Source organism: Balaenoptera acutorostrata, chromosome 9, assembly GCF_949987535.1.
Source record: "Balaenoptera acutorostrata chromosome 9, mBalAcu1.1, whole genome shotgun sequence".
In the NCBI taxonomy this organism is placed as follows: Eukaryota; Metazoa; Chordata; class Mammalia; order Artiodactyla; family Balaenopteridae; genus Balaenoptera; species Balaenoptera acutorostrata.
In genome coordinates, this window is record NC_080072.1 from 56,453,531 (window position 1) to 56,739,684 (window position 286,154).

At 48.1% G+C, this 286,154-nt stretch overlaps 4 protein-coding genes and 1 pseudogene across 13 annotated transcripts; 4 read left to right on the top strand and 1 right to left on the bottom strand.

Moving 5' to 3' along the window:
• Positions 1–3,092: 3,092 nt before the first annotated feature.
• On the top strand, positions 3,093–10,404 carry B3GNT6 (UDP-GlcNAc:betaGal beta-1,3-N-acetylglucosaminyltransferase 6). Its single transcript, XM_057553646.1, is given in 5 exon segments — positions 3,093–3,232; positions 6,613–6,694; positions 9,270–9,672; positions 9,675–10,217; positions 10,220–10,404. Coding segments are annotated over 4 exon segments (1,140 nt in total). The 5' UTR covers positions 3,093–3,232; positions 6,613–6,685.
• Positions 10,405–16,150: 5,746 nt separating this feature from the next.
• On the top strand, positions 16,151–72,302 carry CAPN5 (calpain 5). Of its 4 annotated transcripts, XM_057553635.1 has the most exons (14): positions 21,038–21,092; positions 21,565–21,626; positions 35,763–35,989; positions 43,262–43,393; positions 57,969–58,177; positions 61,842–62,034; positions 62,877–63,070; positions 63,753–63,830; positions 65,277–65,472; positions 66,119–66,241; positions 67,371–67,567; positions 68,481–68,596; positions 69,139–69,275; positions 70,229–72,302. In XM_057553635.1, the coding sequence occupies exons 3-14, from the start codon at positions 35,825–35,827 to the stop codon at positions 70,409–70,411; spliced, it is 1,923 nt and encodes a 640-aa protein (XP_057409618.1). In that variant the 5' UTR covers positions 21,038–21,092; positions 21,565–21,626; positions 35,763–35,824; the 3' UTR covers positions 70,412–72,302. The 4 variants fall into 4 exon arrangements, with proteins under 4 accessions (XP_057409619.1, XP_007187635.2, XP_057409620.1 ...); XM_057553636.1 differs by lacking the exons at positions 21,038–21,092; positions 21,565–21,626 and adding an exon at positions 16,151–16,263; XM_007187573.2 differs by lacking the exons at positions 21,038–21,092; positions 21,565–21,626 and adding an exon at positions 20,824–20,929.
• OMP (olfactory marker protein) lies at positions 49,166–49,798 on the top strand. The gene has a single exon (XM_007187572.2). It carries the CDS (start codon positions 49,166–49,168, stop codon positions 49,655–49,657), a length of 492 nt encoding a protein of 163 aa, XP_007187634.2. The 3' UTR covers positions 49,658–49,798.
• Positions 72,303–74,890: 2,588 nt separating the features above from the next.
• Positions 74,891–190,117, top strand: MYO7A (myosin VIIA). Of its 7 annotated transcripts, XM_007187574.2 has the most exons (49): positions 75,080–75,220; positions 77,104–77,167; positions 91,202–91,315; positions 95,325–95,477; positions 102,587–102,771; positions 103,261–103,382; positions 103,472–103,614; positions 103,890–104,003; positions 105,185–105,338; positions 106,052–106,128; positions 106,664–106,783; positions 107,545–107,687; positions 108,688–108,898; positions 109,420–109,555; positions 113,184–113,290; positions 119,195–119,332; positions 121,245–121,403; positions 121,824–121,916; positions 124,042–124,136; positions 125,400–125,484; positions 126,024–126,242; positions 126,699–126,806; positions 127,812–128,021; positions 128,408–128,611; positions 128,885–129,061; positions 129,470–129,559; positions 130,935–131,062; positions 133,261–133,387; positions 134,578–134,697; positions 135,222–135,395; positions 136,289–136,516; positions 163,261–163,431; positions 165,725–165,842; positions 166,598–166,724; positions 167,794–168,077; positions 168,994–169,184; positions 169,895–170,019; positions 170,729–170,886; positions 171,912–172,065; positions 173,242–173,397; positions 173,944–174,049; positions 182,498–182,611; positions 183,695–183,782; positions 183,962–184,068; positions 186,230–186,415; positions 186,790–186,906; positions 188,036–188,119; positions 189,052–189,171; positions 189,474–190,117. In XM_007187574.2, the coding sequence occupies exons 2-49, from the start codon at positions 77,150–77,152 to the stop codon at positions 189,561–189,563; spliced, it is 6,648 nt and encodes a 2,215-aa protein (XP_007187636.2). In that variant the 5' UTR covers positions 75,080–75,220; positions 77,104–77,149; the 3' UTR covers positions 189,564–190,117. The 7 variants fall into 7 exon arrangements, with proteins under 7 accessions (XP_057408796.1, XP_057408794.1, XP_057408795.1 ...); XM_057552811.1 differs by lacking the exon at positions 77,104–77,167 and having other exon boundaries at positions 74,954–75,220; XM_057552812.1 differs by lacking the exon at positions 77,104–77,167 and having other exon boundaries at positions 74,955–75,220; positions 167,908–168,077.
• On the bottom strand, positions 157,023–157,966 carry LOC103009732 (ester hydrolase C11orf54 homolog; annotated as a pseudogene).
• Positions 190,118–286,154: the final 96,037 nt, after the last annotated feature.

Sequence of the window (286,154 nt, forward strand, 5' to 3'; positions counted from 1 at the left end):
GGTTTCCTGGTTTCATTTTGGTGCAGATATTTGTCCTACTAGCAATTATTTAATAAACATAGGTGGTCGTGGATCTATACAAGGAACTAACCATTTTCAGGTGATCTCAGACTTGCTTATTCACTTTTTCTATTTGATTGGCCAATGCCACCGTTATTTTTCTAGAAAATAGAATTGTGTAATTTTATACACAATTCTGCTATAATCTAGGCTATATTTCAGCATTAATCACCTCGCTATTGGTGAAAGTATTAAATGATACTGTTTTGAATAAGACTTCTGGTAATGTTTTATCCCTGGTTTATATTTAATGTATCTATACATTTATATAAAGGCAGGGCCACATGTTTAGTTATACAGTTTGTGCACTGCACAATGGTACCCAGTTGGGGGAGGGGGTTAGTACAGGCTGAAGCCTCACGGTATGTGCCTTGGAAGGGTTGCGTCTCACGACACACTTTTTTTCAATTTCTGAGTGAAGCGGGCTGTATAGGCCAGCAGCAATCCTGTTCATGGGAAGGATGTTTAGTAATTATGACTTTTTTTGTCATTAGTCTTAAGTGATACTGCAGTAAATTTCTACTCCAAGCCTGGGTGATTTACAAGGTTAAAAGCTAATAACTTTTCAATTAAACATTAATGATCCATGAGTACACAGCATTCTTAACTTTTTGAGCTCTGGAGTAAATGCATGAACCTTCCAGCTTCACACAATGAAGGGGGACATATTGGAAACAGAAAAAACTTACTGCATAAGCCACATATGTCTAGAGTCTTATCTTTGGCAATGACCAAAGTGCCTTATAAGATGTAAAACAAATTAGAATTTCCTACAACTCACTTAGTTTTCCAAACAACATCTTTTCAAATACTAGCTTTCCTAGCCACGCCTGCATGAATTGATCGTTTCTCTCACTGCCGACCATATGATATTCTTCAACTAGTCCCTCTTTTGTGTGTCAGGGAGGGGCAGCCTTGCCTGGATCAACAGATAGACGCTGGCAAGAGGTGAACCAGGATCCTTGCCTGAGGACACAATTTGGACCGTGCTTTGTAAAAGGGATGACTGAAAAAGAGTTAAGATTGCTTCAATTCCACCTCTGAAGAGTACACACCCTTTTTTTTTTTTTAAGAATCCTGATAGATGGACTTTTTAAATATATAATTTATTTATTTATTTGGTTGTGCCAGGTCTTAGTTGCGGCAGCCAGGCTCCTTAGTTGTGGCTCGTGGGCTCCTTAGTTGCGGCACATGTGCTCCTTCGTTGCAGCATGTGAATGCTCAGTTGTGGCACGCACATGGGATCTAGTTCCCTGACCAGGGATCGAACCCAGGCCCCCTGCATTTGGAGCGCAGAATCTTAACCACTGGACCGCCAGGGAAGTCCCAAGTACTTTTCTAAAGCCACCCTGCCATACACCCCCGCCCCCACACACACAAAGGCACAATCAATTTAGTCTATTGGATTTTTATTGAGCTTACTCTGGGATCAGCTGTGGCATGTCTGAGATATTTTTTCCCCTCTTCTTTTGTTTTTTTTTTTTTTTTTTTTGCTTCAACCCCTGACTAGGATGCAGAGTGGATCTACCTGAATGAGAGAGAAGTCAGGACCTGCTTCACTTGGTAAGGTGGCCTAGCCCCCAAATAAGGCTTGATTCTCAAAGGAAAATGTGGAGAAAGCACAAAAAGAGACAGAGGATTCATTTCATGAGCCCTACTATGTGGGGACCATATGGCACTGTGCCCTCCCGTCAACAAACTTTGGAAAGTTGTGTCGTGATAGGTGCTAGGAGTACAGTGAATAAGACACCTTGCCCTATGGCACTTACCATCTAGTGTCTGACAAATAATTGTGCCAGTCACATTTGGGATGGGTGTCACAGAGGAAGGGTATAGGGAGCTCTGGGAGTGTGCACAAGGGAACCAGAGAAGGGAAGACTTCCTTGAAGATGAACAGTACATTAAGAACTGAAGGATGAGAGGAATCAGGAAAGAAAAAAGAGGCTGGTTATCACAGAAGAACAAGTGATGGGTTTCTGGAGAGATGAACAGAAATTAAGTCACACAGGGCTTTCAAAGCCATGTTAAGAATTTGAATTTGGAAAGCTCTTGAAAGGGTGGAGAATGGAGTCAAAGGAGGAGGGATACCAGGGAGAAGGAGAATGTGGTAGTTCAAGTAAGAGATAATGGTGATAGAGGCACTGGAGATAGAAAATCAAATATATCTGAGTTATACAGAAGGAAGCAGATATGGGGTGAGTTATCAAGTAAGTTTGGGATTTGTTGAGTTTGAAGTCTGGGCGAGATACATATCCTGGTGGAGAGCTTAAGGAGAGTAAAAAATGCGGATCTGGAAGTCAGGTGAGAGATCTGGACTGAAAATATAAATTTGAGAATCAAAAGTATACATGGTATTTGAAGCTATGTGAGTGGATGATTTGTGGAAGAGGGTCTCAGACTGAGTCCTAGAAATCAAACTATTTAAGGATTAGAGGAATGTTGAAGGACATGGGCACCTCCAACCAAAGAGAGTCATCAGTCACTTGAAAAGGAAGCCTAGGGTATAGGCCTGAGTTCTAGTTCCTCGGGGTCTGTGGATGCCAGCTGTTGGGCTGGGTTCAGCTGTGGCTGTTGGCAGGGCTGGCTACGTGGTCCTTCACGAGGCCTGAGGGGTGGAGGGGAGTAACCTGACCCAGCACTGCATCGAGGTAGCAGGCTCCAAGTTGGAGCCCATTGGCATTAGTCCCGGCGGAGTGCTATTACACACTTCATGTCATTGTTGGTGTCTAACAGCCCTAGCTTAGGATCCTGGTCCTCCACTGAAAAGCTGTGTGATTGTGTCCAAGTCACTTAAATGTTGGATTCTATATATGTAAAATGTAGAATTGTCTTAAGGGTTAGCGCCATGGTGTAGTATGAATCTAATTATATTGGGTTTTCTGAATAGGAGCATTCCTGTAAGAGTGCCTGCCCAGGCTTGCCAGGGGTACTTCAAAACTGCTGGACAGACCTGAGGAGTCAACCCCTCTTCCACTGGCCAGTTCAACCTGGAACAACCAACTTTCCTCCCCTTCCTGGTCACCTGACTGACCTATGCCCACAGAACCTGTTTGTCTTGGAGGTGGAGACGGGTTCCTCTGCCTTATCCCACTCCCCCGTTTTTCTGACGAAGGTGTGGCAGGACAAGCAATGGACCTTTTACACTAGGTGAAAACAATCCCCCGTTGTAAAGGTGAGGGCTGAAAAGGAGTTAGGGTTGCTTTAATCCACCTCTTTTGTTCCACCTCTGAACAATACACCTTTCAGAAACCACCCTACCACCCACACCCAGTACATACATCTCACTAAGTTCCTCCCTGGCCATTCCAGAACCTTCCTAGAGAGGTCATCGCTGCCTGTCCTAAAGCCTGGTCACTTTATTCCAATAAGCTTACCGCCATTTAACTTTCTCCCCACTTCAATTCACCCCCAAACTTCCCGAAAGACATTTCTGCTAAAGAGAAAAGATGAGTTTTTAGGGAGCTTGGAGAAAGTGAGTTAACAACATTAAGTCATTGAGCCAACCTGGATGGATGTCTGCTCTGTGCCAGGCCTTGGACTCAGCCATGAGTGGGACAGGAGTTGCTCAGTCTGGGGAGGAATATGGTCAGGCCTGTCCCACCACTCTCCCCTCATACGTATCCTCACTCTTCTCTCATCCAGACATCCCCCTTGCCCCTGCCCAGTCCCTCTAAATTAGCAAGGAGAACAAGGAGCCTGAGAGGTGGAACATTCTTACAGAATCCAGTAAGTTATCAAGCTCTGAGGACACCATCCCTGCCCTTCTGATGACCCCTGCCCAGTTCAGGCCTGGCCTCACCTCCCTCTCATGGATCACTGTGCCCGTCTCTGGGTTCCCTTCCTCCACTATTTCCCTCTTTGGCATCTGTACCACATATGGCCTGCTACAATGGACTCTTGAAAACAGATACGGACTGGTCAAAACTTTCAAAGGCTCAAGTTAAAACTCCAGGTACGGCATTCAAGGCCCTTCTCAGGAACCTCTAATTTATCTTTGCACCTTCAACTCCCAATATTTACCCTTCCAATGACACTAAACGTGGAATGTTTCCCAGACATGTCCTGTTTAGTCCCACCTCTGTACCTCTGCCCGGAGTGCCCTCTCCCTCTTTACACCACTCCTTACCTGCTGGGAAAACTCCTTACCACCTCAAAAGCCATGTGGTAGGTTAAATATGGCCACAAATTTTTGGAACTCCTCCTCAACCCTTTTATCTGGGCTGGTCTTGTGACTTGCTTTGACCAACGGAATGTGGTAGAAGTGACATGATACAAGCTCTGAAGCCCAGGCCTCAAGAGGGCCTGTAGCCTCCACGGTCACCATCTTGGAACCCTGAGACCAACACGCCATGTGTTGTAGCAGCCCTGGATCAAAGAGCACAGGAGAGTGAGGCCCAGCCACCCCAGTTGAGCCCAGCTCCCAGCTTACACATTAGCTGAATAGAGCCACATGAGAGAGTCCAGGTGGGTCCAACACAAGAACCTCCCAGGTAACTCACAGAATCTTGAGAAATAAAAATGCTGGTTGTTTTAATCCATTAAGTTTAGGGATGGTTTATTACACAGCAGTAGATAACTGATACAATGCAGTTCTAATGTGAAGTCTTCCCTGGCTCAGTCAGGTTCCTTCCCCGAGTTCCCTCTGTGTTTTGTACACATCACATCACTTTATAGTCATTTACTAGCAGGCTCTCCCAAGTACAGTGAGCTCTGAGGACCAGGGCTGAGTCTGATTCATCTCCCTTCCAACCACTCACAGTGGTAATGGGATGAAGCCCTTGATCACTTGCCAAGTTCAGTATACTCAGATGTCATGAATTTGGCTAGAAAGTATGCCTAGATGAACATTTCACATGCAAATTACTCAACAAAAATTTTAAAGCATATCCTATGTTAACTCCCAGGCCCTGGAGTTGCTCTCAGTCTTGCAGGGAAACTACTCATTACAATACAGCATCAAAATGTTTCAGTCAAGTGTATTGCTGGGAGTGTACACGGCAGTTGGTTGGTGGGTGAGTCAAGAAAACACCTAGAAGAGGTAACATTTAGCTTTATCATAAAGGGTTAGCAAGCTGTCACTGTGGGAAGGAAGCTTGTAGCCGTTCCCCACTCCAAGGAGGAGGAGGGATGCATGGATTGGTCAGATTCAAGTATACTAACCTAAGCCACAGTCCTGGGTGTGGGGCCTCAACCTGTGAAAGAAGGGGGTTAAAGGTAAGTCCCAGTCTGGTGATGGCTCCTGTCTATTTCTTCTCTCTCAGACACTCAAGATAAGATGGGGGCTTGGGCTTCTTCCCATCAACAAGGAGGTGCATTTTCTCCCCCTCCCTGCCCCATTCTCCTTAGAGTGCTAAGCAAGAACCAGAGGGAGGCAAAGGGGAAAGGAACCAGGGCAAAGCCCCAGGCTTAGGGCTCCATGTTGGGGGTTGGAGCCAAACGTAATAAAAGGTGTGTCTGCCTGCCATATCTGTGGTGCATATACAGGAATACCTTGGGGTGGTAGGGGGCTGGAGGAATCTATGTTCCAGCTATCCGTCACTTGGCATCAAGACAGAAGAGGAAATAACCAACAGGAACTTTTCCTGTTACCAGGAAAATAAGGGACAGAATCCCAGGTAGAGTGAATAGCACTGCAAAGGCAAGTAAATGTGTGGAGTGAGAAAGGAGCACAGAAAGAGGGTCACAAAGGAACTCTATACAATCCTGCATGAGAAGGCTGAACTTAATCCATAAAAGATGACGACCTGCTTTGCTCCGTAAACATTCCTGTGTTAGCCAACTGCTAACGTTACTATGGTACTATGTGCCAGGCATGGTTCTAAGTGCCTTACACCGATCAACTCATATTACCCTCTGAGGATATATATCTCATATATCCTCTTAGATAAATAACTTGCCCAAGGTCCCACAAATGAGGAATCTGAGGTTCGAAAGGGTCGCATAAGTGGCAGGTCTGTCCTCTTTCACCAACTTTGCTACTCAGCAGCTGTGGTATCCATCAACACTGACACAGGTTCTGTTGAGCTGGACTTACCAGGAGGCTTCCAGCAAGAGGTAGTAGTTGAGCTGAGTCCTGAGAGACAAGGGATCAGTGCCAGCAGAGACCGTGACAGCTTAAAGTGCAGGGACTCCAGGGTGCCTGGAAGAGTGGTTTGAGAATAGGGGGGAATCCAGCAAAAAGAACCACAGAGAAGACACCCAGAGCTTCACAGTGTCAGCACCCAAGAACAGAGCCCAGCAAACCAGTGACACCCTCAGGTACAGGACCTGGCCCATCCTTTTCCTTTCATATCAAAAGGTGGCTGAGATCCAGATTTCTGGATCAAGTTTATCAAAGTAAATGCAGGTTTAATTGAGACAAGAATTACTGTTGCATTGAAACTGAGATTATTTTCTTTCTAGAAATGATTGTGGGCAGGAAGAGGAGGTAGAGAATGCTTTTTAATTATTTTTTAAAACTAGCATTTGTATGGCACTTTTTAGCACTGACAATATTATTTCCTCGCTCTGTATTTCATTGAGAGATGAATGTTAACTTTCTCAATTTTTCAGATGAGAAAACTGAAACCTAGGAGGTTAACAAATTCATACAAAGTCACACAGCTAATGAAAGAAGCTGGGACTCATGCCCAAGGTATTCAGACTCCAAATTCCATTCTCATTCATTCTTTCATTCTTTCATTCATTGGAAAAAATGTATTGCATGCCCCAAATGTGCCAAGTACAGGACTAGGCACTGAGCATATAGTGATGATAAAATCGTTTATTTTGCTGTTTCTCTTTCTCGGTGCATTAAACACTGAAGCAGGAATCCATTAAGAGCTATAGGAACCTACATCTACTATTTCTAATGGGCCTCACTGATTACAACTTTTGCAAGGTTCTCCCACTTTTATTTGTAGTTAACTGCTGCCATTATTTCACGCAACACCAGCTTTACGCCCATCTTGTGCTAGACATTGTGTACGGACTGTAACAACCAAACACGAGAGTACAGTTCGATCTGGTAATATCTACTATGAGCAAACGACTCAATCCGAGAATAATTATTGAGCACATATTCTGGGCAAAGTATTCATTCAACAAATATTTATTGGCACCTCTGATAATCATAATAGCTAATACTTACTGAACTCTAACTATTTGCCAAGGACCATGCTAAATTCTTTACAGACATTATCATTTCAGTAACTCTTAAGAGGTAGCTATTTGACAGTTTATATCAGCTTGCTCAGCATATGCAGTTAGAAAGTAGTAGAGGCAGAATTTGAACCCAGGCAGCCAGTATTTTCCACCAGTATGTTGTCCCAACTCCCACCCTGGGCAGGGCACTGGGGAGACAGTAGTGAACAACACAGATGCCATCCCTGCCCTCAGGATGCTTACAGACTAGGAGGGAAGATAAAACTTTAAACAAATAACACTCTAGTCTCCTTTGAGTTATGTTAAACCTTCCCCAACGACATGCCTATTCAAGTGGAACTAGAGGATGAAGAGGCCAAGCAGGTGTTAAGTAGGTGAAGGAGGGGAAGGGAGGTCCATCCCAGCAGCGGAACAGTGTGAGAGAAAGCTTCAAGGTAGGAAGAGGTTGGCAGTCCAAAGCTGTGACTTGGCTGATGGCCAGGATAGGTGGATGACAGTGAGAAGTTGAGGAAAAGAGCATGAGGAGTGGCGTGCAAATCTTCATTGTTCAAAGGTTTTTCCAGCTGCTGTAGAGGATGGATCAGCTGAGAGCAAGAAAGTGTGTGGCGAAACCAAGCAGAGGCTAGTTCATCTGAGCAGCAGATGCTAGCTTAGATTCGCCTGTTGATGGTGGGAATGGAAGGGGACAGACTGATGAAATATTTAGGAGTTAGAACTGACCAGGCTTTGGTGGGGGGGATGAGGGAAAGGAGGCAGTCAATCACAGTTTGGGGCTTGAACAACACCGTGAGGGTGGAACTCTGGGACAACTCTGGGGAGGAAGATGAGAGCTCAGGCTGCACCCAAGGTGGCTGTGGACCACCATAACAGGCTGTTGGTTGGACATATGGCTCTGGAGTTTGGAGGTGCTAAAAGCGAAGTAAATCATCTTGCACAAAGGTGAAAAGAGTGTCTAGGACAGAGTCCTGGAGAACTGCCTCCCCCACCCCCCGCCCAACCATTAAAGGACGTTAGAGAGGAAGAAATGAGCAAAGAAAACTGAGAGACATAGTTAAAGAGGGAGGAGGAAAGCCAGGAGAGAGTGGCGTCCCTGAAACAGACAGCAGTGTATTTCAAGAAGAGGAGGACCTGGTGTGGCTGAATTTAGCAGGGAATAAATACAGGAAAGGCTGTTGTGATCTGGGATTTGTCCTGAGGTGTCCTCATGAAGGCAGGGCTTGAGGTGCACCTGGGCAGGCCGGGGGATTTAGGTACACAGAGGAGAGGGCCTAACCTGGCATGTGTGGGAAACAGAAAATAACACCAACAGATAGAAATAGAAGGAGGTGGGGCCAGAGGATGCCAAAGAGGGTAAAGAATTGGTGCCATTAATTGACTGGCCAGTTCATGCTCATTTAATGCTCTCAACTACCCTGCAAAGTAGGAAGCTACCAACCCTTTGGTATAGAGGGGAACACTCAGCCCTAGGAATCTGAAATGACTTGTTCAAGATGATACATGTAAGTGGTAATGACTGAATTTTAACCTGGGTCTGTCACCTCATCCTTCCTAAGGAGGCATGGGCATCTATTTCCCTTTCCTTCCCAAGGAGGAAAATAGATCAGAGAGGGTCAGGGCTCGACAGGGGTGGAGAGGAGGGAATAAGCATGGAGAGATTTGGACGCAGTATCAACAAGATGTGGAAAGTCTATATAAGTTGAGGGTGGGGTAGAGAGTCAGGGCTTCCAGTTGGAGCAACTGGGCAGAGGGAGGTACCATTCACTGAAGTGGAAAAAGCAGCATATGGATTCACGGGAAGACGGAGGCTTTGACTTGAGTCTGCCCGGCCTACCTGACATCCCGAGGAGATGTCAGGAGGCAACGAGATACACAGATCTGAAGGTCAGAACACTCCAAACTTGGGAGACGTGAAATGCTTCAGTTCTCGTTCCTTTTATTTTATCTTCTTAACAACAGAGTTGAGAAGGGTCTGGTTCTCAGTTCTGGGAGAGACATGACGGGGGAAGGGTGTCATTCCGCTGATTCAAAGACGACTCCCGGCTCACCTTTGACTCGGTTCCCCCCAGATGGCTTTTCCCCGCCGCAGGGTCGTGAAACCCAAGACCCTGACCTGCCTTCTAGCGGGTTTGAGTTTCTTGGGCCTGCATCTGTGGTTCCTCGAAGCTAAATCCCAGCAGGAGAGGATGTCGGATGGCTCCCCGCAGATTGCCCGTGTGGCCCCTGTTGCCGCGCCGCCGTCCAGCCCAGGGCCTCAGTGCTTGGCCAACGCCTCAGCGAACGCCACGGCCAACTTCAAGCGGCTGGCCACGTGCATCCAAGACTTCCTGCGGTACCTCCACTGCCGCCACTTCCCGCTGCTCTGGGATGCGCCGGCCAAGTGTGCGGGCAGCCGCGGGACCTTCCTGCTGCTGGCCGTGAAGTGGTCGCCTGCCAACTGCGGGGGTCACGAGCTCATCCGCCGCATGTGGGGCAGGAGCGCAGCTACGGCGGGCGGACGGGGCGCCGCCTCTTCCGGCTGGGCGCCACCGCTCCCGAGGACGCCGAGCGCGCCGAGGGGTTGGCGGCGGTGGTGGCGCTGGAGGCGCGCGATCACAGCGGCGTGCTGCAGGAGGCCTCCACGGACACCTTCCTCAACCTCACGCTCAAGCACGTGCACCTGATCCACTGGCTGGAGGCCCGCTGCCTGCACGCGCGCTTCCTGCTCAGCGGCGGCGACGACGTCTTAGTGCACACAGCCAACGTGCTCCGCTTCCTGTAGGCGCAGCCGCCCGACCGCTACCTCCTCGCCGGGCAGCTCATGAGCGGCTCCGTGCCCATCCACGACAGCGGGAGCGAGTACTTCGTGCCTCCGCAGCTCTTTCCCGGACGCACCTACCCGCTGTACTGCAGCGGCGGCGACTTCCGCCTGTCCGGCCGCACGATCCAGGCCCTGCGCCAAGCCGCCTGCCACACCCCGCTCTTCCCTATCGACGACGCCTACGTGGGCATGTGTCTGGAGCGCGCCGGCTTGGCGCCAGTGGCCACGAGGGCATCCGGCCTTTCGGCGTGCAGCTGCCCGGCGCCCGGCAGCCCTCCTTCGACCCCTGCATGTACCGTGAGCTGCTGTTCGTGCACCGCTTCGCCCCCTACGAGATGCTGCTCACGTGGAAGGTGCTGCGCGACCCCGGGCTGAGCTGTGGCGGGGGGCACAGGGTCTCCTGAGGCCGGGTGGGCTAAGCTGGAGGCGGGGATGAGCAGCCTCCGCGCGTGATGCTTTTCGGGCTGAGCGCATCTTCCCTGCTCTGGATACCTTCTGTCCTACCCAGCGTGGTGCCCTTGAATCCTAGCTGCACTTTGGCATCACCTGGGTGAAGGGGGTGGAAAATTCCTATATCCTGGCCTCATCTCCAAAGGTTCTGATTGTCTTGGGTGCCCCCAGACTTCTCGGTATTTTTTAAAGCTCCTCAGGCGATGGGAATGCGCAGCTAGGAATGAAGCCCACTGCACGAGGGATGGACCCAGCCATCGCCCCCTTTATGAGCCTTCCAGGACACCCACCTCGAGTCATTGTGGGCAATGGAGCAACGGAGGTGTGAGGAGCCAGGATCAAATGTCGCCTGCAGGTGCAGGACACATGTGAGTTGTTACTTCATCATTTCCTCCACAAATGTGTGGAGCTGGACTGACAGCCATCAGAGGGATTCCCCTCCCCAGAAGTCAGTCTGCACCTGGGACCTAGAAAGCAACCCCCCTAGAGCCGGAGCTGAGGGTGTCTGGCAGCCCTCCTCCCACCTGGTTCTCCCCCACTACTCCCCAAACCCAATCCCTGTGAGGCCAAGACCCCCACTGTGCAAAGTGGAAACCGAGGCCCAGCCAGGGCAGTGACTAATCCAGGGCCGTGTGGTCACTGGCAGACAACACACCACGGGTCCCCTCCACACTCAACCTGACCACAGCTAATGGCCTGTTCGGGTCTGGCCCACGCACACCTGCCCTGCCAGCACTCAGTCCCTGGGACAGAGACAGGCTCCTTGCCGGGGTCTGGGCCTCAGGGTCAGTCGGCCTTGGGGAACCAAGCTGGGAGTTCAGTTCAGGGGTCAGTGTGGGGATGCCGTGGGGGTCAGTCATGAGGAAACTAGGAAAGGCAGTGATTGGGGAATCTAGAGGACACTGTTGAGAAAGCCTGTGGAAGGTCAATGTAAGGGGCTATATTTGGGGGGCTGGGGGGACCTGATCAGTAACCGTGAAGGACAGTGATTAGGGAGTGTGCAGGGGCGACTGGGGTCTGTTGTGAACATCGAACAGGAGGCGGGGATTCAGTGGCCAGACTCCGAGGGTCAGGCTGTGGTCCTGACCTCCAGGAGCTGCCAGTTGTTGGCAAAGTACAAAAATCAAGGAAACAGCTTAAGAGTGAGGCAGTTATGTGTGCTGTCAAGTTCTCAACTATGTAAGATGGACAAGAAGGACTGAGCTTCAAGGAGGAAAGCCTGGATGAGAAGCCAGAAGACTGACCAGATGCCTCCCCTGCCCTCAGGTCCAGTCCTCCTCGCTGGCAGACTCCATCCAGCAGAACCATGTGCAGCGCCCTGCTTTGTCGGGCCCTCTCCTGCCCCTGCATCGTCGCACAGCTCTGATCCCTTTACTGGAAACATCCACCAACCACCGCTGTCCGTGTCTCTTGTATCAGTGAGGGTGCCTGCAGGGGAGGCTGGCCACCAAACTCTGCTACCCACTTCCTCCTGGGCACACACCTAGACTACACTTCCCAGACCCCCTTGCAGTGAGGCGTGGGCCTGTGTCCAGGCTGTTTTCATGGCTGTATGTGGTTGTGATGAGGACCCCTCCTGAACCCGGGCCTCACCTGTGCTCACTTTCCCCTTCCCCCGGATTGGAACACGGATGGGCCTGTGACCTTGCAGATGAGGACAACACCCCAGGCCTTGGCCTGGGTTTCTCAACCTTGACACTACTGCCATTTGGGGTAGGGCGGTTCCTGAGCATGAGAGAACATTTAGCCGTATGCGTGTCGTCTGCCCAGTAGATGCCAGCATCACACCCCGAGTCATGACAACCAAATATATCTCCAAACGTTGCCAAATGTACTCTGGTGAGCAAAGTCACCTGTGGTGGGAACCACTGGCCTAGAGGAAGGCAGGGAAACAAGAGGGCTTCCCAGTTCACTCCAGGGAGCGGGGCTGCCCATGGACTGACCTGGAATACTCAGCTCAAACTATTGAGAAGAACAAAATAAACCTTTATGTTTATTGAGCCTCTGGGATTTTGTCAGCACTTTGTTAGGGCAGCCTTGCCTTATCCCAGGTAACCTAATGTGTCCTCTCTGATCCCTGTTTCCCCCCAACCAGACTGGCTGCTCCCAGAGGGAGGTACCATGTTTGAATCACATCGGGTGTTACCCCGTGGATGGAGGCCCTGGCATCTTGCAGGCTCATGCTTGGCTCTGGGAGGTGGAAAAAGCAGGAGGAAAAGGCACCATCCAAACACCCTTTCTGCAGTCCCGACCATGGGTGCTCAGGAACCGTGGCCACGTGTCCCTTGCCGGCCTTGCTTCTGAGCAGGGTCTGGCTCATAGTAAGTACTTCCTAAATGCTTTAGGGGTGAACAAATGAATGGATGTGCCCACTCATTTGTGCCCATCTGTCTGAGTGGCATGATCTGTATCCATCGGGAGAGTGTATTAGTTTCCTATTGCTGCTGTAACAAATTACCGCAGACTTTGTGGCTTAAAAACACAAACACAGTTATTATCTTACAGCCCTACATATCAGAAGTCCAGAATGAGTCTTGCTGGGCTAAAAGTCAAGGTGTCAGCAGGCCTGCATTCCTTCTGGAGGTTCTAGGGCAGAATTTATTCCCCTGCCTTTTCCAGCTTCTAGAGTGTGCCCACATTCCTTGGCTTGTGGCCTCCCTTCATCTTCAAAGCCAGCAGTCACATCATTCTGACCTCTGCTTCCACTGTTCCCATATCCTCTGACTCTTCTGCCTCCCCTTTCATTTATAAGGACTCTTCGATCACACTGGGTCTGCCTGGGTAATTCAGGATTATCTTCCTGTTTTAAGGTCGGCTGATCAGCAACCTTCATTCCATCTATAACCTTAATTCCCTTTTCCCATGTAACCTAACATTTGCATAGGTTTCAGGGATTAGGGCCTATACATCTTTTGGGGGCCATTATTTCTCGTACGACGGTGTCCAATAAATATTTGTTGAATAAATGAACAATAATGAAATAATGAACAAAAATTAATTAACAAATGTGATTCCTTCACACAGACCTCTGTGATGTGAACTCATTCTGGACAGCTGAGTATCATTAACCCTGAATTCTCTTCCCACACTTGCCATTTATCAAGTGCTTGTAACAGACAAGAAAACAAGAATGCTGAGGTGTCGGGAGAGGACACCTCTTTGTCCTTGGAAAAGTCTGAATTCTGTGCTGTGACAACTTCCTCCCATTTCCCTGACAGGCAGGTGGATTATCCCACTTTATGGGTAAAGAGATTAAGATTCAGGAAACTCACAGCTCAGAAGAGTCAGAACGCCACATTTATAGGCCTACTTTGTCACTCTGGGTCCTGGTCAACCCATCTCTGAAGCTGGGCTGCTCACTGTCACCAGGCCCAGCGAAGGCCCACGGCCCGCGCAGCCCTGGCACCACCTGATGATGTTACCTGGTTCCCTTCCCCATGCCTGCCTCATCGGGCTCTTTTGCGCCCCGCAGCCGCCAGGGGGCGCGCCCTGCATACAGTTTCCGCGCGGAGGCGGGCGGCTGGTCTTTGGGTCTGGGTAAATCTGGGCCTCAGGAGCCTGTGCTCCCAACTCCCTTCACCAGGCGGGCCTAGCTGACAAGAACCCCACGAGCAAGGAAAATGATAGGCCTGTCTCACTAACAAACACAGATGCAAAATCCTACACGAAACGCTAGTAGACAATGAGGCAATATGTAAAAAGGATGTCAGAGCACCTAGATGGATTTATCCCAGAAATTTGAGGTGGGCTTAGCATTAAAAAAGGAATCAGAATACATGGATAAAAAAGGAATATCTGTCAATGTGGTACATCACACCAAGAGAAATATGAATATCTCAGATGTGGCAGGGGGAGGGAATGTTTGATACAATTCAACATCTGTTCGTGATTTAAAGAAAATCTTTGTAAAAGGTGAAAGCATTTCCTTTAAGAGTCAGAAAAGACTAGACGTGTCCATCATCACCACTGTTCAACATTGTCCAAGGCTTGAGAGCACAGCAAGGCAAGATAAAGATTTAAAATGATAATGAGGGAATTCCCTGGCCGTCCAGTAGGTAGGACTCCACGCTTTCACTGCCGAGGGCGTGAGTGGTCCAGGAACTAAGATTCCACAAGCCATGCAGGGCAGCCAAAAATTAAAAAAATAAAATGATAATGACTTGAAAAAAGAAAGAAAATTATCAGAACTTCAGAGGCTTGCAACCCTATCAGATCCAATTTCCCCACAAAATTAATGCTATACTCCCTATCCTGAAATGAAATTCTTAGAGAATATTATCTGTCCACACATATATTTTCCAAAAATCAATATAATTCTTTTATTGTAATATAAAAGGTTAATAAAAGACGAATTGTATGAATTATGATGTGTAAATTCTTGGGCACAACAAAAAACTCCCTTACAAATTTTCAAATCTCCCCCCAGGAGGCAGTACACCTCATTGAAAACCATTAGCCTACTTAGAAAACCCACCAAAACACACCAAATCCTACAGTTAATTAATTAAAATAATTTTTAAATGTACCAAGTCTTCCAGTACAAAATCAATGTACAAAAATCAATTTAACTTCTATATAGTAGTAACAAGCAATCAGGAAAAGTCATTTGTAAAAGTACCATTTATAATAGAAATAAAAATGTACCTAGGACTGAATCTAAGAGCGATGCAAGAAAAAAAAGTTAAGATATTTTTAAACATCTAAATTAACGTGTAGAGATATCATGTTATAAAGCACCTCCAAGCCCCTGACTTCCTTGTATCCTCCCCCCATCCAGGGAACAGGGATTATTATCATCCCCATTGGGCAGATGTGGAGACTGAGGCCCAGGTAAGTAAATGACCGGGCCTCCTGCCTGCCATTCCTGGGCCCTGACCACTGCCCCAGACACCGTGCCTGACGTCCACCACACCCAGAGCCGAAGGCTGCAGCTGCACAAGGCCAGAGGCCAGGTCTCCAGGCTCCAGAGAGAAGGAGGCAGACAGCAGTTTGCCACACACACGCACGCATGCACGCACGCACACACGCACATACAGCTATAACATTATTTGTGTCTTCAGCAAAGGAAAACCCCTTCAGCCCCACCCATCTCAGCGGCACTTGGGAGCAGGAGGCAGTAACCCTTCGAGGCAGGAGGGGAGGGTGGAGCTCAAAGGTAAGGCCCCCACCTCAGTTTCCTCCACCCCGATGCCATACCTATTCCCTCCCTCAAACCCGGAAGAAAAGAGCAAATAATGATTCCGGGGAGACCAAGTCCGAGCCTGAGGGGCCCCGAGAGATGCCTTCCCTGCCCCCAGCCCCAGTGGAAGGAAGGGAAAGCGGCCCAGAAAGGAGCAGTGGCTCCAGCGTCGCACAGTGAGGGCCCCAGGCCCGACCCCAGCTCGGAATGCAGCCCTGGGGAGCGGACGCTCTGGGGTTTGAACGATAACTACTTCGAGTGTTTGTCTGCCCGGGCCCTGAGTGAAGCCCCTCCCGTCGCTGCCCAAGCGGAGTGAGGACTCCGCCCGTCAAGGCTGGGCTCTGAGCCGGAGCCTGAAGCCGGGAGAGCAGAACCACCGGCCTCGAAGGGGCCTCCCGGGCTGGGTGCCCGGGTTTCGGGGTGGGGGTGGGGAACTGCCAATCTCTTAGCCTTGACTCAACGTCGTAACGGTTGTTAGAGCTGGCCTCTCTCCACCCTGGGACGGTCATTTGCAGAATGATTCTGTAGTGGTGACGACCCTCTCCTCCCCTCCAGCCTAGACTCAGCCTGGCCTTGGAGGAACAAACAGGCCCATTAACCTATTTTCCCAGCAGAAGAGCAGTCTTTCCCGAAGGTTAGTTCTCATACTCCCAAAAACACAGAAATGACGTTTTTAAAATGTCTTTTTTTTTTTCTTTCTTTACTCCTGGTCTCAAGAGTTTGGAGCTATAGATAAGAGATTGGATTTGTATTCTAGAAAGTTCAGTTGGCTGTGGAAGAAGGGATCTGAGGGGCAGAAGGGGTCCTGGGGAGAGTGAGGCAGTTGTTTATTTATTTGTTTATTTTACTTTTGGCTGCATTGGGTCTTCGTTACTGCGTGTGGGCTTTGTCTGGTTGCAGAGACCAGGGGCTACTCTTCGTTGCGCCGTGGGCTTCTCATTGTAGTGGCTTCTCTTGTTGCAAGCACAGGCTCTAGAGCGCAGGCTCAGTAGTTGTGGCGCACGGGCTTAGTTGCTCCGTGGCATGTGGGATCTTCCTGGACCAGGGATTGAACACGTGTCCCCTGCATTGGCAGATGGATTCTTAACCACTGCGCCATCAGGGAAGTCTGCCACCCATTTTTAGTTATAGAAGCTTTTATTCTTTTATGTCTGCTAAAGCTATTTCCTCCTCATAGTATTACTTTTTCAGCGTTCCCATTCTTGCATGTTTATCTTTCCATATGGACTTTGCATCTCGTCTATCTTCACAAGAGAGCTTGCTGGTATTTTTATTGGGATTGCATTGAATTTACAAATTAACTTAGGGAGAACTAACATCTTTATGATGTTGAGTCATAGAATCCAAGAACAGGGGATATCTTTCCATTTGTTCTTAGTTGGTGTCTTTCAAGAATGTTTTAAAATTTTCCTCATGTAGGTTTTATGCATTTCTCATTAAATTTGTTCCTAAGCACTTAATCTTTTTTTGTTTTTATTATGAAAAGGGTTTTCTCTACCCTTATGACCTTTGTTTATTATTTGTATATATAAAGGCCATTGAATTTTGTATTTTAATTTTGAATCCTGCTACTTCACTGAACTCTTTCACTATTTGAATTAGTTTTATCATTGGTACTCTGTTTTTTTTTTTTTTTCAGGTATAACATTATATCATCTGCAAATAGATATAGTTTTTTTTTCTTTACTCAATCTTAGGCCTTAAGTTGATTTATTTTGTTTAATTGCATTGGCTAATACCTCTAGTACAATGTGGAATAGTGGTGTAGATAGTGGCTATTCTTGCCTTGTTTCTGATCTTAGTGGAAGTGCTTCCAGTGTTTCTTGATTAAATAAGATGTCGGCTTTAGGACTACATTTTATCGTGTTGAGAACGTATCCCTCACTTCCTATTTCATTGAATGTTTTTATTGTGAATCGGTGTTGAATTTTGTTAAAGGCTTTCTTGGCATCTATAGAAAAAACTCATGGTTGTCCCCTTAGGTTCATTAATATGGTGCATACTTGTTATGGGTTGAATTGTGTCCCCCCAAAGATGTTGAAGTCTAACTTCCAGTGCCTCATAATGTAAATTTGGAAATAGGGTCTTTACAGAGGTGATCAAATTAAAATGAGGTCATTAGGTGGACCCTAATCCAGTATGACTGGTGTCCTTATAAACAGGGGAAATTTGGACACAGAGATAGACAGACACACAGGGAGAACACATGTGAATATGAAGGCGTAGATCATGGTGTTGTGTCTACAAGCCAAGGAATGCCAAAGATTGCCAGCAAACCACCTGAAGCTAGGAGAAAGGCATGGAGCAGATTGTCCCTCACAGCCCTCAGAAGGACCCAACCCTGATGACACATTGATCTTGGACTTCTAGCCTCCAGATCTGTGAGACAATAAGTTTCTGTGTTTAAACTGCCCAGTTTGTGGTACTTTCTAATGGCAGCCCTAGCAAACTAATGCTATTAATGGATTTCCTATTATTAAACCAACTTTGTATTCCTGAATAAATCCCACTTGGTTTTGGCTGGTTCTTAATAGTATCCAGGATACTAATAAAATATAAGCAGTGTTTCAGAGTAGCATGGAATTAAGAGCAACTCAAAATTCATTTTGTCCTTCATATCCCTATTTTCCATGGTGTGTGCTCTCCCCTGGAGTCCAGTGTGACTCTCCCATTTCCCAAACTCTCAGGAGAATACCATTAGTTCTGCATGTCCTGAAAAGTTCTGTACGTCCACCTCCACTCCTCTCCCTGCGATCCCATCCCCTTGGCTAGATAGATGGGTGTGGGGGAACTTGAATGGTTACTTGAATATTTTACCCCAAGACACCAGGCGTTAGGAGCCTCCATGTTGAGCCATTTCCCATGCCAAGGGGCTTCCTTTAGGGTTCTCAAACAATAGCTAGACAATTAGATCTGTTGGGATTTTTAAAAGAAATTATTATTATAAGGATTTCACTTGGGAAACTCATTACATACAGGAGCAGTGAAGATAGGGGTTTGCTGGCCTGCAGCAGAGAAGATTCTCTCCAGGGCTCTGGTGGAGTGGAGGCTGTGGAGTCCTGCAGAACTAGGAAGAGGGAACTAGGTCAGCTCTGGGTGACAAAGACTCTCCCAAGACAAGTAGAAAGGGCTGCCCTGTGAGGAAATGAGCTCCCAGTTACAGGGGGATGCAGCAGAGGTTAGACAGCCAGTCAAGAAGCCATCAGAGGTGGCCTTTCCCTGGGGGAGAGAAGAGGAGGAGGGGGATAGAGGAGGAGGAAGAGGGGAAGGGCATGAGTGGAGTCAGACAGGGTAGGGAGGATCCCAGTTCTGCCATTTCCCGATTGTGTGACCGGGGCATCTCCTGAGGCTCAGTTCTATCATCTGTAAAATGGGGCTAATGAGGGCTCCTGCCAAGGGTGGTTGTGAGGATTAAATGGGAAAAGCACCTGCACCGGAGGCCCCGTGATGGCACCATTCGGTGAATCAGTTTACAGCAACCGACCAGCAGGGACCTGGGGCCAGAGCATCATCAAAGCCCCGCCCCTTCCCCACATTTTTTGGGAGACCAAGCTCTTCCTGGCTTGTCTGGAAACCTCTCCATCTCAACGCCCAACAAGAGCAGGGCCAATGCCTCCCCGACTCCACCAGGCTGGGTGACCTGGACAGGTCACTGTCCCTGTCTAGGTCTCTTTCCTCATCTGTCAGAGAAGGTGGGAGCTGCCAGAGTTGGGCTCTGAGGTGGGCCCTTCCAGTTCTAACATCCTATGATGGATGGGCTTCTAACCAGCCATGTGTACATGTCTCTGCTCTTGGGACCCAGTGTCTTCAGAAAATGAGGGGGTTGGGCTAGATTAAAATAACATCGAGAATACTTACTTTGAGCCAGGGCCCACTCTAGGGGTTTTACATGGCTCAGTCCATTTAATCCCCACAACAACACCATGGAGTGGGTGCTACTATAATAATTTTATAGGTGAGGTGACTGGGGCACAGAGAGTTTGGGTCACTTGTCCAAGGTCACACAGCTAATATGAGCCCAGGCAGTGAGTCCAGTGTACATTCTTGCAACCACCATGAAACACTCCTCTTGTGGCTCCAACAGTCTGAAATACAAAAGGGGGGCTGATTAGTCAGAGTGACTTAGAGGTACACTGGGAACACTGGAAGGAGAGAGGAGTGGGTCTGAGCTTCTCCATCTGCGAAGTGGGCTGACACAGGCCTCGGATGAGCATAACAAACACGTCTGCCCTGCCGTCTCAGAGCCCCTACTATGTGCTAGTGCTGGTCACTCACAAACCTTCTCAGTCTTTTTTTTTTTAATTGAATAGTACATTTATTTATTTATTTATTTATTTATTTATTTATTTATTTATTCATTTTTGGCTGTGTTGGGTCTTCGTTTCTGTGCGAGGGCTTTCTCCAGTTGCGGCGAGCGGGGGCCACTCTTCATCGCGGTGCGCGGGCCTCTCACTATCGCGGCCTCTCTTGTTGTGGAGCACAGGCTCCAGACGCGCAGGCTCAGTAGTTGTGGCTCACGGGCCTAGCTGCTCCGTGGCATGTGGGATCTTCCCAGACCAGGGCTCGAACCCGTGTCTCCTGCATTGGCAGGCAGATTCTCAACCACTGCGCCACCAGGGAAACCCCCTTCTCAGTCTTATTTGGGAAATATGCCCCTCCTGCTGTCGCCCCATCACAGCATTTTGAGTAAATAAATACTCAATACGGGCCTGGAGCTTGCTTTCCCCATCTGACAAGGGCCCTCCTTGTGACTCCTGGGGTCTGGGTCCCGCTCCTCCATCCAGAATCTTGGGGATGGATATGGACATGGAGATAGGGAAGAGATGGGCGCTCGCCTCTTCGAGTCCTTCTTTTCCCAGCCCCCTGCCTCGGTGCCGACCTAGGCTGGGCTCTGGGGAACTCCCGGAGATGCTGGGAGGGAGGGACGGAGAACGCGGGCCCGATCAAGCCGAGAGGGGTCGGGCTGGGCCGCGCAGGCCCCCAAATCCTCGCCTACTCTCCAGCGGGAACTCTGCAGCCACCTCCCTGCCAGTTCACCTCACAGCTCGGCGCCAGTTCGCATGCGCTGTAATCCTGGCCCGCCCACCCGGCTGGAAGCCACGCCTCTGTCCCCCAATGGGCGGAGGCCGCTGGGCGGGCCCGGCCGCCCGGGAGTTCTAGCTCGAGCCCCGCCCCAGGACAGCCCCAGCTGATCTCCGGCCGGAGCCAGAGGCAGCTGAGGGGGCCGGTCCAGCCTCCGCTCCAGTGCCAGCGCCGAGCCCGGCATCCCCGAGTCCGCTGGGCCCGCGGCGGCGCGGCAGGTAGGAGGCGCTGCGCAGAGGGAGGCGTGTGCGAGCGCGCGTGTGTTCATGTGTGTTTCGGAGGTGTGTGCGTGTGTATGGGTGCAGAGAGGGCCAGCGCGTGCCCTGTGAGCACGAATCGGTGGGTGTGGGGTTGCACATCCTGCAGCCGGGGAGGAAGGAGGTGAGCGCTGGCTTTGAGGCCCGGGGGGGAGGGGGGGCGGGGCGGGGACCTCCAGGCTCCGCCCCGGCCCCGGGGGTTCGTCCCCATCCCCGCTCGAGGCTAGGGGCCTCGTCCCACTGCACCCGAGTGTTCCGGAGCTGGTTTCATGGTGCTTACGCGCTGGGGTTTACCTCCCGGGGCATGACCGGCTCTTCCCCTCCTCTTCCTCACAATTCCCCTTTCGTGTCCCTTCCCAGGCCTCCACCCATTCAATTCCACAACCCCTCCCGGGTACCTCCCCATCCCCCGTCCCCCGGCTTGGGAAAGGGGGCAAGGCCACAGCCGATTCCCTTCCTGACCATCTTCCCAGGTTGAATAGGGGCCTTTTTCCTGGGCTGCTGGGCTTGGGTGTGTGTGTGAGGGGGCCAGGGAGGCAGGGAGAGCTGGGGGAGAATGAATCTTGGGCTGCTGTGATCCTGCCACCACCTTTCAGAGTTGGGAGTCTGAGGAGACCCACCTGGGTTCCAGAGGTGAAGCAGGACAGATCGTTAACAGGTACCAAGTTCTCGCCAGGCTTCATTTCCTGTGGTGGGATTCAGCCCCAGACCCCACAGGGTGGAGGAGAGTGAGGCACAGAGGGTGAAGTGACCTACTCTCTCTCTCAGGGCTGCTGAACCAGAATTTGCACCTGGGTTGCCCTGGCTCTCAAACCAGAATCCTCTCCCTACACCAGCATTGAAGAGAGAAGTGCCGAGGGCAGTTATTCGTAGGATTCTGGGGAGGAAGAAATCTGGGCAGACTTCCTGGAAGAGAGGGTGTTTGAGTGTGGGGCTCAGCCTACCCTATGAGTGCTGAGGCCTCCTGAAGGAACTATTGTATTCTGCTGCAAGGATTGAAAGCCTCCCACCCAGGGTCTTTGGGCCTGGCCTTTGCTGCAGTCCCCAGAGTCCTGGGGTGGGGGTGGGGAGGCCTGGCTGCTTTCCCAGGCTGAGGGCTGGGCAGGCTGGGCCCAGCTGTTGCTGCTTCAGGCCAGAGCTGGGAGCTTGGACATCGAGGTGCTTAGGCGGGGTCATTGCCCTGAGGAACCTCTCTTCGACTGACGAGGCAGATGGGTCAAACTGAGAAGCCCCTGCCCGGAGTTGCACCCAGTGCTGGGAGCCAGTCCCTGCCCAGGAGCTGGGGAAGGTTTCACTGCAAAGGATATATCGGTGCTGGGTGCTGAAGGATGAAAAGTTCACCAAGCAGAAAAGAAAGGGCAGGGCACTGCAGGCCCAAGGAATAGATGGGTAAAGGCCTGGAAGCATGTAACTGAATGATAGCCCATGGGGAGGGGCATTAAATCATCAGATGTGCATCCCAGAAGTGTCATCTTTGGCTCTGTGGTGGGTGAGTTGCTAAGGAGGCCCGAGCAGGGAGAGGCCCCTTCCTCCTTCCCCTCGCCTCTCCCCTCCGCAGCTCCCCACCCAGGGCTGGTCCTGGCACCTGAGGAGGGCATCTGATAGGGCTTCCCAGAGCCTGCGCAGGAGGGGGCGGTGGAGCATGGGGAAGGGTGGGTAGGGGGGCCCTAGCTGAGATGGAGCCACCGCTGGGGGTGGAGCAGGTTTGGGGGAAGTCGATGAAGTGTGAGCGGCCTGTGGGCTTTTGGGGATGACATCCAGGCCACTGCTCCCAGGCCAGTGCTGTCTCTGGCTGCTTCTGCCCCTGCCTTCCCTGTGGGCTCTCAGGACAGCCCTGAAGCCCTGATCCCTGAACAGGTGGCCCTCCCGGAGCCCCCGGTGGCCACAGGGAAGCCTGTCTCCATGACCTGTCCTACCTGCAGGGCCTGTCATTGTGTCAAGCCTCCTCCTCGCTGAGACTCCCTCTGCACGTGACCTTGAGGCAGGGAACTTCCCCTGTGAGTCTCAGTTTCCTCATATGCAAAATGGGGGTAAATGCTGCCTAATCATAGGGATTTAGGGGTTGATGATGAAGTTCAATCACTAAAAGTGTTTTACGAAGTACATGGTGTCTGGTAGTCATTATAACTAATAGTACCTAACAATCAGCATCACTTAATCCCTTCTTCCCTGGGGGAGGGACAACCCAGAGGAAGGAGGGGCCGACTTTGGGAGAAGAAGAGTGAAAGGAAACAGGGTCTCTCCCATTGAAGTGGAAGCCCCTCTTGGCTTCAGTGGTTGAGAACTGTGGCCTTCTCAGCCCTCCTGTGTCCGGCCTCACTATCTGGGGCCTGGCAGGTGAGAAGTCTGTCTGCTGCTGGTCTTCTCACCTCACCCCTGCCTTTCTCTGCCCCAGGGTCCTCAAGTGTTTTGAGTGCCTTTAGAACCCCCTCCCCTCCACTCCTCTAGCCTCTCCAGAGACCTCTTCTGCCCCTTCATGCTTTGCCCTTTCTGCTCAAAACATTCCTTGTCTGGCAGTGGTCCTCCCAGGCCTTGCCTTGAGGGCCCCAGACTCTGCAGCTTCTCCTCCTCCCTGGGTTGATGGTGATGCCCTGGGATTGCCTCACTTTAGTTCACGCCCGAGCTGCTGACTTCACTTTGGCCTCAGGCCTTGCCTTTCCCTGCTCACTAATGGCAAAATGGGCCAAGTCCCTTTGGAGTTCTAATCCAGGTTTTTTTAGGAAGCCAGCCTTCAGGCTTGGATGTAGGAAGTTGCGAAATGTGAGCATTTGCTGGCCTGTAATGGCCCGAGTTATTGCTCCCCGTTCTAATTGTTCAAGGATGTGTTTCTAGGGGTCTCAGCTTTCCCAGGACTAGGGGTATGAGGGAGCTACTGGCTGAGGCTATGGTGGCCTGTGGGTGTGGACTGTGGTTTTCTGCCACAGTGGTGCATGTGGTCAGCTGTGAGACAGGGGACTGGTGGCCAGACTAGACCAAGCCCATTCACTGGTACCCAGCTGGCCAGCACTTTCAGGGTACGCCCAGGATGACCTCAGGATTTTGCAGCCTGGGGGACAAAAGGCAGAGAGCCTGCTGGCCTGACCTGCCTGCCCCTGCCCAGCTAGCCCCTACCCCATTGCCCACTGCTGGGTAACTTCTGCCAGTCAGGGTGAGGTGGTAGGACTCAACTGGTGTGTTACTAATAATATAGTAACTAAGACACTGAAGTTTGGGGTGACTTTGTTTTCCATTGGAGCAGTTCAAGGAGTAACAACTTCATCCTCACTCACTCACTTCCTTGAGCAGGAGAGAGGTGTGAGACTACATACTTACCCACAGGAATGATACTAATGGTATTAATTTCCTTTCGCTGCTGTAATAAATTAACACAAATTTAGTGGCTTAAAATAACACAAATTTATTCTCTTACTGTTTTGGAGGTCAAAAGTCTGAAAAGAGTCTTAAGAGCTAAAATTAAGGTGTCAGGCTGGTTGCTTCTGGAGGCTCCAGGGGAGCCTCTGTTCCTTGTGGCTGTCGGTATTCCTCATGACCTCATCACCCCATTCTCTCTACTTCCGTAACCTCATTGCCTTTTCCTCTTTTGGAGTCAAATCTCCCTCTGTCCCCCTCTTAAGGATACCTGTGATTACATCTAGGGCCCACCCGGATAATCCAGGATAATCTTTCCATCTCAAGATCCTTAATCACATCTGCAAAGTCTTTTTTGCCATATAAGGTAACATTCTCAGGTTCCAGGGATTGGGATGTTGACATCTTTGGGGGCAGTTATTCAGCCTACCACAGGAGCCAACTGCAGTGTCATTGCAGGCGCCATTCTCAGAGGTCCCCCTCCTGGGTGCCCACAGCTGCTGGCTTCCCCCAGGGGGTCACCCTCAGTGTCTGCTTCTGCCTCAGCCTAGGAGCCTTTGCCGGCAGAGCCTGGGCTGCTGCACCTCTGGCCCCGAGCCCAGCCTGAGGCCACGGTAGGCAGAGCTCAGGGATGTTTGGAAGAGGGGAGCGTGCTGGCGTGTCCCCACGGGTTGACCCAGAGACCAGACCGCATCCTGGGGTCCTTAACATAACAGTAGGTTAAGCTTTCCAGAGTGGAGTGCATCTCAGACATTCATTCAATAACCCCAGTGCTGTGCAGGGTCACTTGATCCCCACCATCACCCTGTGAAGGCCAGGCCGGGAGCCCCATTTTGCAGATGAGTATACCAAGGACAATTGGGGCTAAGTCCTGCCTAGAGCAGAGATGTGTGAGGGGAGCCAGGGGTGAGGGCAGGTTGGGCCAGCAGAGCAGGAGACCTGCATTTCATAGGTGAGAACTCTGAGGCACAAAGAGGTAACTGTTCTTGTCCCGTCCTGGCCCCATTCTCCCCCTCGGAGGATGCGGATGTGGACGGGACATTCTGAGGCTCTGATTTCTCCTCTGGGCGTGGGGAGGGGAGGCACTGGTGTTCAGAGCTGCCTTGGGCAGGAATGTGACATGGGGCAGAGCAGCGCCTGGAGCCCGGAAGTGCTGCCAACACGCTGCTTGCCCAGAGACGTGGTTGTCATCCTGGGAGGTTGTGAGCCTCCTGGTGCCTCCAAGGAAGGACCCCCAGCCAAACTCCCAGACAGCGCCTGGCTGTGTGCTGTGGACCCTGCCCCAGTGTGGGTCTCCATTGGATCTCCATGGCCAAGGCCATGCTTCGCAGGGCCATTTCTACAGCCTGGTCTCCCTGCCTGCGTCCTGGCCTCCTTTCCATCCAGACTTCTTGTGAATCCTCCAGGAGCCCAGCTCACACCCTGGCACGCTGCCGAGTCCTTAGACTGGCTTTCAGGGTCCCCATAACCTGGCTGTGGCAGTGTTGCCATGCTAGCCCTTTCTTTCTTCCTCTCCCGTGCACCCTGTCCTCCCGCCTTGCCTAAATGGTTTCCTCCTCCCAGAAGGTTCCGTCTTCCTCTGAACCTTCCACTTCTGTCTCTTAAAAATCACAGCCCACCCTATGAACTCCTGCTTAGATGCCGCCTCCTCCTCGAGCCTTTCCTGCCCCGTCTGAATGCATCACTGCCCTCTTAGAGCAGATCTCTCTGGCTGGTACTGGGGTTGCTGTCTCTCCTCCACCAGGCTGACCTCCCGGGCTGAGCCCGGTCCGACTTTTCGCTGCCCCCTTGGCCAGGCACAGAGCAGGTGTGGGAAGGTTGAATGGGGGCATGCAGCTGAGTGGGACTCCCTGGAGCTGATGAGTGGGTCACTGCCTTTGCTTGAGGGAGGGAGTGGTGGGCCAGGCAGAGCAGAGCTCTGACATGAGATAGGCTCCTGACTGTCCTGAATGCATTTCTTCCCTCTCTGTGCCCCCTGGGCCTCATCTGTGCAATGAGAACAGTACAGCTCATTTCTGAGGGTGTGCAGGAATTTGACCTAGGAATTGAGCCTCAGTTTCCCAGTCTGAGAAATGGGCACCATCCCACCTGGTTTCCAACCTTGATTCTTGGAGGCAGGTGGTGCTAGAGGCACAGACTACCTATGCAGGAAGCAGGAAAAGAGGCTGTCCTGGTGACAAACATAGCTGATCGGAAAAGAGCAAGAAGTGTCCCCCTCTCCACCATTCAGTGGTGAGAGCCTGCAGGCCAGAGAGGGCAGGGTCTTGCCTGAGGTCACACAGCACAGTGGAGCTGAGGCAGCTTCAGTGACCTGATCAAGTCTCGTTTTTGTAGGTTGTTTCCCCTGTGGGGAGTGAGCAGCACCTGTGAGCTGCAGCTGCAGGTGTCAACCCCGCCCCAGTAGGACAGGGAAGAGCTGCTGCTGCTGCTGCTGCTGCTGCTGCGTGCTCAGCTGCACCTGCCCCTCCCTCTGCACTTTCTCACCAGATGTGCTGCTGGGCTGGGTTTCCCAGGCCCAGTGACTTTCAGTGCCCAAGCCAGCTGCTCACGCTGCCTGATGCTGAGCCTTGGCCAGCCTGCTGCCCACGAAGGTTCCCAGCTTCTTCCCGTCCCTGCTGATGCCCGGCAGATCCAGCTGGATCTCATCTGCTTACTGAGGCTTCCCGGCCCCCTCCTCACAACACCCAAGTCCCAGTGGGAACCGCTGAGGGGCAGAGGCCTCGGGACTCAGCCAGGGCCACACAGCGAGCCAGCCCCGAGGCTAGCTTCTCCCTCATATACACGGCCGGGGGACATCAGCGCCCCAGGACCGCTGTCCTCCAGGACCAGCGAGAGACCCTGAGCCCCAAACATGCCTGGCCCTGCCCTCCAGACCCACTTGTCTCTTAGCACAGAGCGCTTGGTCGGGTTTACGTATTAGAAAGATCACTGCAGCTGGGTGGAGACTGGATTGGACACAGACAGAAACCATAAGGGGAGGGCAGTGGAGAAGAAAGACAGGATTTCCCAGTCCCGGTGACGCCTGCTCGGCCTTGGCCAGAGTGACTCACTGGGCCTGGCCCCGTGGTTCCGCTGCCGGAGCCCCGGTGGCCCCAGTGCAGCTCACCCTCCTCACCCCTTCTCCCCCCCCACCCTGCCATCTGTTCCTCAGCACACGGTGCATGGGGGAGATGGGGCCCTGGGAGGCCACAACACAACCACAGTCGGACAGAGAGAGATGTGTTGAGCATGTTATTGAAACGGTGGCTCGTGGGGCACGAGAGGAGTGGGAGTGGCTCTACAATAAAAGAGAATGAACTCATAGATAAAGCCCAAACTCTGAGGCTCCAGGCCCCCTCCCTGGCCTCTGGCCTTCCCTGCCCTGGCTCTGGCTGAGGCTCTCCCTGGCCCGCGTTACTACTTCAGCACCTGACCCTCGGTCTCACCCCTCCACCCCCCACCTCGGCTGCCCCCTGCCCTCAGTGAGAGCCCACTTCCCTAAGCTGGCATCCCAGTCTTGCAAAGCCGGTCCTGCCAGCTTTCCCCACTCAAAGCTCTGCACCCTGGCCTTCCGGCTGTTACCTGATGCTCTCCGCCTTCCCTCCACCTGGAGTGCATCCTGCCTGCGCGCTCGCCCTGCAGATTCCCGCCTAGCCTTCCATCCCTGCCCTGTCCAGTTCCATCTTGAAGAGACACCACCATTCTTCCTGCCCCTATTGCCCCACCTGCAACATGCATCGCTTCTGGGACCACTGACCACAGTGTGTCTGGCTTAGTTCTTGGTCTGTGCCTGTCACCCTGTGCCTCTCCGCCCTGGGACTGCCGTGAGGATCTGACCCCCTCCTGTCAGCTCAGGACCAGCCCAGAGGGGTGCCAGAGAAGATGAGCACGTCAGAATTGACCGTTCCCTGAATTATAAGCTGCGGCTGTTCAGCCCTTCCCTGGTCATGTGGCATAGGGGAGGGGGGGCTCTGTTGCTTGGAGTGGGATGTGGTGGGAGGTTGAGGGAGTGGGGCCGGGGTCGGGGGGCTTTGTCTGTCGGGCATCCTTGGCTCCTTCGGCTGGCCCTGGATGACACCCACTCTGCCGGGCCATGCTGCGCCATGGGCACCCGCTGTGGGGTGTGGGAACTGGGGCACAGAGGAGGGACCCGCAGCAGGCCTCCTGCACTCTCCTTTCACTCCCACAACTGGCTGGTCCCCAAGTAGAGTTGGGTCTGCCTCCCACCCAGCTCTGCGTTCACACATGGGCACACAGGCTCTCTGGCCTGCCTTCTGGTTTTTCTGCCCTGGTCGTGTCCTTTTCCAGTGCATTCTCCATGTGGCAGCCAGGTGGATCTCAAGTCCCTCCCCTGCTCAGCACCCTTCCCGCTCTCCATCACCTCAGGATGAAGCCCGATCCCTGCGCCTGGCCTTCCGGGACCTCTGGCTGGGATCCTGGGCAGCCTTGCCTATGGTCTCCTCCCGCACCCGCACTGCCACTCTGCCTCAGCTCAGTTCCTTTCCCTGAGCGCCCTGCCTGCCTCAGGACTGAGAACATCTCCTGAGGATGGGGCCTGGCTGGTTGGTACCCCCTCCTCAGAGAGGAAGCTTTGGAGGTGTGTGCCCAGTGGGGTGTGGGGCTGCCACCCCGACCTTGTGGGATTCTCTCTTGGACTTGAGCACCTCAAGGGTCAAAGCCACAGGTGTCCTGAGAGACGGAGGAGGCGCCTCGCAGGAGGTCACAGCCTGTGCATGAAAAAGGCCAAGCCCGGACTAGTGCTGTGACCCAGCCCGGGCTTCTTCCCTGCTCCACACCCCCTGGGTCTTCCCACCCTGGGTGCCAGGCAGGACCCTACGGGTATGTAATGTCCCCAAAACTGGTGGGATCAGGGTCACTAGATTCAGCTAGCCCTTCTTCCCAGGGCCCCTGCACAGGCTCTTTCTGTTTAAGATTTTATTAAAGCACAACTGACCTACAGAACAATGCGTAAGTCATAGATACATAGCTCTGTGACCCTATCCATGCGGCCACCACCCAGATCAAGGAGCAGTGTTACTGGAACCCCAGAAGCCCCCCTCCTACCCCTTCCAGTCACTACCCCCAAAGGCAGCCACCATCCTGCCTTCAACTCACCATAGATGGCTTATATCTGCTTTTCAGTTTTACATCAGTGGAATCGAAGTATTGCTTCTCTTGTTTACTGTTGTGCTCAAGAGAGCCATCCACGAGTTGCATGCAGCAATAATTTGTCCATTTTCATTGCTGTATAATATTCCATTAAACACCATATTCATCCTTTCTTCTGGTGATGGACATTTTGGGTTGTTTCTAATTTTTATCTATAACAAATACTACTACACTAAACATTCTTGTACTTGTTTTTTGGTGAACATGTGCACGTGTTTCTGTTCAGTATATACTTAGGAGTAGAATTACTGAATGAGTAATGAGTATGCATTTGTTCAGCTTTAATTGATGTGGTCAGATGGTTTTGCAAAGTGGTTGTATCAGTTGACACTCCCACCACCAACGTGAAAGAGCTGGACTTGGGAGAGAGAGTGTGTGTGTGTGGTGTTTTTCCCTGCAGCCATTCCGGTCAGGGCGTAGTGGTTTCTCATTGTGCTTTTAATTTGCATTTCTTTGATGATTAGTGAAGTCCAGCACTTTCCTTCCATCTATTGGCCATTTGGATATGCTCTTTTTCTAATATTTTCTTCAGAAAGCTTTACTGTTTTACCTTTCGGTTAGATTCGCAGTCTATGTGGAATTGCTTTTGAGCGTGGTGTGTGGTCAGGGTCAAGATGAAGCTTTTCCCACACGGATAGCTAGTCAGCTGAGCACCATGCTTTGAAAAGACCATCCTTTCCCTAATGCGCTGAGGTGTTGCCTTTTGTCCAAATCAGGTGTCCTTGTCTTGGAGGGCTTTCTGGTCTGTTCCGTTAGTCTGGTTGTCTACCCTATGCCAGCCCCACACTGTGTCAGTTACTAGAGCTTTGGGAAAGGTCTTGTCACCTGTGAGTGTGGGTCCTCCAGCTGCTCTTTTTCAAATGGCCTTGGCTGTTCTTGGCCCTCTGAGTGCTGGCTCTGCGATCCCACCTCTTAGAGGAAGCCCCAAGGCTCAGAGAGGTAAGGTGACTTTCCCCTGCCACACAGTTCTGGAACGCAGTCTTGGCTCCTTCCTGGGCGGCACCCTGCCCTCTAGGCGTGATGAAATGCTGCAGTTCCCGCCTGCACCACCGGGAACTTAACAGATTTCTTGAAATCACTTTCCTTCTTCCTTGATATTTTTTAAAGGAAACTGTGCATTTACTCTAAATGGAAAGTCAGTATTACTCTCTAAGTACAAGGTAACTGAAAGAATCTTTTTTTTTTTAATTAATCAATTAATTTATTTATTTTTGGCTGTGTTGGGTCTTCGTTTCTGTGCGAGGGCTTTCTCTAGTTGCAGCAAGCGGGGGCCGCTCTTCATCGTGGTGTGCAGGCCTCTCACTATCATGGCCTCTCTTGTTGGGGAGCACAGGCTCCGGACGCGCAGGCTCAGTAGCTGTGGCTCACGGGCCCAGTTGCTCCGCGGCATGTGGGATCTTCCCAGACCAGGGCTCGAACCCGTGTCCCCTGCATTGGCAGGTGGATTCTCAACCACTGCACCACCAGGGAAGCCCTGAAAGAATCTTAAAACTAAATTAAAACAACAGAAAAATCCATTCAGTTGCGGGCAGGTGCTGTTGCTCTGAGCCTGGGGCTGGCTCTCCCTTTGTTAAGCAGATGAGCAAGGACCGTGAGGGTTTCAAGACTTGCTGGACCGAACTGAGTTCTCCTTGAGAGTGAAGTGGATGGGGAATAACTTTCTTACTGACTTACTTACTGCCACGTAAAGCAACTTAGAGCGACCCCTAAAATGATCACAATACTAACCTGGGGGCTGCTTTGGGAAGCCCTGGTGTGATGAGGAGGCTGGAGGCTTGAGGTCCAGCTAATAGGCTGCAGGTTTTGTACACGTTCCTTTTATGTTCTCATCTAAAAAATGGGACTGAAACTGTCTCCTGTTTCCCCCTGGCTGCGGTGGCTGAACTGTCCAGGAAGGCTCAGTAGTATCTGCCCCCGCTGTAGCTGGCTCCATGTGGCCTGCTGCAAGATGAGCCCTTACTCTGCCCATGCACCCCTGGCCTGTCCCTGCCACCTCCAGCAGGTCCAGGGACAGCAGATCAGGGCACACCCTCCCGGAAGGAGGTACACACTGTTCCCAAGGTGAGGATAGATAGAGCTCCTATGGGCCAGGCCCCGGGGCAGATGCCACCTTAGAGGCTGGAACCAGGAAGGGCTGATAGCAGTTCAGAGGGGTTAGTAAATTACCCAAGGACACACAGCGCTAAGCCGCACAGCTGGGATTCAAACTCAGGTCTGACTGACCTGCTGGAAGACTGGGTTCCCTGAGCTCCCTGGTGGGTGCTCCCATGCCCTTGTTCTGACCCGGGTCAGTGCCCCCATGCTCAGTCTATGGAATCCCACTGTGCCAGGCTGGGTCTGAATCAACTTGTGCTTTCCTGCCTCTGAGCCTTTGCTTGAGCTATTCTCTCTGCCTGGAGTGGCCTTTCTCTCCTAAAGCACAGCTGACTTCTGGGTCCAGGCCTTTGCGAAGGCTTCTTTGTGTCCCTCCCTCTTGCTGGAATGATGCATATTCCATGCTGCCTTGTGTCTGTTGGCTGCACTAGACCATGAAGTTCCTTGGGGACAGGAACCCTGAATTGTTGTAACCCTCCTGGCAGGGGAGGCACATTGTAGATGTGACCCAGACATCCGTGCTGACATCCCCCAGGGACACAGTGCATTAAAGTATGCAAAGTGCTGTTCCATGTGGCCGTGTCTCATTTGATCCTCCCAGAGGCCCTGGCACATTATCTCTTCCTTCCACACAAGGACCATGCAGACCAGAGAGGTGACATGGCCTGTCCAGGTCTCACAGCTTAGGGGGACATTGCGAAACTAAAGCCAAGTCACCGTCAGGAGCTAGAGAAGGGCTGGGCCACAGCAGAGAGCTCCAGGGCTTTTGCCGCATCTTCCACGGACAACATCAGGAGCTGGAGGGGAGGAGGGGTGAGAGAGAGAGAGAGAGAGAGAGAGAGAGAGAGAGAGAGAGAGGCCTGATCTAGTGGGAAGGGGCGAGCCCTGGCCTTCAGGAGACCTGAGAGCTGGTGCAGCTCTGACATGGAAAGCTGATCCCCCTGGGGAGTCCTGGCCACTCTTTGAACCTGTTTTTCCCATCAGTGAAGGAATTCCTCATGCATCATCTGTGTTGGCTCATTCAACCCAAATTCACTGAATCCACCCCTGCTCCCCAATGTTGGACACTAGGGATACAGAGAGGAGCTGGACATGGGCTCTGTCCTGGAGGGGTGTAGGCTGGGGAGACAGACAAGTCACATGCAGGTGGGGTACAATGTAACGGGCGCTGTCACAGGGGTTCCAGGACTGTGGAGGTAGGGGGAGGAACAATGTCGCGCAGGTGGGAGGTACTTGGGCTGAGTCTTGAAATGTGACCAGAATTCTCTAGGTGTGCATGTGTGGATGGAACAGTGTGGGCAGATGCCCTGAGTGGACTGCAAGGAGCTCGTAGCACTGGAACCTAGGCCCAGCGTGGAGAATGGCGGGGGGTAGGGAGATTGGCAGGGGCAGAGGGAAGAGGGCAGCCTGGGGGGCAGCTGGGAGGCTCAGGCTGTCCTGTTAGTGCCTGGCTCAAACTTCAGTGTCCTGAAGACAGGACGTGCCCCAGCCCCAAGCTCAGACCCAGGGAGAAGAGGCCAGGGTTTAGAAGCTGGCTTTCCTGATTGCTGGTTTATCTGTAGCTGTCAGTGGTTATGCCTGGAACTACAGGGAGAGAGCAAAGCTCAGAGGCTGGTGACTCTGACCCTTTGGGTGTGTTGACTCAGTGGATGGTGTGGGAGGTGACCTTGGGGCAGATCGAGGGTGCAGGAGGACAGTTGGTATGAGGTGCAGCCTGTGCAAAGGCCAGGGCCAGAGAGCCTGGCATAAGTAGGCCAGGATCAGCCTGGCGGGCTGGGGTGAGGCTGGAGAGATGGCTGAACTGGGTCAGACCCTCAACCAGCCAGGCCTGGTCCCTGTTCTGGACCTGGGCCGAGCCAAGCTTTCCCCTTTCTGTTCGCTCCTCCCTTCTGTCCTAGGAGCAAACCTTCCCAGCAGCGTTGGCCGCTGCGTGGCCTGGAGGGTGGCCAGAGCCCTCATTCTCCACCGGCCTGGCTCTGTGACCTTGGCCAGCTCGCTCCTCCTCCTTGGGTTCTGGGCTCTGAACGCTGGAATTGCTAGAGCTGATTTCTGGGCTCCTGCTTTCAGCTTCTTTGATCTAATTCTTGCAGCTTAAATTGCTTCCTGAACAGGCCTTTCAGGAAACTGTGGTGTTCATGGCGCTCCTGGTGGCTGTGTGCCAGAGCCCAGGGGCCTCTCCAGGCTCCCCCTTCTCTTTCCCTCAGGCCTCCGACGCTGGGAGGGTGGGTGGGAAGGGGCAGGGTTATTGGCCTTCCCGGGTAGAGGGATGGCCAGAGAGGTTCAGGGGGTTGGCCTGAGGTCACACAGCAGTGGGACAGGTGGGCCCTGTATGATGTATTGGCAGAAGATGAAGTGGCTGTGGGTCCAGAGCAGAGGACAAGCCAGCCCTCAGACCCTCGGCAGGCAGGGACCATCAGCCCTGCTCTCCCTTCTGTCTGTCCGTGTTCCACCCTCGCCCCTCCATTCTCACCTCCTTCCTTTCCTGGTTCTCCCCTCCACTGAATCCCCTCATCTTTCCTGTCCTGTGGGGCTGGCTCAGCCAGGGTGTGTGTGGGTTGAGCCCTGCCCACGCTCTGGGGTCACCAGGCCAAGATGGAGGCTCCAAAGTCAGAGGATGTGTGTTCAAGTCCAGACTCTGCCATGGAACTTGGGCAAGTTGCCTCCCCTCACTGAGCCTCAGTTCTCTTTTCTGAAAAATGGCAATCATGAAAGGCCTACCCAGCAAATCCTAAACGCCAACCTCTAGCCAGGTGGTTTGAACACAGCAGGTGCCAGCGACACGGAGGTTCTCTCTTGGGAATGAGAGGGGCTTTTCTACTTCTGTTCTTCCTCTTCCCTGTGGCCTGCTAAGCAGTCTCCGCAGCCTCTGGTTAATTTTACTGGCATCTTCCAGTTACTGAAGCAACATTGTTCCCATCGTGGAGATGAGAAAATAGGGAATCAGAGAGGTTGAGTAACTTGTTCAGGGCCACACAGCAGGTGAGTGGTACAGCTGGGACTGACACCGTATCAGTTTGCTCACAAACTCATGTTTGTCCTAGAAGCTGGCCTACCTTGCCTCAGTTTCCCTCAGCTAGGCTGGGAAGTTGGGGCCTGTGTCTTGCCCTTTCCTGAGTCAGTCCAGTCTGGGTCTCTTGCATTTGGTCAGCACATGGCTACAAGGTTCGGGGTGCTGGACCGCGGGGGCTGAAGGGAGGATGCTGATAGACACAGCACCTTCGTGTGCCGGGGCTGCGTGTGGATTCAAGTCCAGACTCTGCTGCGGAATTTGGCCCTCACAGGAGATGGGCCAGTTGGAAGCCTAGAAGAGGGGTCCAGGCTGAACACAGGGATGTGGGGGTCATCATCCAGGGGACCCCCTGAGGGGGAGGGGAGGTCAGAGGGGGAGATGGGTCTGGACCAGCGCTAGATGCCCCGGAGGCCCAGGAAGAGGAGACCGACTGTCCGGGAGTGTGAGACGCTGCAAGGCCTGGGAGGCCGTGTGGGAGAGTCTGGCTTTGGAGATTGGAAGGTCACAGGGTGGGGCTGGGAGTCCCTGGGGGAGGTTAGGTCACCAGCATGAAGGAGAGCGCTCCCTACAGAACTGGAGGCATTTATTCCGGAAGTGCGGTGGAGAAGGCAGAGTGCTGGAAGGAGGAGGCGAGAATGGATGTGACTGAAGGCTGGAGGGGCCTACAGGGCCCAGGGTTTTCCACACAGGACAGAGATGATCTTGCGGCTCTAGGCTAAGGCGTGAGGCTCCGGAAGAGGGAAACTTGGAGACGGTGCTGCCGCTTTCCTGTGGGTGTGACACCAGCCAGGGAGCTGCTGGGTCACCACTGGTCTGATTCTGTCCGGGAGCTCTAGGGAGGCTGGTGGAACAAAGGAAGGGAGGTCCTGGGTGCTGCCAGGTGGCCCTGAGTGCCATCGTGGTTGTGCCCTGTTGGCCCGCGGGCCTGGCGTCACCTCTGAGCATCAGAAATGAGGAAGTTCAGGCTGTGTAGTTAGTCAGTTCCTCTCCCTGCTCTGTGCATACCGGCTGTGTGACCTTGGGCAGGTCTCTCCCCCTCTCTGAGCCTCAGTTCCTGGCCTGTACAATGGGGATGAGGATGCCCGCTTCCCAGGGCTGTGGGGAGGGAGCACTCGGGGACCACCTCACTCAGCGTATCCCTCGGAGCCTCCAGTCCTCAGGAAGTGATGCTCTTCTGATTTTCTGTCCTCCCAGGTGCCCCAGGAGCTGCCCTCTGCTGCCTTGTCTCGGCCTCCCCTCCCGGGTCAGCGGCCACCATGTTCTCCTGTGTGAAGCCCTACGGGGACCAGAACTACTCGGCCCTGAAACGGACCTGTCTGCGCAGGAAGGTGCTCTTTGAGGACCCGACCTTCCCTGCCACCGACGACTCACTGTATTATACGGGCACCCCAGGGCCCGCTGTTAGGTGGAAGCGCCCCAAGGTCAGTGTCCGGTCCGAACTGGTGCTGAGGTGGGCAAGCCCAGACCCACCCAGTCTGCGGGGTACAGTGGGTGACTGGGAGGGGTCGCTCTGAGGCCCCAGGCAACCGAGCAAGTGGAGCGGCTGATGCTGGGCCCGCCTGCAGTGGGATTTCACCTGGATGGGGAGCCAGGAGAACGGCCCCCAGGTCCGTGGCCACCACTGCCCAGCCAGGACCTCTCTGGGCCTCAGCTTCCTTATGAGGAAAGTGGGGACCTCTGTTCTGCCACCCTCGTCCCAGGGTCGTTTTTGGGATACAAATGAGGTGATGCGTATGTGCCTTTTTTTTTAGTGCAGTGTAGAGTGACATTCAAGTGGAAGGAATTTACTCTGCTGATTATTGTCACAGTGATTTTGAAATAGTCATTTGCTGTACATGGAAGGTATTTGTTACGATGGTTAATCAGTAATAATAGTAATAGTAAAAAATAATAGTACCGCATAGAGTTGTTGTGAGCATTAAAAGAGATGAAGCATGAACGTCTGGCACCAAGCCTGGCACCCATAAGCCAGCTGTCACCATTATTGTTGGGATCTGTGAATTATGGAGCATCTGTCTGATGGCTCCCCCTGTCCCAGCCTTGGTCGCTGAGGCTGGAATGTGTTGAACAGAAGCTTCTGGCCTCATGGCATGATCTCATTCTCTTTAACCCCGATTCCTGAGTGTGAGAGCGGGTGCCCCGGGGGCCTGGGTGATGGAGAGGCTGCTGAAGGCCAGTGCCCCAGGCCCCCTCTCCAGTCTCCACGGCTGTGCTGGTGGCACTGAGAGTTGGTCACACCGGAGGGACTTCAGTACAGGAGACGGTGCTGGACCGAGGTGCCTGGGGCGGGGAAGACCCCCCTCCAGTACTCAGAGGGGCATCTCAGAGTTGAGGGGTGAGAGCGTGGGGTGTGAGAAAGACACGAGCTTGAAACCTCAGCCTTATTTGGGACGTGGCAGGAGCGTGGGGTGTGTGGGGTGAAGTAAGGGGAGAGGAAGCCCAGGGGCCCTGGGGTCGGCAGGGCTGGGCCCGGGCAGCTGTGCTCTGAGGCAGCGGGAATCTTAGGCCAGGCTCTCAGCAGCGTGTGACGGGGGAAGATTTGCACTTTACAAAGTGCCTTCCAGCCCCCCTGGACATTTTGGGAAAGTGAAATTCAGTTTTCATGTTCCTCTCACAGGCCAGGCTCTCAAGTCCCTTCCAGTGCACAAAATCCGATGTTCTTGGACTGGGGTACTTGAGACGTAGGGAAACTGAGTCCAAGAGGGGCAAGCACGTGCCCTGATCGCCCAGCGGGGCACAGCAGAGTGGCCTGCACTGGTCCTGCAGGCCACTGGGCTGTCCCTTCCTCCCAGGGCTCCTGCCCGCCCTGGCCCACCTCCCCGGTCCCAGATAGGGGGGTCCTTGGTGCCCCCTGGGGACCTCAGCCCCATGAGCTGAGCTGCCTTGGTTCTCCGAACTCCCAGCCGCCTCCCCGGCCTGGCCTTAGACTCCTGCCCCTTGGTGCACCCCCAACCCCCATGCCTTCCTCCCTCTCCTTTGTTTGGTGGGTGGAGAAGGAGGCCGGCCTCAATAGGCCTTTGTGAGCCCTTGGGTGCTTGAGCTCTCTGCCCTCCTCTCACTCCACCCCCTCGCTGCTCCCCTCCTGACCTTTTGCTGCCCTGTGGCCATCACTCAGACATTTTAGATCCTGTGACTCTGGAAGGAGGCTGGCAAGGCATGGCTGGGGACGGTTGGGCTTGCTGCAGTGAGAGGAGGAAATGCCAGGCCCGCTGGGCTCAGCATCCCCCTGCTGTGTGACCCTGCTGGAGTCACCTGCCCTCTCTGGGCCCTTTGCCTGCCAGTTCAGGAGTCCTGCCACGGCGCACTCTCCTTCGCTGCCTTTCTCACTGGGCTTGGTGCCTAGTCATTCCTAGACACATAAAGAGGAGGAGCGGAGCTGCCCCTGCCTTGGATGTGGAGACCAGTGACAGGCAGCTTGTGGTGGTTGGCGTTGAGAGGGAGACGACTGAGCCCCGGGGCCCAGGGGCGGCAGTGGGGCCAGTTCTGGGTTGGGAGGCAGTCCAGGACCAGGCACTGCTGAGTGGTGTGGGATGACGGGGTGAGGCGGTTTGGACTGGGGTGTGTGTGATGGACGGCCCTTTGTCAGTGGGGCTGTAGGTGGTGGCAGGGTGGGATGGCGGGCAGGCCCTGCTCCACCGACAGGATGCGGGATGTGGGGTTGGTGGAGCAGGAAGTCAGGCTCACTTGCCTCAGGCTGGTGGGGTGGAGCCGGCCCAGTGGGGTGACCATTAACTCCCAGCTGCTCGGCCCTTGGCCAGTGAGGTGGAGCATGGCCCGAGGCAGCCGTGTTTCTGTGGAGCCCCATTTCCTGGGTCCTGTGACCTGACTGTTTACAAATAGAGCAAGAAGCCAACTTTCTCGAAGGCCCAGGGGAAGCCCGTCTTCACTCCCACCCCACCCCCAGCTCCTTCTCTTGACATTAGTTGTGGCCTCTCTGCTCTTGGGGGATCTCCTCAGCCAGCCTCCCTGCCTGCCAGCCTCCCTCTTCTTTCTCCCAAAATGGAATGAGGAGGCTGGCTTTTGAGCCAGATGGCCTTGGCCCTACCTTGCAGGAGGTGTGACCTTGAACAAGTCATTTCCCCTCCCCGGGCCTCAGTTACCTCATCTGTGAATGGGGAGAATAGTTCTTGCTGCTCCTGGTTTCTGGAGGTTGAAGTGACTTGAGGTATCTGTGCTGTTCGACACACAGGGGGCAGGTGACAAACTGTCTGCTCTCACCACCTGCTCCTGCCAGCCTTGTGTTGGGGACCCAGAGCCAGCCCTGCCCGGAAGTCCCATCTCTTGGACTCTCTGGTCCACTTCAGTCCCACCCAGGGCACCTGCCTCGGCCCACACCCTCCTCCTCCCAGATCCAGTGTTTCTTTGTTTTTTTCCATTCAGTAAACATCTGCTGGCCTCCCTTAGGCTCCTGGCCAGGGAGATAAGAGACTGGAGGAGAAGGCCTGTGACTCAGGGGGAATCCCAAGGGGATGGGTGGATGGGAGGCTTCCTCCTCTGTCAGGCCCAGGGCCTTAGTACCGCCGCTTCTCATCCCTGCGTACCGCTCCACCCCACGTCCCCCCTTGCTGCACTCTGCCTTGTCCCATCTCTGGGGATGATAAGCTTGCAGGTCCTTTGGTGGAACCAAGAAGGGAACAAATAGGGATCCCACAAACAGACGTCAGTTTTGGAACCTCCCAGAATTCTCGCAAGGTGGCCTGGTGGTCCCCGGCCCCATGTCTGGGGCTCATGCTGACACCAGCACCTGGAGAAGGCCCCACTCCTTGGCTGTGCTGAGCATTCGGCCCCTTTAGGCCGCGAAGCAGGCAGTTTGCGTCAAGTCCAGCCACCTGGGCCTCTGCCCTGCCCAGGAATGATCCCCTCCCTGGCATATGCTCGGGTGGCCGTGAAGGATGGGAGGATGGGGCGGGGAGCATGGGCTGGGGAGGCAAGTCTGTTGCAGAGGGGGTGGGGCACAGGCTGTAACCCTGAGAACACTGCCCTGTTTTCGGTCCAAGGCAGAGGTCCTGTTTCCTTCCTGGGCCTCAGTTTCCCCGTTCTAATCGATTCCTGCTGTGATCTTAGCTTCCGGAAGGGAGGTGACTGGGGTGAAGGTGGATGGATGAGGAGAAGTGGGGAGAGCGGAGGGGCTGAAGGCGCCCTGGATCCGTTGACTAGCTGCCTTCCTGTTTCTGCACCGGGCCTGGAAACCTGAAGTTCTGGTTCAGGGAGGAGATGGTTACGGGCTGTGACCTATGTCTGGTGGAGCTGGTCTGGCAGGCTGGAAGGGGCCGAGAGGTGAGAGGAGACCACAGGAGCAGGAGGCTGTGCCCCACAGAGACGTACGTTGACCGGAGGAGTGGTCACCCCAGCCCTGGGGGTGGCCTGGCCCCGGGCTCCCAGCAGGTGCCTGGCCAGCCCTGTCCTGCAGGCCACTCTGCTGTCGCTTCCTCCCAGGGCTCCTGCCCGCAGCAGAACCTGCCAAGTCCTGTTCCTGACACCGGAGGTGGGCAGAGCCAGACCTGGGCCCTGCCCTGGAGCTTTCAGGCTGGTGGGGGAGACCCAAAGGTGAACTTCAGGGAGGGCAGCGTTGGGAGGGAGCACAGCTGGCTGGGGCCCCCGGGAAGGATGGCGTCAGAGGTGGCATCGGTCTTGAGGCTGTGGCTGGATCCCATCTTAGGGGGGAATTTGGAGTCTCCATTCCCCTCTGGAGCCTCCCTGCCCATCAGCCCTCTCCATGCCTGCTCTGCTGGCATCACCACCTCCAGGCAGCCTCCTCTGATCTCTCCCTGGGTTCCTGCTGTTACAGCTGTGCTCACATGGAGGGTTACACTCAGGCTTCTCCTCCTCAAGGGCTCTGCCTGTGGGCTGGGAATTTTCTGACTGGCTCTGCACTCTGTGCTTAGCCAATGGCCCAGGAAAGGTGGAAGGACAAACACTGGTCTTGAGAAGCTGGGCCCTATGGTAACAAAGGTGAAGGTCTGTGCTGCCCCTGACCCCTTGGTCTCATTGCCATATAGCAAGTCCCCCAAGCTGGGCTAAGGACAGGTGCAGGGGATGGAGAAGGGATGGTAGTTTTGTCACTCATAAGTCCTGGCCCAGCTGGAGGCTCTGGAGCTGTCTGAATTGGAATCTCAGTTCACCTCTTCCTCTGTGGCCCTGTGCAAATGACTTAACCTCTCTGTGCCTTGGTTTCCTCATCTATAAAATGGGGATGCTAACCGTACGTGTCTCACAGGGTTGTTCTGCACAGCTGGGCACGCAGCAGGTGCCCAGTCATTGCAAGCAGTTTCTGATTGTTCCATTCAGGGTGTCCCAAGGTGGCCGCTGGACTCCAGGGCCAACCCCAGGTGCCGCCAACCTCAAGTCATTTCTCTACCTTGAGCTGGCAAACCCGCGCCTCTCCTGGCAGTGGGAACACACCCAGACCACCTCCTCCTCTCCGCTCCCTCCCAGGCCGGCAGATTTGCCCCAGGTCTCTGCCCTATCACAGGGAGTCAGGGTAGTGCCGAGCCTGGCTGAGCCCTGAGCTCAGTCTCTCCCAGGGGCCAGAGAAGTGTCTGGGGCAGGCTAGGGTGGCTGGACCTGCCCCCAGGCTGCCCTGGCAGTGCCGCTTAGTGGGGAGGAGAGCTCTATTCTGGGGGCTAGGCTCTGTCTCATCCATCCACTTGCCTCATGACCCTAGGCGTCACTGCCCCATCCCGGGCCTCGGCATCCTCCTCTGTGTAATGGGTGGTCCTGTCTCTGTGCAGGGCCCACAAGGGGGAGGGGTGCCTCGGAAGTCACTTCCTCTGATGCCAGGCAGTAGCTGTCTCTTTTCCCATGGTGGGGATGTGGCTGGGGTCCTCCAGGTACGAAGCCCCCCTCCACCCTTGTCCTGCCTGCCTTTCCGGGCCCCAGGGAGGCAGATGCTAAGTCATGGCTCCCTCTGGCTCAGAGTTCTGAGCTGGGCCTGGGAGATAAGATAAGGAGGGCAGCTGGGTGGGAGGCAAAGCCACTGCTTCCTGAGAGCTCACTGGGTTACCAGCCTCACTGGGTTTCCATGACCTGGGGCAGTGTTACTCAGACCTGTGGCATCCCGCAGCCTGTACTCTGGGGGAGCCCCTTGCAGCTTGGCCCTGGGTCACCCTGAAATCCCATCTGGAGTGCTCATGCCCTCAGGGGAGTTACAGCCCTCAATCTGGCCCTCCCAAACTCTGGTTTTCCCAGGCAGAGGTGGCAGCAGGAGTCCTGAACACCTTAGTGAGACCTGATGGCCCTTTGCCCCGTTTTCCCCTGCCAAGTGCTCTGCCTGCATGTTCTGTGGAGTCCTTACACAGCCCTGCAAGCATAATAATCTACTTCCTTTGCACAGGGGAGGAAATGGAGGCTCAGAGAGGTTGAGCCACGGGCCCAAAGTTGCACAGCCGGTAAATGGGGAGCAGGAATTTTTTTTTAAATTAATTAATTTATTTTTGGATGCGTTGGGTCTTTGTTGCTACGTGTGGGCTTTCTTTCGTTGAGGTGAGCGGGCCTATTGCGGTGGCCTCTCTTGTTGTGGAGCACGGACTCCAGGCGGGCGGGCTTCAGTACTTGTGGCTCACGGGCTCTAGAGTGCAGGCTCAGTAGTTGCAACACACGGGCCCAGTTGCTCTGTGGCACGTGGGATTCTCCCGGACCAGGGCCTTGAACCCATGTGCCCTGCATTGGCAGGCGGATTCCCAACCACTGCGCCACCAGGGAAGCCAGGGAGCGGGGATTTGAACTCTGTCTTCCTGACTCTGCTGCCCTCTGCTGGCTGCCTCCGGTAGCACCTCAGTAGCTCTGTTGTGATTGAACTGGTTCAGGAGCACCAGCTGAAGTGGAGGCAGGCCCCTGCTGTGTGGCTGGGGTATGTTGTTCAACCTCTCTGGGCCTCAGTTTCTTCATCTGTGAAATGAGCACAATGCCCACCTCTCAGGACCATGGTGAGGATAGATCACGGTGCCAGCTGGAAGGAAAGCATGTCTCAGTGTTTATGTCCCCCACCCCGTGTTGTCACCTCCCTTGGAGAGCAGTCACTCGCTCTCAGCTCTGTAGAGTGAAGATGCTGATGGGTGAGGAGGAGGGGACTGGGGTGGGCACTCGGGGAGCTCTGGGGGTGTCTGCTCGGCTCTGCTCGGCATTTGCTTGCTGTGTGTCCTTGAAAATCACTGCCTCTCTCTGAACCTTCATTCCTCATCCATAAAATGGAATAAAAATGCCACACTGCTCGGGTGGGGTGAGGGTCAGATGAGACAGCCCGAGGATGTGCCCACATGGGTTCTGGGATGGTTGTCTCCTCGCTTCTCCCCAGTCCTTTGCACTTGTCATGTGCAATTTTGATGTGTTTCTGCCCTGCACCTCACCCCACTTTGTGACTGTGGGCCCCTGAGAGCTGGCTGGGATGGGCCTCTCAGGGCTTCTGGTGCTGGAGGATGATGGACACTGAGCCCTTGCTGGTCAGGGAAGACCACAGAGGGCAGGAGGACAGTGGTGGCCCGGGTCCAGCCCCTCGAAGTCCTTCCACAGTATTTGCTCATCATCCAAACTTTGGCAGAAGAGCAGAGTTCTTCAGCCAGGGGAGGGGAGAAGGGCTTTCTGGGCAGCTCTGGGGGAAGCTGGATTTGGAGAAACTGACCCAGGGCCCCAGTTGGCAAGGGGAGGCGGGCGAATCTCCACGCAGACAGTGAGGTCTCCTCTCGGCTTCTCCGCAGGACATCTGTGAGGACCCCCGCCTCTTTGTGGATGGCATCAGCTCCCACGACCTGCACCAGGGCCAGGTGGGCAACTGCTGGTTTGTGGCGGCCTGCTCGTCCCTCGCTTCCCGCGAGTCACTGTGGCAAAAGGTGAGGCCTGGGTCAGGCAGGGGTGCTGGGGAGACTTAACTCAGCCTGGCGCCCTCCCCATCAGATGGGGGAGGTGCAGCCTGAGTGAGCAGGTGAGACGTTATAACAGCCTGTGTGGGGATGGGGCGGGGTGATGCCAGGGCTCCCCAGTACTGACTGAGCATCAGAATCACCTTCCCTGCCCCTGCCAGCTCAGGGACAGGTGCTGGGAATCTGCACAGCTCCCAGTTCTGATGCGTCCGCTCTTGACTGTTGGGGGCCCACTGTGCAGAATATGCACCTATGAAATGTGGAGGCTGCCTAAACCATGCGCAGTGTGGAGACACCACTAACTGCGGCTCAGGAGACCCCTGCCAGTATCTGCTGTGCGACTTGGCCAGCCCTTGTCCTTCTCTGGGCCTCACTCTTCTCACTCTGAACAGCTGGAGTGATCCAGACAATCCTGTTTCATGATTCATGGTTCCAAGCAGCTGATATTCTGGACCAGAACCACAGGGTTTTAAGTTGGAAAGAATGGGCTCCGGTCCTGACACTTCGCCCTCTTGTGGCAGCATTTGGCGGTGCAGCCCTCAAGTCCAACACTCAGAGCTCCCTCCTTGGGGAAGCAGGGAGGCTGGAGTTGTGGTTTCTAAAGAGTAACTGATGGGGACTGCATCCTGGGTTCTCACGCCAGCAAATACAAGTCATTGCCTCTTTCTCATCCCTGCCCTTTCTGCTCTTTCTGCAGGGACTAGCGGCAGGGCTTAAGAGCACCGGGCATCCGAGTCTCATAGGCTCAGGTGCGAGTCCCAGCCTCGCCGTTTCATAGCTTTGTAATTAGCCTCAGGTTACTCATCCAGAAAGTTGGGATATCAGATTAGCTCCCTCTCGGGGAGCTGTGAGGATGGAACAAGGTACTGTGCTTAAAGGGCCTTGTGCAGTGCAGCGCTGCAGTGACCAGTGTTGTGATCGTTAAGGTTCATGGAACATAATGGGTGTTCCTGGGCAAGCAGGGCTCAAGGGGCAGACGAGTTTGTTCTCGTCCTCTGAGGCAACCCTCAGCCATCAGAGGGAGCTGTGCCCTTCGCCGAGAGTGGGACTGTGGTAGGTGTCCTGTCGTCATGTCTTCTGAACAGGGGTGTGACCTCTCAAAGCCACCCCCAAGTGGGCATCCCTGCGGCCTGGCCCCGGTGGTCCTGTGGGATACGGGAAGCTCTGTGCTGTAGGGCCCTCGGCAGAGGCCACTGCTGAGATCCGTAGACGTGGGTGGTCATGGGGCGTCCAAGCTGGGAGGGCCTTGGAGAGCCTCATGGCCCACAGAGGCTCGGGGTCTGGCGCTGTTCTTTGGGTGTACAGCTGTCCTCACCCTCCTGCCTCCAGGCTCCAACCCCCTTCTCTGAGCCCAGAACAAGGTGCCCCGGTCAGGGCTCCGTCTGGGGCTGGAGGTGGCACATGGGAACCCTGTGGGGCTGGCCCTACACCTCCCACCCTGCCCTGTAATTGCCTGTTTATCTGTGATCACCCCTCTCGAGCTCACAGACAAAGCTGGTCTATATCTTCCTGCTGAGCCCAGCAGGAGCCCGGCACAGAGAGGGCTCAAGAAAGTTTTGAGAACAGAGTTCCTCCCCAGCGACTGGCCAGCAGCCCCAGGCCTCCTGGGGCCTGCAGTGGGGCCGGGGCCTGGCCCTCTGTGTCCCCTCCTGGGGAACGGGCTGGCTAGTCATTGGTAGAGATGAGCCTCAGCTTACTGTGTGCCCTGCCCTGGGCCCGACCCCTGGGACAGCTCTCCACCTAGCAAGTGGAAGAAGGGGCCCCGGACCCGCAGGCAAGAGGCTTGCCGTTGATGCTGTGTGACCATGGGCAGGCCTGTGTTTGTCTCTGGGCCCAAGGTTCCTCCTGCAGGGTGTTAGGGCACCCAGCCTGGCTTGTCTGGAGGCTTCAGGGGCAGATCTCCAGGAGCTTAGGTATCTGGGAGGTTGGGCGAGGCAGGCTGCTCTGGGCTAATTGCACTCTGCCTTCTGGTGCTGCTGTGGTGACGGACCCTGTGTCCCGGCGGGAGGCACGAGGCCCCGGGGAGCTCATTACTGTGCCTTACCTCCCCTCCTGTCCCTGCTGACTGGGCCCTGTTTGTTGTCACCCCTCACTTGCTGGGCCTGTTGCCCTGCGGGGCCTCCCCTGCCCCACCCTGTTTTCTCCATGGAACGGGGGGCGCTCAGCCTGAGCTGCACCCCTGCTCCCTCCACCCACCTCACGCTCTGGGGATGCTGAGCCTCAGATGCAGGCACGTCACGCCCCCGACACACACGCCCCCTCCTCCAGGAAGCCACCCCTTTACCTCTAGTACTTGACACGGCCTGGGGCCGACAGGCACGGGATTTGAAGCCAGCCGGTCCTGGGTTTAATTCTGGCTGGGTTTCTCGCTAGTCGTATGACCTTGGTCAGGTCACGTTTCTTCTCTTGGCCTCTGTGTAAACCTGACTTTTCCAGTCCCCATGGTGGTGGGAGGATTAAAGGAGCCCACGGGGTAGGGGTGCGGGGCAAGCCCATGGCATTTAGCAGCAATCTAAATCCCTCTCCGCCCCTCCTCTGGCCTCCCACCTATTCCTCTCTTCTGCCGGACACTTCTAGGAAGCAGGCCTCCCCGTCCTATGGGATCCCTGATGGGGGCATTATGGTCTCCCCAACTTGACTGTGCACTCCCTGAGGGCAGGGCAGTGGACTTCAGGTGACCAGGTTTTGTGGACCAGAAGTCAGGATGTGACAGTGGGGTGGAACATTTGCTGTTAGCCTGGCCTGGCCCAAGCCAGGTGAGTTCACCTCCCCTAGAGCTTGGCGTGGCCCCAGGTGCGAGGGCAGGCCTGAGCCCTGCTCTGAGTCACGGGGTACCCGGGCCCAGGAGGAGACAGCCATGCCCCCGGTGGGGGGAGAGCAGAAACCCAGTGGGGTGCCCGAGTGTCTGAGAGTGAGTTTTGGGGGGTGGGCATCCTGGGCCAGGGCCTAGGAGGCACCTGGTGGCAGGGCCTGGCAATCTTTTAGTTCCACTTAAAAACGTTTCCCATCCCACTTCTGCCCGTGTTATATGAGCAATCCCCGCCCTTTAGCATATAGCAGTTCATTCACCACACGATAATTGAGCACCAGCTATGCCCCAGCACCATTCTAGGTACTGGGGCCAGGTGATTTTAAAAAGTACCTGGAAACAGCCAGTGTTGAGGGTTTTCTACATTTCCTTCTAGTCTTTTTTCCATTTGGGGTTAAAGAGGGGCTTGTTCATTTGTTATGATCACATTTTTGCAGTCACGGATGCAAGTCTGGACCTTGCTTTTTCTCTTCTCTATTCACTCCTATGTCCAGCCTTTGGTGGGGCCTCCCAAGGCATCTGGTGGCCGAGCAGAGGCTTGTGGGAAGCAGTGGGCCAGCCCCACCCGCAGCCTCCCGCCTGCCCTTCCTTCCCCTCTGGCCGTCCTTGGTCCCCATGGCTCCCTCCCTCCTGCCCTGCCTGTCTGTGAGGCCCCAGCCCTGGTAACAACTTCCACCTTCAGCCTCCTCCTGCCGGTCGGTAACCCTCTGCCCAGGCCGAGACCAGGCCCTCCCCCAGGGTCCTGCGGCCTCTGAATCCTCATTGGTAGAAGCTGGACACCTCCCACCATGTCCTGCAGGCCCCGAGAGGTGGCGGCATTCTCTCCCTTCAGGGATGCCTCCAGACCACACCCTCCCCTTATAGACCCCTGCAGGCTCATGCCATTTTGTCCCCCACTCCCCCCCGCACTGGCCCCCACCAGCAGCCCACCTTACTGCCATCCCCTGCCAACCAGCTACCCTGGCACCCAGGCACCAAGGGCTCAACACCTCCAATTTCCTAGCCTTTCCCACCCCAAGTACTGCCACATCCCAGGGGTTACTGTGCCTGTGTGGCTGACACCCTGCCCTCGTCACCCTGGCCCAGTGCTTGGTTCTGCTGTTCCATCACCCTCACCGTCCAGCCATCTCCCTCCTTCCTGTGCCCCACGCACAGTTGTCTCTAAACCACCTTTTGACTTCGGTCAGTGCCCGTGTACTCTCTCCCCACGTGCCCATCTTCCTCTTGTTCTTGTCCTTAGGCCCCGTGATCCATCACATCAGCTCTTCTCTTGTCAGTGTCATTCGTTCATTCAGGATTTCTGAGGGCCTCCTGTGCGGCAGCCCTGTTCTAGGTGGTGACTAGAGTGATGAACCAGACAGCCACAGCCCCTGCCCTCTCGGTGGGGAGACATCACAGACAAAAACTAAGCAAATGTACAAATAAAAAGCCAAATTTACTGCTGCGAAGGAAATAGCTCCTCCTTATGAAGGAGAGAGAAGCTCCCCGAACAGTCACTCCTCAGACACGTTGTTTCCCTCTCCTCTGCTGCTCCAGCTGCAAAGTAAAAGGTTCTGTGAGGGACGAGCAGTTTAACATTTGCTCTATGGTTTTCTCGAATACCATCGGCGAATTGCTGCCAGCAGCCCCCAGAACTGACCCAAGGGCTTGAGGTGTTGTCTTAACGGGATCGGGTGTGTGGTCCCCTTTGGTGACCCTCTTGCTGTTTGTGTAGCCCAAGACCTCACTGACTTACTTAGCTTCCATCTAGCAATTGACTGTGCCTGTGGTCCACTAGACCCTTCAGGTTGTTTTCAGTTATTACACTTTGGCCTGTGCTTCTGTCCTCTTTTCTGTGTGTGGCAGTGTCATGGCAGCTTCCCCTCTCCCTCACCCCCACCCCCAGTTACACTCACACTTCTTCCATTTGCCCACGTATAACAGCTGAGCTCCTGGTTCCCCTTCAGGCACTGGGGATACAGACGTTTGTCAGATTCTTCCATGGCCTCAAGTCTCCTGGGGGAAACTGAGGCTCGATACAGGGGTAATAAGTGGTGGGATTTTAGTAGAAGAGCTTCCTGGGCATGTGGTTGCCATGTGGTGCAGGGTTGAGGCGGGGCCAGCAGGCAAGAATCATCCAGGTCAGTGATTCTCAAAACACAGCTCTTGGACCATCAGCATCTCCTGGGAGGTTGTTAGAAATGCAAGTTCTCAGGCCTCATCCGAGACCGATTAAATCAGAAACTCTGGGGTGGGGCCCAGCAAACTGAGTTTTAAGTCTTGCAGCTGGTTTTGATGCTCCCTGAAGTTTGAGAACATGGGTCTAGGTGAGAGATGATGGTGGCTGGGCCGGGGTCCTAGCAGTGGGGTTGGGGAGGCGTGTTTCTAGGGTTAATCCACAGGCCTTGCCGATCGGGCCTGGAGGGGTGCAGGTGAGGCTGAGTCAAGGAGAGCGCCAAGGTTTGGCTTAGGTGACTTCAAATCTCAAATCGGTGGGCCCCTCTGGGCCTTATTTCCCACACTCCTGCCAGGGGGTCTTCAGCCTCTCCTGATGTGTTTCCAGTGAGCGCTTGCCCCCCGCCTCCTGCCCTCTTACTGCCTGTAAGCAGTGCTCCCTCTTCACAGCAAGCCGGCTCTCAGCCCATCCGTGGTAGCCAGCGTGGTTGCCACAGCAGCTGGTCCCTGAGGAGCCTGCCACCCTCCTGCCTGCCTGTAGTGCCTCCATCACCGCTTCTGCGAGGAGTAGAGAAGGAGGCTTGCGGGGACGCCCGTCCTCCTGCACACCCCATTTTGAGGACGGGGTGGGGCTGGGAAGAGCCAGTGGCAAAGAGGGGCGGGACGAGAAGGGGGCGAAAGGGGGAGGCGGGGCTCCTCTTTGGTGGCCTCTCGCCTTGGCCGTGAGGTCCCAGTCCACTCGGCTCCTGGACGGTGGAGGCGGCAGCAGCAAGGGGGCCATGGCGGAGGACGAGCCGAAGCCGACCCAGCTCGACATGCCCCTGGTCCTGGACGAGGACCTGACCAAGCAGATGCGGCTGCGCGTGGAGAGTCTGAAGCGGCGCGGGAGGAAGCGCCAGGATGGCGAGAAGCTGCTGCAGCCGGCCGAGTCCGTGTACCGCATCGACTTCATCCAGCAGCAGAGGCTGCAGTTTGAGCGCTGGGACGTCGTGCTGGACAAGCCGGGCAAGGTCACCATCACGGGCACCTCCCAGATCTGGACGCCCGACCTCACCAACCTCATGACGCGGCAGCTGCTGGACCCCGCTGCCATCTTCTGGCGCAAGGAGGACTCGGAAGCCATGGATTGGAATGAGGCCGACGCCCTGGAGTTTGGGGAGCGCCTGTCCGAGCTGGCCAAGATCCGCAAGGTCATGTACTTCCTCATCACCTTCAGCGAGGGCGTCGAGCCTGCCAACCTCAAGGCCTCCGTGGTCTTTAGCCGGCTCTGATGGCAGCTGCCCGCTGCTACCCTCTCCTTTCGCCCAGCTGCCTGACCCCTGCCCATACCCCTTTCCCCCGTGTGTGTGTTTGGGGACATTTTTCTAGCTGCTGGCCTGTACTTGGCTTGGCCAGGACCCCTGAGCCTGCGTCCTTCCTTCTCTCCTTTCCCTGGTGCTGGCGCTCCTGCTTACGGAAGGAAGGCGCAAGGGCTCCGTAGTCTAGAAGCTGACCTGGCTGCCGCTGCTTCTGCCGTGGACCACGGAGACCTGGTCGGGGCTGGTGTGGGAAGATGGAGAGGCCACGGGAGATTGCCTTCTCTCTGCGCCATTGTTGGGAGAGAGACTGAGAGACCAAGACAGAGACAGACACAGACCGAGAGAGACAACTCTAAAGAACCAGCCATTGGGCTTCCTCCGGAGACAGGGGCCCAGAGACGACAAAGCAGCCTCCTTGGAGAGCCTGGCACACAGGCATTTGCTGCCCTCCTGGCCACGACGCCCCTTCCCAGTGTCCGTGTCTGGACCTGAACACTCAGCCTGCTGATCCGGGCACCTTGTGTGGGCCCACGACACCTCAGGGCTCTTAAGACATTGGGCAGGGTTGCTGTGAGGGCTGATTTGGGCAGTGGGGAGCGGCTGGCACGCTGGAGGCTGTGCAGGCCAGCTCTTGCTCTTCTGGGAATGACTTCAGGAGGGGAGAAGTGAAGGGGGAAATCTAAAAAACGTTGCATAGAGATGTATCTGTCTATACATATACATATGTATTGAGAGAGAGCATGCTATATTCATATGGTTGTATCCTATACCTGCCCTGTGAATAAGTCTGAATTGCCTAGCTGGTTCCCTGGTGGCCCTTAGCAGGGGCTTGATCAGGATGACCTTGGGGAGGGGAGGCTCCTGAGCCGGGAGACTTTGAGGTTCATGCAGTGAAGTGGGGAACAGTGTAGTAAACAGGTTTCCGTCTGCCTGGGGGAAGCTGGATAGAGGGGGTCCAGAGCCCTGGAGCTGGAGACAGTAACATCTCTGGGGCCTGAGGTGTCCCCTCCTGGGATGTCAGGCTTTTCCTGGCTAACTGGTCGGAGAAGGCAGGTGTGGCATCCTGGTGTGGCATCTTTGGTGGGGTTGAGGGATAGGAATCGGGGGCAGCCTTGGAGGGGAGATGTGATGGATGATGGTCAGAAGTGGGCTGGAGGTGGCAGCGTGGTGTGACGGCGGGACACTGGCCTCAGAGGTCACAGTGCACAACCCACTCGCCAAACAAAGAGGGAAACTGAGGCACAATTGCCAGCAGATTCAGTTCCAACCCCCAAGCCCCCTTCACGCTGCACAGGCCCAGTGAGCTCCTCTGAGGCCTGGCAGCAGCCAAGGGCACCTCAGGAAGCGCCCCCAACACCGTGTCTCCAGGTCAGCCCTGTTTTTTGTCAAGGACGTGCTCATGACATTTCCCTCGTGAAGCAGAGCCGTCGGGGTGCTGCAGGGCCCTGGGAAGAGAGGCACTGAGAGATGGAGGGTCAGAGCCAACCCTAGTGGCCAGGGCTGCCGGGAGGGCAGGCCCCCACTTTGGAGGCAGGCAAGCAGAAGCAATTGGAGTCGATTCTTCAGTGGGAGATTTGGCTGTGGTGTGAGCGATGGTCCTTTCTAACTTGAAGCTCGGGTGTCTATTCCGGGACGTGCTTGGATTCCTGCCTGCTTCTCTCCTGACTCCGGGGGAGCCTGGAGGCTAGACCCCTGTGGATGGCCCTGTCCTTCTGCCTCTCTGCTTGACCCCTCCCTCCAGCTCTGGGGACCCTCTTGGTGCAGACTGCTTGTATCCCCGCCCCAGCACGTCTGCTCTGTGCAGGCGTGTGAGTGCCTCTGCCGTGCTCACTGCATGTCCCCGGTAAAGCCTGTGTGTCCCTGCCTCGTAGTATGCCTTCTGTCCCCAGGAGCCACCCCTCCCTGGGCCCCCTCCACACCCCTGCCCCCACCTCCTGCCGCTTTCAGGAGCCCAGAGCAGGCGGTGACTGGCCCAAGGTCAGACATCAGCATGGGGTTTAAAACCAGGTCCCCTGACACCCAGCCAGGCACCAACAGCCCTGACAGTTTTTTCTCCAGTGGCCCCCAGACCAGCCTCTGTATGGGGGGCATGGAGAAAGCCATGCTGAGGCCTCGGGGAGACAGTTGGGGCCCACAGGGGATGGTGGGGACCCACCAAGCCGTGCTCAATCTGGAGTCTCCCTCCCTTGCAGGGGGGCCGGGCAGGAGGCAGACGGGACAGGGGAGTGGCTGAGGGGTGGGGTGGGATCAGGCCTGTGCCCGGATTTCACTAACATGCTGTATGTCCTCAGGCAGCCCCTGACCCTCTCCCAGCCTCAGACTTTCTAAAGGGAACAGCCTAGTTCTGTGAAGCCCCTTGCAGCCCTGCCCCACTGACCAGAGAAGACCCATGTCACCACGTCACCTTAGTGCCCCACCTGACCCCGACCCTCACTCAATTTGTGGACGGTGACAACAGAGGCCCGGGGAGGAGGCTGCCGGCCCCAAGTCACAGAGGGTGTGGGGGGGCCGGCGACGGGGTGCATGTGGATCAAGCTCTGGGTCTGTGGACCTTCGACCCCATGACCCTGGCCCCCTGGGATGGGAAGGGCCGATGCACAGTGGACTGTTGTTAAGGTTTTCCTTTCTCCTCTTGGGAGGGAGGTTGACCAGGTCCCCCTGAGGTTTGCACACACCATGTACGCCACACACCAGCAGGGATGACCTCTCGTGTGCACAGCCCTCCACAGTTGATGCAGTACATCCAAGGCCGTTCTCCACCTTCGTTCTCACAACAGCCTTGGAGGGAGGGTAGGTAGATGCGGGGACACTGAGGCTCCGAGAGGTGGCCTAGTCGAAGCTTAAGTCCCAGCCACACACCGAGGTTGGTAAATTGGTGTCCAGCATCAAACAACGATCAGTATCGAGGCCACAGAGAACAAGGGGCTTTATTTGCAGGTCTTAGGAATTGCAACTGGGGAGACACAGATTCAGGTAGAACCAAAAGAGGGTTCCAGGAAAGAGAAGGTCAGGGGCTTGTAAAGGCAAAAGCCATAAGGTCGTTAAAGGAACTATTTGTCCTTAAGGCTGTCAAGAGTTATTTTAGGGTAAGGATCCAATAAATATCTTGAGTTTCTGGAACACTGGGCAAACGTTCTGGATGGCTGCATTAAGAGAAGAAGTGGTCAAAGTTCAGATTCCATGCAGGCGATGACGTGCAGAAGTCACAGTTTCTCAGTGGCCTCCCAGCTCCATTTCAGAGTGCTGTCTTAGTAAAACTGACTCCATTTTTATTTTCCTTTCACACCAGTAGTGTGTACAAGCTCACCAGCTGTCCAGGCCCTCGCTGCGGCCGGCATTTGGGGATTTTCCTCCGAGAAAGACTCAGCCAGCTGTGGAGCTGGCCCTGGCCCTGTGCCGGGCGGTGGGGATTTAAGCAGGAGCTTGGGGGAGGGGCTGCCAAAGGGTGCCCAAGGGGAGGGTGGGGTCAGGAGGACCCTGCAAGCTGCTGCTCAGCTGGCCCCAGAGGGACGGGGACTGGGCTGAGGCCGGCAGAGGGAGCCACCCGTGCCAAGCTGAGGTGGCCTGAGGCATCACGGGGTGTAGATTCCTATAGGGCCTGAGGGAGGCAGTGTTCAGGGGTGAAGCTGAGAGCTGCCCCCAGGGCTTTGAATGCCGGGCCAGGGAGCTGGTGTCCTTGGCGATGGGGCTTTTCAACTGTAGTCACGCGAGAGGAGAGAGACAGCCTAGTGAGCTCTTGGACCCATCCCTCCACCTCAACAACTGCCAACTCATGGTCGATCTTGTTTCCTCTACAACCCCGCTCCCCCCAGGCAGCATGTCATTTCATCTGTAAATATTTCTGGATGTATCTCTGAACGATAAGGACTCATTCAAAACAAAAACCCGGAACCATAATATCGTAGCATAACTAAAATAACTTTATAAGAATTCCTTAATATCATCAAATACCCAGTAAATGTTCTGGTTTCCACTCTGGGTCAGAAATGTTTATATGTATATTTTACAGTTTGTTTGAATCAGATCCAAACAAAGGTCTATTGCTGCAGTCCGCTGGTTCCCCTTCATCTTTTCATATTTTTTCCTTGCAATCTAGTTGCTGAAGAAGCCAGTCATTTGTCCTGTGGAGTTTCCAACCATCTGGATTTTGCAGGCTTCGTTTTCATGGTGTTGATTAATATTTGTCTGTGCCCTGAGTTTCCTGTGAGGTAGCACTCACCTCTGGAGGCTTTATAAGGTGCGGCACAATTTTTTTGCACAACTGCTTCATAGGCGAAGTTCACTCAGGAGGTACATAATGTCGGGTTGTCTCTTTTTTGTGACATAGGAACCATCGGTGATCCTAAATCGATGTTAGAAGCCATGATTGCCTAAATCCATTATTTGTCAGTGGTTGCAAAAGAATAGGAGTCTAGGACTTCCCTCCCTGGTGGCGCAGTAGTTAAGAATCCGCCTGCCAACGCAGGGGACACAGGTTCAAGCCCTGGTCCGGGAAGATCCCACATGCCGCGGAGCAAATAAGCCCGTGCGCCACAACTACTGAGCCTGCGTTCTAGAGCCTACGAGCCACAACTACTGAGCCCTCGTGCTGCAACTACTGAAGCCCACGCTCCTAGAGCCTGTGCTCCGCAACAGGAGAAGCCACCCCGATGAGAAGCCCGCGCGCCACAATGAAGAGTAGCCCCTGCTCGCCGCAACTAGAGAAAGCCCACACAGACAGCAACGAAGACCCAACGCAGCCAAAAATAAATAAATAAATATATTTAAAAAAAAAAAGAATAGGAGTCTAATATTCTAATTTCTTCTCGCTTCTTAGATGGAATTCATCACCAGATAAAAACCTCCCTTCATCTGCTGTTGGTTACTCTGTGGCACAGTTTGTATAGAAAAGTCAGGATAAGTCTTTGATTTTTTTTTTTTCCTTTCGATTTCCAGTTTCAAAAAAATGAGTTGATTCCCTGCCACCCCCCAATAGTGACTAATTATTTGTTTGTGTTAATATCATCATGGTCTCATGGATTTGAACATATTGGATGTGTTTTCATTCATCACCATCATTATCCTTCACTGCTGCTCAGATTGGCCCGTCTTTGGCTAATGGGAGCCTCTTCAGATTGGTCCTGAATCCTCTGGTTGCTTCCTTGATTTCTGGCATGACCGGATGTGGTGTGGAAGGTGATTGGTTTGTGTGCCCGTGGGAGCACACCTCCCTGGACAGACTCCTTCCTCTCGCTTGGTACCCTGGCTGGCAGCAGAGAGGGGCTGAGGGGTGAGAAGGCTGGCCTGGGGCTACCTTGAAGGGCTTCCTTGAAGGGCTGTGATGTGGGAGGGAAATTGAGGCCCATGGAGATTGCTGACTCTGTATCACAGGCCCTGGAGCCTCATTAGCTGCCTTTTGAGTCACAGAGGGTTCAGAGCCAAGCCCTGGGTTCGACTAATGATCCTCCCATGGCCCCATTGGTACCTCCCAGCTCCTGCGAGGGCTCCTCTTCCTCCCTCCCCCCTCCCCCATCCTTCTTCCACATCCCGTGCAGTCCAGGGAGGAGTGGAGGAGGGTGCAGTGGCCAGGCCAGTGTTCCCAGCTTCTGACTCTCCATTGCTCTGTGCACCTGCATGTACCCCTTTTTCTTCAAAATAAATTTATTTATTTATTTATTTTTGGCTGCGTTGGGTCTTCACTGCTGCGTGCGGGCTTTCTCTAGTTGTTGCGAGCTGGAGCTACTCTTCGTTGCGGTGCGCAGGCTTCTCATTGCGGTGGCTTCTCTTGTTATGGAGCACGGGCTCTAGGCGCGTGGCTTCAGTAGTTGTGGCACATGGCCTCAATAGTTGTGGCTCTCGGGCTCTAGAGCGCAGGCTCAGTAGTTGTGGCGCACGGGCTTCGTTGCTCCATGGCATGTGCGATCTTCCTGGACCAGGGCTCGAACCCGTGTCCCCTGCACTGGCAGACGGATTCTTAACCACTGCGCCACAAGGGAAGTCCCTGTACCCCATTTCAGATACACTTTTCTGTCCTGAAATCAAGTGTCAGGGAATGTGCCAGGGGTCAGGGCAGAGGCCGGCCTGGGAGTTTTCACTGAGAAAGGACACAGAGTTGACTGAAAAGGGACCAGCTAGTAATCAGCCCTTGCTGGGTTCTAGACTCTGTGTCAGGCTCTGAAGCCCTGAGTGTGAATCCTGCCTCCCTCACTGGTGCCTGTGGGTGGCCTTTTGAAGCGACTTCCTGCCCTACCGCCTCAGAAGACAGCCCTGAGGGTTCAGGCCCTACGGCACTTAGCTAGGCTCCATTAGTGGCTGTAGCGCCTCTCACTGTGCTTATCATTTTCATTGTCTTGGTCCCGAATGTCCCACCAGAGAGCATTTCTCTTTGCCAGCATCCCTGTTGATGGTTAGAGGTGTGTAAACAAAAGCATCCTTAATGAGGGTGGGGGTTGGGAATGGCTTTTGGCTGAAGTCTCTGTGCTCAGGCTGCTCCCAACCTTGGGATTTACAGCCTCCTGATACGTCTCTGGCTCCTCAGCCAGATTGCCTGCGTGCCCACCCCCATACCTGGGAGTGATTTTCTTCTAGAAGATGGTTCTTATGGTCTTGTTGGGGTTTGGCTCCTCTGCGTCCTTGCCCGAAAGGGCCAGCAGGTCCCCCTGACTCAGCAGGGAGAGGGTTTTTCTCCTGCCTCCCCACCTCCTGCTGCCCCAAATTGCCTCTGTTTGTCCTAGTCTGCTGGGGAGATGCCCACCGCCAGCTCTCAGGACACCTGCTCAGAAGCCGCTGCTTGTCCTCCAGGGTCAGGCCCACCACTCCCTTCTCTCCACGGCCCCGCATGTACCCCGTGTCAGCCTGAGCACTCGCCTGTGTGCCTGCCTCTCCCACCAGACTGGGAGCCTCCCGAGGGCGGGGACCATGTCTGAATCATCTGGGTTCTCAGTGCCAGAGTGGGGCTGGGTGCAGAGTGGTCCACACTGATAAAGTACTCATGATTTGGAGGCAGACAGACCTGCGTTTGAATCCTGGCTTCAAACCCAGGTCTGCCTGCCTCCAAACAATGTGTATATTTTCTAGCAATGTGACCCTGGACAAGTTACTTGCCCTCTCTGAGCCTTGATGTTCTCATCTGTAAAGTAAGGATGGATATATTAGTAATTTCATGGGGTGGTTGTGTGAATTGAACTGAGATAACCCATGGCAGTCACAGGCTTGGTATCTGACATTTCCAAGATGCTCCATAAATAATCAATTTTATTAAGAGTCCCAGTGGATGCCTATGAATTTATTCATTCAGTTAACACATGTTTATTAAAGACCCTCTCTGAGCCAGGCCCTGGACTAGGTGCTGGGTGGCTAGCAGTGACCAAGACTGACGTGTCTCTGCCCTAAGAGAGTGGACATTCCAGTGACAGTAGCAGCACCGAACACAACGTCACACACTTGTGTAATTATAACTGGGGAAAGTGTCTCAGAGGAGAAGTGCCAGGGGCCGTGAGATGGATGGACAGGGGTCCTGGCCTAGTCTGAGGAGTCAAGGAGGGCTTCCTGGAGGAGGAGGGTAGGCCTTAAAGGACAAGTGAGAGTCAGCTGCAGGAAGAGCAGGTGCGGAGTTCCTGACCAGAGAAAGAGCCTGGAGCAGGGCGCAGTAGGTGGAGGCTGGGGTGGGTGAGGGTAGAGACATGAGCCTGGGGACAGAACATATTAAGAGTGTGGACTTTATTTTCCAGGGGACCTGATCAGAAAGATCACTGTGCTGCTGTGTGGGGCACGGGCAGATGTGGTTGCTGTTGCTGTTAGTGTCCCGGGGCAAGGAGATGGGGGACCGGGCCAGGGTGGTGCTGGCGGGCTGGAGAGGAGGAGATGCATTTTAGCAGAATGTAGGAGCTCGGATTGGATGGAGAGAGGGAAAGTGGGGAGGCCAACATGGCTGCCAGCTTCTGGCTCGGGCAGGACAGGGGGCACGGTGGCACCATTGACCAGGCAGGAACTTGGATGGATGTGCTATATTTCTGAGGGGGAGGATGCAGATGGAGGCATGAGGAAGGGAAGGGGAAGCTCATAGAATCTTAGAATGACAGAGCTGGGAGGAGCCTCAGGGGGCCTCCAACCCCTTCAGAGATGGGGAAACTGAGGCCCAGAGATGAGAAGGATTTGCCCAAGTCCCATACTGGTTCATGGCAGAGATGGGAATTGAACCCAGTATTCCTTTCCATTTGATTCCCTGGAGGCACGCACCCCCATTTCCTCGGGAAGCCAGCTGTGACCCTCTGTGTGTCCCCATCCTGTCCCCCTCCCCATCCAGGTCATCCCAGACTGGAAGGAGCAGGAGTGGGACCCCGAGAAGCCCAACACCTACGTGGGCATCTTTCACTTCCATTTCTGGCGCTTCGGGGAGTGGGTGGACGTGGTCATCGATGACCGGCTGCCCACAGTCAACAACCAGCTCATCTACTGCCACTCCAGCTCCCGCAATGAGTTCTGGTGTGCCCTGGTGGAGAAGGCCTATGCCAAGTAGGTGCCAGTGGCAGGCGGGCGGGCGGGCAGGCGGCCAGGCTGGGGCGGAACTGCTCGTGGGCTCTGTGCGGTGTTCCTCTCGCTGGGGCTCCAGGCACAGAGAGGTGAGGGGCAGGTGCAAACACACACAGCAAGCTCAGAGCCCGGCGCCCAGAGCACAGCCAGCTGAACCTACGCCAGGTGTGGTGGAGGCCTGGACTGCAGGGCCTCTGGGTACCTGGTGTCAGGTCCCCACAACCGGCCCACATAGAGAGGAATAGGTACTCCCGCTTCTACCTGGGAAGATGGAGGCCCAGGCAGGTGTCCTGCAGGTAGCCGGGGGCAGAGCCAGCAACCATATTCAGGTCAATGGTTCTCTTCCAAAGATCCAAGTTGCTGAGCCCTCCCTAGAGGCCTCGTTCGGCACGTGGTGTTTCCGAGCCCGGGCTGGTCGAGGAGGTTGGGACAAACCACTGCCTTTCCTGCTTGCTGGGCCTCCCCTTCACCCACCCACTGGTCTGTCTACCTGACTGTCCAGCCATTCTATCTTTGCTGCCCCTCCTCCTGCTCTGTGCCAGGCCCTGGGTTCCCAGCATGGGCATGAGCAAAGTTTTGCTGAGCTGTGGAGGGCTTTGGGGCAGAGTGACCTGCCCAGGCCCCTGCAGGACAGGTGCAGGCCTGGCGCAGGAGGGCCAGTGGGGTCAGAGACCAGCTCTGTGGGAGCCTCTCCTTGATTCTTCCTCCCAGGCCTGTTTGTCACTCTCCTTGGACAGTGTGTGTGTGTGTGTGTGTGTGTGTGTGTGTGTGTGTGTGTGTAAAAGGAAAAACAAAAATTCCATCATCAAAAACAAACCCATGGAATCCTCTTGCACTGTTGGTGGGAATGTAAATTGATACAGCCACTATGGAGAACAGTATGGAGGTTCCTTAAAAAACTAAAAATAGAATTACCATATGACCCAGTAATCCCACTACTGGGCATATACCCTGAGAAAACCATAATTCAAAAAGACACATGCACCCCAATGTTCATTGCAGCACTGTTTACAATAGCCAGGTCATGGAAGCAACCTAAGTGCCCATTGACAGACGAATGGATAAAGAAGATGTGATACATACATACAATGGAATATTACTCAGCCATAAAAAGGAACGAAATTGGGTCATTTGTAGAGACGTGAATGGATCTAGAGATTGTCATACGAAGTGAAGTAAGTCAGAAAGAGAAAAACAAATATCGTATATTAATGCATATATGTGGAACCTAGAAAAATGGTACAGATGAACTGGTTTGCAGGGCAGAAATAGAGACACAGATGTAGAGAACAAACATATGGACACCAAGGAGGGAAAGTGCCAGGGGCTGGGGTGGTGGTGGGATGAATTGGGAGACTGGGATTGACATGTATACACTAATATGTATTAAATGGATAACTAATAAGAACCTGCTGTATAAAAAAATAAATAAAATAAAATTGAAAAACAAAGAGGCAAACCCATGAACACATGTTGGCAGATTCCATTTTTAGTCCTAAGAAAGCAAAACCCGCCCCCTGGTGGTCAGTTCGTCACCATGGTCCTTGGTGCAGGCTCCTCTCCTCCCACTCTGGGAGACCCACTCAGTGACTCAGTGGGCTAGCTCTTTTTTTTTTTTTTTCTTTTAAGTAAAATTTTTATTATTTTAAAAATTGTCCAAAATGTAATATTTATCATTTTGACCATGTGTAAGTGTACGATGCAGTAGCATCAATTACATTCACAATGCTTTGTACCCATCACCACTGTCTATATCCAGTATAGATGATGATACTTTTCATCATCCCCAACATAAGTTCTGTTACCCACTAAACAAGAACTCCCTCTTTCTCCCTTCTCCCAACCCTGGGAACCTCCATTCTGCTTTTTGTCTCTATGAATTTTCCTATTCCAGGTAGCTCATATAAGTGGACTGTTTGTCCTTCTGTGTCTGCCTTATTTCAATTAGCATAGTGTTTTCAAGGTCTTGCCATGTTGTAGCGTGTATCAAAATTCCATTCCTGTTTATGGTTGAATAGTATCCCATTGTATGTGTGTGCCACATTTTGTTTATCCATTCATCTGTTGATGGACACTCGGGTAAACTGTTTCCACCTGCTTGCTATTATGAGTAATGTAGCTATGAACATTGATGTGCAGGTATCTGTTTGAATGTCTCCTTTTAGTTCTTTGGAATACATACCTAGGAGTGAATTGCTGGGTCGTATGGTAGTTCTGTGTTTACAGTTTTGAGAAACCACCAAACTGTTTTACACAGGGGCTGCACCATTTATGCTTGTTTTTTTTTTCTTTTATTTACTTTTAAAATTATAAAAAGAATGCATGTCTGTTATAGGAAATCCAGAAAATATAGGAAACCATGCAGAGGATAATAAAACTCTCCTATACTCCTGCATATTCTCCCAGGTTGCTGTTCTCCCCTTCCCTGTTTTGGGCCATCTGGGTTAATGAGGCAGCTCCTCTGTTCAGGACAGCAGGACATTGTCCCCTCAAGGCCCCACCCCCTCTCCATGTCTCCATTTCTTCCCTTTGCTCTCCCTGCACCCTCCCCCACCACTGGCAGCTCTTTTAACATCTTTGATGGCTCTTTTGTTTGTAGGTTACCTTGCAAAACCTGTGCTGGTGTTTTGTGGGCGTATATTTTCGATTTATGGAAATGGTGTTTTGTGATATATCCCATTCAGCTTCTCATGTTCACATTTGGCACTCTGCCTTTAAGACCCCAACCTTTTTTTTTTTTTTTTTTTTAATTAATTATTTATTTTTGGGTGTGTTGGGTCTTCGTTTCTGTGCGAGGGCTTCCTCTAGTTGTGGCAAGCGGGGGCCACTCTTCATCACGGTGCGCGGGCCTCTCACTGTCGCGGCCTCTCTTGTTGCGGAGCACAGGCTCCAGACGCGCAGGCTCAGTAATTGTGGTTCACGGGCCCAGCCGCTCCGTGGCATGTGGGATCTTCCCAGACCAGGGCTCGAACCCGTGTGCCCTGCATTGGCAGGCGGATTCTCAACCGCTGCGCCACCAGGGAAGCCCCCAACCTTTTTCCTAACATTTAAATAAGGAGCCACAGCTGTGTCCTAGCACCTGCTCTGTTGCACATAGTAGATGCTTAATCTTTTTGCAATGAATTATTGCATGCATTTTAGACATAATTGGAGTCCGCTGTATTGCTTTTTCAAATGTAATAAGCAGGCACTAGCATTTTCCCTGCAGTAGGAGTTCCTTTACAGTGTTTTCTTCAATGGCCGCTTGAGAGGCAACATTAGCTTTTAAAACCAGTTCTCTTGTTGTTAGACATTTAGGTGATTGCTAGTTTTACATTGTTATAAATAATGTTACTCGAACAGAATTATGTCAAAAGACATATGAACTTTTAACACTTCTGAAAAGAATTGCTGGATTTCTGGACAGCTAATTTTTGAAGGTGGGGCTGTGAAGGCCAAGGGAATTTGAGTGACAAAATGGTTGTGGTTCAGTGGGACAGACGTTGGCCTGGGAGCCGGAGACCTGGGTTGGCTCTGTTGTGTGGCCTGCTGTGTGACCTTAGCAGTTCTCTTGACCTCTCTGAGTCTCAGAAATCTCCCCTATCAGGTGAAGGGTTTAGACTGGCTGGTGAACATGAGCTGGGAGTTCTTTCCACATTGTTTCCAGGCTGGCGGGCTGTTACCAGGCCCTGGATGGAGGCAACACGGCGGATGCGCTGGTGGACTTCACAGGTGGGGTTTCCGAGCCCATCGACTTGACCGAGAGTGACTTTGCCAGTGATGAGGCCAAGAGGAACCAGCTCTTTGAGCGCGTGTTGAAAGTGCACAGCCGGGGAGGCCTCATCAGTGCCTCCATCAAGGTGAGAACACAGAGCCAAGCCCCGGAGGCGGCCCCTCCCCTTCACTGACCCTGATTGGGGTGGGAGGTGACTGGCTTTTCAGGGAGAGCCCCTGCTCAGGTTGGATCATAAATCCAGACCCTCAGCCTCATGGGAGGAGGGGAGCAGTTAGAGGGTGCAGCCCCTCCCCAGTGCTGGACAGCGCAAGCCTCAGGCCCCCTGCCCTAACCTTTACACTATGAAAGGCCTTGCCCACACTGTTCAACTAGCGTCCCCCTTTTCAGCCCTTTCATAAGGGAGTGATAGGTCCTTTGGCCAAGGCTTAAGGCATCACAGTTGCGAGGCAATGGGAAGGGCGAGGGAGCCCCTACTGCCTGCTGGCACAGGCCTGGGCTCTTCAAGAGGATTGTCTTATTTCATCGACTGCTCATGTTTTGGGTGGGAAAGTTGGGACTCAGTGAAGGCAGAATTTGAACCCAGGTTTGGCTGACCCAGTGGTATGTTGATAAAAGACTGGAAAATTAAAAAGCCCTGGTTTGCTGACTTCTGTGGTGTAAATACTCCCACCATGGTTGATTTCAGGCTAACGTTTTAACAACCAGATTGCAAAACTGAGCCAGTGCTAGTCGATTCCAACACAGCCCTGGGCCGATCCCACTTCAGGTCCCTTCCTTTATCCCCCACTGCTGTTCCCCGGCTTTGTAAAGGGCTGTGAATGCGGAGGTCAGTCCCTAACCTCAGAGGAATCAGGTCTCCCCTTTGTGCGGGGCTGCCATTCCCTCCCTGTCCTGTAGGGGGTGGTGTGGCCTCTGGCTCCAGGTGGAGCCTGACCTGCCCTGCCTCTGAGCAACTGTGTCCCACAGGCAGTGACAGCGGCAGACATGGAGGCCCGGCTGGCGTGTGGCCTGGTGAAGGGCCACGCGTATGCCATCACTGATGTACGCAAGGTGCGCCTGGGCCGTGGCCTGCTGGCCTTCTTCAAGTCAGAGAAGCTGGACATGATCCGCCTGCGCAACCCCTGGGGCGAGCGGGAGTGGAACGGGCCCTGGAGTGACACGTGAGGCCCGGGGCTTGGGCAAGGACAGGGGGCAGGCACAGGGCAGACCCCAGGTGGGTGGGCTGGGGTACGAGGGCTTGGGCAAGGACAGGGTGGACTTCCTGGAGGAGGTGGCACCAGGGCTGGGCCTTAAAGGATTTGGGGGGAGGATGACATTAGGAGAAGACTTACTTTGGAGCAGGCATGTGGGGGGGTGGATTCAGCATGGGCAGAGGTCTGGAGGTGGGGATGAGCTGATTCCTATAGGGGATGTAGAGACCAGTCTGGTGCTTGAGTGGGGAGGAAAACAGGGAGGGAGGCCACCAGGGGTGGGAATGGGGGTGACTGCCCTGTGCTTGGCTAATGGCCTTGGTGAGGCCAGGAGAGGAGCAGAGCCTAGGCCCCCAGTGAAGGAGCTCCCTTCACTGTGGGTCAGTCCCCCCTTGCCCCCAGCCTGCAGCTTTGCTCCCAGACCTCCGGGTCCCCGGCATGGTGGCAGCCCACGGTTGCCTGCGAGAGTGGGCAGACAGGACTTCCTGGAGAGGGGCCTGGGTATGGCCCTGGGTGCCCCCGACCACATCCACACTGATGGCGGCCTAGTACTCAGCTGTCCCTCATGCCTCCTGACCCTTGCCAGAGTGGCCCTGATGGGGTCCCTCCTCTGATACTCCTCTCCCTTCCCTCCCCTGTGCTCACATCCCAGCTCAGAGGAGTGGCAGAAAGTGAGCAAGAGTGAGCGGGAGAAGTTGGGTGTGACTGTGCAGGATGACGGCGAGTTCTGGTGAGTGTGCACTTGCCCTGGGCGGATGTCCAGGGCTGAGAGGGGAGCCTCCTGTGTGCCGGGCAGGAAGCGCTGGACAGGGAGGCGGGAGCCAGGGCTCTGAAAATGCCCCACCATCAACTTGCCGTGTGGCCTCGGCTATGTCACTGCATCTTTTTGGGCCTGTTTCCTCCTCTGTAAAGTGAATTGGGCAGAATGGACCCTTTCGTCCCCATAGCCCCCACTGCCCATGTCAGGGGACCCTGGGCTGCTCTGGTACCCAGGCTGAGCCCTCGGCAACTAGGCCAGGGTACCAGCAGGTGGGAAATTGTCCAGAGGGCAGAGGGCACGCTGGCAGCCTGATGCCGAGAGCAGGTAGAAAGAGGAGAGGCCCTTTGGAGGAGCCAAGACTCAGGGTGCAGAGGAGCCCTTGGTGGGCAAGGACAGAGACCCAGCCCAGAGGCAAGAGAGCACACTTGGGTTTGAGATGGGAAGAGTGAGTTCAGGGAGGTGAGGAGGTGAGCTTGGAAGATGGCAACAGCCTTGCTTAAAGAGCATGATAATGATTCCTGCATTCATTCACTCCTGCATTCATTCATTCGGCATTCATTCATTCTGCATTTAGCCCTGCTTGCCAGGCTCAGTGTCTTTCTTCAGCAGGACACTTGATTTGGAGACTGAGCCACTTCCTGGAGGGATACAGGGTACCCTGTGTGTGGGAGATGTTGTGAGGGCCCCAGGCAGATCCAGAGGCAGATGGCAGTGATCCTGGCACCCCAGTGAGGTCCCCTCCTGCAGGTGTCAGGGGAGCTGCTGCAGGAGGCCCCCCAGGCCTTCTGGTCTGGGCTCCTGTAGATGAGATCCACTTTGGCCAGTCTGGCTCAGGGGCCAGTCGAATTAAAACATAGCAGTAGAAAACCCTCATCAGGAAAGGGCTTCCTCCTAAGGCCTTTCTCAGATATGTTCACCCTTGATGCATATATGTGCATATTCTCATATATGTGCACCCTTGAAGGTGGGTGGGCACTTCCCTTCCCCCCGCCCGGGCTCCTGGAGGTGTGGCAGCATCCTGGCCACTGCAGCTCGCCTACCAAGGGGTTTCCACCACTAGCTGTGGATGATAATGGATGGAAACTGTAGAGGGCTGTACACATTAGTTATTCATACTATTAATAATTGTAACGGCCAGCCTTTGGCAACTCCTGTCTGCTGGAAGTTGTATTACATGCTTTTATTGTTATTGCATTGCTTAATTCCTGCACTAACTCTGTGAGATAGGCAGCTGTCGTTAGATTTATTCCCGTTTTACAAAGCAAGAGACTGAAGCCAAAAGAGATGTGAAGGGTCCGTGTGATGCCATGTCCACACTTGCTGTGTAGGCTGTGGTGCAGAGCACGTGGGGCGAGTGGGCAGGCTGGTGGGCGGGGAGGGGGGGGGCCGGCCGGCTCAGCCCCTTGCCACGCCCAGGATGACCTTTGAGGACGTGTGCCGATACTTCACGGACATCATCAAGTGCCGCCTGATCAACACGTCTTACCTGAGCATACACAAGACGTGGGAGGAGGCCCGGCTGTGCGGCGCGTGGACGCGACACGAGGACCCGCTGCACAACCGCAGCGGGGGCTGCATCAACCACAAGGACACCTTCTTCCAGAACCCGCAGGTGGGCCTCCTTGGGGATCCCCACCCCCCCGCCCCTTGAGCAACTGTGGGGCCCTCGGCACCGTCCTGCCACGGACTCCTGCATGACCTCGGGTACATCCCTGTACCTCCGTGGGGTTCGGTGCACCATTTGTACAACGGGGTTGGATGGGCATGTCTGGGAGGTCCTGTCACCCCCAACCTCACAATATGACCTGCAGGCTCTGAGGACTAATGAGTGCCCTGATAAGAGTTACAGGGACATTTTATTTAGAGGCTGAGCTGGGGGCTCAAACCCCTTGTTTCCACACATAGTGCTGTTCCTTCTGGGGGAACTTGGCCAGGCTGGCTCCCCACGGGGACTCCTCCCTTGCGGCCTCCTCGGTCATGACCCCGGCACCCGCCTAGTCCTCACGCCCGGTGTGCCTTCACTGAGCACCAGCTGCATGCAGGCTCAGAGCTGAGCATCCAGCGTTTCCCCGAGTCCTCCCACCCCGCATGCAGGGTGGACATTGCAGCCCATCTCACAGATGAGGGATGAGGCTCAGAGAGGTGATGTGACTTGCCCAAGTTCACACAGCTGAGTTCTGGGCTGAGCTTCGGGAGCCACCGAGCGCATTTTCAGTGTGGTCTCACTGTGTGTCCCTCTTCCTCTGCTGCACCCGCAGTACATCTTTGATGTCAAAAAGCCAGAAGATGAAGTGCTGATCTGCATCCAACAACGGCCAAAACAGTCCACCCGCCGGGATGGCAAGGGTGAAAATCTGGCCATTGGCTTCGACATCTACAAGGTGAGGCCAGCTGGGACCCCTGCTCTGGGTAAGGAGAGTTTGGGCTGCCTGGGCCTGGGGGAGAACACTCTAGAACACTTTGATCTCCGACATCACCCCGGTCACCCTGGCCACATTGGCTGATGCCATGGTTGTGCTGTGACACAGGTCCTGTTTGGATCCCCACAGAGGCCCAGCCTGCCTTGGATTGGCCCCGCTGGAGCTCTCAGCCTCATTTCTTCTTGCCCAGACCCACAGGCTGTTTGGACGGGGAAGGGGACGATTGCTGGTGGTCGGGCCTGGGCTCTGGGGGGCCGCCCACGGCTTCCTCCCTCAGGGCTCTGGCCCCCTGAGTTGGAGGCCTTGCTGGGCACTGGGAAGAGGCAACCTGGGCAGAGCCAGGAGGGCTTCCCACTGGCCTGGGCCCCAAGGCCTTCCGCATGTTGTGACGCCCCGTGTGTGATGACACGCAGTGTAGCGGGGCAGCGTGGGCCTGTCAAGACACCAAGAACCTAATGAAACCACGTGCGTGTGCTATGCCCACAGCCTGCGTCGAGATCCTGGCATTTGATGTGCTGGGTCGTATTATAACTGTTTGTTCACGTCAGAATGTTGGAACATTCACTGCGTGCTGACGTTGTGACTTTGACGTGACAGGACCTTCGCTGATGTGACTTTAGCTTATCATGGCACTTATTCCAGGAATTGTCCAGCATGTCCCGGCAGCTGGTGATGTCATTTCATGGACACATGCTGTGTCCTGGGCAGATAGTGTTACTTGATTCTGTTGTGATGTCAGAAACCCCACAGACATTGTCACCAGGGGGATTCCCATTGCCACCCCTCTCAATAGCTTTATGAGATATAATTCTCATACCATATGACTCGCTCACTTCAAGTGTATTCGTAGAGTTGTGCAGCCATCGCCACAGTCAATTTTAGGACACTGCCATCACCCCAAAAAGAAACCCCGCACCCTTTAGCCGCCACCACCCAGTTGCATCCACCTCCCGCCCCGCCAGCCCTAGGCAGACAGATGCTCATGTACTTCTGACTCTGTAGATATGCCTCTTCTGGCAACGAGGGGGAGACGTGGGGTGCGGGGTGGGGTGAGGGGCTCTGTGTGACCCGGTGTCTCCGCCCCCGTCAGGTGGAGGAGAACCGCCAGTACCGCATGCACAGCCTGCAGCACAGGACCGCCAGCTCCATCTACATCAACTCGCGCAGCGTCTTCCTGCGCACGGAGCAGCCCGAGGGCCGCTACGTCATCATCCCCACCACCTTCGAGCCAGGCCACACTGGCGAGTTCCTGCTCCGAGTCTTCACTGACGTGCCCTCCAACTGCCGGTGCGTGGGGACTGGCTGGGGGCCTGGGTTGGCAGGGCCCAGGTCCACACCAGGCTGGCCCGCAGTCTTCAGCCCAGAGATCTTCAGTGTCGTCCTAAGCCGTGGAGCCTGGACCTCCAACCTCCCTGGCCTGACATTAGCATCCATCCCCTTTCTTTCCCTTCCCCTCCTCCCCTGTCCCAGCCTCTCTTGGCCACACGAAGGAGCAGCTGCTCACGTGTGCAGAGCGTTTCACAGTTTACAAAGAAGCTTTCACTCATCTCATTTGCTCTTCCTGAACCCTGGGGTGGGAGGCCTGACCCCTTCGTTTTACAGATCAGAACTGGGGATCGACGGTGGTTGGGGGTGGTTTCTAAGGCCGTGCCACCAGTGGCAGAGTCCGGCTAGGTGGACCCTGAAACCATCCCCATCCCTGCTACAGTGCAGACCTGTGCATCCCACACTGCCCTCCCGCCTTGCTAGGCAGCCCAGAGTCGGTGCTCCCTGCCCACATCCCAGACTGGGGAGGCAGCTTGTGGAATTAGCGGACCTCGGTCCCGCCAGTCTGTGCTGTGTTGGGCAAGCCCCTTCCCCCGGTGATCCTGATGCTTCCTAATCCGTAAAATGGGCACAGTGCCAGTCACTTATCTCCCAGGGCTTTGTGAGGATTAGAGATAATACCTGTAACATCCCAGCAGAGTGCTTGGCACACAGTAATGCTCGGTACATTGCTTTTCCCTTGGGGGAGGAGGGGGCACCCTTGGGTAGGGATGGAGCAGCAGGAAGCTTATGGGGGTTTGTTTGCCCGAGACAAGCATTGTCTGGACTAAACACTGCTCTTGACCCCCGCCCCACTCTTCTTGAATCCCCTGACCTTCCGTCTTCCCGGACCCTCTCCATCACCTCCCGCCTCTTCTCCTCTGCCCTGCATCAGGGAGCTACGCCTGGATGAGCCTCCCCGCTCCTGCTGGAGCTCCCTGTGCGGCTACCCCCAGCAGGTGACCCAGGTGCATGTCCTGGGGGCCACTGGTCTCAAGGACTCCCCAACAGGTGAGCTTGCCTGGAGAAAACCCCCAGCCCTCCTCCCCTCCCAAGCCACAGACACAGCCTCCAGAGCTCTCCTGCTCTCACTTATTGAATGAGCAAACCCATCCTGACATCCACTTTGGGCCCAGCCCTGGGATGAAGCTGGGCGTATAGAGAAGAACACGCTCTGCCTCCTGCCCTTGGGCAGCTTCCAGTGTGGCAGGGCAGTCAGACACAGGGACAGGCAGCTAGGAGGGAGGGCTCAGGGAAGGCTTCCTGGAGGCGGGGGGGCCTTTCTCCAGGCTGAGGAGGTATTAAGGTATGAAGCCTGGTGAAGGAAAGTAGGGGAGAAAGGTGCTCCGGGCAGGGGGAACAGCTTGGGTAAAGGTCTGGAGACCAGAGATTACCAGCATGCCCCCTCCTGTCTCTGGAATTTAGGGAGCTGGCCAGGCTCTGGTCTCCCTTCTCCTGAATACACGAGCCCAAGCTTCTGCTTCCAGACATCTGTCTCATCCGGGGCCTGTCCCAGCCCCACCCTCACCCCGTTGCCCACTCCCTCTTTCTAGGGGCTAACTCTTACGTGATCATCAAGAGTGAGGGGGACAAAGTCCGCTCGGCCGTGCAGAAAGGCACCTCGACGCCTGAGTATGATGTGAAAGGCATCTTCTACCGCAAGAAGCCAAGCCAGCCCATCACTGTGCAGGTGAGCCCGCCTGTCTGGGGTCCCTCCTGGGCCCCCCGCCTCATGCTTCCGCACTCAGAGTGGCTGGGCCCAGCACGGCAGGGCCTTTGACAGGGACCCAAGAACACTGGGTTCTGGTTCCACTCTGTCTCCGACATGGTGTGGCCTAGGGAATTTTCTTGCCTGCCCCTCCTGGTACCCCGGAGTCCCCTCTGTGGGGCTGATGAGTTGGATTAGCTGTAGGGATTGTGGGACACAGCAGGGTCAGACTCCCGGCCAGGGACAGTCGTCATCTCTGCCAACCTTGCCCCAAAGCCTTGGGAGTTGTTCCTTTAATTCCCCTGGTGGCAGATGGTGGGGGTGACTGTTGCTTGAGAGCAGGGGATCAGAAAGCCAGGGTCCTGGGCACGGGCTTCCTTCCCCTCTCAGGCCAAGGGGACCACAGTTCTGAGCTCATTGGCAGGAAGCCCTCTGCCCCTGGAGTCCAGGCCGGCATCTCTCCCGGTGAGAAACCATCTGTAAACAAACGCTCGGGTATCCTGGGGGAGCTACTGTAGGGTTTCCAAGTTTTTTAACACTGAGTCCTACCGGATCAAATCACAGACCCATAGATGTTTGGGCTGGAAAGAGCCTTAGGAGCCGTTGATCCAAACCTCATGTTGAAGATGGGGAAACCAGAGCAGGGGGTGTATCACTTGTCCAAGGTCACCCAAGGTCAACGTCAGAGCTAATAATGACAGATTTAACTGTATACATGGAGGGGAGCTTTGACATATGGGAGGAAGCCTGAGGCTCTGGCAGGGGCATGGCCTTGCCCAAGGTCCATGGTGAGGTAGGTGCAGGGCTCCTTTTCCTCAGCCCAGCCTGCATCACAGGAAGGGGCGTCAGGGCTCTGCCGCCGCTGTCAGCAGCCCTCACAGACCCATAGTCCTTGTCTTGGAGATGGCCCCCAACCATCCTCTGTCTCCTTCCAGATCTGGAACTACCGAGTCCTGAAGGATGAGTTCCTGGGCCAGGTGTACCTGAAGGCCAGCTCGGACGACCTCCAGGCCCTGCACACCCTCCACCTCCGAGACCGCAGCAGCCGGCAGCCCAGCGACCTGCCGGGCACCGTTGCTGTGCGCGTCCTCAGCAGTGCCTCCCTCACGGCCATCTGATACCTGCCCGTCTGCCTGCACCCACAGTTCTCACCACCATCTGCATGTCCGCAACCAGGCCAGGGACCAGCCTGGGAGCCGGGACACTGGCGTCCTTTTCCCAGCTTTTCCACTGACTTGCTGTGTGACCTTGGGAGGTCTCTGCCCCTCTCAAGGACACTTGCCTCAGTGTCCCGAGGACCCCAAAGCATTCCCTTCTCATAGAGGAGTCTTCTTGCCTGAGATTTAAAATAGCCCTCCCTACCCCAACTGCCACCATGGCTAAGGGACTCTATCCGTTGAAAACCTTTTCCCAAGGCCCTGCTGTCTGCCAGCAGAGTGCCAAGAAGATGTCACTTGTTTACACACAAACTGCCACATCCCCAAGGCCCACTCTTGCCCCTTGTGTCCCAGGCCTGCCCCAGTGTCCAAGACTTGCTTTCTTTGTCACCTACATCTGGTTTTCTAGCCACCTTGAAAGGACTCTTGGCTCTTGGGTTCCTGCCCAGGCTAGAATTTGGGAAATGTCCAGGTGACATCTGTCCATTCTCGAATCCCACCCACTCACCCGCCCATCATGTATTTATTCAAAGGTGATTTGCCAAATGAATAAACGATGCCCATGAGACCCCATGTGGAGCCGGGCCTCTCCTCGCAGCTCTGGGAGGCCCGGCGTCCGTCCTGGGCCTCGCCTCTGCTCTCAGGTCCTCTCAGATACAGACGCCCAGAGGAGCTGCAACCACCTTCTCCTTCTAGGTTCTGATTGCATTCCCAGCCTCTGGTTTAGGGTCCCCGGAGAGGTGGTGGAGAGGAAGGGCGTCCTGCCTCCACTGCCCTGACGCGGGAAGGAGTGTGTCTGATGTAGTGGGCCAGGCGGGGAGAGACCTGAGGGGAGGCACATGCCCCCAGGACCCCCTCTGCTGCAAGACCTGGGCTTTTCCCGGGAGCAGGGACTCTGGAGTGGTGGTCTCAGGTCCGCTGGCATCAGTTTGCACATTGGGCTTGACAGGAGATGGTAAATCCATTGTCTGACCAGAGGCCCTTCCACCAACATTCCCCCCAAAACGTAGCTGAGGAGCCATAACCCTCTTGCTGCCCGGACCAAAACACTCCTTTTAGTCCTCAACGTTTTATATTCTTTCCGTTTTAACTCTCAATTTTAACCAGGGGTTTTTAAAGGAAAACTGAAAGCCAGAACCCTTTTTTCTTCTTAAACTCCAGTTCCTGTGATCCTCTGATTTTATTTTGATTTGCTTGGGGAGGGACATGGCGAGGTCATACCTTCTCAGAGGAGGTCTGGAGGTTGATGAAGAAGATGGGGGTTTGTACTTGGATGTTTTACAAGCCAGCACCTGCTGTGTTCTTGGAGAGTGTTGGCGCTGTGACCAGCTTTGGATCTCTCCTGTGCCCTTCTCAGGCTCCAGACCAGGTGAAGTCAATGAAAAAGTCCAGTTGGTTCAAGATCACGAATTCCTGTGGCCTTGCTGGGAATTCCTTTGGGGAACCTGACTTTTCAGCTCCAGATCTAGCTCTTGGGTGCAGTGTCCTGGCTGGATATGCTGGATTCTTGACTTTGCTGGATTCTTGACCCCTCGCTCTGGCTGGCTCTGCTCCTGTGTCCTGGCCCTGGGTCGCGGGAGGGGCCAGGAACTGAATGACAAGGAAGACAAAAGGATTCCTTCTCAAAAAGCTGGGACTTCTCCTCAAGAACCTGAACCTAGGGTGAGGACTTTGTGTGTGACCAGGAGCAAGTTGCTTAAACCTCCTGTGCCTCGATTTCCCCCTCTGCAAAGTGGGGCCAGTGATTATCGTTTGTCAGCACTCTTACTAACAAGTGCTGTATAAGGGCAAAACAATACCCTTTCTCTATGTATCTTTGTATGCGTACACACTATACACAGTCATGTAATCACCACTTCTCAGTGTCTGTTTGAAAGGAAGACTGCTGAGTTGGGTGGAGCGTCGAGGGCCGGATAAGCCGGCCTGGGGCCTCTGGGGCCGACACACGGGTCTTTGCTCAGCCATGTCCACCTGGGCTACGGGGGCAAACCAGGACCAGCTGGCAGACCTGTGTGGGCTTTAGCCTGGGGGCCGGGCATTGTGTCCCTCGACTCCCTTCTCAGACGAAACTGGTTGGGCGGCCCTGCCCCTCTTGGTGGGCCAGGCTGGCTCCTGGCTGTGTGGGGATCCTGGTCCCCAGGAGGCCCCGGGGACTGGACAGGTGACGATGGAGCTCTTTCAGGCCGGGACCGGAGGGTGAGTGGGGAGAGCAGCTGCTCTGTTTGCCTGGTGCGCCCTGCAGCCCACGGGGGCCTCAAGTCCCCATTTGCAGATGGGTAGGGCTCCTGCCCCACAGCACCCCAAGCTGGGCTGCGTTCCCCTCGGGGCCGAGCGCAGGGTCAGGGGAGCGGAGACCTGTTCTGTTCTCAGAATAAATGTTACCACAATTCCAGAAAGGCCTTCCTGTGTCTGTCTGTCCCTCTGGGGATAAGGGACAATGAAGGGAATGTTTCCCAGGCCTGGGTGACTGTCCTCTGGTTAGAGAGCCACGTGAGGGAGTTACAGCTGAGGCTGGACCCCGATGCCTGCCTGGTGGGACTGTGCTGGCATCATTGGGGTCATTCAGCTGTCCCTTCACTTGGCCTTTTCCCAAGTCCCGTCCCAGGCACTGGGGGCGGGGGAAGCAGCCACAGTGCCTGCTCTGGGGCAATGTACAAACTGGTGGGGAAGACATGCAGAGAACCAGTGGCGAGGCAGCGTGGGAGCTACTGGGTGTTCCCTGAGCCTGCTGGGGGCAGGAAGGCCTCGCCCCGAGCCAGTTGTGGAATAGAGGGGGGACAGCCGCATGAAGGGCAGCCAAAAAGGAGATGGGCTTATGGGGGTACAGGTGGATGTAGAGGATCAGAGTGGAGGCTGTTGGGAAGATGATGGCAGCTCGAGCCAGAAAGCCGGGGGTGGCGGGGAGGAGAAACCAGAGAGATTTCAGAGGCAGCGTGGACAGAACTTGATGGCTGGGTTGGGAGTGGGGAGTAAGGGAAAAATAAATGAACTAAGACCAAGATTTCCTCATAAGACTGGGAGACAAGGATGTGCTGAATGATGTGCCCACCTTAGCGTAGTGCCTGGCCGCTGGTGGGTGCTGAGTAGCTGTAGCTGGGCAGCATCTGGAGGGGACCACATACCCCCGCGCCACTCCGCGCCCATCCCTCACAGCTCAGACCTGCGTTCTGCCTGGGGCACCATTTCCTCTTCGGGCCTCAGCTTTCCCAACTTGTGAGGCTGACACCACTCGCCCACCCAGTCTGGCCGGCTCAGCAAGAGATGATTAGAGGGATGGTAGGTACCAAGTGCGGACGGCAGGTGGGAGTCCAGCAGTGGGGACAGTGTTCAGGAGCAACTCCGGTCATGGGCACCCGGCCAAGCACACTCCAGCATCCAGGGGTCTTCAGGGGTCAGGATCGTCGGGTCAGAGGGAGCCCCAGCCTTGGCAGAGCCTGGGTCCCAGCGCTGTCGCTTCCCACCCGCTGCTCCAGGCAGAGGCTGCATGCTCAGCCTTGCTCTCCAGGGGGCACCATCGGGCAGCCGTGCCCAGGCGGTGGCGCAGTTGGGCCATTGGTCCCTCCCTGGGTCCCCCACCCCATCCTTTGGGTGGCAGCCAGGTGGCCCCTTCGCTGCAGGCACAACCCAGTTACAGAGAATCCAAAAGAGTACCTCCCTCCGCCCTGGCCAGACCTGTCCTGGAGAGGCCTGCCTGGCTGGGGCGGCTGCCAGGGTCGCTGCAGGCAAAGGGCCATGACGTGCAAGGGCCAGGTCTCAACAGGGAGTCCTCGGTGGCACTGTCTTCGCTGACGCTAATAACGAACATTTTGTTCACTCTCTTCCTCGTTTACCCTCCTCCCCTACTGTAAAATCGCATTTTCCACCTCAGTTTGCACGAGTCCCTGGTACATGCAGCACTGCTCCCAGTCAGCTGCTTCGAGAAGGTTTCCTGGATGATTAGAGACGGCAGGCATCCCGCGGCCCAGCCCCCAGAACAAGCTGTGGGGCAGTGGTGAAGTGATGAACTTCAGGGGGACGCATCTGAGGCGAGCCCTCGGGAAGTGGCCTGGGGCAAGGGCAGGGTCTGTGTGTGTGTGTGGAGCAAGGGGGGCAGAAAGGGCCAGGAGGCAGGACTTGCTACCTCCTGCCCTGCCTCGCCTGGTCCTTTGCTCTGAGTCTCAAACAGCCATTTTGCGGAGAAGGAAACAGTCTTGGCAGACAGCAGGCAGGGACCAAGACTCAGCAAATCAGTGACCAAGTCGGGATCAGAACAAGGTTTCCTGCCCAGCTGCTGAGAGCAGGTGGTGGGCATTACTGAAAATGACAGGAGGCAGCTGAGGCTGGGATGAGTGGCTCTGGGCCTGCTCGCACGCTGGTGCTGGTCGGCAGCACCGCCGAGAAAGACCCCAGTGCCCCGGCCTCCCCGCTGGGCGGCCAGGGCTCCGCCAGGGCCCTGGGCAGCACAGCCCGCCTCCCATGCTGATGTCACGACACCCAGACCTCGAAGGGCCCTCCGACTCCGCCTCCCGGGGGAAGGCTCTGGAGTGGGGAGGAGAGGGCAGCAGTGCCGGCCGGAGAGCTGCCCTGGGCAGGAAGGAAAGGGAGAGACTGAGAGAGACTCACACGGTGAAAGACTGCAAGACCCAGAGAGACCCCCAGAGCAAGTCACGGAGCAAGACAGAGGAAGAGGGGGCGTGTGTCTGCAGATTTTCCCACACCTGCCACGCCAGCTTCCCGAGCCCTCTGTGCAGGTGGCAGCTGCAGCCAGGCCGGTGGGCAGCAGGGACCCAGGTAAGGATGGGCTGCCTGCTGTCCTGAGCACTGGGAGAAGGGTTTGCTGGACTTCGGGGGAGTCATGGGCTCGGGCCACCCTGGAGCCACTGTCCCCACAGCCAATTGCTCCTGGTCTGGGCTCCCTGCCATCTCTGACCAGAGCTGGGACAGGGGGGCAGACATGCTGGGGGTGGCAGGCACAGAGTCCTCTGTCCCTGACTCTTTGTCTCCTTAGGCCTCTCTCAGCCACTATCTCTTTCTTTATCTCTCTCCTTGGAAAAGTCGCTTCCTTCCTCTGTGCCTCAAATTTCCCATCTGTGAAATGGGAGATGAAGCCCCATCAGCTATGGTTGTTGGGAGGACAAGGTAAAATTGAGCATGGGTATAGAAATGTAAATACAGTTCTGTGTTCTCTGTTGTCAATTTAAAAAGCAATTAACTTGAACAGGGATTAGTTTTTGTTTTTAGGAAAAAATAATGTCTATTTTGTAGCTTTTTCCTCACACGTGGCCCTTAAATTCTATGCCCTTTCAACCCCTTTCCACCCCCCAAAGCCCTGAAGGCCCTGGTTCTGCCCCTGGCTCTCGGGGCTCACACTGGTGCAGGATGCCAGCACCACAGCCTGGCATCCTCTTCACAGACGTAGCTCCCCACGGCAGCTGCCTGCTGGCCTTTGTTGAATTCCCTTCTCAGCCAGGCACCCAGGCCAGGTGCAGTTCTCTAGAAGGACGGTGTGCCTGCCGTATCCCGGAGCCCCAGGGCAGGGGTCAGGGCTCAGGTGTCAGGTAGTGTCATGGGCAGAGGATCAAATGCCCCAGCGCCTCTGAATGGACCTTGTGAAAAATTGATGCTCATCCTGGGAGGCAGGTAGGGGGCCAGAGGGGCCTCATGCCGGGGCCGATGGGCTGGGGCTGCTTTTGATCACCACGCTCAGTCCCACGAGTCCTTCCTGAGCTGTCCCTGGGCCTGGCCCTGTGCTGTGTGAGGTGATGGCTGAGCCCCACACCCTACCCTGTATCAACTCCCTTACTTTGGGAGCAGAGATGGGGACAGACCCTGACCAGACAACAAACACATATAGTCAGGGCTGGATAGAGGGAAATATCGGCGCTCTTGGCAGCCTGGGGAGAGTCAGGGAAGGCTTCCTGGAGGGGATACCATCTAAACTGAGCCATGAAGCATAGGTGGGAATTTATTAGTCAGAATTCCAGGCAGAGGGTCCAGCGTATACAAAGTCTAAGAAGTATAAAAAGGGCCAGCATATTTCAGGAAGAGTGAGTGCTGAGAATGGCCCAAGGGCAGGGGTGGAGAAGGAAGAGAGCAGAGAGAGGCAAGACTGAGACGCATAGTGCTGGGCCTTAAACGCAAGATGGGGGAGGGATTAGAGCCCCCATCCTGAAGGCCGGGGGTGCTCTGGAAGGGTTTTAGGCACGGCGTGTCATGAGCAGGTCATGTTCAGCCTGACCCTCCTCTTGGGCCAGGCTGTCTCTGTCACCTGTACTCCTGGGGTAGCTCTGAGCTGGGTGGCCAGAGACCAAGTCCTAGTCCTGAATTTGTCCTGCCCTGCTGTGTGACCTTTGGCAAGTCTTGGTCCCTCTCTGGGCCCCTTTGCCCATATGTCCAGGGGAGAGGGCTAGACTTTCTACTTCTTAGGAGCCCTTTGGGAATCTCTGAATAACAGTAGTAAAAAAGGAGCTCAGCTGCTCTGGGCAGTGGAACTGGTGATGGTGGCAGAAGCTCAGGTCACGCAGGCTGGGCTGTGACCAGAGGGAGAGAAGCCAGGGAGGGTTCCTCAGGGAGGAGGGGCTGGGGCTTTGGGAAGAGCCCAGGTGACCCCAGCCAGGCTCAGTGCTTCCAGGACTGGCTGGCTCAGAGGCTTGACATGGTCTCTCTCCCTGCAGAACTGTGTCTGGCCAGGCGGGCAGTAGGAGCATTTGACCAAGGACAATGGTGATTCTTCAGCAGGTGAGGGCTCCTTCATCTTTCTATCAGGAATAACCCTGTTGGGTGGCTCATCCTTCCCTATCCCATATTCTCTTATCCATGTTCTTAGCTGTAGAATCCCCTCCCTAATCCTTTCTTCTAGAAAACTCCTATCTATGCTTCAAAACCCAAGTGTGAAACTTTCCCTGACTCTCTCAGGGCCCATTCTCCCTGTGATGTGTCTGTTGGGGCCTCCCTTTCTCATTGCACTCACCCCACTGGTCAGAAAGTACTTATTTATATACATCTCTGAATCCCCAGGTAGTCCAGGCAGTGGAACAGCATGTGCAAAGGCCCAGATGTAGAGAAGCCCTTGGGGAAAGGGAACACGAAGTTGGCAAGTCTATTGAAGCCAGACCAGGAAGGGCCTTGAGCCTGACTGGAGAGCAGTGAATGGGGGATGACGTGGCCAGAGCTGCAGGCCCCGAGGGTAATATGGGGAGGAAGCAGAGGTGCTGCCCCCGGCTGAGTCCTCCAGCTCCCCTTCCTTCCCAGGGCCACAGTGGCCCCTGACCCTCAGCCCTTCCCCGTGATCAGCCTGAGGCTCTAATGAGCTCCTGGTCTCCAGATCCAGGAATGCGGGCCCTGAGCCAGGTCGGCCTGGCACCAGGCCCTTGGGCTGGTAGGGGTGTGTGCTGTGGAGGCTTGGCCAGTGGCTTCATGTCCTCCAGGACCATGTGGGACCAATGGGCAGCCGTGCCCTGCAGCTGCGTGTTTGAGTGTGAGTTATGTATACGTGTGTATGTGAGAAGGCAGGCGTCAGGGCAGGATCAGGACAGACAGTCTTCTGTCCTGGGGCTGGAGGAGTCCCCCTCTAGAGCCCCTTGGCCTGAGAGCCTCTTCAAAGGCCCATCAGAGATGGCCAAGACCAAACACAGAAGGAAAAGTCACTGTCACTGAGTGTTTGCAGGGTGCCAGGGCCTGGGCTGCAGGCGGGGCTGGGTGGATGGGGACATTTGCAGACCCCAGAGGGAGGGCCTGGGCCACTCGTAGCTCCCACAGCCGTTTTCCCTCAGGAGGCCTCTGACTCGCTGTTCACCCTCCTCCAACCAGCCCCCCAGAACGCCGGCCCATTTTGTCTGGCAGCCTCTGCTGGGAGCAGGTATCTGCAGGTGGACCTGGCTCTGCCCACCCCTCACACAGAAGGCACATTTCTGTTACTTCTTTGGTCCTGAATGAAGTCCCAGCTCTGGGGAGCCAGCCAGCCAGCCACGCAGCTCCACAGGCAGAGCCCGCAGCCCTGGGCTCATCTTGGGCTTTGCTGTTGATAAATGTGTGGACCTGGGGCACGCACGTCCTTCAGCCTTCCTGAGCCTCAGATTCCTCATCTGTAAAACGAGGATAAAAACCCTCCTTTCCCAGGACGGTTGTTGTGAAGATGAAATGCCACGGGGGGTTCAATCAGAGTGCTTGCCTTTCACCTGCCTACCAGGTCCGCCTCCTCCCGCCACCCCTTCCCTGTCCTGAAAGACAGTCGGTCTGCCCGAGCACTTGGTCCCTCTTTTCCTGGCTGACTTCTAAGTCCTCGCTGTGGCCACGACTCCCTTTGGGACCCTTCCCTCCTCTGCCCACATTAGAGTCTGATCGCACGCCACTTTCTTCCCCTGCCTTCCTGGGGCCTCCTGGTGAGCCCAGAAACCGGGGACAGCCTTCATCCTGCTCCCCACTGCCTCCTCAGCTCCAGCACCAACCCGCTCAGAGATGGAGCTCTGTGCAGAACGAATGAACAATTGTGATTTCACCCTCATTTTGTCCGAGGGGCTGGGGCGAGCATGATACCTACCTCAAAGGGATGATAGAGAACAAAATATCGTAACACATACACAGCGCTCAGCCCAATGCTGGACACAGCTCAAAAGAGTTTAACGGCCACGGCGACTACTGCTAAAATCATATCAATAGTGTTCCTGTGTATGAGAATTTCCCATTCTTTTCTCTCTTTCACTTTACTTGGCATAAATATTTATTTGGGATAAATTCTTTGAGGAGACCTCAGAGAATATGATGTTTCTTGCCCCATGTGTAGAGTGGCCCAGTGTGGGACATATCAGTGACAGATACTCACCCATCCCTCCCTCATCCCTTCCATTCATCCATCATGCCAGCCTTTCTGAGCCCCACAGAGTACCAGGCACAGAAAACACCTTCATAAAGTTGTACTCAGAATCCAAATCTCTTCATTATGAAAAAATTTTATTCATTTGTTGAGGGTTCTAATTCTTCAAAAGTAGCATCCACATTGGTCCTACTATGTGCAGGGTACTCTCTATACATGATCTCATTTTATTGCCATAAGGCTGTAGGGTAGGGATCTTTGTGCCGATATTGCTGGTGAAGAAACTGAAGCCCAGATAGGGTAATTTATTTTTATTTTTATTTTGTTTTCATTTCAGCTATGCTTTTATTTATTTATTTTTTAACAGCTTTATTGGAGTATAATTGCTTTACAATGGTGTGTTAGCGTCTGCTGTATAACAAAGTGAATCAGCTATACATATACATATATCCCCATATCTCCTCCCTCTTGCGTCTCCCTCCCGCCCTCCCTATCCCACCCCTCTAGGTGGTCACAAAGCACAGAGCTGATCTCCCTGTGCTATGCGGCTGCTTCCCACTAGCTATCTATTTCACATTTGGCAGCGTATATATGTCCCAGATAGGGTAATTTAGACATGAGCTGGGGCAGGTCCAGACAGGATACGGAGCCATGCTGGTGAGGGGGGCAGCATGCAGGGAGAGGAGACCTTGGGAAAGGGCTGCTGTGCAGGGCACAGGGCTGTGGCACAAGGAGCAGGCACGGGGCTCAGGGAAGGAGGTCAGACTTCCACTGCTGGGTGGCATTCGCAGAGCGTGAGCTCTTTCCTAGGGACCCTGTGGTAGTCTGGGCAGACCCATCATGTTGATGGCTTTGGGAGTAGGGTGGGAGTGTCTGGAGGTTCCTAGTGTGCCAGAAGCCACCTCCTCCAGCCACGTTCTCACTCACCCACCCAGCAAAGTGGCACTCAGCCCCTTCTCTGTACCGGACTGGGCACAAAGGATGCAGAGATAAATTGACTGCTCCCTGTCCTGGAGGAGTTTCCAGACCAAAGGGGGAGGCAGCTCCGAAACACAGCAAGGGTGCCCATGAGCGGAACTGTGATAGCAGGAGTCCTGGGGGTGGAGTAGGGTGGGAGGGAGCCTGGGGATGGGGGAGGCTTCTGCCCCGCCTGCGGTACGGCAGGGTGGGGTGGTGATGTCAGGGAAGGCTCTGTCGCTGTTGTGGTAGCCCCTCACATACAGATGGGGGGCTGTGGTCTCAGGAGGAGGGACTTGCCCTACGTTGCAAGGCTAGCTGGTGCTTGTGAGAACCCAGAGATCTGTGGTACATGTGACCAGCTTCTTCAGGACCTCAGGGAAGGCTGCTGTGCTTTGGTAAGATGTGATTTCTGGCTCTGTGGTGAGGCCAGTGTAGGGACTAGATGTACTTTGCCCAGATTCATGGATCAGAGTGAAGTTTGAAGATAAATCTGTGGACTGTTGATAACAGTTGGATTAAGTCTTTTATTAAAATATAATGTTCTTCTTTGTCTGTTGTAACAATTTCTGATTTAAAGTCCATTTTGTCTGATATTAGTACAGCCACCTCAGCTCTTTTTTGGTTACTGTTTTCAAGGAGTATATTTTTCTATCCTTTCACTTTCAACCTATTTGTGTCTTTGGATCTAAAGTGAGTCTCTTGTAGATAGCATATAGTTGGATCATGTGTTATTTTTTTTAAACCTATTCTGCCGACCTCTACCTTTTAATTGGAGAGTTAAATTCATTTCCGTTTAAAGACTTACTTCTGCCATTTTGCTGGTTTTTTTATATGTCATATTTTTCCCCTGTCAACTCCTCTATAATGACTTTTTTTTAAATTGAAGTATAGTTGATTTACAATGTTGTGTTAGTTTCAGGTGTACAGCAAAGTGATTCAGTTATATACATATATATATATTTTTTTTTTTTCAGATTCTTTTCCCTTATAGGTTATTACAAAATATTGACTATAGTTCCCTCGGTTATACAGTAGGTCCTTGTTGGTTATCTATTTTATAAATAGTAGTGGGTATCTGTTAATCCCAAACTCCTAATTTATCTCTCCCCCCCTTTCCCCTTTGGTTACCGTAGTTAGTTTGTTTTCTATGTCTGTGGGTCTATTTCTGTTTTGTATTTAAGTTCATTTGTATCTTTTTTTTTTTTTAGATTCTACTTTATGATGCCTTCTTTTGTGTTTGATTTTTTCCCCCACTCTACTGTTTTGGTTCCCTTCTCATTCATTTCCCCCCCACCCTCTCTCTCTCTCTCTCTCTCTATATATATATATATATATTTTTTTTTTTTTCCCTAGTAGTTACTCTGGGGTTTACAATTAACACCTTACATTTATAACAATCTAGTGAGGGTTAACACCAACTTAGCTCCAATAGTATATGAAAACTCTGCTCTTATACAGTTCCATCCCTCTCTCTTTACAGTATTATTGTCAGAAATTACAACTTTATACACTGTGTGCCCATTAACATAGATTTATAATTGTTATTTTATGCATTTGTCTTTTAAATCACATAGGAAAAAAGAGAAGTGACAAACCAAAAATAACAATAAGGCTGGCTCTTATATTTACCTTTGTAGTTACCTTACTGGGTTCTTATTTCTTTGTATGGCATTGAGTTACTGTCTAGTGTCATTTAATTTTAGCCTGAAGGATTATTTTTGGCATTTCTTGTAGAGCAGGTCTATTAGCTACCAACTCCCTCAGTTTTTGTTTATCTGGGAATGTCTTAGTTTCTCTTTCACTGTTGAAGAATATTCTTGCCACATACAGAATTCTTGTTGGAAATGTGTATTTTTCCGTTCTGCGTTTTAAATATATTATCCTACTGCCTTCTGGTCTCCATGGTTTCTGATGAGAAATCAGCAATTAATCATATTGAAGATCATTCGTATATGATGAGTCATTTCTCTCTCACTGTTTTTAAGATTCTCTTTTTGTCTCTCTTTTGATAGTTTGATTATAATGTGTCTCAGTGAGGATCTTTTTGAGTTTATCCTACCCGGAATTTATTGAGCATTTTAGATGTGTAGATTCATATCTTTCATCATGTTTGGGGAATTTGGGGTCATTATTTCTTCAAATATTCTTTCTGCCTCTCTCTCTCCTCTCCTTCTGGGATTCCCATTGTGCTTATATTGGTCCACTTGATGGGGTCCTGTAGGTTTCTTAGTCTCGGCTCATTTTTCTTAATCCTTTTTTCTTTCTGCTCCCTAGCCTGGATATCTCAATTAAGCTATCTTTGGTTTGCTGCTTCTTCTTTCTGCCCTTTCAAATCTGCTGTTGACCCCTCTAGTGAACTTTTCATATCAGTTATTGTACTTTTCAACTCCAGAATTTCTATTTGGTCCCTTTTTATAATTCCTGTCTCTTTATTGATAGTCTGTACTTGGTGAGATGTTGTTCTGGTTTCCTTCTGTTCTTTGAGCATATTTAAAACAGTTGATTAAAGTTTTTGTCTATTAAGTCCAGTGTCTCGGCTTCCTCAGGGAAAGATTCTATTAATTTCTTTTTTTCCTATGAATGGGCCATATTTTCTTGTTTCTTTGCAAGTCTCATAGTTGTTTTTTGTTATTGTTGTTGAAAACTGGACATTTTGATTATTATAATGTGATAACTCCAGAAGTCAGATTCTCCCCCTCCCCAGGGTTTGTTGTCACTGCTTATTGTGTTGTAGTTTTGTTGAATGACTTTTCTAAACTTTTTTTTTTTTTTTTTGTGAAGACTAGATTCTTTGTTGTGTGTGGTCACTGAAGTCTCTAAAACCCCTGGAAAATAAATAAATAAATTTAAAAAATCTCAGACTTTGCAGTTGGGCCGTGTGTGTGTTGGCGCATGACTTCAATGCTCAGTCAGGACATTTACAACTCTGACTTAGCCTTCACTCCCTGTCTGCATGGAGCTTGAGGTCAGTCAGAGGTGAGAGCTTAGGGTTTCTCATGCTTTTTCTGAACATTTGTCCAACCCTGGGTACGCGTACGTGGTCTTCTAGATTCCCCAGTATATGCTGAAGCTTTTTCAAAGCCCTTTTTTCCTGGTGCATCTCATTCCCCTGCCTTTCTTCCAGGCTTTTTGGAGTGTCTATTGTTTGCTCCAACTGATTATTTTTTTCCCCAGGTGGCAGTGGGTAGTTCATTTGCCTTTGGATGTTTTTGACCAATGCCCTCCATAGCTACTTCTCTACCCTGGGGTCCCTAGTTAGGGAATAAAGACAAACCTTTAGCATTATTCCTTCAGGGATCCCCCAGACAGGTTAAAACCATCATAACTCTTTGATAACAAGTTCTGTTCTGCTCCCTCTGACCCCAACAACCCACACCAGGGATACAGGCTGCCATCCTCAAGGTGGGGGGTGAGGGAGGATGGGTAGGTTAAAGTACCACAAAGCTCTCCTGTGGGGTTTCAGTCATCTTCCTCTTCCTTAAATGTTCAAATGGTTACTGTAAACCTTTGCATATTTTCTAGAGTTCCAGTAAAGTTGACTCTGACAATTTTTGCTATGTTTTTTGGTGTTTCTGTAGAGTTCTTGGCAGACTTCTCTACTCTTTGCTGATATCACTTGCTGATGACAACTGGCACAGTTATTTCCTGAAAGCTTTTCTGTTCCAACTTGCTGTGTATACTTGGATAGGTCCCTTTGCCCCTTCTGAACCCCAGTCTCCCCATATGTAAAATGGGTGGCCAGAATTGGACAAGATGGTGGTATGGTGGAGGTGACAGCAGCACTATGGGTGTGAGGCATGAAGGGAGTAGAGAAAAGAAGGTAGTGAGGTGTGGGGACCAGGGGGCACACAGCTAAGTGGAGCCTTGGTGGCTAAGTGGGGGCAGGGAAGAGGATGGTGGAGGTGGAGCATTCCTAGCAGAGGACTCAGCATAAGCAAAGGTAGGAGGCCCTGTCCTGTGTGGCCAGGCAGCAGGAGACAAGGATGGGGGAGCAGTGAGCCCTGGCTCTGGGAGAGAGTCTGTTGTGATGCCAGAGTGGGTCCCAGGGGCATTAGACCTGCCTCCCAGACCTGGTGTGCAGCCACATGCAGGGAAGGGACCTACTCCTAGGCTTCATCTCAGGGGTGGCCTGGGTGCAGGGTGTTGAGCAGTGGGTCTGGGTCAGGGAGGGCCAGTCTCTCAGTACTTTTGTAGGTCTCTCTCAGGGTGCCTCTCTCCATCCACCAGACTTGTTTTACCATCTCTTCCTTCTTACCTCTGCTTCTCTGTGCTTTGCTGTTCTCTTTTCTGGAACACCCTTCTCCCTCATATCTGCCTAAATAATCACAACACCACAACAACATGACTTGCTCAGTTAATAATAACTAACACTCACACAGCATTTGCTCTAACAGGCACCGATCTGAGTGAGTTACACACAACCTGTTTAACCCTCACAAGCACCTAATGACGTACTGTTATCCTGTTATCCAACAAATGAGAAAACAAAAGCACATGGGGGTTGAGGAAATTGCCCAAGGTCACACAGCATGTGAATGGCCTTGTCATCATTGAACCAGTGTTGGCTCCAGAGTCCAACCTCATAGCAGCCATGCTATCCTGTCTCTCAAGGGCTAATCTGTCCCTTATCTGGTGGTACCATCCTTATCTGTGTCTGGGTCTGTCCACCCCCAGGCTGGAAGCTCTGAGGACGGTGTCCCCTAAGCTTTAGCCTGAGCCTGTGAAGGTTTTTGTTTTTTTTTTAATTTTAAAAATATCTATTTATTTTTGGCTGTGTGGGTCTTAGTTGCAACACGCAGGATCTTTCGTTGCGGTGCGTGGGCTTCTCTCTAGTTGTGGTGTGCAGGCTCCAGAGCGCATGGGCTCTGTAGTTGTGGCACACGGGCTCTCTAGTTGTGGCTCTTGGGCTCAGTAGTTGCAGCGTGCTGGCTTAGTTGCCCTGTAGCATGTGGGATCTTAGTTCCCTGACCAGGGATCGAACCCATGTCCCCTGCATTGGAAGGCGGATTCTTAACTACTGGACCACCAGGGGAGTCCCTGTGAAGGTTTTTAAAATAGACAGATGGAAGGATGCCTGGAAGCCCAACTCTAGCACCTCCCTGGGTCTGAGGGTCTGGTTCCTGTTCGCATGGACTCTCCTAGGAGGGTGGGCTGGGGTAGGTGTGCTTGTTTTGGGCTTAACTCTGCAAAGGACCCCTTCTGAGAGCAGGGTCCCTGAGAGGGCACAGGAAATGGGTGGGAATCATTGCCGACAGTCAGCTGTGTGCTGGGTGGCAGAGCGCTGGGTCCTAGAGGCTGGAAGGGGTGGGGGGGTGGTGGGTAGAAGGAAGCCCAGGTCCAGCGGGGCAGCTCCGAGTTCTGTGTGAGGCATCACTGTCTCCTCCCTTGTCATCCCCTCTACTCCCCGCTGTGGTTTGCTTCTCTAGAACAGAAAGTTGGGTCTTCCAGAATTTCAGACAACGCTGAGGGCCAAAAATGAGACCTTGAAGAGAGAATAGGAGAAAAGAGGGGAGAGGATAAAGATAAGTAGGGAGAGAGAAGAAGGCAGGTGTAGGAGGAGAGTCATAGGGCCCGGGCATTCCACGCCTTCTGGCTGGGACAGTGGCCACTGTGGCTTGCGGCCCAGCACGGACCCAAGCCGGCACCCAGTCCTGTGTGGCTGCCAGGACACAGGAGCCCAGCTTGGCGCCCACTGTGGGGTGAGCTCTGAGCCATAAGGGGTGACTTGCTGTCCTGGGGAACGAGGGGACACCCCTCCTTTAGGCCTCGGTGCCTCCTCTTTGACCTGGAGATCACCAGCTGGCTGGCCTCAGAGGCTGGGTGAGGACCAGAGACAGGCTCTTCCAGTGCTTTCCCCATAAAGTCCCCTCCCAACCTCAAGGCTTTTATCTGCCCTCACTCCCCAGAGGCAGCCAGTGGGCCAAAAAGATCTTTGACGCACCTTCCCTTTAGTCTTAAAAACGTTACGAAGTTTATTGTGTTCCACTCCATAACATCCCCACGTTTCTTTCCGTAGAAAACATACTGCTTTTCTCCAAAACTGCGGTCAAGGTGAGGTTCCAGGTGCCTCGTTTTTGCCGAGGCCCGCAGCTCGGTTCCCGGGTGCCGCTCGCTGAGGTCCTGGTGAGGCGGGCCCGGAAGCCACGGCGATGTTGGGTGTTGGGGTCGCGCCAGGATGGGAGGGGGCTGGGGCGGCGCGGGCGCCCCCTCCTCGTTCCCGCCCGCGGGCGTCACCTAAGCCGCCGTTGCCATGGGCCCGCGGCAGATGGCCGGGTTTAGGGTTCCCCGGCGGGCGGCGCGCACGGGATTAGGTGAATTAGGGAGCTCGAGAAGTGCTGCCACCGTAGCCGCCGCCAGGCCCTCCGCGCCATGGAGCCCCCTGCCCATCCCGCAGACCCCGCCAACCCCGCGGACGCCGCTGACCCCGGCGACCCCGGCGACCCTGCCGAGGCGCGCGCCAAGCAGCCGGGCAAGTGGGCGCTGGTGCGTAGCCTGAACCAGGCGTTGAAGACATACGCGGTCCTGCCGGTGAGGCCCGGGTCGGGAGGGGGAGGACGCCCCCCGCGGACCCGGTCCTGGGCCTCGGTTTCCCCGCCTGTCTGGAGCCAGGCGGGCCGCAGGGTCGCAAAGCCCCAGGGCGCACGCACACCTGAGCCCTCTGGTGCCGCGCGGTCCTAGACGCCCGGCGGGAACTTGGCCCCCCGCTGCCCCTGCCTGGGCGGGGAGCTTGTGCAGCTGGAAAACGGGAGGTGGATGGGCCAGCGCCGGGAAGGGGCTTCCCTGCCCTTGCCCGGGTCCAGAGCAAGGAGTGACTCCAGGTGCACGGAGGGGGCTCGGGGAGACGTTTGTGGACTGGCTGACCGGCTGGTAGAAGGAAAGCATGGCCCGCGGGTCCCCTCCTCATGTCCCGGAGTGACTATGAGGATAAGTGAGGGTGGGGGGAGTGTCCTGAGACAGACTCCTTTTCATTGCACAAACGGGGACTGAACCTCAGGCCCTGCCCCAGAGGAGGAAAGAGGCATATAAGGCTAAGGCCCTGCGGGGAGTTGATATTGCTCTGATCCTGGGCTCATGCCTAGGAGGGAAGGTGGGTGGACATCAAGGACAACTTCCCTTTGCATGGGTCTCTCATCTTCACAACCACTGACTCCTTTCATTTTAAGGCTGTTGAACTCTAAGGGTCAGAGAGACTGAAAGACTTACCCAGAGTCACACAGCGTTAGTGGCAGAACTGGGACCTGAACCCAGAACTCTTTACCTTGTGTTCATTGTGGATGTGGGCCAGCTTCCCTGGAGGAAGCCCCCACTAGGGTTGTGGGGTACCCTTGAGAACATTTAGGCAAATCCATCTAGGAACTCACCGTTCTGGGGCTGGGAACCACTCAGCTGACAGCAGAGAAGCTGGAACTTGCCCCAGGTTACACAGACACACAGAGGCAGGTGTCTACACAAATGGAACTTTTGATTCCGGGTGAGGTCCCTAGTGGGGCACCCCTCACAGTGGGGTGGTAGGAATGGGGCCAGATACAGTCATGGGCTGCCTGGAATCCGGCTGTGGGGAGGGGCTGGTGGGGTTAGACCTGAGCCTAGTGCCCCTTCCCTCTCCTCCCTCCTCCTGCCCCTCAAAAAAGTGTCATGTTCTTTCACATCTTCCTTCCTCTGCTTCTTCCTTCACCCATCCAGCGATTCCTGACCTACCCTGTTTTTGGTTCGGGCTCTGCCCTGCAGATGCTCACAGTCTCATCAGTCACTGATTTGATGAGTGACTATGGCCAAATCCCTTTCTCTCTTTCGGCCTCAGTTTCCTCATCTGTAAAATGGGGACCCTTACAACCCAGCTGCATTCTGATGCCCCAAGTACTTTCCATGGGACCATGGGACCTGTCCCCCTCAGAGGTTCTCAGGCCCCAGATTCCTCCCTGAAGCCTCTTAGCTGCCATTTTAGCCTCTTTCCTCGAGTTCAGACCAAGAGAAGAGAAAGTTAAGTCACCACCCTCCTGGTGACAGTCCTTGGCTAGGAGGGTTCTAGACATTTCTGTTTGCTTTGCTGCCCTTAGCCGGAGCTTCCAATTTGCCTTTTGGGTCCACGAACCATCTCCAGCCAGGGACCCTATCAGTGCTTCCTGTTCTGCTTGCAGAGCTGGGTTCAGGGCGGGGCCCAGGGGATGTAGGGAGAGAGCACTGAATTTGGAGTTTGCCAGGCTTGGGCTTCATTCCCGGCTCTACCACAAAACACCCGTGTGACCTTGGGCATGTTTCTTGACCTCTTTGAGGAGATGAAGTAGAGAGAGAATCCTCTGCCTAAGCGTTGTCATAAGGTTCAATGAGACAGTTAATTACAGGGAAGCATGTAAGTCACTACCTGGCCTGTTGCAGGGGTATTGAGTTTGCATAGAGCAATGTCCTGGTGCCACTGCCCGCCACCGCTGGCCTCTGGGAATCAGGTAGTCTCTCTCTTTCTCTCTCTCACACACGAACTCTGTCACATGCTCCCTCTTACATACTCACACACATGCTCACATGCACACTGTTTCACATTCTGATTCTGTCTCACTGAGAGAAAAACTGTTTCTCTATGTTTGGTTCTGGAGAGTCACCAATGGAAGACTCAGACCAGCCCTGCCCTCAGGGGGCTGCAGGCTGGGGGGAGTGGACACTCATGGTGATGACCCAGAGTGGTGCTGGCTGTTAAGGGGCAAGCCCAGGGGCCCCGAAGACTGGAGGAAAGCCTGTGTTCTTTACACAGCAGCCAGGGGAAGTTTTGAAAATGTAAATCCATCATGCCATTCTCTCCTGCTTTAAAACCTTCCAGTGGCTTCTTGTCCTACTTAGAAGAAAGTCCAACTTCTGTCCATGGCTCCCAGGGCCCTGTGTGCCCTGGTGCTGCCCACATCCTCCAAGCACCCCCTTGTCTAGCTCCAGCCTGGGCCTGCCCTTACTAGGCCCTCTGCTTTCCCGTCTGTTCACTGCTCTGTCCCCAGGGTCTGGAGTGAAACTGGCCCACAGCGGGCTCTCCACAGATATGTACTGAAAGAATGAACTAACTCTTCAGGGATTGGGGAGGAGGAGGAGGAAGTTGGGGCAGTGAGGAGGGGCCAGGGGAGAGTTGCTATTTGCTTTGGGTGTCCACTCAGTGGAAAGGTGGGGTGAGATGGGGGGCAGGTGGAACAGAACAGCCTGAGCAGGTGTGTGTCAGGTGGTCCTGGGCTGGCACTTAGAGAGGGAGAGGAGTGTGGCAGGAAGCACAGCTTGGACTTGGGACTAAAGCAGTCGTGAGGATTAAATGGGACAGTCTATGGGAAGCAGTCATGCAGCCTGGGCACACAGTAGATGCTCAGCAAACGCATGAGTTCTCCTCCCATCCCAGAGGCTCTCCAATTTTTCTTACTTTTTCTGGGAGAAAGCTTGGGTTTGAAGCTAGCCTGTTTCTAACATGTGCTAACCTCGCATGAAGTGAAGGCCCATAATGGCAGCTGTGGCTGAAAAGTAGTTGGTTCTGATGGGAACAGGAGGAGGCTGAAACAGTGAAGAGTTGGCCTTGGGACTCACCAAGCCCACGCCTCACTGAGGCATGTGGAAACCGAAGCTCAAGGAGGTCAGCGATTTACTGGAGGCCAAGCGGGTCCTGGATCCCAGTCTCATAGCCCAGAGCTGTTTCCCCTGGGCCATCCCCATGGGCTTATTTCATCGTGAATCAGTTTTAGCAGCTGTTATACTTTTAACTGCCAGTTGATAGGAAGTTATATTTTTATTAGGATGTCTAGGCTCTCTTACCCTTCTGGGGAACTTGGGAACCACCCCAAAAGAATACTCTTATTAAGATTAGAATAAAATTCAAACTTTTACCTCCAAGCCAACGAGAGTCTATGAGTCCTGAATCTTGCCCACCTCTCTCTCTCATCAGGTCCTGCAACAACCACCTCTTTGCGGTTCCTTCCTGCCTCAGGGCCTTTGCACTTGTCATTTCCGCTGCCCAGATTTCTACCCTTGCTCTTTCCTAGCCTGACTGCTTTTTGCCCTTCAGGTCTCAGCTCAGAAGTTTCCTTCATAGAGTGGCTTCCCCGGCGAATGAGTCTCCGGTTGGCCGGCTCTGTCTTTCTCCAGCATTGGTGTGCTCACTTCCATCCCAGCACTACCGCCATCCCAAGTGACCGTGTACTTGCTCAGTTGTTTGTTTTGTGTCTCCTCCCAACTAGAATGTGGACTCCATGCTCACTGCTCAATCCCCAGCATTTAGATCCATCAGTGCCTTGTACCCAGTAGGTGCTCAGTACATGCATGTTGAATGCATCAGTGCTGAAAGTGGTTGTTCTAAGTCCATTTTCTGACTCTGAGTTGTAGATTTGGCTTCTGTGAACCCTTACTGAGCGTGTAGTGGGAGCCAGGCCCTGTGCTGAATGCTGCAGGGGACACAAATATAATGCTCCCCCGGCCCCAGATCGGGATGTCCGCACGAGCCGGGAGACAGTGTGGCTGAGAGCGATGTCCACATATATCATGGGGCCGGGCACAGAGCAGCGTCACTGCAGGGAAGTCATAACTATGACTGTGGGCGTTGACCAAGGAGGTGACAGAGGCTGTTTGAATGTCCTGGGGGTGCGCCTCCTTTAGGACAGAGGGGAAGTGTTTCTGCCTAAACCTCAGTGAGTCTGCTGTACATGTGTGGGATGTAGAGTCTTGGGGAGAGATCAGGGCTTTAGACAGGCCCGGGCTTGAAGCTGCCCAGCTGTGCGGTCTTGGCTCTTCCCCTCTCTGAGCCTGTGCTTACTCATTATAAATTGGGGACAGTAACAGCTGCCCCAGAGGAGGGATTGATGACACTGCATAGTGCCCAGCCCGGGGCCTGGCACCATGGCTTCCACAGTGCCAGTTCCCTTTTCTTCCCTCTTCTGTGGTTGGCACAAGAGCCTCTGGTGGTGGAGGGGTGGGCACAGGACTGCTTGGAAGGAGTACCCAATCCCCTTCCCTGCTCACCTGGCCTGGGACCCTCTCACCCGCAGGGGGACTATGTCTGGATGGACCTGAGATCTGGGCAGGAGTTTGATGTGCCCATCGGGGCGGTGGTGAAGCTCTGTGACTCTGGGCAGATCCAGGTGGTGGACGATGAAGGCAATGTGAGTAGCGCGCTGCCACCCCGCCCCCAGGCCTTGGGGGGGACACAGGCTGACAGGTGACCTGAGGCAGAGGCCCGGCAGTGACCTGCCTCAGGGGGTTGGGGGCAGTGCCTGTGCCCCACTTCTGCCTCTCAGAACCCCCTTCCCCCATGGAGCTTTCCCCATCACCCCCGTGGGAGGCAACCTCCCCTTCTGCCCCAGGCTACCTGTTCTATTTCCACCAGCACTTCAGTCCATTCTGCCTGGTATTAGAAATGTATGTCTGTATGGGCATGCCGGTGTGTACAGTGGGGCAGGGGGTGGCACTGGGCTGGGAACTCCTCAGGTACAGGGGTGCTTTCGGGTCAGACAGACTGGATTCAAATCCCATCCTGCCCACTTGCTAGCTATGCAACCTTGGCCAAATCTCTTTCCCTTCTGAACCTCAGTTTCTCCTTCTGAACCCTCACAGGGTTATTGATTCGTATGTGAGATCACGCGTGAATGCCTCAGAAGAGGGTGAGGTAGTCTGAAAACGCCCGCTCTCGTTCTGTGGGGTTATGGCATCACACGAATTCATTGTCCCCCCTGACGCTGCCCTGGAAGTAGTCTAACAGTTGAACCCTTTATCTCTTGTGGCCCTGAAGGAAAGGGACACAGGAAGTATAAGTTTGATAGACAGTGAGAGTGGGGCCTTGGGGAGGGAAGAAAAGGTGTTAAGTCAGGGTCCTGCCTTAGAGAAGGTGGCCCTGATGAGGGCCCAGAGGGGAAGCCTGGGAACTCTGGACATGTGTGCACGTGCATGGCATGTGTGTATGTGGCAGGGGCACATGTACAGCTTCGTGGGGACATGGAGGACCAGGGAGATTAGGTTCCACCGTAATCTGGGTTGTGCCTGATGCTGTGGCCGGCGCTGGGGGCATAGAGACAGTCCCCATCTTAGCCTCTTAGTTTGATGGGGGTGAAAGAGGGTGCAGTGACTTGGAGAAGAAGGCCCTGTTGAGGGCCAGGGGAGGGCTCAGGGCCCTGGAGGCCTGGTACTGAACGTAGAGGAGGCGGGGACATCACTGTTATCCCTGCAGCCCCCAGGGATACCCGCCTTGGGGTTTGCAAAGCCCTTTGACCCAACTTCTATCTTTAGGTCCTCACAGTGTCTGTGAAAGGCAGGGAGGACAGCAACTGTTACCCCAAGGGGAAACTGGAGTCCAGAGAGGGACCCTCAGGACGAGTCACACAGCTAGTGAGGGATGGTGCTGGGGTCAGGATCCAGGGCCTCTGGGCTCTGTGTGGGTGTTTCCTCTCCCAGCATCTCAGTGGCAACTTTGGAGCTCAGGTTCTGTTAACCACACTTTTGTCCCCTGAGCTTTAGAAATGGAGTGCCTGCAACGTCATTCCAGAGGCTCCAGTTCCAGGGCCTTCTAGGAAGCCCCTGTGAGGTTGCAGCCTCAGAAGGGGGGCACGGATTTGGCTGGCAGCACACACAGGCCCACGAACTAGCCTGGACCCCCCGGGTGGGGCCGAGGGACTCTGCCTGCAGGCTTGAGTTTCATCTGGGTCATGTTGCACGTCAGATGGTGTCCCGTAACTGTGTCACCGGATCCCAGATGTCCCCTCCCACTTGCCTCCTGAGAACGGGGGGCTGCAGAGGTGGGAGGGATGTGGCTGGCTGGCTGGGAGCAGGTTAGGGGGCTGGGTTTGCTTCAGTGGCATTGGGCCCCTAGCGGCTTCTGGCCTCCCCTTTCACCAGCCTTTCCTACTCCCACTCCCTCCCCCCACCCCACCTCCAGGCCATCATCTTTGACCCCTCTGTCTGCCCACAGGCTCCCTCAGCTTGAGGGCAGGGACCAGGTGAATCACATCTGGTTCCCCAGAGCACAGCAAAAGGTCTCCCAGAGAAGGTCCTCTGTAAAGACTTGCTGAATGAATGAAAGGTCATGGTTCCAGTCTTCACTGGAGTCCTAATGCTCTACTTTTGTCCAAGCTGTTCTCATTGCCAGATGTACCCCTCCTTCCCTTCCTCTACAGAGCACATGGTCCCTGCCTCTCTGAGCTCAGTGCCAGGCCAGCTCTTTCCCAAATGTGCCCCCAGGCCCTAGAATCGGCCATGTTCCCTCTCTGTCTCTCACTGGTATGCCTTCAGGGCCAGGCCTCAGTTTCTGCCCTGGTTACACTTTGGTCTGTGCTGTAGGTGTCTGTGGACCTTGACCTGAGCACTGCTGACCTCAGCTGGGTGACCTTCCATGCAGGAAAGGGGTGGGGAAAGGCTCAGCTCTGCCATTTAACTGAGCACGCCACTTTACCTCTCCAATGTGACTCCTCACTGTAAAACGGGACTGGTAATTCCATGATGCGATGTTAAGAGGAACAAATGAGAGCATACATCTCTTTTGCAACAAAAACTAGAAAACATTAAAGTGATAATACCCAGCACTGGTTGAGCAATTACCAGGCACCAGTGCTTTTTAGACCTGGCAGGAGTGAAACAAAGGTTGGCCATTATTGTATCAATTAACCCTCCCAACATCTCCAAGAAAAAGGGATTGTTAATCTCATTCCCATTTCATAGATGAGGCTGTAGAGGTTCAGGAAAGCAAAGTGATGTGCACAGGGCTACAGGTCTCGCACTGGCTGAGCCACCTCTTAACTCTGTGCCGAAGTGTCTTGGGGAGGAATTATGGGACCAGAGGTTGGGGTCAAGCGGGGAAGGCAGACAGCCTGCCCAGCGTCCTCTCCCCTCTGGCCCACTCCAGGGCTTAGGACCGAGTCAGGGAAAGGGAATTTTCCAATTGGATCAGCTTTTATCAAGAAATAGGGTGGGAGAGAGGAATGTTCCACACGGGATTGGAAAGTCCAGGCAGGTTCTTTGATCTCACCACCCGACGCATTCATGTCAGGGCTGTCGGAGGGCCTGACCTGGAATGTAATGCCCCGGCCCAGGAGCTGCCATGGAATGCCAGGGAAACTGGAGTCATGAGCAACCGCTGGCCTGCCCCTCATCTCTCTGAGGGCCGTGGTCCTCTGATCCTATTTTCTCATGTGATGTGAGGGGGCTGGAATAGGGGACTGCTGGGGTCTCTCCATGACTAGGACTCTGCTTTTAATTCAGACCTGGTTCCTAGCAGTCACCAGCCGGCCATCTGTCTCATCAGGGATTCCCTGCCACGTCATTTGTGCCTGGCCCCTGTATGAGGCACTGTGAACCCGGGGTAGAGCAGACATGGAACCAGCCTTGGGGAAAATTGAGGGGTCAGGGCCAGAACTGCGCTCCAACAGTGGCAGTGACCATTGCCTTGCAATGGGAGACCTAGGGTATGTGGGAGCCCAGAGGAGCCACCGACCCCAGCCTGGGCAACCAGTCAGCTTTCTGCCTGGTCCTGAGGCTCCCAGGGTTCTGGCATTTGGGAACAAGGAGGGGGCCCCAGGGGGCTTTGGAGGCTTGACTCAGGTTGTAGCCACACTGCAGAGCACAGGAGAGATTCTCACTTCTCTGAGAAGCTGGGACTGTGAGTAGAGGGTGCTGGAGACCACCTGGGGGAGGTCGGAGGAGACCACGGCTTTGCAAACTTGTTGAAAGAACTAAGGCTATTGCCCAGATGTGCTACCATCTGCCACCCGTGGCAGCAGGAAATATCGCACTATCTGAATAATTTTTGTGCATTTGTTTATCGGAGTTTGGATTTGAAGCCAAGTCTGTCTAACTCCAGTGATTACACTTTCCACTCCATCCTGTAAGGTGACTGGAGAGACTAATCCCCTTTATGACAACCATAAGGTAGGGCCAAAATCCCTGCCATGCCCACCTCTTAGGTCTGCAGAGAGAATCCCCTAAGAGGAGGAAGAGTGGTCCATGAAGGGTAGGGGTGGGCGCTAACATCCTCATAGATGGTAGAACTGATAGTGTTTGGCCGCAGGAGAGGCCCTTATGGGGTCGCAGATACCCGGGGTTCCCGTCCCTCCCGGGACTCTTCCCTAGCAAAGTGCAGCCAGGAGAACGCAACTAGCTTACGTTAGCCACTGTGCCTCCCCGCAGGAACACTGGATCTCCCCGCAGAACGCCAGGCACATCAAGCCCATGCACCCCACATCGGTCCACGGCGTGGAGGACATGATCCGCTTGGGGGACCTCAATGAAGCTGGCATCCTGCGCAACCTGCTCATTAGATACCGAGACCATCTCATCTACGTGAGTGCCGCCCCGCCTGCCAGCAGCCCCGCCCACTTTCAGTCCCTCTGACTTGCAGCCAGCCCTGCCCAGCCTCTGCAGCTGGCCACTGGGGACCAGGGACTCAGCCCATGCCCACGGCCACTCGGGTCTGTGGCTCATCCTCTCTTCTGGGCTGTGGCTTGTGTGGTCTGTGATTGGAGAACGGGGAGGTTTCTTCCAAAGGTTCATGTGCCTCTGTAGGGCTGAAACCGCTGGGAAGCCAGACCAGGGAGGGGACGGTGACAGGCTCAGTGCTTTGCCCAGAGATGGGGGAGCTGCTGCTCTCCCTGGGTTTGCTGTGGGGTCAGGACCTGCCACGGGTCCTCAAGGTCAAGAGAGGATGGGTTGGAAGTCTGTGTCCTCTTGAAGGGGATGGAGGATGGACATGCTCCTTGATCCCCCAAACCCTTGAAATTGGAACCAGTCATACACACACCCCACACTTCCCCACCTTGAAACTCAAGAGGACAAATAAAGAGCATCTCACTCAGCCAGGAGTGAGCTGATCCCAAGAGGTGAGCTCAGAGACCATCAGAACAAGAAGGGCCCATCAAGATCATTTAGTCTAGAGATTTTCACACTTTCTGGCCTCAGAAATGTTTTTATGTTCTTAAAAATTATTGAAGACCTCAGAGAGCTTTTATGTGGGTTATATATATTGATATTTAACATATTAGAAATTATAACTGAGACATTTAAAAATAACCACAAAAAATCCATTACAGGATAATGTATTTTTATGAAAAGTAAATATATTTGCCAACATAAAACAATTAGTAAGAAGAGGGGCATTGTTTTACATTTTTTTCAAATATTTTTAGTATCTGACTTAATAGAAGACAACCCGATTCTCGTATCTGCTTCACATCCAGACTGATGTAATATTGTTTTGGCTGAAGTGTATGAAGAAAATCTGGCCTCACAGATATAGAGGTGGAAAAGACAAGACCTTATGGACTTCCTGAAAGGGTCTCTGGGACCCTCAGGCGTCTTTGGACCACACTCTGAGAACTGCTGACCTAGTCCCATTTTACAGACAGGGAAACTGAGGCTCTCTAAGGCTTAGCCAGGCCCAGAGCTGTGTGCCCAAGCAGCTCAGGGGTGAAGGAAGCTGTGGGTGTACAACAAGGAGAGAGCAGGAGGGAGCCCCCTGAGCCAGGTCCCCAGGCTGGGCATGCTCAGGGGAGGTGTGGGGTGATAAGTGCCTGAGAGAGGTGCGGAGCTGGTTCCGCAGGGTCTGTAGGAGTGAGGTGTCACTCCCAGGTCACTTCCTGACTGCTGGTGGAGGTGGCGTTCAGGAAGGGGCACTGCATGAACAGAAGGCCTGAGGCAGGGCCTTGCGGAGTAAGTGATTCGTCAGGACTGTGAAGGGGAGCCAGGGAGACAGAGCTGGGAGAGTCTGAGGGAGCCTGAGGAAGCACAACAAGGAACTCTTGGGCCCTCAGAAGTCCTGGAATTGTGGTGCCTCAGCTACTCGGGAGGCCCTCTGCCAGCCTCCCCACTCTGGGTCCTTCTGCAGCTTTAAGCTCCCAAGAAGAGGCTGTGCTTGGGCCCTTGATGTATGTTGATTGCATAGGCACAGCAAGCAGCTTTCTCAGGAAGCCCCTTAGTACCGACAAAGCCCCTCTCACTCCTTTCCTCATCCAGGGGGCAGGGCACAATGGCACCTCCAGATGTGAGCAGTGTCACCTAGACAATGGGGGGGGGCAGCTAGGACTTGAGCCCAGGCCAGAGATATCCCATGGGAGCCTCTGGTGTCTGCACCCCAGTTCTTGGCGGTTCCCTCCCCCCTCCTCTCTCTGGACAGCAGGTGGACACAGGAGGGTCCGGGGGCTCTCCATGGCCATCCACCCAGGCCTGGGTGGAGTCTGACACTTGGGTCTGGAGGTGAGTGGGAGCCTGCCTACCTGCCTGCCCAGGGAGGCCACTGCAGAGCTGATGTCCTGACACAATCTCCTTTTGGGGGTGAGTTTCACAGGGGGGTGGAGCTGAGTGAGGTGGGAGTTGTTTCCACCAGGGACTCCGCGGACAATGTCTAAGAATGATTCAGAGGCATGTAGTTGCTTATTTTGCGCATAGTTTAGTGATTTTGCCGGCAAACTGGTTCTTTGTAAGTGAAGGAGTCGGTTGGTAGACTGAATCAAAGAACAAAGGCAAAAACAGGATTCAAAAGGGAGAGGGGAGGAAAAAACTTCAGACAGTCCGAGATCAGTGAATCTTGTTTGTGAAGTTTTGAGGGTAGACTGATTAGCTGGCAGCCAGCAGAGAAATCAGCTTGAACATTAGGCCTTACCTAGGTTGACTGTGGGATCAAAGAAAAGAATTCTAGAGGTTTGTGGATTCTCCAGAGAACCCTGAGATCTGCACCATTTGCCTCATTAGAAGTTTCACTAGTAGCCTTTCTGACTGATTTTTGGGTGAGGGAGAGGAGGCGCGTGTGAGGATGGGGAGGGCATGGGGGTGGAGCCCACACGAGGTGTCTGAGCTGTCTTTCTCCTTCAGAGACTCATGGCTGGAAATCAAGTCATGGCACCTGGAAGGTGCCCAGCTTGGATAGTCTGTGGGCCTAAGATGCTGGGTGTCTGTTGGTCTGGGGAGCTGTGCTCCAGAATTGTAGGGCTCAAGAAGGTTTCCTTGACTTGCTGACTCTATGATTCTGTGACTGGATGGATGAAGTGGGATTAGAGCAGGGCTTTGAAGAAGCAGCCAGGCCATTGTCCCACCCAGAAACCATACCTGTCCCTAACCATGGCAACCCCTGGTCACTTCATGGCTTGGGTTACCCTGGGCACACCCCCATGTACCCAGGATTTCCTCAGATTACCACGGCCACTCACAGCCTTGGGCCCGGAGGACGCTCTGTCCCTGACTGTCTGCCCAGGGCTTGCCTGCTCCAGCTGGCCTGCCCCCAGGAGCGTGAGGGACAGCACCCCAGGGCCGTAAGTCAGCCCGAGACACCCTACATGGGGCAGAGCCCTCAGAGGACACCTAGCAACCTCTCACTGGGTGGTCCCAGAGGCCAGGGGTCGTCCCTGGGTCTTGCGGGCAACAGGTGGCAGGGCTGATGCTGAACACGGGCTGGAGCCCTGGTCTGGGAGCTGGGGGGCCTGGATCCAGGTCTTGACAGGTTGCCTTTAGGGAGTCCCTACCCATTTCTGGTCTCAGCCGTCCCTTTGGCACAATGGGGTGGGTGCCTCTGTGACACTGGGAAGGTGTATGTGTCTAAGATGTATGTCTTGGTCTCCATGGCCTGCTAAGGGAGAGGCCCCAGGGCTAGCAGGCCCGGAGGCTTCCTGGAGGAGGTGGATTCCTACCATATCTCCTGGGGTGTGTCTCTGGCCCAAGGGAGGCTCCTTGATCTCCACCTGTGGACTTGGGGGCCCCTAGGGACCTGTGTACTATGTCCTTGGCTTGGGAATAATCCTTATCTCTTCCCTACTCCAGCCCATGGGCCCACAGGGCAGGCTTTATTATGGAGACTTGAGAAGAGGCCTGTGCTGGGTAGTTGGACATTAACTCTCTGCTGACCATGAACCCTTGGAGAGACAAAGCCAGAGGGCCTCAGGGAGCAGTGCCTAGAACTTCAGGGGACGGATGGGTGCTGAGGCCCAGAGAAAGGCAGGACAGGCCTGAGTCTCATTGTCAGCAGTGGCCAAGCCCCTCACTTCTTTTACCTCCCCCACTGCCAGCTCCACAGTCTCACAGGTGAATTCCTGGGATTTGGGGGAGCCCAGGTGTGGAGGCGAGAGCTGGGGTTCTGGTGCCAGGGTCCCTCCTTCATCCCACTCCCTGCTTATCTGCTGTGTGACCTTGGCAAGTCCCGCCCCTTCTTGGAGGCTCAGTTCTCCCATCTGAGAAGGGACGTCATGACTACACCTCACAGTGGCCTTCTGACAGTACAGGGGAGAGATGGCCTGGAAGCTGCAAAGTCCTGCGCCCAACAGGGATCTTCCTGGCAGGTGGTGTGTCCTTGTCCTTCTGCTGGGCCGGGTCCTCTCGCTGAAGGAAAAGGCTTCGTTTTTATTATTTAGTTTGAAATGGGTATATGTGCTACAGATTGGAAAATATTCCTTCTGCCACAGAGATAACCACTGCTACTAACTTCTTATCTATCCTCTAAGAGAAAGACTATATATACATGATATATATGATATTAAATTATATATATATATATATATATATAATTAAAATTTTTTTCTACACAAATGATAGCATTCCTCCCCACACTTGTGTGCTTTTTCCACTAGCCCCAGCCCCGGGCCATCCTTCCTGTCAGCGTAGGCAGGCCTGCCGCAGTGTTGCTGACAGGCCTGTCCCCTCAGCTCCTTTTCTTGCTGTTTCCTGTGGACAGCAGTGAATTTCTTCTCCATCCATTAATTTAGTGACTCATTCGTTCACTTGCCAAACATTTGCTGAGCGTGTCCTACGCACCGTGCACAGTTTGGGCCCCAGGTAGAGAGAGGAGTGAGGCTGGGGGGCAGAGGCCTTGAACCAGAATTATGGAGGAGTCGGGGGCCAAGTGAAGGGGACCATGGAGGCTGTGATGGGTCACACAGGAGGGTGCCTGGCTTCCTGTGGGGGGAGCGCTCATCTCCATTTGGACCTGAAGGATGAGCAGGCAGTAGCTGGGTGAGGGGGCAGGGGATGGAGCGTGGTGCTTTTAACAGAAGATTTAATATGGAGGGAGCCTCTGGCTGTGGGATGCGGCTAACAGGGCCAGGGCTCCGAGGTCTTGTGGGCAGGGAAAGGATATTGACTTTGTCCTGAGGCCATGGGGAATCTCCTGAGGGTTTTCAGGAGGGGGATGACACAGTCAGATTTTCAAAGAGCTGACCCTGGTTCCCAGTGGAGGACAGATTGTAGGGGGCAGTGTGGAAGCTGGGAGCCCAGAGGGGAGGCGCCTGGCCGGGGAGGTGGCCGTGCCCACGGAGAGAAGTGCATCGTTATGAAGGAGAGGGAGGCCTCCTGGCGTCCCGCCCCGGTGAAGGTCCGCGGTGAAGGTCGGCGGTGAAGGTCGGCCATGAAGTTCGGCGTGAAGGATGGCGGTGGTGCTGTTGGCCGAGCCGGGAGGCAGAGGAGGAGCAGGGTTGGAGGGGAGAGTGAGCTCCCCTCTGGACAGGCTGATGGACATCAAGTGGGGGAGGGCGCTGAGGGGTCTAGTGCTCAGGAGGGCCCTCTGGGCTGTGGGCAGAGTAGAGAGGGCATTGGGAGCTGTGAGGGGGAGAAGAGGGTCCAGGCCCAGCCCCTGGAAGGCTTCTTGTGGCATCTGAGCGGTCCCTTTGCCCTGTGCTTGGTCTGTCCTCAGGGCCACCTCGGTCTGGCTCTGACTCCCCCCGTCGATCGGTTCATTGGGTCTGAAATTGTGTCTCTGCCTCCTGCGTCTGTAGCTGCTATTCATTCTCCCCAGCTGCCAGGATGACCTTTTCCCAGCAATCCTCCCAAATGTCCTGTCCTTTTATGCCTCTGTGCTTGATCCCCACTGACAGGCCCTCCACTGCCCCCTCCCCCCCCTCCCCCCCAATCTCAAGGAATCCCTGTGCCTGGTGCGAGCTGCCAGGGCCCCAGGCTCTCCCTCCCTGCCACCCAGCGTGTGGCTGTCAGCCCCCGCATGTGCCTCAGGGAAGGGTTCTTGAATGACAGTGCGGAGCCTAGCTGGCCCGAGGCCACATGCTGATCACGGGCCAGGTCGTTGAGCATCGCTTTGTTAAGGAAGTATTCAGAAGAAAGGAAGGGAGCACTTGTGGACAGCCGACTCTGTACCAGACACCTGCCAGAGGTTGTGCCCTTTGGTCTCTATGACAGCCCTGGGAGGTGGGTGTTAACCATCTCCCTTTTACAGATGAGCAAACTGAGGCTTAGAGAAGCGAAGTGATCTGCCAAAGGGATGTTCCTTGTGGCTGTCTCTCTTACCTGGTTACCAGAGTCTAGCTGGTAGGAAGAGCCAGGGGGAGAGGAGAGTCCACTGGGGCCCAAAAGGGCAATGTCTGGCAGGAGAGAAGCCTGGGTCTGGGGCGCTCAGCCCTGGGCAGCTTTGCATGGCCACACCTGCCCCCGGGGTGGGCACTTGCCCTGGCATGCGGTGCTGGCAGCAGCGCCTTCCCTGCACGGCCACCTTGGGCTGAGGCTGCTGGGGCGTGACTGGGGCTCTGGTATGATGCACTGGGCCCTGGGTGGGAGGGGATGGGCAGGGCTGTCGCCTCCCCTGCACAGTCACATCTTCCTTCAACCCCTCCGGGCCCAGATGTCAATAGATCCATCACCAATTATAAGCTGGGCCTGACCTTTTTGAGCTGGAGTGGGGAGAGGTGGGGAGGGAAGGAGAAGTAACCCCTGAGGGCCTCCCTGTGTCCTGGCAGCAGGAGGGCCAGGCCTTGTTGTCCCCTGTGTGGCAGGGCCCGGGCCCACAGCAGGAAATTTTGCACATAGGTGCCCTAACAGAGGAGCCCGAGGAGAGAAAACCCCCAGAAGGCTCTCTGAGGTGTGTCTGGCCCGTGTGTCCCCACTGCCCAGGATGGCTGGAGGTGCTCTGTCCCCCAGAGCACAGGGCCAGTGCTGCAGAGACTGGGGCCCACCCAGCCCCTTTAGCTCTTTATGGCTTCGTTCCACTCCCCCCTCACCAACCCAACTCCTCCACTCTGGAAAGGTCCCGTTTGTGAATTTTACTCTGAAAGTTTGGGATGCAGGGTTTGGAGGCAAAGGTGGGAGCCAGCATTTGAGGATTACCTACAGTGTGCTATAAATTTTAAAGTCCACCATCTTCTTTAATCTTCATAAACAGTTATATTATGCCCATCTTACGGATAAAGATAAGGAAATTGAGGCTTTGAGACCCGCCTTCCCTCCCTCCCCACTTCCTCCCTCCTTTCATCAAATGTCTCTGAGCACCTACTGTGAGCCTGACTCAATGCTAATCTGAAGGCCCCACCCCCAGCTCATAGGGAGGTAGGATTCTGACCCCAGATCCATGTGACTCCAAAGCCAGTGCTGTCCCTTCCAGAGGGACGGAGCAGGGCAGAGCCTGAGAGCTTTGTAGAGTCAGAGCCTCCCACACGGGAAGGGGTGAGCTCCCTGTTCCTTGTTGCCCACAGACCTACACGGGCTCCATCCTGGTGGCTGTGAACCCCTACCAGCTGCTCTCTATCTACTCGCCAGAACACATCCGCCAGTACACCAACAGGAAGATTGGGGAGATGCCCCCACATATCTTTGCCATTGCTGACAACTGCTACTTCAACATGAAGCGCAACAGCCGTGACCAGTGCTGCATCATCAGGTGGGCGGCCCAGGACCAGCATGGAGCTCCAGGCTTGGCCCCTAGAACTCCTGCTCTGTGCTCCCGCTAATGCCTCATAATATAGAGAATCACCTCCCCTTTCCCAGGCCTTATACCTCTATTAATGCTACCAAAGCTCATGTTAACTTTTGAGGCCAACCTTGTTTACTGCTGGCTCCTGTTAAATTACGGTCAGTTGCAACCTCAGGCTCCTGTTCTCTCTTGGGCAGAGGGTAAAACGACAAAGCATTGATCGAGCATCTAGTTCACGCCATGCTGTGTGGCAGTATGGATGGAAGAGTGTGTGTGTCTGAATGAAGGGGAAAGAAAGTAACCTTTAGCTGTGGCAGGGCACTGAGCTCCTTTCGCCTTCCCTAGGCCTGGAAGGTCCTTAGCGTCAGCCCATTTTACAGATAGGGAGCTGGTTGGAGGGGGGGCCGCAGTTTAGGGCAGTAACAGGTCTTGCCTCTGCCTGGGTCTCCTCTGCAGTGGGGAGTCTGGGGCAGGGAAGACGGAGAGCACAAAGCTGATCCTGCAGTTCCTGGCGGCCATCAGTGGGCAGCACTCGTGGATCGAGCAGCAGGTGCTGGAAGCCACCCCCATCCTGGAAGGTAAGGCCGGGCTCTCAGGGCAGGGCTGGGGGGCTGGGGGGGGGCGATTGACACTGACCGTGACCCATGAACGTCTGCCCACCCTGCAGCATTTGGGAATGCCAAGACCATTCGCAACGACAACTCAAGCCGCTTCGGGAAGTACATTGACATCCACTTCAACAAGCGGGGCGCCATCGAGGGCGCCAGGATCGAGCAGTACCTGCTGGAGAAGTCACGTGTCTGTCGCCAGGTGGGCCTGAGCCCCTGGGCAGAGCTGCGCCTGTGCAGGAGCCCCAGCCTCAGGGGGGTGTGGGGTGCACACCATCTGCATAGCCTTGCTTGTCCCCGTGTTGCTGCTTGCTTGCCTCAGTGCCTGAAATCCCAGCAGGAAACCCACCCACGGGGACTTTTTCATGAAAGGCACTTGTTAACATAGTAAACTGTTTACAGTCTGCTTGACTGTCTGGTTCCTGATGGCCTCCTCCTGCCCTCCCATCCCCCAACACCTTGTGCTCCCATTTTTAGGCCCCCGATGAAAGGAATTACCACGTGTTCTACTGCATGCTGGAGGGCATGAGTGAGGAGCAGAAGAGGAAGCTGGGCCTGGGCCAGGCCACGGACTATAATTACTTGGCCATGGTGAGGCCCAGGTGGGGCACCCGGGGAGGGGGACACCGTCCCAGCCCCTCCCCAGCTCCAGGCCTGGTGGGTAGGAACTTCTTTGTGGGCTTTCTTCCATCCTCTGACTGGCCCCAGCCCACCATAAGGCCTGTCCCCCACGTGGGCACACACCTGCTTGTACACACATCTAGATGAATTATCACCACAGACACACACGTTCCTAAATGTGTAGACGTCCCAGACCCAGGGACGCATAGACACACACATGCCCACGTGTACACACACCCGGCCCTGTCTGCACACGTGTGAGGTGATACGTTATTCTTTGAGGACGTGGAGACTGGGACCTCTGCCAGGGCCCCCGGGATTGTGGGGTACAGCCTGCTGTGGCTTCAGCCTCAGGGGCTTGCTGGTTGCAGGGCCCTGGTGCCAGCCTCTTGTTGCTGTCTGGCCATAAAGGAAAAGTGGGCCTGAGGCCATTGCTGCCTCACAGCGCCAGTGGTGGGCCATGCACGCAGCAGGCTGGATTGGGGGGCACCAGCTTCCCTAGCCCTGGGGGGAGCCCATGCCTGGTCGTCTGGACCTGAGGTGGGCCAGCCACGTGGACACAGGTGTGGGCTATGGCACCTGAGGGATGTGGGACAACCAAGGGGGGTGTGTGTGTGTGTATTGTAGGTGTGGCAGGCCTTTCTGGACACTTCCGTTAGCTGGCTGGTACACTTGGATACACACACATACACACACACACATGCAAACACGGGTCTCATAGGCACACCCAATGGGGCAGACCCCAGGTGATGCCCTGCCTGTCTGTAGTTACCACCTCCACCTTCTACCCCAGGCTGCACCAAGTTCCTGAGGGTGGATGTCCATGGGGGGAGAGGGGTAAGGTAAGGCCTTGGTGCTGTGGCTGCCAGGCAGGGTGACGGGCGCAGGCCTGGCATCAGCGACCTGGCTCCTCTCACTCATGGGAAGAAGGGGCATCCCCGCTCCCCAGATGTGGGAAATGTATTCTTGAGAAGGCCAGCCAGGAGCTTTCTAGACTTTCTGGAGGAGCCATAGGTGAAGTCAGTGGTCAGAAACCCAGGCTGGCCTGGCCAGGCAGAGAGGGCCCTTCAGCCCAGGCACTGCCTCTCTGTGGGTACCTGTGGCCTCCCTGACACCCTTCTGCACCCCACTCTCCCACCCCCTCCCACCAGGGTAACTGCATAACCTGTGAGGGCCGCGAGGACAGCCAGGAGTATGCCAACATCCGCTCGGCCATGAAGGTGCTCATGTTCACTGACACGGAGAACTGGGAGATCTCAAAGCTCCTGGCCGCCATCCTGCACCTGGGCAACCTGCAGTATGAAGGTGAGTGACTGAACAGCCATCTTCAGAAAAGAAGGCAGGCTAGAAAAGGGAACACGTTCACTCATCTGACACTCCAGCAATGTGCCAGGCTGGGAGGTGGTCCTCTGAGACAGGCACCAAGTCCACTCTGCTCTTGCCCTGGTGTCCAGCATGGTCCCAGGACAGAGTAAGAGCTCTGGGAACATTTGCTCAGTGTGAATGAATGATCCCAGCTCTAAGGAGCTCACAGTCTAGTGAGTCTTGAAAGACTAAGAGACATGGAGAAAGCATGCACAAGGCAGAAGGAAGAGCCTGTGCAAAGGTCCTGAGGCCTGAGAGAGCACGGCACTTTCGGCGAAGGGCAGATGGTATCAGGCACAGAGCCAGACAAGTTCACCAAGCCTGTCTCAGGAGCCCCTGATTGCTCTGGGGGTCTGGAGTGGGGGTCATGGGAGAGGGGGCCATGACTGCCAGTGTCTGCTACTTGGATGTCAGGCATGGAGCCAGATGCTGGGCATGCATGCTCCCTACCCTCCTGGTGCCCGTGGCTCATGGTGACAACATTTGTCAAACTGATATTAACCCAGAAAAGCATTTAGTCATGGTGCTGATGCCCTCTGTGGGCAGGGTAGTCCCCCTGAGAGTGGGCAGAGCCGCCTCGTCCTCCTAGACTGTCCCTTTCCCCCCACGCCCACCCCCTCTTGCCTGACGCTGTGCCCTGGTGCTGCTGACAGACCGTACGTTTGAAAACCTGGATGCCTGCGAGGTCCTCTTCTCCCCGTCCCTGGCCACAGCCGCGTCTCTGCTCGAGGTCAGTGAGAGCTTTCTGTCCCCTCGGCTGCTTCTCTTTCTCCCAGAGGAGCAGTTTTGACTTCAGGCTCAGGGAGCTGGGGCCCTCTGCTTGGAGAGTTCTAGAAGTTCGACGTCGAGAACCGGTTGTGTGCAGGATCTGTGTTGGGCACGGGTCCCAGGGGAGGAGTGGAGACCTAGCGCAGCTGCCCCTGGGGAGGGTGTGGAGCATGGGGGGCGCCCTGAGAGGGTCAATCAGTCTTGTAGTAAAGATTTACTAGGCTCTGCCTCGAGTTGGAAAACTGGTATAAATAAAGCCAGAGTCAAAGCCAGTGCCGGAGGGACAGGGGACATGCTGGGGGGATGGGAGGGGGCTGTTGAGGAGAGAGCAGTTCCTTCTCAGCGGCCCTTGGGTGGGTTTGATGACTGGGGAGGATATGGCCGTGGAGGGCAGAGTCTGAGTCAGGCCTGGTGGAAAGTGGGAGGGGCTCTAGGTGTGATGGAGGGAGGGGCAGGCTGGCGGGTGGCTGAGGGGTGCCTGGATGTTGCCCCCCTAGGTGAACCCCCCAGACCTGATGAACTGCCTGACCAGCCGCACCCTCATCACCCGCGGGGAGACGGTGTCCACCCCGCTCAGCAGGGAGCAGGCGCTGGACGTGAGAGACGCCTTCGTCAAGGTGGAGTGGCTGCCGGCTCTCCCCGCCCCACGGGAGGTGGGGTTGTTGATGGACAGGAGCCGAGGAGTCCACAGAGCTGGAAGGACGTCTGGGCCTTGACCCCGGTCTGCCCTTGGGTCCGGCTCCAGCCACTGGCTCTCTCTGGGGCCTGGGCAAGAGTCTGCCTTCCCCGGTGCCTCATTCGTCTTTCCCACAAGGGGCTGGGAGCTGTGCTCTTCAGGGGCCCCAACAGCTCTGGTGCCCTGAGGCCCTCCACACCTGGCCTGCTTCATGCTGAATCATAATCTTTGGTCACTCAGTCTGCTGTGCTATTCCCAGCCCAGGGGATACCCTCTCTGATCTCTCCAACGAAGACCGCCGAAGAGGGGCTGGGTCGGGTGGAGAGGCCCCCCAGTCCTGCCATTTTGTCATCCATTGAGCCCCTCCGCTGTGTCAGGCCCTGTGCTGGGCTCTGGGACCCTCGTGATAATCAGAGCTGAAGGGGAGACAGAGGTGGTTGGAGAGATGGGAGCCCAAACTGCATGAGGTTAGGAGAAGTTTCTTGGTGGAGCTGATATCTCCACAGAGCTTTGAAAAACAGGCAGGAATTGTTCTGGCAGGAGAGGGTGCTCCAGGGAGAGGGAGAAGCTGGAATAAAAGCTTGGGGGTTTCGTGCAGCAGGAAGGGGCTGGAGTGGGGCCACGGAGGCCCAGGAGCCTGGCCTGTCCTCCTGGGAGGCTGTGGCTGCACCCCGCGGCTTATGCGGCTGCCTCTCCCCTCAGGGGATCTACGGGCGGCTCTTTGTGTGGATTGTGGACAAGATCAACGCAGCAATTTACAAGCCTCCCTCCCAGGAAGTGACGAACTCTCGGCGGTCCATTGGCCTCCTGGACATCTTTGGGTTCGAGAACTTTGCTGTGAACAGGTACCACATGGGCTGTGTCCTGTGGGAATTTTCTTCTACAACATGGGCTTAAGTGTCAAATCTCTCCCTTTAAACTACATTTCGTTGGCTCCAAGCACACTCTGCCAGGCTGTTGGAAAATTTGACTCCAGACACCCTGTGGGGCCCTTTCCCCTTCTTCCCTGTCCCCTCCAGTCCCTGGGTCAGCTGAGGCCAGCTGGGGTGGTGGAGTGAAGGCTCTCACACCATCACAGACACTCTAGTCCCCGCTGCCCATCAGTCCAGCGTCCAAGCTCCAAGGTTCCTCAAAGCAGGTGAGGCCGGGCCTGAGCCCAGCTTGAGATGGGGTGTTGGCCATCGCTGGTGTCCCACTTGGGGGCTGTGTGAGGGGCAGATGGATGGAGCAGGCCCAGGTGGACACTGGAGCTGGAGGCAGCCAGCCCTGCCCCACTTTTTAGCTGTGTGACCCCAGGCAAGTCACTTCAATTCCTGTAATGTTCAGATGTCTCAAAGCCCTCCACACCACCAAAACACCCACACTGAACACATGAAGTGTCTGTCACCTGGGAGAGCACTGAGTTGGTGGCTCAGAGATGTCACTGTCAAGGCCCTTCTTGCCAAATCTCGCGAGCCCCCTTCCCACGTCTGCTGACGCTTTGGGTCTCTCTTTGAGGCCCCTCCCCAGTGCCTTGGCTCTTCCTCTCCCAGGTGCTCTGCCAGGGGTGTGGTGCCCATCCACCAGCCCTCTCCCAGGGCCTGGTCATGCAGGGAAGAGGGCTCCAGCCTTAACTCTCCTTCCGACTCACTGAGTGACCCTGGGCAAGTGCTGTGCCCTCTCTGGGCCTCCGTGTCCTCTTCGGTAATGGAGGGGGTTGGACTTGCAAGGCTGGTTCACCTCAGAGATTGGAAGTCCCAGGGGCACACTGCACACCAAGCTGGGGCCGGCCCCTGAGCGGCAAGGCAGGGCCTGAACATCCCCCTGCCTCCCGCTGCCACCTGTGCCCTGAACCCCTCCCTGCAGCTTCGAGCAGCTGTGCATCAACTTCGCCAATGAGCACCTGCAGCAGTTCTTCGTGCGGCACGTGTTCAAGCTGGAACAGGAGGAGTATGACCTGGAGAGCATCGACTGGCTGCACATCGAGTTCACAGACAACCAGGACGCCCTGGACATGATCGCTAACAAGCCCATGAACATCATTTCCCTCATCGATGAGGAGAGCAAGTTCCCCAAGGTGGGCCTGCAGCGGAGCGGGGCAGACACGTCCCCTCCACACTCTGAGCCTCCGCTTTCCTTATCTGTGGAATGGGACTAATGACACGCGCCTCTCAGAGCAGCTTTGGGGCTGGTTCAAGTGCTCTCATCTGACATTTGGGAATTACCTACGGTCCAGTGGGTCCTGGACCAAACTATGAAGATCTAAGCATGCAGCTGGTGCAGAATAGGTGCTCCAGATGCGGAATATGTCTTAGAGTGGGGGAGGGGCTGCTCTCATGATTTTAATCATGGGAAATAGATTTTCTAAGCTGGAATGTACTTTCAAGGTTGTGTAATTCCAATTCACCCACTTAACAGATGGGGAAATGGAGGCCCAGAGAGCTCCTGTGTGGGGCATAAGTAAAGGGAGGGAAGCTGTTGGGAAAGACAGAAGAGGGAGTGAAAAGACAGGGGGCAGGAAAGGCAGTAGGGCCTGGTGGAGAGTGGGACGACAGGGAGGAGAGGGTGGGCTTGACAGCTGCTCCTTTGTTCCCACAGGGCACAGACACCACCATGTTGCATAAACTGAACTCCCAGCACAAGCTCAACTCGAACTACGTTCCCCCCAAGAACAACCACGAGACCCAGTTTGGGATCATCCACTTTGCAGGCGTTGTTTACTATGAGAGTCAAGGTACAGGTGGGCCCTCTGGGGCTGGCTGTCTCTCTTTGCTTGTGTCCCCTCCCTTCCTTCCCCTTCTCCAGCCCAGGACAGAGACCAGGGCCCTGGAATACAAAGAGGGAAGGGATGTTAGGAAGCACTGGGCTCAGTGCTTTTTTTTAGGGATTTTAAAAAAATTGTGGTAAAATATATGTAGTATAAAATTTACCATTTTAACAATTTTTAAGTCTACAGTTCAGTGGCATTAAGTATATTCACAATATTGTACAAACATCACCACTCTCCAGAGCCTATTCATCACCCCAAATAGAAGCTCTGTACCCGCTAAACAATAACTCTCCATCCTCCCCCCACCCGCTAGTCCCTGATAACCTCTATTCTGCTTTCTGTCTCTATGTATCTGACTATTCTAAGTACCTCATATAAGTGGAAACATACAATATCTGACCTTTTTTTTTTTTTTTAAGCCCTAAGCTTTTTTTTTTTTTAATAGTATCTGCTATTCTTCTTTTTTTTTTTTTAATTTTTAAAATTTATTTATTAATTTATGGCTGTGTTAGGTCTTCATTTCTGTGCAAGGGCTTTCTCTAGTTGTGGCAAGCGGGGGCCACTCTTCATCACGGTGCGCGGGCCTCTCACCATCGCGGCCTCTCTTGTTGCGGAGCACAGGCTCCAGATGCGCAGGCTCAGTAATTGTGGCTTACGGGCCTAGTTGCTCCGCGGCATGTGGGATCTTCCCAGACCAGGGCTCGAACCCGTGTCCCCTGCATTGGCAGGCAGATTCTCAACCACTGCGCCACCAGGGAAGCCCTATCTGACCTTTTGTGTCTGGCTTATTTCACTTAGCATAATGCCCTCAAGGTTCATCCATGTTGCAGCATGTGTCAGAATTTTCTTTCTTTTTTATGACTGAATAATATTCCATTTTGTGTGTGTGTGTGTGTGTGTGTGTGTGTGTGTGTGTGTGTGTGTGTGTGTATACACCACATTTTATTTATCCATTCATCTATTGGTGGACATTTGGGTTGTTTCCACCTTTTGGCTGTTGTGGATAGTGCTGCCATGAACATGGGTATATACGTATCTTTTTGAGTCCCTGCTTTCAATTCTTCGGGTGGGCTCAATGCTCTTTTGCACATAAACTGAGTCTCAGAAGGGGCAGTTAACGTTTTTTTAGATCACACAGCCTATTGGCTGCAAAGCCAGGCCTAGAACTAGCCCAGTTACTCACCAAAACTCTTTGAGCAACAAGACCAAGTTTGGTCTTTGAAGGAGATGTATCTTCTTTTCTCCTGGGAGATACAATTGGGCTCATTTTAAAGCTAGAAGTGAGGAAGAAGGTCAGAAAACAGTCAAGTTTTCCCCACTTGGAATTCTTACAGGGTCTGTCAAAAGCGGGCAGACTGCCCTTGCCAACTGCACTCCTCACACCCTGGTGCCAAGAGCTGGCCTTGAATGGGCTTCAGCTGTGGGATGTGTCTGCCCTCCCGCCTTCAGTCCCAAAGGGTCCCACCCACAGCCAAAGCCAGTGAAATTCCAAACGAACAAGCAAAGAGCCACTGCTTTCATACTTCCTTGTTGAGTTGGTCCAGAAGGCAGAGAGCAAGCCATGCAGCAATTATGGAATCAGAAGGCTGCTCAGCCCTCATTAAATTATCGGGTGTGAGATCCGCCCCACCTGTTAGAAAGAAGAAAGCCAATGTTAAGTTTGAAGGAGTGTTGGGCAAACAAATGGATCTGTTGTTTGGAGTAAGAGAGGGTTTTTTTTTCAGTTCAGTCCAACCAACGTTCACTGAGCATCTATTACGTACTAGGCTTCATGATGTGGCTGAGGAGACGAAAATGAAAATTGAGCAAACTCTACTCAGTTATAAAATTATAGAATATTATTAGACCTGGAGGGAACATAAGGCTCATCTACTTTTATGGATTTGGAAACTGAGGCCCCGAGAGGGAAATGACTTGCCTAAGGTCACTAATCAGTTTTGAGCTACTTTAAACAATTGTGTCAGCATTTTCTGTTTACAGAGCACTGTTTCAATTCAGTAAATTTTATTTATGACATGTGTGGTGCTAGGTGATCCAAAAAGAATCTAGAGCTTATGGGTGCATCATGCTCATTCAACAGACAAGGAAGCTGAGGCCCAGAAGGGGACCTCCCTAGGGTCCCATAGTGAGTCTGTCATAGAGCTTTAATTAGGACCCTACAATTCCATCCCAACTTCAGAGCCCCCCTTCCAGTACTGAGTGCCACCTGCAGCTCACCCCTCCCCAGATGCCAGGTGGGCAGCTCCGCACTGGGTCTCTGTGCCATCTGCCAGCCAGGGCAGCCTGAGTCCTGGGGGAAAGGGTGCTGCTTCTCTGCAGGGTTCCTCCTCCTCAGGCATCCCCAGCCCTTGGGCTCCTCATCTTCATCTCCACGCTAGCAAGTCCCCCCATTAACCAGTTCCTAAGTCCTCAGTCCCTGGTAATGGTAGCCTTCTTTGGAGTCTGTGTGGTGCAGGGGAGCCTCCCTGGGCTGGTGCCAGGTCTCCTGTGCTCAGGTCTTAACTCTGCCCGTGGCTTGCTATGTGCTGTTAGACAATTTGCTTAGCTTCTCTGAACATCAATTTCTTCCCTTGTGGGGGTGGGGAAGATAATCTCCACCTGTCCTGCATATACAGGGGGAGTTGTGAGCATTCCAGCTGTGAAGGCACTATCCAAACACAAGGTCTCTTAAATGCATTCCTTTACTATTACCTGTTACCAGAGGAACTTGTATTCTCTCCCAGGGCACACACTTAACAAGGGCTTTTGACACCTTTGTTACTGAACTTGGGTCCTTGGACTCTTTAATCAATAGAAATTGGTAAGAAGCCAGACGAGAAATTCAGGCAAGCTTTACAGGGGCTCGGGCTGCTTTAGCACGAGGGAGTGAGAACAAGAAACAGGTGCCTTTGCTCACTCCCTGAGCGGGGGCGGGCTGGTTCCTTAAGTGAGGTGAGGGCGGTGGCGGATTGGTGGGTTGGGCTGGAGGAGGGGCTTAGGTGGTCAGCTCACCCTCTTAGTGGTGCTGTGTGCAGGGGTCATGGGCAGTTCCTTGCTTTTGCTCCGAGCAGCTCAGGAATGGCAGTCGGTTTGTGGCCTTTTTGTATCTTATTGTTCACAATTGCTGGCACCGCACATGCATGTAGTTATTTTTAGTCCCTAAGTTTCTTTGTATTTTGTTGCTGGAGGAGATGTTTGTCCAGGTGCGAGCACTCCGGTAGAGGGTCCCAGGTCCCAGCCTATCTCACCTTCCTCCAAAAGACTGAAGCTGGCATTTCAGGTGTTGTGGTGGTTGAGTTGGCAAGGTGCCCCGCTCCCTCCCGGGGACTGAGACTTCCTGCCCTCCTCTTTGGCCAGGCCGGGAAGAGGTGAGCTGTGAGGCTGGGGAGACGAGTTCCAGGGCTGGCTCTGCCCCTCACTTTCTCCATGACCTTGGGCAAACTACTGTCCTCTACAGGCCCGAGTCCCCAACTGTAAAGTGGATGTGGTTGAACTAGGTGGATTTTGAGGGTCTTCCTGGACCAGGCGTTGTGGCTTCGGGGAAGGGGTGAGTCTTGTCGGGGGGGAGGCTGCCGGAGCTGGCAAGGTGTGACTGCTCTTTGCCGCTGCCCAGGCTTCCTGGAGAAGAACCGGGACACCCTGCATGGAGACATCATCCAGCTGGTCCACTCCTCCAGGAACAAGTTCATCAAGCAGATCTTCCAGGCTGACGTCGCCATGGTAACGTCGGGGTGTGGTTTTCATTGGGCAGGAAGGGCCCCCAGAAGCCAGGCCGGTATCTAGGTGCCCCCTTGTCTAGTGGCTTCAGCTGAGCTCCTCTGGCCATAGAGCAGGGGCGGTGCTTTGCTGTGGTTCCGGGAGGGGCTGGAGGGCCTCCAAGATCCTCCTATCGGGTCCTCTTGTACTAATGAGGGGGAGTGGGTGGGGTGCAAGGCCCAGAGGAGGATCACGTGAGATGCTGCAGAGCAGAGCCTGATCAGGACTCGGTTTTCCATGGGGGGCCCCTCCCCCACCCCGACCTCCAGCAGCGAACAGGGAGTGCGGGCAAAGAGGGGACGTCCAGCCTTGAGGACGCGGACGGGGGTGGGTGTTCAGAGAAATGGGCACAAACGGCATATTTGCACCAGCCCTGGACCCCATACTGGGGGGTGGGTGGAGAATTTCCCACCCTCGACATTTCCTTTGTCCCTGGAGTGTTAGCCTGGACTCTGTAGTGGGCTCAAGCCAGATTCAAATCCCAGCTCCACCACCTTCTCACCGGGTGGACTTGTTTCCTGCAGGATTGTATGCCTTTTTATTTCATATTTTCCTCCTGTCCCATGGCTTCCTGGAGAGTGCGTGGAGGGGCTCAAGGGGAGGGCAGAGCCGCTGCCCCCTCAGTGCCTGCCCTGCTGCCTGTGTTGCCCCCAGCCTCCCAGAAGCCCAGACCACTGCCCTGAGGGCTGTCCTCTCTCCCTGGTGGATTTTGCCCTCTGTTTTCTGACCCGCCACGTTCTCCTTGCCCCCCACCCCATCTCGCCGTGCACTGTGGTTCCTGTTGTAGTTTCTCTGTGGTTATTCATCGGGCACTCTCCGCCAGTCAGCAGCTTCTGCGAAGGTAAAAGACCCCAGCCCGGGGCCGGAGGATGGCGGGAGAGGCCTCAGCAGCCCTTGGGGCTGGGCTGTGTCCTCAGCCCCTGCGGCACTGAGGCTTGGGGAAAGGGCCTTTTTTTCTTTATTTTTTTGGAGTGTGTGTTTTCATGGAGTGGTTTGTGGAGTGGTTTGATTTTTGTTTTTGGAGTTGTGTGGACTTCAGGCATCTCAGTTTCTTAAAGGAGGAAACTGAGTCCTAGAAAAAGAGGTGAGACTTGCCCAGTGTATCGGGGCAGGGCTGGGACTCGAACCCTTCTCTCTCAAGTTCTCTGCCTCCACGGAGTCTCTTGGAGGCATCAAGGCCTGCTCCTTCCATCAGGCCCTACTAAGGGTTTCTACGTCCATGACTCAGTCAGATCCTCCGATTAACCTTGTGGAGCAGGAGGGGCAGGTGGTATTTTCTGAATTTTGCAGATGAGGGACTGAAGCTCAGAGATGGAGTGTGGTTCACTCCCAGTCACAGCATGCGGGGGAGCTGGGACTAGAAGCCACTCCCTGCCCCCTGACCTCCTTAGGCCCTGGAACACCATCCCTGGTGTGTCCTGACCACCAGCTCCAGGTCGTGCGTGGCTCCCAAGGTGCTCTGGGCCCCAAAGATGCTGGGGACCCTTAGCAGCAGCATAGCTCCGCCATCCCTTCGCCTCCCTTTTCTCTTCTCAGCCCTCAGTTTCCTCTCTGCCTAATGCTGACATCCTCTCACATTCGCTCTTAACGCTGGGTCCTCCTTCCTTCCTGCACGTCTGGCATCCCCCTGCTGCCTGGTGCCTCGCAGAGTTCTGGCACAAATCACAAAACCACAGTGGTAGTGCAGGGCCCCCAGCACATCAAGAGCGGGGAGGTTGTCTGGAAGGAGGCCTCCGCCCTCTGCCCACGGTCGGCCCCAGGCCGACACTGTGGCCCAGCTGGTTGATGGGATGAACGTAGGGCCACCACCAGCGAGGGGCCCAGGCGCCTTGAGCTCCAGCACCGGCAGTCCCCACCGTGAAGCCCACAAACTGCCGGTCGCAGTGTTGGTGAGACAGGAGTGGCTCTGGACTCTCCCCCAGTCTTTCCTGTCCTTCTGTAGACACCAGCCCAGCCCCTACCAGGCCTACCCACTCCTCCTGGTCTTGGGCAGTCCCGGAAGACACTGAACCCATCTTTTCCTCCTACTTCTCTTTCCCAAGCCCGTGGAGGCATTTGGGGACCTCTCCGTGAAGTTTCCTGTTCTAAGCCTCCTTCCCTGAACTCTGGGAATAGAACCCACTTGCTGAGGAACCGTGGAGAGGTCCAAGTGTGAGACTGTGGGGTGTCCAGAAGTGGCCCGCTCCCGAGGGAGTTTTTGGAGCACAGAATGAGAACCTGGCAGTGACAGATTTGATACCAATTACATCTACTCTTCTGGCCCACTTAGGCACCCCCGTGAGTAATTACTGTTGCCCCCACCTTTCAGGTAAAGTAACTGGGGCCCAGAGAGGCCAAGGTCTTTGCGAGAAGTCACACAGCTGGTGACACACAGGGATTGGTTCCAGATCTGTCTCAGGGAGGTGCAGGGACTTGGCCAAGGTCACGTACAAGTGAGGGCTACAGTGAGGCTTTCTTGTCCCTGCTCCTTTTCACTGTACTGTGCTATCTGCAAGCTTTGCCTCAAGGAAAGGAAAAATGCTTTGTAACTGTTGGAAACATGATAGCTCTGTTAATGGAACAAGGAAATGGGCTTGGTGAAGTGTGGATGCTGAGTCAGTTTATTGGATGACAGTGTACTAGCCGCAGCGCTCTCCTTAGGGTGAGGGCCCACATCCTTCCGGTGATCTGACCTGTGTCCTGCGCAGGTCCCCAGCCCCTGAATTTCCACCCTTCTGACTCTTGTGTCTGCCTCCTCAGGGTGCCCCCGGCAGCCCCACCCCAACCGTTGCTGCTGGAGGGAGCAGCAGAGCAGGGCAGCTCTTCCAGGGCATGAACACCGCCCCACCCCCACCCCCAGGCACATGACCCAGGTGCCCTGAGTCCACAGGACGCTGGTTCACTCCTTACGCAGGTGGCTCCTCCTCACAGTGACTTCCCAGCCCCGATCACATCATGCTCAGGTGCCTGCGCCTCACATCCCCTCCGAGGCGTCATTTAACGTTGACCTTTGGACTTCTCACTTCTGCCTTTACCCCATCCCTAATTATCTGCAGATTATCCCAGAAAACAACAAATGTCGGAAAAGATGACCTTTCCCCTCAATGAAATAAAACCAAATCAGAAACCAGGTGGCCAGGGAAATGAGAGCAGACCCTGGGATCATAGGCCCCATTCACTCATTCCTTCCTTCCCTCACATATACCTACTGAATGCCTGTTATATGTCAGACATTGTCATATGTCCTGGGGACACAGTAGTGAACAAAACAGAAAGAAACCTCTGTCCTCGTGGAGCTTGTGCTCTAGCAGAAGGAGAAAATAGTTAATAAGCAAATAAGTGGATTACATAATGTCAGATGGTGACTTATGAGATGGGGAAAAATGGAGGGAAGGGTGCTGGTGGTGGGGCTTTGCAGTTTTGAATAGGGGATCAGGAAAGGCTTTACTGAGAGGTTGGTGAGGAAGTGAAGAAGCCAGCCACGTGCATTCTGGAGGAAAAGCATCGCAGGGAGAGGGAACAGCAAGTGCAAAACCCTAAGGTGCTTTTTAAGCCCCAACCTGCCCTAGGAAGAGCATGGAGGCAGGGGTGGCTGGAAGGGAGGGAATAAAGTGGTGGAGAGGCTGGAGGTTACTGGGACCAGGTCCTGTGGGATATGTGGGTTCTTACAAAGGACCTTGGCATTCATGCTGAGTGAACTGGGGAGCCATTGAGGATTTTGAGCTGGTTGGGGGAGGGGAGACATGACTGGATTTGTGTTTTAACAGCCTCACTCACTTACTCACTATCACTGTGTCGATAGTGGAGTGGAGGGCGGTGTGGAGAGTCGGGGACAGAAGCAGGGAGACTGGTTTGGAGGTTATTGCAATAACGAGAGAGCCATGCAGGCAGCTTGGACCAGGCTGACAGTGGAGGAAGTGGTAAGAAGGGGTCAGATTCTGGGTCCATTTTGGAGGTAGAGCCAATAAGATTTGCTGACATATTGGATATGAGAGAGTAGGAGTTGGGAATGGTTCCTAGATCTGTGGCTTGAGCAGTTGGACAATTTCTCGGAGCCCATGGACGCTAGCAACCAGTTCAGCACCACTTCAGTTCAGCAAAGTGTTGTTGATCGTTGCTGTGCCAGGCCCTGGGGCACAGCAGTAAACAAGGCAGACCCGCCTGTCCTCACGGGGCTCACAGCCCAGCAGGGAAGACAGACAGAAAGGAGTAGTTCCAGAGTGCTGATCGAAACCAAAGAAGGGTGTGTCCTAAGTGCGTGTATGTTGTTTGTGTTTATTGTGCATGTGTGCATGCTTTGTGTGCTGTGCGTGCGGGTGTTCTCTGCGTGTGTATTTCTGTGTGTGTTGTGTGTGTATATGTGTTATGTGTGTGTAGTGTGTGTGTCTTGTGTGTGTGTGCTGTGTGTCGTGTGTATTTGTGTGTGGTGTGCGTCTGTGTGTGTCTGTGTATATGTGTGTACATTTGTGTGTTATGTGCCTGTGTGTCTGTGTATGTGTGTTGTGTGTCTGTGTGTGTGCTGTGTGTGCACACACGTGCTCCTGGCAAGGCCTCTAATGCAGGCTGGGTACAGCCCACCCTGGACAGCTTCCCCCCCCAATTGGGGGTCGCTCAGTGCTGCTGCTGGATCAGGTTCTGGGGCAGACTTGGGGGCTACAGACCTGACATTCACCCTACCCCAGTGCAAATACTCCTCAGCTTCTCTTGGCAAAATCCTAGAATATATTCCAGATAATACTAAAACAGAAAACATGGCAAATTTCAGAATAGCAAGCATTTGCTGTTTCTTGGCAAGTTTCATTTCATTCCAGGGGCGTATGGTCTAACTTTAGAATGGGTTAAATGCCTCTCCCTCCCCCCACATATCTCACACATTGACATCTGCATCCTTGGTTTTTGGTGCTACAGGATATCAGATAAAATGATGACTCATTTAAAATATAAAATCTTAAAATAATAATCAAATTCACTAATAAAAAATCCTCACCCAAAAGAAATTGCCAGGAAAACAATAACATCAAAATGCTTTGGAATCGAATCTTGTTTCTATGTCCAGTTTCTTGGCCTGAGAGGTTCTGCTTCCTGTTTGTTTGCTGCTCAGGTCCTCCCCCAGGACCCCAACTCATTTCATAGTCTTCTGAGAGGGAGACTCCAACAGGGCAGGGAGGTGCAGGGGGTCGCTGGTCGGCTCACCCAGATAGTGGCTGGTGGAGCACGGGGCCCTTGGGCCTTGGTGCTGGACGGCGGCCAGAGGCCAGCTGTGTGCCTTCTTAGGAGGCTTATCTGGGTCTGCCCCACCCACCTGCTGCTGACCTGCTAATCCCACAGGGAGGGCAGAGGGTGCAGGTGGCACTGCCGCCCTCACGGGTTGCTGTTTACTGAGACAGACTCTCACAGCCTGGTCAGCTAGATAGATGGCACTATTCCCATTTGGGAGACTGAGGCTCAGCGCTGCTTAGTGACCTGCCTAAAATCACAGGACTCGGAGGTGGTGAGCCAGGGTTTGAATTTAGGTCTGTCTAACCCGTCTCTAGAGACAACCCCATCGTCCTGAAGTGATCAAGTCTGGCCACTCATTTATACCGGGAAGGGAGGATGGAGACTCAGAGAGGGGCTGCGTCTTGCCCAGAGTCACCCAGCACACCAGGGCATGTGCCGCGCTCCTGGGCCCAGGATCAGGGAGGCTTCCCAGAAGGGGGTGCGTCTGGGATCCAAGCTCCAGCCCAGACCAGGCGGGTGACAGGAAAACCCATGCGCCTGGCCAGCCTGCTTCCTTGGGCGGCTCTCCCTCAGGCCCTTGACCAGCTGACCTCTCCCCTCCTGCTTCCCTTCCGGAGGGCTGGAGGGGCACGGGTCAGCCCCTCCCATCGCTGTGGTCCATCCCCCCAGGGCGCCGAGACCAGGAAGCGCTCGCCCACACTCAGCAGCCAGTTCAAGCGGTCGCTGGAGCTGCTGATGCGCACGCTGGGTGCCTGCCAGCCCTTCTTCGTGCGCTGCATCAAGCCCAACGAGTTCAAGAAGCCCATGGTGAGCAGCCCTGGCCTGGGAGGGGGCGAGGGGGAGGCAGATGGGACCAGCCTGGGGGGGTGGGAGGGGCTGGGCCGAAGGGGCAGCGTGGGCTGGGCCATGTGAGACTTTGTGCTCTGTGGGGAATGGCAGGGCCCCTGAGGGGCTTAAAGAACAAAGTTCCTATTTACTGGAGGCAGCAGGTGCCCTGGAAAGAGCCTGGACTCTGCAGTAGTGGGCTCAAGCCAGATTCAAATCCCAACTCCACCACCTGCTCACTGGGTGACTGTAGACAAGTCACTTCATTCTCTCGTGCCTCAGTTTCCTCACAGATGGAAATGAGACTGATCATACCCACCTCCTGGGGGTATTCCATGCAATAATGCCTGCAAACTGCTTGGCGCCTAGGAAGGCACTCAGTAAGTGGCAGCTGTGGTTCTTGCTGTGGCCCTGACTTTGAAAGCCTTCTCTCCTTTGGTCCAGCCAATGACCACCTCCTCCTGGAACCCTTCCTGGATTCCTTTGACTGGTGGGGAACATTTTCGTTTTTGGCTTTTCTGAGTAACATCTGTTGAGCCCTTTCTGTGTGTCCGGAGCAGAATGGATCGTCTTTCCACAGCCTCATTCAACCTTCCCAACAGCCCAGGAGGGAGGGACCTTTATGGCCCCATGTTGGAGATGTGGGACCAGAGGCTCAGGGAGGTTGAGGGGCTTGAGGCTGCAGAGCCAGGAGCCTGGGCCGCCCCTCCCTGGGAGCCCTCTCCTTCCCCAGCTCTGGGAGGTGTTGTTTACCACAAGCCTCTTCCCAGAGATAGGAGGGGAGGCCCAGGGGAAGCTGGGGCCTGAGGGTCTGGGGAGGGACGGAAGGCGGGAGGCCAGTACTGGGCCAGGGAAAGTGCCTGTAGGGAGAGGAAACAGGTGGCGGCAGCCAGCCTTCCGCATGCTAACTCTGTCCCCTGTCCGGAAACATTCCCCAGAGTGGGTTGGCCAGTCCCCCAGGGGATCAGGACCGGGTCTTCAGGGGCGTGAGAGTCACAGAGGGCTCCAGCGAGCTCCCCTCTAAGGCAGGAGGTCCAGGGGACCGAGGCCAGGGCCCTGGAGTTGGGCACCATCTCTCTTGTTCTCAGATGCCTCTGGAACCTTCTTTGGGCTGACCTCAGCATCTGTGGCCTGGCCCTTGGCTGCAGGACCTCCTCCCTGGGTCTCCTGCCTCCCTGCCTCCTGTCCCCCACTCCCATCCTCCTCCCCACTGCAGTGAGAGACGTGGTTCTCAAACACAAATCTGACCCGGTCACCTTCTGCTGCTTCCCTAGCCTGGCCTCTCAGGTCCTTCACAGCCCATCCACCAACCCTGCTGCCATCACAAAAATGACTTTGTGCCAATTAGAAAAATGTATCTCTTCCTTAAGGAAGGTACTTTGCTGTCAGCAGCCAGAAAGCTGTCTGAAAAACTATAAACCTAAGATGGCTATAATATGAAGGGCGACCCCTGGGGTTGTACAAGGCACCCACCACCTGCTTGTAACCATAATCATGGCGTGGATTAGCCTCCTCAGTCCCCATAAAATCCCCCAACATGTCCTGCGCTTTCAGGCTTGCTCACCTTTGCATGAGCTAGCCCCTCCAGCACCCTCTCTCCTGTCAGGGTTAGAGCAAAGCTCCTCCACGAAGCCCCCTCGAGATGTCCCAAGGGGAATTAAGCTGTTTGTCCTCTGTGCCCTCAAAGCACTCAGCTCACCGCACGTGAGGGCCTCATTCCGTGCTGCTCGGTGGGTTTGGACTGCAGAGCCGCGTCTGGTCCCGCCTTTGCTCCTCATCTGCTGTGTGACCTTGGCCTCTCGGGGCCTTTGTCTGGGGCCAGGAAAATACAGAGCAGGGCTGGCCTCCCAGCGGGAGCCTCCAGCACTGACGCCCTTGGCTCCTTGCCTGGCAGCTGTTCGACCGGCACCTGTGTGTGCGCCAGCTGCGGTACTCGGGGATGATGGAGACCATCCGAATCCGCCGAGCCGGCTATCCCATCCGCTACAGCTTCGTGGAGTTCGTGGAGCGGTACCGAGTGCTGCTGCCTGGCGTGAAGCCGGCCTACAAGCAGGTACGGAGCTGGGGGCATGGGCGGGCAGGAGGGAGGGTCCCAGCTCTGGGCTGGGCAAAAGCCCCAGTGTTCTCATTGGAACAGTGTGCTGTGCATGACATCAGCTCGACCACCTCAGGTATGGCTGGGAAAATTGGGGTCAGGCAGTGGAGTGCATCTGAGAGCTTCCATCGCCATGCTCGGCCGGTGTGGACTTAACACATGTGGTGAGTGGGCCCTGGCTGTTAGCTGGAGGTGAGGGTTTTATAATCATCAGGCCGAGCTAAGGAGAAGAGTGAGAGTCAGAGAAGGCAGGGCCCGGCTGCGGCCACACAGAGTTAGGGCCAGAGCTGGAGCAAGAGCCCTGCCTCCCAGCCTTGGGAGGGACACCAGGTGGCCTTTCCACTGGTGGGGCCACCCATTCTCTTATGTACCCCCCAGGATGACCTTCGGGGGACATGTCAGCGCATGGCTGAAGCTGTGCTGGGCACCCACGATGACTGGCAGATTGGCAAAACCAAGATTTTTCTGAAAGTGAGCACGGCCTCTGACTCCGGCTGCCTTGGCGGGGCTGTGAACTCCCCGTCACGGTGGGAACAGGTCCTAGGGGTGTGCTGTAGAGGAGTTGTAGCACCGAATGGGGTCAGTGCTGGGCCTTTGCGATCTTCCTGCCCTGCAGCTGTGGCTGGTTGGAGCGGGTGGTGGAGGGGCAGTTGGTATTTGAGAGCATCTGTGACCTGGAGGTGGGGTTGGAGCAGTGACCCTGGGTGAGGAAACCGAAGGCCAGAGGTGGGCTCATCAGGGAGGCCTGGATTCAGTCCTGACCCTGTGGTTGTCTGTCCTGGGAATTTGGGCAGGTCACTGGCCCTTTCTGAGCCTCATTTTCCCATCTGTAAAATGGGATGTGCTTGTGGTAGGGGGCTCTCGTGTGTACCTTTGGTCCCTTCCCTTTTTTCCTGCCAGGCGGGGCTCATGCGAGGCTGTGGTCGGCCGTGTGCTGCTCACCTTGCTCTCTGGTGTCCCCGGGCCTGTTCCCGCGCTCCCCGAGCAGACACCTGGGGCCCTCTGGCTCCCACCACAGCTTGGGCAGGACTTTGGGGGCTGGGCAGTCGGGGAGGGGGCAGGGCTGGGAGCAGGAAGCCGGGCTGGGGGAGCTTGCTGGAGCTGGCGGAGATGGGGCAGCTAGAGCAGGGACAGCGTGAGCGCTGGCTTCTCCATTTCCATTTCTGCCGTTCTGGATTTCTGGCTGTCCTGGGTGATGGGGCAGGGCTCCTTCCGCTGCATAGGGTGGGCCCAGGCAGCCCAGGACAGCTGGGGAGAGGGAACGGGGGAGCCAGCCCTGCGCTGGAGGGAGTCCTGGGGTCTAGTCTAATTCCTCCCTGGCTGAGGGGCCTGGGCCAGTGCCTTCATCTCTCTGAGCCTTCATTTCCTCATCGGAAAAATGTGTTGACTGTTCCCTGCCTGTGTGTCTCACAACTGCCACCTGGAGAGCACGTTCCGTGGGCCAGGCCCCAGTGGGGGCTTTTTGTCCATCATCACTCATTTAGTCATCACAGCAGCCCGTGAGGTAGAATTATTATGCCCGTTTCAGAGGCTTAGCACGTAGAGGTGAGGTGCCCATGGTCAGGCGCTGCCCTGGACTGGAGAGCAGGGCTTCCAGACTGTGGTTCTGATGCCCAGCCCACATGGGTAAGGGAGGGAAGGCGTGCAGCACGATGGCATCTAGTGCCAGAGACATCATTGTCCCCATCCTCCACATCCTCACTTTTCTGGGCTCTTCAGAAACCAGTAGTGGTTTCCAGACCCCAAACATCTGCTTCTCATTCATTCACTCACTCGTTCAGAAAGCCTTGGCTGAGCAGCCCCTCTGTGCTGGGCCCTGTCCCCAAGTGATGTGTCCTGTGATTATCTGATGGATGTCCCTCCCCCACCAGACTGAGAATTCCCCAGGGCAGGGCCCAGGTCTGCCTGGTTCATTGCAGCCTCACCCCAGCACCTAGCACATGGCTGGCACATGGAGATATTTGATTCATGTATTGAACGAACCATGAGTTTTGTCCAACTGGAGTGAGGGTTAGGGGCTCAGGGGTGAGAAGGAGAGGGGGCTGGAGAAGTGGGCAGGGCCTGATGGTAGAGGACCCGGCTGCCAGGGGAGGAGACCAGGCTTGACCCCGGGAGCCAGTGGGGTATCTCTGTGAGATCTGTCCTTGAGGGAAGGCCAGAGGGGGAGCAACAGAGGACAGGAGACTGGTTAGGAGGCTGTTTCTAAGATCCTGGAGAGAAACGATGGTGGCCTGGCCCAGGCCAGGGGCTGATGTGACAGAGCACCTAGAAGAGCTGGGACTCGGGTAGAGATGGCCATAGGATGAAGCCAGTGTGTGTGTCCGTGTTGGGCCACCAACTCCATGCAGTCCAATTAGGCCCCTCCTGCTCCCTTTGTCCCTCCCAGGCCTCTGGCATCCACCACGACAGTACCTGTCTGTACTTGTGGCTGTGAGAGGTTGCCCCATGGGGCCAGAGCAGGGTTGGGAGCCTTTGGGGCCCAACTGAGCCCTAGGCCTGGGCTCTGAGTGAAGGAAGAGGGGGCCCACCTGGGGCGGCCTCAGCGCTGGGACTGGAGAGGTTGGTAGGGGCGCCGCTCAGGAGCTCTGCCCTCCAGGACCACCACGACATGCTGCTGGAGGTGGAACGGGACAAGGCCATCACTGACAGAGTCATCCTCCTCCAGAAGGTCATCCGGGGGTTCAAAGACAGGTTCGTGCCTGGACCAGCTCTTCCCCACCTCAGCCCGCATGTGTGTGTGTGTGTGTGCATGTGCTTGGCTCACCTCCGTTCCTCCCACATGAACACGGAATAAACACCCATGTGCACACACAGAAACATGCACACACATGCACAGCATGCACACAGGGTCATGCGAACAGGGTTGAACACTCAGGCACGTGGACCCATCTGTGCCCCCGTGCCCAGTTACACAGTACCCCCACCTACACACAGGCTTGAACACGTGGGCACATGAGGCACACAAGCGGACCCTCTGTTGGTCTCAGATGCCTGATGAAATTTCCCAAAGAGGAAATTTGAGATTTTGTGAGTTACAAAGTGTGTCCCATATTCCATGTAAGGGGCATGTGTACAGCTGTGTCAGTTCACAGATGGGCAGGGCTGACTCAGGAGTGTGATTCAGGCTCCACAAAAAGCCCACAGCCTGCATCTTTTGCAGTTCATCTGGTCACTCCCTTCCTCTGTCCGTCCACCCACTTGTCCATCTGTCTGTCTATCTAGCCATCCTTTGTCCATCCATCCATCCACCTGTCCCTCCATCCGTCTGTCCATCTATCCAGCCATCCTTTGTCCATCCATCCACCTGTCTGTCCATCAACCTGTCCCTCCATCCATCTGTCCACCCCCTCTCACGGCTGTGCCCTCGTTTGTGTGTGTATCCAGGAATTGGCTTGCTGGCTCACCCACACTGATGTAGCCATCCTTCACTCCTCCCTTATTTATTTCTACATTCAGGAGACACCTGCTGTTTGATGTGTGGTCTCTTGTCCTCCATCAGGTTGAAGGTGACTGTCAGCCTGTAGAAGCTGCCTAGTGTGCACAGGGAACAGCATGGTGCTCACTCAGTCAGGAGACCAGGGCTCCAGCCCCAGCCTCATCAAGTCTCAGTTTCCTCACCTATAAAATGAGGGAGTTAGATAGTCAGTAATAAGTGATGTTTACAGTTTTCAAAATGTTTAATCTTTATTTACTGACTACTCATACATTTATTCATGAGTAACCTTCTGAATGTCCACCTCACTGGGTTTATGTGACAAGGCTGTGAGGCAGGCAGGGCAGGTATTATTCTGCCCATTTTACAGATGAGGAAGCTGAGGTGCAGAGAAGTTATATGCCTTTGCCCAAGGTCATGGAGCCAAGGAGACAAAGAGCTGGGACTCAGCCCTGCTCTCCTAATTCCAAACCCCACCCGAGCCCTGGCAGAGGTCCTCCTGCATTATGCTGCTGTTTTAGGTCCAACTTCCTGAAGCTGAAGAATGCTGCCACGCTGATCCAGAGGCACTGGCGGGGCCACAACTGCAGGAGGAACTACGGGCTGGTGAGCCTCCTCGAGGGAGCTGCTTGTTGCCTCACGAAGCCTTTGAACCTGGCCCTGTTGCCATAGCAGCAGGACTTACCTGTTTGCGGGGCCTGGCTGGCCTCTTGCCACCCTGCCAGCCCCTACCATTCCTCCAGCCCAAAGTCCGAGTCTGGTTTTTGCAGCTCTCCCCAACTGGTCAGCAATGTTTGTGCTTTTCTTCTGGAATGTTTTGGTGGGTGATGAGCACCTGGGTTATTAAACACCTCAGAGGGGGCCAGGAACGGGTGTGTCACATGGACCTCTGTGAAGGAACTGGCCTTGGGGCTGGGGAGGTGGACAGGAAGGAGGCCCATTCCTGGTCTGAGGATGGGAGTCTCTTGGGGGGGCTGCATCTCAGGGAAAGCCAAGGCCACTCCCTGGGAAACTTCGGTCTGAGAGGAGACAGCTGTGCCTTCGGGGCATGCAGGTTGGAGAGTGGAGCCCGGGGCAGTGACCTCCACGGGCAGGGTTGGTCTGGAATCAGGGCAGTGGTTCTGAGCTGGTGGCCATCCTTGCAGATGCGGTTGGGCTTCTTGCGGCTGCAGGCCCTGCACCGCTCCCGGAAGCTGCACCAGCAGTACTGCCTGGCCCGCCGGCGCATCATCGGGTTCCAGGCCCGCTGCCGCGCCTACCTGGTGCGCAAGGCTTTCCGTCATCGCCTCTGGGCTGTGATCACCGTGCAGGCCTACGCCCGGGGCATGATCGCCCGCAGGCTGCACCGGCGCCTCAGGGCTGAGGTAAGGGTCCCAGGTCCACAGCAGCCGCAGCTCTGAGCCCTGTGACAGCTGTGTCCTCCGAGGGGTGCTCTTCCACCTCAGGCGGACATATCACCCCACGTGTGGCCTGAGCCCGTCGGGGGGTGGGGATGTAGGGCTCTACCTCTCCTGAGGCATGCACAAGACTGGACCCCTCATTTCCCTCTTTCCAGCCAGGGGCAAGGTGGGGGCCCAGTCCCTCTTGTGACTCTTTGGGAGGCCAAGGTGAGCCTGCTTTGGCTTTGGGATCAGCGGTGCCCCCAGCCCGCTGTGGCACCTGGAGGGTTTCTCATGTGGCTCAGTTTCCCGCTACCAAATTATGTGGCAAAGTCATTCCCAGTCCCAGAACTCAGCCGGGGTGGGGTGGGGTCGGGCTGGCGGGAAGCACCGTGACAGTCACACACGGTTTGGCGCGCACCCTGCCGCCCCCTCCCCCAGTACCTGCGGCGCCTGGAGGCTGAGAAAATGCGGCTGGCGGAGGAGGAGAAGCTCCGGAAGGAGATGAGCGCCAAGAAGGCCAAGGAGGAGGCTGAACGCAAGCATCAGGTGAGCTGGGGATGTGCCGACTCCTTAGACATCCATTCACCGGTTCAGCAGCCCTCAGCCAACACCGGCTGCCCAGCCTCTGTCCACGCGACCTTCCTTCCTTCGTGCGCTGGGTGCCTGTTCTGGGCCAGGCCAGGCCAGAGGGCTGTGGCTCCTGAGCGAGCGGGTCCAGGCCCTCAGCTGTGCTGTAACAGGAAAAACAGCCTGAGCCGGGGTGGGAGCCCCCAGCCCTGTGTGGCTACTGAGCACTTGAAAGGGCAAAGCATTGTCAGTGCAAAATGCACACTTGGTTTTTTTTTTTTTTCTTTTTGGCCACGCAGCGAGGCTTGCGGGATCTTAGTTCCCCGACCAGGGATCGAACCCGGGCCCATAGCACTGAAAGCACCGAGTCCTAACCACTGGACTGCCAGGGAATTCCCAATTACATACTAGATTTTGAAGACTCTAAAAAAAAAAAAAAAAAATGGAATATAAAATATCTCAGTACTATTTTTTAAATATTAATTACATGTCAAGATAATACTTTGGAAATATTGGGTTAAATGAAATACATTATTAAAGTTGATCTAACCTATCTTTTAAAAAACTATTTTGAATGTAACCACTACATACGTGGCTTGCATTATATTTCTATTGGACAGCGGTGGTCTAGAGCCTATACCCAGTGGCTCTTGGATTTTTGGGTTGGTGTGGTCCCCTTCGGGTGGGGAGACCTGAGCAGGCTTCCTGGAGGAGGTGGTCCCAGCTGAGCCTTGAGGCAGGCAGGTGACATTACTGTCTGAGCTTGTTGTGAGCTGTCTCTGGCTCAGCACCAGGCATCTGTCTGCACTGGGCTGTGAGGGCTGAGCAGGTGTGTCCCAGGGTGGAGAGGCCCGAGGCTCCGTCCTTCCCAGCGGTCAGGAGGGCCCCGAGGAGGTTGGGACTCTGGCCTGGCTGCTGCAGGGGCTCCCGTGGGCTCCCCACGGGGGGCTTGCTCCCTGACGCTGCATCACCCCCACCTCGCAGGAGCGCCTGGCCCAGCTGGCGCGTGAGGACGCAGAGCGGGAGCTGAAGGAGAAGGAGGAGGCTCGGCGGAAGAAGGAGCTCCTGGAGCAGATGGAGAGGGCCCGCCACGAGCCCGTCAATCACTCGGACATGGTGGACAAGATGTTTGGCTTCCTGGGGACTTCGGGCGGCCTGCCAGGCCAGGAGGGCCAGGCGCCTAGTGGCTTCGAGGTACCAAGCTGGGGAAGGGGCTGGGACAGGCCCCAGTGTGGTGCTGTCCCTCTTCTTGTGCCCCTTTGTGTTAAAGTCCACGTGGTCCCCTCTGAGCAGAAGGCAGCTGTGATGACCGGGGCCGGGGCTGCAGTCCCAGGCCCTGTCCAGCCACCAGCCTGCCATATGACCTTGGGCCAATCGCTGTCCCTCTCCAGGGCCGTTCACAAACCTTTATTCATTCATGTATTGAGGATCTGCCTTGCAGTGGGCACTGTCTGGGGAGTGAATGGGATGAACAGCGCCCTACACTTCTGGAGGAAGAGCCAGCCCTACAGGGACAGGCTGGGGGACTGCAGCCCAGCCCCATTTGCCCCTATGGCAGGGAACCCCTTTTGTCTCCCCAGGACCTGGAGCGCGGGCGGAGGGAGATGGTGGAGGAAGACCTGGATGCAGCCCTGCCCCTGCCTGATGAGGATGAGGAGGACCTCTCCGAGTACAAATTCGCCAAGTTCGGTGCCACTTACTTCCAGGGCACGACCACGCACACCTACACCCGGCGGCCGCTCAAGCAGCCACTGCTGTACCACGACGATGAGGGCGACCAGCTGGTGAGGGCTGGGGCTGTCTGTGCTGGCAGCGTGGGTGCCCAGGGGCTGGGTCCCAGGTGTGCAGGGACCAGGGCTGACTTCATCCCGCACCCAGCCTGCGGCCGGGCCACAGGGCAAGGCCCCGAGGAACACCCACAAGGCACTCAGCTCAGTGGTCCTCCTCCGGTTGTGGGGAGTGGGGTTCTCCAGCCTCTCCCCGACCCCTGGGTCATTTTGATGGCTTTAGCAACATCCTGCGCTCAGGCTTTCCAACTGGCATGGGTCTGTCCCCAGGCGGCCCTGGCGGTCTGGATCACTATCCTCCGGTTCATGGGGGACCTCCCTGAGCCCAAGTACCACACGGCCATGAGTGACGGCAGCGAGAAGATTCCTGTGATGACCAAGATTTATGAGACTCTGGGCAAGAAGACATACAAGAGGGAGCTTCAGGCCCTCCAGGGTGAGGGCGAGGTGAGTCCCAGGTGCCCTCTGGCCAAGGTCCCTTCCAGGCCATCCCCAGAGAAGGAGCACCCTAAAATTTGCCTCTGCCTCACCTCCCTGACCCCTGCCCTCCTCTGTCTACTCCTGGGAACGAATAGTGTGAGCTTAATATAAACTGTGAAGTGCTGACCACGATTGAGGCCACGTGGCAGGGCAGACAGGCTTTGCAGTCAGAGCCAGCTTCAGTGTTGACTTGTTGGGAGGCGGTGGGTGGGTTACTATACTTTTCAGTCTCAGTTTTCCCATTTGTCACTTGGCTGATGGGGTGGGGGTGGTACACGTTAGTGTGGAGGTGAGACAATTCTAACCACATTGTCAGCTGCTCTTGTCATTACTTTCGGTCCAGTCGTTTGACTCTGACCCCTGTTTGTCCGGCAGGCCCAGCTCCCTGAGGGGCAGAAGAAGAGCAGCGTGAGGCACAAACTGGTGCACTTGACCTTGAAGAAGAAGTCCAAACTGACAGAGGAGGTCAGAAAAGACCCTGCACGGCCTCAATGGCCCAGGCTGGGGCAAGACTGGGCTTGGGACCAACAGGGATGGGAGTGGAGTGGATACTGCCTGTCTTCAGGGGACCGGGATGGCCGGCAGGACAGCGTTGGATGTGATCAGGCAGACAGGATGCAAGGAAGAGGGCGCTGTGCTCAGGCTGGGGTCGGTCAGGGAGGCTTCCCGGAAGATGGGCCACGAGAGCTGGGGAGGGCTGGAGTGGCAGATGGTGAGAGGGAGGACATGCCAGGGCACGGACCTGTTGCCTTTGATCCAGGGACCTTTTAGCCAATGAGAAATTTTCTGTGGGATAAGAGTGCCCATGGGGCATTAACACTATTAGTTTGTTTGTCATTCATTTAGTCACCTTGTGTTTTCTGAGCACCGTCCTGGCCCATGGCTCCAGGACTGTCCAGGCTGGGAGGGCCGACAGACACAAACTAAGGCATTCACGGTGCAGAGGGGCTGGTTCCTCCATGCCCCTGCTTTTGTGCACACCGGTCCCTCTGCCTAATATTCCTCCTTCCTCTTCTGTGCCTGGGGCGTCACCTCCTCCAGGAAGCCTTCCCCTCTACAGCAGAGTCAGGCTGCTCCTCCTGGGCTTCCTCAGCCTGCTTTGTCTTTGTCCTCATTTTGTTCCCCATCTGAGGCTCAAATCCAGTCTTGTAGCTATGGGGTACCAGATTTGAGTCCCAGCTCTGCTGCTTGGTATCCAAGGCACCCAGGGAAGAAAATGCCTGCTAGTGGCTTTCTGGGATGATGGCGTGAGATGATGGCTGTGGGTGCTCAGCAGACATGAGGACCTCCCACGCCCCTCCTGCCTGCAAGGGCACGCTCCCGCCGCTCACCCTTTCACCCACTCCACGCCTCTGGGCAGAGCGCGGGGTTGGCGCTGTGGCCCATGTGGAACCAGAGAGGAAAAGCCCATCTATAAAAACGCAGGCCCAAGGCTATTCACACAGGAGCCAGGGCGTTAATGACAGGTGATGGTGGCCGGGTGTTTGGAACCCAGGTGTACTCTGGGCGTCGGAGTGGTGTGTGGCCCACCTCAGAGAGATAAGGATCCCATCAGGAGTCAGAGGAGCAGGCCCCTGGCCTGGCGGAGGGGACTTCCCTGGGGTAGGGCTGGCGGTAGATGTCAAGGAGGCTGCAGAGGAGACTTTTCCCCAGAAGCGCGTAGCACCAGGCCAGGCATCCGCCCAGCATCTGTTCTGCACAAGCGGGGGTGTGACAGTGGTGGGGAGCCAGCCCTCTGGCCACTCCCAGGATTCTGCTCTCCGGGGGAGTGGGCAGACTCAGGCAAACAGCAGGGCCCTGGCCAAGCCTTGGTCAAGCCTTGCCCCTCCCTGTGGCCCAGGTGACAAAGAGGCTGCATGACGGAGAGTCCACGGTACAGGGCAACAGCATGCTGGAGGACCGGCCCACCTCCAACCTGGAGAAGCTGCACTTCATCATTGGCAACGGCATCCTGCGGCCAGCACTCCGGTCAGTGCCTGAGGGGCAGGGGCACAGGGAGGGGGCAGCTGTCAGGGGAGACATCCCGCACTTCCAGACCTGAAAGGCTTTTGGTGGCTGAGTGGTAGCTCTGTCACTTTAGCAACTGATTAAGCTAAGCAGGCCTGGGTTTAGCTCTGCTGCTAGCTGGTTGTGTGACCTTGGTAGAGTGATTTCAGCTCTGTAAGCTTCAATTTCTTCGTCTGTAAAGATGGAATAATAGAAGTACCTACCTTGTAGGCTTGTGGGCAGATAAAACTATGGAAAGTGTGACACAGGACCTACACAGTGGGCACTCAGTAAACGGTAGCTGTTGTTAGCATTATCTGACATGCATCTTCTGCTGTAACCCTATCCCTGCCGGCACCTTCGGTGTACCCAGCCCAGGCCCGTGGTCAGGGTTACTGTGGTCAGAATGCCTGGGATCCTGCAAGTGGCTCCTTCCCCACCCAGGCCCAGGAGAGGCCTTTGCTCAGGTCCTTGGCGTGTTGGGGAGGAGCTGGGATGATCCATGACTGTCCAGGAGCAATTACGGAATCAACTCAGCTGCATCAGTGGAGGGAAAACAGGGTTTCTCTGAGAACTCCATCTGCACGCGATGGCTGGTTAGGAGAGCTGATCCCATGAACTTGTGTGTGCTGGCTGGGAGGACAGCAGGATGGGGCGGGTGGGGAGGTCAAGTGTCATTTTCCCAATGGGAGACATGAGGTCCAGAGAGGAAGAGGTTTGCCCAGGGGTCACTGGCCTCCCTTTCATTGCTCCTCGAGGCCAGTGACTACCTCGCTCGCCAGAGATGTAGCACCTGGGGCCGCCAGCCTCCAGGAAGAAAAGGTGGCAGCCCAAGGTATGTTTAAGGGCAAGAATTTGCCTCCCAGTTATCTCACCATCAGACCTAAAGGGGTACTTCTAGAGAACAGAGTGCCAGGAGCCCTGGACCGTTAGAAGGCTGGGGTGCCAACTCCCTGAGGGACCATGGCTAATCCCTCCCTTCTCTTGGCCTCCGTCTCCCTGTCCATGAATCGAATGGGGTCAGGGGCTCCCAGCTACGGGTGATAGTTGTCACTGGTCTGTGGCAAGATGGGAAAAATAAGGATGTTTCTAAATTTGACTTATTTAAAGCACTGTTCTTTGTTCTGAGATTTTGCCCTTCCTACTTTTAGGATATTAAAATTACATTTGTTTTATAAAATGATTGTGATATAGATAGTGGGCAGGTGCTGTGTGTGTGGTGTGTTTTAAATGTCCTTATTGTCGTGATAATAAGTTAGCAACTTCCAGAATTTATTTTGAGGTTGCATTGGTCCCTGAGCTCTCAAAATTGGGGAGCCACTGAATTAGATACCTGCCCTTCAGAGAGGGAGGAGCAGCAGTTAGTGCCCCCTGGTGGTCACTCCATCTTGGTGGGTCCTGCCCTTGGCCCTGAAGGGGGCATGCAGCATCTTCACAGCTGCAGCTAGGCTGGCATCTGCGGGGGTTTTACTGTGCTGGGCACCACGCCAGGTGCGGTATAAGCCTTGGCTCATTTTTCTTCACAGAAATCCTGTAAGGAAGGTGTGGTATCATTTCCCTTTAAAATGAAAACAAAACGAAAAACTACCTTCATTGCTTTAATCTGATTACAAAAGTAAAGCATGGCCATTTAAATATTCAAATATTATAGCACTATATCAAGAGAATGTCAGAGTCCCTACTCATTCCATCCCCCAGAGAAACTCCCCAGCTGTCTTTCCTGTTTCTGCTCTGCCAGTTACCATTAGTAGAAATTGTACCTGCTGCCGTGTCTGTGGGCTGGGCTCAGAGGTGAACTCACCTGCCCAGGCCGTGCAGCTTGGTGAGGGATGAGGCACGGAGGGAGCCTGTGCTTCTCATCAAAGTGGTCACCAGTGACTGGGACCACTGTGCCCAGGAGCAGGGTATGCACCACCTTCTGGATCATGGGGCCCCGGCCGTGGACTCTGGATTGGAGTCAGGAACGTGCGTGCTTCACGCCTGATGAGCCTATCTCCAAAGCCAGACCCTCTCCAGTAGCCGCAGAGCCCTGGGCTCAGCCTTCCCCACCTGGCCTCACCTGCCTCCTCCCAGGTGGTCTCTGGCAAGTGGGAGAGCAAGCATCCTACCTGCTGCTGGGAGGGGTGGGGCTTTCCCTCTGAGGCAGTGCTTCTCCCTTCCTTGCCTCCCCGCCTGCCTAGGGATGAGATCTACTGCCAGATCAGCAAGCAGCTCACTCACAACCCCTCCAAGAGCAGCTATGCCCGGGGCTGGATCCTCGTGTCTCTCTGTGTGGGCTGCTTCGCCCCCTCTGAGAAGTTCGTTAAGGTAGGGGAGGCTTTTGGCCTCCGGGGGTGGGAAGGGGAGCTGCGCCCGGTCCCTGGGGTTGAGGGGCAGAGCACGGGGAAGAAACTCAGAGGGGCTTGGCAATGAGGCCCTGCCCGGGTCATCTCCTCCCAGGCCTCCCCACCTCCACAGGGCCCGTCTTCCTGGCCCCCTCCTCCTGGGCACCCACCACTGCACTCTATCTCCTCTGAGCCCCATTTTATTTATGCGGATGCTGAGTTTGACAACAGCGCCCCCTAGACCCTCCACATGCTGGTTTGAAGCACTTCAGTTCATCTCAGGCCCTTTCGTGACTGCTCCTTAGTGCCAGGCCCTGGGTGCTGGGGACACAGAGGCAGAGCAGGTGACAGCCGGATCAACCCGGCTGGTCAGCACTGTGAAGAGGGAGGGCTCAGGGAGGTGGGCGCTGGAGGAAGAGGAGCAGTTAAGCTGGGTGAAGGGGGGTATGGCGTGTGGGGTGAGGCAGGAGGTGCAGCTGAGACTAGACAGGGCCGGATCATGGTGGCCCTGCTGCCAAACGTGAGGGAGGTGGACTTGATCTGGAGGACAGTGGGGAGCCCTGGAAAGCAGAGGAGGGACGTGGACGGACGGGCCTTGAGCAGGCCCAGAGTGTGGGTGGAGGGACCAGAGGCAGGAGACCCCGTGAGGCTGCTCTGATGGTCCGGGTGTTACCGACCTGGGTCCTCTTTAATCGATAGAAGTTGATAAGAGGTCAGACAAGAAATTCAGGCAAGACTTTACTGGGACTCATGCTGCAGCACGAGGGAGTGAGAACAAGAAACAGGTGCCTTTGCTCACTCCCTGAGCGGGGGCGGGCTGGTTCCTTAAATGAGGTGAGGGCGGTGGCGGATTGGTGGGTCGGGCTAGGGGGGGGCTTCGGTGGTCTGCCCACCCCCTTGGTGGTGCTGTGTGCAGGGGGCATGGCCAGTTCCCTGCTTTTGCTCCTGGCAGTTGGTTTGTGGCCTTTTTGTATCTTATTGTTCATAATTGCCCTGACTGCACGTGTGTGCAGTTTTTAGTCCCTTTTGATTTCTTTGTATTCTACTGCTGGAGGAGACGTTTGTCCAGGTGCAGGCACTCCGTTAGAGGGTCCCAGGTCCCAGCCTATCTCACAGGTGGGGAGGCCAAGGGAGGCTGGAGTGGGGCCCCCTCAGCTGGTCCTCTGTCCATAGTACCTGCGGAACTTCATCCACGGGGGACCACCTGGCTATGCCCCATACTGTGAGGAGCGGCTCAGGAGGACCTTCGTCAATGGGACACGGACACAGCCACCAAGCTGGCTGGAGCTGCAGGTGTGGCCCCCAGGCGTCTGTGTGTGTGTGTCGCCAGTGCACCCCAGTGCCCCAGAAACATTGCCTACTTTGGGATTCTGTGGTCATTCAAACACCCACCCTCAAGTTCTGGAATCTCAGGCCTACTGGAATGGGAAAGCCCACAGTGGTGATGACTCCCGTCTGCTGGCTTTATAGTCAAAGTGACTTGGGCAGGGGGTTTCCTCTGTGTCTCAATGGCTTCATCTGCAACATAACAATAAAGATATTCATTTCACCGGGTCTTGTGATGGTTACATGACAGGAGGGCAGAAGCCCCTGCATATGTCAAACCCCGACCACCCAGCCCTAGTGGCCCACCTCAGGGACCCTGAAGGTCCTTTCAGCAGGGCTCCCTGGGCACCTGTGAACAGGGACAGGCAGTGCACCGTGGGATGCTGAGGTCCGAGGGCTCCAACCCCATAGGGAGCAGGGAGCCAGGAGCTCAGAGGGAGTGAGATGTTCTGAAGTGAAAGGATTCCCACAAACCCTTGGATCACTTTCAGGCCACCAAGTCCAAGAAGCCCATCATGTTGCCTGTGACGTTCATGGACGGGACCACCAAGACCCTGTTGACAGACTCGGCAACCACGGCCAAGGAGCTCTGCAACGCGCTAGCCGACAAGACCTCGCTCCATGACCGCTTCGGGTTCTCCCTCTACATCGCCCTGTTTGATAAGGTGAGGCCGGCCCTGATGCCCCTCCTCCTGGCGCCCCCAGGGCCACCCACCAGCTCCCACCCCAGTGCTGCCACCTACTGGCTCAGGTGCCCTTGCACGGTTACTGACCTTCCAGGGCCTCAGTTTCCTCCTCTGTAAACCAGTGGTAACCCTGGTCCTGCCCCAACTCCTTAGGATCATGGAGAGGTCCTAAGCACCTAAAGAGAAACCGAACAGCACACTGGTGATTGAAATCCAGGGCTCACTGCAGTTGTATGTGCACAGGTGGATTCAATCCTCTGCTGGTGACAAAAGAAGAACATGGCAGAGAGAGAGAGCCACTGGCTCGCTGAGATTCAGTTTTCCCATTTGCAAATGGGCATATGATTCCTTATCAGGTTGCTACGGTAGTTCCTCTTCACTTGTTACTGACCACCCAGAGTGTATACCTCCCGGGGCACATCTGGGCTTGGAGTCTTCTCTGCTGAGCTGGTCCTGGGAGTGGGTGATTTTGCCTCCACACCCAGCATCACCACCCACAGCAGAGGTGACCCCCAGCCCTCACCCCAGCAGGTCCAGCGATGGGAACATGTTGTGTGATGCCGTTTGCCCGCACTTTTCTCACCAACAGCTACCTCCCATGTTTTGAGTGGCCATTTGTTCATCAGAGTTTCACCAAAGGCTTGTACTAGGAAATGGGAACTCCCACATGGCTGTGCCAGCTCAGAGCCCAGGAGCTAGGATCCAGGGGTCCCATGCTGGTCTGCCTCCTGGGTGACCTGGGCAAGCCCCTCCTCTCTCTGAGCCTTGGTTTTCCATCTGAATGAGAACAGTTGACACAGTCAGTGGCTCCTTGCAGTCCTTCCCGGCCTGCTCACCCTTCTGCTGGGTGACCTCCAGCCCTGTGCCGACAGGTGTCCTCCCTGGGCAGTGGCAGCGACCACGTCATGGACGCCATCTCCCAGTGTGAGCAGTATGCCAAGGAGCAGGGCGCCCAGGAGCGCAACGCCCCGTGGAGGCTCTTCTTCCGCAAGGAGGTCTTCACTCCCTGGCACAACCCCTCCGAAGACAATGTGGCCACCAACCTCATCTACCAGCAGGTGGTGCGAGGGGTCAAGTTTGGGGAGTACAGGTGTGAGAAGGTGAGTGAGAGCTAATTTTCTGGCTGAGCTTGTTTGGTCAAGTCGCCTGTGTGCTGAATTGGGCTGAGTGTTGCTGCCCTTGACTCACCATCCGAGAATGTGGAGGTTAGCCAGATGGAGGCTGGGCATTATCTAGGCTTCTCCTGGATTTAACACGATCTGTAGGAGCAAGGGCTTTGAAGAGTAGCCTGAATTCTGCAAGTAGGAGGTGTTCCTGCTTTGCTGCAGTGACTGTACATGCTTCAGAACTTGCTGTATTGTTCTTTTTTTTTTTTTTTTGACCTCTTTAGATCACTTATTTAATTTATTTATTTGTGGAGTATATTTGATTTACAATGTTGTGTTAGTTTCAGGTCCATCCATGTTGCTGCAAATGGCATTATTTCATTCTTTTTTATGGCATCATTTGCAAATATTTTCTCCTATTCTGTGGGTTGTCTTTTCATTTTCTTTATGACTTCCTTTGCTGTGCAAGCCTTTTAAATTTAATTAGGTCCCATTTGTTTATTTACGTTTTTATTTCCATTACTTTAGGACACGGATTGGAAAAGATTTTGCTTCAATTTATAGCAAAGAGTGTTCTGCCTATGTTTTCCTCTAAGAGTTTTATAGTATCCAGTACATTTAGGTCTCTAATCCATTTTGAGTTTATTTTTGTGTGTGGTGTTAAGGAGTTTTATAATTTCATTCTTTTACATGTAGCTGTCCAGTTTTCCCAGCACTACTTATTGAAGAGATTGTATTTTCTCCATCATGGAGTCTTACCTCCTTTGTCATAGATTAATTGACCACAGGTGCATGGGTTTATTTCTGGGCTGTCTATCCTGTTCCATTGATCTATGTTTCTGTTTTTGTGCCAGTACCATACTGTTTTGATTACTGTAGCTTTGTACTATAGTCTGAAGTCAGGGAATCTGATTCCTCCAGCTCTGTTTTTCTTTCCAAAGATTGTTTTGGCTATTTGGGGTCTTTTGTTTTTCCATACAAATTTTAAAGTATTTTTTGTTCTAATTCTGTGAAAAATGCCGTTGGTATTTTGATAGGGATTGCATTGAATCTGTAGATTACAGTGAGTAGTATAGTCATTTTGACAATTTTGACTCTTCCAATCCAAGAACATGGTATATCTTTCCATCTGTTTTTGTCATCTTTGATTCCTTTCATCAGCATCTTATAGTTTTCAGAGTAAAGGTCTTTTGTCTCCTTAGGTAGGTTTATTCCTAGGTATTTTATTCTTTTTGTCACAGTGGTAATTGGGAGTGTTTCCTTAATTTCTCTTTCAGATTTTTCATCGTTAGTGTATAGGAATGCAAGAGATTTCTGTGCATTAATTTTGTATCCTGCTACTTTACCAAATTCATTGATTAGCTCTAGTAGTTTTCTGGTGGCATCTTTAGGATTCTCTATGTATAGTATCATGTCACCTGCAAACAGTGACAGTTTTACTTCTTTTCCAATTTGTATCCCTTTTATTTCTTTTTCTTCTCTGATTGCCATGATTAGGACTTCCAAAACTATGTTGAATAATAGTGGTGAGAGTGGATGTCCTTGTCTTGTTCCTGATCTTAGAGGAAATGCTTTCAGTTTTTCACCATTGAGAATGATGTTTGTTGTGGGTTTGTCATATATGGCCTTTATTATGTTGGGGTAGGTTCCCTCTATGCCCACTTTCTGGAGATTTTTTATCATAAATAGGTGTTGAATTTTGTCAAAAGCTTTTTCTGCATCTATTGAGATGATCATATGGTTTTTATTCTTCAATTTGTTAATATGGTATATCACATTGATTTATTTGCGTATATTGAAGAATCCTTGCATCCCTGGGATAAATCCCGCTTGATCATGGTGTATGATCCTTTTAATGTGTTGTTGGATTCTGTTTGCTAGTATTTTGTTGAAGATCTTTGCAACTATATTCATCAGTGATATTGGTCTGTAATTTTCTTTTTTTGTAGTATCTTTGGTTTTGGTATCAGGGTGATGGTGGCCTCATAGAATGAGTTTGGGAGTGTTTCTTCCCCTGCAATTTTTTGGAAGAGTTTGAGAAGGATGGATGTTAGCTCTTCTCTAAATGTTTGATGGAATTCACCTGTGAAGCCATCTGGTCCTGGGCTTTTGTTTGTTGGAAGATTTTTAATCACATTTTCAATTTCAGTGCTTGTAATTGGTCTGTTTATATTTTCTATTTCTTCCTGGTTCAGTCTTGGAAGGTTGTGTTTTTCTAAGAATTTGTCCATTTCTTCCAGGTTGTCCATTTTATTGGCACAGAGTTGCTTGTAGTAGTCTCTTAGGATGCTTTGTATTTCTGCTGTGTCTATTGTAACTTCTCCTTTTTCATTTCTAATTTTATTGATTTGAGTCCTCTCCCACTTTTTCTTGATAAGTCTGGCTAATGGTTTATCAATTTTGTTTATCTTCTCAAAGAACCAGCTTTTAGTTTTATTGATTGTTGCTATTGTTTTCTTTGTTTCTGTTTCGTTTATTTCTGCTCTGATCTTTATCATTTCTTTCCTTCTACTAACTTTGGGTTTTGTTTGTTCTTCTTTCTCTAATTCCTTTAAGTGTAAGGTTAGGTTGTGTATTTGAGATTTTTCTTGTTTCTTGAGGTAGGCTTGTATTGCTATAAACTTCCTGCTTAGAACTGCTTTTGCTGCATCCCATAGGTTTTGGATCATCGTGTTTTCATTGTCATTTGTCTCTAAGCATTTTTTGATTTCCTCTTTGATTTCTTCAGTGATCTCTTGGTTATTTAGTAACGTATTGTTTAGCCTCCATGTGTTTGTGCTTTTCACGTTTTTTTCCTGTAATTGATTTCTAATCTCATAGCATTGTGGTCAGAAAAGATGCTTGATATGATTTCAATTTTCTTAAATTTACTGTGGCTTGATTTGTGACCCAAGATGTGATGTAGCCTGGAGAATGTTCTGTGCGCACTTGAGAAGAAAGTGTAATCTGCTGTTTTCGGTTGGAATGTCCCATAAATATCAGTTAAATCTATCTGGTCTGTTGTGTCATTTAATGCTTGTGTTTCCTTATTAATTTTCTTTTTGGATGATCTGTCCATTGGTCTAAGTGAGGTGTTAAAGTCCCCCACTATTATTGTGTTACTTTCGATTTCCTCTTTTATAGCTGTTAGCAGTTGCCTTATGTATTGAGGTGCTCCTATGTTGGGTGCATATATATTTATAATTGTTATATCTTCTTCTTGGATTGATCCCTTGATCATTATGTAGTGTCCTTCCTTGTCTCTTGTAACATTCTTTATTTTAAAGTCTATTTTATCTGATATGAGTATTGCTACTCCAGCTTTCTTTTTTTTTTATAAACCACTTTATTGAGATAATATATCACACAATTCTCCCATTTAAAGTACACAATTCAATGGTTTTTAGTATATTCATAGACTTGTGCAACCAACACCAGAACCAATTTTAGAACATTTTCATCAACACAAGAGATAGTCCCACCCCCCCATAAGCAGTCATTCCTCATTCCTGTCACCCCAGCCCCTGGTCACCACTGCTCTGCTTTCTGTCTCCATGTATTTACCTCTTTGGGTCATTTCATAGAAATGGAATTATTCAATATGTGGCCTATTGTGTCTGGCTTCTTTCAGTGAGACCATGCTTTCAAGGTTCAGCCATGCTGTAGTGTGTGTCAGTATTTCATTCCTTTTTTTTTTTTTTTTAGTATGAGTTGGTTTTTGTTTGTTTGTTTGTACTGCACGTTCTTATCAGTCATCAATTTTATACACATCAGTGTATATATGTCAATCCCAATCGCCCAATTCAGCACACCACCATCCCCACCCCACCGCGGTTTTCCCCCCTTGGTGTCCATACGTTTGTTCTCTACATCGGTGTCTCAACTTCTGCCCTGCAAACCGGTTCATCTGTACCATCTTTCTAGGTTCCACATACATGCGTTAATATACGATATTTGTTTTTCCGTTTCTGACTTACTTCACTCTGTATGACAGTCTCTACACCCATCCACGTCTCAACAAATGACTCAATTTCGTTCCTTTTTATGGCTGAGTAATATTCCATTGTATATATGTACCACGACTTCTTTATCCATTTGTCTGTCGATGGGCATTTAGGTTGCTTCCATGACCTGGCTATAGTAAATAGTGCTGCAATGAATATAGGGGTGCATGTGTCTTTTTGAATTACGGTTTTCTCTGGGTATATGCCCAGTAGTGGGATTGCTGGATCATATGGTAATTCTATTTTTAGTTTTTTAAGGAACCTTCATATTGTTCTCCATAGTGGCTGTATCAATTTACATTCCCACCAACAGTGCAAGAGGGTTCCCTTTTCTCCACACCCTCTCCAGCATTTGTTGTTTGTAGATTTTCTGATGATGCCCATTCTAAGTGGTGTGAGGTGATACCTCACTGTAGTTTTGACTTGCATTTCTCTAATAATTAGTGATGTTGAGCATCTTTTCATGTGCTTCTTGGCCATCTGTATGTCTTCTTTGGAGAAATGTCTATTTAGGTCTTCTGCCCATTTTTGGATTGGCCAGATTTCTTTTGATTTCCATTTGCATGGAATATCTTTTTCCATCCCCTCACTTTCAGTCTGTATGTGTCCCTAGGTCTGAAGTGGGTCTCTTGTAGACAGCATATATATGGGTCTTGTTTTTGTATCCAATCAGCAAGCCTGTGTCTTTTGGTTGGAGCATTTAATCCATTCACGTTTAAGGTAATTATCAATATGTATGTTACTATTACCATTTTCTTAATTATTTTGGGTTTTTTTTTGTTTGTTTGTTTGTTTGTTTTTCCCTACTTGATCTAAGAGAGGTATGTTGAAGTCATCCATTATGATGTTGTTTGTGTTAATTACTCTTTTTATTGTCCACCTTTTTTTTGCTTTATACATTTTTTTAATATAAATTTATTTATTTATTTATATTTATATTTTGGCTGTGTTGGGTCTTCGTTTCTGTGCGAGGGCTTTCTCTAGTTGCGGTGAGCAGGGGCCACTCTTCATCACGGTGCGCGGGCCTCTCACCGTCGCAGCCTCTCTTGTTGTGGAGCACAGGCTCCAGACGCGCAGGCTCAGTGGTTGTGGCTCACGGACTTAGTCGCTCCGCGGCATGTGGGATCTTCCCAAACCAGGGCTTCAACCCGTGTCCCCTGCATTGGCAGGCAGATTCTTAACCACTGCGCCACCAGGGAAGCCCTTGGGTTTGTTTTTGTAGGTCCTTTTCTTCTCTTGTGTTTCCCACTTAGAGAAGTTCCTTCAGCATTTGTTGTAGAGCTGGTTTTGTGGTGCTGAATTCTCTTAGCTTTTGCTTGTCTGTAAAGCTTTTGATTTCTCCGTCGAATCTGAATGAGATCATTGCCGGGTAGAATAATCTTGGTTGTAGGATCTTCCCTTTCTTCACTTTAAATATATCATGCCACTCCCTTCTGGCTTGTAGAGTTTCTGCTGAGAAATTAGCTGTTAACCTTATGGGAGTTTCCATGTATGTTATTTGTCGTTTTCCCTTGTTGCTTTAAATAATTTTTCTTTGTCTTTAATTTTTGTCTACTTGATTACTATGTGTCTTGGCGTGTTTCTCCTTGGGTTTATCCTGCCTGGGACTTTCTGTGCTTCCTGGACTTGGGTGGCTATTTCCTTTCCCATGTTAGGGAAGTTTTCAACTATAATCTCTTCAAATATTTTCTCAGGTCCTTTCTCTCTCTCTCTCTTCTCTTTCTGGGACCCCTGTAATACGAATGTTGTTGCGTTTAATGTTGTCACAGACGTCTCTTAGGCTGTCTTCATTTCTTTTCATTCTTTTTTCTTTATTCTGTTCCACGGCAGTGAGTTCCACCATTCTGTCTTCCAGGTCACTTATCCGTTCTTCTGCCTCAGTTATTCTGCTATTGATTCCCTCTAGTGTATTTTTCATTTCAATTATTGTATTGTTCATCTCTGTTTGTTTGTTCTTTAATTCTTCTAGGTGTTTGTTCTTTAATTCTTCTAGGTCTTTGTTAAACATTTCTTGCATCTTCTTGATCTTTGCCTCCATTCTTTTTCCACAGTCCTGGATCATCTTCACTATCATTATTCTGAATTCTTTTTCTGCAAGGTTGCCTATCTCCACTTCATTTAGTTGTTTTTCTGGGGTTTTATGTTGTTCTTTCATCTAGTACATAGCCCTCTGCCTTTTCATCTTGTCTAACTTTCTGTGAATGTGGTTTTTGTTCCACAGGCTGCAGGATTGTAGTTTTTCTTGCTTCTGCTGTCTGCCCTCTGGTGGATGAGGCTATCTAAGAGGCTTGTGCAAGTTTCCTGATGGGAGGGACTGGTGGTGGGTAGAGCTGGGTGTTGCTCTGGTGGGCAGAGCTCAGTAAAACTTTAATCCACTTCTCTGCTGTTGGGTGGGGCTGGGTTCCCTACCTGTTGGTTGTTTGACCTGAGGTGACCCAACACTGGAGCCTACCCAGGCTCTTTGATGGGGCTAATGTCAGATTCTGGGAGGGCTCAAGCCAAGGAGTACTTCCCAGAACTTCTGCTGCCTGTGTCCTTGTCCTCATGGTGAGACACAGCCACCCCCTACCTCTGCAGGAGACCCTCCAACACTAGCAGGTAGGGCTGATTCAGTCTCCCATGGGGTCACTGCTCCTTCCCCTGGGTCCCGATGCACACACTACTTTGTGTGTGCCTTCCAAGAGTGGAGTCTCTGTTTCCCCCAGTCCTGTCGAAGTCCTGCAATCAAATCCCACTAGCCTTGAAAGTCTCATTCTCTGGGAATTCCTCCTCCCGTTGCTGGACCCCCAGGTTGGGAAGCCTGACATGGGGCTCAGAACCTTCACTCCAGTGGGTGGACTTCTGTGGTATAAGTGTTCTCCAGTTTGTGAGTCACCCACCCAGCAGTTATGGGATTTGATTTTATTGTGATTGCACCCCTCCTACCGTCTCATTGTGGCTTCTCCTTTGTCTTTGGATGTAGGGTATCTCTTTTGGTGAGTTCCAGTGTCTTCCTGTCAATGATTGTTCAGCAGTTAGTTGAGATTCTGGTGCTCTCTCAAGAGGGAGTGAGCGCACGTCCTTCTACTCTGCCATTTTCAAGATTGTACCTTTCTAAGAATTTGTTCATTTCTTCCACATTGTCCATTTTGTTGGCATACAGTTGCTTGTAGTAGTCTCTTATGATGCATTGTATTCCTGTGGTGTCAGTTGTAACTTTTCCTTTTTCATTTCTGATTTTTTTTAAACAACTTTATTGGAGTATAATTGCTTTACAATGGTGTGTTAGTTTCTGCTTTATAACAAAGTGAATCAGTTATACATATACATATGTTCCCATATCTCTTCCCTCTTGCATCTCCCTCCCTCCCACCCTCCCTATCCCACCCCTCTAGGTGGTCACAAAGCACCGAGCTGATCTCCCTGTGCTATGCGGCTGCTTCCCACTAGCTATCTATTTTACATTTGGTAGTGTATATATGTCTATGCCACTCTCTCACCCTGTCACATCTTACCCCTCCCCCTCCCCATATCCTCAAGTCCATTCTCTAGTAGGTCTGTGTCTTTATTCCCGTCTTGCCACTAGGTTCTTCATGACCTTTATTTTCCCTTAGATTCCATATATATGTGTTAGCATACTGTATTTGTTTTTCTCTTTCTGACTTACTTCACTCTGTATGACAGACTCTAACTCCATCCACCTCACTACAAATACCTCCATTTCATTTCTTTTTATGGCTGAGTAATATTCCATTGTATATATGTGCCACATCTTCTTTATCCATTCATCCGATGATGGACACTTAGGTTGCTTCCACGTCCTGGCTATTGTAAATAGAGCTGCAATGAACATTGTGGTACATGACTCTTTTTGAATTATGGTTTTCTCAGGGTATATGCCCAGTAGTGGGATTGCTGGGTCGTATGGTAGTTCTATTTGTAGTTTTTGAAGGAACCTCCATACTGTTCTCCATAGTGGCTGTATCAATTTACATTCCCACCAACAGTGCAAGAGTGTTCCCTTTCCTCCACACCCTCTCCAGCATTTATTGTTTCTAGATTTTTTGATGATGGCCATTCTGACCGGTGTGAGATGATATCTCATTGTAGTTTTGATTTGCATTTCTCTAATGATTAATGATGTTGAGCATTCTTTCATGTGTCTGTTGGCAATCTGTATATCTTCTTTGGAGAAATGTCTATTTAGGCCTTCTGCCCATTTTTGGATTGGGTTGTTTGTTTTTTTGTTATTGAGCTGCATGAACTGCTTGTAAATCTTGGAGATTAATCCTTTGTCAGTTGCGTCATTTGCAAATATTTTCTCCCATTCTGAGGGTTGTCTTTTGGTCTTGTATATGGTTTCCTTTGCTGTGCAAAAGCTTTTAAGTTTCATTAGGTCCCACTTGTTTATTTTTGTTTTTATTTCCATTTCTCTAGGAGCTGGGTCAAAAAGGATCTTGCTGTGATTTATGTCATAGAGTGTTCTGCCTATGTTTTCCTCTAAGAGTTTGATAGTGTCTGGCCTTACACTTAGGTCTTTAATCTATTTTGAGTTTATTTTTGTGTATGGTGTCAGGGAGTGTTCTAATTTCATACTTTTACATGTACCTGTCCAATTTTCCCAGCACCACTTATTGAAGAGGCTGTCTTTTCTCCACTGTATATGCTTGCCTCCTTTATCAAAGATAAGGTGACCATATGTGCATGGGTTTATCTCTGGGCTTTCTCTCCTGTTCCATTGATCTATGTTTCTGTTTTTGTGCCAGTACCAAACTGTCTTGATTACTGTAGCTTTGTTGTGTAGTCTGAAGTCAGGGAGCCTGATTCCTCCAGCTCCATTTTTCGTTCTCAAGATTGCTTTGGCTCTTCGGGGTCTTTTGTGTTTCCATACAAATTGTGAAATTTTTGGTTCTAGTTCTGTGAAAAATGCCAGTGGTAGTTTGATAGGGTTGCATTGAATCTGTAGATTGCTTTGGGTAGTAGAGTCATTTTCACAATATTGATTCTTCCAATCCAAGAACATGGTACATCTCTCCATGTATTTGTATCATCTTTAATTTCGTTCATCAGTGACATAATTTTCTGCATACAGGTCTTTTGTCTCCTTAGGTAGGTTTATTCCTAGATATTTTATTCTTTTTGTTGCAGTGGTAGATGGGATTGTTTTCTTAATTTCACTTCCAGATTTTTCATCATTAGTGTATAGAAATGCAAGAGATTTCTGTGCATTAATTTTGTATCCTGCTACTTTACCAAATTCATTGATTAGCTCTAGGAGTTTTCTGGTAGCATCTTTAGGATTCTCTATGTATAGTATCATGTCACCTGCAAACAGTGACAGCTTTACTTCTTCTTTTCCGATTTGGATTCCTTTTATTTCTTTGTCTTCTCTGATTGCTGTGGCTAAAACTTCCAAAACTATGTTGAATAACAGTGGTGAGAGTGGGCAACCTTGTCTTGTTCCTGATCTTAGTGGAAATGGTTTCAGTTTTTCACCATTGAGGACAATGTTGGCTGTGGGTTTGTCATATATGGCCTTTATTGTGTTGAGGAAAGTTCCCTCTATGCCTACTTTCTGCAGGGCTTTTATCATAAATGGGTGTTGAATTTTGTCAAAAGTTTTCTCTGCATGTATTGAGATGATCATATGGTTTTTCTCCTTCAATTTGTTAATATGATGTATCACATTGATTGATTTGCGTATATTGAAGAATCCTTGCATTCCTGGGATAAACCCCACTTGATCATGGTGTATGATCCTTTTAATGTGCTGTTGGATTCTGTTTGCTAGTATTTTGTTGAGGATTTTTGCATCTATGTTTATCAGTGATATTGGCCTGTAGTTTTCTTTCTTTGTGACATCTTTGTCTGGTTTTGGTATCAGGGTGATGGTGGCCTCGTAGCATGAGTTTGGGAGTGTTCCTCCCTGTGCTATATTTTGGAAGAGTTTGAGAAGGATAGGTGTTAGCTCCTCTCTAAATGTTTTATAGAATTCGCCTGTGAAGCCATCTGGTCCTGGGCTTTTGTTTGTTGGAAGATTTTTAATCACAGTCTCAATTTCAGTGCTTGTGATTGGTCGGTTCATATTTTCTATTTCTTCCTGGTTCAGTCTCGGCAGGTTGTGCATTTCTAAGAATCTGTCCATTTCTTCCAGGTTGTCCATTTTATTGGCATAGAGTTGCTTGTAGTAATCTCTCATGATCGTTTGTATTTCTGCAGTGTCAGTGGTTACTTCTCCTTTTTCATTTCTAATTCTATTGATTTGAGTCTTCTCCCTTTTTCTCTTGATGAGTCTGGCTAATGGTTTATCAATTTTGTTTATCTTCTCAAAGAACCAGCTTTTAGTTTTATTGATCTTCGTTATTGTCTCCTTCATTTCTTTTTCATTTATTTCTGATCTGATCTTTATGATTTCTTTCCTTCTGCTAGCTTTGGGGATTTTTTGTTCTTCTTTCTCTAATTGCTTTAGGTGCAAGGTTAGGTTGTTTATTCGAGATGTTTCCTGTTTCTTGAGGTAGGCTTGTATTGCTATAAACTTCCCTCTTAGCACTGCTTTTGCTGCATCCCATAGGTTTTGGGTCGTCGTGTCTCCATTGTCATTTGTTTCTAGGTATTTTTTGATTTCCCCTTTGATTTCCTCAGTGATCACTTCGTTATTAAGTAGTGTATTGTGTAGCCTCCATGTGTTTGTATTTTTTATAGATTTTTTTCCTGTAATTGATATCTAGTCTCATAGCGTTGTGGTCGGAAAAGATACTTGATACGATTTCAATTTTCTTAAATTTACCAAGGCTTGATTTGTGACCCAAGATATGATCTATCCTGGAGAATGTTCCATGAGCACTTGAGAAAAATGTGTATTCTGTTGTTTTTGGGTGGAATGTCCTATAAATATCAATTAAGTCCATCTTGTTTAATGTATCATTTAAAGCTTGTGTTTCCTTATTTATTTTCATTTTGGGTGATCTGTCCATTGGTGAAAGTGGGGTGTTAAAGTCCCCTACTATGATTGTGTTACTGTCGATTTCCCCTTTTATGGCTGTTAGTATTTGCCTTATGTACTGAGGTGCTCCTATGTTGGGTGCATAAATATTTACAATTGTTATACCTTCCTCTTGGATCGATCCCTTGATCATTATGTAGTGTCCTTCCTTGTCTCTTGTAATAGTCTTTATTTTAAAGTCTATTTTGTCTGATATGAGCATTGCCACTCCAGCTTTCTTTTGATTTCCATTTGCATGGAGTATCTTTTCCCATCCCCTCACTTCCAGTCAGTATGTGTCTCTAGGTCTGAAGTGGGTGTCTTGTAGACAGCATATATATGGGTCTTGTTTTTGTATCCATTCAGCCAGTCTGTGTCTTTTGGTGGGAGCATTTAATCCATTTACATTTAAGGTAATTATCGATATGTATGTTCCTATTCCCATTTTCTTAAATGTTTTGGGTTTGTTATTGTAGGTGTTTTCCTTCTCTTGTGTTTCTTGCCTAGAGAAGTTCCTTTAGCATTTGTTGTAAAGCTGGTTTGGTGGTGCTGAACTCTCTCAGCTTTTGCTTGTCTGTAAAGGTTTTAATTTCTCCATCAAATCTGAATGAGATCCTTGCTGGGTAGAGTAATCTTGGTTGTAGGTTTTTCTCCTTCATCACTTTAAGTATATCCTGCCACTCCCTTCTGGCTTGCAGAGTTTCTGCTGAAAGGTCAGCTGTTAACCTTATGGGGATTCCCTTGTGTGTTATTTGTTGTTTTTCCCTTGCTGCTTTTAATATGTTTTCTTTATATTTAATTTTTGATAGTTTGATTAATATGTGTCTTGGCGTGTTTCTCCTTGGATTTATCCTGTATGGGACTCTCTGTGCTTCCAGGACTTGATTAACTATTTCCTTTCCCATATTAGGGAAGTTTTCAACTATAATCTCTTCAAATATTTTCTCAGTCCTTTTCTTTTTCTCTTCTTCTCCTGGGACCCCTATAATTGTTGGTGCGTTTAATGTTGTCCCAGAGGTCTCTGAGACTGTCCTCAGTTCTTTTCATTCTTTTTTCTTTATTCTGCTCTGCAGTAGTTATTTCCACCATTTTATCTTCCAGGTCACTTTTCGGTTCTTCTGCCTCAGTTATTCTGCTATTGATCCCGTCTAGCGTATTTTTAATTTCATTTATTGTGTTTTTCATTGTTGCTTGTTTCCTCTTTAGTTCTTCTAGGTCCTTGTTAAATGTTTCTTGCATTTTGTCTATTCTATTTCCAAGATTTTGGATCATCCTTACTATCATTATTCTGAATTCTTTTTCAGGTAGACTACCTATTTCCTCTTCATTTGTTAGGTCTGGTGTGTTTTGACCCTGCTCCTTCATCTGCTGTGTGTTTTTCTGTCTTCTCATTTTGCTTATCTTACTGTGTTTGGGGTCTCCTTTTCACAGGCTGCAGGTTCGTAGTTCCTGTTTTTTTTTGGTATCTGTCCCCCCAGTGGCTAAGGTTGGTTCAGTGGGTTGTGTAGGCTTCCTGGTGGAGGGGACTAGTGCCTGTGTTCTGGTGGATGAGGCTGGGTCTTGTCTTTCTGGTGGGCAGGTCCACATCTGGTCGTGTGTTTTGGGGTGTCTGTGGCCTTATTATGATTTTAGGCAGCCTGTCTGCTAATGGATGGGGCTGTGTTCCTGTCTTGCTAGTTGTTTGGCATAGGGTGTCCAGCACTGTAGCTTGTTGGTCGTTGAGTGAAGCTGGGTTTTGATGTTGAGATGGAGACCTCTGAGAGATTTTCACCGTTTAGTATTACGTGGAGTTGGGAGGTCTCTTGTGGACCAGTGTCCTGAAGTTGGCTCTCCCACCTCAGAGGCACAGCCCTGATGACTAGCTGGAGCACCAAGAGCCTTTCATCCACACGGCTCAGAGTAAAAGGGAGAAAATATAGAAAGAAAGAAAGAAAGAAAGAAAGAGGATAAAATAAAATACAATATAATAAAGCTATTATAAAGCAAAGCTATACAGACAAAATCTCACCCAGAAGCATACACATATACACTCACAGAAAAAGGAAAAGGGGAAAAATTAATATATCCTGCTCCCAAAGTCCACCTCCTGAATTTGGGATGGTTCGTTGTCTATTCAGGTATTCAACAGATGCAGGCACATCAAGTTGTTTGTGGAGTTTTAACCCGCTGCTTCTGAGGCTGCTGGGAGAGATTTCCCCTTCTCTTCCCTGTTCGCACAGCTCCCGGGGTTCAGCTTTGGATTTGGACCCGCCTCTGCGTGTAGGTCACCTGAGGGCGTTTGTTCCCCACCCAGACAGGACGGGGTTAAAGGAGCAGCTGCTTCGGGGGCTCTGGCTCACTCAGGCCGGGGGGAGGGAAGGATACGGATGCGGGGCGAGCCTGCGGCGGCAGAGGCCAGCATGACGTTGCACCAGCCCGAGGCGCGCCGTGCATTCTCCCGGGGAAGTTGTCCCTGGATCTCCAGAGCCTGGCCATGGCGGGCTGCACCGGCTCCCGGGAGGGGTGGTGTGGAGAGTGACCTGTGCTTGCACACAGGCTTTTTGGTGGTGGCAGCAGCAGCCTTAGCGTCTCATGCCCGTCTCTGGGGTTCGCGCTGATAGTCGCGGCTCGCGCCCGTCTCTGGAGTTCGTTTAGGCGGCGCTCTGAATCCCCTCTCCTTGCGCTCCGTGAAACAAAGAGGCAAGAAAAAGTCTCTTGCCTCTTCGGCAGCTGCAGACTTTTTCCCGGATTCCCTCCCGGCTAGCTGTGGTGTGCTAACCCCTTCAGGCTGTGTTCACTCAGCCAACCCCAGTCCTCTCCCTGCGATCCGACCGAAGCCCGAGCCTCAGCTCCCAGCCCCCGCCCGCCCCGGGGGCTGAGCAGACAAGCCTCTCGGGCTGGTGAGTGCTGCTCGGCGCCGAGCCTCTGTGCGGGAATCTCTCCGCTTTGCCCTCCTCACCCTTGTGGTTGCGCTCTCCTCCGTGGCTCTGAAGCTTCCCCCCTCTGCCACCCACAGTCTCCGCCTGCGAAGGGGCTTCCTAGTGTGTGGAAACCTTTCCTCTTTCACGGCTTCCTCCCACTGGTGCAGGTCCCGTCCCTATTCTTTTGTCTCTGTTATTTTTTTTTTTCTTTTGCCCTATCCAAGTACGTGGGGAGTTTCTTGCCTTTTGGGAGGTCTGACGTCTTCTGCCAGCGTTCAGTGGGTGTTCTGTAGGAGCAGTTCCACGTGTAGATGTATTTCTAATGTATCTTTGGGAAGGAAGGTGATCTCCGCGTCTTACTCTTCTGCCATCTTGCCTCCTCCCCATTTCTAATTTTATTGATTTGAGCCTTCTCCATTTTTTTCTTGATGAGTTTGGCTAAAGGTTTATCAATTTTGTTTATCTTTTCTTAGAACCAGCTTCTTGTTTCATTGATCTTTTCTATTGTTTTCGTCATCTCTATTTCATTTATTTCTGCTCTGACCTTTATGATTTCTTTCCTTCTACTAACTTTAGGTTTTGTTTGTTCCTTCTCTAGTTGCTTTAGGTATAAGGTTAGATTGTTTACTTGAGATTTTTCTTGTTTCCTGAGGTAAAATTGTATTGCTATACAATCTTAGAACAGTTTTTGCTGCATCCCATAGGTTTTGGATTGTTGTGGTTTTGTTGTCATTTGTCTCTAGGTATTTTTATTTTATCTTTTTGGCTGTGCCACGTGGCATGTGGGATCTTAGTTCCCTGACCAGGGATTGAACTCACACCCCCTGCGGTAGAAGCATGGAATCTTAAGCACTGGACCACCAGAGAAGTCCCTAAGTATTCTTTAATTTCCTCTTGATTTCTTCAGTGATCTATTGGTTGTTTAGTAACATATTATTTAGTCTCCATGTGTCTTTGTTTCTTACAGTGTTTTTTTTTCTTGTAATTGATTTCTAATCTCGTAGCATTGTGATTGGAAAAGATGCTTGAGATGATTTCAATTTTCTTAAATTTAGTGAGGTTTGATTTGTGGTACAAGATGTGATCTATCCTGGAGAATGTTCCATGTGCACTTGAGATGAATGTGTATTCTGCTGCTTTCAATGGAATGTCCTATAGATACCAATTAAGTCTATCTGGTCTAATGTGTCATTTAAGGCTTATGTTTCCTTATTAATTTTCTGTCTGGATGATCTGTCTGTTGGTGTAAGTGGGGTGTTAAAGTCCCCCACTCTTATTGTGTTACTGTTGATTTCTCCTTTTATGGCTGTTAGCATTTGCCTTATATATTGAGGTGCTCCTGTGTAGGGTGCATATATATTTACAATTGTTATATCTTCTTCTTGGATTGCTCCCTTGATCATTATGTAGTGTTCGTCCTTGTTTCTTGTACCAGTCTTTATTTTAAAGTCTATTTTGTCTGATATAGGTATTGCTCTTCCAGTTTTCTTTTGATTTTCATTTGCATGGAATACCTTTTTCCATCCCCTCACTTTCAGTCTGTATGTGTCCCTAGATCTGAAGTGGGTCTCTTGTAGACAGCATATATACAGATCTTGTTTTTGTATCCATTCAGCCCATCTATGTCTTTTGGTTGGAGCATTTAATCCATTTATATTTAAAGTAATCATCAATATGTATGTTCCTAGTGCCATTTTCTTAATTGTTTTGGGTTTGTAGGTGTTTTTTCTTCCCTTCCTCTTTTGTTCTCTTCTGTTGTGGTTTGATCACCATCTTTAGTGTTGTGTTTGGGTTGCTTTTTCTTTTGTGTATGTGTATCTACTGTAGTTTTGGGTTTGCATTTCCCATGAGGTTTTGATTTAGCAGTGTATATATGTACAAGGTTGTTTTAAGTTGCTGGTCTCTTTCCCACCTAGAGAAGTTCCTTTAACATTTGTTGTAAAGCTGGTTTGGTGGTGCTGAATTCTCTTAGCTTTTACTTGTCTGTAAAGCTTTTGAGTTCTCTGTTGAATCTGAATGAGAGCTCTGCTGGGTAGAGTATTCTTTTTTTTATATATATAAATTTATTTATTTTATTTATTTATTTTTGGTTGCGTTGGGTCTTCGTTTCTGCGCGTGGGCTTTCTCTAGTTGCAGTGAGCGGGGGCTACTCTTCATTGCAGTGCGCAGGCTTCTCATTGCGGTGGCTTCTCTTGTTGTGGAGCATGGGCTCTAGGCGCATGGGCTTCAGTAGGTGTGGCACACAGGCTCAGTAGTTGTGGCACGCAGGCTCTAGAGTACAGGCTCAGTACTTGTGGCTCACGGGCTTAGTTGCTCTGAGGCATGTGAAATCTTCCCAGATCAGGGTTCGAACCTGTGTCCCCTGCATTGGTAGGCGGATTCTTAACCACTGCACCAGCAGGGAAGTCCCAGGGTAGAGTATTCTTGGTTGTAGGTTCTTCCCTTTCATCACTTTAAATATGTCGTGCTACTCCCTTCTGGCCTACAGAGTTTCTGCTGAAAATTCAGCTGATAACCTTATGGGGATTCCCTGGTATGTTGTTTGTTGTTTTTCCCTTGTTGTTTTTAATATTTTTCTTTGTCTTTAATTCTTGTTTTGATTAACATGTGTCTCAGCATGTTCCTCCTTGGGTTTATCCTGCATGGGATTCTCTGTGCTTCCTGGACTTCAGTGAGTTTTTCCTTTCTCATGTTAGGCAAGTTTTCAGCTATAACATCTTCAAATATTTTCTCAGGCCCTTTCTCTTTCTCGTCTCCTTCTGGGACCCCTATAATGTGAATGTTCATGTGTTTAATATTGTCCCAGAGGTTTCTGAGACTGTCCTCATTTCTTTTCGTTCTTTTTTCTTTATTATGTTCTGTGGCAGTGATTTCCACCACTCTGTCTTCCAGCTCTCATATCCTTTCTTCTGCCTCATTTATTCTGCTGTTGATTCCTTCTAGAATATTTTTCATTTCAGGTATTGTATTGTTCATCTCTGTTCTTTAAATCTTCTAGCTCCTTGGGTTTTTTAAATAAATAAATAAATAAATTTATTTATCTATCTATCTATTAATTAATTTATTTATTTATGGCTGCGTTGGGTCTCTGTTGCTGCTCACAGGCTTTCTCTAGTTGCGGCGAGCCAGGGCTACTCTTCGTTGCAGTGATCCGGGGCTACTCTTCATTGCAGCACGCAGGCTTCTCATTGCAGTGGCTTCTCTCATTGCGGTGGCTTCTCTTATTGCGGAGCACAGGCTCTAGGCTCACGGACTTCAGTAGTTGTGGCATGCAGGCTCAGTAGTTGCACCTTGCAGGCTCTAGAGTGTAGGCTTAGTAGTTGTGGCGCATGGGCTTAGTTGCTCCACGACATTCAGGCTCTTCCCAGACCAGGGATTGAATCTGTGTCCCCTGCATTGGCAGGCAGATTCTTAACTGCTGCACCACCAGCGAAGTCCGTAGCTCCTTGTTAAACATTTCTTGTATCTTCTCGATTTGTGCCTCCACTCTTTTTTTGAGATTTTGGATCATCTTTACTATCATTACTCTGAATTCTTTTTCAGGTAGATTGCCTATCTTCTCGTCATTTAGTTGTTCTTGTGGTTTTTATCTTGTTCCTTCATTTGCAACATATTTCTCTGTCAACTAATTTTGTCTGACTTTCTGTGTTTGGGGTCTCCTTTCCACAGGCTGCAGGATCATAGTTCCTCTTGTTTCTGGTGTCTGCTCCCTGGTGGGTGAGGTTGGTCCAGCGACTTGGGTAGGCTTCCTGGTGGGAGGGATTTGTGCCTGCCCTCTTGTGGGTGGAGCTGTATCTTGTCCCTCTGATGAGCAGGGCCGTGTCAAGGGGTGTGTTTTTTTTTTTTTTTTTTTTTTTTTTTTTAATTTTATTTATTTATTTATTTATTTTTGGCTGTGCTGGGTCCTTGTTTCTGTGCGAGGGCTTTCTCTAGTTGCGGCAAGCGGGGGCCACTCCTCATTGCGGTGCGTGGGCCTCTCTTGACGCGGGGCACAGGCTCCAGACGCGCAGGCTCAGTAATTGTGGCTCACGGGCCCAGTTGCTCCGCGGCATGTGGGATCTTCCCGGACCAGGGCTCGAACCGGTGTCCCCTGCATTGGCAGGCAGATTCTCAACCACTGCGCCACCAGAGAAGCCCAAGGGGTGTGTTTTGAGGTGGCTGTGAGCTCAGTATGACTTGAGGCAGCCTGTCTTCTGATGGGTGGGGCTGTGTCCTTATCTTGGGGGTTGTTTGGACTGAGACTTTCCAGCTCTCAAGCCGGGTCTTGGTGCTGAAATGCGCACCTCTGGAAGATCTCACTGTGATCAGTATTCCTTGGGCCTTCAGTGTCCTAGCCTTCACAGTGAGTGATAGTTGACCTTCGCATCCCCAGGAGACCCTCTAAGACCCCTAGGTAGATATAATCCAGGTTTCTATCAGGTACTGCTTTGTGCTGGGTCCCAGTGCACGTGAGACCTTGTGTGCACCCTCCAAGAGTGGAGTCTCCATTTCCCCCAGCCCTGTGGAGCACCTGCCCTCAAGCCCTGCTGGCCTTCGGGGCTAAATGCTCTTGGGGTTCTTCTGCCCAATGCCAGACTCTCAGACTGTCTTGGAGGGCTATTTTATGTGGGAACGTCCATGTGTTGCCTGCGTGGGTTTAATGTTTTTTGGTGCGAGGGTTGTTTTTAGTATAGATATCTGCCACTTCTTTCCTCAATGTATTCTGGCCATTAGCCCCTTTATAGGAGGTATGACTGATGTTGTGGTGACCATAGCCTGTACTGGATATTGAGTAGAGCGTCCCCTTTGCTCTGTGGTTGTCACTGCCCTATCAGAGATGGGCTCTGCTCCCTAGTTGTTGGAGTAGAGGCCCCCAGATCTGCTTCTTAGCTGTGTTTCTGATCTGCACTGTGACGTAGGCAGGATTGGGTCACTCCCACTGGGAAAGAAGCCACTGAGTATTCCTCTTCTGGAGCTGTTCATCTGTGGGTATGCTCTGTTGTGTCACCTTTCACCTGTTTTGCGAGCTCTCAGATTACACTGTCATTGGCACTGCTCTCAGCCCCACCTTAAATGTGGGTATGCCAGCAATCGGCCCTGGTGTCTCTCATATGTTGTTTTCACCAGGCCACCAGCATAGATCTACTGAAGTCAGGTCCTAGGATTGCAGTAATCATGGATCTGGACCCACTGTGGATGCTATGGGGGCAGCTCCAACTCTAGGCTGGCCCAACCCCCATGTGTATGTGCCCACAAAGTCTACAGCTGCTAAAGCTAGACCTGCCTTGGCTGCAGGAGCACTCATTGTCCATTCAGATGTTCTGTAGGCGCTGACTTTACAAGGCCAGTCACGGGGGTGTCAATTCATGGTTTGCGCAGCTGTGCAGAGAGATTTCAGCTTTTCTTTCTTAGTTGCATGTCCCCTGGGGCTCCACTGTGGTTTCAGCCCCACCTCTGCGTGTGGGCCACCCACAGGGGTCTGCTCCCGAGGCTGCCCTGGAGCACATGAGTCTGCCCCAGTGGCAATGGGCGCGTGGGGGAGCCAGCAGTCACGGGCACAGGAGAGCTGGCCCCAGCGGGGACCCTTCTTAGTGCCCAGGGAGGCAGGGGCTGGCACATGGGGAGAGAGGCTGCAATGGCAGCTCCGCCCCTTACGCATCACTTAACTATGGCTCTTTGCTTCTGTGGCAGTCCAAGTTTCCTCCACAAGCATTCCCGGTTGCGGACTTCCACCCCCTCAGGCTGTCTCCTCACAGCCAACAGCAGCCCTCTCCTGGGTCTGCTCTCCAAACCCCATGTTCCAGCACTCAGCCTCTGTGCACACTAGTGGACACCTGTCTCAGGCTGGGGCGCGCAGGGCTGAGGTACAGACCATCTGTGTAGGTCTCACTCTGTCCTGCTTGGCTGTTGGCACTCTCTTCCAATAGCCCATGAATTCCCTTCTGTCCCAGTTCATGTCCCTGTCTATGAGGGGGCTTCCCCGGATGTGGGACCCTCTCCTCTCCTTCAGTTCCCCCCAACCCAGGGGTGCCATTCCCATCCCGCTTCCTCTCCTTTTCTTTTTCCCTTTTTCTTTCTTTCATCCTACCTGGTTACACGGAGATCTTTCTTGTCCTTTTAGGTATCCAAGGTCCTCTGCTAGTGTTCAGCTGGTGCTCTGTGAGAATTGTTCCATTTGTAGATGTATTCTTTTTTTTTTTTTTTTTTTTTTTAAAGAAATTCACGTTCTTTTATTTATTTATTTATTTATTTATGACTGTGTTGAGTCTTCGTTTCTGTGCGAGGGCTTTCTCTAGTTGCGGCAAGTGGGGACCACTCTTCATCGCGGTGCGCGGGCCTCTCACCATCACGGCCTCTCGTTGCGGAGCACAGGCTCCAGACGCGCAAGCTCAGTAATTGTGGCTCACGGGCCCAGTTGCTCCGCGGCATGTGGGATCTTCCCAGACCAGGGCTCGAACCCGTGTCCCCTGCACTGGCAGGCAGACTCTCAACCACTGCGCCACCAGGGAAGCCCTGTAGATGTATTCTTGATGCGTTTGTGGTGAGAGATGAATTGCGCATCCTCCTACTCCTCTGCCATCTTGCTGACCCCTTTGGATTTTATGTTACTATCCATTAATGAGTTAATCAATCAATTAACCTTAATTATTTCTTCTTCTAAATGAGTATCAGTTGATTTAATTTCGCCCAAAAGAATGGGTCTCTTTTGGTTGGTCAATGCAATAGAGAAACTCTGCAGGTAAGAAGTATCCAAGTTATTCCACTATATCTGGGGTAGTGTCATAATAGTAGTGTCCACCTTTTCCATGATGACTGAAACGAGTGTGCTCCAACCTCAAATCAAACCCTGGGTCTCTGGAGACAAAAACCAGCAGACAGACCAAAGGAGCCTTCATCTCATAAAAATGCAGCAATTTATTCACATCTTCATCAGAGTTCAATGGGCAGGAAGACAATTCTGTGGGCATAATGTGAGTCTTCACTTTTCTCTTCTGAATCACGAAAGTACCTCCCATCCCCACAGGCTTATCTCCATAATGTTTTTCAAGAGTCTGTCTCATACAAGTCACAAAGTTAAGTTTTCCAGTTCTTCTTTTGGCTTCCATCTCAATGACCTTTCCAGGTTGGCCCTCACTGGCAAAAAGATTAGCCAGTAATGCACACCCCAAATCATGATATTCTCACTGTATTTCTCTAGTAGGCACCCTCCATCTTCAGGGTTAACACGAGCAAATTAACTTCAATACACAGGAGGTTTGTGTTCACTTTCTGTTTGAACAACTGACATAAACTCAGAATTGAATCCAAGAGTCTGAAATGGGCCTGCTCCTGCTCTAAGAATAAAAGCTCTGGGAAGTTGGATTTCTTTTGCAATCTTATTTAGGTTATAAACTTTTTTTTTGATTTACAAGAGGCAATAAGTAAGGCACACCTCCTACTTCTGCAATTCTAGTTTTCCCACAGATGCCTTTTACAGGAAAGGTAAATGGTCCTTAGTCAAATCAGGGCACTCAACTACAGAGACCTGGACATCAGCAAAGTTATCCTTTAGCACCTTCTGCAGAACTCCAACAAGCTCCTCTAGACTTGACAGATGAAAAGAATACTCAGCACAAGCCATCTTCCTTCTTCCTTAGGTGTGAATGAAACAAGAGGGAAGGGGGCAGGGCACAACCTTTAAAAGAATGGTGGTTTTTATTCTTCAGTTTGTTAATGTGGTGTATCACACTCATTGATTTGCGGATATTGAAAAATCCTTGCATCCCTGGGATCAATCCCACTTGATTGTGGTGTATGATCCTTTTAATGTTGAATTCGGATTGCTGGTATTTTGTTGAGGATTTTTGCATCTGTGTTCATCAGTGACATTGCACATTTTGTGTGGTATTTTTTGAATAGTTTCAGAAGGATAGGTGTTAACTCTTCTCTAAATGTTTGATAGAATTCACTGTGAAGCTATCAGGTCCTGGACTTTTGTTTGTTGGGAGTTGTTAAATCACAGTTTCAATTTCAGTACTTGTGATTGGTCTGTTCATATTTTCTGTTTCTTCCTGGTTCAGTTTTGGGAGACTGTACTTTTCTAAGAATTTGTCCATTTCCTCTAGCTTGTCCATTTTATCAGCATATAGTTGCTTGTAGTCGTCTCTTATGATCCTTTGTATTTCTGTGGTATTGCTGTAACTTCTTTTTCATTTCTAATTTTATTGAGACCTCTCCCTTTTTTCCTTGATTAGTCTGGCTAATGGTTTATCAATTTTTTATCTTCTCAAAGAACCATCTTTTTGTTTCATCGATCTTTTCTATTATTTTTCATCTCTATTTCATTTATTTCTGCTCTGATCTTTATGATTTCTTTCCTTCTACTAACTTTAGGTTTTGTTTGTTCTTCTTTCTCTTGTTGCTTTAGGTGTTAGTTTAGGTTGTTTATTTGAGATTTTTCTTGTTTCCTGAGGTAAGATTGTGTTGCTTTAAACTTCCCTCTTAGAAAAGTTTTTGCTGCATCCCATAGGTTTTGGGTCATCATGTTTTCATTTTCATTTGTCTCTAGGAATTTTTTGATTTCCTCTTTGATTTCTTCAGTGATCCATTGGTTGTTTAGTAGCATATTGTTTAGCCTCCACGTGTTTGTGTTTTTTACAATTTTTTCCCCTTGTAATTGATTTCTAATCTCATAGCATTGTGGTCAGAAAAGATGCTTGATATGATTTCAGTTTTCTTAAATTTATCAAGGCTTGCTTTATGGTGCAGCATGTGAGCTATCCTAGAGAATGTTCCATGGGCACTTGAGATGAATATGTATTCTGCTGCTTTTGGTTGGAATGCTCTATAAATATCATTTAAGTCCACCTGGTCTAATGTATCATTTAAGGCTTGTGTTTCCTTATTGATTTTCTGTCTGCATGATCTGTCCATTGATATAAGTAGGATGTTAAAGTTCCACACTATTATTGTGTTACTGTTGGTTCCTCCTTTTATGGCTGTTAGCATTTGCCTTATGCACTGAGGTGCTCCTATGTTAGGTGCATATATATTTACAATTGTTTTATGTTTTTCTTGGATTGCTCCCTTGATCATTATGTAGTGTCCACCTTTGTCTCTTGTAACCATCTGTCTTTATTTTAAAGTCTATTTTGTCTGATATGGATATTACTACTCCACCTTTCTTTCGATTTCCATTTGCGTGGAATATCTTTTTCCATCCCCTCAGTTTCAGTCTGTATGTGTCCCTAGATCTGAAGGGGGTCTCTTGTTGACAGCATATATATGGGTCTTGTTTTTGTATCCATTCAGCTAGTGTATGTCTTTTGGTTCATTTGCATTTAAGGTAATTTGATTCATTTGCATTTAAGGTAATTACTGATATGTATGTTCTTATTGCCATTTTGGTCATTGTTTTGGGATTGTTTTGTAGTTCTCTCTTCTTCCCTTCCCCTTTTTTCTCTTTTGATTTGATGACTAGTGTTGTGTTTGGATTCTTTTTTGTGGGTATCTCTATTGTAGAGTTTTGGTTTGTGGTTACCATGAGGTTTTGATATAGCTGTCTATATATATACAAGATTGTTTTAAGTTGTTGGTCTCTTAATTTCAAATGTGTTTCCAACATCCTGCATTTGTACCCTCTTCTCACAATTGCTGGTTTTGATAACATATTTGTGTGTGGATGGTTTCCCACCTTTACAGTATGTTTGCCTTTATCAGTGAGCTCTCCCATTTATAATTTTCTTACTTCTAGTTGTGGGCTTTTCTTTTCTGCCTAGAGAAGTTCCTTTAGCATTTGTTGTAAAGCTGGTTTGGTGGTGCTGAATTCTCTTAGCTTTCTCTTGTCTGTAAAGCTTTTGATTTCTCCATCAAATCTGAATGAGAGCCTTGCTGTGTAGAGTATTCTTGGTTGTAGTTTTTTCCCTTTCATCATTTTAAATACATCGTGCCACTTCCTTCTGGTCTGCTGAAAACTCAGCCAATAACATTATGGGGATTCCCTTGTATGTTATTTGTTGCTTTTCCCTTGCTGCTTTTAATATTTTCTTTTTGTCTTCAATTTTTGTCAGTTTGATTAATATGTATGTCAGTGTGTTCCTCCTTGGCTTTATCCTGTATGGGATTCTCTGTGCTTCTTGGATTGGGTGACTGTTTCCCTTCCCATGTTAGAAAAGTTTTCAGCTATTATCTCTTCAAATATTTTCTCAGGTCCTTTCTCTCTCTCTTCTCCTTCTGGGACCCCTGTAATATGATTGTTGGTGTGTTTAATGTTGTCCCAGAGGTCTCTTAAACTGTTCTCGTTTCTTTTTCTTTTCTTTTTTTAAATAAATTTATTTTATTTATTTATTTATTTACTTCCGGCTGTGTTGGGTCTTCGTTGCTGTGTGCAGGCTTTTCTCTGGTTGCGGCAAGCAGGGGTTACTCTTTGTTGTGGCACTCGGGCTTCTCATTGTGGTGGTTTCTCTTGTGGAGCACAGGCTCTAGGCACACAGGCTTCAGTAGTTGTGGCACATGGGCTTAGTTGCTCCGTGGCATGTGGCATCTTCCTGGACCAGGGCTCAAACCTGTGTCCCCTGCATTGGCAGGTGGATTCTTAACCACCGTGCCACCAGGGAAGCCCTGTCCTCATTTCTTTTCTCTTTATTCTGTTCTGTGGCAGTGATTTCCACCACTCTGTCTTCCAGCTCACTTACCCTTTCTTCTGCCGCATTTATTCTGCTATTGATTCCTTCTAGAGTGTTTTTCATTTCAGTTTTTGTATTGTTCACCTCTGTTTGTTCTTTAGTTCTTCTAGGTCTTTGTTAAACATTTCTTTTATCTTCTCAATCTTTGCCTCCATTCTTTTTCCGACATCTTGGATCATCTTTACCATCATTACTCTGAATTCTTTTTCAGGTAGATTGCCTATCTCCACTTCACTTAGTTGTTCTTCTGGGGTTTTATCTTGTTCCTTCATCTAGAACATATTCCTCTGCTGTCTCATTTTGTCTAACTTTCTGTGTTTATGGTCCCACAGCCTGCAGAATTTTAGTTCCTCTTGCTTCTGGTGTCTGCCGCCTGATGCATGAGGCTGGTCTAAGAGGCTTCCTGGTGGGAGGGACTGGTTCCTGCCCACTGGTAGGTGGAGCTGGGTGTTGTCCCTCTGGTGATCAGGGCCATGTCAAGGGGTGTGTTTACAGGCAACTGTGGGCTCAGGAAGACTTTAAGCATCCTGTCTGCTGATGAGTGGGGCTGTGTTCCTGCCCTTCTGGTTGTTTGGCCTGAGACGTCCCAGCATTAGAGCCTTCGAGCTGTTGGGTGGGCCAGGTCTTAGTGTCAAAATGGTAGCCTCCAGGACAGCTCATGCCAATGAGTACCCTGTACCTCCACCACAAGTGTCCTTGTTTCCACAGTGAGCCACAACCACCCCCCATCTCCCCGGGAGACCCTCTAAGACCTGCAGGTAGGTCTGTCCCAGGCTCCTATGGAGTCACTACTTTGCCCTGGGTCCCCATGCATGTGAAATCTTGTGTGTGCCCTCCAAGACTGCAGTCTCTCTCTCCCCCAGTCCTGTGGAGTTCCTGTGATCAAGCCCAGCTGGCCTTCAAAGCCAAATGCTCCAGGGGCTCCTCTTCCCCTTTGCCAGACCCCCAGACTGGGGAGCCTGACATGGGGCTCAGAACTCTCACTCCTTTGAGAGAACTTCTGAGATATGATTATTTTCCAGTTTGTGGGTTGCCCACCTGTCTGGCATGGGATTTGATTGTATTGCAAATGCACCCCTCCTACTGTCTTGTTATGGCTTCTTCTCTGTCTTTGGAAGTAGAATCTCTTTTTTGGTAGGTTCCAGTCCTTTTTTGTTGATGGTTGTTCAGCAGTTAGTTGTGATTTTGGTATTTCTGTGAGAGGAGGTGAGCTCAGGTCCTTCCACTCCACCATCTTGTCTGTGCATCTTGCTGTATTGTTAGTCTAGAAACTCTGCTCTAAAGGAGTAAGAGATCCACTCATTTAGAGCAGAGTTTACAAACGTGTATCCTTTTATCTCCTGAGGACAGGATTGATGTGGTTGCTTTATTTTTGATGGTGATGATGGTTTTCATGACACTTATGGTTTTGTTGGTTATTATGATGGAGGAATAAGGATGGAGATGATGGAAATGAGGGATGATGGTGGAGGTAGTGATGGTGTAGGTGGTGGTGAAGGTAGTGATGATGGTGGTGTTGGTGTTGGTAATGGTGGTGATGATAATAGTGGTGGTTTTGGTGTTGGCGAGCTGATATTCAAGCAGAATGTATTAGTACAGCCATATCAGTTGCTAAAATTCCAAAATACTTTGAACTAGTTGGAAAACATCTACTGCCTTCAAGGTGCCCAAGACCCTTTCTCTATTGCCCCTGCTGCCATAGCCCTGGGGAGCCCCAGGCAGGCATCACTGGGGCTGCCATGCACCAGCTGCAGACAGAAAAGGGGCAAATGCTCAGTGCCCATCTGGCTCTCTGCAACCTCTGCATTATAGCCCACTGGTTGTTCAATACCTTGACTGTCCCTAGCGGGTGTAGTGATGGTGATGGAGGTAGTGACGCACCCCATTCCTCTGATAGTCTCCAGTGGTACCCAGGTCCCCCATTCTCCAGGGCAGGCCTTTCTCATCAGGCTGAGAAGATAGTGGCTGACCCATTACCAATGGGCTGGCTGGTCCCTCTGGGTCAGCTCATGTGCCCCTGGGCAGAGTCCAGCTCTGTGCTGGTGCTGAGGAAACCCAGGAGCAGGTGAGTGTGGCCCTGCCCTTGGGGTGCTCATGGCTCCACCAAGCAGACAGGAGGTCCTGGTGAGTCAGGGAGAGCACAGGGTCCCAAAGGCAAGGGGCTGAAAGCTACGGGATGCAGGGCCTAGGGGCTTTGGTGGCCCGGAATGGCTTCCCAGAGCGTGTGTGAATGAGATCTCCCCGCACCTAGGAGGATGACTTGGCCGAGCTGGCCTCCCAGCAGTACTTTGTGGACTATGGCTCCGAGATGATCCTGGAGCGCCTGCTGAACCTCGTGCCCACGTACATCCCTGACCGCGAGATCACGCCCCTGAGGACGCTGGAGAAGTGGGCCCAGCTGGCCATTGCTGCCCACAAGAAGGTCAGAGGGCTGGGGTTTTGAAGAAGGGGCTTTCTGATGACCTGGATGAAGGGTAAGGACCTGAGAAATCAAAGAGGTCACAGCCCTTACCTGACATCTGTCTGTCCATGGGGCTGGGAGGACAGGATGGCACCCTTGACCTCCTGGCTCCCAGCAGCCTTTCTCCACCATGGATATCAGTTCACTTGTGTTTTCTGCCCTCTACTCTGCACTGGGTGCCAGGGACACAGAGATGGATCAAATCTAGCCCCATGGCCTCATGAGGGAAACCATGGGTCCATGGGCACTGGGGGTCCCAGCTCCTGGCCTCCCACCAACGCTTATTAGTGCTGCAGCTCAGGAGAGTTGGTGCATGCTGGAGGAGCTTCTAGGAAGTACACCTTCTTTCCCCTAAAAGAACTCTGGCCCAACTTCCTGCCTGGGGAATTTGAGGTACTGGCCCCCTCTGCCTCTTGTTTGAGGCCCCAGGCCCATAACCAGCCCTTAGTAGCTCCCTTCTAAGCTAAGAGACCTGCCCCAAGTAGAGCAGGGGTGCCCTGGTGGGGGTGGGGGACCCTGGCTGCTGGAGAGGACCCACGGGCCTCCCCATCTCCAGGTCCTGGTTGTATAAGAGCAGAATCCTCTTTGCACACAAGTTGCCAAGGGCTCCAAGATCAGTGTGTCTCAACCCCTATGCCATGTGGCCTCTTCCCTAACCCAGGAGCCCCAGGTGTCTCCCCCTGACTCTTTGCCTTCCCTTGAGCTGCCCACAAGTCTCCACCTGTACCCGAATGCTCCCTGCACCCCCTGTGCTTCTAGGCCTGGCTCACCCCCGAGGGCCTCCCTGTCCTCAGCCCCCTCCAGAAGAGATGCATGTTCTCCCTCCCCCACTCTTTCTGTCCTTGGCCACCTCCTCTCCCTCACCCCTCACACTTGGTTAGCTGCTGAAACCCGTCCATTCCACCTCCCAGCAGCTCCAGCCTCCATCCCCACCTCCACTCCTCTGCCTTCCCTGGGTCCTCGGTGTCCGCTGCCAATGTGCATGTGGCACCTGGCATGTTCTGGGTTGGGTGCCCTCATTCATGAATTCCCTTTGTTTTGGGTGCTTGCCATGTGCTGGGCACTGCACCAGGCCCTGGAGACACAGCTGCGAGTACAACAGATGTGCCCTCTGCCCTCTCAGAGCCCATGACCGAGCTCGTGGGTCTCCCCGCTGGACTGTAGTGCCCTGGCCTGTGCGTCCCAGAGCCCTGGCCCAGGCCTCCTGTAGAGTGGACAGGTCCGAATTAGCATGATTATTAGGGTCAGAGGGGTAAAAACATTTTATTTTGAAATAATTTCAAACTTACGAAAAAGTTGCAAGTTAAAAAGCTAGGTCTGCTGTGTACAGTATACACTTCACCTAGACTCACCAGTTGTTAACATTGTCCCACATTTGCTTTTATTTTCTCTGCACACATACATGTTATTATTTTTTCTGAGCCATTTGAGATTAGGTTGGAGATGCTGAGCCCCTTATCCCTGAATACTCACAGCTCTTGGGATGGCAATGCTTCCGGGCCCTCTTCGTGCATGGAAATGTGACAGCACAGGGGCTGGCACACACACATGTCTTCATCTATGTTTGTGTTCATAGATGATAAAAACCATGAGTTCACTCTGATCCCTCCAATTCTACTCCAATACCACCAAGTTCTTACTAAAGCTCGGCAGAATATTTTTAGATAATAAAACATCGGTGCATTAATTTCTTGCCAGGAGCATTGCATTCTTCCCCCAGCTGCTTGCCCACTCCAGGCTCCAACCTTCTCTACCCTGCAATCTTTCTAACTCCCAAGTTCACCTGTCAGTTTCCACTAAAAGACCGGCCTCGCAGTGGTGGCCTCGCCCATGGTTCTCGGTGCCCTGGCTCCTACTCACCGGTTTCCCACTCCCTCTTCTTGGTCGGGCCTGGCACCCCCCGGTCCCATCCTTAGCCACCCATGTTCCTGTTCCCCAAACGCCTTCCCTGATCCCTGCCCTTGTGCCTTGCACGTGCGCCGGCTGGGATTGTGGGCTTTCTTGTCACTGCTGAATCGGGAGCTCCCTGAGGGGGGACCCATGTTTCTCTAGCAAGTGCCCACTGCTGTTGATGGAATCGGAGGGAGATGGAGTGATGGGGAGGCTGTGGGCTGAGGGGGTGGGGTGAGGCCATGGTGTACACGAGGACATGGTGGCCTGGGACCCACTTCTGACTTGGGGACAGGGACATTTGATTTCCAGACAGAGCTTGTGCCAAGTCTTTTGTCCCCTGTCCCTGTCTGTGCCCCTCCAGGGGATTTATGCCCAGAGGAGAACTGATGCCCAGAAGGTCAAAGAGGACGTGGTCAACTATGCCCGCTTCAAGTGGCCCTTGCTCTTCTCCAGGTTTTACGAAGCCTACAAGTTCTCAGGTACCCCTCAGCCCACCTGCCCCCCGTCCCTCCCTCGATGGCTCTGGTCCATGGCAGAGGGAGGGGAATGGCCTGAGCCAGACTCCCCAGTCAGCCAGCCTCCTGCCCGCAGGGCCGCTTGGCCTCCAAGTCAACGTGCTGAGTGGGTCCTGCCTCCCTGCAGTCCAGTAGGGCTCCGTGGCACATAGTAGGTACTCAGCAACACACTGGGTCGAACAGTTGACTGAGTATTGTGATCATTAAAGCACCTACTATGTACAGAAGAGGGTGGCCCAGAGCACAGCCTGGGCAGAACCCGTGAAGCTGAGAGTAGATGCAGCCGACAAGTCTGCACAGGCTACTTGCTTAGCCAACCTCGGGCCACTGGTACCAGGCACCTGCTCCATGCCAGGCCCTGTGCTGGTGGTGGCTTCACAGAACCACCAAATATCAGGTTCGAGGGAACGTTGGGGCTCAGTTTGTCTGACTCCTCCCCGTATCCCACCATACTGCAGGGCAGGGACTTGTCCCAAGCTGCACAGACCAGTGGCAGGGATGCAGCTCCAACCCAGTTCCTTAATCCAGCACTCCCTTCCCACCGCACCTGGGGTTTTGACTTGTAGGGAGGTTGTGTTCTCCAAGCCTCAGTTTCCCCATCTGTAAAATGGACATCAATATACCCCACCCTGGCCACCTCCCTGGTGGTTATGAGGATCGAGAAGGGCTGGGTCCAGCAGTGGGCAGGTGCCCTCTCAGTGCCTCTGTCTCTGCCCCAGGCCCCAGCCTCCCTAAGAACGACGTCATTGTGGCTGTCAACTGGACGGGCGTCTACTTCGTGGATGAGCAGGAGCAGGTGCTTCTGGAGCTGTCCTTCCCCGAGATCATGGCCGTGTCCAGCAGTAGGTTAGTCCAACCCCCACTCCCCGCTTTCGTGCAGGGCGGGGACTTGTCCAAAGCCGCATGAAGACCAGTGGCAGGGATGGGACTCAAACCCAGGGTCCCGATTCAGCACTTTCTGAAATCAGGAGGGGCAGATGGAGACACAGGCAGACACACGGGGGAGGAGAGAGCTCCCGGGGCTTTTCTGCGGTCGTGGGGACCTTTGAAGGAAACCTCACAGAGGACATCCCCAAGGTGCAGAGACACGCAGTGGCCTGTCCTGGTCACATGTGACTGAGCAGCATTTGCTGCACCCTGCAGACCCCTCAGGCACCTTCCTCCCAATAGGGTGGGGGGGGGCGGGTATTTACAGCACATTCATGGCTGTTCTGAGATGGGCATGGGTGGTTAGGACAGTCAGGGATGGTCGAGCGTGTACAAAAAGCTGGCCTGAGATTCAAGGCCCTGTGTGGGACTCACCTCCATGTCCTCATCTCTAAAATGGAGGTCTTAACTTTCCTTCAATACAGTGGTGAGGAATACACGCAATAATCAATGGGAGAGCTCTTTGCAAACTGAGAAGTGCAGTGCACATGGGAGCAACGTTGGGAGTGGGTGCTGGAATGGACTGGCGTTCCCAGCAGTGCCTCCTCGCCCCATCTGAGGCTTGTAGGAGTGTCTCTGGGCTGTGTCCGATGTGGGCCAGGATTGGGTCACGTCCAGCTCTGACCAGGCACATGGGATGCAGTGGTGACAAGATAGTCCTTGTCCTCTTGCAGCTTCACTTGGGAGGGGAGATGGACATCGAATAAGCCATTTTAATGTAGGGGCCAGTGTGCTGAGGGCTGTGGGAGGGCAGGGAGGGCTTCCTGGAGGCAGTGGTTTCTAGGCTGAGCCTTAAAGGGTGAGTAGGAGTTAGACAACAAAGGGGAAGTGAGCTCCCCCTGCAGGCCTCCCAGGACCATGTGTGACTTTGGCCTGGCCGTGGCTGACTCAGGCTGAGCTGTGGCTGCCTGGCCCCGTCTCACCCTGGCTGGGCCGGCCTCTTTCTGGCTGGGCCACATCTGACTGGGCTGGCCTTGGTCTCCTTCAGGGAGTGCCGTGTCTCGCTCTCGCTGGGCTGCTCTGACCTGGGCTGTGCTGCATCTCACTCGGGCTGGGCAGGACTGACCCCGACAGGGCCCTGTTCTCCGTGTTGGTCCTGCAGGGGAGCGAAACTGGTAGCCCCCAGCTTTACGCTGGCCACCATCAAGGGGGATGAGTACACCTTCACCTCCAGCAACGCTGAGGACATCCGTGACCTGGTGGTCACCTTCCTGGAGGGGCTCCGAAAGAGGTCTAAGTATGTGGTGGCCCTGCAGGACAACCCCAGCCCTGGTGAGTGGCTCCTGGCACGAGCTGCCAGTCCCCGGGGTCAGGGTGTTAGGCAGATTACGTGCCCTGGCCTTGGCCTGGCGTTCAAGATCACTAGAGCCTGTTACCCAGTCTTCCCCAGACACCCTCGGTTCCAGCTGGACCAAATAGCTCAACCCTGTGCCTTCGATCTGTGCCCTGTGGGGAACCTTCCTCCCTCTGGTCTTAAATACCTATTACTTGCCACCTTCTCCAGATGAGATCAGGGGTTCCTCCTCAGTGTTCCCCTAAAACCCACCATCTTCAAATGATGACAGTGGTAACAACTATGGACTGTGCATCCCCAGGCCTCTGAGGTCCTGAGCAGAGCGTGAGAAAGAGACGAAATGAACCCATCCCTGCCCTCAGTGGGGAGGGGGTGGGAGCAGACAGTGACCATCCCTGTGATAGTGCAGCGACCCGGGAAGCCCAGAGGCTGTGGGAGCCTGGGGTTCGGGGAGGACATATGTGTGAGCAGAACGTTTGGGGCAGAGAGGAGAACCGAGCAGAGGTTGGAGAGAACAGGTGTGTCTGGGAACTGCGGGTAGTTTGTTTCGGCTGCAATGGGTGAGATGAGGCGGGAGGGGCAAAAAGTGAGGCAGAAGGAGTCAGGAAGGCCATCTGCCAACAACAGGCCTGTGAGCGTGTCGAGGAGTGTGGGATTCCTTTTAGGGCAGTGGGGAGCCACGGAAGGCTTCTGAGCAGGGAAGTGGCCCCCTCCGATGGCTGTCTGTGTGGGGGGTTGTGCAGGGTAGAGGCAGAGCGGCTGCTGAGCAGATATGGGACAGGGCCTCAGTTCCAGTGGGGAGGAGAGGCTTACAGGTCATCAACCCAAAGAGAGGTGTTCCAACCCAGCCTCTCTCTCTGCCCCCATGTGGCCCTGCTCACCCATGCCTTCCAGCGGGCGAGGAGTCAGGCTTCCTCAGCTTTGCCAAGGGGGACCTCATCATCCTGGACCATGACACAGGAGAGCAGGTCATGAACTCAGGCTGGGCCAATGGCATCAATGAGAGGACCAAGCAGCGTGGGGACTTCCCCACCGACTGCGTGTATGTCATGCCCACTGTCACCATGCCACCGCAGGAGATTGTGGTATGTGGCCCGGGGGTGGCAGATGCATGGGAGGCTCCCCTGGCCCCTCCTTGTCTTCTTCCCACATAAAATGGAGTGAGGGATTACAGTAGATTCATGCTTTGCTGCTTCTGTGAAGATGATCTGGGGGTCTTATGGGACCATAAACTGAAAGTTGGGGGCAACTATCAAATGTATGCCAGGTGGAGAGGGACCTAGAAATTGCATCGGATGAGGAACTGCCCAGGGGTAGGGGATCAGAGAAGAGTGGCCTAGGGGATGGGGGCAGGGGTAGGGGCTTGCACTGTCCAGAAAGGCAGTGAGGGCAGAGCTGGGAAGTGAGGCCCTGCTTCCTCTGGAGCCCCTTGAGCCAGCACTGAGGACTCACAGCCCAGCTTTCCAGGCAGCTCCTGAGCCAGGCTCTGTTGACGGGGCAGTTCTCACACGGGGCAGTTCTCACACTGCATCCGCTGCCTTGTCCAGGCTTTCTGACTGACCCAACCTGGTTCAGACACAGGGCACCAAGGGAAGGGTCTTAAGGCCAGCATGATGGAGGCAGTGGTAATGTCAGAGATCCCCCAGGAGGAGAGGTGTTCCCAGGGTCAGAATGGGGCACAGGGTCCACCCCCAGACCCACTTAAGAAGGCTCTGGGCTTTACCATGTTGATCCAGGGGCCCGGGGTGGAGATCCAGGGGCGCCTGACCTCAGCTCCCTGTCTCTCGGTCTCTAGGCCCTGGTCACCATGACCCCCGACCAGAGGCAGGACGTTATCCGGCTCTTGCAGCTGCGAACGGCAGAGCCTGAGGTGCGCACCAAGCCCTACACGCTGGAGGAATTTTCCTACGACTACTTCAGGTGACGGGGGAAGGGGAGAGAGGGCCCCAGGAGGGGGAGCTGCAGGCTCTTGCTACCCTGTGGGCTGCGTGGTGGGCTTGCTTTGTGGTGTCCCCGTCTGTGAGCAGGGCCCGGGTCAGAGGGAACCAGAGGGCACTTTCAGTCCGTCGACATGACGCTTCTCATGTTGTGTCATCTTATCCTTCCTTCGTTTAAGATACTGTGACTGCGCCCACCCCAGGTGGAGTCCTGGGCACTCCTGACTCAAGGCTGTACCTGCCTCACCGACTCACAGTCCTGGTGGGGAGACAGGCATGAGACCAGGCGGCTGTTATTCTGTGCGCCCAGTGTTGTGATGGAGATGCTGGGTCGGGGTGGAGATGGAGGCGAGGAGGCTTCGTGGAGGAAGTGGTGTCTGAGCTAAGCTGGGGTGGGGTGGGTTGGGAGGGTGAGCCGGGTGGAGGAGCGCCACAGCTGGAGCAGAGCGAGCAGAGAGAAGCAGGGGCGAGCAGGCCGGGGAGGCGGGCAGGGCTGCCGGGGCACAGCCAGCCTTGTTAGTATCTCCATCTGTCAGCTGAGAAAGTAAGGCCCGGGCGGGGCTGGTGACTCATCCCAGGTCACGCGGCGCAGCAGGGAAGCCGGTTCCCTGCGCTCGGCTTCCTACACGGGGCGGGATGGGGCTGGAGTCTCGCAACCTGGCCGTCAGCGCGGACCGTCCCGTGCTGTGCAGGCCCCCACCCAAGCACACGCTGAGCCGCGTGATGGTGTCCAAGACCCGCGGCAAGGACCGGCTGTGGGGCCACACGCGGGAGCCGCTCAAGCAGGCGCTGCTGAAGAAGATCCTGGGCAGCGAGGAGCTCTCGCAGGAGGCCTGCATGGCCTTCATCGATATCCGCACCCTCAGGGGGTGGGGGGGGGACACGGAGGGTCAGGCAGGGGCCACGGGGAGGGGGCGCCTAGGGCAGGGGAGGGCTGGGCTGGGCCCGGCCTCTAGGGTTTTCGTCTAGACACTTACTTCCTTCTGAGGGGCCCAGCTGGGGCCTGGGCAGACGTGGCCAGATGCTGATGGAGCGGCTCCCGCCGTGTGCCCGGCACCTTACAGCGTGCAGGGGGCTGCCTCACCTGTTGTCGCCTCGCACCCTGTCATTTGGTTGAGAGATGTGTATCGTGCCATGTGCTGGGCCCGGCGTGGAGACACGGCAGTGAGCAGACCCAGTCCCTAGCCTCATGGTGCTCGTAGTTGAGAGTGGACATGTGCTGATCGGGGTCAGTGCTGTGATGGGACCCGACAGCACACTGACCTGACTTGGCCTTGGAGGAGGGCAGGGAGGACTTCCTGGAGGAAATGATATCTAGGCTGGAGACTGGGTAGGCCTTGGCCAAAGGGGAGATGGGTGGGGAATGTTCTTGACAGAGGGAGCAGCATGTATAAAGGCCCCGAGGCAAAACAGAGCAGGGCTGTTTCAAGGGCAGAAATTAACTCAGCACAGCTAGAGGCTAGAGTTCAAGAAGGGAATCCCAAGATGTGGGCTGATGGATGAAAGTTTCCCAAGGCCTGTTAAGAAGCTTGGACTGTGTCCTGTGGTGCAGCCATGGGGAGCCACTGGGGCAGGGGGTGGCATGGTTAGATTTGTGATTTGCAAAGTTTATTCTGGTTGCTGTGAGGACTCTGGTAGTGGGGTTGGGGCCTGGAGCAGGATGGCCAGTGAGGAGGTGGCCAGAGGAGTTGAGGAGAGAGGGCGGGCAGTGGGCATGGAGAGCAGTGTGGGCAGATTATGCCCATTTCCTGGGTGAGTAGCCTGAGGCCCAGGACCACATGATCAGGGGTGGCAGACCCTGTTGGAGAGTGTGGCCGCCTGCCTCCCAGGCCATTGTTCCCCGATTGGCCGCAGCCTTCCTTGACAGCTCCCCACCCGTGCTCAAGTACATGGGTGACTACCCGTCCAAGAGGATGCGCTCCGTCAATGAGCTCACAGACCAGATCTTCGAGGGTGCCCTGAAGGCTGAGCCCCTCAAGGACGAGGTGTACGTGCAGATCCTGAAGCAGCTGACCGACAACCACATCAGGTAAGCCGGGAGGGTGGGAGGGTGAGGGGCAGGCCCCCACCCCTAGTGCTAACAGCTGAAGGTAATCGTAAAGGTCCTCCACCCACTGTGACGGGGAGCTCACTCCCTGCCGAGGCAGCAGCTGGCTCTGCCTGGGAACAGTCCTTCTCCACTCAGAGCAGGAAGCTGTCCTCAGGCCCCCTCATGTCCTAGCTCTCCCTCAAGGCCCAAGGAAGAGGGTCCAGAACCAAGAGGTGGTGGCTAAGCCCTCAGAGTCTGTCCTTCCCCCAAGCTGAACAGCCCCAGCTCCTCCTAATTTCCCGCTGCTCTCTGCCTGAGCCTCCTCTGGATACCCCACCCTAGCCCAGATGCCACTGTCTGCCTACAGGTGCATCTCATGAGCAATTGTCCCATCCCTGGCTCAGGCTGAGCTGGCTGTCAGTCAGAAGCTCTGGCTAGAAACTCTCATGGGCTGGGGGTGTTGGACCCCAGAGGGTGTCACCGCCTCCCTGATGGCCCAGACCATGGCAGGAGGGGGAAGTCAGGCACATGCTCATCTCAGAGCCTGAGAGAAGCCCCACCCTCTCCCTTTATTCCCAGACTTCCAACTCCCTCCCCAGCTGTGTCACTCTCTACATCTCTTATACAAGTCCACCATTGGACCATACATCAGATCTTTTCGCACATTCTGTGCCCACAGCCAGGAAAACCTGTCCTCTCCTTTGCATATCAGAATTTGCCTCAGTCTTCAAAGCCTAGATCAAATGCCACCTCCTCCTAGAAGCCCTCCAGGCTTCCCTCCTGCCAGACCGAAGGAGCTCAGAGTAGTGCCTCAGGGAATCCTGGGGCTGGTCTAACGTAGTGCTACTCAAATAATAGACGAGTTAAAGAGCTGCTTCCATCATAGGAAAGTCTTTCTAAGAAAAAAAAAATCTTAGCCAGAGTGCTTGGTGACACAGCTGATTTTTATTCTGACACAAGCACCTTACCTCCACCTGACTAGTAAGTGTGCGGCCTGGGGTGGGGTTGGCAGACCGGACTTTGAGTAGCACTAATGGGATCAGGCTGTCAGGGGGGTGGGTCCGTGTGGGTCCTCAGACAGGGGTGGGGATGAGGGCAGGCATGTGCTGCCGTGGTGAGCAGCTGAGGCGTATTGGCCTGCGGTGGCCCTGCTGGACACTACACCTCTTCCTGCAGGTATAGCGAGGAGCGGGGCTGGGAGCTGCTCTGGCTGTGCACAGGGCTCTTCCCGCCCAGCAACATCCTCCTGCCGCATGTGCAGCGCTTCCTGCAGTCCCGCAAGCCCTGCCCACTCGCCATCGACTGCCTGCAGCGGCTCCAGAAAGCCCTGAGGTACAGCAGGGGCTGCAAGGGGCAGAGGGGGCAGTGGGCATAGTGCGTGGTGGCAGGCACTGGGATGGGCTTCCAGCCACCCTGGCTTGCGAGACGAGTCCCTTGGGGATGCTGAGGTCCTGACCCATCTTTGGGGTTGGGACCCATCTTCGGGGTCCCACAGCTGCCAGGTAGACAAAGGTGGCAGTGCCCAGTACCCATTCTGGACAGTTTGAGAGTCTGGTTGCTCAGAAAGCTATTTTCTCATACCCTCAAGTCTGCTGGGGAGGCAGACACCTGGGCCGCACTCCGTACTCTGCAAAGCCCACGTGTACCCTTTGCTTCATTCGGTCCCCTCCACATCCCTATTTGGTGGGTACCATTATCATCTCATTTTACAGATGAGGAACTAGAGGCTTCAGTGTTTGTCACCTGGTAGGAAATGGTGGATGGGGATTAGGACTGGGGTTTGCCTGTCTCCAAAGTTCCCTCTCCTCTCTGCTCCCCATGGCCCCAGGAATCTGCTGCCTCCTGACTTGACCCCCTTCCCCCTCCCCTGGTTTTCAGAAACGGGTCCCGGAAGTACCCCCCGCACCTGGTGGAGGTGGAGGCCATCCAGCACAAAACCACCCAGATTTTCCACAAGGTCTACTTTCCCGATGACACAGACGAGGTGAGGGACTCTGGCTTCTTGGTCTGTGGGTGCCCCTGAAGGACCAGGCTCCCTCGGGGACACGGGGCAGCCCTGATGTCCCTTCCTCACCACCCCCACCTTTGCCCCCATCCTCCTGCCCCTCAGTGGGGTCGGGGCTCAGTCAAGAGGCCATAGACTCCTCAGGTCAGGAGCCCTTGGGTTCCTGGTTCAGCCTCTCACTTCCTTGATCAGCTTCCTTGAGAAGGTCACCCCTCCCTCTCTCTGAGGAGCTTCTGCTTTGGAGAAACGTGCTTTCTCCCTCTGAGCTGAGCTCTGTGTCGATGTCATCTCCCTGATGCCAGCTCTGTTCCTGGGCACAGGCCTGCCTGCTCTGCAGCCCAAGACCTCCCCCATTGCCCTGCCACTCTCTTGCAGACTAACCCTTCCTTCCTTCTCACCTGACCTGAGTCCCCTCCACCGTGGTCCCCTGGGCAAAAGTCCTATTTGTCTTCTTGTCATGCCCATTTGGTCAGGCTGGCTCCTGATCTACACCCCCTGCTCCATCCCAGCACAGCATCTCATTCAGATAAACAAGACCAACATTGAAACTTTCGGTTTGAAAAGCAGTTTAAAAACTTGTCTAGAGACTAGAGACTCAGAAATACCACTATAGGATTCTAGTCACAAGGACAGAAAAACTCCTAAAATCTTTTCCTGTCCCCTGTGGAAGGCTACATGGAGCATCTCCCCACCCCTCAAATCGCTCTCCTCCCTCATCTAAGCTTCCCCAGACTCTCCTATCCCTCTCAGCCCCAGTCTGGGCTGCGTCCCAGCTCTTGACTCCTCACCCTTTCTGGAGTTTGCTTTCTCCTTCCTCCAGTTTCTCTCCTTCCAATCAATCACCCTGTCCCTTCTGTTCTCCCTTGGCCTCTGCCATCACTCATGCTTGTACAGCTGGGCCCAGGACCCTGGAGGGCCAAGGCTTAGTCCCTCTTGAAGGGTTGGGAAGGGCACGATCTGGGAAGACCCAGACAGGAGTTGCTTTTTCTTTTTTTTTTTTTTTTCAAACATCTTTATTGAAGTATAATTGCCTTACAATAGTGTGTTAGCATCTGCTTTATAACAAAGTGAATCAGTTATACATATACAATATGTTCCCATTTCTCTTCCCTCTTGCATCTCCCTCCCTCCCACCCTCCCCATCCCACCCCTCTAGGTGGTCACAAAGCACTGAGCTGATCTCCCTGTGCTGTGCGGCTGCTTCCCACTAGTTATCTATTTTACATTTGGTAGTGTATATATGTCCATGACACTCTCTTACCCTGTCACATCTCACCCCACCCCCTCCCCGTATCCTCAAGTCCATTCTCTAGTAGGTCTGTGTCTTTATTCCCGTCTTGCCACTAGGTTCTTCATGGCCTTTTTTTTTTTTTTCCCTTAGATTCCATATATATGTGTTAGCATACTGTATTTGTTTTTCTCTTTCTGACTTACTTCACTCTGTATGACAGACTCTAACTCCATCCACCTCATTACAAATACCTCCATTTCATTTCTTTTTATGGCTGAGTAATATTCCATTGTATATATGTGCCACATCTTCTTTATCCATTCATCTGTCGATGGACATTTAGGTTGCTTCCATGTCCTGGCTATTGTAAATAGAGCTGCAATGAACATTTTGGTACATGACTCTTTTTGACCTATGGTTTTCTCAGGGTATATGCCCAGTAGTGGGATTGCTGGGTCGTATGGTAGTTCTATTTGTAGTTTTTGAAGGAACCTCCATACTGTTCTCCATAGTGGCTGTATCAATTTACATTCCCACCAACAGTGCAAGAGTGTTCCCTTTCCTCCACACCCTCTCCAGCATTTATTGTTTCTAGATTTTTTGATGATGGCCATTCTGACCGGTGTGAGATGATATCTCATTGTAGTTTTGATTTGCATTTCTCTAATGATTAATGATGTTGAGCATTCTTTCATGTGTCTGTAGGCCATCTGTATATCTTCTTTGGAGAAATGTCTATTTAGATCTTCTGCCCATTTTTGGATTGGGTTGTTCGTTTTTTTGTTATTGAGCTGCATGAGCTGCTTGTAAATCTTGGAGATTAATCCTTTGTCAGTTGCTTCATTTGCAAATATTTTCTCCCATTCTGAGGGTTGTCTTTTGGTCTTGTTTATGGTTTCCTTTGCTGTGCAAAAGCTTTGAAGTTTCATTAGGTCCCATTGGTTTATTTTTGTTTTTATTTCCATTTCTCTAGGAGCTGGGTCAAAAAGGATCTTGCTGTGATTTATGTCATAGAGTGTTCTGCCTATGTTTTCCTCTAAGAGTTTGATAGTATCTGGCCTTACACTTAGGTCTTTAATCTATTTTGAGTTTATTTTTGTGTATGGTGTCAGGGAGTGTTCTAATTTCATACTTTTACATGTTCCTGTCCAATTTTCCCAGCACCACTTATTGAAGAGGCTGTCTTTTCTCCACTGTATATGCTTGCCTCCTTTATCAAAGATAAGTTGACCATATGTGTGTAGGTTTATCTCTGGGCTTTCTATCCTGTTCCATTGATCTATATTTCTGTTTTTGTGCCAATACCAAACTGTCTTGATTACTGAAGCTTTGTAATATAGTCTGAAGTCAGGGAGCCTGATTCCCCCAGCTCCATTTTTCGTTCTCAAGATTGCTTTGGCTATTCGGGGTCTTTTGTGTTTCCATACAAATTGTGAAATTTTTTGTTCTAGTTCTGTGAAAAATGCCAGTGGTAGTTTGATAGGGATTGCATTGAATCTGTAGATTGCTTTGGGTAGTAGAGACATTTTCACAATGTTGATTCTTCCAATCCAGGAACATGGTATATCTCTCCATCTATTTGTATCATCTTTAATTTCTTTCATCAGTGTCTTATAATTTTCTGCATACAGGTCTTTTGTGTCCTTAGGTAGGTTTATTCCTAGATATTTTATTCTTTTTGTTGCAATGGTAAATGGGAGTGTTTTCTTAATTTCACTTTCAGATTTTTCGTCATTAGTGTATAGAAATGCAAGAGATTTCTGTGCATTAATTTTGTATCCTGCTACTTTACCAAATTCATTGATTAGCTCTAGGAGTTTTCTGGTAGCATCTTTAGGATTCTCTATGTATAGTATCATGTCATCTGCAAATAGTGACAGCTTTACTTCTTCTTTTCCGATTTGGATTCCTTTTATTTCTTTGTCTTCTCTGATTGCTGTGGCTAACACTTCCAAAACTATGTTGAATAATAGTGGTGAGAGTGGGCAACCTTGTCTTGTTCCTGATCTTAGTGGAAATGGTTTCAGTTTTTCACCATTGAGGACAATGTTGGCTGTGGGTTTGTCATATATGGCCTTTATTATGTTGAGGAAAGTTCCCTCTATGCCTACTTTCTGCAGGGCTTTTATCATAAATGGGTGTTGAATTTTGTCAAAAGCTTTCTCTGCATCTATTGAGATGATCATATGGTTTTTCTCCTTCAATTTGTTAATATGGTGTATCACATTGATTGATTTGCGTATATTGAAGAATCCTTGCATTCCTGGGATAAACCCCACTTGATCATGGTGTATGATCCTTTTAATGTGCTGTTGGATTCTGTTTGCTAGTATTTTGTTGAGGATTTTTGCATCTATGTTCATCAGTGATATTGGCCTGTAGTTTTCTTTCTTTGTGACATCTTTGTCTGGTTTTGGTATCAGGGTGATGGTGGCCTCGTAGAATGAGTTTGGGAGTGTTCCTCCCTCTGCAATATTTTGGAAGAGTTTGAGAAGGATAGGTGTTAGCTCTTCTCTAAATGTTTGATAGAATTCGCCTGTGAAGCCATCTGGTCCTGGGCTTTTGTTTGTTGGAAGGTTTTTAATCACAGTTTCAATTTCAGTGCTTGTGATTGGTCTGTTCATATTTTCTATTTCTTCCTGGTTCAGTCTCGGCAGTTTGTGCATTTCTAAGAATCTGTCCATTTCTTCCAGGTTGTCCATTTTATTGGCATATAGTTGCTTGTAGTAATCTCTCATGATCTTTTGTATTTCTGCAGTGTCAGTGGTTACTTCTCCTTTTTCATTTCTAATTCTATTGATCTGAGTCTTCTCCCTTTTTCTCTTGATGAGTCTGGCTAATGGTTTATCAATTTTGTTTATCTTCTCAAAGAACCAGCTTTTAGTTTCATTGATTTTTGCTATTGTTTCCTTCATTTCTTTTTCATTTATTTCTGACCTGATCTTTATAATTTCTTTCCTTCTGCTGGCTTTGGGGTTTTTTTGTTCTTCTTTCTCTAATTGCTTTAGGTGCAAGGTTAGGTTGTTTATTCGAGATGTTTCCTGTTTCTTGAGGTAGGCTTGTATTGCTATAAACTTCCCTCTTAGCACTGCTTTTGCTGTGTCCCATAGGTTTTGGGTCGTCGTGTCTCCATTGTCATTTGTTTCTAGGTATTTTTTGATTTCCCCTTTGATTTCTTCAGTAATCACTTCGTTATTAAGTAATGTATTGTGTAGCCTCCATGTGTTTGTATTTTTTACAGATCTTTTCCTGTAATTGATATCTAGTCTCATAGCGTTGTGGTCGGAAAAGATACTTGATACGATTTCAATTTTCTTAAATTTACCAAGGTTTGATTTGTGACCCAAGATATGATCTATCCTGGAGAATGTTCCATGAGCACTTGAGAAAAATGTGTATTCTGTTGTTTTTGGGTGGAATGTCCTATAAATATCAATTAAGTCCATATTGTTTAATGTATCATTTAAAGCTTGTGTTTCCTTATTTATTTTCATTTTGGATGATCTGTCCATTGGTGAAAGTGGGGTGTTAAAGTCCCCTACTATGATTGTGTTGCTGTCAATTTCCCCTTTCATGGCTGTTAGTATTTGCCTTATGTATTGAGGTGCTCCTATGTTGGGTGCATAAATATTTACAATTGTTATACCTTCCTCTTGGATCGATCCCTTGATCATTATATAGTGTCCTTCTTTGTCTCTTGTAATAGTCTTTATTTTAAAGTCTATTTTGTCTGATATGAGAATTGCTACTCCTGCTTTCTTTTGATTTCCATTTGCATGGAATATCTTTTTCCATCCCCTCACTTTCAGTCTGTATGTGTCCCTAGGTCTGAAGTGGGTCTCTTGTAGACAGCATATGTATGGGTCTTCTTTTTGTATCCATTCAGCCAGCCTGTGTCTTTTGGTGGGAGCATTTAATCCATTTACATTCAAGGTAATTATCGATATGTATGTTCCTATTCCCATTTTCTTAAATGTATTGGGTTTGTTATTGTAGGTGTTTTCCTTCTCTTGTGTTTCTTGCCTAGAGAATTTCCTTTAGCATTTGTTGTAAAGCTGGTTTGGTGGTGCTGAACTCTCTCAGCTTTTGCTTGTCTGTAATGTAAAGGTTTTAATTTCTCCATCGAATCTGAATGAGATCCTTGCTGGGTAGAGTAATCTTGGTTGTAGGTTTTTCTCCTTCATGACTTTAAGTATATCCTGCCACTCCCTTCTGGCTTGCAGAGTTTCTGCTGAGAGATCAGATGTTAACCTTATGGGGATTCCCTTGTGTGTTATTTGTTTTTTTTCCCTTGCTGCCTTTAATATGTTTTCCTTATATTTAATTTTTGACAGTTTGATTAATATGTGTCTTGGCGTGTTCCTCCTTGGGTTTATCCTGTATGGGACTCTCTGTGCTTCCAGGACTTGATTAACGATTTCCTTTCCCATATTAGGGAAGTTTTCAACTATAATCTCTTCAAAAATTTTCTCAGTCCCTTTCTTTTTCTCTTCTTCTTCTGGTACCCCTATAATTCGAATGTTGGCACGTTTAATGTTGTCCCAGAGGTCCCTGAGACTGTCCTCAGTTCTTTTCATTCTTTTTTCTTTATCCTGCTCTGTAGTAGTTATTTCCACCATTTTATCTTCCAGGTCACTTATCCTTTCTTCTGCCTCAGTTATTCTACTATTGATCCCATCTAGAGTATTTTTAATTTCATTTATTGTGTTTTTCATCATTGCTTGGTTCCTCTTTAGTTCTTCTACATCCTTGTTAAATGTTTCTTGCATTTTGTCTATTCTATTTCCAAGATTTTGGATCATCCTTACTATCATTATTCTGAATTCTTTTTCAGGTAGACTACCTATTTCCTCTTCATTTGTTAAGTCCAGTGTGTTTTGAGCCTGCTCCTTCATCTGCTGTGTGTTTTTCTGTCGTCTCATTTTGCCTATCTTACTGTGTTTGGGGTCTCCTTTTCACAGGCTGCAGGTTCGTAGTTCCCGTTGTTTTTGGTATCTGTCCCCAGTGGCTAAGGTTGGTTCAGTGGGTTGTGTAGGCTTCCTGGTGGAGGGAACTAGTGCCTGAGTTCTGGTGGATGAGGCTGGATCTTGTCTTTCTGGTGGGCACGTCCACGTCTGGTGGTGTATTTTGGGGTGTCTGTGGCCTTATTTTGATTTTAGGCAGCCTCTCTGCTAATGGATGGGGTTGTGTTCCTGTCTAGCTAGTTGTTTGGCATAGGGTGTCCAGCACTGTAGCTTGCTGGTCGTTGAGTGAAGCTGGGTCTTGATGTTGAGATGGAGATCTCTGGGAGATTTTTGCCGTTTGGTATTACGTGGAGCTGGGAGCTCTCTTGTGGACCAGTGTTCTGAAGTTGGCTCTCCCACCTCAGAGGCACGGCCCTGATGCCTGGCTGGAGCACCAAGAGCCTTTCGTCCACACGGCTCAGAGTAAAAGGGAGAAAAAATAGAAAGAAAGAAAGAAAGAGGCTATAAATATAGTGAAGTAAAATAAAGCTATTGTAAGGCAAAGCTATACAGACAAAATCTCACCCAGAAGCATATACATATACACTCACAAAAAAAAGGAAAAGGGGAAAAATTAATATCTCCTGCTCCCAAAGTCCACCTCCTGAATTTGGGATGATTCGTTGTCTATTCAGGTGTTCAGCAGATGCAGGCACATCAAGTTGTTTGTGGAGCTTTAATCCGCTGCTTCTGAGGCTGCTGGGAGAGATTTCCCCTTCTCTTCCCTGTTCGCACAGCTCCTGGGGTTCAGCTTTGGATTTGGACCCACCTCTGCGTGTCGGTCGCCTGAGGGCGTCTGTTCCCCGCCCAGACAGGACGGGGTTAAAGGAGCAGCTGCTTCGGGGGCTCTGGCTCACCCAGGCCGCGGGGAGGGAGGGGTACAGAGGAGGCGGGGCGAGCCTGCGGCGGCCGAGGCCGGCGTGACGTTGCACCAGCTCGAGGCGCGCAGTGCGTTCTCCTGGGGATGTTGTCCCCGGATCCCGGGACCCTGGCAGTGGCGTGCTGCACAGGCTCCCGGGAGGGGAGGTGTGGAGAGTGACCTGTGCTCACACACAGGCTTTTTGGAGGCGGCAGCAGCAGCCCCAGCGTCTCACGCCCGTCTCTGGGGTCCGCGCTGATCGCCGTGGTTTGCGCCCTTCTCTGGAGTTCGTTTAGGCGGCGCTCTGAATCCCCTCTCCTTACCCGCCGCGAAACAAAGAGGCAAGAAAAAGTCTCTTGCCTCTTCGGCAGCTGCAGACTTTTTCCCGGACTCCCTCCGGGCTAGCTGTGGTGCGCTAACCCCTTCAGGCTGTGTTCACGCCGCCAGCCCCAGTCCTCTCCCTGCGATCCGACCGAAGCCCGAGCCTCAGCTCCCAGCCCCGCCCGCCCCGGCGGCTAAGCATACAAGCCTCTCGGGCTGGTGAGTGCTGCTCGGCGCCGAGCCTCTGTGCGGGAACCTCTCCGCTTTGCCCTCCGCACCTCTGTGGCTGCGCTCTCCTCCGTGGCTCTGAAGCTTCCCCCCTCCGCCCCCCGCAGTCTCCGCCCGCGAAGGGGCTCCTAGTGCGTGGAAACCTTTCCTCCTTCACGGCTCCCTCCCACTGGTGCAGGTGCCGTCCCTATTCTTTTGTCTCTGTTATTTCTTTTTTCTTTTGCCCTACCCAAGTACGGGGGGAGTTTCTTGCCTTTTTGGAGGTCGGACGTTTTCTGCCAGCGTTCAGTGGGTGTTCTGTAGGAGCAGTTCCACGTGTAGATGTATTTCTACTGTATCTGTGGGAAGGAATGTGATCTCCGCGTCTTACTCTTCCGCCATCTTCTCCAATCCCCCCGCTTTTTCTTTTTAAAAAAAAAAATTATTTATTTTTAATTGAAGTTTAGTTGATGTACAATATTATATGAGTGAGTGTCAGCTGTACAACACACTGATTCACAATTTTTAAAGGTGGTATTCCACTTATAATTACTATAAAATATTGGCTATATTCCCTGTGTTGTGCAGTATATCCTTGTAGTTTATTTATTTTATACATAGTAGGTTTTATACTTCTTCCTTTTCTTAAGCATGGTGCCCAGCTCTGGGGAAGCCCCCTCAGAAGGAGGGTGTCTTGCACGGGAGGGGGCTCCGTCTAGCTGCAGGCACGGCCACGGGGATGCGAGAGGCCCTGGGAGAGGCCCTGCCAGAGCCAAGCAAGTGCTCCCCGCCACCCCTTCCCCCAGGCCTTCGAGGTGGAGTCCAGCACTAAGGCCAAGGACTTCTGCCAGAACATCGCCGCCCGGCTGCTCCTCAAGTCCTCCGAGGGATTCAGCCTCTTTGTCAAAATTGCAGATAAGGTGGGTTGGGGGGGTGTCACTGATTGCTTATCTGCCTGCTCTTGGTCTGTCTCATGGGAAATTTGCTGGCGCCCTGGGAGCTCACGGGGCAGCGGGGCTGGGGACAGAGAGAAGGAGGGACGGGGAGAGGAAGAGACACTCTTGCGCACGGCATCCGATCGTGCCCGTCTCTTTCTTACGTCCCTGCAATGGCCCCCTTACATGCAGCAGCTGTACCTAAATCTCTCTCCTCTGAGGCACTGCACAGCCTGGCCACAGACCTCTTGGGGGCGCTCTGTGCTCTGGACGCACTAGGCGCCTCACCCTGCCCCAGTACACGTGTACTTTCCGGAGCTGATTTGACTGGTCCCTCAGCTGCCAGGCTGAGGTCAATTCACCTCTGAAAAAGCCCTTGAAGGGAGGATGACTATCCCCACCTAATAGACCACAAAACCTGGGCTCAGAAGTGTTAAGTGACTTATCTCAGGCCCCACAGCAGGGACTCAGATCCAGGTAGGTCTGACTCTGAAGCACAGGCCCCTGCCTTCACCCCACATTGCCCCCCGCCCCATTTATGTCCATGGGAGTCACAGGCCCAGCTTGAAAGCCCCCTCCCATGGGGGGCCTCCCTGACCCTTGCAGGCAGGTCAGGTGCTCTCCCCTGTCGCTCACCCACAGTGCCCTGTGCATCCATGCCCGTCTCCTCACTTCATGTCTGTCCCTGTGCCAGACACTGTGACCCAGAGGTGATCTCAGTGAGGTCCTGGACCCAGGGGGGCTTAGAGCCTGTGGGAGGAGCAGGACACGGATACCAGAGAATGTCCAAAGCAGGGCCTGGGCCCCTTTCTCGGCCTTTTTTCCAGGGTCCTAGAGCAGCAATCAATCAGTGACTCTTTGCTGAATGACTGAAGGGAGTCACTGTCACTGGACAGACACACTCAACAGGCACAGTCGGGGCAAGATGGGGTTGATACACAGACACCCCCTCTGGCTGCGAGCAGGAGTTCTGGAGAAGGGGCTACCGGGGAGGCCTTGGGTGGGAAGGTCAGAAAACTCAGTATTGCTCAAATTAAAATGAGTGGACTAGAATGGCCATGTCCCTAGGTCATCAGCGTCCCTGAGAATGACTTCTTCTTCGACTTTGTACGACACCTGACAGACTGGATAAAGAAAGCACGGCCCGTCAAGGATGGTAACGTGAGGCTGAGTCTTGGGATCATCTGAGGCCTGAGGCCGGCAGGTCCTGGCTCAGGGCCATACCTGAGGCCCACCTGGGTGGGGCCCGAGCTAGGCCTTCCTCCGGGGCTGGTGCTGGGCTGGACACCCTTCTGTGCTGGGATCTTCTGGGTGACCGACTGCCCTCTGCCGCAGGAATCGTGCCCTCGCTCACCTACCAAGTGTTCTTCATGAAGAAGCTGTGGACCACCACGGTGCCAGGGAAGGACCCCATGGCCGATTCCATCTTCCACTATTACCAGGTGAGCTGCCCAGAGCCCCTCTGCTGGGGCTGCCTGCTGTCCTTGCCAGGGGCGGGGCAACAGCATGGACCGGAAGCCATGCCTGCCGGGGTCTCCGGAGGCGGCCCGACCTCAGATCCTTCTCCTTCCCAACCCTCCAGCCCTCGGGCTGAGCTCTCAGGCCCTTCCCCTGGTGAGGGGCTATGCTCTGAATTTGGGATTCTGCTGGTACACCTGGGTCTGTAAACGTTTTCCAGCAAAGGCATGCACCTGCGGGAAGCCAGCAGGGTGGTTCACAGGCTGAGCCTCTATTATGTGTCTGGCAGTTTGTACTTATTCTGTCCTCCCAACAAACCCCAAGAAGGAGGCATGTTGTTCCCATTTTACAGAGAAACACTCAGAGAGATCAGGTGATGTAATTAGGATCACAGGGCTGATGGAACTGGGGTTTGATTCCAGGTCTTCATGACTGCAGACTCAGTGGTCTCTTCTGAGGTGGCCATTTACCGTTCTGTGGGACAGACAGACCAGGATGCTGGGAGGGGCGCCAGTGGTGGGGAAGGCGGCTGCCCTGGTAGACAGAACCCTGGCCTGGGAGCCAGAAGGGCCGCCTTCCTTCAAACCCGGGATCTTCCTCTCCCCTTTCCCCTTTGCCCCATGTTGCCCGTTTAGCAGGTGGCACCGTTAACTACCAGCTCCCCCAAGGCAGAAACCTGAGTCAGCGTGGACCTCTCCCATGTCCCAAATCACTCACCTGATGACTTTACCTCCTGAATATCTCTAAAATGCATTCACGTCTCTCCATCACCACCTCCACCAACTTGGGTCGGTCCACCATCTTCTCTCATCTGGAAGAAGCCCATAACCTTCTCTCTGATCTCCTCCATTTCTCCTCCATCTGTCTTCAATCCATTCTCCACAGGGTGGTCACCATGATCCTCCCATTGCCTTGTACCAACACTCCTTTGCTCAGCTCACACCAGCTGCATTTTCTCAGATGTGCCTTCGTAATGTCTCTCTTCTGGAATGCTCCTCCCTTGGTTCTTTCTCTCAGCTACTGAGTTTTTAGATGTCAATTCAATCATCTTATCTTAAGGGAAGTCTTCCCTGCCCCCCAGACTAGATTGGGTCACCTTGCTATATTCTCTCATAGCACTGAGAACAATTCCTTCAAAGATTGTAGTTACACATTGGTTTGATGAATAATGTCTGTCCTTGACTACAAGTTCCATGAGAGTAGGGAGGGTATATGTTGTTGCTTAAAGGGCCTGACCCATAGTAGATGCTTAATATTTGTTGGCTTGATGGATGGGTTCATAGGTGAATTGGTGACTCACTAAATGGTTGGGTGGAAGGATGAATGGTGAATGAATGTATGAGTGGATATTGGTACATGGATGGATGGACAAATGGGGGAATTAATGGGAATTTGATGTGGGTAGGTACACCCTTATGGGTGGGCAGGTGGGGAGATAATGTGGGCGGGTGGATAGCTGGAGGGATAGATGGATGGGTGAGTAGATGAAAAGGTGGGTGGATAGTTTCTGATCTGCAGTGTATCCTCAGGCCATCCTTGGTTTCCCTACTCTTCAGATAGTGGATAAGACAGATGTAAGGTTCCAGGAGCCTGTGGGCAGTGCTGGCCCTTCTTTAGAGGCTTCATCTTTGCTTTCAGTCAGCTCCTCATCCTCAGCTACTCTGGTTCTGGGTCTGGAAGATCAAGGTGGGGATGGGGCTGGTGCTGCTGATGAAATCAGTGGGTCTCAAGGGAACACAGCGGGAGGAGGCCAGCCTGAGAGGCTCTTCCCAAGGAAGGACAGGCCTGGGGGGTTAGGGTTATGGAACAGTCACTCACCCCAGCTGGTCCCTCTGAGTTTCTTCATCATCTCTGAAATGGGGCTGTTCACCTCACTGGACTGTTATGGGGGAAAACGAGATGATCTTCACACCTGGCTCTGCTTTAAATCTGTAAAGCGCTGAATCTGTGCGGCATAATGCTGCTTCCCTGTACTGTGCCTTCCCCCCTTGGGGAGCAGTGTCAGCTGAGGTTGGGGAAGCAGGTGGGCCCAATATGGGGTAAAGCAGTAGACCCGGCCTCGCGGGGGGGTGGGGGGCGCTTAAGGGAAGGAGCCCGCTTCCTCCAGGTGCCTCCACTGCCTGTGACCTGCTCTGTCTCTGGCAGGAGTTGCCCAAGTATCTCCGAGGCTACCACAAGTGCACGCGGGAGGAAGTGCTGCAGCTGGGGGCACTCATCTACAGGGCCAAGTTTGAGGAGGACAAGTCCTACTTCCCCAGCATCCCCAAGCTTCTACGGGAGCTGGTGCCCCAGGACCTCATCCGGCAGATCTCACCTGACGACTGGAAGCGGGTGACCATGGGGGAGACAGTGGGAATTGGGGCCCCCTGAATGGTTCTCTGGGTACCCCAGGGTCAAGGGGGCAGGTGCTGGACAGCAGCCCAGGGAAGTATCTCTTGTGGTCCCTGTAAATTCAGCCGGCCACTTGGCAGTAATTTGCCCTGTCCTGGTTACCATGGTGACTGGATTTTGATACTGTTTGGCCTGCTTGCTTTGGGGAGGGAAGGGCTGTCAGGAGTCCATTAACTGGTATAAGTGGGGAGGCTTCATAGCCTCCAGCACCCCCATCCTACACCTGGCCCTCCAGGGCCCATGACAGCTGCCGACAGTGCAGATGGGGCAGGAGCAGCAGGGGAGGGGACTCTGACCCCGCCCTCCCCCTGCAGTCCATCGTCGCCTATTTCAACAAGCATGCAGGGAAGTCCAAGGAGGAGGCCAAGCTGGCCTTCCTGAAGCTCATCTTCAAGTGGCCCACCTTCGGCTCAGCCTTCTTCGAGGTGAAGGTATGCTGTGGGTGGGTGCTTCTCAGGACGAGGGGGAACCAGATGGCACAGAGACTCCTCCCCATGACTTTGGGAAACTGCAGTGGTCTCTGCCACCTGCCTGGCAAGGAAAGGAGGAAATGGCCCTCAGCTTTGTCCCAGCTAGGTGTCTCAGCTAAGTACTGGGCCCTGGGCTTAGTCCTGGGACACTGAGGGGCCATTATCTCAGCCTGGCAGGGGAGGCAGATGGGTACAAAGGCCAGAGTAATGCAGGATGATCTGCACTGTGACAGTGGGGTGGCAGAGCCTGGGAGGCCCAACCAGACTGCGAAGGCTGAGGAGGCTTCCTGGAGGAGGCAACGTTGAGCTTTCCAGGGAGACCCTGAGGGGAGGGTTCCTAGCAGACACCCTGGCACGAGCAAAGACCCAGAGGTGTGAGAGCTCAGGCCTGGGCAGGAAGTGTGAGTGGGTGAGTGTGGATGGGCGTGGGGTGTGAGGCGAGCAGGCTGCGGTAAGAAGCAGGTTGGTGAGCAGGAGAGGAGGATAGGGTTCCTCCTGCAGGTGGTGCCCAGCCTGGAGGGTTTTGTGCAGGGATGATGGGGCCAGAGCCCACTCTGACTTCAGGGTGGGGATGGATCTGAGGGGCAGGACCAGAGGCAGGAGGATGGTGAAGTGGCTGGGGTGAGGGGATAGGTCAGGATGGAGAGGGGGGAATGGCCTTGCTACACACTGGGGAGGGGGGCCCTTTGAGAAGCCTGGCTGTGCAACGAAGAGAGAGGTAGGTAGGTACACCTGGAGGCAGGTGTAGGGTTCAAGGAGGCTTTTTAAAGATGAGAGGCTCCAGGGCTGAGAGAGAGCAATAGCAGGGACTCCTAGAGAAGCAGGACAGAAGGGCTGAAACTGCTGCCGGGCTGGTTGGGGACCCATGAAGGGATTTGGGGTAGCTCTGAGGGCCCAGCAGAGGTACTGATAGAAACCGTGAGGTCGTGGCAGGACCACGAGCACCACTGCACCCCTGGTATCAAGCAGGCAGCAGGAGAGCTAGACTTAAGCCCAGCTGGGGGCGGCTTCACTCCTGCTCCAAATGTTTATAATATTTCCTGCTCTGGGTTCCCCACCTGATGTCTCTGGCTTTTTTTCTTTTAACTAGCAAACTACAGAGCCAAACTTTCCTGAGATTCTCCTAATTGCCATCAACAAGTACGGGGTCAGCCTCATTGATCCCAGAACCAAGGTGAGCAGTGACAGGGAAGAGCAGGCGGGGGTGGGCTTCTCTGTTTGCACTTCTAACAAAGGCCCCCCAGACTCAAACCCCAAGAGACCCTATCGGCCACCACCATCCTCGCGTCATCCACCCACCTGGCCACACATCTTGAGAGGCTGACCGTGTTTGCTGTGTCTACTTCCTGACCTCTCATCTCTCCATCAAAACTGCTCTCTGAGTTACTAACAAAGCCCTCGATACTAAATCCAAGCACTAAAGAGTGATTGGCCTTTCAGCATCATTGGATACTACCAACTACTTCCTCCTTCCAGAATGCTCTCTGTCCACATTGGTCAGGGTGGGAGGCTCTACTGGGGTAACTGCTGCTCAGGTTTGTGGGCCTGAGCAGTTCCTACCAAGGGGGCCAGGAGACAAGTCCTACCACTGACACAGGAGGGTACAACTGGGGCTGTTGGCGAAGGGGGCAATGACCACGATCTTCCCCTTGGCTCCATGTGCCCACTTTCCTGCTTTTCCTCATATCTCCCTTGGTCTCCCTCTCAGGCACTTCCCTGGGCTTCTTCTCTACCCAGCCGACACACCGTGTTCCCCAAGTCTGTGTCTTCTTGTCTCCCCCCTCCAACTCTGCTGGACCATCTCATCTGGGACCACAGTTTCAGTTCCTTCAGGCTCTCAGATTTCCAGTTCCGGGCCCCATACACCTGACGGCCTCCTGGGCTTCCTTGGTTGTCCCACCAGCTGGTCCTGCCCAAGGCCTGGAGGGGGAAGGCATCTGCTTCCCACAGCAGCTCCACGGCACAGCTGGACTCTACTCTTTGCTCCTTTTCTCGTCTGAGAGCCTGAGGTCCTTCCTGTGGGTGGTGTCTGTGGGCTGGAGCTGAGGAGAGTGAGGCCAGACAGACAGTCCAGGCCGTGCAGCTTCAGACTCTCTGCTCCCCTAGGACATCCTGACCACTCACCCGTTCACCAAGATCTCCAACTGGAGCAGCGGCAACACCTACTTCCACATCACCATTGGGAACCTGGTGCGCGGGAGCAAACTTCTCTGTGAGACGTCACTGGTGAGAGCTCTTCCTTCCAGGCCTGGCGGGCTCACCTGCAGCTTCAATTGAGGGACCCAAAAATTAGCACCTTAATGTGAGGTCGCAACAGCTTAGAGCCTTAGATGTCTGGCTGGATGAATCCAACCCTTCAGCTGTGTGGCTGGGGAGACTTAAGTCCAGAGGGTGGGCAGGGTCTGCCTTTGTCTGGGCTTCTGTCCACTGCAGTCTCCTGGGAGCTGTGTTCTGGGTCTGAGTGGGCGGCCGTGTCCTACTCTGTGATCTGTTTATCTATCTATCTATCTTCTTGCTGCTGTTTCCAGGGCTACAAGATGGATGACCTCCTGACTTCCTATATTAGCCAGATGCTCACGGCCATGAGCAAACAGCGGGGCTCCAGGAGTGGCAAGTGAACAGCGGGGAGGTGGTGCTGCCTCTGTGCCTGCTCTCCAGGCAGCAGCTGGCTCAGGACCATCAGCTACCTCTGCCGCCGGGGGAAGACCTCTGCCATCGAGGCAGGGAGGCTGGGCCGGCTGGCCACCACTGACCGTACCATCGTGGCCTCTGACCCTCCTTCCGGTGCAGCGGCCTCGCCGGGATGCAGAACTCCCCTCCATCCACCCCTGAAGCACCCGGTTGGTTCTACTCCTGGCTTGCTGTGGCCTTCCCAGTTGTAAAACCCTGTGCTCCTTGGATGCCGTTCTTATCTCAGACTGGCCCTACTATGTGACCTCTTTTGACTTTCTGTGCGCCACCAGGAAAGGTAACCAAGAGGACTACCTAGTTCTTCATGCTGGGAACAACCAAACCAAGATTGTTCTGAAGCCTAAGGGACTGGCTTAATTCCCCTAAGTCCAGGAGCCTCAGCTTGGGTGAGGGAGACGGACCACTTTTATATATTACAGTGTGAGTGAGTGCTGAGCCCCTGCTCAAGGCTCCCCTGATCACCTCAGGCATAAAGCATGTGTTCCATCTTCTGGCCCTGTAGTGTCTTTGCTGGGGGAGGGGCAGGGTGTGGGGCTAGGACAGGGCCCTTTGGGGGAGTGGCCTATAGAACTGTCTCCTTGGTCTGTGCGTGCAGGGTCAAGCTGGTCTGGGGGTTGGTTGGGGGTGCTTAAAGGACTGGCTGGGCCTGGGGCAGGCTGAGGGGATGCTGCCCTGGGAGGCGGTGACCTAAGTGTGGATGGGCTGGAGATCCAGAGGGGGGACCAGCTTCTGGGCCTTACCTAGGGCCAGTGGATCAAGAGTGGCCCTTGCATCCTGCCAGAAGCATCTCCTTGGCTCATCAAGAAACCTCCAAGGACCTCAGGAACCATGCTGCCTTGGGATGAATCCTTACATCCAGTGGGTGCCTGTAAAATATTACTTTGTGACCAGGATGGAACATACAAGTTTGGACATGACCTGGGCAGGTCCGGGGGTGGGGGATTCAGACAGGGAAGGTGTGATCTGGGGGTGGGCATCCTTCTGGGCTGTGGCTGGGATGAGCGCCTAGAGAAATGACAGGGGAGATGTTGGCATGTTTGTGATCTGTCCTCAAGGCCCCCCTGGTACTTCAGCACAGCCAGCCCAGCTCCACTTGCCCTCACACACTCAAGGGTCTGGGGTCACCTGCATGTAGGTGACAAACCACTCCACAGGGAGTGCTATTCCTGTTCTCTCCAGATGCCTGTGCGGGAGGTGGAGGGGCTGGCTGGTGAAATGGAGGCCCCAAACCAGACAGCCCTGCTTTCTGGGATGACAACGCTGCCACCTGAGGCAGCCCTGCCCCACCAATGTTCACATGACTCCACAGTCAGCCCGGGATAAATCTGAGCCACAGGGAAGGTGCTGTGGTGTCTGCCCCTACACACCACCATATACATCGGAATATGAGCCCTGGAGGAGTGTGAATACCTGATGGGCACATAGTGGAACACAACTTGCTGCTTCTAACGCTGGGCTCCCACACAGGTATTCTCAGCTCTAGTTTCCCTTCAAGACCAAATGCCTTTGGGTGGACATGGGATTATGCCCATCACCCCACTGGGGAATCAGCCAATGACAAGCTATTAGGAAGCACCCACTGCACACTGTACGACAGGATGTGCGTGTGGGATGAGATCGTTACCCCCGACTCGTGCCCATGCCACCTCTCCTTCTCTGACTCACTTTGGCACTCATCCCCTAGTCTTTGTCAGCCTGAGTGACCACAGAGGGTCTAAAGATTGCATCACTTACCTTCCGAGTTCCTGAGAGGTTGCCTTTATTTACATGCTGATGTTCACCACAGCCACTCCTTTAGTGGGGAATGTTATGAAGGTTAGGATGAGACAAATCCTGTGACACCCAGAGAGCAACCAGTTCCAGCTCCAAGACCAAAACTTTTTTCCCTTTGCTCATGCCCTTGAGATGAAGGCTAGACCAAAATGGTTTTCCTGAGAGCCTCCGGGATCTGCTGCACTCCTTTCTTGACCCCTCTCTACCATCAGGTCACCCTGGGGCACAGAGAGGAAGAAGAAGAAGGGGGCAAGTTGTGGCTAATTCTTCTCTGAAGACAGCCCAAAGGAGGAGAAGGACATGCTGGATGTGGTGGAAACCATCATAAAAGAGGATTATTGGGAGGATTCAATAGTAGGGGTGCTTTTCAGGTTCTGTTTCAGGAGGAGGGTCCTCCACAGAGGGAACTGTTGGTTCATCTGCCTCCAAGGTAGGCAATGCACTTTGGAGGGTGGCCTCTCTGCTGGCCTCTGAGGTGGGTGCCTGGGTGGGTTCAAAGGCCGGCTCGGTGGGCACCGGCTGTCTAACAGCATCCTAGGGCGGTATCGTTGGTTTGGTGGTTTCCTCAACAGGCTCTGGTATGATGGCTTTAGAGCCTGAGCGTTCCCTTTCGCTCTTGGTTAAAGTCCAGGGCTTTCCATAACTTTCAAAGCTTTGTCTCGGAGGCTTGCCCTTGGAGTTTCTGTGGGATAGAAAAGACAACAACACAGATTCCTCCAAAGTCACTTCTCGAATCTTTGCCAGTCATATGGTAAAATTCTAGTCATCTTTAAAATGTTAGCCCCTCACTTACCATCTCAGATACTTTCCCCCTAGCTCTCTCCCTATCCAGGCTTTGGGAAGACTTTTCTTTGGTCCTCAATTCATCAAGGTGCTGGAGTTTAAGAGCCTATTGCGTAAGGTTCTAACTCACCATGGAAGCCCTCAGAAGGCAGAGATTGACATTTGCTTAAAGTTCATGCATTTCACAACCACTGTTCCCGAAGCAGTTTGAATAGAAACATGAACACATCCTCCATTAGAACGCGAGCTTTTTAGGGACAGAGACTTTGTCTTGCTTGCCACCACATGTACGGTGCTCAAGAGTGTCTGTCACACAGTAATTGCTCAAAAAATTGTTTTTTTTTTCTCTAACTGAATGATAGAAAAAATAGATGATGGAGACTTTTTCTAGTAATGGAGCTAGGAAACTGACTCTTATCAAAGACAAATTTAAAAACGGATAATATACAAAACCAAGAAAACATCTTAAAATTATCTAAGAATTACAATATACTGAGGAACTGTGGAGCAGGAATCTAGAAGAGGGTGAGAATCCAAAGAGGTAAGCCCTAAACTCAGTTATTTTTGCCCTGAGTGTAATTTCAATCTTGAAGAAACAGTTGCACACATGAGCTACATTTTTTTGTCAGCTTCACAGGAGGAAGCGGATTTTTATTGCACTTGAATTTGTAGGTCAATTCCATGACAACCAATATCTACCATATTAGGTTTGCAAATTCATGACTGTGTTATGTTGCTCCGTTTATCTGGGTCTTTTTTCTCTCACTAAACTTTTGTAGTTTTCAGTGACCAGTCATCTATCTTCTTTGCAAGGGCTTGCAATATTTTCCTAAAATTCCTCTTTATGTTTTTATGCTGTTGTAAATGATGCTATTTCAATTTTTAAAGTTTCCAGTTATTCATTGATAATATATAGACATACAGTTGATTTTTTGTATATTGACTTGTATCCTGAGGCATTGCTTAAGTCACCAGTTCTAGTAGGTTAGTAGGTTTGTCATTTGATTCTTCAGAATTTTTTAATGTAAATAATCGTATCTGCAAATCAGGAGTTTTATTTCTTCCTTTATGCCTGTTATCTATCTTACTAAACTGGCTAGGATCTCCAGTACAACACCAAATAGAAGTGGCAGATATCCTTGCCTTATTTCTGATCTTAGAGGGAAAATACTGTTTCACTATTAAAAATGATATTGGCTGGAGGTTTTTTGTAAATATCTTTCATCAGATTGAGGAAGTTTCTATTTCTAGCTTACTCAGAGCTTTGATCATACATAGGTATTGAATTTTGTCAAATATGCTTTTTCTACTTTATTTTATTAATATGGTAGATTTGATTAATTTTCAAATGATATATTTATCTTGCACTGCTGGGATAAATCTCACTTGCTCCGGATGTTTTGTCCTTTTTATATACTGATGGATTCAATCTGCTAATATTTTGTTCAGGATTTTAATGTCTAAGTTCATGAATGATACTGATCTGTAAATTTAGTTCTTGTACTGCCTTTGTCAGACATTTTTTATAAGAGATTATTGCTGGCCTCAAAGAGTCAGCTAGGAAATGTTCCTTCCTCTGCTTTTTTTTTTTTTGAGTTGGTATAAAATTGGTATTATTTCTTAAATATTTGATTAACCAGTGAAACTCACTGGGCCTGGACTTTTCTTTGTGGTGAAGTTTTTGACACAGATTTGAATCTGATGGATAGTGGGTTATTACAAATCTCTATTTCTTCTTCTCTCAGTCCTGATAAGTTGTACATTTCCAGGAATTTGTCTACTTCATTTAAATTGTCAAATTTAATGGTCTAAAAATGTTTATAATTTTCATTTTTATTTATAGGATGTGGAGAGATAGTCCCTCTTTCATTAATCATTCATCATACTGGCACTCAATCTCTCTCATTCATTTTACTAAGAGTTTATCAATTTTATTAATCTTTCCTAAGAACTAACTTTTCATTTAAAAATTTTTCTCTATTGTTTTATCTTTTCTATTTCATTGCTCCTATCATTCTTATTTCCTTCCTTTTACTTGGAGAAAAATTTACTTATCTCTTTTAGATTGGTTTAATATTAAGTTTCTACCTTAACAATCTTATTTCTGACATTTAAAGTTACAAATTTCCCTCTAAGTTCTGCTTTAAGCTGTACCCCACAAATTTTGCTGCTGTATATGCATTATCCTTTACAAATATTATATTTTCCCATTTCCCTTGTGATTAATGCCTTGATCAGTGAAATGTTTAGAAATACATTAATTTTCGCTAGAGGATTATCTAGCTATTTTATTGTTTGCTTCTAATTTAATTTCTCTTGTGGTCACAGAACAAACTGTGTGATTTTGGGTTTTTTTGAAATTTATCAATGACACAGTTTACATCTTATTTTTGGCATCCCTAATTGTAATTTTAGTCATTTTTTTAATAACAGATTTTTATTGAAGTATAATTGCTTCACAATACTGTTAGTTTCTGTTGTACAACAAGGTGAATCAGCCATATGCATACGTATATCCCCATATCCCCCCCCTTTTTTTTTAACATCTTTATTGGAGTATAATTGCTTTACAGTGGTGTTAGTTTCTGCTTTATAACAAACTGAATCAGCTCTACCTATACATATATCCCCATATCTCCTCCCTCTTGCATCTCCCTCCCATCCTCCCTATCCCACCCCTCTAGGTGGTCACAAAGCACCGAGCTGATCTCCCTGTGCTATGCAGCTGCTTCCCACTAGCTATCTATTTTACATTTGGTAGTGTATATATGTCCATGCTACTCTCTCACTTCGTCCCAGCTTAACCTTCCCCCTTCCCATGTCCTCAAGTCCATTCTCTACGTCTGAGTCTTTATTCCTGTCCTGCCCTTAGGTTCCTCATAACCTTTTTTTTTGGATCCCATATATATGTGTTAGCATTCGGTATTTTTCTCTTTCTGACTTACTTCACTCTGTATGTCAGACTCTAGGTCCATCCACCTCACTACAAATAACTCATTTTCGTTTCTTTTTATGGCTGAGTAATATTCCATTGTATATATGTGCCACATCTTCTTTATCCATTCATCAGTCGATGGACACTTAGGTTGCTTCCATGTCCTGCCTATTGTAAATAGAGCTGCAATGAACATTGTGGTACATGACTCTTTTTGAATTATGGTTTTCTCAGGGTATATGCCCAGTAGTGGGATTGCTGGGTCGTATGGTAGTTCTATTTTTAGTTTTTTAAGGAACCTCCATACTGTTCTCTATAGTGGCTGTATCAATTTACATTCCCACCAACAGTGCAAGAGGGTTCCCTTTTCTCCACACCCTCTCCAGCATTTATTGTTTGTAGATTTTTTGGTGATGGCCATTCTGACTGGTGTGAGGTGATACCTCATTGTAGTTTTGATTTGCATTTCTCTAATCATTAGTGATGTTGAGCATCCTTTCATATGTTTGTTGGCAATCTGTATATCTTCTTTGGAAAAATGTCTATTTAGGTCTTCTGCCCAGTTTTGGATTGGGTTGTTTGTTTTTTGGATAAACATGAGCTGCTTGTAAATTTTGGAGATTAATCCTTTGTCAGTTGCTTCACTTGCAAATATTTTCTCCCATTCTGAGGGTTGCCTTTTCATCTTCTTTATGGTTTCCTTTGCTTTGCAAAAGCTTTTAAGTTTCATTAGGTCCCATATGTTTATTTTTGTTTTTATTTCCATTTCTCTAGGAGGTGGGTCAAAAAGGATCTTGCTGTGATTTATGTCATAGAGTGTTCTGCCTAAGTTTTCCTCTAAGAGTTTGATAGTGTCTGGCCTTACATTTAGGTCTTTAATCCATTTTGAGTTTATTTTTGTGTTTGGTGTTAGCGAGTATTCTAATTTCATACCTTTACATGTAGCTGTCCAGTTTTCCCAGCACCACTTACTGAAGAGGCTGTCTTTTCTCCATTGTATATTCTTGCCTCCTTTATCAAATATAAGGTGACCATATTGGTGTGGGTTTATCTCTGGGCTTTCTATCCTGTTCCATTGATCTATATTTCTGTTTTTGTGCCAGTACCATATTGTCTTGATTACCGTAGCTTTGTTGTATAGTCTGAAGTCCGGGAGCCTGGCTCCTCCAGCTCCGTTTTTCTTTCTCAAGATTGCTTTGGCTATTCAGGGTCTTTTGTGTTTCCATACAAATTGTGAAATTTTTTGTTTTAGTTCTGTGAAAAATGCCATTGGTAGTTTGATAGGGATTGCACTGAATCAGTAGATTGCTTTGGGTAGTATAGTCATTTTCACAATGTTGATTCTTCCCATCCAAGAACATGGTATATCTCTCCATCTGTTTGTATTATCTTTAATTTCTTTCATCAGTGTCTTATAGTTTTCTGCATACAGGTCTTTTGTCTCTTTAGGTAGGTTTGTTCCTAGGTATTTTATTCTTTTTGTTGCAATGGTAAATGGGAGTGTTTCCTTAATTTCTCTTTCAGATTTTTCATCATCAGTATATAGGAATGCAAGAGATTTCTGTGCATTAATTTATTTTCCTGCTACTTTACCAAAATCATTGATTAGCTCTAGTAATTTTCTGGTAGCATCTTTAGGATTCTCTATGTATAGTATCATGTCATCTGCAAACAGTGACAGCTTTACTTCTTCTTTTCCGATTTGGATTCCTTTTATTTCTTTTTCTTCTCTGATTGCTGTGGCTAAAACTTCCAAAACTGAATAACAGTGGTGAGGGTGGACAACCTTGTCTTGTTCCTGATCTTAGAGGAAATGCTTTCAGTTTTTCACCATGAAGAACGATGTTGGCTGTGGGTTTGTCATATATGGCCTTATTATGTTGAGGTAAGTTCCCTCTATGCCTACTTTCTGGAGGGTTTTTATCATAAATGGGTGTTGAATTTTGTTGAAAGCTTTTTCTGCATCTATTGAGATGATCATATGGTTTTTCTTCAATTTGTTAATATGGTTTATCACATTGATTGATTTGCGTATACTGAAGAATCCTTGCATCCCTGGGATAAACCCCACTTGATCATGGTGTATGATCCTTTTAATGTGCTGTTGGATTCTGTTTGCTAGTATTTTGTTGAGGATTTTTGCATCTGTGTTCATCAGTGATACTGGCCTGTAGTTTTCTTTCTTTGTGACATCTTTGTCTGGTTTTTCTATCAGGTTGATGGTGGCCTCGTAGAATGAGTTGGGGAGTGTTCCTCCCTCTGTTATATTTTGGAAGAGTTTGAGAAGGAGAGGTGTTAGCTCTTTTCTAAATGTTTGATAGAATTCGCCTGTGAAGCCATCTGGTCCTGGGCTTTTGTGTGTTGGAAGATTTTTAATCACAGTCTCAATTTCAGTGCTTGTGATTGGTCTGTTTATATTTTCTATTTCTTCCTGGTTCAGTCTCAAAAGGTTGTGCTTTTCTAAGAATTTGTCTGTTTCTTCCAGGTTGTCCATTTTATTTGCATATAGTTGCTTGTAGTAATCTCTCATGATCCTTTGTATTTCTGCAGTGTCAGTTGTTACTTCTCCTTTTACACTTCTAATTCTATTGATTTGAGGCTTCTCCTTTTTTCTTGATGAGTCTGGCTAATGGTTTATCAATTTTGTTTATCTTCTCAAAGAACCAGCTTTTAATTTTATTGATCTTTGCTATCGTTTCCTTCATTTCTTTTTTACTTATTTCTGATCTGATCTTTATGATTTCTTTCCTTCTGCTAACTTTGGGGGTTTTTTGTTCTTCTTTCTCTAATTGCTTTAGTTGTAAGGTTAGGTTGTTTATTTGAGATGTTTCTTGAGGTAGGATTGTATTGATATAAACTTCCCTCTTAGAACTGCTTTTGCTGCATCCCATAGGTTTAGGGTCATCGTGTTTTCATTGTCATTTGTTTCTAGGTATTTTTTGATTTCCTCTTTCATTTCTTCACTGATCTCTTGGTTATTTAGTAGTGTATTGTTTAGCCTCCATGTGTTTGTAGTTTTTACAGATTTTTTCCTGTAATTGATATCTAGTCTCATAGCGTTGTGATTCGAAAAGATACTTGGTATGATTTCAATTTTCTTAAATTTACCAAGGCTTGATTTGTGACACAATATATGATCTATCCTGGAGAATGTTCCATGAGCACTTGAGAAGAAAGTGTATTCTGTTCTTTTTGGATGGAATGTCCTAAAAATACCAGTTACGTCCATCTTGTTTAATGTATCATTTAAAGCTTGTGTTTCCTTATTTATTTTCATTTTCGATGATCTGTCCATTGGTGAAAGTGGGGTGTTAAAGTCCCCTACTGTGATTGTGTTACTGTTGATTTCCCCCTTTATGGCTGTCAGCATTTGCCTTATGTATTGAGGTGCTCCTATGTTGGGTGCATAAATATTTACAATTGTTATATCTTCTTCTTGGATTGATCCCTTGATCATTTTGTAGTGTCCTTCTTTGTCTCTTAATTTTAGTCATTTTTATCACTTTGGTTTTTAGTCTTCATACTTGCTTTATAAGTGACCCATCTACTACCTTCATTATATATATACATTTTCCAGTGAGATTTTTACTTTTGTACACTAACTTATTATCAATTAGCGCCATTCCTTTTTAGCTAAAAGAACTCCCTTTAACATTTCTTGTAGAACTGGTTTAGTGGTGATGAACTCCTCTAGCTTTTGTTTACCTGGGAAACTCTTGATCTCTCCTTCAATTCTGAATGACAACCTTGCTGGGTAGAGAATTCTTGGTTGGAAGTTTTTCCTGTCAACACTTTCAATATATCATGCCTATCCCTTCTGGCCTGTAAAGTTTTTGCTAAAAAATCTACTGATAGCCTTATGGGGTTTCCCTTATATGTAACAAGCTGATTTTTGCTTGCTCCTTTTAGGATTCTCTCTTTATCTTTACCTTTACCATTTTAATTGTAATGTGTCTTGGTATGTGTCTTTTTGGGTTCATCTTATTTGGAACTCTGAGCTTCCTGGATCTGGAGGTCTGTTGTCTTCCCCAGATTAGGAAAGTGTTCATCCACTTTTTCTTCATTTAATTTTTCTGGCCCTTTCTCTCTCTCTTCTCCTTCTGGAGGCCCTATAATGTGAATGCCATTACACTTGATGCTGTCCCAAATGTCCCATAATGTATCTTCCCTTTGTAAACTTCTTTTTTCATTTTGCTGCTCTGTCTTGGTGAGTTCCATTGTTTTGTCTTCCAGCTCACTGATTTATTCTTCTACCTCATCCAGTTTGCTGTTGAACCCTTCTAATGTATTTTTCAGTTCAGTTATAACTACTGTTTGGTACTTTCTTATACTTTCTATCTTTCTGTTGAAGTTTGCACCATGTTCATCCATTTTTTTGCCTGAGATGGGTGATCGTATTTATGACCATTAATTTTAACTCTTTATCAGGTAGATTGATCATCTCTGCTTCATTTAGTTATTTTTCTGAGGTTTTGTCTTGTTTTGATTGGAATATATTTCTCTGTATCCTCATTTTGCCTAATTCTCTGTTTGTGTCTATATATTAGGTAACTCAGCAATCTCTTCCAGATGTTTTATAGTTTGTCATGTGGTCCATTTTGGCAAATATCCCATGTACATTTTAAAATGTATATTCTGCCATTGTTGAGTATAACATTTTCTGTCAGTTAGGTCAAGTTGGCTGAAAGTATTCAGACTTCTATATCCTTTCTGATTTTATTTTTTGTGTGTTTAGTTGTTCTTTCAGGTAATGAGAGAGGAATGTTAAAATCTCCAAGTATGATTTTTCTCATTTTTTAATGTATTTTGAAGCTCTGCTATTAAGTATATACTTTATAGTGCCTTCCTGATATATTGATCATTTTATCATCATGAAATCTTTGTTTCTAGTAATGCTCCATGTTTTGAAGTTTTTTAGATATTATTTCTTATGCTTATTGTTTGCATGGCATATTATTTTCCATCCTTTCAGTTTTAATCTACCTGTGTTTTTGTATTTTAAGTACTTCTTTTGTAGACAGCATATGGTTGTGTCCTGCTTTCTTCTATCCAGTCTGACAATTTCTACTCCTGTTTTGAGAATTTCATTCGTTTATGTTTAATGTAATTAATAAAATAGTAGAATTTATGACTACCATGTTTCAACTTGTTTTCTATCTGTTTTGTGTAGTATTTTGCTTCCTTTGTTCTTTTTTTTCCTGAATCCATCTGCTACAAGAGATATTCTCCTGCTGGCTTTGAAGAAGTTAAGATGTCGTGCTGTGAGAGAACCATACAGCTAGGACCTGAAAGTAGTCTCTAGGATATCAGAGCAAAACTCTTCCACGAGTGATTAAGAAAACATGGACAGCTCCATTCTTGCAGTTGTAAGGAACTAAATTTTGCCAACAACCAGTGAGCTTGGAAGAGGCCTCTAAGTCTCAGATAAGATTGTAACCCAGGCCAACATCTTGATGTTAGCCTGGTGAGACTCTATGCAGAGGACCCAGCAAAACCATGCCTGGACCCCTGGCCCACAGAAACTGTAAGCTGATAAATTTGCATTGTTTTGAGCTGCAAGGTTTGTGGTAATTTGTTACACAGCAATTAAAAACTAACCATATGGTAATAGAATATATCCAAAATGAAGCACAAAATTAAATAGGCTAAAAATAAACAGTCTTGGTAACCCATGGGATAATATGAAACCACGTAACATCTATGTAACTGGAATCCCAGAAAGAGACTAGTGGCAGAAAAATATTTGAAAAATACAGACTGAAAATTTATACTCTTACTGATCCAAGAAGTTTAGCAAACCCTAAGCAGATAGACACACTCATATACACTAAGGTAAACCATAATCAAATTACTGAGAACCAGTGATAAAAGGAACAATCTTAGAAAGCAGCCAGAGAAAAAGGACATATTACAAGTAGAGGAACAATGATAAAAAAAAATGGAAGACTTTTTTGGAAGCCTTTTCATAAGAAACTACAAGAGACAGAAGACAAATAATCAACTTCTTTAAAGGGCTGAAAAATACATCCTAAAGCTAGAGAGGTGGCAGCAGCAGTACATGCCCATCCCAGAGGTGGTGGTGGTGCAAGATGTGACACTATGCGTAGTGTTGGAGGCTATATTCTCCCAACCTGACTGGATCTGGGCTGTGGTTCTTGCTTCTTTCCAGTCTTCCTTGTTCCTTCCCTGATTCTAAACTTGGTCCTTCACATTCTAAGTGTCTCTTGGAGGTACTCAACAGTCTTTCTATAAATTTATGTAGATCAGGCAAAACTGGTTTTTGTAAATGGGCAACTGAAAACTCTTAAAAACAGGAAAAATTCTTATTTTTTACTCACCTTATTTTCTTCTCATTTCAACCTGGTGGAAAGTTGGGGTCAAATAAACTGTGTACTTTTCTAAGGCATTATAGCCACTTCTTTCATTCAGATTTAAACAGTTCTTTAAACTGTCCTTCAAAACTTCTCTCCCATCCATGCTTTCCTCACTATTTCCGTACTCTTTTTATTTCTTGGCTAGGTTACCGTTCTGGGCTGAACTGTGTACCACACAAATTCATATGTTGAAGCCCTAACAACCAGCACTTCAATATGTGACTAATTTAGGAGATAAGACCTTTAAAGACATGATTTAAATGAGGCCATTAGGGTGAGTTCTGATCCAGTCTGAGCAGAGATGAGAAAATCTGGAGACACAGAGGACACTGGGGGTTTCTGTGTGTACAGAAGAAAGGCTGTGTGAAGGCACAACAAGAAAGTGGCTATCTACAAGCCAAGGCCTCAGAAGAAACCAAACCTGCTGACACATTGATCTTGCACCTCTAGCCTCCAGAACTGTGAGAAAATCAATTTCTGTTGTTTAAGCCACCCAGTCTGTGGTATTTTGTTATGGCAGACCTAGTTTGCTAATACTACTAAAAATCATAAGGTGGCTGGAACACAGCCTTCAGTCTTCTTAACAGCCAGCAGAGTGATCTTTTTAAAATACATATAACTCAGAGTTACTGGAAATCTCTCTATACCTTAAGAAATTTGGGTCAGCTTGGTTAAAACGTTCAGTTTTACAGTAGGAAAGACCATTGCTCTTCAAATTTCTGAACTTATTTTTTCATGGTCCCTGTGGATCCATTCCTGCAACTCTAAGTAATGCATGTGTTCAACCCTCCACCAGCTGATATAGAATGTCTCATGATCTTCACCACTGTACACAACAAAACTTCATGATTTTGTGATCATACCAACTTAAGGCTCCAAGAGCTATGGGAGGAAACTGTATCTTGTACTGTACAGTCCTCTGCCTCCTAACTGGTTTTCCCTTTGACATTGCACTGGCTTCCCAAACCAGTAACTCACTGTGTGATTATCCCCACAACCTCCTGAATAATAAACTCTAGCTTCCCTTCCCTTACTGGACCTATCTCACTTACTTAGCCCTGAGTTATTCTGCCGAATAATAAGTTATTCTGCTATTCTATCCCTTTACACAGAAGTCTAACCATATTGCTCCCTTGTTTGAAACTCATTTGCCATTTCCTGATTGCTTATATGCAGAGCCTAGACTCTAGTCCAGCATTCCAGGATCTCTGCAATTTTCTCCTTCCACCTTCCAATATACATCACCCACAACTGAAGCCACATAAATCACATTCAGCCTTGACAAGCATGGCAGCTTCTCTGTCCTGGACCTAGGTGCCTGGCCCAAAGATGTCAACTGCTATACTTTTGCTTGCTTCCTCACTGCTCTCTGTGGGCCAGAACCTCTGTTCTCTTGGGCCACTCTCCATAGACTGCTTTCTTGTACTTCAGTCTCAGAGTGCCTAGCACAAAGTGGTTACTCAATAACTGTGATGAATGAATATATGAACAAGTGAGGTAATAAACACCCATGTTCAAAATCTTCCAAGGAGTCTCACTGCTTAGAGGATAAGGTCCACAATGAATCCTGTTGTCAAGGGCCCCCCAGAATCTGTGCCCAGGCTACTTTTCCCAACTTCTCACTGGTTCCCACCCCCTGATTTTAGACTCCTTCAATTCTTGTCAGAAACATTAAAGGCAGGCCCTGTATCCTGGAGGCAACGGGTAGGGATGAAGAGATGGGAGTGGGCTAGGCCTCTGACTTTACCTGTGTAACTGGTGATCCTTTGAAGATTTTTTCACTTTGGCTCTCTCTCCACCTGGAAGGAAGCAGGCCATCCATGAGCCTCACAGACCTCTTCCAAAAATGACAATAATTCAGGCAGTGGTCAGAAAAGAACATTATCCATTCAAATTCTACCTTAAGCAGAGGGTTTGTAGTTTCCCCCTTTAAAGGAGAACTCAAATGAGGAAATGATGGGCGTGATGAGGTCTAAACAACCATGGTCTCTTCTAGCTAAAATTCTTCTACCAGATGTCCCCTCTCCCACCCTGAACCTTGCAATCTTGAAGCCTTTTCCCTCAAGAATTCTCAAATGTCATTTTCTTGGACAGATAAAAAGATTATGGTCTGGAAAGGAGCAGTGCTTTCCTCAGGGTCACCCAGCAACTAAGGGAAAAGACAGGACTAAAACCCAGGCTTTCCAGAGTGTGAACTTGCTCTTTACACAGCACCCCGCTGTGTCCCCTGTTGTGGAAGGAGGGAAGATTTGGAGGCACTTGTTCTGAACAACCTTCAACCCCTGTCCTCTCCCAACTGATCCACAATGAATCTGTAGAAACAGGCTTTGATTGAGCTTTAGTGAGAGTCTTTATCCTTAGAATATGGTCTCGTATTGAGGAGGTAGAAGGGGTGTGAGGAGCTGCAGGGAGCATGAAAAGAAATAGGAAGTTCGGATGATAAAATCCTATATCCCTGAGAATGCACCATATGGGATTATGGGACAAATGTAACTGTTTTTTCCTCAAACTTCCATAAAACCATTTACATTTTTATTTTGGGAAAAAATCATTTACATTTACAAATATATGCTTACCAATGAAAACTGCAGAAAGAATATCCATGAGAATCCACATGAACATATAGAAATTTGGTGTCTGCAAAACAGAAAACACAGTTATAGGACTTTATAGCTGGAAAGGATTTTAGATCATGTGGGTCAAGTCCCTTGTTAGACTGCCACGGATGGAGCAGTGGCAGACTAGGCAGAGGAACGTTGATTGATGGGGTTGGTCTCAAACACAGAGAGTACCTGCTACTATCCTAACAATCCCCCCTTACATGTGTCGACGGCTCTACAAGGGATAAAACACTTCACACACTTCATCTCCCTGGACCCTCAAGACACAGGTCTGAGGGAGTCCCAGAGATGTCACATAGCAAATCTATTCTGGACCTGGGACTACAGCTCAAGTTTCTTGACTTCCAGTGCTCTATGTTTTCATGGCATGGCTTCCCAAACCTGGCTGTGCATCCAAATCTACCCAAACAGCTTTTAGTAATACAGGTTCCTGGGCCTCACTACAGGCTCAGGAATTAGAATTTCTGCATTTTTAACAAGCTCCTCAGGAACAAGCAACCAGTCTGTGAACGAGCATTTATGACTCATTCTCCTAAATCACCATGCTTCAAATAAGAATGTTGAAATTATAATTCTTAATGAACATGCCCACTTCTCTAGGCTCCTTACCTGAATCACGCATTTCACAGAGCTCCATCTTCTAAGTTCTATCGTGTACGTTTTTTAATTGCCTGGTTTGACCCTCCCTTTCTACCTTCATTATTCCACCTCCAATACTACTTGATGGTACTGGGTCTGGCATTTTTATTCTTTCTTATGCCATTTCCATCCTATCCCAAGGTCTTTCCTTGGACTGATTAATAATGATAATAATAATAACAACAACATGAATGATCATGATAATAATGAGAACAACAACTAACATTAATAAGTATTTTTAGGAGCTAAGCAAGTGTTTTAAGCACATTAAGGGTATTTTCACAGCTAATCCTCACAACAGCTCTAGTAGGCATGTACAATAGAAGGTTTTAACCAACTTCCACTAAGCTGAGGCTCCTAATTCCCTCTGGGAAAGTGACTGACTGATGCCTTGGCCTGCTCCAGGATGCCCACCATGTGAGCTGTACAGTCACCAAGAATCAGTTGTTCTTACTGTCCATATGGCTTAGAACAGCTGTACTTCTTATAATTGTGCAGTGTAATTAATGTTACTTAAATCTGTACAATCTGAGTTTTAAAAGTATGGCATTTTCAAGGAAACTAAGTCAATGCTTCGAAAAACTTGATGATGACAGAATAGGTCATTAAAAAATAAGCTGCAGTTTAATTTGTTGTGAGTAACACACTAAGATCCTGGGGGTGGGAGGATTATAAAAATCTGCATGGATTCCTCATTCTCCAAATGACTTTAAGTTCTTGTTGTGCATTAAGAAAACAAAACTTAGAAATCATAGCTGGTGTATTGGGAAATATACATAAGCAACAGAATACAAAATTCAACCAGCTGAAATACTCTCAAAGGAAAGACCTTGAGGCTATGTCAAATGGTGAATTACCTAGTTTCGTTTTTTTTTACATGTAGGTGTCCAGTTTTCCCAGCACCGTTTATTGAAGAGACTGTCTTTTCTCCATTATATAGTCTTGCCTCCTTTGTCGTAGATTAATTGACCATAGGTGTGTGGGTTTATTTCTGGGCTTTCTATCCTGTTCCATTGATCTATATTTCTGTTTTTGTGCCAGTACCATACTGTTTTGATGACTGTAGCTTTGTAGTATAGTCTGAAGCCAGGGAGCCTGATTCCTCCAGCTCCGTTTTTCTTTCTCAAGATGCTTTGGCTATTCAGGGTCTCTTGTGTCTCCATAAAAACTTTAAGAATTTTTTTGATCTAGTTCTGTGAAAAATGCCATTGGTAATTTGATAGGGATTGCATTGAATCTGTAGATTGCCTTGGGTAGTATAGTCATTTTAGCCATATTGATTCATCCAATCTGAGAACATGGAATATCTTTCCATCTGTTTGTGAGGTCGCTGATTTCTTTCATCAGCATCTTATAGATTTCAGAGTACAGATCTTTTGTCTCCTCAGGTAGGTTTATTCCTAGGTATTTTATTCTGTTTGATGCAATGGTAAATAGGATTGTTTCTTGAATTTCTCTTTCAGATCTTTTGCTGTTAGTGTATAGAAATGTAAGAGATTTCTGTGATTTAACTTTGTAACCTACAACTTTACCAAATTCATTGATGAGCTCTAATAGTTTTCTGGTAGCATCTTTAGGATTTTCTATGTATAGTAACATGTCATCTTCAAACAGTGACAGTTTTACTTCTTCTTTTCCAATTTGGATTCCTTTTATTTCTTTTTCTTCCCTGATTGTCGTGGCTAAAACTTCTAAAACTATGTTTAACAATAGTGGTGAGAGTGGGCAACCTTGTCTTGTTCCTGATCTTACAGGAAATGATTTCAGCTCTTCAACACTGAGTATGATGTTAGCTGTAGGTTTGTCATATATAGGCTTTATTATGTTGAGGTATGTTCCCCTCTATGCCCACTTTCTGGAGAGTTTTTATCATAAATTGGTGTTGAATTTTGTCAACAGCTTTTTCTGTGTCTACTGAGATGACCATATGGTTTTTATTCTTCAATTTGTTGATATGGTGTATCTCGCTGACTGATTTGCAGATATTGAAAAATCCTTGCATCCTTTTGATAAATCCCACTTGATCATGGTGTATGGTTCTTTTAATGTGTTGTTGGATTTGGTTTGCTAGTATTTTGTTGAGGATTTTTGCGTCTATGTTCATCAGTGATAGTGGTATGTAATTTTCTTTTTTTGTATCTTTACCTGGTTTTGGTATCAGGGTGATGGTGGCCTCATAGAATGAGTTTGGGAGTGTTTCCCCCCTCTGCAACTTTTTGGAAGAGTTTGAGAAGGGTAGGTGTTAGCTCTTCTCTAAATGTTTGATAGAATTCGCCTGTGAAGCCACCCGGTCCTGGACTTTTGTTTGTTGGAAGATTTTTTAATGACAGTTTCAATTTCAGTGCTTGTGATTGGTCTACTCATATTTTCTACTTCTTCCTGGTTCAGTCTGGGGAGATTTTACCTTTCTAAGAATTTGTCCATTTCTTCTAGGTTGTCCAATTTATTGTCATACAGTTGCCTGTAGTAGTCTCTTATGATCCTTTGTATTTCTGTGGTGTCCATTTTAACTTCTCCTCTTTATTTCTAATTTTATTGATTTGAGCCCTCTCCCTTTTTTCTTGATGAGTCTGGCTGAAGGTTTATCAATTTTGTTTACTTTTTCAAAAAAAAAACAGGTTTTAGTTTCACTGATCATTTCTATTGTTTTCTTCATCTCTATTTCATTTGTTTGTGCTCTGATCTTTATGATTTCTTTCCTTCTGCTAACTTTGGGTTTTGTTTGTTCTTTCTCTGTTTGCTTTAGGTGTAAGTTTAGGTTGTTTATTTGTCATTTTTCTTGTTTCCTGATGTAAGATTGTATTGCTATGAACTTTTCTCTTAGAACTGCTTTTGCTGTGTCCCATTGGTTTTGGATCATTGTGCTTTCATTTTCATTTGTCTTTAGGTATTTTTTGATTTCCTCTTTGATTTCTTCAGTGATCCATTGGTTGTTTAGTAGCATATTGCTTAGTCTCCACGTGTTTTTGTTTTTTTCTTGTAGTTGATTTCTAATCTCATAGCATGTGGTCAGAAAAGATGCTTGATATAATTTCAATTTTCTTAAATTTACCAAGGCTCACTTTGTGGCCCAGCATGTGCTCAATCCTGGAAAATGTTCCATGTGCACTTGAGAAGAATGTGTATTCTGCTGCTTTGGGATGGAATGCTCTATATATATCAGTTAAGTACATCTGGTCTAATGTTTGACTTAAGGCCTGTGTTTCCTTATTAATTTTCTGTCCGAATGATCAGTTCATTGATGAAAGTGGGGTGTTAAAGTCCCCCACTATTATTGTGTCACTGTCAGTTTCTCCCTTTATGGTTGTTAGTATTTGCCTTATATATTGAGGTGCTGTTATGTTGGGTGCATATATATTTACAGTTGTTATATCATCTTCTTGGATTGTTGCCTTATTATGTAGTGTCCTTCTTTGTCCCTTGTAAGAGTCTTTATTTTAAAGTCTATTTTGTCTGATATGCATATTGCTAGTCCAGTTTTCTTTTGATTTCCATTTGCATGGAATACCTTTTTCCAGCCCCTCACTTTCAGTCTGTATGTTTCCCTAGATCTGCAGTGGGTCTCTTGTAGACAGCATACATACAGGTCCTGTTTCTGTATCCATTCGGCCAGTCTATGTCTTTTGGTTGGAGCATTTAATCCATATATGTTTAAGGTAATTACCGATATGTATGTTCTTGCTGCCATTTTGTTAATTGTTTCAGATTTGTTTTTGTAGGTTTCCTTCCCTTCCTCCTTTTTTCTCTTCTCTTGTGATTTGATGACCAATTTTAGTGTTGTGTTTGGATTCTTTTTTCTTTTTGTGTGTGTATCTATTGTAGATTTTTGGTTTGCAATAACCATGGAGTTTTGATATAGCTTTATATATACACAAGATTGTTTTAAGTTGCCGGTCTTTTAATTTCAAATGCATTTCCAATATCCTGCATTTGTGCTCTCCTCTTCTCACAATTGCTGGTTTTGGTATCATATTTCTGTGCAGATGATTTCCTACCTTTACTGTATGTTTGTCTTTACTGGTGAGCTTTTCCATTAGTAATTTTCCTGTTTCTATTTGTGGCTTTTCTTTTTCTGCTTAGAGAAGTTCCTTTAGCATTTGTTGCAAAGCTGGTCTGCTGGTGTTAAATTCTCTTAGTTTTTGTTTGTCTGTAAAGCTTCTGATTTCTCCATCGAATCTGAGTTAGAGCGTTACTGGGCAGAGTGTTCTCCCTACGTTTTCCTCTAACAGTTTTATTGTATCCAGCCTTACATTTATGTCTTTAATCCATTTTGAGTTTATTTTTCTGTTATATTGTTTATAAAAATGATCATATTATTCCTTTCCAAATGCAGGCCTGTATCAAATGTGACTTTACTATTCCTTTCCTTCAAGAGGTAAAGCCTGCTTCTCCCCTGCCCCACCTTGAATCTGGACTTGACCATGTGATTATCTTTGGCCAATGGAACATTAGAAAACATCACACTGGGAGATCCTTGAAAAGGCATGTGCATTGGGGCTTGTCCTCTCTTGCTGCTGGGAACCCAGTGCCACCAGGTGAACATACACAAGCTGGCTTCCTTGAGGATGAATGACCAAATGAAGAGAGACCACAGTCATCCCAGATAAGACCTTAGACATATGGATAAGGCCACCCTAGACCACCTGGTCCAGCCAAACTGGCTTAGACCAGAGAAACAACTCAGCCATCATACAGAATGTGACAAACAAATATTTGTTAATTTTAAGTCACTAAATATTAGGTAGTTATTTTAAACACAGTAAAGTGCTAATAGACTGTGTATAATTTATTTCACAATTTCCTGTTTTAACTTTTCCAATTAACAGACCACTAACCAGACCCAATTGTGTTGGATAAAATTGTTTCTATTGTACTATTTTTATCTCCAATTTACAAATAAACAAACTGAGGCCCAGACAGGTTAACTAACATTTCCAAGTTCACACAATAAGTGGTAGAGCCAAGATTTGAATCTGCGTATTCTAACCCAGAGTGTGGGCTGCTTAGGAAAGCCCTTGGGATACTGGTCCCACCTCCCTGACCAAAGTGACCTTGGGCGCTTTAAACTTCCTTCTTACATCCTTTTACACTCTTTGAATTTTGAATCACATGAATTTATTATCAATTTAAATATTATCAATTCAAGTATTAAACTGAAAAGTTTTCCTTAATAAAGTTTTATTTAATATGTCCAAAGAGACAATTTTGAGACATTACTGATTTGGGGGATAGGGTTATGGAGGGTGGATTGCTTTCTAATTTATAGTTTTTGTAATGATTGAATTTTATATAATGAACAAGTTTACTTTTCAATTTTAAAAAACAAAAACGTCAGAAAATTATATAGTACATACATGAAGTGGAATAGTATGGGGACAGACAAGTGGAGAGGCTTCACATATGCCAAGGTTTCCATGAGGGTCATCTGCAGAAAGCTGCCCAAGCCACCAAGAAAGAAGGGGTAAGCAATTTTACACTGCCACCAGAGGGCCTCAGTGTAGTACTGGCCCTATGAGATTGTGCCCTTGGCCCTGATCGCCTTTTACCTGTTTCTGACTCTGAGCAAGTCAGAAACAAGGGCCAGTGAGGCTGGAGGTATGGAGAAGGCAACCTGAAATATTTAGCCTTCTCATGTAGGTTTCTCTGCTTAAAGCTTTAACTGTCAAGGCAGTTTAGAGTCTGGGTTATTATTCTGGACTAGAAACTTTGATCATGAATTGAGGCTTTTTGGTGACAAAACGGTACTTTAAAAAATTATGTAAGAGTGACTAGAAAAGTTATGGGATCTGAGTGAGACTTCATCCAGGGGCAGGGAAAAACATAGCTCACAGAGCTGGTTAAAAAGTCAGTAAAGAGAAATTAAGCTGTTTTCTGTTGTAGGCTATTGTGTCCAACTTGGTCATCCTACTCTACACTGATAAGAAAAATGGGCTCTGAAGTAGTTAACTGGTTAGCTGGGGTTCCCTTCACAGACAATAAGTGAAGGGATTTAGCTGGAAGTGTAACCCAGGTCTTCAGGTTCCCAAGCCTCTGGCCGTAAGCAGTAGCAGGACAGAAGGGGAAATCAAGGTAGGTGGCTGAACACTCGCTCTCCTTTTCAAAAGCATTTTGCTCAGGACACAGTTTTCACTTTGAAATCAAGTACACTGGTTTTCTCCCCACACCCCATGTCACTGTCATTGTTGCTGTGCCTACAGGAAGGTGGGGCTGCAGTAACAAAACTCTGGAGTCAGACCTCATTTTGAATCTTGCATCATGTGAAGCTTCAAACTTCAGATCCCCCCATGGGGATACTCCTAGTGGCTAACTCAGAGGGTTAAATTACATAATGCATGAAAGGCACAGTGTGAGGATTCAATAAACAGCAATTATTATAGCAATATTAATTTCTGTGAAAATCACAGAAAGATCTGGGTGAGAGAAGGTGGAGTACCATCTCCAATGTCACATAAATCTCTGCTCTTAAGCAGCTTCCCTGGGGACTGCACAATGGGCAATGTAGGGGTGGGGTGGGGGACAGAGACCCCTATTGTACCAGAGTTGGAAGAACAATCTGGACCATCAGCTCACCATGAAGAAGTAAGGGTGATTTATCTCATTTAGGACCTGAATGCTGTCTGTGGTCACTGAGTGAATGCTGGAGCACCAGGCCAGTGAGAAAAGCCAAGGTTCACTGACGATGTATAAGTTGATGTTGATGTTAACTGCTTTATATTCTCTGGGAAGAAAAAGAACCCACAGGAGATTTAGACTTAATCTCACTTTCATCATCTAAAAGGGAAACTGCCACCATATTTGTGAAAGGCTGTTGCTTAAATCACCAGAAGCAGTTGGTCGTGGGACAACTTATGATATGACATGCAGAATGAGCTCATGTTACAGTGAGATAAAGAACTGGATTTAATACATTTGCTCCTGCACCAACAGTAGTATTTCAGTAAACTGCATGTCCTAAGAGAAAAAGGAAGAAAGGAAGGAAGGAAAGAAGGAAAGAAGGAAAGAAGGGAGGGAGGGAAGGAGGGAGGAAAGAAGGGGGAAAAAAAGGAAACCAATTAGAATTTGCCAATTTCCATAGTGTAAATACTCCTACAATAGCCCAATTTCAACTACCACTAATAAAACAGGTTTGCAAATTTCCTGAATATTTAAAAATTGGCTCCAGTGAGCTGGTACGAGCAAGCTCCAGTACATTATTGTGTAGCAACTGTACTTACTTCCATCAGAGCACTTACCACCCGCTGCTCTATTTATCTGCTTTCCTATCAGTCTTCTTTACTTGGCTGTAAGCAAGTTAAAAGCAGAGACTCTGTCTTACTCATCTCTGTATATCCTGTACCTGCTTCATAAATAGTTAGCTGAAGGAATAAATAAATGAATACTGATCTGGTAAATATTTACATTTCAAATTTTTAAAAGCACTGAGTAGGGGAAATGGAACCCATATTATCCTATGCAATAAATGTCAGTAGATATTTGTGCATTGCCTATAGAGATAGAAGGACAATTAGTAGAAGAACATCTAGTAATTCTAGTCAATTTGTCATTTTCAGGTAAAACTTCTCAGAAAATACACCATGTAAGTCCCTTCAAAAATTTGTGTTTTAATCCTGAGAGGGTATAGAATATTGGAAACAGCTCTGTACAAGCCTGGGTTTGAATCCAGCTTTGTCTTGTACTAGATTGGCAAGTTCTTAGTTTCAGTGTATAAATTGTAAGATAAAAATAAGACTACCACCTTTCCAGGAGTGCTTGCAATTAGATACCCAATAATGTTAGGATAGTCTCTAAGACAACTCTACAGATATCCTAAAGATTAAAAAAAATAGAAATAAGGAAACAGTAGTAAAAAGCTACTTTTTAAAACTTTTTGAAACCAGTATGCAAAACCATTTACAATTTCTATATATTAATAATGAACCTATAGAAACTGAAACATAATACCATTAACAATTACTCTAAAGAAAAGTAAATACTTAGGTACACACTTAACAAAACAAGCACAGGATCTGTAAGCCATAAACTACAAAGTATTGATGAAAGTAATCAAAGAAGATTTAAAAAGTGAAGAGACATATGTGTTTATGAATTAGAAGATTGAACATTGTAAAGATGTCAATTCTCCTCACAGTGATCTGCAGACTTAATGCAATTCCAATCAAAATACAGGAAGGTTTCAATTCTGAAATGTATATGGTAAGGCATAGCCCAAAATTAACTAAAACAATATTGAAAAAAAAGAATAAAGAGAGAATCACTCTACCCAATATTAAGGCTTACTATATAGCTACAGTAATCAAGATAGTGTGGTATTAGAGAAGGAACAGACAGAGATCAGTGGAAAATAACTTAAAACCCTCAAACAGACCCACACAAATATGTCAAAATGATTTTTGACAAAGGGGCAAAAGTAATTCAATGGGATAAAGAGAGTTTTTTCAACAAATGGTACTAGTGCAATTGGACAGGTAAGGTCAAAAAACAGAAAACCGTGACCCAGGACAGATGGGAAGATGGCGGAAGAGTAAGACGCAGAGATCATCTTCCTCCCCATAGATACATCATAAATACATCTACACGTGGAACTGCTCCTATAGAACACCCACTGAATGCTGGCAGAAGACCTCAGACTTCCAGAAAGGCAAGAAACTCCCTATGTACCTGGGTAGGGCAAAAGAAAAAAGAAAAAACAGAGACAAAAGAATAGGGACGGGACCTGCACCGGTGGGAGGGAGCTGTGAAGGAGGAAAGGTTTCCACACACTAGGAAGCCCCTTCGTGGGCAGAGACTGCGGGTGGCGGAGGGGGGAAGCTTCGGAGCCACAGAGGAGAGCGCAGCAACGGGGGTACGGAGGGCAAAGCAGAGAGATTCCCGCACAGAGGATCGGTGTCGACCAGCACTCACCAGCCCGAGAGGCTTGTCTGCTCACCTGCCGGGACAGGCGGGGGCTGGGAGCTGAGGCTCGGTCTTCGGGCGGATCACAGGGAGAAGACTGGGGTTGGCTTCGTGAACACAGCCTGAAGGGGTTAGTGCACCACAGCTAGCTGGGAGGGAGTCCGGGAAAGGCTGGAGCTGCCAAAGAGGCAAGAGACTCTTTCTTCCCTCTTTGTTCCCTGGTGCGCGAGGAGAGGGGATTAAGAGCGCCGCCTAAATGAGCTCCAGAGACGGGTGCGAGCCGCGGTTATCAGCGCGGACCCCAGAGACGGGCATGAGACGCTAAGGCTGCTGCTGCCGCCACCAAGAAGCCTGTGTGCAAGCACAGGTCACTATCCACACCGCCCCTCCCGGGAGCCGGTGCAGCCGCCACGGCCAGGGTCCCGTGATCCAGGGACAAATTCCCCGGGAGAACGCACGGCGCACCTCAGGCTGCTGCAACGCCACGATGGCCTCTGCCGCCGCAGGCTCGCACCGCATCCGTATCCTTCCCTCCCCCCGGCCTGAGTGAGCCAGAGCCCCCAACGCAGCCTCTCCTTTAACCCCGTCCTGTCTGAGTGAAGAACAGACGCCCTCAGGTGACCTACACGCAGAGGCGGGTCCAAATCCAAAGCTGAACCCCGGGAGCTGTGCGAACAAAGAAGAGAAAGGGAAATTTCTCCCAGAAGCCTCAGGAGCAGTGCATTAAAGCTCCACAATCAACTTTATGTACCTGCATCTGTGGAATACCTGAAGAGACAACGAATCATCCCAAATTGAGGAGGTGGACTTTGGGAGCAAGATAGATTATTTTTTCCCCTTTTCTCTTTTTGTGAGTGTGTATGTCTATGCTTCTGTGTGAGATTTTGTCTGTAGAGCTTTGCTTTCACCATTTGTCCTAGGGTTCTGTCCGTCCATTTCCTTTTTTTTTTTTTTTTTTTTACTTAAACCATTTTTTTTCTTAATTATTTTTTTATTTTAATGACTTTATGTTATTCTATCTTACTTTATTTTATTTTATTTTATTTTATCCTCTTCCTTTCTTTCTTTCTATTTGTTCTCCCTTTTATTCTGTGCCGTGTGGATAAAAGGCTCTTGGTGCTCCAGCCAGGCATCAGGCCTGTGCCTCTGAGGTGGAAGAGCCAACTTCAGGACACTGGTCCACAAGAGACCTCCCAGCTCCACATAATACCAAACGGCCAAAATCTCCCAGAGATCTCCACCTCAACACCAAGACCCAACTTCACTCAACGACAAGCAAGCTACAGTGCTGGACACCCTATGCCAAACAACTAGCAAGACAGGAACACAGCCCCATCCATTAGCAGACAGGCTGCCTAAAATCATAATAAGGCCACAGACACCCCAAAACACACCACCAGACGTGGACCTGCCCACCAGAAAGACAAGATCCAGCCTCATCCACCAGAACACAGGCACTAGTCCCCTCCACCAGGAAGCCTACACAACCCACTGAACCAACCTTAGCCACTAGGGACAGACACCAAAAACAACAGGAACTACGAACCTGCAGCCTGTGAAAAGGAGACCCAAACACAGTAAGATAAGCAAGATGAGAAGACAGAAAAACACACAGCAGATGAAGTAGCAAGGTAAAAACCCACCAGACCAAACAAATGAAGAGGAAATAGGCAGTCTACCTGAAAAAGAGTTGAGAATAATGATAGTAAAGATGATCCAAAATCTTGGAAATAGAATAGACAAAATGCAAGAAACATTTAACAAGGACCTAGAAGAACTAAAGAGGAAACAAGCAACGATGAACAACACAATAAATGAAATTAAAAATTCTCTAGACAGGATCAATAGCAGAATAACTGAGGCAGAAGAACGGAAAAGTGACCTGGAAGATAAAATAGTGAAAATAACTACTGCAGAGCAGAATAAAGAAAAAAGAATGTAAAGAACTGAGGACAGGCTCAGAGACCTCTGGGACAACATTAAATGCACCAACATTCGAATTATAGGGGTCCCAGAAGAAGAAAAGAAAAAGAAAGGGACTGAGAAAATATTTGAAGAGATTATAGTTGAAAACTTCCCTAATATGGGAAAGGAAATAGTTAATCAAGTCCTAGAAGCACAGAGAGTCCCATACAGGATAAATCCAAGGAGAAACATGCCAAGACACATATTAATCAAACTATCAAAAATTAAATATAAAGAAAACATATTAAAGGCAGCAAGGGAAAAACAACAAATAACACACAAGGGAATTCCCATAAGGTTAACAGCTGATCTTGCAGCAGAAACTCTGCAAGCCAGAAGGGAGTGGCAGAACATATTTAAAGTGATGAAGGAGAAAAACCTACAACCAAGATTACTCTACCCAGCAAGGATCTCATTTAGATTTGATAGAGAAATTAAAACTTTTAAAGACAAGCAAAAGCTGAGAGAGTTCAGTACCACCAAACCAGCTTTACAACAAATGCTAAAGGAAAGTCTCTAGGCAAGAAACACTAGAGAAGGAAAACACCTACAATAACAAACCCAAAACATTTAAGAAAATGGGAATAGGAACATACATATCGATAATTACCTTAAATGTAAATGGATTAAATGCTCCCACCAAAAGACACAGACAGCCTGAATGGATACAAAAACAAGACCTGTATATATGCTGTCTACAAGAGACCCACTTCAGACCTAGGGACACATACAGACTGAAAGTGAGGGGATGGAAAAAGATATTCCATGCAAATGGAAAACAAAAGAAAGCTGGAGTAGCAATTCTCATATCAGACAAAATAGACTTTAAAATAAAGACTATTATAAGAGACAAAGAAGGACATTATAAAATGATCAAGGGATCAATTCAAGAAGAAGATATAACAACTGTAAATATTTATGCACCCAACACAGGAGCACCTCAATATATAAGGCAAATGGTAACAGCCATAAAAGGGGAAATCGACAGTAACACAATCATAGTAGGGGACTTTAACACCCCACTTTCACCAATGGACAGATCATCCAAAATGAAAATAAATAAGGAAACACAAGCTTTAAATGATACATTAAACAAGATGGACTTAATTGATATTTTTAGGAGATTCCATCCAAAAAGAACAGAATACACATTCTTCTCAAGTGCTCATGGAACATTCTCCAGGATAGATCATATCTTGGGTCACAAATCAAGCCTTGGTAAATTTAAGAAAATTGAAATAGTATCAAGTATCTTTTCCAACCACAACGCTATGAGACTAGATATCAATTACAGGAAAACATCTGTAAAAAATACAAACACATGGAGGCTACACAATACACTACTTAATAACGAAGTGATCACTGAAGAAATCAAACGGGAAATCAAAAAATACCTAGAAACAAAGGACAATGGAGACACAACAACCCAAAACCTATGGGATGCAGCAAAAGCAGTTCTAATAGGGAAGTTTATAGCAATACAATCCTACCTTAAGAAACAGGAAACATCTCAAATAAACAACCTAACCTTGCACCTAAAGCAATTAGAGAGGGAAGAACAAAAAAACCCCAAAGTTAGCAGAAGGAAAGAAATCATAAAGATCAGATCAGAAATAAATGAAAAAGAAATGAAGGAAATGATAGCAAAGATCAATAAAAGTAAAAGCTGGTTCTTTGAGAAGATAAATAAAATTGATAAACCATTAGCCAGACTCATCAAGAAAAAAAGGGAGAAGACTCAAATCAATAGAATTAGAAATGAAAAAGGAGAAGTAACAACTGACACTGCAGAAATACAAACGATCATGGCAGATTACTACAAGCAACTCTATGCCAATAAAATGGACAACCTGGAAGAAATGGACAAATTCTTAGAAATGCACAACCTGCCGAGACTGAACCAGGAAGAAATAGAAAATATGAACAGACCAATCACAAGAACTGAAATTGAAACTGTGATTAAAAATCTTCCAACAGGGCTTCCCTGGTGGCGCAGTGGTTGAGAATCTGCCTGCTAATGCAGGGGACATGGGTTCGAGCCCTGGTCTGGGAAGATCCCACATGCTGCGGAGCAACTAGGCCCGTGAGCCACAACTACTGAGCCTGCGCATTTGGAGCCTGTGCTCCTCAACAAGAGAGGCCAAAATAGTGAGAGGCCCGCGCACCACGATGAAGAGTGGTGCCCGCCTGCTGCAACTAGAGAAAGCCCTCGCACAGAAACGAAGACCCAACACAGCCAAAAAAAAAAAAAAAAAAAAATCTCCCAACAAACATAAGCCCAGGACCAGATGGCTTCACAGGCGAATTCTATCAAACATTTAGAGAAGACCTAACACCTATCCTTCTCAAACTCTTCCAAAATATTGCAGAGGGAGGAACATTCCCAAACTCATTCTACGAGGTCACCATCACCCTGATACCAAAACCAGACAAAGATGTCACAAAGAAAGAAAACTACAGGCCAATATCACTGATGAACATAGATGCAAAAATCCTCAACAAAATACTAGCAAACAGAATCCAACAGCACATTAAAAGGATCATACACCATGATCAAGTGGGGTTTATTCCAGGAATGCAAGGATACTTCAATATATGCAAATCAATCAACGTGATACACCATATTAACAAATTGAAGGAGAAAAACCATATGATCATCTCAATAGATGCAGAGAAAGCTTTCGACAAAATTCAACACCCATTTATGATAAAAGCCCTGCAGAAAGTAGGCATGGAGGGAACTTTCCTCAACATAATAAAGGCTATATATGACAAACCCACAGCCAACATTGTCCTCAATGGTGAAAAACTGAAACCATTTCCACTAAGATCAGGAACAAGACAAGGTTGCCCACTCTCACCACTGTTATTCAACATAGTTTTGGAAGTGTTAGCCACAGCAATCAGAGAAGAAAAAGAAATAAAAGGAATCCAAATCGGAAAAGAAGAAGTAAAGCTGTCACTGTTTGCAGATGACATGATATACTATACATAGAGAATCCTAAAGATGCTACCAGAAAACTACGAGAGCTAATCAATGTATTTGGTAAAGTAGCAGGATACAAAACTAATGCACAGAAATCTCTTGCATTCCTATACACTAATGATGAAAAATCTGAAAGAGAAATTAAGGAAACTCCCGTTTACCATTGCAACAAAAAGAATAAAATATCTAGGAATAAACCTACCTAAGGAAACAAAAGACCTGTATGCAGAAAAATATAAGACACTGATGAAAGAAATTAAAGATGATACAAATAGATGGAGAGATATACCATGTTCTTGGATTGGAAGAATCAACATTGTGAAAATGACTCTACTACCCAAAGCAATCTACAGATTCAATGCAATCCCTATCAAACTACCACTGGCATTTTTCACAGAACTAGAACAAAAACTTTCACAATTTTGTATGGAAACACAAAAGACCCCGAATAGCCAAAGCAATCTTGAGAAAGAAAAATGGAGCTGGAGGATTCAGGCTCCCTGACTTCAGACTATATTACAAAGCTACAGTAATCAAGACAGTATGGTACTGGCACAAAAACAGAAATATAGATCAATGGAACAGGAGAGAAAGCCCAGAGATAAACCACGCCCATATGGTCACCTTATCTTTGATAAAGGAGGCAAGAATATACAGTGGAGAAGAGACAGCCTCTTCAATAAGTGGTGCTGGGAAAACTGGACAGGTACATGTAAAAGAATGAAATTAGAACACCCCCTAACACCATACACAAAAATAAACTCAAAATGGATTAAAGACCTAAATATAAGGCCAGACACTATCAAACTCTTAGAGGAAAACATAGGCAGAACACTCTATGACATAAATCACAGCAAGATCCTTTTTGACCCAGCTCCTAGAGAAATGGAAATAAAAACAAAAATAAACAAATGGGACCTAATGAAACTTCAAAGCTTTTGCACAGCAAGGGAAACCATAAACAAGACCAAAAGACAACCCTCAGAATGGGAGAAAATATTTGCAAATGAAGCAACTGACAAAGGATTAATCTCCAAGATTTACAAGCAGCTCATGCAGCTCAATAACAAAAAAAGAAACAACCCAATCCAAAAATGGGCAGAAGACCTAAATAGACATTTCTCCAAAGAAGATATACAGATTGCCAACAAACACATGAAAGAATGCTCAACATCATTAATCATTAGAGAAATGTAAATCAAAACTACAATGAGATATCATCTCACACCGGTCAGAATGGCCATCATCAAAAAATCTAGAAACAATAAATGCTGGAGAGGTTGTGGAGAAAAGGGAACACTCTTGCACTGTTGGTGGGAATGTAAATTGATACAGCCACTATGGAGAACAGTATGGAGGTTCCTTCAAAAACTAAAAACAGAACTACCATACGACCCAGCAATCCCACTACTGGGCATATACCCTGAGAAAACCAGAATTCAAAAAGAGTCATGTACCAAAATGCTCATTGAAGCTCTATTTACAATAGGCAGGACATGGAAGCAACCTAAGTGTCCATCGACTGATGAATGGATAAAGAAGATGTGGCACATATATACAATGGAATATTACTCAGCCATAAAAAGAAACGAAATTGAGTTATTTGTAGTGAGGTGGATGGACCTAGAGTCTGTCATACAGAGTGAAGTAAGTCAGAAAGAGAGAAACAAATACAGTATGCTAACACATATATACGGAATCTAAGGGGGAAAAAAAAAAAAGGTCATGAAGAACCTAGTGGCAAGACAGGAATAAAGACACCGACCTACTAGAGAATGGACTTGAGGATATGGGGAGGGGGAAGGGTAAGATGTGACAAAGTGAGAGAGTGGCATGGACATATATATATATATATACTACCAAACGTAAAATAGATAGCTAGTGGGAAGCAACCGCATAGCACAGGGAGATCAGCTCGGTGCTTTGTGACCACCTAGAGGGGTGGGATAGGGAGGGTGGGAGGGAGGGAGATGCAAGAGGGAAGAGATATGGGAACATATGTATATGTATAACTGATTCACTTTGTTATAAAGCAGAAACTAACACACCATTGTAAAGCAATTATACTCCAATAAAGATGTTAAAAAAAAAGAAAACCATGACCCATACCACACACGTCATACAAAAATTGACTCAAGATGGATCACAGAGTTAAGTACATAATGTAAAACTATAAAACTTTCAGGAAAAAAAATAGGAGAAATCTTTTAGCCCTAAGGGCTAGACAAAGAATTCTTAGACTTGACATTAAAAGCATGACTCATAAAAGGGAAAATTGAAAAGTTCGACCTATTCAGAATATTAAAACTTTTGCTTTGTGGAAGACTCTGTTAAGGAGATGGTACACCCCCAAAACAGACTGGGACAAAATATCTGCAAACCAAATATCCAACAGAGGACTATGTTTATAACATACAAAGAACTCTCAAAATTCAACAATAAAAAAATTCAAGCAGTTCAGTTAGAAATGATGTGAAAAGACATTTCACTGAAAAGAATAGACCGTGGCAACTAAGCACATGATAAGATGTTCAATATCATTACTCACCAAAGAATGAAAATTAAAACCACAGTGAGATATCACTACATACCTATCAGAATGGCTACAGTAAAAAAAAAAAAAAGACAATACCCCAAACTGGCAAGGATGGAGAGCCCCTGGATCATCAGATGTTGCTGGTGGGAATGTAAAGTTGTACAGGCCCTCTGAAAATGTCTGGCAGTTTCTCCTAAACGATATAAAACTTACAAAGTTCCTTACAAAACTTGTCAAACTACCATACCCCAGCAATTGCATTCTTGGGCATTTATCCCTTAAAAGTAAAAACTTATATTCACAGCAGGTGATTCTGGGAAGATGGCAGAAAAAGAAGCACCAGAAACCTGTCCCCTTCCAGACAATAATTGCACAGGCAATCTCTATCTAATGTAACTATTTTGGCACTATGGGGTCTACTGAAGGCTTGCACCTTGCAGGGAAGTTTTAGATGGTAAGTTACGGTGAACTTTGGTCAATTTCAGCAATTAGCATAGTAGCAGTGACCCATTCCACACACCTAGTGCCATGGCAGGCAGCTGTGCCATGTTCCTGAAGCAGCTTATGGGAGCCAAGGTGGGCCAAAAGGTCACTATCCTCCCAGTTATTGGGAATCTGTGCTCTGATCACTGATTGCTGTTTCTGGTCACAGATGTGCACAGTAAGAGGAGGGCAGCATTTCTGTTGCTTCCCCCCACCCCCGCCATTGTTGCAAACCTCTCCCCTTCCCACTAAAGTGACTTCCAGTGGACTTAAAGGTCTAGTGCTCTTTCCTCCCCATCTTTCATTTTTCTCCTTTTCCCCTTTTGGGAGTCAGACATTAAAGATTAGGACATCCAAAAGCAATTGCATACATGGGGAAAATTACAAAGTGACCACACATGCCCAGAGTAAGGCTCATTAGAGACCTGAGAAGACCTTAAGTTTATCCTTCAGGCTGACTGTTGGCACAGAGATAAGCCAACAACAAACAAACAAACAAAAAACAGCAGGGGAGCTTCAAGATGGCGGAAGAGTAAGATGCGGAGATCACCTTCCTCCCCACAGATACATCAGAAATACATCTACACGTGGAACTGCTCCTATAGAACACCCACTGAACGCTGGCAGAAGACCTCAGACCTCCCAAAAGGCAAGAAACTCCCCACATACCTGGGTAGGGCAAAAGAAAAAAGAAAAAACAGAGACAAAAGAATAGGGACGGGACCTGCACCAGTGGGAGGGAGTTGTGAAGGAGGAAAGGTTTCCACACACTAGGAAGCCCCTTTGCGGGCAGAGACTGCGGGTGGCGGGGGGGGGGGAGCTTCGGAGCCACGGAGTAGAGCGCAGCAACAGGGGTGCGGAGGGCAAAGCGGAGAGATTCCCGCACAGAGGATCGGTGCCGACCAGCACTCACCAGCCTGAGAGGCTTGTCTGCTCACCCACCGGGGCAGGCGGGGGCTGGAGGATGAGGCTCAGGCTTCAGAGTTCAGATCCCAGGGAGAGGACTGGGGTTGGCTGTGTGAACACAGCCTGAAGGGGGCTAGTGCGCCACGGCTAGCCGGGAGGGAGTCCGGGAAAAAGTCTGGACCTGCCGAAGAGGCAAGAGACTTTTTCTTGCCTCTTTGTTTCCTGGTGCGCGAGGAGAGGGGATTAAGAGCGCTACTTAAAGGAGCTCCAGAGACGGGCGCCAGCCGCAGCTATCAGCACGGACCCCAGAGACGGGCATGAGACACTAAAGCTGCTGCTGCCGCCACCAAGAAGCCTGTGAGCAAGCACAGGTCACTCTCCACACTGCCCCTCCTGGGAGTCTGTGCAGCCCGCCACTGCCAGGGTCCCGTGATCCAGGGACAGCTTCCCCAGGAGAACACGGCGCTCCTCAGGCTGGTGCAACGTCACGCCGGCCTCTGCCGCTGCAGGCTCATCCCGCATCCATTCCCTCCTCCCAGCCTGAGTGAGCCAGAGCCCCCGAATCAGCTGCTCCTTTAACCCCGTCCTGTCTGAGAGAAGAACAGACACCCTCAGGTGACCTACACGCAAAGGCGGGTCCAAATCCAAAGCTGAACCCCGGGAGCTGTGCGAACAAAGAAGAGAAAGGGAAATTTCTCCCAGCAGCCTCAGGAGCAGCGGATTAAAGCTCCACAATCAACTTGATGTACCCTGCATCTGTGGAATACCTGAATAGACAACAAATCATCCCAAATTGAGGAGGTGGACTTTAGAAGCAAAGATATATTATTTTTCCCCCTTTTTCTCTTTTTGTGAGTGTGTATGCCTATGCTTCTATGTGTGATTTTGTCTGTAGAGCTTTGCTTTCACCATTTGTCCTAGGGTTCTGTCTGTCCGTTTCTTTCTTTCTTTTTTTTTTACTTTTTAAAATATTTTTCTTAATAATTATTTTCTATTTTTTTAACAACTTTATTTTATTTTATTTTACTTTATTTTATTTTATTTAATCCTCTTTCTTTCTTTCATTCTATTTTTTCTCCCTTTTATTCTGAGCCATGTGGATGAAAGGCTCTTGGTGCTCCAGCCAGGAGTCAGTGCTGTGCCTCTGAGGTGGGAGAGCCAAGTTCAGGACACTGGTCGACAAGAGACCTCCCAGCTCCATGTAATATCAAATGGCAAAAATCTCCCAGAGATCTCCATCTCAACACCAAGACCCAGCTTCACTCAAAGACCAGCAAGCTACAGTGCTGGACACCCTATGCCAAACAACTAGCAAGACAGGAACACAGCCCCATCCATTAGCAGAGAGGCTTCCTAAAATCATAATAAGGCCACAGACACCCAAAAACACACCACCAGACGTGGACCTGCCCACCAGAAAGACAAGATCCAGCCTCATCCACCAGAACACAGGCACTAGTCCCCTCCACCAGGAAGCCTACACAACCCACTGATCCAACCTTAGCCACTGGGGACAGACAACAAAAACAATGGGAACTACGAACCTGCAGCCTGCGAAAAGGAGACCCCAAACACAGTAAGTTAAGCAAAATGAGAAGACAGAGAAACACACAGCAGATGAAGGAGCAAGGCAAAAACCCACCAGACCAAACAAATGAAGAGGAAATAGGCAGTCTACCTGAAAAAGAATTCAGAATAATGATAGTAAAGATGATCCAAAATCTTGGAAATAGAATAGAGAAAATACGGGAAACGTTTAACAAGGACCTAGAAGAATGAAAGAGCAAACAAACACAATAAATGAAATTTAAAATTCTCTAGAAGGGATCAAGAACAGAATAACTGAGGCAGAAGAACAGATAAGTGACCTGGAAGATAAAATAGTGGAAATAACTACTGCAGAGCAGAATAAAGAAAAAAGAATGAAAAGAACTGAGGACAGTCTCAGAGACATCTGGGACAACATTAAATGCACCAACATTCGAATTATAGGGGACCCAGAAGAAGAAGAGAAAAAGAAAGGGACTGAGAAAATATTTGAAGAGATTATAGTTGAAAACTTCCCTAGTATGGGAAAGGAAATAGCTAATCAAGTCCTGGGAGCACAGTGAGTCCCATACAGGATAAATCCAAGGAGAAACATGCCAAGACACATATTAATCAAACTATCAAAAATTAAATACAAAGAAAACATATTAAACGCAGCAAGGGAAAAAAAACAAATAACACACAAGGGAATCCCGATAAGGTTAACAGCTGATCTTTCAGCAGAAACTCTGCAAGCCAGAAGGGAGTGGCAGGACATATTTAAAGTGATGAAGGAGAAAAACCTACAATCAAGATTACTCTACTCAGCAAGCATCTCATTCAGATTTGACGGAAAAATTAAAACCTTTACAGACAAGCAAAAGCTAAGAGAATTCAGCACCACCAAACCAGCTTTACAACAAATGCTAAAGGAACTTCTCTAGGCAGGAAATACAAGAGAAGGAAAAGACCTACAATACAAACCCAAAATAATTAAGAAAATGGTAATAGGAACATACATATCAATAATTATCTTAAATGTAAATGGATGAAATGCTCCAACCAAAAGACATGGACTGGCTGAATGGATACAAAAACAAGACCCATATATATGCTGTCTACAAGAGACCCACTGCAGACCTAGGGACACATACAGACTGAAAGTGAGGGGATGGAAAAAGATATTCCATGCAAATGGAAATCAAAAGAAAGCTGGAATAGCAATTCTCATATCAGACAAAATTGACTTTAAAACAAAGACTATTACAAGAGACAAAGAAGGACACTACATAATGATGAAGGGATCAATCCAAGAACAAGATATAACAATTGTAAATATTTACGCACCCAATATAGGAGCACCTCAGTACATAAGGCAAATACTAACAGCCATAAAAGGGGAAATCGAGAGTAACACAATGATAGTGGGGGACTTTAACACCTCACTTACAACAATGGACAGATCATCCAAAATGAAAATAAGGAAACAGAAGCTTTAAATGACACAATAGACCAGATAGATTTAATTGATATTTATAGGACATTCCATCCAAAAACAGCAGATTACACTTTCTTCTCAAGTGCGCAAGGAACATTCTCCAGGATAGATCACATCTTGGGTCACAAATCAAGCCTCAGTAAATTTAAGAAAATTGAAATCATATCAAGCATCTTTTCTGACCACAAGGCTATGAGATTAGAAATGAATTACTGGGAAAAAAACGTGAAAAGCACAAACACATGGAGGCTAAACAATACGTTACTAAATAACCAAGAGATCACTGAAGAAATCAAAGAGGAAATCAAAAAATACCTAGAGACAAATGACAATGAAAACACGATGATCCAAAACTTATGGGATGCAGCAAAAGCAGTTCTAAGAGGGAAGTTTATAGCTATACAAGCCTACCTAAAGAAACAAGAAAAATCTCAAGTAAACAATCTAACCTTACACCTAAAGGAACTATAGAAAGAAGAACAAACAAAACCCAAAGTTAGCAGAAGGAAAGAAATCATAAAGATCAGAGTGGAAATAAATGAAATAGAAACAAAGATAACAATAGCAAAGATCAATAAAACTAAAAGCTGGTTCTTTGAGAAGATAAACAAAAGTGATAAGCCATTAGCCAGACTCATCAAGAAAAAGAGGGAGAGGACTCAAATCAATAAAATTAGAAATGAAAAAGGAGAAGTTACAACAGACACCGCAGAAATACAAAGCATCTTAAGAGACTACTACAAGCAATTCTATGCCAATAAAATGGACAACATGGAAGAAATGGACAAATTCTTAGAAAGGTATAACCTTGCAAGACTGAACCAGGAGAAACAGAAAATATGAACAGACCAATCACAAGTAATGAAATTGAAACTGTGATTAAAAATCTTCCAAAAAACAAAAGTCCAGGACCAGATGGCTTCACAGGTGAATTCTATCAAACACTTAGAGAAGAGCTAACACCCATCCTTATCAAACTCTTCCAAAAACTGCAGAGGAAGGAACACTCCCAAACTCATTCTATGAGGCCACCATCACCCTGATACCAAAACCAGACAAAGACACTACAAAAAAAGAAAATTACAGACCAATATCACTGATGAATATAGATGCAAAAATCCCCAACAAAATACTAGCAAACAGAATCCAACAACACATTAAAAGGATCATACACCACGATCAAGTGGGATTTATCCCAGGGATGCAAGGATTCTTCAATATATGCAAATCAATCAATGTGATACACCATATTAACAAATTGCAGGAGAAAAACCATATGATCATCTCAATAGATGCAGAAAAAGCTTTTGACAAAATTCAACACCCATTTATGATAAAAACTCTCCAGAAAGTGGGCATAGAGGGAACCTACCTCAACATAATAAAGGCCATATATGACAAACTCATAGAAAACACCATTCTCAATGGTGAAAAACTGAAAGCATTTCCTCTAAGATCAGGAACGAGACAAGGATGTCCACTCTCACCAATATTATTCAACACAGTTTTGGAAGTCCTAGTCACGGCAATCAGAGAAGAAAAAGAAATAAAAGGAATACAAATTGGAAAAGAAGAAGTAAAGCTGTCACTGTTTGCAGATGACATGATACTATACATAGAGAATCCTAAAACTGCCACCAGAAAACTACTAGAGCTAATCAATGCATTTGGTAAAGTTGCAGGATACAAAATTAATGCACAGAAATCTCTTGCATTCCTATATACTAATGATGAAAAATCTGAAAGAGAAATTAAGGAAACACTCCCCTTTACCATTGCAACAAAAAGAATACAATACCTAGGAATAAACCCTACCTAGGGAGACAAAAGACCTGTATGCAGAAAACTATAAGACACTGATGAAAGAAATTAAAGATGATACCAACAGATGGAGAGATATACCATGTTCTTGGTTCGGAAGAATCAATATTGTGAAAATGACTATAGTACCCAAAGCAATCTACAGATTCAATGCAATCCCTATCAAATTACCAAAGGCATTTTTTACGGAACTAGAACAAATCATCTTAAAATTTGTATGGAGACACAAAAGACCCCGAATAGCCAAAGCAGTCTTGAGGGAAAAAAACGAAGCTGGAAGAATCAGACTCCCTGACTTCAGACTATACTACAAAGCTACAGTAATCAAGACAGTATGGTACTGGCACAAAAACAGAAACATAGATCAATGGAACAAGATAGAAAGCCCAGAGATAAACCCACGCACCTATGGTCAACTAATCTATGACAAAGGAGGCAAGGATATACAATGGAGAAAAGACAGTCTCTTCAATAAGTCATGCTGGGAAAACTGGACAGCTACATGTAAAAGAATGAAATTAGAATACTCCCTAACACCATACACAAAAATAAACTGAAAATGGATTCAAGACCTAAATGTAAGACCAGACACTATAAAACTCTTAGAGGAAAACTTAGAAAGAACACTCTTTGACATAAATCACAGCAAGACCTTTTTTGATCCACCTCCTAGAGAAAGGGAAATAAAAACAAAAATAAACAAATGGGCAGAAAGTAGGAAAGGAGGGAACTTTCCTCAACATAATAAAGGCCATATATGACAAACCCACAGCCAACATTGTCCTCAATGGTGAAAAATTGAAACCATTTCCACTAAGATCAGGAACAAGACAAGGTTGCCCACTCTCACCACTGTTATTCAACATAGTTTTGGAAGTGTTACCCATAGCAATCAGAGAAGAAAAAGAAATAAAAGGAATCCAAATAGGAAAAGAAGAAGTAAAGCTGTCACTGTTTGCAGACGACATGATTCTATACATAGAGAATCCTAAAGATGCTACCAGAAAACTACTAGAGCTAATCAATGAATTTGGTAAAGTAGCAGGATACAAAATTAATGCACAGAAATCTCTTGCATTTCTATACACTAATGACGAGAAATCTGAAAGTGAAATTAAGAAAACACTCCCGTTTACCATTGCAACAAAAAGAATAAAATATCTAGGAATAAACCTACCTAAGGAGACAAAAGACCTGTATGCAGAAAATTATAAGACACTGATGAATGAAATTAAAGATAATACAAATAGATGGAGAGATATACAATGTTCTTGGATTGGAAGAATCAACATTGTGAAAATGACTCTACTACCCAAAGCAATCTACAGATTCAATGCAATCCCTATCAAACTACCAATGGCATTTTTCACAGAACTAGAACAAAAAATTTCACAATTTGTATGGAAACACAAAAGACCCCGAATAGCCAAAGCAATCTTGAGAACGAAAAATGGAGCAGGAGGAATCAGGCTCCCTGACTTCAGACTATATTACAAAGCTACAGTAATCAAGACAGTTTGGTACTGGCACAAAAACAGAAATATAGATCAATGGAACAGGATAGAAAGCCCAGAGATAAACCCACGCACATATGGTTACCTTTTCTTTGATAAAGGAGGCAAGCATATACAGTGGAGAAACGACAGCCTCTTCAATAAGTGGTGCTGGGAAAATTGGACAGGTACATGTAAAAGTATGAAATTAGAACACTCCCTGACACCATACACAAAAATAAACTCAAAATAGATTAAAGACCTAAGTGTAAGGCCAGATACTATCAAACTCTTAGAGGAAAACATAGGCAGAACACTCTATGACATAAATCACAGCAAGATCCTTTTTGACCCAGCTCCTAGAGAAATGGAAATAAAAACAAAAATAAACCAATGGGACCTAATGAAACTTCAAAGCTTTTGCACAGCAAAGGAAACCATAAACAAGACCAAAAGACAACCCTCAGAATGGCAGAAAATATTTGCAAATGAAGCAACTGACAAAGGATTAATCTCCAAGATTTACAAGCAGCTCATGCAGCTCAATAACAAAAAAACGAACAACCCAATCCAAAAATGGGCAGAAGACCTAAATAGACATTTCTCCAAAGAAGATATACAGATTGCCAACAAACACATGAAAGGATGCTCAACATCATTAATCATTAGAGAAATGCAAATCAAAACTACAATGAGATATCATCTCACACCGGTCAGAATGGCCATCATCAAAAAATCTAGAAACAATAAATGCTGGAGAGGGTGTGGTGAAAAGGGAACACTCTTGCACTGTTGGTGGGAATGTAAATTGACACAGCCACTATGGAGAACAGTATGGAGGTTCCTTAAAAAACTAAAAATAGAACGGCCATATGACCCAGCAATCCCACTACTGGGCATATACCCCGAGAAAACCATAATTCAAAAAGAGTCATGTACCGGGCTTCCCTGGTGGCGCAGTGGTTGAGAATCCGCCTGCCAATGCAGGGGACACGGGTTCGAGCCCTGGTCTGGGAGGATCCCACATGCCACGGAGCAATTAGGCCCGTGAGCCACAATTACTGAGCCTGCGCATCTGGAGCCTGTGCTCCGCAACAAGAGAGGCCACGATAGTGAGAGGCCCGCGCACCGCGATGAAGAGTGGCCCCCTCTTGCCACAACTAGAGAAAGCCCTCGCACAGAAACGAAGACCCAACACAGCCATAAATAAATAAATAAATAAATATTAAAAAAAAAAAAAAAAGAGTCATGTACCAAAATGTTCATTGCAGCTCTATTTACAATAGCCAGGACATGGAAGCAACCTAAGTGTCCATCATCGGATGAATGGATAAAGAAGATGTGGCACATATATACAATGGAATATTACTCAGCCATAAAAAGAAATGAAATGGAGGTATTTGTAGTGAGGTGTATGGAGTTAAGAGTCTGTCATACAGAGTGAAGTAAGTCAGAAAGAGAAAAACAAATACAGTATGCTAACACATATATATGGAATCTAAGGGAAAATAAAGGTCATGAAGAACCTAGTGGCAAGACGGGAATAAAGACACAGACCTACTAGAGAATGGACTTGAGGATATGGGGAGGGGGAGGGGTAAGATGTGACAGGGTGAGAGAGTGGCACAGACATATATACACTACCAAATGTAAAATAGATAGCTAGTGGGAAGCAACCATATAGCACAGGGAGATCAGCTCGGTGCTTTGTGACCACCTAGAGGGGTAGGATAGGGAGGGTGGGAGGGAGGGAGATGCAAGAGGGAAGAGATATGGGAACATATGTATATGTATAACTGATTCACTTTGTTATAAAGCAGAAACTAACACACTAGTGTAAAGCAATTATACTCCAATAAAGATGTTTAAAAAAAACAATAAAAAAATAAACAAATGGGACCTAATGAAACTTCAAAGCTTTTGCACAGCAAAGGAAACCATAAACAAGACAAAAAGACAACCCTCAGAATGGGAGAAAATATTTGCAAATGAATCAATGGACAAAGGATTAATGTCCAAAATATATAAACAGCTCATTCAGCTCAATATTAAAGAAACAAACAACCCAATCCAAAAATGGGCAGAAGACCTAAATAGACATTTCTCCAAAGAAGACATACAGATGGCCAAGAAGCACATGAAAAGATGCTCAACATCACTAATTATTAGAGAAATGCAAATGAAAACTACAATGAGGTATCAAGAATGGGCATCATCAGAAAATCTACAAACAACAAATGCTGGAGAGGGTGTGGAGAAAAGGGAACCCTCTTGCACTGCTGGTGGGAATGTAAATTGATACAGCCACTATGGAGAACAATATGGAGGTTCCTTAAAAAACTAAAAATAGAATTACCATATGATCCAACAATCCCCCTACTGGGCAGATACCCAGAGAAAACCGTAATTCAAAAAGACACATGAACCCCAATGTTCATTGCAGCACTATTTACAATAGCTAGGTCATGGAAGCAACCTAAATGCCCATCGACAGACAAATGGATAAAGAAGTTGTGGTACATATATACAATGGAATATTACTCAGCCATAAAAAGAAACGAAATTGAGTCATTTGTTGAGACATGGATGGATCTAGAGACTGTCATACAGAGTGAAGTAAGTCAGAAAGAGAAAAACAAATATCGTATATTAACACATGTATGTGGAACCTAGAAAAATGGTACAGATGAACTGGTTTGCAGGGCAGAAGTTGAGACACAGATGTAGAGAACAAACGTATGGACACCAAGGGGGGAAAACCGCGGTGGGGTGGGGATGGTGGTGTGCTGAATTGGGCGATTGGGATTGACATGTATACACTGATGTGTATAAAATTGATGACTGATTTAAAAAAAAAAAAGTTGAGAAACACTGCCTTAGTGGTACAGCAAAGAAAATATGTCAGATCTCCTAAGCATCCCAGGCCTGTGTTACTTCCATTAACGTGTGTGTGCGTGTGTGTGTGTGTGCGCATGCACACGTGCGTGTTCTAGATCCCAGGGGTTTTAATGCAAAGGTGATCATATTTTCTAGAACAGTAACAATTTCACATGATTTTATTTTTCCTAATATTGATTAAACATACTACTACGTAATTTCATCTCTATGCTGCCAGATCTTACATCATCAAACCCCAAGCATACTATTACACTCATCCACATAAAACTTTGAACCTATTCTTCTAATCACCTAATCTTTTACTCTTTCCCTAATACTGAAACTTCTCTATTATTGGGCTATCGTAAAGTTCCAGTTTTCTATCAGCGAAACACCCAGTATGCTCAGCTTCTCTGAATAGTCTCTTCATCTTCTTGCTCTAATAAAAATGTGGCTATTCCCTGAGGACACTGCTTCTCACAAAGGCCTTATGGAAGTTTTTTTTCCTCCTGCTTTCCCCAACATGTTACAGACCTTAGATTTTTTTTAAATTTTTATTTATTGATTGATTGATTTTTGGCTGCATTGGGTCTTCGTTGCTGTGTGCGGGCTTTCTCTAGTTGCGGTGAGCAGAGGCTACAGTTTGTTGCGGCGCGTGGACTTCTTATTGCTGTGGCTTCTCTTGTTGCGGAGCACGGGCTCTAGGTGCGCGGGCTTCAGGAGTTGCAGCTCGTGGGCTCAGTAGTTGTGGCTCACAGGCTCTAGAGCGCAAGCTCAGTATTTGTGGTGCACGGGCTTAGTTGCTCTGCGGCATGTGGGATCTTCCCGGACCAGGGAGCGAACTCGTTTCCCCTGCATTGGCAGGCGGATTCTTAACCACTGCTCCACCAGGGAAGTCCCCAGACCTTAGATTTTTAATAGCAATGAGGAGAAAGGAGATACCGATTTAAGCTTTGTTTTCTATTTCTTTTGCCTGGAAGTACTTTACCCTAGATTTCTGCTTGGCTTGCTTCTGCATACCATTAATATCTTTAGTCAAATGTATGGCAAAACCTTCCCTGACTACTCTGTCTGAAATAGTATCCCCTCTGTCATTACCTTCTTTCTTTTCCTTATATCCTTCATAGCACATGAAGAAAGTAAAATAAAAATATGATATAAATATATATCCATATGAAAGAGATAATGGAAAATATTACAAAGTGTTTACAGCACTTAACATAAACAGGTTGAAATCATGAGTGAAAAAAATATACATGGTACTTCTCAATTTTTCTACAATGTTTACATAATTTTGTTTTCAAAATAAAGTTATCATTAAAGAAAATATCATGTTAACAGAAATTTCAAAACAGGTGTAATAAGAGAATGAAGGGAGAGTTCAGTTAATTTCTCCCACCTCTACAGTGCCCAGGCTGAGATCCCATCAGGTGCAGAACTTTGAGATACATAGATATGGAGGCCACGTCCTGCTCAAGGCTGGTTGGCCTCTGGCCTTACCTCATGGCACACAGCTCCAATCTGGCCTTCATCCATGTGGGTTCCCAAGTATTCCATGTCAAAGAACCTCCAGCCAACTATTCCATTACGACTCATAGCCCATCTCCCACGAGGTAACTGTAGGAGTAAAGATAAAGGATGAGAAGGAATAGAGTACCCTGGGCCATAGCAGTGGTTTTCAAAGGACAAGCTTACATACAGAGTGACTCTGCATTTCCCTCAGCTCTGGAAGAATCTAGGGTTCTTTTTTCTAAGCAAAAGCAAAATCTGGGGGACAGAATTACTAACTTGACACCTCTTAAGTATTCACCAGGAGCAAACAAAGTAGACTCTTCTGTGAAGCCCCAAAGAGCAGAACTAAAATCGAGAGGTTGAAGGTATAATAAAATTTTATTTCATCACAACACAAAGTAGTACCTCCTAAAATTAGGCATGACTCCCAAACCTCTAAAAGCATGAAAGCAGAGAGCACCCAAACATTTGACAAAGACGGGATTTGGAGTCCACGTTACCAATATTAGGGAAAATCACTAAACCTCCTTTAGAGTTCTATTAGATTTGAGATCCATGAGACCCCCACTGGGTCTTGTTCAAAACTCCATCCCCAGAGAGTCCAGCACAATAGATGTCAGTATTTACTGAATAAATCAAATAAAAGATAATTGTAAATACTAAGTGAAATAAGCATCATAAAAGCCACTGAAAAGCTGTAGAGTTTTATACACATGTCATCATGCTGACAATGATATCCATTTTGAATGTCTCTGATTCTAGGAATGGAATGAATTCAGTAAGGGCTGCAGAACCAAAGCCTCTTCTGGAAGCCAAGGGCTGCCGATTAAGTACTATCGGAGAGATTATGGGGCTGACATGAGTTAGAACTGATAGTTTCACTCAGAGATTGGATCACTCAGCCCTATTATGTGATAAATAAAAAGGTCACTTGGCCTGCCTGGTCAGTTTCCTCAGCAGTAGAAAAAGACAAATAACAACAAAGATAGTCCAGAGCTCTATAGACTCTTGTGCTAGCTTTAGACAAGCTAGACTGGACTGACTTAAGCTGTGTGGTATGTCATCTTACCTTCATCCAGATATTGGGACTATTGCTGGGCAGATAGGGAGACTACTGGAAAAAACAAATGGTCTCAACCAAAGGGTAAGATTTGAGGCCTATTCTCTTGACTATGATTCAATCCAGTCCTCTTTCCATAATATTCTTCTTTCTTTATACTTGAAAGTCATGTAGTTTTTTAATGTCCATGAAGAATAAATATGACAGATTGCTTTTTTCTTCAACAATCACTTTTGAGAGAGAAGACTATGGGAACGTGGACCAAAAGAGAATCAGGACTGGGTAAAAAGCCTTCCACTTGCCAGGAGCCTATTTCGTCACTGACAAAGAACATACATTTGTGGCCTGTCACCCAGCACATGGAGAAGATATCTTCAACTTGGACTGACTGGGGGAAAATATAAGCGTCCAAAAGACTATCTCTAGATACTGACAAAGCTGATTCTCTTTCCTGGGTCTGACATGTCCCTGTCAAAACTAATACAATGCAAGACCAGATTCAGGTTGTCTCAAACGCTTTGTGACTACACACTGTGCCAAGGTAACTTCTAAAATCACATCTCAGGGAATTCCCTGGCTGTCCAGTGGTAGGGACTCTGCACTTTCTCTGCTGAGAGCCCAGGTTTGATCCCTGGTCGGGGAACTAAGATCCCACAAGCCTAGCAGCATTGAAAAAAAAAAAAAGCAGATAGCCTTTTCATTGTATGATTAAAATCACATCTCAAGGTAAAATCTCAGAGCATCACATATTTTGAGAAGAAGTAATATGAATGGAGTTCTCTTCTGGGAACTCACAAAAGCCATGGACTATCAAATGCAGTACCTTCACTGAGTGCTTAGGTTAAGAGCACCCACTTTGTCCTCCCTCAGGAACTCCCCGGTATTCTTTTCTATGCCAGACTAGGAGCTATTTGATGGCAGGGACTGAGCCTTATTACTTCTGATTCCACAGTAAAAGCCTCTGGAGACACCAGAAAAGGCATGATCAATAAACAATTTATAAATCCTCTAATCCCTTCCTAGAACACAAATTCCTTCAACAACATTGTCATGTATTTACTGTTTAGATAACTCCAATGATGGGAAACTCCGTTTTATGAGACAGGCCATAACTCTATTGGACAGCATTCATTTTTCCTTATCCTGAGACAAAACCTGGTACCTTATAACTTTTAGTACTTTGTCCACACACTATTCTCTGTATAATGAGTTCATAAAAGAGACAAGAAGATGGAAAATAACTTTCAGAGGATTTTTCAGAGCCAGTCATGACCCAGATTGTGGAGAGACAATCATCCCCCAAAAGGATAAGGCTTTATTTTCTACAGTTATCAACATCATGTGTTGGAAAGATCAAAGTCCTCTTAAAAACAAAACAAAACAAAACAAAAACCCAGAAGCTTACCAATGTTTTAGACGCAGAACAAGAAATCTGGCAGAATCTAGCAGAAATGAAATCTAGCAGGCAATGCAGTATAAACAGTAAAGGAATTAGAGGCCAAGACTTGGTCCAATATCACCTGCACCTGTGACATCTCTGAGCTGGGCAAGAAACTCACTTTCTTTTTTACATTTGAAAAATGGAAAGGGAATGGATGTTGATGTAGGGAATATTCAAATCCAAAACCCTCATTTGCTACTTACTGGCTTCCTGATCTTGGACAAGTTATTAACTTCTATGAACTTCAGTTTCTTCATCTGTAAAATACAGATAATAAACCTTGCCTCACAATGAGATACTACTGTTCAGGAAAGTGTTTAGTACAAAGTAAGGCATGACACAAATATTAGCTACAACCCTTATTATTATGCTGAAGAACAGAATTCTGATGGACTGGAACAATGGGGTAGAATATTCAAAATGGGATTTAATGAAGATAATTTAAAAGTTCTGTGTTACCAGCTTAAGGCAATCTCATGTTTAAAAAAAGGGTCAGAGATTTAAATTGGCTACAAATGTACCAGGGGTCAACAATGAAAAAGACCACCTAAAAAAAACAAAACAAAAAACTCCACTAAACAATGAATGAAATCATTAGGTTGTGCTGAGTTTCCTACAAAAGCTGAGTCCCACTCTCTCCATAATGGTCAAATCTCAAAGGAAACTAGAGTGTCATATTTTAAATGAATGCAGACGAACTAGAAGTTATTAAGCAGGGTAAGCAGGATAAGGAAAGATTTGAGATGCAGAATGATTTAAAGACCTATACATTTGACTCAGGCAGATGGGCTGAAGGCGTTCCCTAGGGCAGAACAAACAGTACCAGGACCAGCTGTGAGAAGCTACAGGGTGGTAGGGTTCAGCCTAACCCCAGAATACTGTGCAGCAATCAGAGGTATCCAGCAACACGCAGGGTCAGAGGCAGAGAGCCAAGCATCATAGACAAATCTTAAATGGAGGCAGTTCTGAGTGCTGGTGTTGCCTTCTCCTCTAACAGCTCCACCATATATCTGTCCCAAATGCCCTATTTCTCTGGCAGGACTCCACTCCATAAGTAGTTCACAATATTTGGGCTCTTGCTTTCCCTTATGACCAGGATCTCATTAATAATCAGGTCTCTCTTCAGCTGCTGCTGCAGGTTCATCTGCTTAATGGCCACCTGAAATCAGAATACATTCAATGTACAGAGTGACTCAGTATGTACTAAGCACCTACTAAGTACCAGACCATAAACACTTAGGATCAGAGATGCATAAGATATGGTCTTAGCCCTTGAGGAACTCACAGTTTATTATCGGAGACCAGTGGTACTCAATGTGAGGTCCCCAGACCAGCAACATCAACATCATCTGGGAATGAGCTAGAAATGAAAAATTTCAGGCCCCACCCAGACCTACTGAATCAGAAACTCTGTGATTTAATAAGCTCTCCAGGAAATTCTCATGTGCACCAAAGCTTGAGGATTAAACTTCGTACTAAATAAAATACTTATATTAGAAAAATACTTTTAAAAATCACAATATAAAAGAGGCTCACTATAGCAAGAGTCCAAAAGGAATCCAAATTGGTAAAGAAGAAGTTAAACTGTCACTATTTGTAGATGACATGATATTATACATAGAAAATCCTAAAGATGCTACCAGAAAACTACTAGAGCTTATCAATGAATTCGGTAAAGTTTCAGGATACAAAATTAATACACAGAAATCTTGCATTTCTATAAACTCGTAATGAAAGATCAGAAAGAGAAATTAAAGAAACAGTCCCATTTACCATCACATCAAAAAGAATAAAATACCTAGGCATAAACCTACGTAAGGGACAAAAGACCTGTACTCCAAAAACTATAAGATGCTGATGAAAGAAACTGAAGACAACACAAACAGATGGAAAGATATACTGTGTTCTTGGATTGGAAGAATCAATATTGTCAAAATGACTATACTACCCAAGGCAATCTACAGATTCAGTAATCCCTATCAAATTATCAATGGCATTTTTCACAGAACTAGAACAAATCATCTTAAAATTTGTATGGAGACACAAAAGACCCCAAATAGCCAAATCAATCTTGAGAAAGAAAAACAGAGCTAGAGGAATCAGTCTTCCTGACTTCAGACTATACTACAAAGCTACAGTAATCAAAACAGTATGGTACTGGCACAAAAACAGAAATATAGATCAATGGAACAGGATAGAAAGCCCAGAAATAAACCCACGTACCTATGGTCAATTAATCTACAACAAAGGAGGCAAGACTATACAACGGAGGAAAGACTGTCTCGTCAATAAATGGTGCTGGGAAAACTGGACAGCTACATGTAAAAGAACGAAATTAGAACATTCTCTAACACCATACACAAAAATAAACTCAAAATGGATTAAAGACCTAAATGTGAGACCGGACACTATAAAACTCATAGGCAGAACACCCTCTGACACAAATCACAGCAGTATCTTTTTTGATTCGTCTCCCAGAGTAATGGAAATAAAAACAAACACATGGGACCTCATTAAACTCAAAAGCTTTTGCCCAGCAAAGGGAACCATAAACAAAACAAAAGGACAACCCACAGAATGGGAGAAAATATTTGCTAACGATGCAACAGACAAGGGATTAGTCTCCAAAATTTACAAACAGCTCATGTGGCTTAATATCATAAAAACAAACAACCCAATCAAAAAATGGGCAGAAGACCTAAATAGACATTTCTCCAAAGAAGACATACAGATGGCCAAAAAGCACATGAAAAGATGTTCAACATCATTAATTATTAGAGAAATGCAAATCAAAACTACAGTGAGCTATCACCTCACACCAGTCAGAATAGCTATCATCAAAAAATCCACAAACAATAAATGCTGGAGAGGGTGTGGAGAGAAGGCACCCTCTTACAATCTGGGTGGGATTGTAGGGACACATTCCCTCTAAAAAATGGGCTTGAAAATTAATTGCTGGATCTGTAACTGGAAGATTTCCAGCATTAATATGCTAATCTTCTTACATATGACAGACAATAGCTCTCCTCTTCTCAGCTGGATAACCCCCAATAAGCACTCGCTCACAAACACAGAGTATCTCACTAGCTCCACTAAAGATTTACACTCCCTGGGGGAGGAAATGAGGCCTTCCTGGCTACACTGCATTAGCCACCTTAATGGACTCTCTTTCACTCATAGTTTTGTAACCACAAGGCAGGCACATAGTGAAGTCAAGTTTGTTTTCTGTGGCCAGCTTCTCACACATGGAGCCTCCAGGCCTTCCAGGAACCGACCAGCACCAGCCTGCCTCCCATCAAGGGCTGTGAGGCCCCAGAGGCCAAAAACACGACAAGCGGCCACGGTGCCTAACCTTGGCTCTGCTGCGGCCTTGCAGCCCAGAAAGCACAAGTTAAAATTTTAGAATCAAAAGATTCTAACCCAGCCCTTGCTAACTGCTATTAGCACAACCCTGAACAAGTTACTTAAACTTCTGAGTCTCAAATTCCTCATCAGTAAAAAGGAAATAATATTACCTACCAGGTAGGGTTCTTTTTAGTATTGGTATAATCTCATTTTTAGGGTTCTTTTTGGAATTGGTATAATCTCCTCTTCTTTATTTCTGCCTCCAATTAGCCATATTTAAAATTGGCAGAATGATACCATGCTAACTTCCTCACCATTATTTTACACAGGTGTCTTATCAGCACTACAACAGTTTTATATGTACATAATGGAAAATATGGTTTCTTACATTTATATACTACATGATTATAATGTCTGAATCTTTAACATAGTTCTTAGCACAAGGTGTAGCATAAAGCAAATGTTCAGTAAATGCTTTATGGAACAAATAAATACACACAAGTAAAAATTAATATATACGTAATTCTTAGTTTATGATGCATTTTCACATGCATTACTTTACTCAACTTTTTCAACACTTTCATGAGGTATATGTTATCATGCACATTTTATAAATAAATAAAATTCAGGCTCAGAGGGTCAAATGACTTGCCCAAGGTTATGTAAGTAGGTAAAGGTAAGCATCTAGGTTATTGGATTCTCACATCAAAGAACAATTAACAATATTTAAACATAATAATGTTTTTTTTTAAGTTGACTTACCTTCGATGGAGCCTCAATATTTGGCTCAGACTGTTGTAAAAGCCTGACAAGAGCACAATGAGGTATGTGCTGTCCCTATTAAGCATGACTTCACCAGTACATCATGGGGTTTCAACCACCAAACATATACAAGCAGGTCCTAGTAGCCTCCCTCAGAGGAGCCCAACTCTATTTTCACTAGAACAGGAAGTGCCTCTTTTAATCTCTGAGCCCCAATAGTCTTTGAACTATTAGTTCAAAGACTTAGTCTTTGAACTAAGAACTTCCCCAGGCAACTCCCACCTCCCAACCTTCTCACTCTACAACCAATGATTTTGATGGAAAGAAACCTCAGGTACTCCAGATTCCCTTCATGGCTTCTTCTGCTGAAGATAAGATCTTGGGTCATCAGGCCTTAGCAATAAGATCAGAGCCTTCCCAGCTTATGAAATGTGAGAGACAAACAGGTGCCTCCAAATGAGGACTTCAATGTCTACTGGAATCCTGGGCACAGAGTAATGGAAGGACCACTAGATTAGAGACAAGAGACAAGTGTTTAAATCTCTTCTATATCAGATTTCTCTCCCAGCACCAAACTAGCCAAAACAATTGTCCAGGAGTGATGTCAGCATCAAGATGGAGAGAAAGATGTTCCCTTTGTCTCTCTCCTCAATCTCTAACCAGTAAAATATCCATAACTCAACAAAGGTGTCTCTGTCCAACACATCACAATGGTGGAGAATTCTACACATCTGTATATCTAAAGGTGAGTATATGGGAACACATAGAGGAGGTGGAACCAGGGGAACCATGGAGGCAGTGCAGAATCCCAGCTCCCTGGCCTCAACAGCTGAGTCCACATTCCCAGAGAACCAAGTAGCAGCAGGGGAGGTGGCACACATGACTTTGGCTTCCCAGCTACAGTGGTACCCATGGCCACATGTAACTAGGAAGCAGTGAACCCTACCCATCCAGCCATAGAGGCACACACAACTCCACTCCACCCCTACACACAGTAGTGGAGCCCAAGAACCTGACAACAGGAACATGGCAGAGGTGTCTACCTGACCCAGCTCCCTGCCCACTCCCACCCCCACCTGCAAGAGTGAAGCCTGCAGCTCAGCAGGTCCCAGACACAACAGAAGAGCCCATCATCCTGGTGTCCCAGGCAGCATCACCAGGAACACTGGCAGCAGCATGGCACCAGTGACTGTGGAAGCACAAGAAATTATAGTGAGGGCAAGGGGTCAAACTTCCGACAGACATAAAGTGGAGGATGTAAAGTGTGGACTCTCAAATATAATCAGAGGCAGGTCAGGTAAGTGAAATCAGACATGTGCTATAGTGCCACCTACTGGAAAACAAAAGAAAGACCTCTAATTTCTTATCTGTTGAATTGTTAGAAACAAGTAGAAAGATGTTCACTACTTCAAATGCACTGGTAGAGGAACAACTAATCAAGCACCATGAAGAACCACAGTAACACTGTAACACACACACACACAAAATGACAATTCTTCAGAAACCAAGCTTAAAGTTAGAGAATATTGCAATCTAACTGATAGAGAATTCAAAATAGCTGGCATGAAGAAACTCAACAAGCTACAGGAAAACTCAAAAAGGCATTTTAATGAGCTCAGGAATAAAATTAATGAACAGAGGAATAATTTATCAAAGAGATTGAATATCTGAAAAGAACAAAACAAATTCTAGAGCTGAAGACTCAGTAAATGAGACCAAGAATGTATTAGAATGCTTTGGAATGAGAGCAGAACGTATGGAAGGAAAATTAGCAAGCTCAAACATAGAAATCTGGAAATTATAGAAGTAGAAGAGGAGAGAGAAATAAGATTTGAAAAAATTCTGTTAGACCTATCCCATTCTTCTAGGAAGGGCTGCATTAGGGTAATGGGTACAGCAGAAGGGGAAGAGAGGGAAAAGGAAGCAGAGAGATTACTGAAAGAAATAATAGCTGAGAAATTCCCAATACTAGGGGACAACTATACGGCCCATGAAGCTAAGAGAATACCTAATTACATCAACACAATAAGACCTTGCCCAAGACACATTATACAAAAACTATCAAAAGTCAATGACAACCATACTACCCAAGGCAATCTACTAATTCAATGCAATCTCTATCAAATTACCAGTGGCATTTTCCACAGAACTAGAACAAAATTTTTTTTAATTTTTATGGAAACACAAATACCATGAATAGCTAAAGCAATTCTGAGAAAGAAAAAAGGAACTGGAGGAATCAGTCTTCCTGACTTCAGACTACACTACAAAGTTACAGTAATCAAAATAGTATGGTACTGGAGCAAAAACAGAAATATAGATCAATGAAACAGGATAGAAAGCCCAAAAATAAACCTATGCACCTATGGTCAATTAATCTATGACAAAGGAGGCAAGGATTTACAATGGTGAAAAGACAGTCTCTTCAATAAGTGATGCTGGGATAACTAGACAGCTACATGTAAAAGAATGAAATTAGAACATTCTCTAACACCATACACAAAAATAAACTCAAAATGGATTAAAGACCTAAATGTGAGACTGGACACTATAAAACTCTTAGAGGAAAACACAGGCAGAACACTCTTTGACATAAATCACAACAAGATCTTTTTTGATTCACCTCCTAGAGTAATGAAAACAAAAACAAAAATAAACAAATGGTACCTAATTAAACGCAAAAGCTTTTGCACAGCAAAGGAAACTATAGACAAAATGAAAAGACAACCCACAGAATGGGAGAAAAGCAACCAACAAGGGATTAATCTCCAAAATATACAAATAGCTCATGCAGTTCTGTGTTAAAAACACAAACAACACAATCAAAAAATGGGCAGAAGATCTAAACAGACATTTCTCCAAAGAAGACATACAGGTGGCCAAAAAGTACATGAAAAGATGCTCAACATTGCTAATTATTTGAGAAATGCAAATCAAAACTACAGTGAGCTATCACCTCACACCAGTCAGAATGGCCATCATCAAAAAGTCTACAAACAATAAATGTTGGAGAAGGTGTGGAGAAAAGGGAACCCTCCTACACCATTGGTGGGAATGTAAATTTGTACAGCCACTATGGAGAACACTATGGAGGTCCCTTTAAAAACTAAAAATAGAGCTACCATATGATGAAGCAATCCCCCTCCTAGGCATATATCCAGAGAAAACCATAATTTAAAAAGATACATGCAAAAAAAAAAAAAAAAAAAGATACATGCACCCCAATGTTCAATGCAGCACTATTTACAATAGTCAAGACATGGGAGCAACCTAAATGTCCATTGACAGAGGAATAGATAAAGGAGATGGGGGGGACTTCCCTGGCGGTCCAGTGGTTAAGACTCCACACTTCCACTGCAGGGGGTGCGGGTTCCATCCCTGGTCGGGGAACTAAGATCCCATATGCCGTGTGGCGTGGCCAAAACCAAAAACAAAAATAAGATGTGGTATATATAAACAATGGAATATTAGCCATAAAAAAGATGAAATAATGTCATTTGCAGCAACATGGATGGACCTAGAGATTATCATACTAAGTCAGAGAAAGACAAATATTATAATGATATCACTCATATGTAGAATCTTATTTTTTTAAATGATACAAATGAACTTATTTACAAAACAGAAACAGACTCACAGATTTCAAAACCTTATGGTTACCAAAGGGGAAACATGGCAGGGAGGGATAGATTATGAGTTTGGGATTAACATACACACACTACTATACATAAAATAGATACCAACAAGGACCTACTGCATAGCACAGGGAACTCTACTCAATATTCTGTAATAACCTATATGGGTAAAGAATCTGAAAAAGAATGAATATATGCATATATATAACAGAATCACTTTGCTATACACCTCAATCACAAATTTGTAAGTCAACTATACTCCAATAAAATTTTTTTTCAAAACACAATGAAAAAAAAATTCAAAGACAAAGAAAGAATTTTAAAGGCAGCCAGGGGGAAAAGGGTGGTAACCTACAAAGGAACCTCATTAAGTTATCAGCCGATTTCTCAGTAGAAACTCTATAGTCCAGGAGGGAGCAGAGTGACATTCTCAAAATACTGAAAGATTAAAAACTGTCACCCAAGAATACTCTACCCAGCAAAGTTATTAGACAGCCTTGTCTTGTTCCTGATGTTAGAAGAAATGCTTTCAGCTTTTCACCATCAAGTATGGTGGTAGCTGAGGGCTTATCCCAGAAGGCCTTTATTATGGTGAGGTATGTTCCCTCTATCTCACTTTGTTGAGAGCTTTTATCATAAATGGATGTTGAATTTTTCAAAAGCTTTTTCTACATCTAGTGAGATGGTCATATGATTTTTATTCTTCAGTTTGTTAATGTGATGTATCAATCACATTGATTGATTTTTGGATGCTGAGTCATTCTTGCACCACTGGGATAAATCCCACTTGATCATAGTGTATGATACTTTTCATGTTCTGTTGGATTTGATTATTGATATATTTATCTTTAGTTGAGGATTTCTGCATTAATATTCTTCAGTAATATTTGCCTGTAATTTTCTTTTTTTGTGGTATCTTTGTCTGGTTCTGACATCAGGGTGATGCTGGCCTTGTAGAATGAGGTCAGAAGCATTTCTTCCTCTGTAATTTTTTGGAATAGTTTGTGAAGAATAGGAGTAAACTCTTCTATAAATGTTTGGTAGAATTCACCTGTGAAGCTATCTGGTCCTGGACTTTTGTTGGGAGGTTTTTTATTATTATTATTATTATTACTGTTTCAGTTTCATTGCTGGTAATTGGTCTGTTCAGATTGTTTATTTACTCCTGATTCAGTCTTGGGAACTTGTACATTTCTAGGGATTTTCATTTTCCTCTAGGTTGTCCATTTTACTGGTGTATAATTGTTCATAGTAATCTTTTATGGTTCTTTTTATTTCTGTGGTGTTGATTTTAACTTCTCCTGTTTCATTTCTGATTTTGTTGACTTGGGCCTATGTTCCCTCTTAGAACTACTTTTTCTATGTTCTATAGACTTTGGATTATTGTGTTTTCATTTGTATCTAAGTATCTTTTGATTTCCTCTTTGATTTATTCAGTTATTCATTGATTGTTTACTAGCATATTGTTTAGCCTTCATATGTTTGTGTTTTTTGAAATTTTTTCTTGTAGTTGATTTCTAGTCTCATAACGTTGTAGTTGGAAAAGATGCTTGATATGAATTCAAACCAAATTTACTGAGGCTTGTTTTGTGGCCTAGCATGTGGTCCATGTTCCATGTGCACTTGAAAAAAATGCCTTCTGCTGCTTTTGAATGGTATGTTCTATATAGATCTCTTAAGTCCATCTGGACTAATGTGTCATTTAAGGCCACTGTTTCCTTATTGATTTTCTGTCTGGATGATCTGTCCATTGAGGAAATGGGGTATGAAAGTCCCCCACTATTATTGTGTTAGTATCAATTTCTCCCTTTGTGTTTGTTAATATTTGCTTTATGTATTTTGGTGCTCCTATGTTGGGTGCATATATAATTATAATTGTTATATCTTCTTGTTAGATTGATTCATTTATCATTATGTAATGTCCTTCTTTGCCTCTTCTTACAGTTTTTGTTTTAAAGTATAATTTGTCTGATATAAGTATTACTACCCTACCTTTCTTTTCCTTTCCATTGGCATGGAATTCCACTTTCAGTCTGTGTGTTTCTTCAGACCTGCAATGAGTCTCTTGTAAGCAACATTTATGGTATTTGTTTTTGTATCCATTCATCCATTCTATATGTTTTGATTGGAGCATTTAGTCCATTTACACTTAAAGTAATTATTGATAGTTATGTGCCTATTGCCATTTTATTAATTGCTTTGGGTTTTTTCTGGATTCTTTTTTGTCCCTTTTTTCTTCTTTTGCTCTCTTCCATTGTGATATGATGACAATATTTAATGTTATGTTTGGGTTCTTTTCCCTTTTGTGTGTGTAACTATTATAGCTTTTTGGTTTGTGATTACCACGAGGTTTATATGTAGCAGTGTGTGTGTGTGTGTGTGTGTGTGTGTGTGTGTGTGTGTATAATTATTTCAAGTTGCTAATCTCAAGTTCAAACACATTTTAACAACCCTGCATTTTTATGTAAACCCCCATATAATTACTGTTTGTATCACCTTATTTTGCATCTTCTTGTGTGTATCCCTTAACTACTTGTTGTGGATATACATTTTTAGGGTGATGATTTTATTACTTTGTCTTTTAAACTTCCTACTACCTATGTAAGTGGTTGATCTGTTACCTTCACTGTATATTTGCCTTTGATAGAGATTTTTCCTTTTATACTTCTCATTTTTCTAGTTGTGGCCTTTTCTTTCCCACTTGAAGAAGTCCATTTAACATTTCTTGTAAAGCTGGTTTCCTGGTGCTAATCTCTTTTAGTATTTGCTTGTCTGTAAAACTTTTGATCGCTTATTCAAATGTGAATGAAAGCCCCACCAGCAGAGTATTCTTGGTTGTAGGTTTTTCCATTTCTTCATTTTAAATATATTGCACCACTCCTTTCTGGCCTACAGGGTTTCTGCTGAAAAGTCAACTGATAGCCTATGGGAGTTCCCTTGTAAACAATATGTTGTTTTTACTTTCCTGTTTTTAATATTCTCTAATTTTGCCCTTTTAATTACAATGTTTCTTGGTGTGGACCTCTTCAGATTGATCATTATGGGACCCTCTGTGCTTCCTGGACCTGGATATCTGTTCCCTTTCCCAGGTTAGGGAAGTTTTCAGCTATTATGTCTTCAAATATGTTCTCTGCCCCTTTCTCTCTCTCTTCTCCTTCTGGGACCTCTATAATACGAATTAGTATATTTGATATTGTCTCAGAGGGCTCTTAAACTGTCCTCGTTTCTTAAATTCTTTTTTCTTTTTCTGTTTAGCTTGAGTGATTTCCACTATTTTGTCCTCCAGTTTTCTGATCTGTTCCTCTGTAACATCTAATCTACTGTTCCTTCCTTCTAGTGTATTTTTTATTTCAATTATTGCATTCTTCAGCTCTGCCAAATACTACAGCTGATGGATATGGGCCCTGTGTTTCTCTGGGGCTGCACTAACCCACTCATGGGCCAGACCACGTTCATGGCCTGTTGTTGAATAGTTCTGGGTACTTGTGCAACTGACTGCTCATCCTGGGGGGTCCTGAGTATGTTGCCAACCAGATGGCGGTCAGGTAATTCCCTGGCACTAATAGGCTTGAGAAAGGACTCCAAAATGGTGCTTGATGCCAGCACCAGTGTCTTTGTGTAGAATGAGTTCCCCAAAAAGGCTGCTGTCAGTGTCTATTTCCCAAGGAGGAGTTCCAGTTGTCTCTCACTTCTCCAAGAGGCTCTCTAAGATCAGGAAGTGGATCTAAACCAGGCTCCTTTCAAATTACTGTCTGCAATGGGATGAAGAGCATGTGAGACTTTGTGTGCAGCCTTTAAGAGCAAAGTCTCTGCTTCCTACAGTTCTCCAGCTCTCCCATAAAAAGCCCTTCTGGTCTTCAAAGCAAGCCATTCTGGGGGCTTGTGTTCCTGGTGCAGCACGCCCAGACTGAGGAGCCCAGTGTGGGACTCACTCCTTGGGGAGAACCTGTTCAACTGTGATAGTCCTTCCATCTGTGGGTTAGCTACCTGGTGGTGTAGCCTTGACTATACTCATCTCTGCCATTTCTACACATCTTACTGTGGCTCCTTCTTTATATTTTTAGTTGTGGACAATCTTTTCTGCTAGCCTTCTGGTCATTCTCATTGATAGCTGCTCTGTAAATGGTTGTAATTTTGGTGTGCCTGTGGGAGGAGGTGAGTGCAGGGTCTTCCTACTCTGCCATCGTGGCCACATCCCATACCAGCATCTTTATAACAATGGCATTCTATCTTTGTGCCCAGCCAGACACACACCAGAGGCAACTTCAGAAAGTTACAAAGTCATTACATTATTTCTCCAAATTCTTCTCATCAGACATTTTAGGCCTCTTCTTCTCCTTCTCAGCATTCAAGATCAGAGTAGCCAGTAAAGTGGTATTCTCAATAGGTGAAAAGGGAGATGTTATCATGTACCAAATTGGAGTACCAAATAAGAATTGGATCAATCACAGACTGTATATACCTACATTTGGTGCAACAATTTGGCAAGACCAGCCTTTTAGCATAGGGAAAGCCCATCTACCATAGATGTGTGGTAGAACATCCACAGAAGAAAAATGTCCCAGTAAACTCATCCTTTCTCCTAGATCAAAGTCTGTGTTTCTCCTCCTCTGTGCCCAGACCTGGAGGGTGGAATGGCCTAACTTGCTCTCACTATACACAACAGGGGTTAATGAGAGTCTGAGCACTTAAGATATTCAGTACAGGTTAAATGACATTCTATAATTAAATGGGAATCCCCTTCATCTGCAAAATTATATCCTTTCCCAAGCTGAAATGAATACCCTGCATTCCCACAGCATGTTTCACTGCTAATCCAACACTTAAGGTTTTCTTCTTTTGACTTACTCCTGCTTTAAATCCTGAATCCTCACAGAGAAGGAACTGCAATTGTTCTTTAAGAGGCAAGGGTATACTCATTTAGACCACAGATTCTGGAATCTGACTGCCTGGGCTTAAATCCCAACTCTTATTCTTACCACATGTATGACCATGGGCAGGTTGCTTAACTTCTCTGTGATTCACTTTCCTCATTTGTAAAACGGTGATATTAATGATACCTATTGTATGGGATTGTTGTAGTAATAATTAATGTGTGAAATGATTATCATCATGCCCAACAGATATTAGGCTTTCAAATTTTTGTGAATATTATTTTATTTCCTCTTAATCCATTTACTCAGCAAACTTCACTTAGAATCTATTCTTTGCCCTGCTGTAAAAAATACTGCCCAATCCTCTATTCTTGTGAAGGATGAGCAAACTATAAACTACTGAGGTTCAGAAGAAGTGAGCACAAGTTATACAGCCATTCACAGGAGATGCTTCAAGTCATTTATCACTTTTTTTCATAAAAATATCACCACAATTTTTTGGTCAGTCTATAATGTCTATGAAGACAGGGAATCTGTGTCATTCATCCCTGAGCTCCTATGTCTAACCAGTTGCCTAACCAAAAGTAAGCATTCAGGTAAATGTTTGATGAATAAATAAATAAGAAAATGAGATCCTTCAGCTGGATCATGAAGACTGTACAAAATTTTAATAGGTGAAATGGGAGAGAACTTTCACATAGAGGAAATAGCAGTGAGTCAAGACACTGAGATTAGAAACAATAGCTTCCTTCCTGACTAATCCAGCATAATAATTTCTTAATTTTCTATTTCTGTATGTGTAGACAAACTATATCCCTGGCACCTATACCTGTACTTTCATGCCTTGTCCTCTTCCTTTAGCTCTCCTGACATAGCTCCTTGAGAGCACAAAGCCTGCCTTTCCCCTCCCTAACATTCTCCTTCTCTGGCTCCCAGCACAGGTATGTTCACATGGGAACATATGTATATGTATAACTGATTCACTTTGTTATAAAGCAGAAACTAACACACCATTGTAAAGCAATTATACTTCAATAAAGATGTTTAAAAAAAAAGGCCAGTCTGCTATGCTGGAATACAACCTGGACTTCGGGTCAATTACCTGCTTTCAATCCTGGCTCTTTTGCTTACTAAGAGATTTTGGATACATCAACTTACCTCTCTAAATCTCAGCTTCTTCTAAAAATTAGGAATTAACAATGCCTTCTGTAGAAAGGAATGCTATGAAGATCAAAATTATCGATTCATTCATTTAATACTTACTGCCTTTCTAAAACCTGCCAAGAACTATGTTAAGCACTGTAAAAACATGTTTATGTGTGCTTCCTTTACTTTTCAGGAGTTCATGGTTTAGTGGGAAATTTTTTTTTTAATGAATATGCTTGCAAACCAAAAAGAGCCATACCAATATGAGATATCTTGAGAACTCTCCAATTTTGAAGCTCATTTTCCTTAAAGTGACTTTGTAGCCTAGAGAAAGGGTGATTCCACAGATTCTGTTTATAAATTCTAATCCTAAAAGGTTTTCTAGTCCCCTTGAATTTCCTCCACAGCATCTCCCATAGTCAGTTAACCAACATCTGCTTGAACAACTCCATGAATTCTCTAATCCAGAGACAATCTTTTTTTTAATATATATTATCACAGAGTTTAAGTCCTAGATCATTCTTTCATTATGAAGCTCTTGTCATAATAAAAAGTCCAAACAAAGAAACACTAGTAGAGTATCATCTGATGACACATCAGTGCTCAATGATGGTAGATCATGTAAAAAGCAGATTGTGCCAAGTGAGGGCAGAGCGACCTGGCTATTCAGAGATGCAAGAACCTCAAAAGAAGTTAAATAAAAATCACTGCCAACATCCAGCATCAAAATGCACTTCTGATATCCAGCGTACTAATAGCACTAATGTTTTTATAAATTCTCTGGAGCCTTTTAATAACGTCAATGATGTACTAAGAGGCTGAACCCTGCACATTTAACAGAGAAAAAAAGATCTATAGCAGGCTAATTTGTTGCTTCCCAGGAGACTGGAATAACTTATGTTAGTCCTAAACTAAGTAACATTAATTCTGTGTATCTTCTTGTCTGTGAAGAACAGACTAAGTAAACTGGGATAAATTGGTACAAACACCAATTATCTAGGACACTTTGGGACTATCTGCAAACTAATGATAAATAAATACACCACTTCTTGTCTTTAATCATACAGAAAATACCTTTCAATCAAGGTAATTTGGTGATTTCACCACCTGCAAAATCTAAGGACCGCTACCAGATTACTAAACCTCTAGGCCTCAGCACCCACCCCTCACTCCCCCTCCAAACTCTAATAAATCACAAAGCTGCCCACATCCCCAAAGACTCACAGATTTTGTGTGGTCTGGGCATGGAGCAATCACTGGAGGTGGGGTAGCATCATCATCATCATCTTCATCTTCTAAAACTGGTGGCACTGCAGAGGCCTCAGACACCGTCTTTACATTCTGCACAGTGGAGAAAAGCCAGATTCATCATATCCAGCTGACATGCAACTTAAGCTACCAGAGTCACCAATCTCCCAGAAGAAACCTTCTCCTGACACCCTTCCTGAAACACACATCAACCTTCAAGCTCTCCACCTTTGTGTAGCCAGTCTCAGGAACTCAGCCACCTTCCCTCTCTTCTCCCTTGGGGGCTTCCTTCTCCCACCCAAAGCCTAATTGTGGATGGGGAAACCAGCTTACATCTTCTCTACCTGGCTACCCCAATCCAAACCCTGAAGACAAGACCATAGTTCCTTCTTATTCTGTGAATTTTACTCTCTATGCTGATCAGGGCATAAAGTACAAAATATAAGGAAGGGATCAAAAGTTTCTAATTTTACAAAGTTTATCATTGTGACTACTTAGTCTTTTCTGATATGGTAAATGAAGTCCTGACAGGCCTTTGCCTCTCCTTTTCCTTTCTTTACCAAAACCTACTATATCCATTATGCCATCAGGCGCCCTCACCTCAACCTGAAGATACAGAACATCAGGAAACCCTTGTCTCAAGAGGACAATGTCTCTCCCCAGACTAGATGCTATCCATTTCACTCAGCTTTTGCCCTGTCCTGGAATGAACCTTACCAGCACCACTAATTGAACCTGCTAGAATCTCAGCAACTTGATTTTCCCATGTAAACTGTAACAAAGCTAGGCCAAGAGTGGCAGGTTTTAGGGCAGGTCCAGGCAAAAAATCATACCATTACTGTTTACAACACATATTCAAGAGACAAAGTAGCTCCAAAACATAAGATTTTTGATAAGATTAAATGATTACAGCATAGAGCCAGAGGAGCAATAGGGATCTCTTAATATATACTAATATAATTCAACAGTTTCACATAATTTCAGAGCATCTACTCTGTGCTCAGCAAGATACTGTGATGGATGCTGTTGACATAAATGTACAAATATGAAAAAATGGTCCATGTTCTGAAGGAGCTCACAATCTGATGCAGGAGACAGACAAGGGGAGAGTTCCCCTCCTGTCTGCCATTTGGGGTCTCTGGAGAGAGGACTATCAGGAGTCAGAACAACAGGGGATAAGTGAAGGAACTTGACTAGTCGAATACTAGGCTAGAGCTACTGTGTGGGAGCCTGGCCTCTACTATATTTGGCATACTAAGATAAGGAAAACTGGCAAGCTCATAGATTCTAACAGGACCTCTAGTGCAGGAAACTTAAAAACTGCCAGTGACAGGCATATGTAAGCAACTAGCTTTGGTGACCACAGGCAATGAATCCATTCTCTGGGCCTCAAGTTTCATCACTCGAGGAACGTGGAGGAATAGGACAGGTATAATTTGAGGGGTGACCCTAAGTCACTTTCTATTTTAAAAAACAATAGAGGTTCTTTCCCTATCAAAGCACATATTTTGAGGGGATTAACCAAGATGGCGGAGTAGAAGGACGTGCTCTCACTCCCTCTTGCGAGAGCACCAGAATCACAACTGGCTGCTGGACAATCATTGACAGGAAGACCCTGGACTTCACCAAGGAGGATACCCCACGTCCAAGGACAGAGGAGAAGCCACAGTGAGACGGTAGGAGGGGCGCAATCAGAGTAAAATCAAATCCCATAACTGCTGGGTGGGTGACTCACAGACTGGCGAACACTTATACCACAGAAGTCCACCCACTGGACTGAAGGTTCTGAGCCCCACGTCAGGCTTCCCAACCTGGGGGTCCGGCAACGGGAGGAGGAATTCCTAGAGAATCAGACTTTGAAGTCTAGTGGGAATTGATTGCAGGACTTTGACAGGACTGGGGGAAACAGAGACCCCACTCTTGGAGGGCACACACAAAGTAATGTGTGCATCGGGACCCAGGGGAAGGAGCAGTGACCCTGGGGGAGACTGAACCAGACCTACCTGCTGGTGTTGGGGGGTCTCCTGCAGAGGCGAGTGGTGGCTCTGTTTCACCGTGGGGATAAGGACACTGGCAGCAGAGGTTCTGGGAAGTTCTCCTTGGCATGAGCCCTCCCAGAATCTGCCATTAACCCCACCAAAGAGCACGGGTAGGCTCCAGTGTTGGGTTGCCTCAGGCAAAACAACCAACAGGGAGGGAACCCAGCCCCACCCATCAACAGTCAAGTGGATTAAGGTTTTACTGAGCTCTGACCCCCACAGCAACAGTCAGCTCTACCCACCACCAGAGCCTCCCATCAAGCCTCTTAGATAGCCTCAACCACCAGAGGGCAGACAACAGAAGCAAGAAAAACTACAATCCTGCAGCCTGTGGACCAAAAACCACAGTTACAGAAAGACAGAGAAGATGAAAAGGCAGAGGGCTATGTACCAGATGAAGGAACAAGAAAAAACCCCAGAAAAACAACTAAATGAAGTGGAGATAGGCAACCTTCCAGAAAAAGAATTCAGAATAATGATAGTGAAGATGATCCAGGACCTCGGAATAAGAATGGAGGCAAAGATTGAGAAGATGCAAGAAATGATTAACAAAGACCTAGAAGAATTAAAGAACAAACAAACAGAGATGACCAATACAATAACTGAAATAAAAACTACACTAGAAGGAATCAATAGCAGAATAACTGAGGCAGAAGAATGGATAAGTGATCTGGAAGACAGAATGGTGGTATTCACTGCTGCGGAACAGACTAAAGAAAAAAGAATGAAAAGAAATGAAGACAGCCTAAGAGACCTCTGGGACAACATTAAACGCAACAACATTCGCATTATAGGGGTCCCAGAAGGAGAAGAGAGAGAGAAAGGACCAGAGAAAATATTTGAAGAGATTATAGTCAAAAACTTCCCTAACATGGGAAAGGAAATAGCCACCCAAGTCCAGGAAGCGCAGAGAGTCCCATACAGAATAAACCCAAGGAGAAACATGCCGAGACACATAGTAATCAAAGTGGCAAAAATTAAAGACAAAGAAAAATTACTGAAAGCAGCAAGGGAAAAACGACAAATAACATACAAGGGAACTCCCATAAGGTTAACAGCTGATTTCTCAGCAGAAACTCTGCAAGCCAGAAGGGAGTGGCATGATATACTTAAAGTGATGAAAGGGAAGAACGTACAACCAAGATTACTCTACCCGGCAAAGATCTCATTTAGATTTGATGGAGAAATCAAAAGCTTTACAGACAAGCAAAAGCTAAGAGAATTCAGCACCACCAAACCAGCGCTACAACAAATGCTAAAGGAACTTCTCTAAGTGGGAAACACAAGAGAAGAAAAGGGCCTACAAAAACAAACCCAAAACAATTAAGAAAATGGTCATAGGAACATACATATCGATAATTACCTTAAACGTGAATGGATTAAATGCCCCAACCAAAAGACATAGACTGGCTGAATGGATACAAAAACCAGACCCATATATATGCTGTCTACAAGAGACCCACTTTAGACCTAGGGACACATACAGACTGAAAGTGAGGGGATGGAAAAAGATATTCCATGCAAATGGAAATCATAAGAAAGCTGGAGTAGCTATACTCATATCAGATAAAATAGACTTTAAAATAAAGAATGTTACAAGAGACAAGGAAGGACACTACATAATGATCCAGGGATCAATCCAAGAAGAAGATATAACAATTATAAATATATATGCACCCAACATAGGAGCACCTCAATACATAAGGCAACTGCTAACAGCTATAAAAGAGGAAATCGACAGTAACACAATAATAGTGGGGGACTTTAACACCTCACTTACACCAATGGACAGATCATCCAAAATGAAAATAAATAAGGAAACAGAAGCTTTAAATGACACAATAGACCAGATAGATTTAATTGATATATATAGGACATTCCATCCAAAAACAGCAGATTACACGTTCTTCTCAAGTGCGCATGGAACATTCTCCAGGATAGATCACATCTTGGGTCACAAATCAAGCCTCAGTAAATTTAAGAAAATTGAAATCATATCAAGCATCTTTTCTGACCACAACGCTATGAGATTAGAAATGAATTACAGGGAAAAAAACGTAAAAAAGACAAACACATGGAGGCTAAACAGTACGTTACTAAATAACCAAGAGATCACTGAAGAAATCAAAGAGGAAATAAAAAAATACCTAGAGACAAATGACAATGAAAACACGACGACCCAAAACCTATGGGATGCAGCAAAAGCGGTTCTAAGAGGGAAGTTTATAGCTATACAAGCCTACCTAAAGAAACAAGAAAAATCTCAAGTAAACAATCTAACTTTACACCTAAAGAAACTAGAGAAAGAAGAACAAACAAAACCCAAAGTTAGCAGAAGGAAAGAAATAATAAAGATCAGAGCAGAAATAAATGAAATAGAAACAAAGAAAACAATAGCAAAGATCAATAAAACTAAAAGTTGGTTCTTTGAGAAGATAAACAAAATTGATAAGCCATTAGCCAGACTCATCAAGGAAAAGAGGGAGAGGACTCAAATCAATAAAATCAGAAATCAAAAAGGAGAAGTTACAACAGACACTGCAGAAATACAAAGCATCCTAAGAGACTACTACAAGCAACTTTATGCCAATAAAATGGACAACCTGGAAGAAATGGACAAATTCTTAGAAAGGTATAACCTTCCAAGACTGAATCAGGAAGAAACAGAAAATATCAACAGACCAATCACAAGTAATGAAATTGAAACTGTGATTAAAAATCTTCCAACAAACAAAAGTCCAGGACCAGATGGCTTCACAGGTGAATTCTATCAAACATTTAGAGAAGAGCTAACACCCATCCTTCTCAAACTCTTCCAAAAAATTGCAGAGGAAGGAACACTCCCAAACTCATTCTATGAGGCCACCATCACCCTGATACCAAAACCAGACAAAGACACTACAAAAGAAGAAAATTACAGACCAATATCACTGATGAATATAGATGCAAAAATCCTCAACAAAATACTAGCAAACAGAATCCAACAACACATTAAAAGGATCATACACCACGATCAAGTGGGATTTATCCCAGGGATGCAAGGATTCTTCAATATACGCAAATCAATCAATGTGATACACCATATTAACAAATTGAAGAAGAAAAACCATATGATCATCTCAATTGATGCAGAAAAAGCTTTTGACAAAATTCAACACCCATTTATGATAAAAACTCTCCAGAAAGTGGGCATAGAGGGAACCTACCTCAACATAATAAAGGCCATATATGACAAACCCACAGCAAACATCATTCTCAATGGTGAAAAACTGAAAGCATTTCCTCTAAGATCAGGAACTAGACAAGGATGTACACTCTCACCACTATTATTCAACATAGTTCTGGAAGTCCTAGCCACGGCAATCAGAGAAGAAAAAGAAATAAAAGGAATACAAATTGGAAAAGAAGAAGTAAAACTGTCACTGTTTGCAGATGACATGATACTATACATAGAGAATCCTAAAACTGCCACCAGAAAACTGCTAGAGCTAATTAATGAATATGGTAAAGTTGCAGGATACAAAATTAATGCACAGAAATCTCTTGCATTCCTATACACTAATGATGAAAAATCTGAAAGAGAAATTATGGAAACACTCCCATTTACCATTGCAACAAAAAGAATAAAATACCTAGGAATAAACCTACCTAGGGAGACAAAAGACCTGTATGAAGAAAACTATAAGACACTGATGAAAGAAATTAAAGATGATACCAACAGATGGAGAGATATACCATGTTCTTGGATTGGAAGAATCAACATTGTGAAAATGACTATACTACCCAAAGCAATCTACAGATTCAATGCAATCCCTACCAAATTACCAATGGCATTTTTTACGGAGCTAGAACAAATCATCTTAAAATTTGTATGGAGACACAAAAGACCCCGAATAGCCAAAGCAGTCTTGAGGCAAAAAAATGGAGCTGGAGGAATCAGACTCTCTGACTTCAGACTCTACTACAAAGCTACAGTAATCAAGACAATATGGTACTGGCACAAAAACAGAAACATAGATCAATGGAACAAGATAGAAAGCCCAGAGATTAACCCACGCACCTATGGTCAACTAATCTATGACAAAGGAGGCAAAGATATACAATGGAGAAAAGACAGTCTCTTCAATAAGTGGTGCTGGGAAAACTGGACAGCTACATGTAAAAGAATGCAATTAGAATACTCCCTAACACCATACACAAAAATAAACTCAAAATGGATTAGAGACCTAAATATAAGACTGGACACTATAAAACTCTTAGAGGAAAACATAGGAAGAACAGTCTGACATAAATCACAGCAAGATCTTTTTTGATCCACCTCCTAGAGTAATGGAAATAAAAACAAAAATAAACAAGTGGGACCTAATGAAACTTCAAAGCTTTTGCACAGCAAAGGAAACCATAAACAAGACAAAAAGACAACCCTCAGAATGGGAGAAAATATTTGCAAATGAATCAACGGACAAAGGATTAATCTCCAAAATATATAAACAGCTCATTCAGCTCAATATCAAAGAAACAAACACCCCAATCCAAAAATGGGCAGAAGACCTAAATAGACATTTCTCCAAAGAAGACATACAGACGGCCACGAAGCACATGAAAAGATGCTCAACATCACTAATTATTAGAGAAATGCAAATCAAAACTACAATGAGGTATCACCTCACTCCTGTTAGAATGGGCATCATCAGAAAATCTACAAACAACAAATGCTGGAGAGGGTGTGGAGAAAAGGGAACCCTCTTGCACTGTTGGTGGGAATGTAAATTGATACAGCCACTATGGAGAACAATATGGAGGTTCCCTAAAAAACTGAAAATAGAATTACCATATGACCCAGCAATCCCACTACTGGGCATATTCCCAGAGAAAACCGTAATTCAAAAAGACACATGCACCCGAATGTTCATTGCAGCACTATTTACAATAGCCAGGTCATGGAAGCAACCTAAATGCCCATCAACAGACGAATGGATAAAGAAGTTGTGGTACATATATACAATGGAATATTACTCAGCCATAAAAAGGAACGAAATTGAGTCATTTGTTGAGACGTGGATGGATCTAGAGACTGTCATACAGAGTGAAGTAAGTCAGAAAGAGAAAAACAAATATCGTATATTAATGCATGTATGTGGAACCTAGAAAAATGGTACAGATGAGCCAGTTTGCAGGGCAGAAGTTGAGACACAGATGTAGAGAATAGACATATGGACACCAAGGGGGGAAAACTGCGGTGAAGTGGGGATGGTGGTGTGCTGAATTGGGCGATTGGGATTGAAATGTATACACTGATGTGTATAAAAGTGATGCCTAATAAGAACTTGCAGTATAAAAAAACAAACAAAACAACTAATACTAAACTTTCATTGGGTTATTTGTATGGAAATATGTTAAGATAAATGTTTCAGACATTACATGAAATTTCTAAAAATCTTATATTTGTATTTGTATGGAAATATGTATGGAAATATGTTAATATAAATGTTTCAGACATTACATGAAATTTCTAAAAATCTTATATGTTCTGGTGTAATGTTATAAGTAATAATCCTAGTTATTACTTTAAAATGTATATCTCAGAAATAACTAATTTCCTTGTCAACTGCATTATTATGAACTTTCATCAAATCTTTAACCGTGGTCATTTTTAAGTCTTTTGTCATTTACAGACAGTTCTGGGTGTACTCTGATGATTTTGCAAATATGTTCCTATAAAAGGGTTTCATCTTCAAGAAATTCATGGAAAAGACTCTTTTAAGTACAGGTTGCTGGTAACTGACTGTACTGCTGAACTGAATGAATAAGCATATTCAGAACTCTAATGAAAAACTGATGAACTCATAAAAGTGCTAACAAAAGATCAAGATGAAAAAAAAATTAATTACATGGGACTGAGTGAACTGATGAGGATGAGTATAATTTTTGTGACTTTCTGTCTGAATTTAAAAAAAAAAATCCCACAAGGACTCAGAGGCAAAGAATATACAAATCAATTTTCACTGCAAAGTAAAGGAGCTGTTACAGTGGAGGATTACTGGACTGAATGTCAATATTATGACATAGTATGAGTGTGTTTCATGTTTGGTAATTGCATTCATTGTTGCTTTTGTTGTGGTCATCCATGTACAATGCTTGGTGTCAGTCTATTTATCTCTTGTAAAAATAAAATACAGTGTGTGTGTGTGAAAAAAAAAAAGCACATATTTTGATAAGTGTGTGCTCTAATTTTTTTCTCCTCACTATTTCACTAAACAAATTTGTTTGGATTTGTTTTCTAGCTTGGTTGCTCTTTTCTTTCTTTCTTTCTTTCTTTTTTATTACTTTTTTATTTTTAATAATTTTTAAAAATTTTTTATTTTAATAACTTTGTTTTTTTCTTTCTTTCCTTCTGTCTTTTTTTCTCCCTTTTCTTCATGTCAGACAAAATAGACTTTAAAATAAAGACTGTTACAAGAAACAAGGAAGGACACTACCTAATAGTCAAGGGATCAATCCAAGAAGAAGATATAACAATTGTAAATATTTATGCACCCAACATAGGAGCACTTCAATACATAAGACAAATGCTACAGCCATAAAAGGGGAAATCGACAGTAACACAAACATAGTAGGGGAATTTAACACCCCACTTTGACCAATGGAAAGATCATCCAAAATGAAAATAAATAAGGAAACACAAGCCTTAAATGACACATTAGAGCAGGTAAACTTAATTGATAATTATAGGACAATCCATCCAAAAGCAGCAGAATACACTTTCCTCTCAAGTGCACATGGAACATTCTCCAGGATAGATCACATCTTAAGTCACAAATCAAGCCTCAGAAAATTTTTTAAAATTGAAATCATATCAAGCATCTTTTCCGACCACAATGCTATGAGATTAGAAATCAATTACAGGGAAAAAAACTGTAAAAAACACAAACACGTGGAGGCTAAATAAGATGCTACTAAATAACCAAGATCACTGAAGAAATCAAAGAGGAAATCAAAAAATACCTAGAGACAAATGACAATGAAAACCCAAAACTTACGGGATGCAGCAAAAGCAGTTCTAAGAGGGAAGTTTATAGCAATACAATCCTACATCAAGAAACAAGAAAATCTCAAATAAACAACCTAACCTTATACCTAAAGCAACTAGAGAAAGAAGAACAAACAAAACCCAAAGTTAGTAGAAGGAAAGAAATCATAAAGATCGGAGCAGAAATAAATGAAATAGAAATGAAGAAAACAGTAGCAAAGATCAATAAAACTAAAAGCTGGTTCTTTGAGAAAATAAACAAAATTGATAAACCTTTAGCCAGACTCATCAAGAAAAAAAGGGAGAGGGCTCAAATCAATAAAATTAGAAATAAAAAAGGAGAAGTTACAACTAACACTACAGAAATACAAAGTTTCATAAGAGACTACTACAAGGAACTATATGCCAATAAAATGCACATCGTGGAAGGAATGGACAAATTCTTAGAAAAGTACAACCTTCTGAGACTGAACTAGGAAGAAACACAAAATATGCACAGACCAATCACAAGTAATGAAATTGAAACTGTGATTGAAAATCTTCCAACAAACAAAAGTCCAGGACCAGATGGCTTCACAGGCAAATTCTATCAAACATTTAGAGAAAAGCTGACACTTACCCTTCTCAAACTCTTCCAAAAAGTTGCAGAGGGTGGGACACTCCCAAACTCATTCTATGAGGCCACCATCACCCTGATACCAAAACCAGATAAAGATACCACAAAAAAAGATAATTACAGGCCACTATCACTGATGAACATAGACACAAAAATCCTCAACATAATAATAGCAAACCAAATCCAACAGCACATTAAAAGGATCATACAGCATGATCAAGTGGGATTTATCAAAAGGATACAAGGATTTTTCAATATCCGCAAATCAATCACTGTGATACACCATATTAACAAATTGAAGAATAAAAACCATATGATCATCTCAATAGATGCAGAAAAAGCTGTTGACAAAATTTAACCACTATTTATGATTTAAAAAAAACAAACTCTCCAAAAAGTGGGCACATGGGGAGCCTACCACAACATAATAAAAGCCATATATGACAAACCCACAGCAAACATTATTCTCAATGGTGAAAAGCTGAAAGCTTTTCCTCTAAGATCAGGAACAAGACAAGGGTGTCCACTCTCGCCATTGTTATTATTCAATATAGTTTTGGAAATCCTAGCCATGGCAATCAGGGAAGAAAAAGAAATAAAAGGAATCTAAATTGGAAAAGAAGAAGTTAAAATTTCACTGTTTGCATATGACATGATACTATACATAGAAAATCCTAAAGATGCAATCAGAAAACTACTAGAACTAATCAATGAATTTGCTAAAGTAGCAGGATACAAAATTAATACCCAGAAATCTCTAGTATTCCTATACACTAACAATGAAAGATCAGAAAGAGAATTTAAGGAAACAATCCCATTTACCATTGCATCAAAAAGAATAAAATATCTAGGAATAAACCTACCTAAGGAGGCAAAACATCTGTACTCAGAAAAATATAAAATACTGATGAAATAAATCAAAGATGACACAAACAGATGGAGAGATATACCATGTTCTTGGATTGGAAGAATCAATATTGTGAAAATGACTATACTACCCAAAGCAATCTACAGATTCAATGCAATCCCTTTCAAATTACCAGTGGCATTTTTCAGTTTTTGAACAAAACATTTGACAATTTGTATGGATACACAAAAGACCTCGAATAGCCACAGCAATCTTGAGAAAGAAAAGTGGAGCTGGAGAAGTCAGGCTCCCTATTTTCATACTATACTACAAAGCTACAGTAATCAAGACAGTATGGTACTGGCACAAAAACAAATATAGATCAACGGAACAGGATAGAAAGCCCAGAGATAAACCCATGCACCTCTGGTCCACTAATCTATGACAAAGGAGGCAAGGATACACAATGGAGAAAATACAGTGTCTTCAATTAGTGGTGCTGGGCAAACTGGACAGCTACCTGTAAAAGAATGAAATTAGAACTCTTCCTAACACCATAAACAAAAATAAACTCAAAATGGATTAAAGACCTAAATGTAAGGCCAGACAGTATAAAACTCTTAGAGGAAAACATAGGCAGAACACTATTTGACATAAATCACAGCAAGATCTTTTTTGACCCACGTCCTAGAGTAATGGAAATAAAAACAAAAATAAACAAATGGGACCTATTTAAATTTAAAAGCTTTTGCACAGCAAAGGAAACCATAAGCACGATGAAAAGATTACCCTCAGAATGCGAGAAATTATTTGCTAATGAAGCAACTTACAAAGGATTAATCTACAAAATATATAAACAGCTCATGCAATTCTATGTTAAGAAAACAAACAACCCAATCAAAAAATGGGCAGAAGACCTAGACATTTCTCCAAAGAAGACATTCAGATGGCCAATGAACACATGAAAAGATGCTCAACATCACTTATTGTTAGAGAAATGCAGATCAAAAGTACAATGAGGTATCTCCTCACACAGGTCAGAATGGCCATCATCAAATAACCTAGAAACAATAAATGCTGAAGAGGGCACAGAAAGAAAGGGAACCCTCATGCACTGTTGGTGAGAACATTAATTGGTACAGCCACTATGGAGAACAGTATGGAGGTTCCTTAAAAAACTAAAAATAGAGTTACCACATGACCCAGCAATCCCACTGCTGGGCATATACCCAGAGAAAACCATAATTCAAAAAGACACATGTACCCCAGTGTTCATTGCAGCACTATTTACAATAGCCAGGACATGGAAGCAACCTAAATGTCCATCAACAGAGGAATGAATAAAGAAGATGTGGTACATATATACAATAGAATATTACTCAGCCATAAAAAAGAAATTGGGTCATTTGTACAGATGTGGATGGACCTAGAGTGTGTCATACAGAGTGAAGTAAGTCAGAAAGAGAAAAACAAATATCATGTATTAACTCATATATGTGGAACCTAGAAAAATGGTATAGAGGATCTTATTTTCAAAGAAGAAATAGAGACATAGATGTAGAGAACAAATGTATGGATACCGAGGGGAAGGGGGGCTGGGAGGTATTGGGAGATTGGGATTGACATATATATATTATTGATACTATGTATAAAATAGATAACTAATGAGAACATATTGTATAGGATAGGGAACTCTACTTAATGCACTGTGGTGACCTAAATGGGAAGGAAATCCAAAAAAGAGGGAATATATGTTTATGTATAGCTGATTCATTTTTCTGTACAGTAGAAATTAACACAACATTGTAAAGTAAATATACCCTAATAAAAATTAATTTAAAAAATAAAGTAAAAATTTTAATTTTATTTAAAACCAGTTATGTTTCATTATATTTTAAATAATATAGAAATATAAGGAGTTAAAGGTGAGTATTCTTCAGGGATGCCTGGTAAAGATGGCAGATTGAACATAGGCATGGTCTTTTAAAGCCATTAAACCTAGAAGTTTGGGGAGAACAGGAAAGGAGACAAGATCAGCAAAGGAGGCGATGACATATTGGTGAGCAGTAAATAACTCAAGGAGGAATCCAATGCTGACAGTGGGCAAAACTGAAGACCAATTTATACATCTATGCTTCAGAATCCTCAAAAGGTTCAGGAATTGGTAGCACCATATGCTTCTGAAATTGGAGGAGTGGAGCAGGAGTGGGGGGTACTAAAGGTAGATTCAATGAAAGTTACTTAAATGCAGTTAGATCCCCAAACTCTTTCCCTACTCTATAACACTGAGTGATTGCCTACACCTTCCTCAGCAGAAAATTGGAGGTTTATTCTCTGGAGAAGGAAAAACACAGGATTTCTGGATTAGGGAACGTAAAGTACAGTTAAATATAAGAGTATCATAGGAAAAACAGGGTAATAAAGTAAATATATGCATACTAATGCTGAGATCCCTAACCCTCTTACCTTACTGTGCTCCTGAAATATTACTGAAACTTTTATTCTCAAAGCAGCAGATCAGAAGATTCTTCGCTGGATCTGACCAGCCTAAATTCTAAACACAAAAATAAAGAAAACTGGGACTTCCCTGGTGGTCCAGTGGTTAAAAATCTGCCTTCCAATGCAGGGGACACATGTTTGATCCCTGGTCAGGGAACTAAGATCCCACATGCCACAGGGCAACTAAGCCCGCATGCCGCAGCTATTGAGCCCATGTGTTCTAGAGCCTGCTCACCACAACTAGAGAGCCCGTGCACTGCAACTACTGAGCCTATGTGCTCTGGAGCCCACACCACAACTAGAGAGCCCACACGCCACAACTACTGAGCCCACGTGCTTTGGAGCCAGCATGCCACAACTAGAGAGCCTGCACGCGGCAACTACTGAGCCCGCACACTCTGGAACCCACACACCACACCTAGAGGGAAGCTAGCGTGCCACAACTAGAAAAGCCCACGCTTCAATGAAAGATCCCACATGTCACAATGAAGATCCCACATGTCATAATGAAGATCCCCTGTGCCGCAAATAAGACCCGACATGGCCAAATTAATTAATTAATTAATTAATTAATTAATTAAGATTTTTTATACATAGTATCCTGTCATCTGCAAACAGTGACAGTTTTACTTGTTCCTTCCCAATTTGGATTCCTTTTATTTATTTTGTCAGATTGGCTAGGACTTCCAATACTATGTTGAATTGAAGTGGTGAGAGTGCACATACCTGTCTTGTTCCTGATCTTACAGGAAGTACTTTTAGCATTTCACCATCGAGTATGATGTTAGCTGTGGGCTTGTCATATATGGCCTTTATTATGTTGAGGTATGTTCTCTCAGTAGCCACTTTGTTGAGAATTTTTATTATAAATGGATGTTGAATTTTGTCATAAAGTTTTTCTGCATCTATTGAGATAATCATATGATTTTTATTCTTCAGTTTGTTAATGTGGTGTATCACTCTGAGTGATTGGTGGATATTGAACCATGCTTGCATCCCTGGGCTAAATCCCACTTCATTATCACGTACGATTCTTTTAATGTGTTGTTGAAATTAGTTTGCTGATATTTTGTTGGGGATTTTTGCATCTATGTTCATCAGTGATAGTGGCTTGTAATTTTCTTTTTCAAGGGGTCTTTATTTGGTTTAATATCAGGGTGATACTGGTGTCATAGAAAGAGTTCAGAAGCAGGCCTTCCTCTGTAATTATTTTTCAATAGTTTGAGAAGAATTTGTGTTAACTCTTCTTTAAGTGTTTGTTAGAATTCACTTTGAATATATGATGGCACTCCCTTCTGGCCTACAAAATTTCTACTGAAATTCAGTTGATGGTATTATGGGAGTTCCCTTGTATATAACTAAAAATGCCACAAAAATCTATTAGAAATAACATATGAATTCAGAAAAGTTGCTGAATATAAAATTAATATACAGAAATCTTGCATTTCTGTACAGTAACAATGAACAATCAGACAGAGATATTAAGAAAACAGTCCAATTACAATTGAATCAAAAAGAATAAAATAACGAGGAATAAATCTAACCAAGGAGGGGCTTCCCTGGTGGCGCAGTGGTTGAGAATCTGCCTGCCAACGCAGGGGACACAGGTTCAAGCCCTGGTCTGGGAAGATCCCACATGCCGCGGAGCAACTAGGCCCATGAGCCACAACTACTGAGCCTGCGCGTCTGGAGCCTGTGCTCTGCAACAAGAGAGGCCGCGATAGTGAGAGGCCCATGCATCGCGATGAAGAGTGGCCCCTGCTTGCCGCAACTAGAGAAAGCCCTCACACAGAAACGAAGACCCAACACAGCCAAAAATAAATAATAAATAAATAATAAATAAATTTAAAAAAAAATCTAACCAAGGAGGTTAAATACCTGTACTTGGAAAACTGTAAGACACTGATGAAAGATATTGAAGATGACGCTGACAAAGGGAAAGATACACCATGCTCGTGAACAGAAAAATCAATATTGTTAAAATAAACTTACCACCCAAGGAAATCTACAGATTCAAAGCAATCATTGTCAAAATACCAATGGCATTATTCACAGACCTAGAACAAATAATTCTAAAATTTGTACAGAAACACAAAAGACCCTGAATATCCAAAGCATTCTTGAGAAAGAAGTACTAAGCTGGAGGTATCATGATCCCTGACTTCAAACTATACTACAAAGCTACAGTAATCAAAACAATATGGTACTGGGACAAAAACAGACACATAGATCAATGCAACAGAACAGAGAGCCTAGAAATAAACCCACACTCATATGGTCAATTAATCTATGACAAAAAAAGGCAAAAGTATACAATAAGGAAAAGACAGCCTCTTCAATAAATGGTGTTGAGAAAACTGGACACCTACCTGCAAAAGAATCAAACTGTATTATTTTCTCACACCATATATAGAATTAAACTCAAAATGGATTAAATACTTAAACATAATATATGAGACCAAAATACTTCTAGAAGAAAACTTAGGCAGTACACTCTGTAACATTGGTCTTAGCAATATTCTTTTTTTTTTTTTTTGTATATGTCTCCTCAGGCAAGGAAACAAAGCAAAAAATAAACAAAATTGATTATATCAAATTAAAAATCTTTTGCACAACAGAAGAAATTATCAACAAAAGGAAAGGGCAGCTTACTCAGTGGGAAGATCTCTTTGCCATGACATATCTGATAAGGGATTAATAACTAAAATATATAAAGAACTCATACAACTCAACATACAAAAACAAAAATTCAGCGGTCCTTAATAGACATTTTTCCAAGGAAGACATACAGATGGCCAACATACACATGAAAAGATGCTCAGTGTCACTAATCATCAGGGAAACGCAAATCAAAACCACAATGAGATACCATCTCACACCTATCAGAATGGCTTTTATCAAAAAGACAAGAAATAACAAGTGTTGGCAAGGATGTGGAGAAAACAAAAAACTTGTGCACTGTTGGTGGGAATGTAAATTGCAGTCCTAGTGCAGCCACTAGGAAAACAATATGGATATTCCCCCAAATATCAAAAAATAGAACTCCCATATGATCCAGCAATTCCACTTCTGGGTATTTTCCCAAAGAAAACAAAACCACTAATTGGAAAAGATATATGCACCTCTATGCTCATTGCAACATTCTTTACCCTAGCCAAGATATAACAAGCTACCTAAGTGTCCATCAATAGATCAATGGATAAAGAAGACACTCACATACACATACACACACACACATCCAGGAATATTACTCAGCCATAAAAAAAAAGAACAAAATCTTGCCAAATGCCACAACACTGATGGACCTAAAAGGTATTATGCCAAGTGAAATAGTTCAGACAGAGAAAGACAAATATCATATGATTTCACTTATATGTGAAATCTAAAAATCAAAACAAACATATATAACAAAATAGAAACAGCCACATAGATAGAGAGCAAACAGTTGGTTGCCAGAGAGGAAGCGGGGGGATGAAAAAAATGTGTGAGTGAGATTAAGAGGTACAAATTTCCAGCTATAAAATAAGTAAGTCACAAGGGTATAATATACAACATAGGGAATATAGTCAACAATATTGTTAATAACTTTTTATGGTGACACATGGTAAGTAGTTACCATGGTGATCATTTTGTAACATGTAAAACTATTGAATCCCTATGTTGTACACCTGAAACTAATATACTATTGTAAGTCAATTATACTTCAATGAAAAAAAGAAAAAAAATTATCTGGTATAAGTTTGGAATCAAAATTCTACTACCTTTTGCTCACTGCAAAATGGAGACTGTGGGACTTCCCTGGTGGTCCACCGGTTAAGACTCTGTGCGTCCACTGCAAGGGGTGCAGGTTCGATCCCTGGTCGGGAAACTAAAATCCCACGTGCCACGCAGCACGGCCAAAAAGTAAAAAAAAAAAATGGAGACTGTCCCTGCTGTTTCAAATGCAGAATTTTAATTAATTTATCCATGAATATAACCCAGGATTAATTCCTGCTTCTTATATATATTCTCTCAGTCCATATTCTCTGGAATTACTCTTATCTTCTAGGATTTTTCTCCTCCACATAATTAAGCTGTGGTTTCTTCCGCTCTAATCAGTCTGACTTTACCTGCTTCCTATCTTCCATGAACCTTCTGACAATGGTCCCTTTATGTCCTGTTTTTGTTTTGGAGCACTGTTTTGAGTTCATTTTTTATGTATCTTTTCTGAAATTAAGAAATTTAGCATAACCAGAGAGAGACACATGAATTCACTCTACTACCCTACCCTGATCAAAATTCTTTCTAATATGGTAGTTTAGACTAAAATGCTCATCCAACTATATTAATCTCCCATCTAAAATACTTCCTCAGCTTCAGCACAAAGTCCAAGTTCTTTGGTATGACATGATGAATCTTTAACTTGGCTTTTGTTCATGCTACCTCACACAAGAAACCATTGCCCTTCTCTCTGGCTCGTATCATTACCTGTGTTGACCTGACACTGTATTATAAATCCTTATTTACATGTTCTGAATACTCACTAAATTGTAAAAGAGCAAAGACCTTACCAGTCCTTGAGTCTTCAGCACCCAAAGGGCCTATCACATAGCAGTTGTTCATTTTATAAATGAGAATTTGGGCACAAAAGTGCTATTGAAAGACCTGGGTCTCAGACCAATGAGCCACAAATAAAAGAAGTTTAGAGTGGAAAGAACCTTAAATATCATGTTTGTTAAATGAACAAATAGTGAGGACCCAACGATTCCATACAAATTTCCTTGTAATACCAGACAGAATAAGTCACTCCATCAAATATGACCCTCACTGTACATTATTCATGTACCTCTCTTGCAGCCTTTATCCCTCCATTCTGTTGTTAATTTTTTCTCAAAGACTAAGAGAGAGCATATTCAATTTTGTATCACCAACACCTGGGCACAAAGAAGGTGCTACACAAATATTTTTGGTATGCATGAATAAATAAATGCTTAGGAGAACTGAATTTGGTATTGGTCTCTACTACTGACTCATTCAAGGGTACAGAGCAAGTCATGTAAAGTATCTGAGTCCCAATTTCTTAATTTGTGTCATGGAGATAACAATCCCAACCAATTATTTTACAAATAAAATGGAATGATTTGTGTGAAACCAATATGGAAAACAATGCCATGCTACCACAATACAAACCACATGCCCCACATAAAACTAGCAAGGAAATAAAGAGGCCCAAGCCACAGGGACAGTATTCTGAACTGGGGGAGATAATGTCCTTGACAGCCTGAGTAGTTTTAATTGTAGATACTAAATCAGTACAGGTTTTTACCAAGCAGGTGTTATCCTCTCTGCCATATGGCATGAGCCCCAGGGCTCCTCCTCCTCACCATAATTGTTCTAACATACATAAAGTTATTAACACAGTGCCTGGCACATGTTAGCTACTCAATAAATAATAGCTGTTACTCCTCCTATAAAAACATAAAGACATTTGAGCCACAAAGCAAAGCTGAGCTTTGTTCAGACCCCTTCTTCAATAATTTACAGTTCAACAATGGGGAGAAACTCCCAAGATCTTAACATTTGCACATTCTTCCCCATCTTTTAATTACATCTCTTCCATTTGATGAAAGAGTGGATCAGGGGAAAGTGACACAGACTGCAGATCAGATACCTTATTGTTATTAACCCTTCTTGATTTCAGTTTTATCATCTACAAAACAAAGATAATAAACCATCTCACTAAATTCCACTGAACATTAAAAGAGATCGTGAATAAAAAAGGACCCGGTATGCCACAAGGCATTAGATATGTGAATATTTTTTATAATTGATAAGTGTATAAATGACTCAGAGTAAACTTCCCCACTCTGGAAGCATGGTTCAAAGTATTTGGATGGTTACTCAGTATTGTATTAGAACGTACGACCCCCCCTTATAATTTTTCAATAGCTTCTCATTACCTTAAAGTTATAACTCCTATATGATCAGACCTGTCTACCCTCCTCCTCATCACCCAGCTCTAGTCCCTTCACACTTCACATTCCAATCATAACAAACCGCTTGCAGTTCTCTGAGTAAGCCTACCTCATGAACCTTGTTGCCTTAGCACATGCTAATTATTCTCTCTGTCTGCAATACTCTCATCTCTCTTTAATTCTCGACCTAAATAACTAACTCATTCAGCTCAGACTCTACCATCAAGAAGCCTTCTTTATACATCCAACCTTTCATTCAGTAAATTGTTCCTTGCCAGATGCATGGATCTGGCAATTAACAAGTCAGACATAGCTCCTGGCCTCATGAAGTTTCAGCATGCTGCACTGTAACTGTTTGTGCCTTCATGTTGTTCACAATATTGGGAGATTCTTAGGAGTTGGGACAATGCCTGATTCATCCCAATATTGCCACTTCTCCACACAGGACCTGGCAAAGTGTAGGGACTTTTCAAATGTTTAGTAAGTCAATATGATTTAGTAAATTGATATAATTACCACCTTCGTACAAGAGACAATATCAGGTATAAAGAATAGCAGTATTCTTTTTAATGGCTGAGTAATATTCCATTATGTATATTACCACATCTTCTTTGTCCTCTGTCGATGGACATTTAGATTGCTTCCATGTCTTGGCTATTGTAAACAGTGCTGCAATGAACACGGGGGTGCATGTATCCTTTCGGACCATGTTTTCCTCCAGATACATGCCCAGCAGTGGGATTGCAGGATCATATGGTAGCTCTATTTTTGGTTTTTTAAGGAACCTCCATACTGTTCTCCATAGTGGCTGTACCAATTTACATTCCTAGCAACAGTGCAAGAGGGTTCCCTTCTCTCTACACCCTCTCTAGCATTTATTGTTTGTGGATTTTTTGATGATAGCCATTTTGACTGGTGTGAGGTGATATGTCATTGTAGTTTTAATCTGCATTTCTCTAATAATTAGTGATATTGAACATCTCTTCTACAGATTGTCATACTGAGTGAAGTATGTAAGACAGAGAAAGAGAAATATTGTATGATATCACTTACATGCGGAATCTGAAAAGAAATGATACAAATGAACTTATTTACAAAACAGAAACAGACTCACAGACTTAGAGAATGATCTTATGGTTATGGGGGGGGGGGAGTGATAGTTAGGGAGTTTGCCATTGACATGTACACATTGCTGTATTTAAAATAGATAACCAACAAGGACCTATTGTATAGCACAGGGAACTCTGCTCAATATTATGTAACAACCTAAATGGGAAAAGAATTCAAAAAAGAATAGATACATGTATGTGTGCATATATATATATAACTAAATCGCTTTGCTGTACACCTGAAACTAACACAACACTGTTAATCAACTATACTCCAATATAAAATAAAAACGAATAGCAGTATTCTCTCAGTTATATCACAGCTTATAAGACCCTTTCAAATACATCCACATGTCGTCTTATCTGCTCTGAAAAACAGAATTTGTAAGTTGAGAGAGACAGAGGGATCCTTGAGGTCCTTTAATTTTACTTTCTACCCAATTCATCAATGGTTCCTATAATATCCCTTCAAGTGACAGGACATTCACTACAACATCGGAATGAATGACTTTAAATTAATAGAATCTGCTCCCTTCAACAAGTAGTCCTAATCCTAGTTTTGTAGACCCAACTAACCCAAAAGAAGGAATTCTCTTCTAAATTCAGTTATTTGAAGACATGTCAGGAAAGGCAAAGTGTATTACACTCACTTTATTGATGAAAACACTGAAGGTCAGAAAGGCAAATTGGCTTTGCTAATGTTCAAATCTACAAATGAAAAACTGAGTCTAGCAGCCAGTTCTGGTTCCAAGGTTAGGATTTCTACAACATTAATAAACTAAAGCTGGAAGGGATGCTTACTGTTTATTAAGTCCAAGTCCTTTACTCTGAGGCCCACGGTAGGAGAGTGACCAAGATGAGTACCCCCCAGCTCAGACTCTGCATCTACCACACTGACTTGATCCCTAAAAATCTTACCTGCCCATATCAGAATAGAGGAAATAAAGGCTTACCAAAGTGTTAGAAGGACTATAATCCTCAGCTAATTTACCTCCAAAGGAAAAAAGACACTGGATTTAGTCAGTAAACAATTACAGTTAATCCTTTCTTGAGAGCTAAGGAAGCCTATTCAGTCAAGCACTTGCTAGGCCCAGAGAATAATAATCATAGTGTTATTGGTACTATAGGCCCAACAGCATGCTAAACATGTTATACACATTACCTCCTCTAATCCTCACTACAGCTCTTAGTACTATTATTATGTCTACTTTTATAGATTTGGAAACTGAGGTTCAGGGAAGTTAAGTAATTTGCCCAGTAATTATTTAACACATAGATTGGTAGGAATCAAGAGCTGAATCCTGGTGCACTTCTAAACACTATGCTAGAACTGTATCCATATCATCAACTATATCATCATCAGGCCTCAATGGCCAAAGAGATCTCCTGCATTCTAAGTGAAAGAGAAAGAATTCATGGCTGGCACTGTGCTGAGCCACCCATAACAAATGATGAACAGTTTTTAGAGAGACCCTTCTACATCCATGTCTATCCCCCACAGGGAGAGAAAGACTACGCCTTAGGAAAAGAGATGCTTTAATCATCTCAAGTCTAATCAAAGGCAGCGTCTCATTTTCTAAGAATAGATTCAACTTCCTGCAAGCAGATAATTACCATAGTTCATTGATTCTTAGATGTATATTTTTTCACATTAAAACGTCTGAAACAGAGATGTGTCCTACAATCAAAGGCATTCCATGATTCAACTGGCAACTATTTTTCTTTAATGGCATATAAAATAATGGTGCATCTTACAATGAATGATAGCTTAGATTTGATGAAATATGAAACATAGATCCAATGGAGATCATAGCAAAAACATAAGTTTAAAGACCAAGTATTGTTTGTTTTTATTCTTTAATTCCTAAAGGTCTAAGAAGAAACTGACTTCACCAGTTCATTACCAATGGAATTAAGGAGGACAAAAGTCTACCAAATTCAACCTATTTCTCACCAAGAACCAAGCCCAAAGAATGTCCAAGATCCCAATTCCATCAGATAACAAATTACCAGGTACAGCTTTTTGGTCCTATGACAAATCAAATCATGAATACATAAACTGTGATAATATGTTCTTAAAATAAACCTTGAACATCCATCTGTACCTTGGAGAAATCAATTCAGGATTGATTCACATTTTTTCTTGTCCAAAAGTACATCACCTTAGACAGAACAAAGTACAACACTATGCCTTCATCTTGTGCACTGGATATTCTGGTATTAAATATATCACCACTCTATAAAAAACAGGTAAGCACTGCTCTTTTTAAACGTGATTTACAATTTCTATGTATCAAAATCACATTCCATAGCCCAGAATGACAGAACAGAAAGTACTTTCAATCCCTTCATTTTATAAATGAATAAACTAAGGTTCAGAAGAAAAGAAACTGGTACAAGTTTACATAAATCAGTGGCAAAGTAGGGCTAAAACCCAGAACCTTGGGTTGTCTATCTAGTTTAGGTTTTGCTTATCACATTAGCTACTAATTGGTACAGAATATAAAGTGCTAAAAAAAAATAGGAAACGTGACAAAAATTGGCATGAAGGATTGTGCTTGGATTATAGACAGCAAACTGTTTAAGGGCCCAAGTTGAAAACACCCTTCCATCACATGTCAGTTGAGTCGCTCTGAGTAAGTCACTTACTTTCCCAGAGCCTAATTAATTTGTCTGAGTCTGCAAAATCGGGATAATAATCCTTTCCCTACCAATCTCTCAAGGCCATCATGAGAATCAAATGAGATAATTCATGTGTAATCATATATAAATTGAAGTAGTTCTATCATAATTAGTAGTATGAGAAGAGGGGAAAGTTAGCCCTGGTCTTCAATTTCTAGAAAATTAAAAATCCTTCACATGTGTGCATGCACACACATGCACACATACACACATGCACATATACATGTTTGCACAAATTTATACACACAGAAGTAGCTGTATGGGCACATATCTATACATATACACTCAATGTTATTCATTTATGCATGCACAGATGAACATACACACAATTACCTGAATGTGTACATCTATACCCATATTTACTCATAAATAGTTAAATGGACTTTAATTCCAAACACAGGCAAACCCACAGAGCTATGCTTCCATATACATAAATGGCATTTGTACATATCTACACACGTACACATAAAAACAGACTCTTCCAAAGACTTTGCCGCTGAGGCTTTCAAAGCCATCTTCTAATCTGATGTCTACACTACAAACTTTATAAAACACAAGCCTTAATCTCCTGACTAGAAAACTTTCCTACCCAGCACCCCTCAACCCCAATGACTCCTTGGAATAATCCAGGCCTTCAATGAAAGAAGTGAGACAGACCCAGCAGGCCAGATGTCAGGAAGGAAATATGCTAGGATCATGCATGACCCTCTCCAGGGCACCACTATGCAGCATGAGCAAAGATACAGTCTGCCATCCTCACCATCTGTGCCCTTTGCTGCAAGCCAGATACCTGCTGGGGAAAGCATCCTTCAAAATTAGCTAGTTCATCCTGGTTCTCACCTTCCCCAACAATACTCCCCTTTGAAAGAGACAGCATGAACACCAGGAAAAGCACTGAACTCGGAGTTAAGACCAGTGGTTAAGAGATCACTAATTTAGCCACATTAGAAAGGCATTTTGGGCTCTAATATCTGCAAAACAAGGGGAAACTGGAAATGGTATATACTAAGGATACTTCTTGCCCTAACATTCTATGATGCTATATAAAAGGCAAGTTTCCAAAAATGTAGACCTTCTTATGACTTGCCTAAGAAAAGAAAAATATCTCTGCTATGGAAGGAGGTGCTCCAAATAGAGTTACTAGAAGCAAGTGGTAAACTGAAAAGGTACTGGTCCAGGAATTAGGAGACCTGGATTCTAATCCCAATTTTGCAATTAAAAACATTCTGAAAAACATAGTCCCGTATATATATAGAGAGAAAGAGTATACCTAAAGAACATTTATTATTACTGGCCTATTTTTCATTTCATAAAAATCAGTTCCTTTAGGAAGAAAATGGGCTTGCCTACTTAAAAGATACACATTAAATGACATTCCATAATTCATTAATATTGAAAACAAAGATTATAATGATGGCTACATTTCCAGGGTTCTGCTTTACAACCTATAAAGAACTGGGACTTCCCTGGTGGTGCAGTGGTTAAGAATCCACCTGCCAGTGCAGGGGACACAGGTTCGAGCCCTGGTCCGGGAAGATCGCACATGCCGCGGAGCAGCAAAGCCCGTGCGCCAGAACTACTGAGCCTGTGCTCTAGAGCCTACAAGCCACAACTACTGAGCCCACGTGCCACAACTACTGAAGCCCGTGTGCCTAGAGCCCGTGCTCCGCAACAAGAGAAGCCACCATGCTGCAAAGAAGAGTAGCCCCTGCTCGCCACAATTAGAGAAAGCCCACGAGCAGCAACGAAGACCCAACACAGCCAAAAATAAATAAATACATTTATTAAAAAAAAAAGAAAAGAACTTCTACATCAGTGAGCTCATTTATCTGCACTACAGACTCTGGAGATAGGAATTATTATTCCCATTTTGAGCTTCGAAGAAATGAAGTGACTGTTAGAACCTACTGAGTGTCAGAATCTACATCTTCGAGCACAAAGTCTACGTTCTAAATATATAAAATACACTACTTTTTAAAAACCTGCAGTTTCAGGGGATTCCTTGGCGGTCCAGTGGTTAGGACTCTGTGCTTTCACTGCTGAAGGCCCAGGTTCGATCCCTGGTTGGGGAACTAAGATCTCACAAGCTGCACAGCACGGCCCCCCAAAAAAATAATAAAATAAAATAAAATGAAATAAAATACCTGCAGTTTCAGAGTAAAGACTCCATTTGATGCAAAAACCCATCATCTTGGCTCTCAAATTCCAAAATTCCATCTCAGTGAAAGTGCCATCTCCACTCTTTCCAACACTTTCTTCCTTCACCCCTTCATGTGGAGCTCTTCCACCGAGAGGAACACTCTTTTTCTCCTAGACTGCCCTGGACACAATCCCCATACCTGTAAAGCTCATGTACGTCTGGTTACTGGAGGTCTTCTTCAAGTTATAAAATTCCAATACACCCAGAACAGCCTGCGGATTTTTCTTCTGCTCCAACTTAGTGATATTTGATGTCTGAAGCAAGTGGGCCCACTGCTCTAGCATCCCCAATAAGAGAGACATGCAAGGCTGTCAGCAAGGCACAGTCACACAGGACCGTGAAGGAAATTCAGAACTAACTCTGATAACTGATAGCAGCTAAAGATGGGTTTAGTCATTCCTTTCTCTCTCTGCCCTCAGAGTTCCACACTGGTCTCTCTTATAACACATATCTTACTGTATCTGTCATTTCTTGAGGTATTTGCCCCTTCACCAGGCTATTCCTCCTTTAGAGCAGGAATCATGTCTGATTTGTCTCTGGATCATCAGTGCCCAGCACAGAGCCTGACACCAAGGGGCCACTTAACCAAGGTCTATTTAAGGAATGGAGATTCAAAAGCTGCTCTAGTACAGTTCTGCAGGGGAGGAACGTGTCCCTCTCAAGAATATAAGAAGATAGTAATGAGGGTCTTGGGCAAAGACAGAGGCATCAGGCAGTCTGGAAAGAATTAAATCTAACAGTGCATAGCCAGAACTCTGAAAAGACCAAAGGTCTTTCTGTGACCTAGGACTTACTGTAAACTCGCCTGTGACAGCATCAAAACCAATGTGAATCATGTACTCAAAATCTGAAGGAAGAGAAATCTCTGGCTGTTCCTTCTCCTGCCTTTTTTTTTTTCTGCAAGAGAAACAGGGAAAAGTAGATAAATCCAGGACATTATTATATTTTTAGGCTTATTTAGCTATTTGTTGAGCTCTTAACTCCTTTAGAGGCCAAGAACTGTGATAAAAATTCACATGTGTATTTACAGAGCCCAGTGTTGGATCTAGGTCGGCGTAGAGGAGTAGTAAATTAAGCCATGATTAAAGGCTTTTCACTGATCTAAAGTAAGGGAGGGGCAGAAAGAACTTTCATCAGAGTTAATAGTCTTGGTTCTACCACTAATGAGTCAGTTGATCCTGACTCATTAGTGGTAGGTCAAGTCACTTCCTTTCTCTGAACCCTGGTTTCCTCATCTGCAAAACAAGAAGACTCAAATAGATGGTCTATAAAGACCTTTCCACCCCGGACATCTTACATTCTATGAGCTTCTATAAGCTGCATCCCACCATTTTGGTCCTTGATTATGGGCCATTGTAAGGTTCTCTAAATTACAGCATTTTAGATTTGGAACGTGTTTTAATAATATGAATCGTTAATATCATATCAGGTGTTCAGTAGACAGTGATTCAAGTTCTTCACATGTATTAACTTGCTTTAGCCTCACAGCAACCCTACCAATTGGATACTATCATCCTTATTTTGCAGATAAAGAAACTGAAGCACAGAGATTAAGTGACTTGTCCATAATCACATGATTAGTAATTGGCAGTAGCCAGACCCAAACCCAGGCAGTGTGGCCCAGAGCCTGAGCTCTAAACCACTATGCTATGCTGCCTCTCTAGGCTAGGACCCTAAAGAATCATTAAGTCCAAATACTTGTAGTCATCCCTCTCACATCAAGAGTCTTGCATACAGTAGATGTTCACTAAGGTCCTGATGACCTGACAGGAAAAACGTCAATATTTAAGGAGTTGTATTGCTGAAGTACCCTTGTTAGGGGAGGAATTGTGTTCCCCCAGATTCCTATGCCCTAACTCCCAGTACCTCACAATGTGATCTTATTTGGAAATAGGGCCTTTGCAGGTATAATTAGTTAAGTTATAATTAGGTCACACTGGAGTAGGGTGGGCCCCTAATCCAATAATTCTGGTGTCCTTATTAGAAAAAAAATTTGGAGACAGATGCACACAAGAGAACATCTTAAGATAAAGGCAGAGATCAGAGAGATGTTTCTTCAAGCCAAGAAACACCAAAGATTGCCAGAAAGTCACTAGAAGCTAGGGGAGAGGCATGAAATAGATTTTTCCTCACAGCTCTCAGAAGGAACCAACCTTACAAACACCTTGATCTTGGGCTTCTAGCCTCCAGAACAGAAACAATAAATTTCTGTTGTTTAAGCTCCTGGTTTGTGGTAATATGTTGCAGCAGCTCTAGCAAACTAATATAACCCTCTTCCAACTAAAAAGAGTTTCAGGTTCTTGCTATTAGCTAGACCTCAGCAAGCACCAGCAAATGCAACCCAGCTGAAACAGGCTTAAATACCTTCCAAGCCTCAGCCTGATAATCTTTCTTCCTAGATGGGGACCTACAGAGCCAAGATTTCAAACATCTGCAGAAACCCTCCCCCTTCCTTCAGCCAAGGTTCTTCTTCCTTCAATGTCCTAGGGAAGAGGTAGAGGACAGGACCGTGTGGTCTAAACTCGCAGAGAACTCCCTACATATCACCTAGGGGTACTGGTTTCAGAGGGTAACTGCAAAAGCTATCATTTATGAAGCTATTAGTATGTGCCAGGCATGCACTAAGAATTCTGAATGCGTTATTTCACTGAATACTCATGAAATGCTGCAAAACATATTAATATCCCCATTTTATAGTACTTATTTTTAATAACTTGCTTGACCATTCCTGAGTATCAGTGACAAGCATGACCTGAAAGTATCCAACTTGCCATATACTCAAACCAGAAACACATTGCAGGCCTATGAGGCAAGACCAGAATATCCCCTCTTTAAGGCAAGTGAGAGAGGAAAAGCCAGGAGCCTTGAGTCTCTGGTCTTCACCACTACCAATCTCCCCAGAAAACCTCCAGAGTTTCTCCTTGTAGGAGCAGTCATTCTCCACACTATCACAATCATGTCACAAAATCCTTGGCTCCATGACAAGCTAGACATTTTCCCTCCTAGAAATGCCCAGGACCATACACCAGCAAGGCTCAGCATTAAAGAATGGAAGCCCCAAATTCACCTCTAAAAGAATTCAATGAGCAGTATCTGGGCTGGGGTCAGACAGGGGCTCAATGTCAGGCTTGTCTGGGCCTATCTTTGGAGTTCATATTAAAAGTATGGGCTAAAGCCCACGGGCTAAAATAAGGCTCCCAAATCCACAGTTAAGGCCCCAGTGCCCAGGAAGAGCTGGACTGCATTTACATGAACCACTTATTCTGTAACACTTGTTCTATTGCCCTTCCAGGTTGTTATGGCTGAGCCTCACTACCAGACTGAATATTCCTACAGGCCAAAGAAATTATCAGTATGTCACCGGCAAAGCTCATTAACAGTTCCCAGGAAATAAACATAGAATCTGGTAATAAAGTCTAACCTTTTTTTTCCTTTGTGCTGCTTAGTCTCGCTTCACTTGCTCATTGGGTACCGTGTGCAGAAGCCCTGCACCAAGCCCTTCAGACCAGAGCTCCTAGTGGGAAACGGCTGGTCCCGACACTGCAGCTCCGCAGGGCCATGGGCAGAAGCTCAGGCAGGACACCGCATTCAAGATGGCAGCGATGGGCCGCGAACCAAGACGCTGCGCCTGGCTCTGCAATCTGGAGACGGAGCAGCGCAGCAGTGCCCGCCCACAAGAACTCCTCCCCCTTCCGTGCTGAGCAGAAGCCTATTAAAGCAGCCCCGCCCACCGCCTTTCAGCTGAAGCTGGGCTCTAGAGCACAGGCTCACACCTCTCCGTTCTTTGATCAAAGAATAAAGCTTTCCTTGGCTTCTAAACCAAACTCAGTCTCATTCTGTTGGCTCAAATGACACTGGGGAGGAGGACCCTTGTTGGGGCCTGACTCAAAAGGGTCAGTAACAAGTATACCCCATAGCACTTTAGATTTACATTTCATAATAATTACAATAATCACCTTCATTTGTGTCATGCTCTAGTTTTGACAAAGCACTTTCACGTACCGTAGTTCATTAGCACCTCAAAACAGCTGTGACAACAGGGCAGTGATTATGGTGCCCATTTGACAGAAGAAACAGAGGTCCCAAGAAATTAAGTAGCCTGCCCCAGTTTACATAGCAAGTTAGCAGCAGATCTGGGGCCAGGACTGAGGTCTTCAGACTCCCAGCCCCAAGGCCTTTGTATTCTGTCATTCCACCTCCTCTGGACAGCTGCTGCTCATGATGATGTTATTTCTCCTCTCTCTCCCAATGCATTCCACTCACCAAGTTATTAATGATTTTATCGTCTATACAGTGATCAAATTTACCCACTTTTCTCCATCACCACGGCCACCACCCTATTTCAGCCATTGTTATCTGTGGCCTGAATCATTCTAACAATAACCTGTCACCTGCATGCTGGTCCCCTCCAATGTAAACAGCTGCCAGGGTGATCTATAGCCTTGCTATCAAAGCAGCATCAGCATCACTTGGGAGACTGCTGGAAATGTGGAATCCCAAGCTCCGCCCCAGACCTACTGAATCAGAATCTGAATTTTAATAAGATCCCAAATGATCCATGTAACTTTTACATGTGCATGTAAAAGTTTGAGAATCAAGAGAATGTGAAGAAAAACCAGAGACAGGAAGAAAATATTTGCAAAAGATACACAGTTGGCCCTCCATATCCATGGGTTCTTTATCCATGGATTCAACCAACTGTGGATCAAACATATTTGGAAAAATATCCAGAAAGTTCCAAAAAATCAAAACTTGAAATGCTGCACTGGAAACTATTTACATAGCATTTACATTGTAGTTACAACTATTTACATAGTATTTACACTGTATTCGTTATTATAAGTAATCTAGAGATGATTTAAAGTATATGTATAGGTTATATGCAAACGCTATGCCATTTTATATAAGGGACTTGAACGTCCATGGATTTTGGTAACTGTGGGGTCCTGGAACCAATCCCCCATGGATACTAAGGGAAGACTCTATCTTATAAAGGACTATTATCCAAAATGTACAAAGAACTCTTAAAACCCAGCAAGAAGAAAACAAACAACCTGATTAATAAAATGGGCAAAAGATCTGAACAGACACCTTACCAAGAAGATATACAGTTGGAAAAAATGCTCAACATCATATGTCATTAAGGAACTGAAAATTATAACAACAGTGAAATACCACTTCACACCTATTAGAATGGTCAGCATCCAAAACTGACAACACCTGATAAGGATGTGGAGCAATAAGATCTTTCATTCACTGCTGATGGGAATGCAAAATGGTTCAGTCCCTTTGGAAGACAAGTTGGCAGTTTCTTACAAAATTAAACATACTTTTACAATACAATCCAGCAATCACACTCCTTGTTATTTACCCAAATGAGCTGAAAACTATGTTCACAAACAAAAACTTGCACACGGATGTTTATAGCAACTTTATTAATAATTGTCAAAACTTGGAATCAACCAAGACGTCCTTCAGTAGGTGAATGAATGAATAAACTGTGGTACTTCCAGAAAATGAAACATTATTCAGCACTAAAAAGAAAGGAGCTATCAAGCTATAAAAAGACAATGAGAAACCTAAAATACATATTAAGATCAGTGGTTTCCATGGGTTAGGGGGGAAGGAGGGATGAATTGGTGGAGTACAGAGGAACTGTAGGGCAGTAAAACCTATTCTGTGTGATACTATAATGGTAGATACCTGTCATTATACATTTGTCCAAACCCACAGAATGTACAACCTATGTAAAATGTTGTAACCCTAATGTAAAATATGGTCATAAATTGAATACGATGTATTGATGTAGGTTCATCAATTATAACAGATGTGCCACCCGAGTACAGGATGTTGGTTGTGGGGAAGGTTGTGCAGATGTGTGGGCAGGAGGTTTTTAGGAAATCTGTGTACTTTCCACTTAATTTTACTGTGAACCTAAAACTGCTCTAAAAAATAAGCTATTTAACAAACAAATTGGGAAGCTCTGCTCTGCAGACTTGTATCCTCTCCTTCATCTCCCACTACTTAATCTTCATACACTCTACACCCACTACACTGAACCAGTGATGGTTCACCAAGCATAATGGGCTCTTTCACATCCCTTCACTTTGTCTCAAGTTGCTCCCTTTGCCTGTGAATCCTGCCTTTCTCTTTCCCTTCCCTTGCCACCTCACCACACAAACCCTTCTATTTATCCTTGTCAGGTCTCAGCTTAAAGGTCATCCCTTCTGTGAGGTCCTCCCCGATCTCTAGTTTGGGCCGTTCTTCACCGTCTCCTCTGTTCCTGCAGCACCATACTAGTCATTGTCTGTTTTAAGGGTTTATCTTCCCAGCCAAACTGAGTACCACGTGCAGGGACCACATCCAATTTGCCATGAATCCCCAGCTGCTAGCACGGGTCTGGCATAAACCTGGTGCTCAGACAATGAATGAAGAAAGGAATAAATGACCAGGCCCCAAACTCAACCTGGCAAGGAGTCTAAGGAATCAGCCTAAGACATGCAAATTCTCTCCAGAGCAAGGAATAAAGGTTTCATTTTTACCAGCTCTGACCTGACCTACACAATCCTGTTTTAAAACCTGCTCTGTGGGAGCTTCGCACACTGGCCAAAAGATATTCTGAAGTCCTTGTGCCTCCAGGGACCCAGCACAACCCTGATGAAAGGCAGCAAAATGGGGGACAAACAAGAAGATCTAGAATCCAGGCCAGTTTTGCCTCTGCCACACCATACAGCCCAGGTGCTCATCTCTCTTATCTGAACCATGGAAAGAATGGACTAGATGATTTTTTTATTATTGAAGTAAATTGACTTACAATATTAGTTGCAGGCCTACAATAAAGTGATTCCATATTTTTACACATTACAAAATGATCACAACAATGAGTCTGGTTACCATCTGTCACCATACAAAGTTATTACAATATTATTGACTATATTCTCTAGGCTGTACATTACATCCCCAGGACTTATGTATTTTATATCTGGAAATCTATCTGGTCTAATGTGTCATTTAAGACCAGTGTTTCTTCATTGTTTTTTCTGTCTAGATGATCTGTCCATTGAGATACGTGGGGTGTTAAAGTCCCTTACTATTACTGTGTTACTGTCAATTTCTCCCTTTATGTTTGTTAATATTTGCTTTATGTATTTAGGTGCTCCTATGTCAGGTGCATATATACTTAGAATTGTTATATCTTCTTGTTAGATTGATTCTTTTTGTTTTTATATTTCACTTAATTTTTATTCTCAAATTACATATTTTTGTTTAATGTGTCAATAATAGTTTAAATTTATTGATGCATTTATGAAGCTTTATGCTCATTATTTCTTTCTGAATCTCATTCCTTTATTCTAGCTCAAGCTTTGTCTCCTGAAATGTAACCCTTTGATATATTCTTTTTAACATCTTTATTGGGTGTAACTGCTTTACAATGGTGTATTAGTTTCTGCTTTATAACAAAGTGAATCAGCTATACGTATACATATATCCCCATATCTCCTCCCTCTTGTGTCTCCCTCCCACCCTCCCTATCTCACCCCTCTAGGTGGTCACAAAGCACCAAGCTGATCTCCCTGTGCTATGTGGCTGCTTCCCACTAGCTACCTATTTTACATTTGGTAGTGTAGATTGATTCTTTTATCATTATATAATGTCCATCTTTGTCTCTTGTTACAATTTGGCGTTATACGTATTGCTACCCCTGAGTTTTTTGTTTCCATTTGCATGCAATAACTTTTTTCCATTACCTCACTTTAGGCTGTGTCTTTAGATCTGAAGTCAGCCTCTTATAGGCAGCATATATATGAGTCTTGTTTTTTTAATCCATTCTGCCACTCTGTCTTTTCACTGGAGCATTTAGTCCATTTACATTTAAATTGATAAGTATGTACTTATTGACATTTCATTCATTGTTTTCTGGGATTTTTTTTAGTACTTTTTATTCCTCTCTTCTTCTTTTGCTCACTTTCCCTGTGGTTTAGTGTTATGTGTGGATTCCTTTCTCTTTTTTCTGTGTATCTATTATAGATTTTGGATTGTGGTTACATTGAGGTTCTTATATAACAACATATATGTATATATAGTGATAATCTTAAGGTGATGATCTCTTAAGTTCAAATGCATTCCAACAAGCCTGCATTTTTACCCTGCCCACTTTAATTTTTTTTACATAATATTTTACTCCTTTGGTTTTATGTGTCCCTTAACCTCTTACTGACTGTGGATATAGTTGATTTTACTATTGATACTTCTGTCTTTTAATCTTCCTACTAGCTATAAGGGGTTGATCTATTATTTTTACTGTATGTTTGCCTTTGCAAATGAGATTTTTTTTTCTTGTTTAATTTTCATGTTTCTACTTGTGGTCTTTTTTTCCACTTAGAGAAGTCCCTTTAACATTTCTTGTAAAGCTGGTTTAGTGGTGCTAAACTCTTTTAGCTTTTCTCTTCTGTAAAACTCTTTATCTCTCCTTCAAATTGGAATGAAAGCCTTACCAGGCAGAGTATTCTTGGTTGTAGTTTTTTTCATTTCACCATTTTGAATACATAGTGCTACTCCCTTCTAGCCTGCAAAGTTTCTACTGAAATTCAGCTGGTAGTCTTTGGGAGTTCCCTTGTACATAGCTAGTTGCTTTTCTCTTGCTGTTTTTAAGACTCTCTATATTTAAATATTTTGGCCATTTTAATTACAATATGTCTTGGTGTGAACCTCTTTGGGTTCATCTTGTCTGGGACTCTCTGTGCTTCCTGGACCTGGATGTCTGTTCCTTTCCCCAAGTTAGGGAAGTTTTCAGCTGTTATTTCTTCATGTAAGTTCTCTGCCCCCTTTTCTCTCTTTTCTTTTCCTGAGACCCCTATAATGTGACTGTTAGTATGCTTGATGTTTTCCCAGAGGTCTCTTAAACTATTCGTATTTTTTAAAACTCTTTTTATCCTTTCTGTTCAGCTTGAGTGATTTCCACTCTTCTGTCTTCCAGTTCACCAATCCATTCCTCTGTATCATCTATTCTGCTGTTGCTTCCTTCTTGTGTATTTTTTATTTCAGTTACTGTGTTCTTCATCTCTTTTGGTTCTTCTTCATATTTTCTAAGCCTTTGTTAAACTTTCACTGTGTTCATCCATTCTTTTCCCAAGTTTGTTGTGCATCTTTATGATCTTTACCTTGAACCCTTTATTGGATTGATTGCTTATCTCCACTTCACTTAGTTTTTCTACTGGGGTTTATCTTGTTTCTTCATTTGTAATGTATTCCTCTGTCTATTCATTTTGCCTAATTCTCTGTGTTCTTTTCTATGTATTACATAGGTGTGTTATACTTCCCAGTTTTGGAGAATTGACCTTATGGAGGAGATGTCCTCTGGGGTTCCCCTCTGGTCACCAGAGCTAAATGTTATAGGGGTGCCCCAATGTTGGTTTTGTGGGTCCTACTTTCAGGACAAGGCTGACTATTGTGCATGCACTGGTGTGTGGGGCTGGACTCTGGCCCAGCTGGCTGTGAGGACCTGCTTCCTTCAGTGGCTGTCAGTCATAGAAGGCAGGGCCTTGTCCTAGCCTGGCTGGCTTGCAGACCAGGGGATTCTGGGTCTTGTTCCGACCTGCTGCTGGGCAAGGCCAGGTACGATTGAGGCTGGCTTCATGGCCATGTGGTCCCAGGGACCATGTCTGCCTGCTGGTGGGTGGAGCTGGGTCCTGGGGTGGCTGGCTGGGGGGCTCTGGAGGTCTTGTAGCTGGTGTCAGCCCACTGGTGGGCCAGACTGGGTTTTGGCACAGCTGGCTGCAAGACCCAGGTGGGCTCCAGGGCTGGTGCCAGCACACAAATGGGTGAGGTCAGGTTACTATTTGGCTTTCTGTTTGGCCTTGGGGGTCATGGACCTGGTGCTGGTACACTGACTGTGGGCAAACTCCTGGCACTAATAGGCTAGGGGGAGGACTCCAAAATGGTGCTTGCCAGCACCGTGTCCTTCTGGTATGATGAGCTCCCCAGATGGCTGCCACCAGAGTCTGTGTTCCCAGGGGGTATCTCTGTTGCCTTCTGCCTCTCTGGGAGGCTCTCCAAGATCAGCAAGTGGGTCTGACCCAGGCTCCTTTAAAATTACTCCCTCCTGCACTAGACTTGGAGCTTATGAGATTTTGTGCATGCCCTTTAAGAGCAGAGTCTGTCACCTACAGCCCTCCATCCCTCCCATACAAAAGCTCCATTGGCTTTCAAATCCAGATATTTTGGGGGATCATATATCTAGTGCAAGACTCCTGGACTGGGGAGCCTGATGTGGGAATCAGACCCCTCGCTCCTTGGGGAACACCTCTGCAATTGTGATTATTCTCCTGTTCGTGGGTGGCCTACCCAGGGGTGTGTGTCTTGACTACACTCATCTCCGTCCCTCCTACCCGTCTCATTGTGTTTCCTTCT

Bases quoted from the DNA above. Each gene is read 5' to 3' on its own strand.
- OMP (XM_007187572.2), top strand. From the start codon at position 49,166: ATGGCGGAGGACGAGCCGAAGCCGACCCAGCTCGACATGCCCCTGGTC.
- CAPN5 (XM_057553636.1), top strand. From the start codon at position 35,825: ATGTTCTCCTGTGTGAAGCCCTACGGGGACCAGAACTACTCGGCCCTG. The intron at 63,831-65,276 runs GTGAGTGTGCAC...TGCCACGCCCAG, and splicing joins CAGGATGACGGCGAGTTCTG to GATGACCTTTGAGGACGTGT. The intron at 66,242-67,370 runs GTGAGGCCAGCT...CGCCCCCGTCAG, and splicing joins TTGGCTTCGACATCTACAAG to GTGGAGGAGAACCGCCAGTA.
- MYO7A (XM_057552813.1), top strand. From the start codon at position 74,906: ATGCTGATGTCACGACACCCAGACCTCGAAGGGCCCTCCGACTCCGCC. The intron at 106,784-107,544 runs GTGGAGTGGCTG...CTCTCCCCTCAG, and splicing joins TGAGAGACGCCTTCGTCAAG to GGGATCTACGGGCGGCTCTT. The intron at 129,560-130,934 runs GTCAGAAAAGAC...CCTGTGGCCCAG, and splicing joins AGTCCAAACTGACAGAGGAG to GTGACAAAGAGGCTGCATGA.